General features: G+C 39.5%; 5 protein-coding genes and 1 pseudogene across 12 annotated transcripts; 2 read left to right on the forward strand and 4 right to left on the reverse strand.

Annotated features, from left to right (window-relative positions):
• The first annotated feature begins 2,455 nt into the window (after positions 1 to 2,455).
• Srp72 (signal recognition particle 72) lies at positions 2,456 to 4,922 on the forward strand. Its single transcript, XM_067759015.1, has 5 exons — positions 2,456 to 2,660; positions 2,763 to 3,136; positions 3,193 to 4,020; positions 4,085 to 4,605; positions 4,677 to 4,922. The coding sequence occupies exons 1-5, from the start codon at positions 2,549 to 2,551 to the stop codon at positions 4,804 to 4,806; spliced, it is 1,965 nt and encodes a 654-aa protein (XP_067615116.1). The 5' UTR covers positions 2,456 to 2,548; the 3' UTR covers positions 4,807 to 4,922.
• A 355-nt stretch (positions 4,923 to 5,277) lies between these two features.
• On the reverse strand, positions 5,278 to 8,954 carry Pus1 (Pseudouridine synthase 1). Its single transcript, XM_067759016.1, has 4 exons — positions 8,789 to 8,954; positions 8,186 to 8,705; positions 5,891 to 6,161; positions 5,278 to 5,819 (listed from the first exon to the last, which is right to left on the reverse strand). The coding sequence occupies exons 1-4, from the start codon at positions 8,822 to 8,824 to the stop codon at positions 5,291 to 5,293; spliced, it is 1,356 nt and encodes a 451-aa protein (XP_067615117.1). The 5' UTR covers positions 8,825 to 8,954; the 3' UTR covers positions 5,278 to 5,290.
• Positions 8,899 to 163,699, reverse strand: Sbf (SET domain binding factor). Of its 7 annotated transcripts, XM_067759009.1 has the most exons (22): positions 163,610 to 163,699; positions 162,538 to 163,386; positions 136,184 to 136,284; positions 130,138 to 130,479; positions 129,846 to 130,065; positions 129,490 to 129,616; positions 122,767 to 123,141; positions 122,456 to 122,699; positions 120,745 to 121,050; positions 120,492 to 120,676; positions 119,837 to 120,194; positions 115,488 to 115,642; positions 114,359 to 114,382; positions 103,143 to 103,546; positions 93,688 to 94,500; positions 93,266 to 93,628; positions 88,288 to 88,962; positions 84,800 to 85,706; positions 82,626 to 82,750; positions 82,462 to 82,544; positions 34,866 to 35,036; positions 34,642 to 34,811 (listed from the first exon to the last, which is right to left on the reverse strand). In XM_067759009.1, exons 2-21 carry the CDS (start codon positions 162,590 to 162,592, stop codon positions 34,890 to 34,892), a joined length of 6,009 nt encoding a protein of 2,002 aa, XP_067615110.1. In that variant the 5' UTR covers positions 162,593 to 163,386; positions 163,610 to 163,699; the 3' UTR covers positions 34,642 to 34,811; positions 34,866 to 34,889. The 7 variants fall into 7 exon arrangements, 6 of the variants coding, with proteins under 6 accessions (XP_067615112.1, XP_067615110.1, XP_067615109.1 ...); XR_010948407.1 differs by lacking the exons at positions 34,642 to 34,811; positions 34,866 to 35,036 and adding exons at positions 8,899 to 9,048; positions 9,119 to 9,338 and having other exon boundaries at positions 162,538 to 163,693; XM_067759008.1 differs by having other exon boundaries at positions 162,538 to 163,693.
• Positions 29,753 to 48,370, forward strand: HisCl1 (Histamine-gated chloride channel subunit 1). The gene is made up of 8 exons (XM_067759017.1): positions 29,753 to 30,538; positions 32,729 to 32,914; positions 32,986 to 33,212; positions 43,207 to 43,289; positions 43,366 to 43,500; positions 44,838 to 44,904; positions 44,969 to 45,281; positions 47,971 to 48,370. The coding sequence occupies exons 1-8, from the start codon at positions 30,437 to 30,439 to the stop codon at positions 48,118 to 48,120; spliced, it is 1,263 nt and encodes a 420-aa protein (XP_067615118.1). The 5' UTR covers positions 29,753 to 30,436; the 3' UTR covers positions 48,121 to 48,370.
• Positions 163,700 to 168,627: 4,928 nt separating the features above from the next.
• Positions 168,628 to 228,624, reverse strand: LOC137236421 (uncharacterized). 2 transcript variants are annotated; one of them, XM_067759019.1, is made up of 7 exons: positions 228,519 to 228,624; positions 197,047 to 198,357; positions 194,302 to 194,457; positions 178,872 to 181,803; positions 178,654 to 178,798; positions 178,528 to 178,597; positions 168,628 to 169,116 (listed from the first exon to the last, which is right to left on the reverse strand). In XM_067759019.1, exons 1-7 carry the CDS (start codon positions 228,519 to 228,521, stop codon positions 169,081 to 169,083), a joined length of 4,653 nt encoding a protein of 1,550 aa, XP_067615120.1. In that variant the 5' UTR covers positions 228,522 to 228,624; the 3' UTR covers positions 168,628 to 169,080. The 2 variants fall into 2 exon arrangements, with proteins under 2 accessions (XP_067615120.1, XP_067615119.1); XM_067759018.1 differs by lacking the exon at positions 228,519 to 228,624 and adding an exon at positions 208,636 to 209,383.
• A 53,496-nt stretch (positions 228,625 to 282,120) lies between these two features.
• On the reverse strand, positions 282,121 to 283,988 carry LOC137237069 (dedicator of cytokinesis protein 7 pseudogene; annotated as a pseudogene).
• Positions 283,989 to 288,358: the final 4,370 nt, after the last annotated feature.

Genomic DNA, 288,358 nt, shown 5'->3' on the forward strand with positions numbered 1-288,358 from the left:
GTACAAACGCATTCTAGAGTCGCCCCTGGTCCACCTTTATGGCGATATCTCGAAAACGCGACCACCTATACAACAACCACCACTCCCTTTTAAAAACCTCATTAATACCTTTAATTTGATACCCATATCGTACAAACACATTCTAGAGTCACCCCTGGTCCACCTTTATGGCGATATTTCGAAACGGCATCCACCTATAGAACTAAGGCCCACTCCCTTTTAAAATACTCATTAACACCATTCGTTTGATGCCCATATTGTACAAACAAATTCTAGGGTCGCCCCTGGTCCACCTTTGTGGCGATATCTCGAAACGGCGTCCACCTATGGAACTAAGGATTACTCCTTTTAAAATACTCATTAACACCTTTCATTTGATACCCATATCGTACAAACGCATTCTAGAGTCACCCCTGGTCCACCTTTATGGCGATATCTCGAAAAGGCAACCACCTATACAACAGCCACCACTCACTTTTAAACCCTCTTTAATACCTTTAATTTGATACCCATATCGTACAAACGCATTCTAGAGTAAACCCTGGTCCACCTTTATGGCTATATCCCTAAATGGCGTCCACCTATAGAACTATGGCCCACTCCCTCATAAAATACTCTTTAATGCCTTTCATTTGATACACATGTCATACAAGCACATTCCAGGGTTTCCCTCGGCTCATTTTCCTACATGGTTATTTTCCATTATGCTGTCACCATAGCTCTCAACTGAGTATGTTATGTTCGGTTACACCCGAACTTAACCTTCCTTACTTGTTAGGTTATGGATATGGCGAGAAACCAAAAACCAATTGGTTGGCTATGGTATGGTTATGGCGTTAGCGTTATGGTATGGCACCATTAATCGATTACATTGATTTCCATAAAGTAGGTTCGATCAGCTGTTTTATCTGGTTGTTGTAGTTGTTGTATCTGGTTATGGTTATATAGTTATAAGTCACCATTAAATGGCCCGTTAGCAGTTTAAACTTATTTCTAAAATTTGTTCATAATCAACGATTATCGAACATGAAAATTTATATTGGAAATCTATTTATTTATGTAACGATTAGGAGTTAAGTACGAAAATGAGGGTAATCTTGTTATATGCAAACTAGATCGTAAGATACTTAAGGTAGAATTTTCTTTGTGGTAATTTGGCGAAGCAGAGGAAGAGGGCGGTCACCACTTCATTGGAAGGATCAGGTGGAAACGATTTAAGTTCCCTTGGTGTGACCAATTGGCGCCTGTTGGCAGAGCGAAGAAGTGACTGGCGGCTACCTCTCTGATCTCTCCAGTTTTTTCGCTTCGAGAACCCTGCATTATCGCCGACTAAATCCTCCGCGACCTTATTTACAACATGCACGTTCCAAATGTCGACCATTTTGAACATCCATGTCGATGGCACTACGCTACCGACTGTCCTACACCCCAAAATCTTGGGTGTGACGTTTAATCATGATCTACATATTGGTGAGCATGTAGCCGGAATTGTACCAAAAATCCAGAGCCGTAATAAAATCCTCAAATCCCTTGCTGACAGTACTTGGGGAAAAGACAAAGAAATGCTCATTACCACATACAAAGCAATTGCCCAGCCGATTGCATGCTACGCGCCCCTATATGGTCGCCAAGCCTAAAAACTACCCATTGGAAGAAGCCACAGGCCTGCCAAAACACTGCTCTCAGAACCGCCACGGGCTGTCTTTTTATGTCCCCAGAACATCATCTACATAATGAGGGGAGAATACTCCCCATCACGGAGAGAAATGAGATGCTAACCAAACAGTTCCTGTTCAATACCCAGAAACCTGGGCATCCCAACAGACACCTGATTGATGAGCCAACACCGCCTAGGGGCTTAAGGAGTCATCTCCGTAAGCATTTTGAGGAAATACGGCACCTGAGAACTCACCGTATGAAGCAAAAAAAACACAAGCAGGTCCTTGGTGAATTCCTCAAACAGGCGTCGGACCTTTATGGCAGGAATTGTCCGGTGAATCCAGGACGCAAAAAACAGTACCCAAAACTTACCCAAGAGGAACGCATACTCCCCAGGGAAACGCGAGTCACTCTAGCTCAACTTCGTTCTGGATACTGTAACAGGTTAAACTCTTATCTATCCAGAATCAACCCCGACATAAAAATGTATGCCACGCTTGCAATGTGCAGATATGAATTGGCAGAAGAATAGGACGAAAAAAAAGTTTGAGAACTGCTTTTGGGCAGTTGACAAATAAAGTAAACGATAAACGAAAACGTAAGCTTCAGAGTACCGTTAGCAGACGATATCGCAAACCCAAAGGTCTCCTTCGCTAAACAGCGGGAGACTGTAAGGGCGTCTTTAATTTTTTAGCACACTTGAAGCCCTCGGTATTCATATCGATTTACAAAGAAGTGGATTATTCGATAGCTTTTGTTTTTATCGTGTATCGAATGCATTAGCTGAGGTGTCAAATAAATGTCAATTTCAGGGATAAGGCGTTTGCATCGTGTTTCTTCTCCGAATGAATGGATTAAAACTATACAAAAAATCTAAAAATAATTGAAAATGTCGAAGGATGCAAGTCAGAAAGAAGCCATTATAAAGGCGGCTTATGCGGATGTGAATAAATTTGGCCAAAACAGGGAGTACGATAAAGCAGTGAAGGCAGTAAATAGAAGTAAGTGTTTGTTTGTTTGTGTGAAAAGCTAATCGACCAGACGCATTCTCACTATAAGACATTGCCTAAACAAATTAAATTCATTTCATTTCATAAAATTAGTTTTGGGTGTTGCGCCTGACGATCAAACAGCATTACATTGCAAAGTCGTTTGCTTAATTCAACTATCCAAGTTCGAAGAGGCATACAAATTTATAGACAAAAATAAGCTTTCATCTATTTTAATACTGGAGAAAGCTTACAGTGAGTATCGATTGAACAAGCCCGATCAGGCATTGCAAACTATTGATAACGCTGGAATTAATCCACTGCCGACGAGCTTGAAAGAATTGCGCACGCAAGTGCTATATCGGCTGGAACGATATGAAGAGTGTTTTGATGCCTACAAGGAAATCATCAAAACTACAAATGATGATTATGAGAACGAACGACGTACCAATTTGAGTGCTGTTGCTGCTAATATAGCCGTAGATAAGGTATATAAAATGATTGCAGATATGTATAGTTTCTAAACTAATGTACTTATTTGCAGAACAAGGAAATTCCCGAACTTCCCGAGGAGACTTATGAACAATACTACAACGCAGCGTGTATAGCTTCAAATCGTCAAAGGTATGCTGAGGCAGAGAAAAAGTTGCGCGCAAGTGAAAAGCTATGTCGTGAAACCTTAGAAGAAGATGGCGTCACTGAGGAAGAAATGCGCGAAGAATTGGAGCCGATACGTGTGCAATTGGCATACTGTCTACAAATGCAAGGAAAATTGAAGGAAGCATCTACCATTTATGCTGAGTGCTTGCGAAATAAGCCTAAAGATTCCGTTTTAGTTGCTGTAGCTAGTAATAACTCTGTGGTTATTAATAAAGATCAAAATGTCTTTGATTCAAAAAAGAAAATACGCTCAGCCATGTCAGAAGCATGCGAATCGAAGCTAACTAATCGTCAAAAAAAAGCCATTGCATTGAATAATTGTTTATTAGCATTTTTCACGAATTCCGGCGATCAAGTACAACAGCTGTGCCAAAAGTTAGTGGAAAATTATCCCGAATTAGAGTTTCAAGCACTATTGTTAGGTTGCTCTCAATTGGCCAAGGATAAACGCCAAAAAGAAGCAGTCGATTTGTTGAATAAATATGCGGCTGGGCATGAAGAAAATGCATTTGCTTCAAAATTTGCTATCGTGCAATTGTTGCTTTCACAAGGCAACCGCAAAGAGGCAATCGATGTGCTACTTTCACTTGGCGAGCAAATGTATAAACCTGGCATTATTTCAGCGCTTGTAACACTTTATTTGGGTACAGATAATAAGAAGGCCGCCTCTGAGTTACTGAAGTCCGCTGTCGAATGGTACAAAATAAATAATGTAAGTACGGGTATCTTTCATAATATTACGTACACTATCGTATAATCTTGTTTATATTTTACAGGTCAGCAGCGCCGATTTGAGTGACATGTGGCGTCAAGCTGCCGAATTCCATTTGCGTGGCGGTGCTTCCGAGATTGCAGCCAGTTCACTTGAAGAACTACTTAAACTCAACGGCAATGATATGAAAGTATTAGCACAACTTGTTATTGCTTATGCACAATTCAATCCGAAACGTGCCTTAGAACTAAGTAAACGCTTACCCAAACTTGAAACACTAACTACTGCATCGGAAATTGATGCTTTAGAGGCAGCGAATTGGGTAATGTCTACTAAAGCGGTTAAGAAATCGGCGAATGCTAAAATTGCTGAATCACCAAGTACACCAGTGGCTGAGAAAAAGAAGAGTCGTAATCGTAAACGTAAAGGTAAATTACCTAAAAATTATAACGCTGATGTACCACCAGATCCAGAACGTTGGTTGCCCAAATATGAGCGAACTGGTTTCCGTAAGAAGCGTGATCGTCGTGCAAAGGATATCATAAAGGGTTCACAAGGAATGGCTAGTGGCGCAGCCGATCAATAGTAATTATAGATACTTTTTTAATAACAGTAATATTGAATAGATTTGACCGATTTATCTTTCTATTTTTCAGTGACATGTCAAATCGCGCAAATTTAAGTAAAAATTCACCTGTAACACCTGTGTATCAAGAGCCTACACCAGGGCCACGCCAACAACATCGAAAAGGTGGTCATAAGAAAAAGAAGGGTGGGCGTTTCTAAATGTGCATGCAGTAAAAGATATTTCGTCATACTTCCGAAATACAAAAAATAATGCTTTTAATAATTTTATAAAACAATAATGGACACAAAATAGTAAACTAAATTTGGGATTTGAATATATGATTTTTTATTTCACCTTGAGAGTTCTGAAGAAAATTTGCCAAGAAAAATTAGTTTTTGGAATTTCTAAGCCTATCGTCATCAATGTAGATATCATTACGTTAAGTCTAGCATCAGCTCATTACGTGACAAGAAGTGCTAGAGGACCACAACTTCAGGGGATGAGCTTAAAGACTGCCATAGCGGCTTAAATTTTATACGTGCAATTTGTGTTATGTTACATATATACCTAGTACGCTGAACCCTATTATACCATTTTGATTATGGATTTCCTTTTCAAAGAATTATCTACAAGGGCAGGATCCTCTTTTTAGCAAATTTTTTGTTTAAGGAGAAGACGAGCAATATCATTTTACAAACATATTTATTCATCATCCTCATCATCACATCGCTTTTTCACAGTGTCATCATTTTTTATTACCTCTGTTTGTATTTCCTCGCGTCGTTCATATGAATGTAATGACAATGTTTCTATCCATTCCAACATTGGACGCTCTTTATGCTCAGTTTCATATATATTCGCGTAAATGTAACGTTCGATGAATTCTTTAATTTCATCCTCTTGCTTAGTCCACAATAATGGCGCGTGTATGCCATCGCTGCCATAGCGATTGTTATAGCGTTCATAATGTACTGTATCTAACACTAAACCCAAACCTGGTGCCATCGGTAAATCTAAACGTTCTTCGGTCAACGCGCGTTCCAATGTCGTCGCTGTGGTGTTGCCACGAGTGATAGCAATTGCTAGTCCAACCATTTTTCGTATTTGATGCAGCATAAAGCTTTGTCCTTTCACTTTCAACGTAACAAATTCAATGCCTTGTGGCGTAGTGAATGGTTCAGTGCAAGTGAATGACATGATAAAGCGCTTAGCCGAGGGATCATGGAAGTTTCTGAACATGAAAAGAAATACAGAAAAGATGATTACAATAGCAGCTATTAAGATGACTTTAAAAATACGTACTTGCGACTGGTGAAATTGTGAAAATTTTTAGTGCCCTCATACATTTCTAAGACTTCTTTGACTTTTTGAAGCTGTACCTCATCAATGCGATAGCTCTCGAAATCAAATTTTTGCATATGATCAGCAAATGCAAAGCTTGGTAGTGTATATGTATAGGTGCGTGCATTACATTGATCCTTAGAGTTGAAACCTTTGGTCACCCGTTCCACAGCAAATACACGTATTTGTTCGGGAAGATCTTCATTCAATGCTTTAATATCAAGCGTTTCAGCTGGAGAGTGTGATAATTAGTACATGAATATATTTTATTTTCAACTAAATAACGTGAGTAGTGAAATAAAAAGAGGGCACCACACACCTGAAATGAAATTCATAGAAACCCTCATATTGCAATTTCATGCAATGGCTTTTAAGCGCAGAATCTCACAAAAATTTGGGGTCTACTAAAGACAGAACTCTTAGGAATTAGAGAATTCATAAACTGACCCTGACCCAGAGGTCTGGTTCACGGATGGATCGAAATTTGTTACGGAAAACGGGAGATATAAGCACCTAAAGAAATCTATACCAAAGGGATGCAACCTCACTATATTTCTGGCAGAGGCTTATCGTCTAAGAGTATTATTAATGTGCCAGACAGCCTGACGTGCCTAGCAGTCTAACACAACCACTTCTAAGCTAGTGGATGTATTCATTGGCGGCCTCAATTATCTGGGAGAAAACAAACAAGGTTTTTTTTAGAATGTGTTCCCGGGTATCAGGGACATTAAGGAAATGTACAGGCAGCCAAGAAAGGTGCTATAACAGCTTTCAATATCCTTGAGCCCTTTTGTGCACACAGTATGGAAACCACAAGTAACTGGGAAACAAATCCGGTCAGACAACGCTGTATTAGTTGTCAAATCAAAGACAGGCCAAATTTTTTGTACTCCTAGCAACGAGACACTGAATACTGTAATAGGTTAAACTCTTACCTATCCAGAATGAACTTCGACACACATTTTCTCTCTGGTTCACTACTGGTGAGACTGATAGAGGATATTGATGATGATTTGTGAGTGGTTTTGTTGTTGTTTTTGTAGCGATAAGGACACTTCCCGAGGGCCTTGGGTGTGTTTGTTGCGTCCCTTGGGAGTGTTATCGATGTTGATGGGGCTTTGCCGGTTGCAGGTCCGGTACGTTCCGGTAACAAGCACCATAAAGGTACTAGCCCGGGGTCTAAACCTTCTAGGCCAAACCGCCCTCCCACCCCTTAGATCCATCAGGAGTTCTGGGTCGCCAGAGCCTCGGCTGTTAATGAAACAGGATTCGCCACGGGTAGGTGAGGTTGACAATTGGGTTGGAGAAGCTATATATTGCATTTGTGAGTGGTCTTACCTATTGGATGGGGCGGACCACTACTACACCAACAACAGAATAGGTCAATCTCATTGATCAAATCAGTGCATCAAGGTAGCATAAAACTATTATCTCTCAGTCAAATCACTATGGGCGGACGCAAATGATAGACCCACTAAATACTTATGTTGTTGTTGTTGCTGTTGTAGCGATAATGACACTCCCCGAAGGCCTTGGGGAGTGTTATCGAGTTGAAGGTCCTTTGCTGGATGCAGATCCAGTACGTTCCGGTACCAAACCCGACCATCTCGGGAACTATTTGTTATGACCACAAGCGACCTTCTAGGCCATACCGCCCTCCCACCCCCTAGGTCCATGAAGAGGTCGGGGTCGCCAGAGCCTCGGCTGTTAATGAAACAGGATTCGCCACGGATAGGTGAGATTGGCAATTGGTTTTTTAAACTAAAAAGAACAAAGTCGTGTCTTACACGGGAAAGTCTCGAGTTATATTGATGCGTTGAAATTCAAAGTATATCTAGACGTTGGCTGCAGTTGCTAAAACTCTGCTGTTCTATGATGTTGCCACATATTGCTGCACGGTCGATTTGGGTAGTCACTACAAAAGTATTGCGCTGGCAACCTGAAAGGGCTGCGCTACGCAAACCCCTTGAATCCGGTATTTTAGTCGCATCTTACGACAGGCATAACTACCATGGGCATATTCTAACCCGCTGGGCAAACTAAATACTTGTTGTTCTCCTTTGGATTCCTAATTGCTCCTCATACATATTCACACTAAATATAAACCTACCGCTAGAGGGATGCTAATCCGTTTTTTGCGTCTGCGACCTTCAGTATGGTATACCAGAAGACCACCTCTTTAACACAACGGATACTCCTTGATATTACGGCTTAATAAGACAACAATAAAAAAATGCATGCAATACATTCACTTACGTAATTTTAACGAACATATTTGCCGCCCCGCCGACACACCTTTATCGGTACGCGCAGCACGCTGAAAACATGTCACTTGTGCCGCCTCAAATCCTTTATCACTTATCCACTTGTGTTTTAACATTGCTTTGAAGAGTTCTTCTTCAATAGTTGGCATACCAGGATTACGTTGCATACCAAAATAGTTGGCGCCGCAATAACCTACCAACATTGCATACTTTTTTCGTTTCACACGATCGGCTGGATCGAATGCTGGTCGTTTTGTATCACCCGCCTCCTCATCGTGGGTCTTCCAGTCAACCCATTTCCGACGCTTCAATAGACGTTTCTGTTGCTTTGTAACATTTATCGTTTCATCCATGGTGGCGCGTTCAATTCTCTTTTGAGCTTCTTCTTGTTCCAATCTGTCCAGTGCCTCAGACATGGCGGCAGCGAATCCTTTACGTTGCAATGCGGGTTGAGTGCCTAATGTACGGCCCTTGTGTAGAAGGAATGTGTATTGATGGCTAGCAGGGACTACCTTTTTGATGTAACGATAATAGCAAATATCGAGATTAGTGCATTGGCCGCCCACCGCGAAATAACAGAGCAAAAATCCCTTACCTTGATAAAATTTATTGTCCTCTTAACTATCAGCATTACTTTTATTTGTATTTCTTTTCTGAACGCAGTGAATACCGCTCAGGATTCCTAATATACTATGGGCACTAAAACGAGTTTTGCGGGAAATGTAAACACATGTGTCCTAGAAATAGTCGCGGCTTATCGAAAGCTCGATAGCGATAGTTTTTCGCGATTGCTGATAAGTATCGTTTATAGTTTCATATGGCGGAACCATACAAGGTGGCAGCATGGTGACATACCTACAAACATAAATAAAAGTTCCATGCACTTTGCTTTTGTAAATTCGATGGACTAATGTCAAAATCTTACTACGCCGGAAGTTCATGTATGAAATCAAATAAAAAAGTACAAATCATGTGTCCTGTGATGCCACCTTGTATAGTTCCGCCATGATACTTTCATTTGACGCCTAGTGTATATGCTTTTATCCGACGACTAAAGTTTTATATCGATAAATGTATGATGATAAATCCCATTCGCAGAGGGTAGATTCAATATCACAACGAGATGACGCTGTAAACACTAGGATCTGAAAAATCAAAATTTTAATATTTTCCGGTTAGGAATGGCTATTCGTCTGGAAAGTTTCTTTGCCAGAGTGAAGTGATATGAAATTTTTGCACTTAATTTTCCTAGCCAATACGTTTTCATGTCAGAAACAGCCTCAGCGTGTTGTCCATTGATTGATTGTTTTTCAAAATGTTCAAGGCCACTAAGCTAATGGCGTATAAAGAAAAATACCTGCGTTATTCCAAAATAATGAAAGCGTTAGGCAAGAGGCTGCATGGTAACTATGTTCGTAATTTTGAATCTGACATTAAAGAAAACCCTAGGGCGTTCTGGAATTATGTAAATTCCAAAAAATGTTGCTCAAGTATCCCGGCCTCAGTCATCTATAACTCTGAGCACGCTTCATCAACAGCTGAAGCGGCCAATCTTTTCGCAGCATTCTTCTGCTCCAATTTCGTTACGCCACCGGAAGTCACGCAGGAGTTGCCCGCTGTGGTTGACACTCCCATTAACTTTGGTGCACTGACTCTATCGATTGAATATATGGTCGATGGAATCCAGAATATTAAATAATCTACCCATACTGATATTGACGGCTTATCGTCTTATCTTTTGAAAAATTGTTTGGCTCTGGCAATTTTCAAAACCCCTTTGTTACGTGCGGTGTTTTTGCCAGGCGGACGCATGATCTCCCGATTGCCTCACCATCATGTTGTATGCCCCAGTCGTCGCGCAGGTATGCTTGCTTTTAGCACGAGCTAGCTCGCCGGACTACGGGGTGGTTCTTGCGACTCTGAGTCATAACAACCGCACCAATCAAGAAAAAAATATATACCTAATACTCTCCATGGTCACTCTAGGGATACCACGCTGCCCCCTTGGCCAAAGATGACGATTGGCCAGCCATTCACAACCCACCCTTCCATGGTCGACAATGGCTAATGATATTGTTGCCGACCCCTATATGAATGCCCGTATCTGCCCCCTTAAAATTCAACCCCTCTTACTGTCCACAGGTCCGTCCGTCTCCCTCACATCTAAAAGAATATCGTCACCAAATCTGCAAATTAACAATTCATGTTTATTATATTAATATGTCATATAAATACGTATGCTATCATATGTAGCTATGATTTCACAACTAATTAACTAATTAGTCTTAAAATTTATGTACCTGAACCTCCCTCCCTTTGCCCAAGACCATGCATGCGTGATATATATACTTAGGTATGTATGGCGTGTGATCTATGGCAATGCTAGCCGCTCTTTACGTGAGCCCTTATACGCACCTTACATATATGCACTCATGCACCTGGGCGCATTATCATCAAAAAAAAAAAAAAAAAAAAAAAAAAAATGCCTCTTTTCACCGGAATCTTCCGCATTACAATATAGTTTTAGTTTAGGGTCTAATTCGGCGACCGATATTACTTATATTCTATGAGCTACGTTATATCATGGCTGACCTGTACAACCGGTCTTGGTTCAAGTATATACGAATGTTTAATCTAACAATTACATTAACTTATGCGTATACGTGCCTCCATTTCCTGTACTCATCTCCGAGTGATTATTATCAATAGTACTTGCTAATTCAAATTGCCATTCGTGGTTGCCTAGGTTATAAAAAAAAACTAATAAACATATATGTAGGGTACCAGCATTTGGCGTTATCGGTACCCTATACTGAGCTAGCCGGGCCTCACGACTGCAACTCTAGGCCTACGTACGAGCGCAGGATAGCCCCCCCTTTTTTTTGCAAAACAAACCAAAAGCAAACCAACGCAACAAACCGAACGGGTTAGGTTCCTCTAGGAGTTCATCAGACATTTAAATTCAATTCCCAACTGGCCCTACAAGACGTCTTGTATCGGGGAATACGTCCAGGATAATTGGATGGTCCCTCGGTGGCGAATAATTTATCTCTCCTTTCAGACCATTCCCATTGGCCTTATTCCCCTCCCAAGCTTAAATTTGAATCTGTATTTCGAGGGCGAGACTACGCCGTTCGCTGTGCCCTCGAACACTCCGACAATTCACCACCAAATATGGCTGCCTACAAGTGCGTTTATATACTTAACCCAGTGTACTAAACCTACACTACTTAAACTAGCGAAACCTGGTGGTCGTTAGACCATAATGTTGCCTCACGAAATCGATATGGCCGTATAGGGTACTTGCGCCTTTGATGAACGTTGCTGCGTCCTGCTGGGAATATCCTTGGAGGTGGTTATACTGCTTTCAAGTGTGCCTTAGTTGCCCAGGGAAGTTATACCTTCACACAGGGTCGTCTATATGGGGTGTTTCGTCTTCCGACCTTTTCGTGCCGGGTCGACCAATTCACTTGCGGGTGCCGCGGTTGGTTCCCTAACCGCGTGGCCCCGAACGTCTTGGCGATACGCTAGCTGTTTCGCCCGGCTGGACCCGACTGTGGCTATGGGGACGAGATATTATTTTCCTACGTTCCCGCATTCATTACGTTCACTTACCTCTTTCCAACGCCGCTGGCGAATGTTGCAGTTTGTCCAAAATATGGTTGCAGCCCAGGCACGTATATGCCTTGCTGTGGATGCCTGCCGATTCTGCGCCGAACAATTACCAACCTTGATGGTCCAAACGGGTACTCGCGATGGGGTGCGCTTAAACTTTGCGTCCCTGGATGGCCTCCAAACCCGACTACAAAAGGGTTAACCGGAGGTAGTGATTACCGCGATTTGTTTTTTTTTTCTTTTTTCCCCTGGTGAGAACTTTTCTCTTGGTGCGTGTGTTCACCTCTGCTGCTGTCTATAAAAAGGGAAGTTGGCTGCGGAAATTGCACTGATAAGCGTGCAACTGACGTCTGTCATTTGCTGACATGGCATGGACAAGAGGTTGCCAGATTTTAAGTCCAGATCCGTAGAACAGGGTGACCGCAACAGGGCGAACGCTGCTGCCGGTTATGGTTGGCTAAGCGGTCGAAAAGCTGGTCGCCTTATCTTTCTTCTCTTATCGCCGTATGTCTTTGGCGTGGTAAACCCCTACGGAATGACCTGCCACGTCGCCCAGCTCATATAGTGCGTTCCCCCTGAAAGCTAGTACCGTTGATCGAAGATACTTTGGAGCCAGCTTAGCGTTAAATCCATCCGCCGCATTGCTGAGCTTGAAGCTCCTCCGATACACGATGTCTCCCTCTCGATATTTAACTGGCCTAGCCCGGGTGTTGTACGTCTGTTGTCCTTTTCTGTATGCCTCCTCCAAATTGTGGATCAGTCTCTCACGCATGAGCCATGAACGATCATCTCTGTGCAGGACCTCCACGTCGTTCTCCCTCAATGCTCCCAATCGCCGAAGAATTTCATAGGTGCAGCCATGTTGGACCATTGTCTGGCCAAAAACCGCCTTGTATGGCTCGATACCGATGGCCTCGTGTACGGCGCTTCGTAATGCGAAGGCTGCATGGGAAACGTGCTGGTCCCATCGGGACTGACCGCCCCTCGCAATGTATGAACTTAACATGGCCAGTAACGACCGGTTAACTCTTTCGGACGCATTCGACTGTGGTGCATATGCGGCCGTCTTGACATGGTTTACACCGTAGGTTTTGAGGAACCCTGCGAACGAATCGGCAATAAATTGCCTCCCATTATCGGGCACTCCGAACACATGAAAAACCTCTTCTTCTAAATATTTGATCACTTCCGACGCCGTGGCCTGTCGCATTGGCTTAATAAATATTAACTTTGTTAAATGATCGAGTACTACGAACACCACCGTGTTTCCAGTCTGAGAGCGTGGATATGGTCCACAAAAGTCCACGTAAAGCCGTTGGAAGGGTCTTTCGGACTGGAATCGATTTACCATAGGTGGTCTTTGAGATAGATTCGGGGCTTTCGAGCACTTGCAGACCTCACAGCGCGCTACAAAGTTACGGACTGCCCCCACCATGCCAGGCCAGAAATATTTGGAGCGCAGCCTATGCAACGTTTATCCTCCATGCAGACTCCTCTATCTCTTCTGCGCACCTCGGGCGGATTCTCTTATACACCACGCCGTCCACCATCCGTAAATCGGGTAGTCGTTCAGCATTCTGCTCCACGTGTCGTTTCAGCGCCTCATACGTTTCGCTTGAAAAATCTGGTGACGCGAAATTGATCTCCATTGTGCGGTCCGGCTCGTCAATCTGCGCCATGTGCATTCGGCTAAAGGGATCGGGAACGACATTCTGCGTCCCCTTCCTATGTTCCACCTCAAAATTGAATGCTTGAAGTTTCAAACTCCATCTAGCCAAACGTTCGGAAAGGTCTTTCTGACCCATGAGCCACTTTAGACTCATGTGATCTGTGATGATGGTAAATGGTAATCCTTCTACATACGCGCGAAACTTTTTCACGCTCACTACTGCGGCAAGGCATTCCAATTCCGTAATAGTATAGTTTCGCTGAGCTGAATTAAATTTTTGCGACATGAATGCAATGGGTCGCTCGTTCCCTTCGTTGTCCCGCTGGAATAGGACGCTTCCGATACCCTGAATCGACGCATCACACTGTATATAGAAGTGCTTAGAAAAATCTGGGTTCACTAGCACGTCTGTGGATGTGAGGGCTTCTTTGAGCTTGTCGAACGCTGCCGTTGCTTCTTCCGTCATGACGAACGTCTTCGATTTACGTAGGCACTCAGTCATGGGTGCCGCAATTGTAGAAAAGTTTGGTATAAAGCGCCTATACCACCCGCACATGCCCAGAAATCTCCGAAGCTGCTTTATGGTTACTGGTACTGGGAACTCGACTATGGACCGAACTTTTTCGGGGTCAGTCTTCAGCTCACCTTGTCCAACAACAAACCCTAGATATTTTAATTCTTTCTGGCAAAACTTTGACTTCTTTAGATTTATGGTTAAGCCAGCGTTCGCGAGACACTCTGCCACTTCCGCCAGGTGAACTATGTGAGACTGAAAATCCAGAGAGCAAACCAACAGGTCGTCGATATACACGAAGACATTTTCCCTTAGGCGCGCTGGTATAACTTTGTCCATTAGTCTACATAGCCGCTGCGGTGCATTGCACAAGCCGAATGGCATCACCTTAAATTGATAAAGCGGCCACCCTGGTACCGTGAACGCGGTCTTTTCTCTTGAGGATTGTTCTAGTGGAATCTGCCAAAAGGTGTCCTTGAGATCAATCCCCTATATAAAATGCGTTTCTCGCAGCCGTGCTAGAATCCCTTCCACATGTGGAGTTTGGTAGGCGTCTTTCTTGGTGCGTTCATTAAGCTTCCTCATATCGACGCACAGACGCTTTTCCCGGGCTTTTCCACTAGAACAATCGGCGAACTCCAGGCACTGTTACTCTCTTCAATTACATCTAGTTCCAGCATACGGTCGATTTCTTCGTACGCGTACTTTTGTTTAAATGGCGACATGGGGTAGTGGCGTTGTTTAATCGGTATCGTTTCATCTGACACTTCGATCGTGTGCTCAATGAGATGCGTTCTCCCGAGTCCTAATTCAGCGAACGATGGGAAAAGCTTTTTGATGCGCTCCAATTCTCGACATTGATCGACTGACAACTCCAGTTGGCCCTGGGTATCCAGTTCTGAGATCACCATCGGTGCCACTCCGTAGGCGTCCCAGAAGTCGATACCCAGATACAGTTCTTGTTTCAGGCTTGGGACCAAATAGAGCGTAATGGCCTTAGTTTTGCCCCTCCACGTTACGGTCACGTCAATCTTGCCCACGACTGCTTGTGCTTACCCATCCGCTGTTTTCAATCGCTCATTCAACTTGTGCATCTTGTTTCCCATTTTTTCCTCCCAAACGCGCGCCACTGACCCCAGACAGCTTATCGACGCGCCGCTATCCAGCAACCCTTGCATTCGCATTCCCTCGATGTTTACTTGTGTGTATGGCCGATTATCAACAGAGTCGCGAATAACCGATTCCTCTATTGACCGCGTTTCACTTCGCCGCTCCAGGGCACGCCTACGTAACTCCGCAATCTTCCGCCACTTCCTACTTGGCCCTCGTTCCGTATTCGCCTTTGCCACGGCTTCCGTGTCCGTTGAGTATCCAAAAATTCTTTTCCGCGCCGCGTCATATCGGGCTTGCCGCTCCTGCAGCGTTAGTTGTGGTATCGGTCCGCGCACTGGCTCCGTTTGTCTCTTTGTCAAAACTTGGTTTGACTGATTGCCAGAATGTCGATCGTCTTGGTTGGTTAGACCTAGTATGTCAAAATTGGTGGTTAGTTCTCCGGGGTCTGTTGACGTTGGCAGGGCTCCCCGGTTTTCCCGCCACTCTCTAAGTTTTCCGATTGGCATTCTGCGCATAGTTGCCTACTGGGTTGATTACATTTATAGCATATCGTGCTGTGTAATCGCCCATCACAGTTAACTGCGTCGCCCTTCCTTACCGTCGCACCTTCCCGTTTCGTGCCCCGTTTCCCATGGATTCCCTTCGCGCCGGCCTATCCCTCGCTAGGCATCGCGTCCAGCAACCAGTCCCCGCGCTGCATCCCAGAGCGCGCGTGCGCGTCTGTGTCTTCCAACACCGAGAGTCTTCCCGCGAGGCTGCTCATTTCCTTTTTCAGCGTACGCACCAAACCTTTGACCGCCTCCGTGGTAGAGCGGCTTACCTCTAATTGATGTTCCACAAACATCAATTCGAACTTTTCCATGAAATCGTCGCTTAGACCGCTGGTTGGCGCTACTTTAGGAACGTGCGCGTTAATTGTTCCGGCCTCTGGTGACTGCGATCCTGATTGGGGCGCGTTCGCTTATTTTTCATCGCTATCGTCGTTCTCGTCGCTATGGTTCCCGCGGTCCTGGTTGCGCGGTTCGTGTAGGCTCACGTTTCCCCCTTCGTTGCGCTCTCCATCGCGACTGTGTCTGTCGTCACTGTCGTCGCCGTGTTGCTCCGCGTTATGCTGGCTAACATGGCCTTCTCCTGGTGGCATATTGGAATCGTTGTCTTCGCCGTCCGCGGTCTTCTTTCCGCTTCTAAGTCCGTGCCTTTTGGGTGGTTCAGACATCTACCGCGTTACACAGATTCCCGAATAAAAAAGAAAATTTTGCTACAACTGATTACCGAAGCTGCGCGCACACGTCTAGCTATCAAGTACTGTGATGGAAATTGCTGCTTGGGTTTAAATTCGCGGGACGCCGAAGACCGTAATTGATCCAACTGCGACAGCAACCGTGGACGCTTGAAGATCCTTGACCCTCAGATCGCCGAGCGTCAGCACCAGCTTCTATTAACGCGCGGTTCGAGCGCGTTCCAAGGTGTCGCTATACCCCGTAAGCTGCGTAAGCGCTGGATGAAATATGTGAACCGCTGTTATGTTTCTAGCTGTCTTATCCTCGAATAGTCGAGGGATAATACCGACGATGAGTACGCGAATGCTAATCAAACCGACTCGCTGTTTGTCTAATATTCACCACGCTTCTTCGGAGTGCTAACAAAAATGTATACCCAATGGTGTTCAGCCTAGCGCGATGTCAAATCAGATAATCTCAAAAAGACAATCCAAAATCTCCACCTAATTCCCTACTTCCGAGACGTTAGGCCTTTGTCGAAAATATGGAAAAAATTGAAATAGCCGTGGATTATAGAAGTGGTTAAATGTAACACCAACATACGATTAGATAAATCAACGCAACTGACTAAAAAAAAATAATAATAATCATCTAGTAGATGTGGGGTCTGTCCACCCTAATGTCGTCCGTCGGTGCCTGTTCCCGCCCTAAAGTGACTCTGTCAACCCCTTTCTCGGCTGTTAGCACAATCAGATGGCTTCTAAATGACCAACTGGGATACCTAATCAGCTCACCCCAACCCAATTAAAATTCCGCCCCGAACACTTTCGTCTACTACTTCTCGATTGGCAAAACGAGCTGCCCGGAGTGGGACTCCTGGTGAGTGGATCTTGTCCTCTGACACTATTGCCCAGTACCTACAACGCCCAAGACAAGCTGCCAGATAACAGAACACCATTCATCCTACCCCCCGACATTGGCACTATTGACCGGCTATACCTAAGCCAGATCAAGATCCCAATGCATCGCATTATAAAAAAAAATTTAACCAATTGTAGTTATTAATTCATCCAAAATATACCTGAAATCCTGGGGCGAAACCCATTCAAATCCCTTGGGCAAACCTGTATACCCCCAGAGTATTTTTCGACAAAAAAACTCTATTTACAGCCCACAAGGATGTGGGCCCGACGTTGGGCGCCATTTCTGTTACGTGCGGTGTTTTTGCCAGGCGGACGCATGCTCTCCCGATTGCCGCACCATCATGTTGTATGCCCCAGTCGTCGCGCAGGTATGCTTGCTTTTAGCACGAGCTAGCTCGCCGGACTACGGGGTGGTTCTTGCGACTCTGAGTCATACCAACCGCACCATACTAGAAAAAAATACATACCTGATACTCTCCATGGTCACTCTAGGGATACCACGCTGCCCCCTTGGCCAAAGATGACGATTGGCCAGCCATTCACAACCCACCCTTCCATGGTCGACAATGGCTAATGATATTGTTGCCGACCCCTATATGAATGCCCGTATCTGCCCCCTTAAAATTCAACCCCTCTTACTGTCCACAGGTCCGTCCGTCTCCCCCACATCTAAAAGAATATCGTCACCAAATCTGCAAATTAACAATTCATGTTTATTATATTAATATGTAATTTAAATACGTATGCTATCATATGTAGCTATGATTTCACAACTAATTAACTAATTAGTCTTAAAATTTATGTACCTGAACCTCCCTCCCTTTGCCCAAGACCATGCATGCGTGCATATATATATATTCGTAGTTGCCTAGGTTATAAAAAAAACTAATAAGCGTATATGTAGCGTACCAGCATTTGGCGTTATCGGTACCCTCTAGCTACTAGCCTCACGAACTAGCCGGGCCTCACGACTGCAACTCTAGGCATACGTACGAGCGCAGGATCGCCCCCCTTTTTTTGCAAAACAAACCAAAAGCAAACCAACGCAACAAACCGAACGGGTTAGGTTCCTCTAGGAGGTCATCAGACATTTAAATTCAATTCCCAACTGGCCCTACAAGACGTCTTGTATCCGAGAATACGTCCAGGATAATTGGATGGTCCCTCGGTGGCGAATAATTTATCTCTCCCTTCAGACCCTTCCCATTGGCCTTATTCCCCTCCCAAGCTTAAATATGAATCTGTATTTCGAGGGCGAGGCTAAGCCGTTCGCTGTGCCCTCGAACTCTCCGACAATTCACCACCCAATATGGCTGCCTACAAGTGCGTTTATATACTTAACCCAGTGTACTAAACCTACACTACTTAAACTAGCGAAACCTGGTGGTCGTTAGACCATAATGTTGCCTCACGAAATCGATATGGCCGTATAGGGTACTTGCGCCTTGGATGAACGTTGCTGCGTCCTGCTGGGAATATCCTTGGAGGTGGTTATACTGCTTTCAAGTGTGCCTTAGTTGCCCAGGGAAGTTATACCTTCACACAGGGTCGTCTATATGGGGTGTTTCGTCTTCCGCCCTTTTCGTGCCGGGTCGACCAATTCACTTGCGGGTGCCGCGGTTGGTTCCCTAACCGCGTGGCCCCGAACGTCTTGGCGATATGCTAGCTGTTTCGCCCGGCTGGACCCGACTGTGGCTATGGGGACGAGATATTATCTTCCTACGTTCCCGCATTCATTACGTTCACTTACCTCTTTCCAACGCCGCTGGCGAATGTTGCAGTTTGTCCAAAATATGGTTGCAGCTCACGCACGTATATGCCTTGCTGAGGATGCCTGCCGATTCTGCGCCGAACAATTACCAACCTTGGTGGTCCAAACGGGTACTCGCGATGGGGTGCGCTTAAACTTTGCGCCCCTGGATGGCCTCCAAACCCGACTACAAAAGGGTTAACCGGAGGTAGTGATTACCGCGATTTGTTTTTTTTTTTCTTTTTTCCCCTGGTGAGAACTTTTCTCTTGGTGCGTGTGTTCACCTCTGCTGCTGTCTATAAAAAGGGAAGTTGGCTGCGGAAATTGCACCGATAAGCGTGCAAATGACGTCTGTCATTTGCTGACATGGCATGGACAAGAGGTTGCCAGATTTTAAGTCCAGATCCGTAGCACAGGGTGACCGCAACAGGGCGAACGCTGCTGCCGGTTATGGTTGGCTAAGTGGTCGAAAAGCTGGTCGCCTTATCTTCCTTCTCTTATCGCCGTATGTCTTTGGCGTGGTAAACCCCTACGGAATGACCTGCCACGTCGCCCAGCTCATATAGTGCGTTCCCCCTGACAGCTAGTATCGTTGATCGAAGATACTTTGGAGCCAGCTTAGCGTTAAATCCATCCGCAGCGTTGCTGAGATTGATGTTCCTCCGATACACGATGTCTCCCTCTCGATATTTAACTGGCCTAGCCCGGGTGTTGTACGTCTGTTGTCCTTTCCTGTATGCCTACTCCAAATTGTGGATCAGTGTCTCACGCATGAGCCATGAACGACCATCTCTGTGCAGGACCTCCACGTCGCTCTTCCTCAATGCTCCCAATCGCCGAAGAATTTCATAGGTGCAGCCATGTTGGACCATTGTCTGGCCAAAAACGGCCTTGTATGGCTCGATACCGATGTCCTCGTGTACGGCGCTTCGTAATGCGAAGGCTGCATGGGAAACGTGCTGGTCCCATCGGGACTGACTGCCCCCCGCAATGTATGACCTTAACATGGCCAGTAACGACCGGTTAACTCTTTCGGACGCATTCGACTGTGGTGCATATGCGGCCGTCTTGACATGGTTTACACCGTAGGTTTTGAGGAACCCTGCGAACGAATCGGCAATAAATTGCCTCCCATTATCGGGCACTCCGAACACATGAAAAATCTCTTCTTTTAAATATTTGATCACTTCCGACGCCGTGGCCTGTCGCATTGGCTTAATAAATATAAACTTTGTTAAATGATCGAGTACTACGAACACCACCGTGTTTCCGGTCTGAGAGCGTGGATATGGTCCACAAAAGTCCACGTAAAGCCGTTGGAAGGGTCTTTCGGACTGGAATCGATTTACCATAGGTGGTCTTTGAGATAGATTCGGGGCTTTCGAGCACTTGCAGACCTCACAGCGCGCTACAAAGTTACGGACTGCCCCCACCATGCCAGGCCAGAAATATTTGGAGCGCAGCCTATGCAACGTTTTTCCTATACCGCCGTGACCGGCCGACCGATCGTCGTGTGCCTTTTCGATGAGTCCTAACGTAAGTCCCTCCGGTATCCATATCCTCCATGCAGACTCCTCTATCTCTTCTGCGCACCTCGGGCGGATTCTCTTATACACCACGCCGTCCACCATCCGTAAATCGGGTAGTCGTTCAGCATTCTGCTCCACGTGCCGTTCCAGCGCCTCATACGTTTCGCTTGAAAAATCTGGTGACGCGAAATTGATCTCCATTGTGCGGTCCGGCTCGTCAATCTGCGCCATGTGCATTCGGCTGAAGGGATCGGGAACGACATTCTGCGTCCCCTTCCTATGTTCCACCTCAAAATTGAATGCTTGAAGTTTCAAACTCCATCTAGCCAAACGTCCGGAAAGGTCTTTCTGACCCATGAGCCACTTTAGACTCATGTGATCTGTGATGATGGTAAATGGTAATCCTTCTACATACGCGCGAAACTTTTTCACGCTCACTACTGCGGCAAGGCATTCCAATTCCGTAATAGTATAGTTTCGCTGAGCTGAATTAAATTTTTGCGACATGAATGCAATGGGTCGCTCGTTCCCTTCGTTGTCCCGCTGGAATAGGACGCTTCCGATACCCTGAATCGACGCATCACACTGTATATAGAAGTGCTTAGAAAAATCTGGGTTCTCTAGCACGTCTGTGGATGTGAGGGCTTCTTTGAGCTTGTCGAACGCTGCCGTTGCTTCTTCCGTCATGACGAACGTCTTCGATTTACGTAGGCACTCAGTCATGGGTGCCGCAATTGTAGAAAAGTTTGGTATAAAGCGCCTATACCACCCGCACATGCCCAGAAATCTCCGAAGCTGCTTTATGGTTACTGGTACTGGGAACTCGACTATGGACCGAACTTTTTCGGGGTCGGTCTTCAGCTCACCTTGTCCAACAACAAACCCTAGATATTTTAATTCTTTCTGGCAAAACTTTGACTTCTTTAGATTTATGGTTAAGCCAGCGTTCGCGAGACACTCTGCCACTTCCGCCAGGTGAACTATGTGAGACTGAAAATCCAGAGAGCAAACCAACAGGTCGTCGATATACACGAAGACATTTTCCCTTAGGCGCGCTGGTATAACTTTGTCCATTAGTCTACATAGCCGCTGCGGTGCATTGCACAAGCCGAATGGCATCACCTTAAATTGATAAAGCGGCCGCCCTGGTACCGTGAACGCGGTCTTTTCTCTTGAGGATTGTTCTAGTGGAATCTGCCAAAAGGTGTCCTTGAGATCAATCCCCTATATAAAATGCGTTTCTCGCAGCCGTGCTAGAATCCCTTCCACATGTGGAGTTTGTAGGCGTCTTTCTTGGTGCGTTCATTAAGCTTCCTCATATCGACGCACAGACGCTTTTCCCGGGCTTTTCCACTAGAACAATCGGCGAACTCCAGGCACTGTTACTCTCTTCAATTACATCTAGTTCCAGCATACGGTCGATTTCTTCGTACGCGTACTTTTGTTTAACTGGCGACATGGGGTAGTGGCGTTGTTTAATCGGTATCGTTTCATCTGACACTTCGATCGTGTGCTCAATGAGATGCGTTCTCCCGAGTCCTAATTACAGTTCTTGTTTCAGGCTTGGGACCAAATAGAGCGTAATGGCCTTAGTTTTGCCCCTCCACGTTACGGTCACGGTAATCTTGCCCACGACTGCTTGTGCTTTCCCATCCGCTGTTTTCAATCGCTCATTCAACTTGTGCATCTTATTTCCCATTTTTTCCTCCCAAACGCGCGCCACTGACCCCAGACAGCTTAATCGACGCGCCGCTATCCAGCATCCCTTGCATTCGCATTCCCTCGATGTCCACTTGTGTGTATGACCGATTCCTCTATTGATCGCGTTTCACTTCGCCGCTCCAGGGTACGCCTACGTAACTCCGCAATCTTCCGCCACTTACTACTTGGCCCTCGTTCCGTATTCGCCTTTGCCACGGCTTCCGTGTCCGTTGAGTATCCAAAAATTCTTTTCCGCGCCGCGTCATATCGGGCTTGCCGCTCCTGCAGCGTTAGGTGTGGTATCGGTCCGCGCACTGGTTCCGTTTGTCTCTTTGTCAAAACTTGGTTTGACTGATTGCCAGAATGTCGATCGTCTTGGTTGGTTAGACCTAGTATGTCAAAATTGGTAGTTAGTTCTCCGGGGTCTGTTGACGTTGGCAGGGCTCCCCGGTTTCCCGCCACTCTCTAAGTTTTCCCGTTGGAATTCTGCGCATAGTTGCCTACTGGGTTGATTACATTTATAGTATATCATGCTGTGTAATCGCCCATCACAGTTAACTGCGTCGCCCTTCCTTACCGTCGGACCTTCCCGTTTCGTGCCCCCGTTTCCCATGGATTCCCTTCGCGCCGGCCTATCCCTCGCTAGGCGTCGCGTCCAGCAACCAGTCCCCGCGCTGCATCCCAGAGCGCGCGTGCGCGTCTGTGTCTTCCAACACCGAGAGTCTTCCCGCGAGGCTGCTCATTTCCTTTTTCAGCGTACGCACCAAACCTTTGACCGCCTCCGTGGTAGAGCGGCTTACCTCTAATTGATGTTCCACAAACATCAATTCGAACTTTTCCATGAAATCGTCGCTTAGACCGCTGGTTGGCGCTACTTTAGGAACGTGCGCGTTAATTGTTCCGGCCTCTGGTGACTGCGATCCTGATTGGGGCGCGTTCGCTCTTTTTCATCGCTATCGTCGTTCTCGTCGCTATGGTTCCCGCGGTCCTGGTTGCGCGGTTCGTGTAGGCTCACGTTTCCCCCCCGCGCTCTCCATCGCGACTGTGTCTGTCGTCACTGTCGTCGCCGTGTTGCTCCGCGTTATGCTGGCTAACATGGCCTTCTCCTGGTGGCATATTGGAATCGTTATCTTCGCCGTCCGCGGTCTTCTTTCCGCTTCTAAGTCCGTGCCTTTTGGGTGGTTCAGACATCTACCGCGTTACACAGATTCCCGAATAAAAAAGAAAATTTTGCTACAACTGATTACCGAAGCTGCGCGCACACGTCTAGCTATCAAGTACTGTGATGGAAATTGCTGCTTGGGTTTAAATTCGCGGGACGCCGAAGACCGTAATTGATCCAACTGCGACACCAACCGTGGACGCTTGAAGATCCTTGACCCTCAGATCGCCGAGCATCAGCACCCGCTTCTATTAACGCGCGGTTCGAGCGCGTTCCAAGGTGTCGCTATACCCCGTAAGCTGCGTAAGCGCTGGATGAAATATGTGAACCGCTGTTATGTTCCTAGCTGTCTTATCCTCGGATAGTCGAGGGATAATACCGACGATGAGTACGCGAATGCTAATCAAATCGACTCGTTGTTTGTCTACGATTCACCACGCTTCTTGGGAGTGCTAACAAAAATGTATACCCAATGGTGTTCAGCCTAGCGCGATGTCAAATCAGATAATCTCAAAAAAACAATCCAAATTCTCCACCTAATTCCCTACTTCCGAGACGTTAGGCCTTTGTCGAAAATATGGAAAAAATTGAAATAGCCGTGGTTTATAGAAGTGGTTAAATGTAACACCAACATACGATTAGATAAATCAACGCAACTGACTAAAAAAAAATAATAATAATCATCTAGTAGATGTGGGGTCTGTCCACCCTAATGTCGTCCGTCGGTGCCTGTCCCCGCCCTAAAGTGACTCTGTCAACCCCTTTCTCGGCTGCTAGCACAATCAGATGGCTTCTAAATGACCGACTGAGATACCTAATCAGCTCACCCCAACCCAATTAAAATCCCGCCCCGAACCCTTTCGTCTACTACTTCTCGATTGGCAAAACGAGCTGCCCGGAGTGGGACTCCTGGTGAGTGGATTTTGTCCTCTGACACTATTGCCCAGTACCTACAACGCCCAAGACAAGCTGCCAGATAACAGAACACCATTCATCCTACCCCCGACATTGGCACTATTGACCGGCTATACCTAAGCCAGATCAAGATCCCAATGCATCGCATTATAAAAAAAAATTTAACCAATTGTAGTTATTAATTCACCCAAAATATACCTGAAATCCTGGGGCGAAACCCATTCAAATCCCTTGGGCAAACCTGTATAACCCCAGAGTATGTCCGACAAAAAAACTCTATTTACAGCCCACAAGGATATGGGCCCGATGTTGGGCGCCATTTCTGTTACGTGCGGTGTTTTTTCCAGGCGGACGCATGCTCTCCCGATTGTCGCACCATCATGTTGTATGCCCCAGTCGTCGCGCAGGTATGCTTGCTTTTAGCACGAGCTAGCTCGCCGGAATACGGGGTGGTTCTTGCGACTCTGAGTCATACCAACCGCACCATACAAGAAAAAAAATACATACCTGATACTCTCCATGGTCACTCTAGGGATACCACGCTGCCCCCTTGGCCAAAGATGACGATTGGCCAGCCATTCACAACCCACCCTTCCATGGTCGACAATGGCTAATGATATTGTTGCCGATCCCTATATGAATGCCCGTATCTGCCCCCTTAAAATTCAACCCCTCTTACTGTCCACTGGTCCGTCCGTCTCCACCACATCTAAAAGAATATCGTCACCAAATCTGCAAATTAACAATTCATGTTTATTATATTAATATGTCATATAAATACGTATGCTATCATATGTAGCTATGATTTCACAACTTATTAACTAATTAGTCTTACAATTTATGTACCTGAACCTCCTTCCCTTTGCCCAAGACCATGCATGCGTGCATATATATATTCGTGGTTGCCTAGGTTATAAAAAAAAACTAATAAACGTATATGTAGGGTACCAGCATTTGGCGTTATCGGTACCCTCTACTCAGCTAGCCGGGCCTCACGACTGCAACTCTAGGCATACGTACGAGCGCAGGATCGCCCCCCCTTTTTTTGCAAAACAAACCAAAAGCAAACCAACGCAACAAACCGAAAGGGTTAGGTTCCTCTAGGAGTTCATCAGACATTTAAATTCAATTCCCAACTGGCCCAACAAGACGTCTTGTATCCGAGAATACGTCCAGGATAATTGGATGGTCCCTCGGTGGCGAATAATTTATCTCTCCCTTCAGACCCTTCCCATTGGCCTTATTCCCCTCCCAAGCTTAAATTTGAATCTGTATTTCGAAGCCGAGACTAAGCCGTTCGCTGTGCCCTCGAACACTCCGACAATTCACCACCAAATATGGCTGCCTACAAGTGCGTTTATATACTTAACCCAGTGTACTAAACCTACACTACTTAAACTAGCGAAATCTGGTGGTCGTTAGACCATAATGTTGCCTCACGAATTCGATATGGCCGTATAGGGTACTTGCGCCTTGGATGAACGTTGCTGCGTCCTGCTGGGGATATCCTTGGAGGTGGTTATACTGCTTTCAAGTGTGCCTTAGTTGCCAAGGGAAGTTATACCTTCGCACAGGGTCGTCTATATGGGGTGTTTCGTCTTCCGCCCTTTTCGTGCCGGGTCGACCAATTCACTTGCGGGTGCCGCGGTTGGTTCCCTAACCGCGTGGCCCCGAACGTCTTGGCGATACGCTAGCTGTTTCGCCCGGCTGGACCCGACTGTGGCTAAGGGGACGAGATATTATTTTCCTACGTTCCCGCATTCATTACGTTCAGTTACCTCTTTCCAACGCCGCAGGCGAATGTTGCAGTTTGTCCAAAATATGGTTGCAGCCCAGCCTTGCTGTGGATGCCTGCCGATTCTGCGCCGAACAATTACCAACCTTGGTGGTCCAAACGGGTACTCGCGATGGGGTGCGCTTAAACTTTGCGCCCCTGGATGGCCTCCAAACCCAACTACAAAAGGGTTAACCGGAGGTAGTGATTGCCGCGATTGGTTTTTTTTTTCTTTTTTCCCCTGGTGAGAACTTTTCTCTTGGTGCGTGTGTTCATCTCCGCTGCTGTCTATAAAAAGGGAAGTTGGCTGCGGAAATTGCACCGATATGCGTGCAACTGACGTCTGTCATTTGCTGACATGGCATGGACAAGAGGTTGCCAGATTTAAGTCCAGATCCGTAGCACAGGGTGACCGCAACACCTTTCTAAATTGACCTCTCTTAGAATTTGTTTCAAAAACGCCATAACTGAGCTCAATTTCAATACAGTTTGACATAAGCTGGGGCGTTTTTAAACAAATTCTGAAATATGGTCTTCTTTAACCGAATCCTGAGAAAAGGCTTTTTTGAATCAAATTCTGAAATACGGTTCAAACGTTTTCTGAGATAGGGCGTTTTCGAAACGCATCAAAAATGGGTGATATTCCAATTTAAGAACAGAATGTGATTTACGTATGTTTTTTACGTGAATTTTAGCCATATATGTAATACTCCTATATTCATATATGTAATTCTTCTATATTGCTAATAGAAAATGATCGCAATGTATTTCGAATTCCAAATCAAAACAAGACAGCCTACAAAATTTTTGTGATTGTAGCAGCATAAGTGTGATAAGAAAAAATTTTAATTTAGGTGCATTCGATTATTGAATACAAAAACAAAAACATTTAAACAGCAATGTATCGCCATTGTGGATAAGTTTTATTTCATTTGGCGGCCTAACCACGCAGTTCACATCAACCGCCTGGAGCGGGTTCAAAAAATCTTTATGCGCTTCGCGCTTATTTCATTACGATTCTCTGAACCGATCCCGTCTTATGAGTCTCGATGCCAACTAATATCCTCACTATCCCTAAACAATCGCAGAATTCTTTTGGCCTCGTTGTTCATTTTCGATCTCTTCACGGGCAAAATTGACTGCGCGTTGCTTCTTGAAAGACTATGCTTAAATACTCCCTGTAGAAACCCCCGCCACTTTGAAATCTTTTTAATAGGGCTGAGTAGAACTGTTTATAACTCAAAAGCGCCTATTAACAGAGCCCTATCAGAAATTAATTGCTTCTCAAGTGTTTTGGATATTGATTTTTCCGACTCAAAATACGCTTTTCAACTTAAACTAAAAAATTACTTAATCTGTAATAATATAAATTCTTTTTGTATGATTTAATCGCGGATTCCCCGTATTGCTTTTTTTTTTTTTTAAATGTATGAAAACATTTATTTGAAGCAATTTTTCAATCCCACTCCCGGGAGAAAAGGCTTTGAAAAGATTTACAAGGTATAATCGAAACAGCTGTCGCCTTGTCGTCCTGATGTCACGTTGTTTAAATTTTTCCCAAATTATTAAATAAATTCTTTTTGCTAGTGTTTTCCATAGCTTAATATAAGCTGGTTTCTGTAATTTAGTCATAAGCGTCTGTACTAAACATTTGTTACTAGACTAAATAAATAAATAAATAAAAATGATATCGGCACTCTGTTGTTTGTGAGTGTACCTAGCCTGAAAAATGATTCAATACAAAGAGGTTTGCTCGGCTGACAAATTTGTTTACAACTGCAGCCATTTTGCTCCCAAATCGAATTGATATCCGTTAAACTGTGTTGTTTCTATGCGATTTTTCGAAAAATATTGGTAGTAAAGTAGGAAGCAAAGCAACATCAAAATTTTTTAATTAGAAGAAAATTTTTCTAAGCGGGGTCGCCCCTCGGCAGTGATTGGCAAGCGATTCGAGTGTATTTCTGCCACGAAAAGCTCTTAGAGAAAACCCATCTGCCTTGCAGGTGCCGTTCGGAGCCGGCATAAAACCAGTAGGTCCCGTCCCGCCCATTTGTAGGAAAACTTAAAAAGGAGCACGACGCAAATTGGAAGATAAGCTCGGCCTAAAATCTCTTCGGAGGTTATCGCGCCTTACATTTATTTATTTTTCATCTATTACTAATACCCTGCAAAAATGTCATTAGTAAATAATGAAGATGCTATAACGAAATGTACTCATTGAGCATATTAACTTATTCAATCCGTATGTTCGGAACATTCATCTCCATTTAAGAATTTGTGGAATCGGTTTATTTTTGGAATATTATGTATATACTTACTTGATATATTCGGACCTCGTGAGGTAGTATCAAACGAACGTGTTCCGATATTCTAAATTTACGGTTTATCGGGAAGACTTCCATGAATACTTAATGGAAAAGAGCTTTCTGAAATTTCAGAATAAAAATTGAATACTCCCTGTGTAGCAGGACTGCACAAAAGCTTAGCTCTTCTGTCAAAGTCAAGGCAGGAATAAAGTTCTAAAACAGTAAGCAATTTTCTTTTATTTTTTTTGTCAGTTCACTGCGGCTGCTGAGTAGAGTATCACCTCATGTCGGCTGCCTCTTCAAAATCATCCTACCTCAAGATATTTTTTAAAAATTTCCCATTTCAGGATTTGTCGCCAAAAGCTCCTATATTAGAATTTGATTGAAAAACACCTTATCTCATAATACTTTTCATTATGTCAAAATGCATTGAACTTAGGTTCGATAGGGAGTTTTTGAAACAAATTTTGAGATAGTGTATTTTTGAATAAAATTCTAACGCACCGCATTCTTTAAACAAATTCTGAAAGAATGACCAAACCAACATAACTCTTTATCAATTCACGAAATATTTAGTAGAAAATGAATTATTGCCCCCACAACCTGTTGGCATTTAAAAATTCATTATCACTACTAATATACTACTATTATTCCCCGTTTTTCTTACTTCATAAAAGTAACCTGTCCAGATTTTTATGTTTGGTAGTTTGGTAGCTCAACTGTGTGTCAACTCTGGAGAACAAATCTCTAGTATCTGAATCATGGCCTGTAGTAGCAATATAGGAGTACTACATATATGATTTTAGGAAAACACAATTTTGTATCCAAAATTCTGAATTACAGAATTTTAACTCTGCGTCTTTGTGGGTCACACAAATTTGGAAATACAGAATTTCTCTTGAAATGATTTAGCTAAACAGAATTTTTACACATTTTCCCAGAATTTTCACCCAAAAATAATTTTGAAATACCGAATTTAGTGACGCGTGCAGGGATTTGGCGTCGCAGAACACGAGCTACATTTAAATCTTATCTTGGAGTAATGGAGAGCTAAGCGGGGAAAGTTATAACTTTTATGCTAAACGCAAACAAGTAAAAAAAAATCTAGAACATAATTAATGGCAAGCTTATGTACTTTTTACATTCATCAATTCTTTGCGTTGCATTCTTTTAATTTGTTTACATTTCTGGAGGGTTGTTTTTAAAAGTCAAGAGAATACTGTAATAAAAACAGAAACGTCCAAAAGAGGTCAATTTGCTTTATTTGCAAAACTTTCTTGGTTTACTGATTTAGCGCCAATAGTTATACAACAACAATACAACGATCATACAACTGTCATATTAAAATACAAGAATGCAAATCCCAAAATGAAATGCATTCAAAGAAGCCATACAAAGAAACCATTTATCACACCTTACGATAAAATCACACATTTAAGTGTCAAATTAATGCATAATTTAACTTAAAAAACATATATGTATTACATATATGAAAAAAAATTATAAATTTATTAAAACATACGTCAAAAAATAATTGCATTAGTGGAATGCAAATTCATAGAAATTAGCAGAGCGGAAATGCAATTGGACAAATTTTACTATTACGAAATGTGCCGTTATGAAAATGCAAAGAATTGAATTTTAGTGTTTTAGGATGATGTGGCATATTTTCTGGAAAAATTCAAATAAATTAAAATTGTGCCCAGAAATAGTGAAAATTACCACTTTGAAAATATCAAAAATATGATTATGAGTGCAATTACGTAATAAACGTCGGTAATCGTACTACATTACAAGTATCTACGTTAAAAAAAAGGGCCTAATATAAAATAAATATTTGTAATTAGTTGAAATCAATTGTACAAAAATAAAATAAAAAATAAATATAGCGCGTATGTTATCACATTGTATACATAACACATTTCGTATATGCGAAAAATCATTGTGGTGCTCCATTATCTCCGTCTCTATATATGGGTTGCATAAATGCCTACGAAACTTTGACTTTACAATACCGTTGCACACACCAAGTTTGTTCAAAAAAATCGAACAATGCTTAAACAATTGAATCGACAAAGATTTCTTATAATTTTCACCATTCAGTTGTATTTGTTAGAAAAATCAATATTGCTGTGCAATTGTGTTCATGGCTTTAGGAAAGTATTATTATTAAGTATATCTGTAATTATACTACATTTATAGTGACTAACTTTTTTCATTGCTTCCCTATATCAACAATTAGGGCGTTCCTATGAGCCATTCAGATCTGAAACACGATCAAATCTCATTGGAATGATTCGGATCAATACTATACGATTTTGCAGCACTCAACTGATGTGTACACATAATAGGGTGCCTATTATTTTCACACTTATTTTCCGAATCGCTCCATAAAATTTTACTTAAAAAACTGAAACATATTATCAAAGCAACAACTAATATTATTAGTTCTTCAAACTATGCCACAAATGCAACAAAGTTTCCATATAAAACTGTATGGGATTTTGTACTTAAAAAGAGCTAGAGTACTAATGCTTAGCAAAAGAGTCGGCATTTAAGACACGTGCAAAAATGTCGGAAGGTGTACCAAAAGATGTGTTTTGAACTAAATAACTATCGTCCCAAGGCCGATATTAAAAATTTTACTTCTGTCAGGAGTTTTGTGCAAAAAGCAAGTGCACATTATGTTGTGAGTCTTGTAAACATTTTATAGTTTTTCTATATAAAAAAAAAAATTTTAAATGAATATAACGTAATTAATTTATGGCGTTAATAATTTGTTTTCAGGCTTAAACAGTAAACATTTATGGGTAGTCGAGGGGATCAAATTTGTTAAATATCGGATGCCCTACTGCGTATGTCTGTAAGTGCTACCAAGTACATACATACCTTCTGCATCAGTCCAAAATATTCCACAAAAACCAAATCAACACCCTGTTTATCCGGAATGGGTCCAGATAGATATAAGGATCACAGCCTTGTTGTTGCATTTGCACGTTAAATTCCCTGCAAAAATTGTTGGATTACGTGTTCCATTTTCTTCATGTTGGAGTACTCTAACAATACTCCTTTGCAATGCGTTTGCGGCCCACCATCAGCCGATCATTGCTCGTTTTTTAACGACCGTGATCACAACACGATGACGATCGAACAGAGTTGCCAAAAGTAAAATATTGCATACAAATAACTGATAATAAAATTTTACTATGGCAACTCTGATAAAATGCAACCCCGCACTGGTTTTATGTATACATACTATAGTATAGAGAAATATTAGTTTCTTTATTCACGCAAATGCTAAATAACATAAGAATATTCGTAGTGAAAAATATAAAATTTGTATTGCCCCTCTTCATTTACTTTCATTTCAAATTAAATTCACTCCGATAATCCTTTCCGACACAATTCCTCTTTAGTACTTTGGCATATGATCCTCTGTGGGTGCTCCATGGAGTACTACAGTGAAAGTACTTTGGAAAGTAATCTCACGTATGTACTCTATGGAATACTCACAAACAAAGCGAGAGTGGGATCACCTACTCCTCTCCTAGGACATCGCAATGTTAATTGGAGCACATTTTTTGTATGAATACAGATTAGTTTTGGAACACTCCTATACTCCCAAAGGAGTATTCCTTACATTATCTATGGAGTACTCGCGTTTTTTGAAGGGTTTTTTCGGTATCTGGATCAGGTTTCATTGGAACGCAAGTAATGTCTCTAAACAGGCGATCATAGGGATCTTTTTTTTTTTTGGTAAAAATGTAGAACAGTGGTCCACTGCTAATAAGCGTCCAAATATATTGGGAGAGGCTTCAAAAGGCGAGTTTTGATCTCAGTATCAATAACCAGAAATGATTTAATAGGTCCTTTTTTTTATTTAAGGATAAGTATTTCAGTTCGCTCAACTCGCCGTTGCAAAAATATTCTAGTATTTTACAAGAGGACGGATTTATTTTATAAAATAGGTGTTGGTTCCTGCTAGGGTTTTTCAGTTAGGTCGTTCGGCACACTTCTGGTAGCACTATGGACTCATTCAGTCTATGTGAGGTTGTCACAGATCGGCCAGTTGAACCCATCCTATTCAGCGTCTATTCTTATTTGGCTAGTAGATAGAATTTTCTATCAAGCCGGATATATATTTCCATAAAGGCGACGTAAAATATAATCTAGAAAAAATTATTGCGCCCAAATAGAATATTTTACAGAGGCAGCACCAAATGACAGTTTGCTTCAGAATGTAACTCTCTTTACGTTTTGTTGGATGAAGTTAGCAGCTTTTTGTGCGATACATTATTTGAGGGCTTATATCCAACATTTGCTATTAAATATAATTTTTATTCCAGAAATGCCACCGATAGTGCAGAATTAGTTACTGGCCTCGAGACGAGTTTATCATTGCCCGACATATTACCAATACCATCAAAAACCTATGATAAAAATCGTGCACCAAAGCTACTTGGGCAACCGACTGTTGTTTACTTTCATGTGACAGTTTTATCATTGGATTCCATTAATGAAGAATCGATGGTAATAAAAAAAACTTGAATTTTACTTAGGGTATTCTTAAATATTTATAATTATCTGTATTTTATATTTAGACATATGTCACAGATGTTTTCCTAGCACAAAGTTGGCGTGATCCTCGCCTGCGACTGCCAGAGAACATGAGCGAACAATATCGTATATTGGATGTTGATTGGTTGCATAGTATTTGGCGTCCGGATTGTTTTTTCAAAAATGCGAAAAAAGTTACATTTCACGAGATGAGCATACCCAATCATTATTTATGGTTGTATCACGATAAAACACTACTTTATATGTCAAAGTAAGTACAAATATGCTATCATCCATAGGAGTGTAATGGTGTATAGTTATATTTATTATAGTATGCCACCGCTTCCAGGCTAATTAATAACTATCGATGAAAAAAGTTGTTAAACTTCATTAAATTTCATGCTTTCATTTAGTGACGACTCTCTATAGATTGTTCTAAGACTCAGAAAACAAATCGCAATTCCTAAAGTTTTTTTTAATTACCGATTAGGAGTTAAGTACGAAAATGAAAATAATCTGGTTAAATGTAGACAAGGTCTTAGACCACGTTTACACATGCCTTAATCTACAATAAATCATCGAGAGATTACCGAAGCTTTTACGTATGTTCCATCTCTGGGAACAAGATTATTTTCTGTCAAATTTTCACGTTTCTCTTACATTTTTTGCTTCCAATTAGAGCTTACACTCTACAGGTGGAACTTTTATTATGAAAATAAATCCACATCTGAAATTTGATCATATTTACCGATTATCGAAGGGAAAAATTTATATTTGAAACCTAGTTATATAATTACCGATTAGGAGCTAAGACCCAGTTTATACATATCGAGATTATCTCCATTTACCTAATCGGTAATTAAATAACCAGATTTCTCATATAAATGTTTCCCTTCGATAACACTGGTCGACGGCCAAAATTTACCAGAGACGCCGTTATGAAATTCGTATGTAAAACCACCCCCTGATTTCGAAAATCGAGTTCATTTTTATTCTATGCTACCGTTTTTGAGATATTTGCAATTTACCGTTATTCGAAAAAACCAAAAAGATGGCTCCATTTAATTACGTATATCTCACGAACGGGTCAAGCAATTGCAAAATCGGAACGACGATAAAATTTGATATAAATGCATCATACATTGTTTTTTGCTCAACCATATAGTTTTCGAGATATTAGCTCATCATTTCAGATTTTTGTTTTTTTTATGAAAAAATATGAAAAAAATTACCCTTTGCGAGGGCAGCATTCCAAAACCACAACTTTTTTTCAGATATTTTTTCTTTACATAAAGCTCCGTTTAATTAGAAAAAAGATAAGCTATCATTGAAGAAAATCGATGTAAAACTACGTAAGTTATAAGCGATCAAATAAAAATACCCAGGTTGCGCAACTTCAATGTATGTATACATACATATATAAAAGGTATAAAGTGCAAATGGGATATTATCCGGATAAACGAATAACACCATAGCAATGATAATGAGCCCTATTCTGCATTTCGACTTGGATTGGAATTTTTTCGATTTGGCAATTTTGGTATTCTGTGTTCCAATCTCTTTCGATCCAACTTCGAATCGTTCGATTTTTTGTATTCTGCATTTCGATCGTAGTTCCGTTTTTCTAAGTTGCAAATTAGTTAGCGGAAAAATATTTTTTTTAATTTTTTTATTAATTTATAACAGAATTTTAACAAAAATGTAAGTAAAACTTGTTAAGAAACGTAGAAGGCTTGATGATGATTGTTTTTTATATGTTTCCAGGTCAAAAACAACATGTCGATGTCGAAGTCCTTGGACGTATTTGCCCCGCAAAAGTATCTAACACATACTTGAAAGCATCCTTGTTAAGTAGAAAGTTTTTTTGAACCTAAATAAGAAAATAAGTCATTAAACTTTACCACTTTTAAGTTCAATTTCTTACAATTCGTCACTCATCTCAAATGGATTACACAAATCTCGCAATATTTGCCTTTCCATTCTCGCCTGGCAATTTTCGTATGCGTTGCTTTCCAACTCCATAAATAATGCCGCGGCTATTGATTCCATTATAATTTGTGTCTGTTCGTTGGGTCCAATTATATGCCAAAGCAAGCTGCTGGCGTAGAGGAAGGTGAAGCGGAAACGTAAACAATCCTTGCGGAAAGAACAAATAAACCTTTATAAAGTATTTTAGGCAAGTGCAATGAAATTAGCATCCTTAAAATACAAAAATGTCAACTATATTCGTGCAGGAATCCGTTTTAACAAAACTTGGTGGCCACGGCAGGGAATTGGCCAAAAGAACGACAAAAACACACTTACAATTATGAAAGCACTTCACTCAAAAAAATATAACATTGCGGCAATATATTCTATTGCTTTTTTTTGTGCAAAATGGCGTGGATAATAAAATATAAACGTTTTTCAGTGTTTTTTACAAATTTTCTTTAATTTATTTTGTTCCAATGTTCACACATTCCTTACCAACAGCTGATTTCGAAAAATCATTTGCTCTTCCTCTTCTCTTTACGATTCCGTCGTAATGCAGAATACCAAACTTCGATTAAAGCGGAGCGTAGAACGGAAACGTAATCGAAATGCAGAATAGGGGTGAATACTTTTTCTTTAAATAAATCAAATAGTACTTTTAATACTCGAATTGTTTTATAGTAGGTAGAGTGTTTGCATCGAAAGGAAGATTGGTTGGGTTCGAAACCTGCTGTAGGCATGTAGTTATAAACATGTATTTCCGTCTTCAATTTTGGTTGTTGTTTCGTCCCCATCAGGATAAAAGACAAACTCGTCCACATCAATTCCTTGCGTCTCCATTACCTCTCGTAGCCGTGCTTGAAGTTCGATCTTAGTACCGGTTGTACTTAATTCACGGTTCTCCAACTCCTTTTTCAGTTGCTGGATCTTCAATTCACTGAACTTTGCCATGTCCAAGTTGTATTCCCAATCTTCGGAATTTATTCAACAATTCCTCTTCTGACACCAATTGTAACGAATTTGCTGCAAATCCTCTTATTTGCCCCTTTGCTAGGTTCGTATCGCTAAACTGTTGAATAAATAACTCCAATATTGAATAATGGAAAAATGGCATTTATTAAAATACTTCACAATAACACTCAAACTGTGCAACGAATAGCTTAATAACCAAACTGATAACTTAAATGAAACTGACTTTCAAAATAATACTGCTATTGCTCGCTAGATATCGTCTTAGTCGTAACTGCTTGACAAATCAAATCAAACTGAATTCCAGCGCCTCTACATCTGTCGCCTTTTATACTCTTTGACTTTAACATTCGCATCTTCTAGGCGCTTCCAGAATCTACTAGTCCATTAGCTCTCAAACATCTCAGCTGTAACTACAATTGCACAATTTTATAGTTTTTCTCATTGCATACTTATAGGAGTATCTTAGATATATGCATGTATTTGTGCATTGACTCTCCGCTGCTCGTATACGTACATGGTACATATGTATATGTAGACGCAGTTATTGTTTCGTTTATGTAGATACATAATTATTGAATTATTGATGTGCATTCACATCACTGCTTAGCATCGGCTTAGAGACGATAGCATCGCTCAGTGCTGCTAACCTTCGTTACAATACTATAGTATAAAGAAATATTAGTTTCTTTATTCACGCAAATACTAAATAACATAAGAATACTCGTAGTAAAAAATATAAAATTTGTATTGCCCCTCTTCATTTACTTTCGTTTTAAATTAAATTCACTCCGATAATTCTTTCCGAAACAATTCCTCTTTAGTACTTTGGCATATGATCCTCTGTGGGTGCTCCATGGAGTACTACAGTGAAAGTACTTTGGAAAGTACTCTCTCGTATGTACTCTATGGAATACTCACAAACAAAGCGAGAGTGGGATCACCTACTCCTCTCCTAGGACATCGCAATGTTAATTGGAGCACATTTTTTGTATGAATACAGATTAGTTTTGGAACACTCCTATACTCCCAAAGGAGTATTCCTTCCATTATTTATGGAGTACTCGCGTTTTTTGAAGGGTAATCCTCAATAGAATATTTATTGTAGATTAGGGCATGTGTGAACGTGGTATAAGTACGAAAATTAAGATATTTTCATTATATGTCAACTAGATCTTAAAGTACATGTGTAAATTTTCTCGAGTAATAACTTTTGTCCTTTAAATCCATCAGTAAACAATTATTTTATACCTTTTTCGAGGGTACGAAATGATATCTTATAGCATATCTCCACTTAGAGCTTTATTCGAGATTCAGGCATCTGAATGGATTTAACGTTAAATCTTGCAAGTTTTATCATACAAAATTAAATCTCGAAACGCAGAAGATTTCAGTTAAATATTTAATAAATCTTCAATCATTTGTTCAATCATTACAATATATCTTGTATAGCAACCTGAAATTCATATGTCATGTTTTTTTGATAGGAAAATATTTTAAGGTAGGAGCAGTTTTCAAATTCATGGATGACAGCTGTTTTTTTAAGATTTTCAAGTTTAGATTTTTATTGCCAAACGTGAGTAAAATAAAAAATCTATCAAAATATGATATAAATATAGGTTTTTGCTTTTTAAGACATGTGAAAATGTATGTATTTCAATCGAACACGTAAATTTATGTTTGGCTGAAAAACTGCACAAAAGTTGAAATTGTACATTTAGCCCTTTATAGTTTTTTCAATATGAAAAACTAAAACTTCCAATAAAACTAAGCGGAGACAGTGCAGGTTCAAATGAGATTTAATAAATCTTAACAGTAAATGCTCAATGCTGTTAGAACTGTTCAGAGAAGGGACACGAATTTCGATGTAATTTTCACATATCGACACTTTAAACTTGATACTTTTATGGCGATACTTTTTGGCATCGAGTAATTTGACCGCATTATCGTTTCAAATTTTCAGTAAAAGACGGCGGAATGCATGAAAGGAAAGAGCTAATCGACCAAATAGACTGCCGTGTATGTTTGCCCCCTCTCTACGGTGCAAATCGAAAAAAAAGTTCGCGCTGGATTTGCAGTTAATTTATTCAAAAAAAAAAGCTGACAACTGCACAACCAAAGCTGCCATTCATCATTCTCAGGGGTGGGCGGGAGCTTAGCACCTGCTAAGCGATCATATACGTATACAATGAGCGAGAGCACAATGACAACTTCGTCAAAATTAACGAAACAATTTGGTAACTGTGTATATGTAGTAGTGCCCACCGCTGATCATTCCTCTGCCTGATTTAGGCCGGATTTACTTAGAACACTTGCCGCTCTCTTCCTTTTTGACGCTTTGACGGCTCCATAAGTTAAGAATATCTTAAGTTTTTGCGTTTTCCACAAAGCGTTTTATGTAATTGCGGCATTACATACAACGAAGCGAAATCCTAAGGACTCTTTTGAAAAAGTTTCTGCTCTTGGAAAAGCGTCTTTTGTATATCCGGTAGTATAGCAACATTTATTTTACACCTACAAAGATATATTGAGATCTCATTTCAAGGTGCATTATTGATCGACACACTTGTCTTGTCAATTTATTCGATATTTTGAGTATCGAGTATATTTGATACGAGCTACTTGATATGAGTCCCGTATCGACACTTTCCATTCGATATCGTGTCCCTAGTTTAGAGGACTGAAATATAAATTGAAATTTCCGATAGAGCTGGAAAAATTATCGATAGATCGTCGATAGTTTCAAATTTTAAGCAGGGTCGGCAACATATGTGACCCGTGCAAAAAGTATAATTATTTATCTGCCGTACAGTGTAGAAAATATATACTATGTAGTTAGTTAGTCCTTAACGTAGTTTGGCTTCGTACCACTGAAATTCGCTAGGGAACAAAACTGTAGATGTGTTCGTTTATAAGTTTTTTCTACAGTATCGAAAGCAATCGACATTGCGAAAATAGAAAGTTTTCCAGCTTTAAATTTCTGATATCGATCTTTTATAAGTTTGATGCATAATTTACAAAAATGGCTTCAAACAAATATCTCGTTCAAAAAATTAGTCGGTTCCACGAAATTCACTGATATCAAAAATTTGTTAATTCCAGAACTATTACGAAACTGTCACGAAATAATACTAGAACAGTCCAGACCATGATTCAATTACTAGAGATTTGTTCTCCAATAATGACAGAGCTTTGACACTCCCTTTACACTTGAAAAATCTGGACGGGTAGCTTTTACTAAGCGGGGTATAATTCAATCCCCTCCAGCGAAAATTGTAATAGAAAAGTACCTTTAGCAGTATATTAATAGTGATAATAAATTGGTAAATGCCAATAGGTTTTAGAGGAAATAATGCATTCTCTACTAAATATTTCGTGAATCGATAGAGTTATGTTGGTTTGGTCATTATTTTGTTTGAAGAATGCCGTACGTTAGAATTTTATTCAAAAATACACTATCTCAAAATTTGTTTCAAAAACCCCCTATATGAGCATAAGTTCAATGTATTTTGACATAAAAGAGGGAGTTAATGAAAACCATTCTGAGATGAAACGTTCCTTAATCTAACACTAATATAGGGCGGTTTTGTGACAAATCCTGAATTGGGAAATTTTTGAAAAATATTTTGAGATAGCACGATTTTGAACAGGCAGCCGACATGGGGTGATACGCTACTCAGCAGCCGCAATGAACTGACAAAATCAACAAGTAAGGAAGGCTAAGTTCGGGTGTAACCGAACATTACATACTCAGTTGAGAGCTGTGGAGACAAAGTAAGGGAAAATCACCATGTTGTAAAAAGAACCTAGGGTAACCCTGGAATGTGTTTGTATGACATGCGTATCAAATGGCAGGTATTAAAGAGTATTTTAAGAGGAATTTATTTTGTATGATATTGGTATTAATGAGTATTTTAAAAAGGCGTGGGCCTAAGTTCTATAGATGGACGCCTTTTCGAGATATCGCCAAAAAGATGGACCAGGGGTGACTCTAGAATTTGTTTGTACGATATGAGTATCAAATGAAAGGTGTTAATGAGTGTTTTAAGAGGGCGTGGGCCTTAGTTCTATATGTGGACGCCTTTTCGAAATTTCGCCATAAAGGTGGGCCAGGGGTGACTCTAGAATTTTTTTGTACGATATGGGTATCAAATGAAAGGCGTTAATGAGTATTTTTAAAGGGCGTGGGCCTTGGTTCTAAAAGGTGGACGCCTTTTCGGAATATCGTTATAAAAGTGGACCAGGGTTTACTCTAGAATGCATTTACACAATATGGGTATCAAACGAAAGGTGTTAATAAGTGTTTTAAAAGGGAGTGGGCCTTAGTTCTATGGGTGGACGCCTTTTCGGGATATCGCCATAAACGTGGACCAGGGGTGACACTAGAATGCGTTTGTATAATATGGGTATCAAATGAAAGGTGTTAATGAGTATTTTAAAAGGGCGTGGGCCTTAGTTCTATAGGTGGACGCCTTTTCGAGATATCGCCATAAAGGTGGACCAGGGGTGACTCTAGAATTTGTTTGTACGATATGGGTATCAAATGAAAGGTGTTAAAGATTATTTTAAAAGGGAGTGGGAATTAGTTCTATAGGTGGATGCCTTTTTGAGATATCGCCATAAAGGTGGGCCAGGGGTGACTCTAGAATTTCTTTGTACGATATGGGTATCAAATGAAAGGCGTTAATGAGTATTTTTAAAGGGCGTGGGCCTTAGTTCTATAGGTGGACGCCTTTTCGAGATATCGCCATAAAGGTGGACCAGGGGTGACTCTAGAATTTGTTTGTACGATATGGGTATCAAATGAAAGGCGTTAATGAGTATTTTAAAAGGGCGTGGGCCTTAGTTCTATAGGTGGACGCCTTTTCCAGATATTGCCATAAAGGTGGACCAGGGGTGACTCTAGAATTTGTTTGTACGATATGGGTATCAAATGAAAGGTGTTAATGAGTATTTTAAAAGGGAGTTGGCCTTAGTTCTATAGGTGGATGACTTTTCGAGATATCGCCATAAAGGTGGGCAGGGGTGACTCTAGAATTTTTTTGTACGATATGGGTATCAAATGAAAGGTGTTAATGAGTATTTTAAAAGGGCGTCGGCCTTAGTTCTATAGGTGGACGCCTTTTCGAGATATCGCCATAAAGGTGGACCAGGGGTGACTCTAGAATGTGTTTGTACGATATGGGTATCAAATTAAAGGTATTAATGAGGGTTTTAAAAGGGAGTGGCCCTTAGTTGTATATGTGAAGGCCTTTTCGAGATATCAACCAAAATGTGGACCAGGGTGATCCAGAACATCATCTGTCGGGTACCGCTAATATATTTATATATGTAATACCACGAAGAGTGTTCCTTCCAAGATTCCAAGGGCTTTTGGTTTCGCCCTGCAAAACTTTTTCATTTTCTTCTACTTAATATGGTAGGTGTCACAAACATTTTAACAAGTTTTTTTCTAAAGTTATATTTTGCGTCAATAAACCAATACAATTATCATGTTTCATCCCTTTTTTCGTATTTGGTATATAATTATGGAATTTTTTTCTTTGTTCTTTTTTTTCTTTTTTTTTAGTCGGATTTCGGCCATTTTTTACACCAATATAAAGTGAGTTCAGATAAGTACGTGAACTGAGTTTAGTAAAGATATATCGATTTTTGCTCAAGTTATCGTGTTAGCGGCCGAGCGGAAGGACAGACGGTCGACTGTGTATAAAAACTGGGCGTGACTTCAACCGATTTCGCCCTTTTTCACAGAAAACAGTTATTGTCCTAGAATCTAAGCCTCTACCAAATTTCACAAGAATTGGTAAATTTTTGTTCGACTTATGGCATTAAAAGCATCCTAGACAAATTAAATGAAAAAGGGCGGAGCTACGCCCATTTTGAAATTTTCTTTTATTTTTGCATTTTATTACACCATATCATTACTGGAGTTGAATGTTGACATAATACACTTATATACTGTAAAGATATTAACTTTTCTTTTAAAATTTGAATTAAAAAAAAATTTTTTTTAAAAGTGGGCGTGGTCGTTCTCCGATATTGCTAATTTTTATTGAGCATACATATAGTAATAGGAGTAACGTTCCTGCCAAATTTCATCATGATATCTTCAACGACTGCCAAATTACAGCTTGCAAAACTTTCAAATTACCTTCTTTTAAAAGTGGGCGGTGCCACGCCCATTGTCCAAAATTTTACTAGGTTTCTTTTCTGCGTCATAAATACAACTCAACTACCAAGTTTCATCGCTTAATCCGTATTTGGTAATGAATTATCGCACTTTTTCGACTTTTTGAAATTTTCGATATCGAAAAAGTGGGCGTGGTTATTGTCCGATATCGTTCATTTTTAATTAATCTGAGATGAATGCCCAGGAACCTACATACAAAATTTCATCAAGATATCTCAAAATTTACTCAAGTTATCGTGTTAACCGACAGACGGACGGACGGACGGACGGACATGGCTCAATCGAATTTTTTTTCGATACTGATGATTTTGATATATGGAAGTCTATATCTATCTCGATTCCTTTATACCTGTACAACCAACCGTTATCCAATCAAAGTTAATATACTCTGTGAGCTTTGCTCAACTGAGTATAATAAAAGAAAATGGCTTATTGTCTTAGAACTTTATATTCCTACCTTGACCTTGACAGAAGGGTTAAGCTTTTCTGCGGTGCTGCTACACAGGGAGTATTCCCCTTTTTATTCTGAAATTTCGGAAAGCTCTTTTCCGTTAAGTATTCATGGAAGCGTTACGGATAAACCGTTAGTTTAGAATATTCGGAATACGTTCATTTGATACTACCTCACGAGGTCCGAATATATCAAATACATACATATAGAAAATATTCCAAATATAAATCGATTCTTAAATGGAGACGAATGTTCCGAACATACGGAATGAATAGAACCGAAGGTCGACTTTTAATACGCCCCCAAAAATATCGAGAGAAGTGGCAAAAACGCGTATTGACCTCGATAACAATAATTCGAAGGCGGAAATAAAAATTTTAGCTCGTTCAAAAGATATTGACGAAACCCCGAAAAATGACCCCGGGTTGCGTTGGCGGCCTTCAGCCGAGCTTACAAAAATTACCCTGGCTGGTCCACCAATGAGGTGGGATCAAAATTAAATGCGTGCAAAATCCCTTTGTACACAAAATCTTTTTCAGTGCACAAAAACATTACAACAATCACATGAAAATTGCCAACTTCAACTGCAAATATCTCAGGACACCTTTTTTCTCTTAGTTCAAACCAGTTTACGAAGCTAAGCCAAGTTAGACTAGAAGTATCTGTTTGATTTCCTCTTTACAGATTAACATTGGTTTTATCCTGTGCCATGAAATTTGAATCTTATCCGCATGATACGCAAATATGTTCCATGATGATTGAGAGTTGTAAGTATCCTTAAATAATATTATCTATTTACATACAAGTTTAAGTATGTACTTACTCCAAATATAACTACTTTAGTATCGCATACTGTCGAGGATTTAGTATTTATTTGGAATATGACGGATCCGTTGGTTGTTAATAGCGAAATTGAATTGCCTCAATTGGATATATCGAATAATTATACAACCGATTGTACGATTGAATACTCAACAGGTATGTTAATATTTGATATACTATACATATACGTATGTATGTATGTACAGAAATATACATATAATGGCAAACCCTACCTCGTTTCGCTGCGGCTCAGTCTGATAAAAAAATAATTAAAAAGTAAACAAAACTAATGTATTGTAACGAATTTAGGGCAATTCCGCTTATTCCAAACCTTCTGCTATAGGTTCGAATCGCTAAACTGTTGAATAAATCACTCCAATATTCAGTATTGTAATATGGTCTTTATTTAGTCTATTTGGTAGTAGTAAAATTATACTTCAATATCACGTACTTCACAACAGCGTGTTTAAATCAAACTGATTGCTGATTACTCAGCTTGCGCTGCTTTTGTACTCTCCGTTGCTTCATTCGCATATTTCTACTAAAGTCTAGGCGTTTCGCCTTCTAGAACTGCTGTATCTCCTGCTTGGTAATTTCTATATACATATATATTTGTAGTTTATGTTTATCTTATAGCCATATGCGGGTGTATGCTTGAGTACTACTTCGGCTGATATTTACATGTGTTTGTGAGTATCTCTTCGTTGCCTTGTATGTATGTGTGTAAATGATGATGTGATTATTTATTTAGCATCAGCTTAGTGGTGCTAATATTCGTCACAGTATTGTATTTCCGTCACTCTCCATCTGCCTCCTCTTTACTTTTACCGTTTATTTTTTAATTCTTCTTCCTCACCTTATCGTTCTCAAATGCCTTCTCTACTCCATTGTTCGCTCCTGCTCCTATTCTATCTTCCCTTTCCCTTTCAAACCCTCTCTTTCCCTATTTCTGAATCTGAATGTTTTTGTTGTTGTAGCTTCGCGCTATCAATAGGTGCGACATGAATACGAGGTCTCAACGTCTTTATGGCCATGTTTGAATAAGAAAGGAGCTAGCTTCCTTCTCCAGCTAAACAAATCTGCAGTGAGAGTATTTGCGGGTGTCAGCACAGATCATTGCGCTATTGCGTCAATGTTTCGACGGTGTATGAGGAGGAAGAACAAGAGAAGAAGAAGAGAGCACCCCCAATGGATAAAAATATCTCCGAGTGGAAGCCTGGGAAAATCCCACGCATCCTAACCTCGCTTTCAAAAAAACTGCGAAACAGCCCCATTTTTTGGACAAAAGACTTAAGCAAAGAACCTGGCTTCCTTCTAAAACAAAAGACTCAAGAAACAAACTCACAAACATTTTACAAATTACATAACACATTTATCAGAGAATAATTCTAATTGCATTGTAATTTTTATTGCTATTTATGTACAATAAAAATTAACAGTATCCGTTTAACGTTCCTGGAATTCTCTTGCATGCTTACCTATATGACCTTTAGGCAACTTCACTTGTCTGGCGATTGTTTTCAATTTGCGTCGACGTTTTGGTTATCATCTCTTGCACACGTAAGTTTCAAAAATTTTGCAAAACATCCCAATTATTTTATGAAATCTGTGCTTATCTACACAGATATATACCCTCTGCTCTTATCGTGGTCATGTCATGGATCTCATTTTGGATTAAACCTGAAGCGATACCAGCACGTGTCACACTCGGTGTCACATCGTTACTAACACTCGCCACACAAAATACGCAATCACAACAATCGCTGCCGCCTGTATCGTATGTAAAGGCTATCGATGTTTGGATGTCTTCGTGTTCGGTTTTTGTATTCCTATCATTGATGGAATTCGCTGTGGTAAATAATTATATGGGACCGGTGGCGACCAAAGCAATGAAAGGTTATTCGGATGACAATATACACGATATAGGTGATATGAAGGTGAGTGTGAGTGAAATGTACGCTTGTAAAATAAATTTGATTGAAAACAAAGATTAAAATATATACCGTTACTGATATTCGAAAAAATTACGAAACTATACACTGCAATGATTGTGAGGACATGTTTTTGCATGTTTGATGTGTATACCTCTTTGCTCACAGTATGGGCAAATCCTGAATGTAAGCATTAGGGTGGTCGATTTGTATGGACGAAAGTTAACCGATATCGCGCCATCGATTTTTCGATAGGATTTGGGCTCAGAATTTTTTTAGTAGGTCATGAAAAAAACCTTAAAAATCAAAGTCGAAAAACAGTAAAAAATAAACGAAATTTCACAGGGTCGAAAATTATTTTTTTGGGTTTGCGTAGTGGAACTTTTTTCCTGAGCCCAAAACCTATCGAAAAATCGATGGCGCGATATTGGTTAATAAATTGAACCAGTCTAATAAACATACTTGAAATATTTAGTAGTAAACATGAACTCAAAACTAACTTTAAAGGAGGACTTCAGGGGCGGTGGGAGATAGTTTCAAAAGTTAGTGGAGCCCCAATGCGAATATTGCGGGCCAGGCGAAGCTATTATCCAACGGAACCGACCGATAATGTTATACGCAGCAGCAGTGTGGCATGGATCTAAAATGATCCACCAAACAGATATATTGGCAGCCTACCGAATTACTGCCATACGAACAGTTAGTGCGTATCGAACGGTGTTCGAAGACGCGATCCTGGTTTTATCTCGAAAAAGCCCATCTGCTGTCCAGTGAAATGGCCGATCTGTATGACGTTGTAGTCGGGCGACCTTCTGAGTATTTCAACAAAAGCGCAAGGTAATGAACAATAGTAAGGTGGCAAGAACGGTGGGATCAATGGAGGAAGGAGCGCGGGACCTTCACGTTAGTTCGAAATGTAGCGAAATGGTACGAACACAAGAACGGCAGGTTTAAATACCATCTCACACAGATATTGAGTGAACACGGTAGTTTTAAAGAGTATTTACATAAGCGTAGGATAGAGGGGCATTCTTTCTTTCCACACTGTCACACTTAATGTTTCATTGCTCTCGGTGAAAGACTCTCTGTACACAGAGTTTTGAGGAAGAAATTAAATGAAATAAAATAAAGTAAAACACTATAAAATAAAATATAAATAAAAAATATAAAATAGAATTAAAAAAAAATAAATAAAATAACATTATAAAAAAATTTATTAAAACTAAAATAAAAAAATAAAACAAAATAAAATAATATAAAATATAATAAAAGGAAAATAATAAAATAAAATTTATAAACATAAATTGTAAAAATTAAAAAAAAATTTAAATACAGTAAAATAAAAAAATTAAATAAAAGAATAAAAATTAAAATAAAATTTAACAAATGATATAAAAAACTTTATTGAATATAACAAAAGAAAATATAATAAAATAAAAAGTTAAATTATATTAAATTAAATAAAAAAAATGTTAAAAAACAAAACATATTAAAATAATAAAAAATTAAATATAATAAAATAAAAAAATTTTACAAAAAAAAAAAATTTAATTTAAATAAATAAAATTAAATTATTTAAAATCTCCTTGATTGATTTAATACTTTATTTTAAATAACTATTGAAAGTTGTTAAACAAATCAAATTTATTTTCAATCAGCAAAATTTTTATATGTTAAAATGAAAAGGAAAAAAGATATTTTATGTAAATAACAAACATAGTTATGTAAAGTTTGATATATGTACAAGTGTATATTGTTGTTTACAATTAAAAATAAATAAACAAGATAAAATAAGAAAAAATAAAATAAAATATAATTCAATTTTAAACACTACTACGATTTTATCAACGAAAAGCTCTCGATATGTTATCAAAATGTTATCGATTTGTTATCCGATTTTTACCAATTACTTACTGAAATATTATCGAAATGTTATCGCTTTGGTATCAAAAAGTTGTTGATACTTAGGGAAACGTTATTAATATGCTATTATCAAAATGACAATTTGTTTTCGGAAACTTATACATTTGCTATCGAAGAGTTATCGATTTTGTTATTAAAAATTGATCGATTTGCTACCGATTTCTTACCGGAGTGCTACCACTTTTTTACGGTAATGTTGATAACATTTGTTTACGACGACTAATCGCTTTATTATAAAACAGATAGCGATAAAACTTCAATATAATGTGTCATGTGAAACCCTTCTATAACAAGCCGATATAAAACCAATACAAAGACGATCACAAGCTGAAAACAAATCGATAGCAAGCTGATAACAAATTGAAACTTTGACGATAGTAAAACAATAACTTTCCGATATCGGTTGTTACCGATAAGAAGTCTACGAAGCTCTTCTAGTTTCTAGTAAAGCTACCTCTGTTGTGGTTTAACTTTAACCCCTGGGCGAGTTAACTTAAAAGCATTAGGTTTCTAGAAGTATATCTGCATGTTTACACATCAAACCTCACGAATACTTGGTACTCGCGCCTTTTTTTTAATATTTTTTGTAGAAAATAACCTTATTGTGCAACCTTAGTCCAAAGGAACTTAGGTACAGATTCAGCGAAATATGTGTAGTTTTGTATTTTTTGCCTAATATCTATAACAATAAATTTGTATAAACAATAAGCTTCAAATCAAACAAACTAAAAAATATTAATTGTTAATTTTTCTTTTTTTAATTTTTTATTAGCATTACCACCGCGAATCAATAATTGAGCCACAATATGATACATTTTGTCAAGGACATGCCACAGCGATTTATATTGACAAATTTTCACGATTCTTTTTTCCATTTTCATTTTTTATACTCAATGTTGTTTACTGGACAACATTCCTATAGTTAATAGTTAATAATAAAAATATTAGTTAAAAATAAAATAGTTTGTTTTTGCAATTCAAAGGATGCTTTTATGTTGATATGCATAAGCGTACTGAAACTTCTATATTTTATGAGTCGAGTATAAGGTGTGTAGTATCTACTATGCACATCTACTTAGATCACGTTTACGATTGCCTTAATCTACAATAGCTGTGTTTTTATACATCTATATACATATACGCTTTAACTTTATATGGACTGCTAAGCGTTAAACTTTATCTAAACTTCTGAAATTGCTGCGCAGAAAATTGGTACTCCTAAATTTCAATACGAATTATACTCAGATGCAACTGAAATATGTGTCTATATGTTTCACCTCTACACTAACCCTATGTATTACCTCTACAAATGTTGCGTGTCCACTATTCACCGCAACCAATTCGGCTATAGGTTATAAACTATGGACAACAGAGGTGTGTGTCTCCGCTTTTCGGTACACCTTGTGCTGGGTCTCTTCAACATTGCCTAAGTGAGGACAAGCGTTTTTTTACCCGCAAACGTAGCCTTATATACGTGTAAAAAAACACGGTTAATAAATCGCCAATAGATAATCTACGCGTTTATATATGTTCCATCCCTGAGAACTAGATTATTTTCTGTCAAATTTTTACGTTTCTCTTTGATTTTGTGCATTGTGAATGATAACTAAGTGTGATATCTTTTGCATAGACGTCAAAATTCCAAAGTGATTGGATCACCTGATTTGTATTTGACTATCGCTGTCTCATTCTGTATCCCAATCTATCACCCGCTGAAGATAGGCGCCGCCATATTGAACACCCTGTCAAAACGCTAAAAAGTAGCCATATTGAACATCCTGTCAGGCATTTGACAGATAAGATATCACACTTAGTTATCATTCACAATGATTTTGTGCTTCCATTTAGAGATTACGCTCTAGAGGTGGAACTCTTTCAATAAAAAAAAAACCACATCTCTAGTGCTTGTTCATAATTACTGATTATCGAGAGGAAACATTTATATGGGAAATCTAGTTGCATAATTAACGATTAGGAGTTAGGTACGAAACTGAAGATAATCTCGTTATACGTAAACTAGTTATTAGAATGAGTTTTTTCCTTCAGTCTATAGATGGGAATTAAAAAAAAAAAAAGGTCAGCATCTAATCGGCAGGCCAAATTGTTTATACTCGCAGCAAAGAGAGTATCAGTAAAACTCATTAATCTAAGCAGAGAGGACCTACGAACTCTTACTGGGTACTAGATGGGGCACTATAGTCCACGATATCATCCAAATTAAATCTATCTGGTACACAAATCGGTCGCTTTTGTTAGCTGGAAGATGAAACACATTCACGGTTCACATTCCCTGCGAATGAGTCGCTCTGGCAAGGCCGAGACTCTTCCATCTAAGTGGCGTGACTCTCAATACTTTCGTCATATGGAGTAAAAGCCTAAAGAGGTACTTAAATACATTAAAAGCCTCCAATTAGAGTAATAGGATGAAAGTTTAAGCAAGACCTAGATGTTTTATTTTCAAAACATTTATGCATTTAGTTACGGCGGCCGCCGTGTTTTGGTGGTAGCGTGCTCCGCCCTGCATACCGAACGTCTTTTTTATTATAATCTTATTTTAATGTTAAAATATTTCGATGTATAACTAATTTTGAGAGAAAAAACAATTATATTTATTTTATACTGCTTTCTTGTCTTTAAAAATTGATTTACTGATTTTTTTGGTTGGAAAATTTAAGATATTCGAAATATAAAACAAAACTTAAATCTTTATCTTTAATTTTGAATTTTGAATTTTTAATCACGCTTATTGCCATTGTCGTCGTCGTCACCATGGTTCAACTATATGGTTGGCTCATCTGTACAGCATCAAATTATGTCTGTTCAAATTGTCAAAATCTGTCTATTGGTATTACCCTACAAGACGGAGGTAACCAGTTCACCCACACATTCAAAGCTTTTTTCGCTCTCCACTAACACATCGACGTTTCATGCTGTCATCGAAATGACAGTTCATTAATTATTCCGGAAAACATTGAAACGCAAAGAAAATATATTTGTTTACAACGAAAAATATCTTGTGCTTTTAGTTGTGACATGTGACGGAAATTAAAAATTTTGCTGCAGAGACCATCTTTTTGCGTTGGCGGCCTTCGCCCAAAATAATATTAAGGGTAACGTTTTACAAGACGGTACATCACCTAACTTAAAAATATCAAATAATAATAAAAACGGAGCGAGGCGCGTCTTTTGATTCCACGTTTGATAATTTTTGATAAAAATTAGGTGGTGCACCGTCTTTTAAATCGTTACCATATTAAGTTGTATACAATCGACGGGATGGCCTACAAGGTTTCATGGCAACTAATTCGCTCCCGATATGGTCGGGCTAGTACCTTAATGGTTCCCGGTACGTACCCGATCTGCATCCGGCAAAGGACCAACAAAGTCGATAACGGGGAGTGTCCTTATCACTAAAACAACAACAACATTATTTACTTTCTGATTTTCATTCATACGTATGTGCATTTTTAAATAATAAAAAAATGTTATATTATTCTAATAGATAGCATCTGCGCCGGGTTGCGATTCAGCTCAGAATATGCCTAAATCAGAGGAAATCTACAATTAAATGCAGATTCACGTGTCATTTGCCAAGGATACAAGGTACTTTACAAGCAACACGCTTTGGAATACGGTACCAAACTGGTTGGATGTATTTCCCTAAAAGAGGGTGGAACTACGCATCTTGGTTTGTCAGTATTTGCTTCGGTAATTTATATTGATTTGTAGTGATTAAAATTGCAATAGTAGATAATGTAATGTGAATTAAAATTGAATAGGTAGCCGAAGCAAAAAAGCCAACTGATCGGCATGCAACTGTTATTTATGGGGCCGCCACCGGGAGCTGCTGCTGCTATCCTAGAAGCATTAGAAGCAGAAATGTCTTTGATTTTTTGCATAACCAAAGGTGTGCCATAACATGATATGGTTCGCGTTAAGCACGCTCTCTTAAGGCAAACAAATCGCGTCTAGTCAGGCCCGATTGTCCAGGAATCATCGCACCAGAAAGGGTAAGTAAATTGGCTACCATATTAAATATATAAGCAACATGTATGAATTTTTTAGTGATAATTTGTCATGCTTTTGTTGATAATCAACTGAAGAATGCAAATACGACAGAGTTCGAAGTTCATGTGAAAACCAATTAATTTTTTTAATTAGCGTTTGGAGAGAAAAATACATATGTATGTATGCATAGAAATGCATAGAAGGGGAGGAAAAATTAATTATTATCAGTAGATTTGCAAGATTTTTGTCATTTTCCCTGCATCGCAGTTGTCATTACATTGCGTTAAGAGAGGACATCAACACCTTACTACCCACAGCCAGTTAAAATTTTAGTAAATTTTGCTCTTTTCATCACTGTTTCAAAACATGGAAAGTTATATATCGAGAAATCCATGGAGAATGGTACATTTTAGCAGACTTTCGCATTGCCGGCATTATTAATATTTAATCCCTAGAAGGTTTAATGTAGTCATATCAATAGTTCCCGAGATGGTGGGGCTAGTACCACAATGGTGCTTGTTACCGGAACGTAGATAGATAGATAATTTAGTGAGGATTGCACAGTGACTTGCACATCTCCTTCACAGCACCTCATCCTAGCCGACTTCCTTGATGAACCCCAGCAGTGTTCTTGGCTTGAGGGATTAAATGTGGGAATGCTCTGGCCATGGTGAGCCCATAAACTTAGCCCTACGTCTTGAAATTGCGCCGCAATCTAGATGGATATGGTCCGCCGTCTGCTGATCCATCACAAAACCGGTATGTGTTGTTCGATGTTATTCCCAGCTTTTGCATGTGACTGTTCAGTCTACAGTGTCTTGTAAGAATAGCCGTTAGCGTTCTTAGGTCATCTTTTTGAGAGGCCTATTAATGCCTTATATCGAGTTGTGCTGTAACCCCCTAACAGTAACTTAGATTGACTCAGGCCTGGCATGTTGCGCCAGTGTTCTCTCTTTTCCCTCCCTTCTGCTAATAAATACCCCTGTGGGCCAACTGGCAGGAACGGCTCGGGATCGATGGGTCATGCAGTTGCTGCCTCTCTTTCCGTGTTGTCCGCCTGCTGTTGTTGTTGTAGCAGTGCTTCGCCCCATCCAATAGGTGCGACCGATCACAAATTATCATCAATGTCCTCTAACGGGAGTCCAAAGAAACTTTCTGTTTCAACAGCGGTGGACCATAATGAGAGGAGTGTTAAAGGCGTTGGTTCCACAATACAGTTAAAGAGATGGTTGGTGTCATGTGGGGACACATTACAAGCAGGACAATGTTTTGTATGTCGGGGTTGATTCTGGATAGGTAAGAGTTTAACCTGTTACGTTATCCATCTCGAAGTTGAGCTAGAGTGACTACTCTCGTTTCCCTAGGGAGAGTGCGTTCCTCCTCTGCTAGTTTTGTTCTTTGAGTACAGGAATCACCGGCATAGAGGTCCGACGCCTGTTTGTGGAGTTCACTGAAGACATGCTTGTGTTTTTTAGCTTCATACGGCTGTGTTCTCAGGCGCCGTATTTCCTCATAATGTAATGAGGCCCTGAACAACAAGATCCACAAAAGATTTATAAAAGTTACGAGGACGCTGGATGCAACCATCCCTTGCACGTGAAACACTGACAAGAGTATTTATTTTTTTAATTTAATTTATTTATTACTACGGCTGTTTAGGCCTAAAACTTAAACTACTAAGTACAATTCATTGTTATAATCACTTATTTCTATTGAATATGTTGTTGGAATGCCATGTGATTCCGATTCAGCATATTTACTACAAAGGGACGAGTCTGGGAGCCACTCATTTAAGGAAGGTTGGAAAGGACGCGTTTCCAGTCCCCCAGTGCTCCCAGCTTAAGGCAACAAAATTTGGAACTTATATTTTTCAATTATATGTGTATTTTAAGCGTCGGAATGTATTAGTCTCCGATCAACACAGCTAAACATGTCTTTGGACGTTGGAAATTGGAAATAACGTGTATCCAATCACCCCTCAACTTTGTTTAGTAAAGACGCTGTCGGAATGCATGAAGATTCCGATTAGCACAGCTCAACATATAATGGGAAGTTGAAAAGGACGTGTTTCCAATCCCCCCTGCTCCAACTTTTGTTTGGCCTTATTTTCGTTATTTTTGTTACACATTATATAATTTTATTGTTATATTAATGCTGTCGGAATGCGAATGATTCCGATCAGCAACAGTAAATACCAGCTGGAAATACCGAATTCCAGCGAAATTAGTTGTTGGAACTGTCTGGAGTTACAGGTGGCGACTGATTTTCTTTTCCTTAGGGCCGGGTGCAGTGTATTTTGCTGCTACCAGTATTACCATTCCCTTTTCGCGCTCCAATATCGGATATATCATGTAAAAAATAAGAGAAAAACTGTATCTTATTGGAAGGGTTTTACAATGCTTCAATAAACTTTTTTTATAAGTATTGAAGTTATTACTACTTTTTATGTGATTAGGAAGTTCATTGAAATATTTCAGGCCCTTATATATATGACCGCCCTAAAAAGATTATTTTCCAGCAAACGCAGCGAACTCATTTCTCAGGACCGGGGTCAGGAGAATGACCCGGATTGGGGTCGATACCTTCCCGGAAGAGGAGAGTATGGCGCAGACCCGCTGCAAGGATCTGCTGGGAGGATGACAATTTGTGGGAGGGAGGCAATAAATTAAACACTGAGCCCGCCTGCTCATTACCCTCTACTCCCCTGTGGCCTAGGACCCAGGGCAACAGTACTACGTTGTGTGCTCCTAATTGATTTAGCTTTTCCACGCACTGAAGGACCAGTGCTGACTTTATTTCGAACGCCGCAAATGCCATTAGTGGGGCCTGACTGCCTGACTGAGTATGGCAATTGTTTCATTGGGGTATCAGCGCTGAAGGTTCAGCTTAGCGCACTAACTTATGGCAAATACTTCCGCTTGAAAATGCTCGGATGTGCTTTTAGAGTTACTGATATTTTGGCTCTGGGTCCGAAAACTCTGGCTCCAATCCCCTCTGGCGTCTTCGAGCCATCTATGTACCATACGATCTTGAGCAGACTAGTAATAGATTGCACCCGCCCATACCTATACAGCCGTACCAAGAGACTGAGCAGCCCATTACATTTTGGCACAACCGGAGCACTGCTGGGCATCCAATCTATATGAAAGCTATGCATTCAAAAGTGTTTGTACCAGTGGCTGGTGCGCACCGAACTGGACCAATGTATGCTATATTGATGCCTGCACAAATACCAAGCTATGTTTATGTGAATAATGTTACTGCTTATGTCCATTTGCACGGTTGAGCACATACAGTACCTACGTTTATACAAGGTGGAACACCACACTATCTACATGGCGATGTAGCCACCGACAACGTTGTTGTAAGAGATTAATTAAAATATGTTATTCATAAACACTGATTCTTATATTTTCATTATCATTAAACTGTAGACTGTAGACTCATGACATCAACTTGGAAATAACCAAACGTTTATTTTCCTGTCCAACAGGGAACTGGTTCTAGACCCTGCTGCTAAATAAGGATAGGCGTAGTCACATCAATTCGTTCCCGGGTTACTCGGGGAATTCAGTTTTAGCAGTACTTTTTGCATACTACACGTCCATACAAGAACTTCGGATAATGAATTAAACAGTTGTTGTTGTTGTTGTTGTTGAATTAAACAGTCATCTGCATTTGTTTGTTTTTGTAGCACGTCTAATTTCCTTCGTAACATCAATCAATTATCCCTTGTTATAATGTTGTGTTCTCTATGAATGCAACAGCGAAGTATCTTCGGGTACCCCTGATTCTAGTTATCTGAAATCTCCTTGAGTCCCTTGTGCCGTTGGCCTCTCAGGAAAGAGTTAATTGTGGAGCCCTATTTATAGAACACTTTTCGGGTTAAATATATTAACAACTTTAATCTATCCTTACTGATATTAGTTTCTTTCTCATTCTAGGTAATTTGATTTTGACGATGTGCGCATATTCCAAATATTCCAGCTGTAGCTGAAGGAAGAACATAAATTTGCTCAAATTATAAGAAAACTGCGACAACTATCCCCCCGCCTTTTTAGTACCACAGATAAGGCGCTAACAAGCATACTATGGGAAAGGGTCAAGACCAAAGGATCAATATCACCTATAAATCGACTTTGATAGCACGAATTGGGGCTTCCGGTATTATCCCTACAAAACTCATATGGCTCTGCAAACTGATGTTGAACAACACCACCAGCGCAGGAAAAATTGGGCGTCATCACTGAGCTTCGAAAGTTTCAGAGAGGGCACAGCTATTAATAGACGTTATTGTACTTAATTAGCTTGTACATATCAATATACCCATATGTAAAGTACACTAGAGTAATAAGGGAATAATTTAAATTGTAAAAAAACATTGTATATATGTATTATTTATAATTAAATATTATCTGAATATAAAGGACGCGTTTCATTCATGGAAGAAGCGATTTGACAGAAGGTAACCGATACGGGTAACCGATAGGCCAGTTAGCCGTGTTGTTGTTGCATATGTTTTGGTTAGCGATAACGAAAACATAACTGATGAAGTAACTTAAAAATGTAAATAACATCGAGCGAGAAGGAATGTCGAAAACACAATAGGTAAGAGCGAGAAAGCGAGTCACACGTACACTATTTTGAGAGAGCGCATGCGTTACCTTTTTCACGACAGCAATGTAAAAGTCATTAAGACGATAATTGGTGAACAAGTTATTGGCTACGATTAAGTAATCGATTAGGTAACGGGTACCTGTCTTGTAGGGTAGGCGAATGGAATGAAATGAAAACATAAAACATAGCAGTTTTTGTGTGTGGTAAGAAAATGTTGTCAATGTGTTGGTTTCATTTTGAGTTTGCCATCTCCTTTTGACAATCTCATCGACCATGCAATGATAAAAATAAAATCAGCTGATGAGATGAGCCAACCATATAATTGAGCCATGGTCGTCACTGAACATGGTGGAATAACCAGGTGAAGTAAGCCGTCAATTGTCTCGCTCTAATTCTTGTTTGTTCTGTCATTCGGCTATCTGAGAATTTTTCACCAATGTTGTCTCCGAAAAAGTGTTGCATTTTGCATTTTTCAGGAGTAAAATATGCCCCTTTTAGTACTTTTTTCTATTAGGTGAATATCAATGGACCTTTACTGGATTTAATTACAGAGATGCTTCGTTTGGTGCTGGCTTCCATTAGAAAGGCCGTCCTAAACTAATATGTCCGTATTTTTGATGTTTTCATTATATATGTTTAACTTGTTCCCAAAAAAATGGAAACAGATCTTTGTTGAAACAAACTATTTGCATTCACGTCGTATTCAACCAATGATCTTCCCCTGTACAGTGCCAGTGAAGACTTTCAAAGAATGTTTTTCTCGTTCCTACAAGAACACCACAATTGTCGTATTATACCTTATTTTGAAAATGCTTCGCTAAAACAATATTATTCAAAATATAAAAAAAATTGTAACTCACTGTTGCTTGTTTGCCCTAAAACTCAGACCACTAAGATGAGAGGAATGTTACACTTAAGGATTGTAATTTAGAATATATGAATCTAGCTCGCTTCTGATCAGCATCTTCTGATCCTGGGATTCAAGGGGTTGATAAGCGCAATACAAAGCTTTATAGCTACAAAGCTTCCTCAACCCATTTGTCAACCTCACCTGCGCGAGATAATATGAATGTATCATACACATATTTAGCATGGCGACGCCAAGTTCCTAATGGTCGGTGGGGAGGCGGGATGGCCTAGAAGGTTGGTCATATTAATAGTTCCCGAGATGGCGGTCTATTACCTTAATGGCACATTGCTACCGGAACTTGCCGGATATATATCCGACGAAGGACCATCAACTTCGATAACACTCCCCAAAACCTTCGGGGAGAGTCTTTATCGTTAATGCACCAACAACAACAACATATTCTGTTTCTAAGCGGACTGCCGCTGGGTTAGTATATGCCCTGACATATTTTGGTAAATAATAACTTGGTAACATAAGTAATACATCATGAATTCAACTGTCAAGAAATTTTGGGGCATCTTCTGATTAAGTTTGTTATTTTTATTTGGAAGAGCATATGTTTTACTCCCGACTCTCAACCACAAATCTACAAAGCAGATGAACATGTCAATGGATTTTAAGGGATGGGAACACATTTAAGAGTATAACGTTCACTTCCAAGTGTGACTGTAAAACTTTTCATCAAAAAAGGCAGAAAAGTTCAACTAAATAACCGACGTATATACCTGCAATATATGACTAACACGTGTTTCTTTTATGTCCGGTTTTTCAATGAAAGTTTCAACTGCAGTTGAAGGTGAGGTCAGTTTACTTTTGCGGCATCCATCGGATTTTACTGCTCATCACAGCTAAAGTGGCCAAATTTAATTCTTTATTTTTATTCGATCCTAAAAGTAATGTAAACTCGCACTGGTCCTTTGTATTCAATTTTACATTTGCGGTAGGTGGCACTGATATGTTGAAAAAAGCAGTTTCTGTAACGGCTTTCGTACCAAGGTATTTATTTTTCTACACCTATTTTTTCACATCGGGTAAAAATTTTACCCTCTTCTCACCGTCGAAAATACATCCCTACCGTTTCAGATAGCGTACATCTCCAGTCTTTTTTTATTTACTTCACCTGGTGATTCCACCATGGTCACTGAACGATGACGACTCACGACGGCGTGTTAAATTCGGTATTGCCATCGTCGTTTTCGATAACTATTAACGACTATCGACACATGTTTTGTATTGGCTCCTCATACGACGCCATTTTTGTCGACGCCCTTTTTACTGACGACAGAAGGAAAATTTGTAAGTAAAACTTTTCTTTTTTAATTAATTAAATATACAAACATGTAATATGCATTGTTTTTTTAGATATTCAAAATGAAAATAACGAGTGGAAACAATTCGAGGCTCTTGTAGCTGAGCTAGAAAAAATCGGAGTTATTTCTGATTTTTTTTCTATTCAGTCTAAGCTCCTCTTTATTATTTTCGTCACTAGAGCTCGCACTACTGTCATAATGAAACATTTTTATAAAATCTTGAAATGAAATATTTAAACAATTCTCAAATCGCGAAAAAGATACAGAAATAGTAAAAAAATCGAACAGCTGATCCAAAAATGGCAGAGATGGTATATTTTCCTTTCGTTTTATCGATAAATTGTCGTCGTCGTCTCAACAAGCTTAGCCAATACCGATTTGGTGTCGAAGTGACGACGACGTCGATACGATGTGACGTCGATTGAAAAACGACGACGATGTCGACGACGACAATGACAATAAGGGTGAATTGGCATCAAAAGGGAGTAAGTGACCTTTACTGCCTTTTTGCTAAGCATGACAATGTAGTTGTTGTTATTGCAATAGCTATAGAAGCACTGCCTGAAAGTTCTATGATGTGCTATAGATCTAGCACCTTAAGGTAGTAGCCAGGCTATCTCGGTAATAATATGAACACTTCGAACCTTCTGGATCATTCCATCATCTCTAGGCCCTCGCCGGTTAGTTATAAGTATGTACGTGTGCGTTCTTGTTTTTAAAGCAGGTTTCGCCTGGCATAGATGAGGTTGATAATTGGGTTGAAGAATCCATGAAGCTAAATATTGCGCATTCATCAAACGCATTCAGCTCTTGACCGATGATGCAAACCGCTCGCTAAGTTTCACTATACAAAAAAGCACCAACACATTTATAATTAAACAATACATTTATTTATAATATTTTTGAATATTTTTAATTTTGTATGCTGTATTCACATTTCATCAGTTGATCACATTTAAAAAGTTTATTAAATATATATATATTTTTTTCATGATATATATTTTTTTCTTTAACTTATGTGAAATTATGGGTTATTTTATGTCAAATCGGCCAATGATGGACCCCTTGCGATGTTTGGATCTTTAACGATGGTTATCGATTTTTTTCATTCCGACTTCTTAAATTGTTTATACGTAACGACCGGTTTTGACAATTTATATGGCTCAAAATAAAATAAAAAATAAGTAAATAACAAAGTTATAAGCATTTAAAGAAGGGGCTTGAATAGACACACATCGATAAGGCTGATTTCTTAAATATATCTGTTTTCAAATCAATGAAGGCATATGGAAATAGTCTCTCTGCGCTCTTATTAACATCTCAGGGGCTTCCTATAACACGACATATCAAGTAATTGAAGAAGCTATGATCGACAAAGTTAGAAGCGCAATGATCATTCATGGGTGCTATTTATGCTAAAGAGGGAAAAGATCAGTCTGGAGCTGGGAGGAACGTCTGAGTCAATTGGGGCCACATGGAGATGCCTCAAAGGGTGTACTCTCTTCTTGTGGACCCTAGTCATAGATAACCTTCAGTAACTAAAATCCAATGGATTTGACACAAAGGGCATACAGATGATTTGGAAGTCTGCATCACAACGATGCACAACAAAGCAACAATATCCAAACGCATGCAACAAGTTCTGCGCATCATAGAAAGATTGTGTGATACCGAAGGACTGTCTATAAATTCTAACAAAACTGTACCCGTACCTTTTATTCGGAGAAGAAAACTATCCATGCCAGAACCATCCCTGGGTGGCGTCAAAATAAAAATACCTAGGGATTACACTGGATGGAACCGTCACGTGAAATGCTCATATAAACCTACCTTAAACAAAGCAGCAAGGGCTATCTTCGCCTGCACTCGAGTCCACAGGCGGAACGTGGGGCTATCTCCTGAAATGGTATACTGGACATTTAATGCTGTTGTGAAGCCATAGTCAGCTATGCTTCATTAGTCTGCTAACCGAAGACCACGCAAAGAACAGCAATAACAAAACTAAGCAAACTGCATCGACTAGTTTGTATTGGCATAACGGGTACGATGGGATGCGATGGGAGCGCCCCTTACTGCAGCATTTGGTGCCTTAGTTGTTATAATAGAGAACAGAAAGAGACCACTCGCTGCACTATGAATTCAATATATCTCTGAGCTAAAGGACTTAAACATGACCTGACATATGAAAGTAACAAACAATTCATAGGAAACCACGTATTACGCACAGAGTCTCTAGGAGTTTTAAGGCGTCTATTGTGCACAGAACTATTTAGGAAACATGGAATCCTTAGACTGACCCTGAATAAGAGCCCTGGTTCACGGATGGATCGAAATTTGGTGACTAAAAAGCGGAAGCTGCCATTAATGGACCGAATTTGAAGAAATCGATGTCAATGGGATGCTACTCCATTAAAATTCACTCAGAAATTCATGCAATAGGAGTTTGCGGTAGAAAATGTCTACGGAGAGGCTTATCCTCATTATTTCGCAGCCTACGTGTCTTGCGGGGCAGAGACTCTCCAATTTGGTGGCGTGACTCTTCATCTCCTCGTGATATGTATTAAAGAGAGGTACACATACATTAATAGGCTGAAAGGTAAATAACATGAATATCGGGCAAACTTGATCAAATATAAAACGGCGATTCTCATTGATAAGATAACGATAAAAGAAACGAGTCGATACAAATAATAAAAACCATTTATTAAAATCGCTAAAAACCTGCGAAGATGTAGAAAGCAGCTTAAAAGTTTCAATAAAATCGATAAAATAACAAGAATATAAATATAAAAAGAAAATTCGTTGAAAATCGCCTTTACCGTAGATTCTGATAAGAAGCGGTAAAAATTATCTTAATCGACACAAAAAACAAATGAAAATTATTCGATAATAAAAATAAAATAAAAATATTTTAAGCACTTCCTTTATATAAATGGACAAAAATAAGCGAATAATGTCTCCTTATATAAAGACATATTCTTGCTAAACTTTGATTTTTAAATTTTGACATAGAAATTGCAAAAATATTTTGAGAAGTAAAAATATAAAAGTGGAGGGCACATTAATTGGATTGGAAAGTTGGTAGGAAAGGAGATATTATTAGTCATTCAATTGCGCTCCACCTTTATATTTTTACTTCTCATAAATATTTTTGCAATTTCTAAGTCAAAATTTAAAAATAAAAGTTTAGCAAGAATATGCCTTTATATAAGGAGAGATTTTTCGCAGATTTTTGTCCATTTATATAAAGGAAGTGCTTAACATTTTTTTATTTTATTTTTATTTTCTCCTTTTGTTCCTTTGTCACGGCGTCTTAACTTATCTGTGAAGTTTCATGTTTGTAGCTCAATGAGAATTTACTTAAAAATCGATCTCAAAACTCCAAATTTCCAAATTCTTATCTAAATATTTCGACCCGTGCCCCATCTAACGGAATTTTGTCTGCTTTTCTTACATTTTCTCGGTGTCTTAACCTATCTGTAAAGTTTTACGCTTGTAGCTCAATGAGAACTTACATAAAAATCAATCCCAAAATTCCCTCCGTTCCTTTTGATTTTGCTAATTATCTCAGTCCGTGCGCCCCCTAGCGAAACTTTTTGTATTGTGTCATCGACTGTCATATACCTCTGAATTGCCTACATTTTTAGCCTCTAGCTCATCGAGAAGTTACTTAAAACCCGGTTTCAAATTTCCAAATTATTATCTAATTTTTTCGATCCGTGCACCACCTAACGGAATTTTTTCTCCTTTTGTTCCTTTGTCACGATGTCTTAACCTGTCTCTGAGGTTTCATGTTTGTAGCTCAATGAGAAGTTACTTTAAAATCGATCTCAAATTTTCAAATTCTTATCTAAATATTTCGATCCGTGCGCCACCCAACGGAATTTTTTTCTCCCTTTCTTAAATTTTCTCGGCGTCTTACCCTATCTGTGAAGTTTTACAGTTGCAGCTCAATGAGAACTTGCATAAAAATCAATCCCAAAATTCCCTCCGTTTCGTACGATTTTTCTAAATAGCTCATTCCGTGCGCCCCTTAGCGAATCTTTTTGTATCGTGTCATCGGCTGTCATCGACCTCTGATTTAAGTTTGAAATTTCAAGTCTCTAGCACATCGAGAAGTTACTTAAAAGCTGCTTTGAACATTTTCAAATTCTTATCTAATAATTTCGATCCATGCACCACCTAACAGATTTTTTTCTTTTGTTGCATTGTCACGGTGTTCTAACCTATGTATGTGTAAAGTTTCACGTTTGTAGCTTAATGAGAAGTTACTTAAAAATCGATTGCAAGAATTGTATGAAAAACGGACAAACTCTCAACCGACCTAATGTAAAGGAAGTAAAAATAAACCAAATTATTTATCGATAAAAAAGTCTAAGAACTTCAAAAATTATAATTATAGAAAATCGAGAGTATGACACGCACTCATCTATTACTAATATTTTGACTCCTATTCGAAGCTATTCCAAATTCCCAGAAAATGGAAAAGGGTCACAGGGCAATAGTTGGCATCATTGATTGATTTAAAATGGAATGACCCATATTCACATCGGATATTCCGATATTTTTGTATATATGTATATTTTGATTTAGGTGTATATGAACGCTTTTATTATTTATTTTCATTATTACTACGTATTAATATTAAATGTTACATAATTTTTGGATATAAACGGAAAAAGAAATTATCAAAATTCACATTAGTACTAAATGTATGGTTGCAACTTTAATAACAATAATATATTTATGTGTACTAGATACCTACTTATGTATATTAGGTTGCCTCATAATAAAAAAAAAAAAAAGTTATACTTCTTTTTACAGAAAAGTTTTTAGAAAGGTTTACGCGTCGGGAACGCGAATTAAAACGCAGCGCCTACGCTGGCTAGGAAATGAGAATGAGAGCTGACGCTCCGGAAAGGTATTCTTATCGGTACTCGCCTACAGAAGTAGAAGAAGAGGGCGGCCGCACTCCGCTGGATGGACCAAATATTAAACCAAAAAATGCATATAGTTCCGATGGAAAGACAACAATTTTTTATTCAGGCACCCTAATGTACATATGCAGTCAGGGCCGTTGAGAGAAAATCCGGGCCCGGGACTAGACAATTTACGAGCCCCCTATAAAAAATCCACTAATAAATTTGATTAATTTGAATTAATGACGTCTCATTAATGAATCATTATTGATGGATTACATCAAAAAACATTTTGCCACATCAACTAAATGATGTTTGGACTAAGAGCTGAAAGTAAAATTAACACAGAATATTTACTATTTATCATATATGCAATACTCCTATATTGCTACAACATGCTACACTCACAAACATCAGAGTGCCGATATATTGGATCCACCCATGAACCAATAAACAGATCTCGCATTAAAAAATGAGAGAGCAAAAAAATCATAGTTGGCTGGGAAATAAATTTCTCGGCGTGACGTCACGCTTTTGACAACATGTTTTATTGCTGACGCAGTGTTCAGACTTTATTCCAATCGGAGTATTTTGCTCCGCTCTTATCTCCTACTACATTTTTTATCTTAAAGGTTTATTTGGGTCGAGTTGAAAACTAAATAGTATTACTACCTAATATCTTTTGGTTGAAGTTTTCAATGCTTATGTACGTATGAAAAGCTGATTGTTTACAAGTGACGATTGGACGGAATGATTGGTCGTGTCTTAAGACATGTTTGTTCACATTTTTCGTATGGAATAGAATAGAAGGAGTAAAATGCAAGCAAAAAATGTGTCCGCACGCGATCTGTAAATCCGGCTTAAATTCAACATACTGCTCTTCTTGAAGTTTTATATAAAAATGAAGTACGTTGAGTCAGTGACGTCAGCTAACCCTGTTTTGCGATAACAGTCGCCAATTGCGAGTACCAAGCAAGGTCAAACCGTCCTCCAACTGTCTCTTCAAACTCAGTGAAGGTCTTCTCCTTCATCTGTTTACAAACTGTTGGAGCGTATCCGTTCATCCGCATAACATGACCTAGCTAGCGAAGCTTTCTGTTTTTATTCGCTGCACTATCGTCATATCTGCGAAAGCTCATATAGCTCATCATTACACCTCCTTCGATACTCGCCGTAGACATCACGGATAGGAGTATTAATCCTCCGGAGAACTTTTCTATCGAATACTCCAAGAGCCATATCATCTTCTCTCGACACCTTCCATGATTCTGAGCCATACATCAGGACAGTTATGATGAGTGACTTGTAGAACGAGAATTTTGTTCGTCGAGACAGGACTTTATTTTCAATTGCTTAAAGAAGCTCTTGTTGGCACGAGTTATTCTCCGTTTGAATTCTAGACCGACATTGTTTTTGCTTTTAATGCTGCTTCCCAAATAGACGAAATCCTTCACAGTCTCCAATATATCCGTCAACAGTGACGTGCCTACAAAGGCCACGATGACATCAAGTACTTCGTCTTGTCCACATTTACTGCAAGACACAATTTTTTTTCTTCTTTATCTTATACCAACTCTTCGCCTCCATGTTTGAACAGCCCGGCGGGTATCCCGTCATTACTTGGCACCTTGTGATTTTTTAGCCGTAATATTGGTATTCTCACTTCGCCAAAGTTGGATGCCGAAGCATGTTTTTCATCATCGGCAATCGGGCATCGGTTGCCATTTTCGTTCCTACAGAAATCTGCCCGGTCTTGAAAACTTCTGTCATTAAAAGAGTATGAAAAATGTATGATAAACCGAAAATAATAATAATATTTTTCGCGATAAATATCCGGGGAGATAGAGCCCACTTTTCTTCCAGAATGTTGTGTGCTAATGGGAGCATTATTTGGTAATCCTACACGTTTTAGGCCGACTCCATGTGCATTTGATAAGGCAGATAACTTTTTTGTTGAGAAACTTTTCATGACGAAAACACAATCGCAGGGATTAGCAAGCCACCAAATCAATTTGATGTTGTTTGTTCGCCCGGAAGGAAAAAAAAATATACTCCGAAAATTTTATTTTTACTCCACCGTGGTCGTTTACTCAGGTAACAGTTTTAAATACTCCGAACACTGGTAGCGAAATATGAGAGAAATGTAATAAATCGAAAAACTTTACGTCATCAAACTTTTTTTTCAAATTCGATTACAAATACAATTCCGGAATGCGGGATCTTGGCTGATTTGTTTATGGGCTCCACCCATAAATTCAGAAAACAAAAATTCAGAAACACATTTTTTCAGAAAACATTAGTCAGTACTCTATTTTTAGAAAGCCGAAATTCAGAAGTCACAACTCCGAGACAAAAGTTCAGAAATCAAACTTCAGAAGTCAAATATTAGAAGTCAAAATTCAGATGTCAAATTTCAGAAGTCGAAATTCAGAAGTCAAAATTCAGAAAGTAATCAGAGAGCAAAAAAACATAAAACTTTTTTTTATACTGGTTTCCGATCGGTTTGATTGTTATGCATATATTTTTTTGGTAAGCTTTTCCGATCTATTCTGGAGTAGTGCAAATAAAACAATTTATTCCACCTTACAGCTAATGTTTTTTTGCTGTCTGATTACTTTCTGAATTTTGACTTCTGAAATTTAACTTCTGAAATTTGTCTTCTTAAATTTTGACTTCTTAATTTTGACTTCTGAAATTTGACTTCTGAATATTAATTTCTGAACTTTTGTTTCTGAATTTTGACCTCCACAACTATGGTGGCGTCTCTAGCTTGGAGTACGACGTTTCTTTCATTAATGGTAGTCAGTATTTTGAACCAAATTGAGGACAGCAATATACATTCGAAATTGTTAATGTACTTGAGAATGCGTTGTGCTAGTGCAATCAAATTTAGCTTAAGTAATGCGTTTAGTGCTTGTGTTAATCCTGGAACATGGTTTGCGAATGGCCTGACTGCCTCAATTCTTGCCGACCACCTAGTGTCTGAAAGACTGTGAAGAGAGCTCGGTACATTTTTTTAATGATGTCCCATCGTTGTGGACTGCTGCCGAAAAAGGTAAAACATTTTTGTACAACCCAGAAGAAAGTAATTGCAGCCGTACAACATTCTACAGCATCAAAAGTAATCAGTATTTGAGTTTTTGTCGAGAATGCGACGTCGTGCTCCGTTGTAAGCTCCTTTCATATTGGCGCCGTTATATAACCTTTGTGCACGACAATCATTTAATGGGATTTCATGTTTACCTAGAGTATGGCAAATTAAATCAGCGATTTCCTCACCAGTTTTTTTTGTTACAATCCACGAAAGCCCAAAACCGTTCTTGAATTGTAAAATTTGTTGATTTCGAATTGAAATGGTGGTAGCGCAAAATGAACGTAGTGGGTTCAAAGTGACTAGCATCATGCATAGCATCAACGATAATAGCAAAACTTGGCTTTCTTGCATTGATCTAATATAGTTTCCCTCACGTGTTTTGCACAATTTTCTATAAACTCGTTCTGAATGTCTGGATAAAGATAGAGAACTTGTAAACGTTTGTGCTGCTGTTGTGAAATCCTAACTTTCTCCAAATGATCTCTAAATAAAAAAAAATGGAAGGCGCGATAAGCGTCGTGCTCCTTTTAAATTTTTCCTACAAATTGGGGGGACCGGACCTACTTGTTTTATGCCGACTCCGAACGGCGTCTGCGAGGCAGATGAGTTTTCACTGAGAGCTTTTCATGGCAGAAATACACTCGGAGTGCTTGCCAAACACTGCCGAAGGACGACCCCGCTTAGAAAATTTTTCTTCTAATTGAAAAACCTTATTTCTAAAATTTGGATGTTGCTTTGCCCGAGGTGTGAATCCAGAGCATTCGGTGTGATAGGCGGAGCACGCTACCATCACACCACGGTGGCAGAAATGATCTCTAAGTATCTGATCATAATGACTTATGAGTTCTAAGATGGCCAAAAAATTTCCATTGTTTCGTTCACCAAGATATATACTTTCGCCTCTGAAAGCTATGCCTCTTTCACCCAAAAAAAAATAGTGTTCAAACTGCTATATAAAATTTCTTTCCACTTTTGAGTTTCAGTGATTAGCTGTTCATTGATAAGTGTGTCAATTGTAGCCTCCTAGTAAATTTGGTTTTTGTAAAGATCGCCATTGAATATAACATTTAATGTGATTTTGAGTATTTTCGTGTGCTGGCGGTTTATCGTATAGCTTCTTTCACACCTGCAATTTTGAATATCCGCCAGGACAACACATTTTAGGTCGATTTAAAGTATTGGTGCTTAACAGACGACATGGTAGGCTAAAAAAGCATTGCTACTGGCACTCCACACCTACCAGTCACGCTCGTGGTATGTATTTTGTTCCAGTCCCAGTCCCATTCCGAGTCTCAGTCCCAGTCCTAGTCCTAATCCCAGTCCTAGTCCGTCTCTAGTCTACTTCCCGGAAAAAAGGATCGTAAATACTAATATAGGCAAATTTATATACCAAATTGAATAGGACATATGTAAATAGGTATGTGGCTATTATTAATTCATGTCTTTATTTCGCCTTCGCATGCATATTTATCAGTTTTGCCAGGTTGATGCGACTAAATAGAATATCACAATGAAAATTACTTTAGAGCTCTCAGCAACAGCTTTAGTTTAATATCCATATTACCCACCCATTCTAGGGGTATCCGGGTCCACGGTTTGGCCTATATCTCGAGACGCTAGTCACCCAGCGGTATAATATATTACTCTGTACTGAAGCACACATCATATTGTATAAACACTGTCTACGCATTCACGGGCCCTCGTTTTGGCCTATATCTCGATACCCTAGTCACTCAGGGGTATGAAAATTACCCTCTACTAAAGCATTAACTGCTTTCATTTGTTATCCATATTCTATAAACACATTCTAGGGGTACCCGAGTCCACATTTCGGCCTATATCTCGAGACCCTGTACGTCGGTCGCAACCAAACCTATATAATAACCACCGCGTGAGTTATACGCAACTTATGTAAAAGTTTGAATAAAATCGACCTATGCATCTCTTCAAACACCGGTAACCAACTAACACATATTTTAGCGTTTCTTCACTATAATATTAAAACGAATTGCAGATATTCGTTGCTTTTGAAATTCGGCTTAAAAATTCCACAATTGAACAACTAAAGACTCTCCTGAATTAAAAAAAAATGTCTTAGGACCTACAAATCGCGGGCCACCTCAGAAACCCCGGGCCCGGGGGGAATCCCCCATTCACCCATCCCTCTCGTCGGCTTGTATGCAGTGTGTGTTAACCGCTAGTTTTAACCATTATTGGTTTTCATATTAAATTAGGCCAAACTTGAGTACACGTGAGAACTCATCAAGGCAACAGGGTCTCATAAACAAATGAGCCAAGATCTGGCATTCCGGAATTGTTGTATTTGTGATCGGATTTGAAAAAAAAGTTTGATGACGTAGCGCTTTTGAAGTTTTCCATTTGTTACATTTCTCTCATATTTCGCTACCAGTGTTCGTAGTATATTTTTCCTCCTTTTTGAAAGCGAGCGAACAACTAACATAAAAGTGATTTGGTGGCTTGGCAACCCCTTCGATTGTGTTTTTGCCATGAAATGTTTCTCAGCAAAAAAGTTATCTGCCTTATCAGATGCACATGGAGTCGGCCTAAAACGTGTAGGATGACTAATTAATGCTCCCATAAGCACACCACATTCTGGAAGAAAAATGGGCTCTATCTCCCCCGATCTGCCCAGCGGATTAGGGGATCAGAATATATCCGCGGTAGGTATGCCTGTCGTAAGAGGCGACTAAAATACCAGATTCAAGGGGATGTGTAGCGCAACCCTTCAGGTTGCCAGCGCAATATATAGCTTCTCCAAACCCAATTGTCAACCTCACCTATCCGCGGCGAATCCTGTTTCAGTAACAGACGAGGCTCTGGCGACCACAAGCTCCTCATGGAACTTGGGGGGTGGGGAGGGAGGGAATGGCCTGAAGGTTTAATGTGGCCACATAAATCGTTCCCGAGATGGTCGGGCTAGCACCTTAATGGTGCTGTGGTACCGGAGCGTACCGGATCTGTATCCGGCAAAAGACCATCACATCGATAACACTCCCCAAAGCCTTCGGGGAGCAACCTTATCGCTAAAACAACAACAACAACATCTCCCCGGATATTTATCACTAAATATATTATTATTTTCGGTTTACATATTTCATGCTCTTTTAATGACAGAAGGTTTCAAGACCGGGAAAGATTCCTGTAGGAACGATAATGGCGACCTGGTAGCTGACTTACAGAGTGTGGAGGAAGACGAAACCGATACCCCGATTGCCGATGATGAAAAACACGCTCCGGCATCCAACTATGGCGAAGTGAGAATGGCAATACCACGGCTAAAAAATCACAAGGTGCCAAGTAATGACAGGATACCCGCCGGGCTGTTAAAAACATGAAGGCGAAAAGTTGGTATAAGATAAAGAAGCAAAAAAAGTGGGTCTTGCACTAAATGTGGACAAGACGAAGTACTTGCTGTCATCGTGGCCTTTGTAGCCACGTCACTGTTGACGGATATAAATTTGAGACTGTGAAGGATTTCGCCTATTTGGGGAGGCAGCATTAAAAGCAAAAACAATGTCGGCCTGGAAATCAAACGGAGAATAACTCTTGCCAACAAGTGCTTCTTTAAGAAATTAAAAAGTAAAGCTCTCTCGACGAACAAAATTCTCGCTCTACAAGTCACTCTTCATACCTGTCCTGATGTATGGCTCGGAATTATGGAAGGTGTCGAGAGAAGATGAGATGGCTCTTGGAGTATTCGAGAGAAAAGTTCTCCGGAAGATTTATAATTATAAGCTATATGAGCTTTTCGCAGATATGACGATAGTGCAGCGAATAAAAACAGAAAGCTTCGCTAGCTAGGTCATATTATGCGGATGAACGAATACGCTCCGGCAGTTTGTAAACAGAGGAAAGAGAAGACCTTCACTGAGTTTGGAAGCTTTGACCTCGCTTGGTGCTCCCAATTGGGGACTGTTATCGCAAAACAGGGTTAGCTGACCTCACTGACTCAACGTACTTCATCTATATATATAAAAAGAAGTGTACATTTTGATTGTCACTCCATAACTCGAGAACGGATAGAAAGATTGCCATGAAATTTTTAGGAAGGATACAGGAAGGAGAGATGATGGTTAGTTGATTTTGAAATCCCAAATCGGTTTAGCTATATATATAAAAATCAAATTCTGTGTGTGTGTGTGTTCGCTATGGAAACGTATTTCCCACACATCAATCATCATTTTGGTTATGGGTTCCTTCGATCAACGGGAAGGTTTTAGGCTAAAAATAATTTCGATATATAAAATGGGCGTGGCACCTCCCATACAAATGGAATCTTTGGTACTGCATACCTTTGAATGTATACATGCCAGAACATTGAAATTCAATGAGGAGTTATGTGAGGCCAATCCCTAACACCACCAAGAAAATGCGGAATTTGGAGAAAGGGGGCGTGGTACCTCCCATACAAATGGAATCTTTAGTAATACATAACTTTGAAGGTATACATGCCAGAACATTGAAATTCAGTAAGGAGTTATATGAGGTCAATCCCTAACACCACCAAGAAGGCGGAATTGGGAAAAAGGGAGCGTGGAACCTCCCATTCAAATGGAATATATTATACTGCATATATCTGGATGTCGTAATGGTAGGATAATTAAAATTGGTAAGGAGCTATGTGACGTTAAGTCCTAAAACTTCCAGTAAAATGTGGAATGGGGAAAAACTATGGCTGCCGTACAAACTTAAGTTATTTTAACACCTAAAGTTTGACTGCATTGTTGAGTTTAGCTGTTATGCCTTTTGGACGTTTAGTAATCTGCCGCTGTTAAAAAAATTGTTTAGCTTCAGTCTATCTACATCTTCTATAAAAATCAAATTCTGTGTGTGTGTTCCCTATGAAAACGTGTTTGCTATACTTCGATCATCACCAAATTTTGGCTCGAGGTTTCTTCGATCAAGACGAAAGTTTTTCATATTTCAGAATTAAGAATTTTAAATTTAAATGTTTTTGTTTTTTGGCTATGCGAAAGAACTATCTTAGCTCCCAAAAATGATCATGTTAACAAAATCAATGATCGCTTTCAAAATCAATTTCCTGGCGAAGTGCCGAAATATAAATTGATCGACACTGTTACAGATGAAGATAAAATTATGAATTATCCAAATGAATTTCTATACTCCTTAGAACCAAAAGGAATGCCTGCGCATATATCAACTTTGAAAATTGGCTCACCAGTCATGCTTCTTCGGAATGTAATCAAAGCAACAATCATCAGCGGTAAAAGCAATACAATAATATAAAATAAGATACAGTAAGATACAAGAATAAAATGTTTTAACAGAAATTTTCACCAAATATGCGTACAAAATTCAATTCAATTTACAGAACAATAAATTAAATTATCAACAAGCAAAACAGAAAAAATAACGCAACATCCATTCGATCTCGGGCGTTACAACGTGCGCCTGGTAAAGCTAGTTTTTATATAAAACTTCAAGTGCTGTATGTTGAGTTTTGGCGGGATTTACGGATCGCGTCCAGACACATTTTTTGCTTACATTTTACTCCTTCTATTCTCATTCCGTACGAAAAAAGTACAAAAGCTGCGAGTAAAATGTGAACAAACATGTCTTAAGACACGAATAATGAATTCGCGTCATTTCATCTAATCGCCACTTGTAAACATTCAGCTTTTCATACGTATGCAATGAGAACTTCAACCGAAAGATATTAGGTACTAATACTTAGGTACTACTCTAGTTTTCAACTCGACCCACATAAACCTTTGAGATAAAAAATCTAGTAGGAGATAAGAGTGGAGCAAAATACTCTGATTGGAAGAAAGTTCTGAACACTGCGTCAGCAATAAAACATGTTGTCAAAAGCGTGACGTCACGCCGAGAAAATGTATTTCTCAACCAACTATGATTTTTTGCTCTCTCATTTTTTAAAGCGGGATCTGTTTATTGGTTCATGGGGTCTCATATTCGCCGTATGTGATATGCTTTAATCAGATTTTATATTGGAAACCATGGAAACAACCCAAATTTAAAAATTTACAATACATTACTCTTGTGAATTGCCAAATTGTTTTAAACTTTGCACAAATAACTTTGTATTTTGATTGTATGAAGTTTTGTATAAAAAAAATAACAGAAAACACCAAATACCAACGCTTGAACTTTATTATAATAAAACTAAAGGGGCTTCAAAACTACATCATAACGAAAATTACTCAAGTCCATGACGCAAGAATGCCATACAGGTGAAGTTAGTCGTACAACAACAAAAATTTTACGGCCTCACAATCCGACCATGAGTTTTAAAGTAGTAGGGAAGGAAAGCTTTTGGTACTATTTGCTTTTTTACTACCTTAGTAATGTAATGTGCGGAAAAAAGCTAAACTCGATATACCTCCACATTAGAAACGGAGACATAAAAGAAAAGAGAAAACAGAGAGAGAAGAGGATGGTGGAGGGAAGTCGGAAAAGTAAAGCGAAAGAGGAAGATAGAGAGTGAGACTAAAAGTAAGAATAAGGGCAATTGTTGGGGACAAAGTAGTAAAAAGAGGTTAGCAGGAAGATTAAGAATAAGGATAAGATTAAGAATAATAGAATTAGACTTGGATAATAGCAAGAGCGGGAAGAGTAAGAGGAAAAGCGGGAATATTTACGGAAGAATGAAAGGGATAGAAAAGTTGACTGCGCCGATTTAGGTAAACTAGAAACTGTAGAAAGGATAGGAAATAAGAGAGGAAGTAGGTTAGACAGAAGAGAGGCGGGTGGATAGATAGATAAAGTGAGAAAAATATCGGTCGCGTTTGATCATACGACTGGGAGTAGTTCATGTTTGTCTAAAAGCTTCCAGGATTAGTCCGAGCTGTTCAAAATAAAGTTCTGAAAAGCCAACGTTTTTTTTTTTTTTCAATGAGGTAAATCTATAAGCTCAGATTTGTTGAAGCATAGTTGCGGTAAAACCTCTGCCGCTATATATTTTTACTCAAGCCACCTCTTTCTACTCAATGAGTTTACCTCAATGCATGGTTTACAGAGAAACATGTTGAGTTCTGGGACCGTATACTGTCAGTGCCGAATATTCCCAGAAACTCATGCACAACTTCATGACATTGTTTTAGATCGTCAATCATCACATCGACGTCAGCAGTATGTTTCCATATTCCTTAGTTGTGGACAATAATAAGCCCGCCCACAAAAGAAAATACAGAGCGCAGGCGTTATTTTTGTGCTCTTTATTTCATATTTCACAAAGGCATTAATGTAGTATTTTTTTATGATACTGAAAAAATCAACGCTGCAGATAAGTCAAGAAGCAACACTTATTGCGTTTTCTTTTCTGAAAATAATGTCGCCCCGTTGGTTCTCCTGAGCTCTCCCGCGAGTTTTTTTAACAACATATTTTTCACTGAGTAAAACTATAGGTCTCATTACCTACAAAAAAAAGCCATTTTGCATAGCTCCAGGCGGCCTAGTTAAAAAGTTATAGTTTAAGAGTGCATTTGTGCGTAACATTTTATTCAGAAAAGAAATCGCCATTAAATTTCAAGCATTCACTTGAATACCATCCTTTTGGGCAGTTGTCGGCTTTACATTGTTGTTGTTGTTGTATTAACGATAAAGACACTCCCCGAAGGTTTTGGGGAGTGTTATCGACGTTGATGTTCCTTTGCCGGATATAGATCCGTCACGTTCCGGTAACAAGCACCATTAAGGTACTAGCCCGACCATAGCCTCGCCTGCTAAATATGTGTATGACACAGTCATATTTGTAACAGGATTCCCCTCGCTGAACTGAAACTATAAAGCTTTGTATTGCGTTTATCAAACAAATAGTTTAGTATATTGAAGACATACGCACAAATGAATAAATTACAAAATGAAGAGTATGATCCGCACCGAATCAAATGTTAGGCGAGTGCGACCGCCGTTCGTTTGTGTGCATTGATTTCTTATCTTAATATTAATATTTCTACTGTACGAGCGTTTGTGACTGAGCTACTCCTTAAAGACTGAACCGATTTTGTTAAACTTGGTGTATGTGTTCAAGTGGGCTTCGAGGTTGCTTAAAATTCACAATTTTGTCCGTTTTCTTTTTGCGTTTGGGGAGTGTTATCGAAGGGATTGATAATCGCAATTCATGGCTTCCGCAACCCAATTGTCAACCTCATCTACACGAGGCGAATACTGTTACAAATATTCATGTATCCTACACATATTTAGCAGGCGAGACTGTGGCGACCGCAAATTTACTGGGAATGGAAGGAATAAGGGATGAACAAAGTTAAGAAGTAAAATCGAAGATAAATTAGAAAATAATGGGATAGAGAATGAGGACACCCGTACCGGGCAGATTTTGTCTAGTAACATATAATATACTAAACGAGCCTGATCCGTGCGCATTTTGCGCAACCAATATAAAAGTCTCTTATCAAATATCAAGAGAAATCAGCTGTTCTATCAATCAAGTAAAACTTACAGCTTGCGCTGCCATCTAGCGTATAATAGCAACTGCCGTCAATCAATTAAAACTTACGTCTTGCGCTGCCATTTAGCGTACAATAGAGCTTGCGCTGTCATCTAGCGCACAATAGCAAATGCCGTAGTAGTGCATGTAGTGCAAATATTCACAATAGTGCCATAGTACAAATAGAAAAATTTTGAAATTAAGATTGAAAAATGACACAAGAATATCAAATTACCGTAAAATAATGTAAAAAGTAGAAAGATGAGAAAGTATCGACCGAAAAGCAGCCAAGAAATGCCGATCGATACCGATTATTCGATTGGGCTTTGAGAATCTGACCAAATTTAATATGAAAAATATTAGTGGTTGATGCTCCCCATTATATTAAGGTCAGACTGTTTTGTCCGCACATAAGTTTACCTCGTCGTAATAATAATTATAATAAAAATATTTAGACTAATAATCAACTCAGTAATGGTATATATATGTACAACAGTACATAAAAATGCAGCGCGCGCTGTAATATATGGGGTATTCCATCCCATTTCGACCAATTTTGAACCCGACCCCTTTAGAATTGGCTGAAAGTTTTTCTTCTTTTTCTAGCTTACGAAAGACGTTTTTCAGAATTTTTTCAAATTTTTTCATCCAACTCAAAAAAGTTATGAATTTTTAAAAAAAACACCGTTTTTGTTTTCAAAATGCTATAATTTTTTCAAAAATTGACCGTTTGGGATCTTGTTTTTTTTTAAATTTGTTTTTAAATGTGATTTTTTGAATTTCGCCATTTTTTTTTTCTCATAAAAAACTTCAATCAATCCTGCAATCATCCCCACTAATACCGGAGTGGGCCGATTTTTTTTTTTTTTTGTTTATTTAATTGAAAAAAAAAACAAACAATTTTTTTGTATTTTTTCCGAAAAGTACATTTAAAAACAAATTAAAAAAAAAAAAAGATCCCAATCGGTCAATTTTTGAAAAACTTATAGCATTTTGAAAACAAAAACGGTGTTTTTTTAAAAATTCATAACTTTTTTTGAGTTGGATGAAAAAATTTGAAAAAATTCTGAAAAACGTCTTTCGTAAGCTAGAAAAAGAAGAAACACTTTCAGCCAATTCTAAAGGGGTCGGGTTCAAAATTGGTCGAAATGGGGTGGAATACCCCATATATTTCATATATTTCACATATGATGAATTTCATATCAAAACCTATAAAAAAGGCACATTTTGAACCAGACCCCTTCAGATTTTGATGAAATTTTTAATAGAGGTACACTTTACCTATGCAAACACCACCTCGTTTTTAGAAATTGCATTTTTGAAAAATTATGGACGTGGCAAGGTGTCAAAGTTGTGAAAAATTACGGTAATAGGTACTTTTGAGCTGTGATAACTACGGAATGGCTCAACCGATTTCAAAGATCTTGGCACCATTGGAATCGAATCGCATCGGCATTACACTGAAAAATTGTTTGTTTCAAAAATAAAATTTTTAACTTGGAAAAAAATTCAAATGCCAAGTGTTTTAAAATAAAATATGTTTTTATTAGAAAGGTTTATTTAATATATATAACATATCAACAAACTCAAATGGCATTTTTTTTTCTTTTTTTTTATAAAAATTTTTAAGTAAATTCATCTCTCTCTATTTTGATATCATAGTACTTTTGAGCTGTCGGGGTCGGGTTCAATGCATATCGGTTTTGATATGAAATTCATCATATATATGTCTTACTACTACATACTGATACGAGTATAGCATTTCTTAAGCTTAAGCAGAAAAAAAGTTATAAACTGTGAGATGAAGTTTAAATACGTTTGTACCAAATATAAAAAAAGCGCGCGCATACAGATGGGAGAGCGTCATATTCAATTATATGATAAAAATTCAATTTATTACTTTTTTATATTCTCATACATTTCTTATTATAAATATTTGCAGCGCAATGAAAATACATTAATTTCATTATTTGTAAAAGAAGAAAAAGAAACATTACAAAAACGTATAAAAATTACACACAACATTTCTTAACATATAAGCTATTGGATAAACGCTATAATATACATTTTATTATTACTATTATTATTATTTTTTGTTTATAAATTTCTTACGTTTTTATAGTTTTCATATCACCTCTAAAATAAATTTGGGTTTGTAAAGCTCGTGATTTTTTAATTTAATTACATTTTTTTTTTATATTTCTTCTTAACCTAATCGCTTTCTAATTTTATCTACTCTTTCTTTTTTATGCAAATTACTAGCTTTGTTTTTAAATAGAAAATACTTAAAAATTAATATACATTAATTCGCAAGACATGGAAATAAAGCCGATAAGCGCTTAAACTAGTTTACTGTAAGCAAGCTTGAATTTTCTCAATCCATTCTTGTGCTAAATTCGCATTCATCGCATAGAAATTGTAGGTACGTCGATTGGTTTTTAACTGCGAGAGAAAGAGAAACAAATTTTAAAATTTTTGTTACAGTATTTTTTGTATGAGACATTCCAAGTAAAAGTTTTCGGCGAATTGCCAAACATAGCTAGATGCTACTTTAACTCCGGATACATTTTCAATTTGGGTTTGAAGTTTGAGATTTGGTTTCGGGTTCTAATCGCTTTCAGGTTCGTGATTGGTTTCGGATTTGGTTCCAATTTTGTCTACACTATCTAAAAGCGATCACTTTGTAATTTATTTTAATTATATTGAAATATCGCCTTTATTAATTGTAGGCCGTTTATGTTTATTCCATGACAGTATAACAAAAAAGACTCCATTCAAAAGTTAAATTCTCCCATGATTCAATTACTTGAGGTTTTATCTTCAATGACGGCAGAGCTTTGACACTCCCAAATTGAAAAATCTGGACGGGTTGCTTTTACGAAGTAAGGAAAACGGGTAATAATTCAATCCCCTTTAGCGAAAATTGTAGTAGAAGAACAACAACCCTTTAGTAGTATATTAGTAGTGATGATACATTTGTAAGTGCCAACAGGTTTTGGAGGAAATAATTCATTTTCTACTAAATATTTCATGAATTGATAACGAGCTATGTTCGTTTAGAATTTTATTCAAAAATACACTATATCAAAATTTGTTTCATTTGACATAAGAGGGAGTTAATGAAAATCATTATGAGGCGTTCTTCATTCTAATTCTAATATAGGGCGTTTTTGTGACAAATCATGAAATGCGAAGTTTTTGAAAAATATTTTGAGATAGGACGATATTGAAAAGGCAGCCGACATGGTCTGACAAAAAAAAATAAAAGAAAATGGCTTATTGTCTTAGAACTTTATATTCCGGTTTTGACTTTGACAGAAGAGTTCAGCTTTTATGCGGTCCTGCTACACAGAGAGTATTCACCTTTTTATTCTGAAATTTCGGAAAGCTCCTTTACGTTAAGTATTCATGGAAGTGTTCCGGATAAACCGTTAATTTAGAATGTTCCGAACACGATCGTTTGATACTACCTCACGAGGTCCGAATATACATAATATTCAAAATATAAACCGATTACCCATATTCTTAAATGGAGACGAATGTTCCGAACATACGGTATGAATAAGTTAACATGCTCAAGGAATACATTTCGTTATGGCATCTTCATTATTTACCAATGTCATTTTTACGTGAATCGATTTACTAGTCGAGTTTTTGACGTTGAACGACTACTAATATTTTTCGAAAAATCGCAAAGAAACAATACAGTTAATGGATGTCAATTCGATTTAGGAGCAAAATGGCTGCAATTGTCAAAAAATTTGTCTGTCGAGCAAACCTCTTGTGATTGAATCATGGATTTTGTTTACACATCCGATTTTGGTTCCCCTTTGGGGATCCAGTTTCGGTTACAATTTATTCTATTTGGTGCCGTTTTCGGTTGGAGTTTCAGTTTCACTTCCGGTTTCGGTATCCGTTTGGATTTGCGCAATTTAAGTTCGGTTTGATTTCGTTTTCGGTGCAAGTGTTGATTTCCCTAACCGTTTAAGTTCCGTTTTCGGATCCGGTTTCACATAGTTTTGCTATATTTTAGGACTTTTGTTTGCTCTTCGGTTTCGGTATGTTTTCGGTTTAAGTAATTAATTAAGGTTCGGTTTTATTCAGGTATCGGTTTCCGCTCCGTTTCGGTGTTGGTTCTGAATTAGGTCTTGGTTTCGAGGGAGGTTTGTATTTCGGGTCATTTCGTTTAAGCTTTTCTTTTGGTTTCGGTTTCAGTTTCTAGTTCTCCTCTGGTTAGGCTTACGGTCTAAGGTCCGAGTTCAGTTTCCCATCGATTTACTCGCACTTACGTATTAGGTTGCGGTTTTGGTTCCACTTAAGGTTTTGGTAATTGCTTGGGTTCCGTTTTCCTTAAATATTCAGTTCGATTTTGTTAAGGTTTCGGATTCCATTGCTTTTCGGTATTGATTCCGGGTTCGGTCTAGTTTCGGGTCAAGTTGCAATTCTCCCAAAAATTTCCGATCTCCCTCATCAGCTGATTCACCTCAGAGTTGTCATTTCTTTTAAGTGTTACCAGATGACTTACATATCGAATATGCTCACGGTTTTATATGCAGTTCTAATTGCGGTTTTATTTTCAGCCACCGTTCCAACTTCAGCTCTGCTTTGAGTTATAATTGAGATTCGCTTTTGGTTCCGTTTTCGATTTCGGTCCCACTTCCAGTTCTAGCTCGGCTATCGGTTCCGGTTCCACTTGAAATTTGGGTCGGGTTTGATTCCATTGCTTTCGGAGAGATCAGATTTCGGTTTGACTCAGTTTTCGACTGCATAGGAAGAAAGCAGACTATCAAGGGAGACAAAAGTCACTCTGGTGCAACTTTTTTCTGGATACTGGAACAGGTTAAACTCGTACTTGGCTTGAATCAACCCCGACATACGTAATGTACGGCCTGCATGCCATGTGTCACCATCTTTTCAATTGTAATGTGTAACCTAAGCCTCTCACAGCGCAGGGATGTCTACCCTTTTGAAACTGCTAGTTTTCTTGGACTCCCTTTAGAAGACTTTGATAACCATTTGTGAGTGGTCGCACCTATTGAAGGGGGGATAGCACTGTTAACATAATAACAACATTGCGATTTTGTTTACACATCCGATTTTGGTTCCCCTTTGGGGATCCAGTTTCGGTTACAATTTATTCTATTTGGTGCCGTTTTCGGTTGGAGTTTCAGTTTCACTTCCGGTTTCGGTATCCGTTTGGATTTGCGCAATTTAAGTTCGGTTTGATTTCGTTTTCGGTGCAAGTGTTGATTTCCCTAACCGTTTAAGTTCCGTTTTCGGATCCGGTTTCACATAGTTTTGCTATATTTTAGGACTTTTGTTTGCTCTTCGGTTTCGGTATGTTTTCGGTTTAAGTAATTAATTAAGGTTCGGTTTTATTCAGGTATCGGTTTCCGCTCCGTTTCGGTGTTGGTTCTGAATTAGGTCTTGGTTTCGAGGGAGGTTTGTATTTCGGGTCATTTCGTTTAAGCTTTTCTTTTGGTTTCGGTTTCAGTTTCTAGTTCTCCTCTGGTTAGGCTTACGGTCTAAGGTCCGAGTTCAGTTTCCCATCGATTTACTCGCACTTACGTATTAGGTTGCGGTTTTGGTTCCACTTAAGGTTTTGGTAATTGCTTGGGTTCCGTTTTCCTTAAATATTCAGTTCGATTTTGTTAAGGTTTCGGATTCCATTGCTTTTCGGTATTGATTCCGGGTTCGGTCTAGTTTCGGGTCAAGTTTGCATTTCGGGTAAGGTCTTCGGATTTGTTCTAGTTTCGTGTCGGTGTCAGTCCCGATTACGGTCTTGGCTTCGGGTCAGGTTTGTATCTCAAGTTATGTTTCGCTTTAGCTTTCCTTTCGGCTTCGGTGTCGGTCACGGTTTCGTTCTTGGTTTCGGTTTATAATTCGCCTCTCGTTGGGCTTCCGGTCTAAAGTCTGAATTCAGTTTACATTCGATTTTATCTTCTTTCCGTGGCCCGTTTCGCATTCGAATTGCTCGCGGCAGCGTATTAGGTTTTGGTTTCACATACGGTTTTGGCAATTGCTTGGGTTCCGGTTTCAGTTCGGTTTTGTTCAGGGTTGTGTTTTTTTTTCCTTTTCGGTGTCTCTTCCGGGTTTGGTCTGATTTCGGGTCAAGATTGCTTTCGCTTCTGGTGTCGGGTTCGTAGTTCGTAGCTTACCTTTCTTTATTGTATCTTCTTTATTTTTCTTTTCTTACTGTTCTATACCCTTAACTTACTTAACTTTCTTACTGTTCTCTACCCTTAACTTCTCCTACATGTTTTGCAGGGTGTTGCAGTTACAACATAAACATTTCGGCATACTTACATAGAACGTTTTGACACGAGCTTCAACTTTGACAGAAGTGTCTCAAGTTTTTGCTTCGATTTGATCTTTCCACAAACTGTATGTGGCAAGGCCATACCTTAGCCATCCATGGAACTCATTTTCAAAAGCATGGGTAAAAGGATATCAAATTATGGTTAAGTGATTCATTGTATAACCGCCTTAGGTTAGGTTAAGAGGGCGTGCGTGAGCGTTACCCACACTTCAACTCGAAGCCATTTTTGTCCATTGTGAGTGCCCTCAGTAAGTACAGGGTGGCGAAAAATTCGTTTAGCCCCATTACCTCCTAGTGGTCCTCAACGAACCACTTGCTTTCCCTGATGAACCCAAGAAGAAGCGAGACGCGCACCTTCCCAACCTCTGCCAGACTGTCGAAGAAGCGTGAGCCCAGAAATCTGAGCCTTCTTCTTTGAAGCGCCCGGCATCGGCAGAGAAAGTGGTATATCGACTCCTCTTCCTCCTCATCCTGACAGCTTCTGCAGAGGGAGTTTACTGGTATTCGCCAGCGTCAAAGCATTGGTGCGATAGCACAATGACCTGTGATGATACCTGTAGGTACCCTCACCGCAGATTTGTTCAGTTTGAGAAGGAAGCTGGTGCCTCTCCTATCCAAGCATGGCCATAAGGACCTTGAGACTTCGCAGTCAACCCTATTGGTCCATAGCAAGTCCATTGCCCTGTTCTCATATTCGTCGATTCTCCCTAGGAGATAACTCAGTGGCGGTCGGATGGAGCTGTCCACGTAGCTTATGTCTAAGGCGGAACCTTTCCTAGCCATCTCATCCGCGAGTTCATTCCCTTCAATGCCGCTGTGCCCAGGGACCCAGAAAAGGGAGACATTGAGATTACTTATAGAAGCCAGACAGGCTCTACACCTCATGTTGGACTTTAACGCCCTTAAGGCGACTTGGCTGTTAACAAAGATTGTTACGTCGGTGTTGGAGACTGCGCTATCTTGGAGCAGCTTTGCGGCTCTGTCTATAGCATAGACCTCGGCTTGGAATACACTGTATGCGTCAGGAAGTCGGAATGATTGGCTTAACTGTAGATGTGTTGAGTACATCCCAGCTCCAGTTCCCTTTTCCATTTTCGAGCCGTCGGTGTATATTGTGATGCCCCTGCCGTGGTCTAGGCCTACTTCCCATTCCTCCCTTGAAGGATATCGTATGTTCTGAACCTGGAAGTCCAAAGCCCCTGTGATGTGGTCTGTTTTGGATGTTAGGTCGGTTGTTATTCCGTTTAATTTCCCCTTCGTCATATCGTCCAGAATCGTCGCGTGTCCGTGCTTAGCTGTTTTCCACATGATGGATTCTCTTAGTCGTAGAGCTCCTCTAGCGGCTAATCCCTGCACGGTGTAACCGCCTTACAATTCTTTCTTCTTTCTCTTAGTCACTAACATAATTATTCTAATTTTGTATTTTTTTTTTCTCTTTTATCTGTTATACATTTTTAAGACTTCCTTCGAAGAAATAACAAAATGTTTAAACTATCGATATCGAATCAAGCGTTGCATGATGACATTCAAGTTTTTGAACAAGATTCTTTCTCCCCAAAATAGAGCAATTCTCAACAGTGTTGAATTTGAGATAGGGGAACTCATAGGCATTTAGGTATTTATCATTTTGTACTTACATCAAAGAAGCCCTTTTCGTCAATGCGTTTCGTGCCGATTTGTGTAGGCTGCGCAGGCGTAACTGACTGTACCTCTGCCAATTCTGTTTTTATTTTTGTTTGAATAGAGAAATCTTACATATACAAAGAGTTCATAGAAACTAAAAAATCTTGAAAAAACTTACCAATAACACCCTTGCATTGTGAGTCCTCACCGGAGTCATAATAGCGCAACTGATGCTTTATTGAGTCCAACACAAACCAACGTTGTTTCCAGCCTTTCAAGAGTGCACCTCGTTTGTAAAGATGTCTGTAAATGAAAGTAATCGACTTTAATGACATCCAACGTACAGAAATAAAATTGCTACATTGGAAGAAACTGGACCAGTTTCGAGAGTTTGTCGTTGATATTGGTGGTGCTGTGGTCAATATGTCTCCCAAAAGGTATTTTTATCGGCAAGTTTCTATATTTATGTGCGCTGAGGTGGAATGTAGTGGGGACAGATATAAAGGGATGCAAATTTCGGAGTAGAAAAAGTATGAGTCAAGTCCAGAAGTGAGGAGGAGAGAAGCACATGTTGTGCTGTGTGGAACAACAGAAGGGAAAGGAGATATATGTAGGTAGAGAGGGGGAACGCACGGATTGAATGGGGTTACAAATGTCGATCATATTGAACGTCTACGTCAATGGCATTACGTTACCGTCTGTCTTACATCTAAAAATACTAAGTGTGACGTTCGATCAGGATCCACATTTTAGCGAACGTCCATCCGCAATAGTACCAAAAACCCAGAGCCGTCAAAAAGTTCTCAAACCTCTCGCCGGAAGTACATGGTATAAAGATAAAGAGGCGCTCATTACCACTTACAAAGTAATTGGCGGGTCGCTTGCATGCTACGCGTTCCCGATATCGTGGCCGAGCCTAAGGTGACTCACTGGAACAAAATACAGGCCTGACAAAACATCGCTCTCAGAACCGCTATGGACTGTCTTTTATGTCCCCAGAGCACCATCTACACAATGAGGCGAAAGTACTCCCCATTAGAACGTGAAATGAAATGCTGAATAAACAGTTTCTGTTGAATACCCAGAAGCCTGGACATCTCGAAAGACATCTGATTGAAGAGGCCCCGCCTCCCAGGGATATAAGAAATCATCTCCGCAATCACTATGATGCAATACAGCACCTGAGAACTCAACCGTATGTAGAACAAAAACACAAAGGGGTCCTCAGGGATCCACAATAAGGCGTCGGACCTCTATGCTAGGAATTGCCCCGCGACCTGAATTCGTAGGTGAGGAAAAAATCTCCGTAGGAAGACGCGCGTCACTCCAGTCCGACTCCGATCTGGATACTGTAACAGGTTAAACTCTCACCTATCCAGAATAAATCCCTGCATACATAAGTAAGTTTTGCTTTCAACTTATACCCCCGTTGAAGCTGCTGAAGTTTCCTTGGACTCCTGTTAGAGGATAATGATGACAATTTATGAGTGGTCGCACCTATTTAATAGACTGATATAGGATTAGGATATACCCAGCCGAGCGTCGCCGGATATGATACTTAAGTAAAAAAATTTCTCATCACTGAGAGCAGATCTCACTTTGCCTTGCACTTCCACACCTCCAACAATCACCCTTATCGCGAGTTTTTTTTTCGCCCGAAAATATTCACAGTTTTTGTTCACCCTATCGCAGAGGGTGGCGAAAGAATTTTTCGTGTTCGAAAAAGGTTTCACCTTATCGGCAACTCTTTGTTCGGGCGAAAAGAACAGCGAGGAACTCCAAATTTTTGCTTCAATGGTGGCAAAGAGTTGGTAAGAATAACTAGCAAATATTAGAATGCCAGCTTGTTTAGCCTGTAATATTGGCAAAATCTAATTGAAAAAAATTAACTTGTTATTCAAAAGTGCTGAAAATAGTAATTTTTAGTTTACAGTGAATCATTTAGCTCCAAATGGTTAGAACCATCCCTTAATTGCCTCCGAATCGCTTTCACATTTATGTATATTCTCCTCACGCTCAATCAATACCAACCTAAGTGCAATACTAAACATTATTTTATAAATTTTTTATTTCTATTTTTGTTGTATTTTAAGGAAATATATGCTTGGTTACAAAATTTACACAATTGTAACTAAATTATTTGCTCACTGCCAATTCGCAATAGAGCATCAGCTCTTACGAAGTGAACTTTTGTTCGCCCGAAATTGCCGATAGGCGGAAAAAGTTCACCCGAACGAAAGAAGTGAAGGCGGACACTTTTCCGCGTGAACTTCGCGATAAGGGTGAATACTAAACGACATCACCATCAAACAAACATTTACAAAAAAAAAAAGTAACAATTTTTTTACTCACCCCTCATGCGTTCGATTCTCCGCAACATTACTGCTAAACTGATTATAGAAATGATGACTGGAAGTGCGTGCTGTTGTGGCAGCACTTGATGCAATACTCGAGGTATCACCTTGTGAAATACTCACATTTGGCGGCACCACACCATCGACTGCCTTATATTTGGTGCAATTCTTTAACGATACCTCAGTACATTTTTCATGATAAGAATTACCACAATCCATACAGCGATAACCCACCGGACCCCATAACAATTTTGTGCAATGATTACAATTTGTCGGTGTAGTGTATGGATGTTTTTCAAAACGATGTGGATGAAAGAATTTATCTTGATAACCACTTAAACGTCCCTTCATGAGTATTTCTAATGTTGAACGTTTATGCACCAATTTTCCATGTGATTGTAATAAAATACTGCTTAACGATGATTTGCGTGTTAAGTTTTCCATCTGTGGTACTTCCAATTGATCCCAAACTTGTAACCATTTTTGTGGTAAATAACCACGTTCTGTTTCAGCTTGACGCACATCGCTCAGCAGACATACAAATGCATTTGGATTACTCTTTTCGATGTTATCATAACCAGCACTTACTACAAAGCGCTTGCCGCGCAATTCGGACAGATCGATTTCATCATCGGCATTAGTGAGTTCTAAATCATATGGTGGTCCCTGTGCTAACTCTTCATTGGTATAATAAGGCCAAAGATCGAGTGCAGGCAATGAGCTTTGTGGACGCAGCACATCATCACGAACACAGTACATAAAATTGTAGAATATTTGCGTTTTCGCATGTTGCCGTTCGATATAATCGAAAATGGAGTGACCAATACGATTGAAATTCACCGATGATTGTGCTTTGTTGCGCACATCCATGGGGTAGACGCCTTCATCATCCGAACCGGTGTTGCCTGTGAGTATAGGGAATATTATAGAAATTAGTTGGGAGTTAATCCAAGGGAATAGATGGGAACGAAAAAGCGGATCAATTAGCTAAAAAGGGCGCATCCCTTGAAGCTTGCTCCGTAGGTGTCACAATTAGACTGGGCGAGATTAAGCGAAGGCGAGAGGTGCACATGATCGACTAAGCGGGAAAGGCGCGGGTTCAAGCGGGAAAGGCGCGGGTTCAAGCGCGGGGCTGTAAAGTGTCGAAGATTATGTGTAGGTCTTACAACCTTAGACTAACAAAGTTGCTTCTATCATTAAAAAGAGAGGACTGTAGACTCATGATGGGTATTCTGACTGGACACTGCCTTCTGGCGTCACATGCCTTTAAATTAGGGATGTAGGAAGTGCGGGTTGGAGGAGGAAACGATCGAGCACGTTCTGTGCTCGTGCCCTGCGCTTGCCAGGGTAATACTCCAGCTATTAGGAGTGATACAGCTGTCAGATCTAGAAGCAGCAAGTGGCTCAAGTCCTAGGAAGCTTATAGTATTTGCCAAGAGGACGAAGTTATTTTATAACATAGGTCCTGGTTTTTACTAGGGTTTTTCAGTTTGGTCGTTAAAACGAACTTCTGGAAACACTACGGACTCATTCAGTGTATGTGAGGTCGTCATGGGCCGGCCAGTTCAACCTAACCTAACCTAACCATGCCAATATTTATGCATTAAAATATTATAAGTTGATCATGGATCTCGAATAGGTTTCCTTCTGTTGTGTGCGAAATTATGGAAATAACCTTGAAGAAAGTAGGTGGGGATAAGGTGCCTTACGCTGAGTCCGGGATTGTTCCAATGATTTCTGCACTGTTTTGGGATAATTTCGGAACTATTTTAGAATTTTCTAACGACTATATCAAGACTCTTTCGGGATTGTTTTTAGGAACACTTTGTGATTCTTTCAGGGATTACTGCGGAAACACTTTGAGACTGTTTTCTGACCTGTTTGGGAATATTTCGGGAGCATTTCGAGAGCGATTGGGGAATATCTCAGCGGCACTTCGAAATTTGGAGTTTCAGAAGATTATCCGAAATATCAGTCTTAAATAGTTTTTTTTTATGAGCTCTGACTGATTTAACAATACAAGCGTTTTAACATTAATTATGTTCTATGTCTATGGCATCAGCTCGATGATTTTGTTAGCGTCTGAAACTACTTGGATGGCAAACATTCTCATTACCTATTTTAACTACTATGAAGTAGTTTATACCTGAAGTACTTATGTATTAAAATTTTAGACAAGTCTTAGAAAGAAACATATTAAGCGATCATTGGTTAACCTTGGTTAACCTGGTATCAGAATTACAACCATATATGCATCAAATGCTTCCTTCTGCCAATAAAACGAATCGATTCATTTTGTTTTGTTGATTTTCCAACAGGGTGGATAACACAGGCCGACAGCATCTCAGACCCAGAAACCGGACTATATATTTTCGAAGGATTTTGATGCGATGAATCGAAATCTGGCCTCAAAATTGCTCTATCAGCTCTGGTTTTCGAGATATCCGTCCTAAAAGTGCAAAAACACCGTTTTTCCCATATTTGAAGTTATGTAGCCTTGCAGATGTTTTCTTTCACCAAAATTAAAGGGTGGAATCTTTAAACACAAGTCTTCTTCTTTCGAATGGCGTTGAGTTTGCTCAAATATAATTTTTTTTTCGCTGAGATATCGCAAATTGTATTTAGAAATTCCATCCTTTAATTTTGGTGAAAGAAAACATCTGCAAGGCTACATAACCTCAAATATGGGCAAAAAAGGTGTCTTTTGAACTTTTAGGTTAGGATATCTCGAAAACCAGAGCAGATAGAGCAATTCAGAGGCCAGATTTGGATTCAGGGCATCATAAACCTTCGGAAATATATAGTCTGGTTTCTGGGTCTGAATGTTGGTTAAATTTTGTCGGCCTGTGTTATTCATGTACATTGGAGCGGTTTCCGTTATAACTTGTCAAATCTGGTTTGGAGACAATCCGGTTTCGGCGTTGTGCCATCTTCAGTTCAGAACGAAAAATTACACTAAGGATGGCACAACGCCGAAGCCGGGTTGTCTCCAAACCAAATTTTACAAGGGATGGCAGAAAATCGTTGCAATATACACCGAGTCGGGATAATAAATTAATTATCGAACTCATCCATCGTGTATGTTAAAACTTTCTCCCATAAAAGGTGGCTCGAAAAGGCGCCTATGTATGACCCATACTGTTTTGTTGATTTTTCGACAGAGTGGATATAATTTGAAACGATTTTCCGTATACTATCTTCAGTGTTCTGAACGGAAAGTAGCATTGAGTTGGCAAACCGGTTTGTTTCCACGCCAAATCGTTCCAATTTTGAGATTTTCCAACCATCTACTGCAGAGGGTCCGGCATGACCTTTTTGTGATTCGAACACTAACAAGTTATATTACTTCGGCTTTTATATTCTATATTACCCTTTCTGAAATGAAGCAAGTTATTAACGTACTATTTCTCATTCCCATTGCATTTCATCACTTATGTCCTAAACGTACCATACATATTATACTTATATGCCTAAATATTTTATTACCCAATATATGATGTTTCGTGCTCAATGAGCTACGTTTATCCTCAACCGATGCAATACCCAAATCGAAACGTTCCACTTCACAATCGAAAAGAAAAGTGCGAAAGCGACACGATACCATGTGATAGGCCAAAAACCGTACATAGAATTCATTAAATTCAAATGCCATTGGGAATTGTTTTTGTATTTGATAAACCGCATCCAAAAATTGTAGAAAAGTTGGCGCGAAAGCGATACTCGAATTTCCATGTGTCGGTTTCAAATTGCTACGATGAGCAAATCGATGTCCAAATGCAATCCAATCCTTTTCGATGATCACACGAAATCCTTCCATTGTGCGATAATAAGGATCGAGACAGAGTTGTGCTATAGATGAAATTTGTGCAGTTATATCCCAGCCATCCTCCAGTGAGAGCATTACGCTGGATTCCTGCAAATCCATCAAATCAACTACAGCACCAGATAGTTGAAGAAGTGAAGATATTTGTTGCAGCCACTCGGATTGTTCAACGCTCTTGGCAAATGTTTGATCCGCTTCGTTTGTGGTATTCGATGGTAGGCAGGCGCGCATTAGTTTTTTAAAAGCGATACGCGATTGGCGATAATCAGCGTAATCAACAGCTATGAATTCAGCACAGAGATCAGCGTTAATACCGGATTTTGTTTGCGATTTTTCACCTGAAAATGTGAAAATATAAAATTTTAAACAAAGTGGGCGTATTTAATTTTAGCGTTTAGAGGTTGGAATTATTTGAGCTCAATATGGAAGAACAGCAGAAAAAGCCAAGGCTTTGAATGTTTTACCTCTGCAAGCATTCTTCGATAGATCTATGCAATTGGACAGTCTGAAAACAAGGAAACTTTCGAACCATGGGAGCTGGCCGGGCATGGGAAGTTTTGAACAATTTTTTGCTGAAAGGATCTCCGTCATTAGAAGAACAGTTTGCTGAAAAAACTTGAAGCCCGCAAATTCCCAGGGCCAGACGCCACCTCAGGTGCTAGAATCGTTTCCAGCAAGTAGGATAAAAACAGAAGTAACAAGCTAAATACAAAGTGGGTAGCGAAAGAAGGTTTTGAGACCTATAAAGCCTCAAGGAAGGTAGTTACCCATAATATTGGGCTCCCTATTAACAATACGGGCTCAAGTTTAGCATTCGACAGAGACGGCATATAAAGAGGTATCGTTGCTAACCAGGCTGATGCCATACATCGGCGGATCAATAGAAAGCAAACGGAAGCTACTGAAGGGCTTTACCCAATACACGTTAACAATCCCGGAAAACCTTCGGAAACTATTTTGCGGTTACAAACCAGTAATAGTCGCATCCAAACACACTGAGGATGTCGTAACCCAAGAAAGCAGCAGAGTGCCCATCGACTCCATCTACCCAGATGGACAGCGAGATTGACCACGGCACGGGTCACTAGAAGCATTGATGAAATAAATTGCCAAGTTAAGCAAAATGGCCTATGTAGAAGGAAAAATATCGAAAAGCTGAAGTGAGTATACCGCGATACAGGCGATACACAGTGGTCGGTTCCATAGGCCAAAAATAAAAAAAAATCAAAGTGAAAAGTTTGTCACCAAATGTGTCGTTAGTATCTCTTATTAGAACAGCCTTTTAAAAGGTATATTTGTTTTTGTTGTATTCGAACTGTACTCTTTAAGAATAGCTTCAAAAGTGAGGTTATGGTATTAGTTGGTGTTTGCATTGTGAGCAAGTTAAAAATAAAGTGCAAGTTTAAGCTATTTAAAAATAAATAAAATATTATTGTATTGAAATAAATAGAAATGAATGTTGAAATCAAAGGTATTTACTTCATTTTGAAATAATTTTAGTGTCTTTAGCTTGTGTTTTTTTTTTTTTTTTGTTATTTAAAATTTCACCAGTGCCTTTATTAGTGTTTATTTCAGGGACGGAAAATAAATATTTTCGGAGTCGAAAAAGTCCTGGTCAAAAAATTGTCCTAGGTGAAAATGTTTGAGTTCTCAAGTATCCCTATAGTAAAATCATGTAAAATCATGCATCCTTTTTATTTTTCGAACTTTTTCCATAAAAGTCCACATATAAAAGTAAAATCTGTATTTTTATTTTTTGAGTCCGAATTTTTATTACCTGAGTTCGATAGAATTAGTTAAACTCGGACTTTTAAAAATAAAAGTCCGGAAATAAAAGTTAAATCCGGACTTTTATTTTTAAGTCCGGACATAACTTTTATTTCCGGACTTTTATTTTTAAAAGTCCGAGTTTAACTAATTCTATCGGACTCAGGTAATCAAAATTCGAAAATAATTTTTTTCTTGATCCAAATATATTAAAAGTCCAAAATTAATAGTTTTGCAAGGAATTATATTATAAAAGGAATAACAGTTTCCGCCCCTGGTTTATTTGCACAAATATTTCAATTTCAGTTTAAGTTTTAGTTGGGTTCTTCACCGATCCTCACGTTGGGACTTATATCTTAATATTAGTCAAAGTTTTAACATTCTATAGTGTTAATATCAGCTGCCACTTTCTGCCACTAACTATGTTTTGCGACCGTTTTCTGATAGCGTTACCCTGATAAATTATTGTCATATGTTATATGTGCTCACATGTAACATACGACATTATTTTATCCAGTCGACGATATGCAAAAGTAAACTTTTGTGTGTGTTTGTTGTTTTGTTATTGTTATGTATGCAAGATCTTTTAATAACTTTAATTTCTTTATTTAATCCTAATAAACATTGTATTTGTGATAGACACATCTTAGCACTTTTCCCCCCACATCGACAACTTACTTTTTGTATGCATGCGGTGAAAGTGGGTGGTTGTGGGTCGGTATGAAGGTATCACCCGCACCAATTTTATGGAAAAATAATTCTTACATATTTGTAAAGCCGTGACCAAAGTTTCACGTTGATATCTCTACTGGAAGTATTTTTGGCCATCACGTCCGTATAAGACCGACCAGTGTGCGATTATGATGTTGAGCACATATTCAATTGGTCGCAATGGGGTCAGGAGCGACACAAGCTCAATCAACTCACAGGCGATAACCATTATCGCGAAATTGGAAAAACTGCTGAGCGGCTCGGAAGTGTGGCTAAAAATCCAAAACCTTTGTAAAACCAACGCTAAGACTAAAAAACGGGAGCTAAATATGAAAAATTGAAGCGGCGGAAAACTAGCGAAAGGCTTTTAATATACGGACGCACAGTTTAAGCGACTTCATCAATGATGTTGAATGAGGAATTTTTTCAACCTTACCCGTAAAAGAAAATTTCACGCTATACTTTTTCTTTAGAGGAATTAGTCCTAAATTTAGTTAGTGTAAAAAAATAAACGACTTGTGCGTTTTATTGGAGTAAATCGAAATCCCAAAATATGTAATAAAAAAAAAAGGTATGAAGTGCTTGAAGCAAGAGGGATCTACGAATTGCAACAACTAACATGCATTGTTAATTCGTAGTGTACTTAAGAATAAAATAATAAAAAAATCCTACAAAGTAAAGATGAAAATTATGTTATGTATGTACGTATAAAGATATGAAGCAGAAAGCAAATGGGAAAAGCTATATAATAAGAAAACGGCGCTTTGGTCCACCCTAATGAGGCGACGCGTCAGGAGTGCCGGTTCGAGGCCGCTCCCGGGAGAAGAGGCTTTGAAGAAATTTAGAAGTTACAGTCGAAACAGTTGTCGCCTACTTCCACCTGTTGTTGCGCGTTGTTAAGTTTTTCTCAAAATATTTTAATTAAAATTAAATCAAAATCATGCTTACGGTTGAGCGCCAACTAAAAAATAATAAAAAACTAATTTTCAGCCTAAAAAAAAAAGACATTATACTATGTTCAAACAGAAAAATAAATTGAGGCTATTTCGATTTAACTTGAGTGGTGTTCATACAACTCTATTTAGCTTACATAATAGTAATTTGATAGCTGGTTGGCTCATCTCTACAGTAAGAACATACCTTTGTTAAGACTGTCAAAATGTGCGTGTTGGTATTAGGTGCATGGAATGAAATGAAAACATAAAACTTTGAAATTTTTGTGTGTTGTAAGAAAATGTGTTCAATGTTTTGGTTTCATTTTGATTTTGCCATCTTCTTTGGACAATCCCTACTCCAGTGAAATGAGACATAAAATCAGCTGATGAGATGAGCCAACCATATAGTTCAGCCATGCGTAACTGACTTTTAATATACTCAATAAACACACTTTACAATGTTGCATTTGCAGTTTGAAACAATTTATTACGCATTTTTTTTTAATTGGCAATTTATTATTACAATTTATTATATGACAAATTGCGTAATAAATTGCCCAAATAGTATAAATTGCCAATTTGGTGTGTGTTTGAACCTAGTATTAAAAGACAAAGTTTACAAGAAAGAGTGAAACAATTCCATGTATTTAATATATGGCCTCTTTCGTGCTGAATAATTACACTGTGCAACAGCCGGCTGGGTATTGGACCAAACCCACTGTTTTGTAGAGATTGAGGCTTATGTAGACAAAGTACCATCTCGGTTTTTCGATGTTAGCCTCCAAAAAATACATATCGACTTTCGATGTTCGAAATTCTACATTTCGAAATTTTATTTTTTTGTTAGCGCATTCAGCAAATTAAAAAAGTAAAAGTGTGGTCGTGGTGCGCTTTTTTCATTTATTTGAATGGCTGAATTCTTTTTTGTTTAAATTACAGTACGAGCAATTCCCGTGCAGACATGAAAGTATTAGCCACTGTGATGGGACTATCTGACTTTTCACCTCGTATAACAGCCGTTATACTAAATTTCTCAAAAAAAAGGATTCAACCTTCAAATAAGGGAAAAGAGCGGACCACGACCACATTTTTACTTTTTTAATTTGCTGAACGCGTTAACAAAAAAAATAAATCTCCTCAAAAAAGTTTGTTTGGTCCAATACCCAGAAAAAAATATGATTTTGTCGCATAGTGTTATCGTTCCAACTTCTATGCAAACAATATTTACCTAAAACATAAAGTCGCAATTTGCGATATGCCGCTGCAGCCGCGTTCACCGATGAGTTATTTTTTATAGTATTCGATTTTGGTTTTAACGAATCACTTCCGGTGGACAAGGCTGACTTATGCTTGCGACTAACTTCTGGTGTCAGCGAGGTATCAGCACGGTTCAGATATGACGATTCATCGTTAGCATTCAACAATAACGAATTCATAGATAAATTCATGCCAGTTAAATTGTATTGTGCTAATGCTAATGAAAGATTTTTTGGCATCGAATCAATTAGAGCTGATATATATTTATCCTGTTCATGATAATTAGCAACATCGTGTGACATCGTATTAGATCCAGTTGAGTTCTTTAACATGCCTGAGGAGAAAAAAGTTTATTGCATGAATTTACATGGCGTAAAATGTGTAAAAACTCACCAATCACCGATTTGCTATGTGGCAAAGCGCCGCGTATTAGCAGAGCACCATTACGATGACGCCACGTTGCTACCGGTATGCGTTGACTTTTGTAGCAGCGTCCTAAATGTAGCAAAGCGGCATCATTAATTTGAACTGGCGCTACTAACAAGGCTGGATATGAACGACATAAACTATAATTGGCATTAACTGTGCTAATACGAAAACCATTTTGTGCATCATCGAAACCTAAACGTTTCCAGTCACGCACATAACTACGTTCACGCATACGTTCCATATCTTTGGCGGTGAGCAAACGGGGCATTGTGTCTGTATTTGTTTCGAACTCATCATCCTCGAGTTCGTCGTCAAGTGAACGGGTATCTATGGCTTCCGAAGATGGACTAAGCGTATCATAGTCAATTGTTGAAGCAACCAATTTTCGTTTAGTTGGTGGTTTTTGTTTAAATTTACGTAAGATGGTTTTCTTTGCAAAGCCTTTAAGGGTTGAGTATTTTTCTTTGGTTTTCGATGGTGTGGTGCCATGCATTACGGTACCGTACGATTGGAAAGCGAAGTGTTCGAACTCATCGATCGGATGCCGCGCCTTCGTGAGTATTTTACGAAAAGTTTCTATCATTTCGGGTGTTACTTCGGTATCAAAAGCGATTTTCATTAACTGAAATGTGCTAGAGCGTAACTGTAGACCTTCTGGTAGTGTTTGGTCTAAATGTGATAAATAAAGTACTGAGATCTTTTTCTCCTTCAATAAGGATGGAATTGGAAAAGCGCGTATTATGGTATGTTCGCAAGCGAGCGGATCACAGGGAGAACCTAAAATTCACAAAAAAGAAAAAAAAAACTTATATACATATATGGACCGGAGAACTTAAAATGTAGAGTTTAAAATAAAAAAAAATGTAAACCTTGGTAGTGAAAAATCCAAGGAAACCGTAACGCTCAGTGAGTTAAACTCACGTATAGCACGGGCAATAGGAGCATTACAGGCATAATTAGTTCCAACCATAAAAGGGATAGAAATTTCGGAGAGAACGTTGAGGAACATTAAATCGAAACCGCTCCAGCAAGTACGGACAGTCAATAAACCCATTAATAATGTTATAAGCGGAGCTTAAGCAGTAATAGATCTACGATCCAACAAGGTCTTAAGGTTTAATAGCAAGAGACGAGAAGAATAAGGAGGCATAGGTTCAGAGAAGTTTAAAGGTCGAAGAGCATATTTAAGAAAGATCTTCTGTATACGCTCTATTCTATTTACAGCTGTCTGCTGGCTTGGCCTCCAAATAATAACTGCATATTCCAAACGCGACCTAACAAAGGCCGTGAATAATAACTTGATCGTATACGGATCTGAGAATTTTATAGTATTACGCCTAACGAAACCAAGCTTAGAATATGATTTAGAAGTTATATAGTTTACGTGATTGTTAAACGAGAACTTACTATCAAAGATAATACCAAGATCTTTAATCTCATTAACACACTGAAGCTCACAATTTGAAATTATGTAAATCGTATGTAGTATACTAGTTGTTTTCGCATAAGTTATGTGGAAACATTTGGCGGGGTTCAAGGAAAGATGAGATTCCTCGCACCAGTGATAGAGTTTGTTAATGTCATTTTGTAATCTTGAGACATCATCTGGCCCATTAATTGCTGAGAATAGCTTCAGGTCATCAGCGTAAAGCAAACACTTGGCGAACGAGAAGCAACTACTAATGTCGTTGATAAAAAGAATAAAAAATAATGGTCCCAACCCAACAAACATTTAGGTTAGAAAACGATTAGAAGACGAATCGAATTGTAATGTATTTCTCTAAGGTAGAAGGTTAGAGGACGATTTGCGAAACTGTCGCGAATTATAGCATTCTCGACAAAAAGGGGATTTCGTTCTCGATATCGAGAAAAGGGTTAGAATTCTAATCGAATTCTAATGTCAATCTAATGAGTTTCGAATGAGAATTTTGAAGTGATACGCAATTAAGTTCAATTATTTAAAATAAGCGAAATTTTCATTGTTTCATTATATCAAATACGTTTATTTGGTTATAATCTTATGTATTAAGAATGAACTTATTTCAAAGGTTTTTTCTTTTATAATAAAAAATCAAACCGTACTTAAATATTGAGTTCAGCGTTGGTTTGATGTACGGATGAGGAAGCGTTTTGTTCATGCCATTCAAATAGCACTTCAATAATCTGCTCGATTTCCTTTTTTAACTATTTTTGATTCATTTTCACTTACTAGTATTTATTATTATAAATAAAAAAACTTATTTCGCAACTTGTAATATTTCCACTATTTATATTTTGTTTGAATAACACTAAGAATGGGTGATTGCAATTGAATGGTGTCTTGCAAATAATCGATAACTGTGACAATAATCATAACATCGCATTTCTAATGTTATTCGAATCGTTTCACAGTCGAATTCTAACCTAGTTTTCGATTCGAAATGCATTAGAGAACTACATTAGAATTCTAATGTAAAATTACAATATTTCTCTAACGTTAGAAATTGTGTTTGCTGGGAATATACTACCCTGGGGTACACCAGAAGTGGCAACAAAAGGCCTGGAGGATACACCATCAATATTAACAACACATTGCCTGTTAAATAAATAAGAGGCAATCCATAGCAGAAACGAGGAATGAAAGCCAAGAGAAGCTAATTTCCCTAGTTAAACTCTATGAGAAACTCTATCAAAAGCTTTAGAGAAATCTGTGTAGATGCAATCCACTTGAAACCCAGCAGAAAATGACTCTATACAATATTCACTAAAGACAGCAAGATTAGAAACAGTTGACCCGCCAGCGACAAATCCATGTTGATAGGGAGAAATTAGAGATTTAACAGCAAAACTAAGCTTTGCATTGACGGCATGCTCAAAAATCTTGGAAATAGTAGACAGCTTGGATATGTCTGGCCTGTAGTTGCGGGCATCGTTCTTGTTACCACTTTTAAAGACTTGGGTAATGGAAGTTATTTTCCAATCATTAATGAACGTCCCAGAAGACAAGGATTTATTGAAGATCAGTCTTAACGGATATATTAAAGCTGGACAGCACTTTAGCACTATAGGGCACAAGCCATCAGCATCAGACCGATAGGAGGATTTTAATTTATTAATGGCTTTACTAATATCCTCAGAAGAGAGACATAGCGATCCAAAGTTAACAGCACTGTCCTGACTCTTCGGAAATTCAAATATTTGATTATTATTATCTTCTGGGTCAAAATTCGATTTGAAAAACTCCGCAAATAAATTGGCTGTTTCAGTTGGAGAATTCGCAGAATTGTCATCGAGAAAAACACCTGTTGGGACGCTGGCGCAGCATTTTTTTGACTTTATGTATTTCCAGAAGGATTTCGGATTCGATTTAATGCTCGACTCAATGTTACGAATGTAATTGGTGTATAGATACTTATCCAAATTGTTGAAACTCCTAAGATAAAACTTGTATTTAGTAAAAAACAACTGATTCTTCGTGTTTTTGAATTTTTTAAAGTATTTGTTCCTAAGATTCTTTAATTTCTTTAAGTCCCTTAAATACCATGGCAATTTATAGGGTATTTTTTCTTTTAACCGGAATCCAATCCAAGCAGTGGTTGTATAAAATAGTTTTGAAATTGCGGAAGCTATTAGCGGTATCAGGTCCCTCAAGTAGCTCCTCCCAGTTTACTTGAAATAAGCAATCATTAAACCGGAGAAACCAAATGAATTAAAATTGAAAGAAACACTGCTTTCAAAATTCTCCGAAGCAAAACAATAAAAATTAACTGTAGTAATCAGAGGCAAATGATGCCTGGCACCAGGCGTAATAGGGTTCATCCACTCCCTTACTTCACAATTAATATTATCACTAATAAATACAAGATCTAAAAGTCTGTTTAGAGAATTAACATTATTGGTAATTTGAAATAAATTTAGGCTCAATAAATTATCAATGAGGTACAATTCATGATTTCCAGAAAGATAAGAAGGCGTTATGCCGTTATTAGATAAACTGGGTGACCAATTAACATTACATAGGTTAAAATCACCTAGCACACAAAGATGGTTATCACTTAAATCACTTAAAGCTAAAGAAACAATATTGTCTGTGTGAGCCTTGTATAACTCAAGTGCGCTCGAAGGTGGTACATATGATGCCATAACATACAGAGAACCTTGCGAGGTGGTGCCAGTTAAGCAAACGCAGATCTGGTCCAGCAAAGAATTATTAATTTTTAGTTGCACTAAAGAAGCTCGAAGTTCACGTTTGACGGCAATTAAAACACCACCGCCTCGATTGAGGCCAGTTTTTTCTGCATCACGATCTTTGCGAAATACATTAAAAAGGTTGGAGTCAAAAAACTCTGAATCAAAAAATTTTTCATTAAGCCATGTTCCCACGAATACGAAGATGTCATAATTTAACTGCGCACTAAACTTGTACACCAGGTCAGCTTTGGTCCTCATGCCAGATAGATTTTGATAATAAATTTTCAGTCCACTGATATTTTTAATAGGGGGGAAGTCGCGCCTTACTACCTCCGTAGCGGCTTCCGATGAGCTCTTCGAAAAAACTGAAAAGGCTTTACCACGACGTTCACCGGCCAAAGATCTGAGCATAACACCTTCTCATACGACGACTCAGGAACACCCAACTTGAAACTCACTCGAGTCAGAGTAGACAGCGAAACATCTTTTTTAACCAGTTTGGCACATGACAGAAATTTCGCCTCTATCTTTGTTTGCCTAGCCACATAATCTATAATATTAACCTCTGACACAGATGGTGAAAAAGAGGAAATATGGATCCATTTATAGCGATCGGCAACATCAAGCTCAGTGCAAACACTAGTACCAATAATGCGAGCCCGTTTGTTATTATTATTCCTGCGCCCCCTACGCATCACCTCAGTCAACTGTCCATTTTCATTATCAACAATTTCGACAGCATCAACAATAGGCTCGTGGGGTGAAGTATTGTTATTGGATGGCTGGATGGGTCTAATGTTGTCATTCACCGTGACTGCATTATTTCTACTATTAACACCTCAGGCATTGAAATTGTACCAGCGTCAGCATCACCATTGTCATTTTGAATTTTATGTTCATTTTTATCTTTATTTAAATTTTTATTTCTTCGATTCCTTTTATTTCGCACTGTTTTCCATTCGTTTGAGTTACCGGATTTGTCAACAGTAACCGGAGTTGGCGAAGTAAGTTGCGTAGCAGCCGCATTAACAATAGGCACCCCACTTGAAGAGGTAGCAACAGCAGCAGCATCATGAGGCAGAATATTCGATGGTGGATGTGCATAGGAAGCAGTATCAGTCTGGTTGTATAGTCTCTCGACGGCTTTAGCAACGCCGTCGGCAGAGCCAGACGCAGTTGAAGTATTAGCAACAGCAGCTTTATTTTTTTTTTTTTTAGCATTATTAAGCATCATTGTCGACGGTGGATGAACGGCACTGTCGACAGAGCCACTAGCGACTGCTGACACGCACGAAGAAGCTGACTGCTTTGATATAGACGAGTTGCTGTTTACACAGCACAATTTCTCAAATTTCGTGAGCAAATGAGACAAAATAGAATTGTTCTCAGTGAGCTTACAATGCAAGTCACGAACCTCAGCTTGAAGAGAATCTGTTTTTTCTCGTAAGCCCTCATTATCTTTATGCAAAGCAGTCATAGCAGAAAGCAATTGAGAGTTAAAAATTTTCAACTCAGCAAAATTTTCGTTAGCAGTTAGCGGATTAGGAATTTGCACTAGAGTAGCTTGTTGTTGTTGTAACGAAGAGTTATGTGAAGCAAAATTGTCATTAGCTGATAGTGGATTAGGCATTTGCGCTAGATTAGCTTGTTGTTGTTGTAAAGAAGAGTTATGTGAAGTAATAGACTCATCTTGTTGCGATGGAGCACACAAACCACAAATGTAAATATTGTCAGCATTGTTTAGATGGTTTAGGTCGGCAGACAAGCTACCAACAACACAACTGATATGGTAAATTTCTCTGCAATTTTCACATTGCACCGAAGTTTGGGCGCGATCCACTCTATGGCCATAAAAAAAAGCATAATATTGCAATTAATAAATTATGATAAACATAGAAAAACTAAGAGAGTCAATGTCTCTATCACAACTTTAGATTGTAATTTTTATTGTTAAGCGACACTTAACAAAAGCACAAATTTAAAGAAAACATTAGAGCGCAGCAAAAACACGTCTGTTCGCGTCAGCCACTCAAACTTTTTTTCCCAAGCACTCAGGCTTAAAGAAGATTTAAACGACGTTGGTTAAATTTCTATGAACAAGCTCAAAAATATAAAAAGTATGTGTTGTATATAGCAACGATTTTTCTACATTTCTTGTATAATTTGATTTGGAGAAAGGGTAGCTTCGGCGTTGTGTCATCTTCAGTGCCATTTTTGGTTCTTATTTCGTTAGGAAAAAACTGTATGTCGTCCATTCGCAATACATCTCATCCTAAAATACACGTTAATCAGCATTTATCAGGCTTATGCAGAATAACTGCAAGTATATTTATTCCGTACCGGCTGTTGTACGCATGGATTGAGCTGTCTACGCAGCCCCACAAGCTTTCGTACCTGTAGTCTCGTCTGCATAAGAAGGAACTCGTCATCGCCCTATCTAGCTCTGTTTTTAGTTTCTGTTTTGAAGTTTCTGATCGCACATATATCACATGGATTCAAAATACCAAAGGCAACATCAAGATCGTTAGTATCTGATGCATAAAAAGGAATAATAATGGGCTTGTCATTTCAACTGTACGTTTTAGACCATCCGCCACAAAGATCATTTCTTTCCAGGTTGATGATGTACACGAAATTTATTTTCCTTCAAATACAAGAGCTCAAGAGATATGGAAGAATGCTGTCTAAAGCTTGCTTCCCACTGGGATCTGAAACCCAAACTCATGATGTGATTTTACGCCACCATCCTTAAACCCATACTAACGTATGGGGCGATTGTGTTGTTGTTGTAGCAGTGATTCGCCCCATCCAATAGGTGCGACCGATCACAAATTGTCATCAATATCCTCTAACGGGAGTCCAAGGAAACTTGCAGTTTCAACAGGGGTGGACCATAATGAGAGGGTTGTTAGAGGCGTTGGTTCCACATTACAATTAAAGCGATGGTTGGTGACATGTGGAGACACATTGCAAGCGGAGCATACATTTTGTATGTCGGGGTTGATTCTGGATAGTTAAGAGTTTAACCTGTTACTGTATCCAGATCGAAGTTGGGCTAGAGTGACTCGCGTTTCCCTGGGGAGTATGCGTTCCTCTTCTGGAAGTTTTGGGTACTCTTCTTTGAGTACTGGATTCACCGGGCAATTCCTGGCATAAAGGTCCATCGCCTGTTTGTGGAGTTCGCTGAAGACCTGCTTGTGTTTTTTGGCTTCATACGGCTGAGTTCTCAGGTGCCGTAGATGACTACCTAAGTCTCTGGGCGGAGTTGGCTCATCAATCAGATGTCAATTGGGATGCCCAGGCTTCTGGGTATTCAACAGGAACTGTTTGGTTAGCATCTCATTTCTTACCCTGATGGGGAGTATTCTCGCCTCATTATGTAGGTGGTGTTCTGGGGACATAAGAAGACAGCCCGTGGCGGTTCTGAGAGCAGTATTTTGGCAGGCCTGTAGCTTCTTCCAGTGAGTAGTTTTTAGGCTTGGCGACCATATAGGGGACGCGTAGCATGCAATCGGCTGGCCAAGTGCTGGTAAGTGGTAATGAGCGTTTCTTTGTCTTTTCCCCAAGTACTGGCAGCAAAAGATTTGAGGATTTTATTACGGCTCTGGATTTTCGGTACAATTGCGGCTGCATGCTCTCCAAAATGTAGATCCTGGTCAAACGGCACACCCAAGATTTTGGGGTGTAGGACAGTCGGTAGCGTAGTGCCATCGACGTGGATATTCAAAATGGTCGACATTTGGGCCGTTCATGTTGTAAATAAGGTCGCGGAGGATTTAGCCGGTGAAAATGCCAAGTTTCGCGAGGCGAAAAAACTAGAGAGATCAGGGAGGTAGCCGTTTATTCTGTTGCAAATCTCATCGGTCTGTGGGCCTGGGCCTGTGGCCATTATTGTGCAGTCATCGGCGTAGGAAACGATAGTAACTCCTTCTGGTGGCGAAGTAGCTTTGATATGTAGAAGTTAAACAAAAGTGGGGATAGGACATAGAACACCCCTTGTTTAATTCTTCTTGGTTTTGATGTTTCGTTTCTAAATTGCCCCGATGCCTACCGACCACCAGATAATTTGCGGTCCACCTTTTAAGACATGGGGAAATGGTAGACCGTTCCAGGTTTTGCAGTAACGTGCCATGGTTGACCGTATCAAAAGCTTTTGATAGGTCTAGCGCGATTGTATGGTGGCAATGTAGGGCATACAAAACAATATTAAAGAACTGAATAAAGAACAGCGGGCAGCGTTCGGTAGGTTTAACTACAACATGTTCGGCACGATCGCAGTGGTTTTCACAGCAGGCTTCCCGGTGTGGTTTCGGCATAGGATTATCACACAGGCCCTCGTTGAATTTCGACATAAGCTATAAAATGAGGTTTAAAGAGGAACTGGAATGCAGGAATAAAACAATCCATGGATTTCAAGGGACTAGGGTGTAATAGTTTGAGTTCGCTGTGATTAACCAAATGTCTCACTTCCAGTCCGTCTATGGAAAAGCCTGTGAATTCTTGTCGGACGATACAGTGAAAAAGCGCGAGGTATAAATATTCCCAGACAGTAAAGCACCATTCATGGCGATTAATATACACAGCGCTTCGTCAAAGGACGTCAGTATCTGAAAGAAAACGCTTTGTGCGGCAGCAAACCTCGCAAACATTCCGTTCATCTGGACTCTTGGTCACACAGAGAGGACAACGAGAAGGAGCAAGAACTCGGAAATTACACGTACTATTCGCGCAAATCGTCAGCTTTAGCACTCATAAGATAAACAACTCTTGGTAGTTATATACTGCCTCAACGACAAATTACTTAAAAACAGACCCTGGGCGCTACTAGCGCACCCACGAAGAAGATCTCTAGTGATGGCCTGCAATGAGATCATCCAGGCACTTTCGACACGATTCAGCCTCACTGTTCGGTCTCGCTGATGTACCAAACATACCTCTGTTGACTTCGTGGAATTCTCAATATCACTGCAACGGTTTTTATAAGAGGCCTTCTGCTATGATATTCGGAACTATTTTCTTCCAGCTGGACTTTTAGCGCCGTAAGGTCATAATCCTAACAGCAAACAGTCAAACTATTCCTATACTTCTTCAATTATTTTAGGCCTTTGAGTTTGGGGAGATTTCGAAGTTTCCTTTTCAGCAGCTATTCAAATTTATCCCAGTAAACCCTTATATGATTTCAAATTTCTGGTTCCTAACTATTGAACATATGATCGGAAAGAAGATGGCCTTAAATCAAATTTACTCACCCTTAAATACAATACGATAATTTGTTAAAAACAACGCCCCTTCTGCTGGTATCCAACTTTGGGTATCATCTTCCCGCCCATCCGGCATCAAATAGCAACGCAAATGATCTGTTACGATCTCCTCGCCCGGTAGCAGGCATGGCGTTTGTATTTTTGGTTTTTGCACATGTGGATGCCGTTTGGCCTCAAGATATACCGACTCCAACATTTCAATATGCATATGTACTACACCGGGCACCATATCGTGAAGATTTCGTATATGCTCAGAAGTTACTCCACCCTCGGTACAAACACGATCGATAAAACGTGATACAATTTTACCGACGGCACCACCAACTTCAAGCGCATCGTTTTCTTCAAAGCCTTCGTCTGAGTGTTCGCTTAGGCTGTGTGAGCCCATAATACTGTAAGAGCAGAAAGAGAAAGCACGATTAGTTTTTATTTATAAATAAAATAAAGTGAAAAACAATTTCAAACGTTTTTAAACATGTTTAGTAGAAAAAACTCATTCAAATATTAAGTCATAAGCTTCGGATTTGTAGGGGTTATTGGTTTGCTTACTTTTCATACTAAACTTTGATTATTCTTCGTATTAAAAAGGGCACGGAAAGGTGTTGGATCTGTCTGACACTATTTTAAGGCTGAGTATGAATGAAGCTCGGCGTAAGACCCAAAAAGGCTTTCATTACTCACAATAGTATTTTCAAAGTAACTCATTATTAACTTTGCTTTGCCACCTTGTATAAGCGAGATCATGAAAACAACAGATCGATTTTTGTGCGTAGAAAATCCTATTTATACGGAAAACAAAAACTCAATTCTTCGCCTAGCCGAACTGGATCGCAGAAAAACGATCACTGCGTAACCCAAGACTGAGCATGGTTTTTTATGCCACATTTAGTTGGAACAGGAGCACATTCAATGTCGATTTTAAAGGACGCAAATCGAGCTGTCGCTATTTCTCACGTTGATATTGTAACGAATTTAGGGAAATTACGCTTATTTCAAACCTTCTGCTAACGTTCGAATCGCTAAACTGTTGAATAAATCATTCCAATATTCTGTATTGGAAAATGGTCTTTATTAGACAACTTTGGGAGTAGTACAATTATACTTCACAACTAAAAGCGTGTTTAAATCAAACTGATTCTGACTACTCAGTCTGCGCTTCCCAAGGCAGTCGGTTCTATGTACCGGAGCGACTCGGGATTTTTCCCGACCAAGGACTGTCATTTCAGTGTGACCCCATTTAATTTGTTTCGTCCCTCCCACAAATTGTCATCCTCCCAGCAGCTCCTTGCAGCAGGACTGCTACATATTCTCTTACTCCGGGAAGGTATAGAACCCAATCCGGGTCCGTATCCTGACCCCGGTCCTGAGAAATGGTTTTGCTGCATTTGCCAGAAAAGAATCTTTTTAGGACGGTCATACTCTGTTCAGTGTGTCTCGTGCAAGGGATGGTTGCATCGGACAGGTTGTTCTGGGCTTGATCCCAAAACCCGACGTCCACGTAACTTTTATAAATCTTTTGTGGCTCCTTGCTGCTCACGCCCAAGGGCGCCCCGTAGTCTACGCCTAAGCGCCCCCCACTACCTTCCAGCAGCCTCGCTGCTCAGCAAGCCAGAACAAGTACCCGCTGCTGCTCGCGCCCCACGGCGCCAACAACTCTAACAGCTGATACCACTCATAACTACTACCTTCGTAGTAGAGCTGGTAGCAATGCTGAGCATCAGCCCCTGCCCCCGTCTTCTTCTCCCCCCCTCTTTTCCGGCAGCAATCGTGCAGGTCAGGGAAACAGACTCTTAGTCCCTACCTCCGTTTGCACCGTCTGCCAGCACAGAATATATAGGTTTGCGACATCCGCTCAATGCAGTTCCTGCCTTGGGTGGTGCCACTTTCCTAGATGTTCTGGTCTCCGCGACGGCAACCCCTCGACGGGTTTCATCGCGCCATGTTGCCAGGTCGCAAACCCAAATCATCCGGGTACCCCAATGCTTGCCCAAGGGCGCCCAGTCCCAAGGCCACAACAGCAATTGCGTCCTGGCCTTCCACAACCTAGGCGTAGTCACCCGTCACTTACCCCTAGAGTGGCGGCGTCACCCCTCATGCACTTCAGAATTCTGCAGTTAAACTGTAATGGACTAACTGGGAAGATTACGGAGATAGTCGATTTCATGAAGCGGCACAACATCCGCATTGCTGCGATTCAAGAGACTAAACTCACAGCAATATCTGCATTGCAGACCTGCTCTGGGTATAATGTCCACAGGAAAGACCGCGAGATCGGAAATGGAGGCGGCCTCGCGTTTATTATACACCACTCTGTGCAATATTATATATTTGATCCTGGCATCGACCGCAGGGACAATGTCTTAGAACGTCAAGGCCTATCTGTCCGGTCAGGCGATGCAAATCTAGAAATCATCAACATCTACATCCCTCCTGTCACCTGTTGCCCCAGTGGATACCGCCTTAATATCGAGGCCTTACTCACTGGCAACAATCGCATTATCTTAGGCGATTCCAATGCCCATCACGACCTATGGCATTCAAACTTGCGGGCGGACAGTAGGGGTGAGATGTTGGCGGATCAAATAGAGGAAACGACGTTCTGCACAATAAACGGAGACGCCCCCACACGTATGGTAGGAAGCTGTCATAGCTCGCCAGACATCTCAATCGTGAGCGCAGAACTCGTAACCTGCGTCAACTGGCAGCAGATGGTAACATTGGCATCCGACCACCTGCCCATACTTATTTCGTTCGAGCATACCGCCGACTTCATCGTCACCGAAAAACGCACTTTCATAAACTTCAAAAAAGGAAAGTGGGAAGAATATAAATCTGCAACAGACAGCAGCTTTGCTGCCCTCCCTATCCCGACTGATGCCCGCGAAGGGGAGTGTGCCTTCCGTAAGGTCATTGAATCCGCCTCGGCACATTTCATTCCCGCCGGGAGAATTCCCGAAATCCGGCCCCACTTCCCGGCGGAGGCCGCGAGCTTAGCGAGGAAACGCGACCTTATAAGACAGCTTGATCCAGGCGACCCCCAAATAAGGGATATAAACCAACGCATCAGATTGCTTGTGGATGAACACAAGCGGGCGAAATGGGAAGAGCACCTAAGAGGTTGTAACCTCTCTACCGGTGTAGGTAAACTTTGGTCCACCGTAAAGTCCCTATCGAATCCGACTAAGCACAAAGACAAAGTTTCCATCGCCTTTGGCGATAAGGTGCTGTCGGATGCGAAAAAATGCGCGAGCGCTTTCTGCCGACAATATATAATGCATCCTACGGTCGACAAAGATAGACGGAGAGCCAATAGACACGCACATAAACACAAATTCAGCGCGTCACCAATCACCATCACCGCTAGAGAGGTTGAGGACGCCATTGGTCGCGCTAAACCATCCAAAGCAATGGGCCCAGACGGCATAGCCATGCCGATGCTTAAAAACCTAGGGAAAGAGGGTTTCAAATATTTAGCGCATGTCTTCAACCTGTCTCTTTCCACCTTTGTCATACCCGAGAAATGGAAAATGGCCAAGGTGGTCCCGCTACTAAAGCCTGGGAAACCAGCTAACGTAGGTGAGTCATATCGTCCGATATCTCTCCTATCGCCAGTGGCAAAGACGCTTGAAGCCATTTTGCTCCCTTATTTTCAAGCACATTTGCAGCTAGCCCCTCATCAGCATGGCTTCAGAAAACTCCATAGCACTACCTCCGCGCTAAATGTCATTGGCACCCAAATAAATTGCGGTTTGAATCAATACCCCCACCATAGAACAGTACTCGTAGCGCTAGACCTATCAAAAGCCTTTGATACGGTCAACCATGGCTCGTTACTGCAAGACCTGAAAGGGTTTACCCTTCCCCCATGTCTTAAAAGGTGGACCGCAAATTATCTGGGTGGTCGGCAGGCATCGGTGCAATTCAGAAACGAAACATCAAAACCAAGGAGAATTAAACAAGGGGTGCCACAGGGTGGTGTCCTATCCCCACTTTTGTTTAATTTCTACATATCTAAGCTACCTTCACCACCGGAAGGAGTCACAATCGTTTCCTACGCCGATGACTGCACAATAATGGCCACAGGCCCAGGCCCAGAGATCGATGAGCTATGCAATAAAATAAACGGCTATCTCCCTGATCTCTCCAGTTTTTTCGCCTCGCGAAACCTGGCATTGTCACCGACTAAATCTTCCGCGACCTTATTTACAACATGGACGCCCCAAATGTCGACCATATTGAACATCCACGTCGATGGCACTACGCTACCGACTGTCCTACACCCCAAAATCTTGGGTGTGACGTTTGATCAGGATCTACATTTTGGTGCGCACGCAACCGCAATTGTTCCGAGAATTCAGAGCCGTAATAAAATCCTCAAATCCCTTGCTGGCAGTACCTGGGGAAAAGATAAAGAAACGCTCATGACCACATACAAAGCAATTAGCCAGCCGATTACGTGCTACGCGTCACCCATATGTCCGCCAAGCCTAAAAACTACCCACTGGAAGAAACTACCAAAATACTGCTCTCAGAATCGCCACGGGCTATCTTCTTATGTCCCCAGAACACCATCTGCATAATGAGGCGAGAATACTCCCCATCAGGGAGAGAAATGAGATGCTGACCAAACAGTTTCTGTTGAATACCCAGAAACCTGGGCATCCCAACAGACATCTGATTGACGAACCAGCACCGCCTAGGAGCCTAAGGAGTCATCTCCGTAAGCATTTTGAGGAAATACGGCACCTGAGAACACAGCCGTATGAAGCGAAAAAACACAAGCAGGTCCTTGGTGAACTCCATAGACAGGCGTCGGACCTTTATGTCGGGAATTGCCCGGTGAATCCAGTACTTGAAGAAAAATATCCAGAACTCGCGGAAGAGGAACGCATACTCCCCAGGGAAACGCGTGTCACTCTTGCTCACCTTCGTTCTGGATACTGTAACAGGTTAAACTCTTACCTATCCAGAATCAACCCCGACATACAAAATGTATGCCTCGCTTGCAATGTGTCCCCACATGACACCAACCATCTCTTTAATTGTAATGTGGAACCAACGCCTCTAACACCCCTTTCCTTATGGTCCACCCCTGTTGAAACGGCAAGTTTCCTTGGACTCCCGTTAGAGGATATTGATGACAATTTGTGATCGGTCGCGGCTATTAGGTGGGGCGAGCATTGCTACAACAACAACAACAACTCAGCTTCGCTGCTTTTATACTCTCCGTTGCTTCAATCGCATATTTCTACTAATGTCTAGACGTTTCGCCTTCTAGAACTGCTGTATCTCCTGTTTGGTAATTGAGATACATATATGCGTGTGTATGTGTGAGTAACAACTTCGGCTGATGACTACATCTGTGTGTGAGAAGAGATCTTCGTTGCCTTTTATATATGTGTGTATATGATGATTGATGTTTTCATGTATATACGAGTGGCTGCTTCATGTTTTTTTATTGTTGCGTGATTATTTATTTAGTATCAGCTTAGTGATGCTAATATTCGTCACAATATAGAACAAAAAGGGATTGTTAAAAAAGAATAACCTTGTTTGAAGAACTAAAGGGTTTAATAGTTTTGGTTCTTGCACTTTTTACGATTATACACGCGACTAGATCGGTCCTAATACGAAAAATTTGGAGTATTTCAACAAAAAATTCGGTGGCTGTAGTTTTGGATATCGGTAGAATATTTATTTCCCTGAAAACCCGCCGGAATCGGGCATCTGATTTTAAATGTTGATATGTCATAATTTTAGCCTGCTAATTTCCTCTTCCAACAAGGCCGTGGGCGCTGATGGATTGCCTGCGGAGCTATTCAAGTACGGCGGCGAGGAGTTGGTAAGGCGCATGCAGCAGCTTCTTCGCAAAATATGGGCGGACGAGTGCATGCCCGACGATTGGAATCTAAGTGTTCTTTGCCCAGTGCACAAGAAAGGAGATACTGCAAAATGCACCAACTATCGTGGAATCAGCCTTCTTAATATCGCATATAAGGTCCTTTCAAATGTATTGTGCGAAAGATTGAAGCCCGCCGTGAACCGGCTGATGGGATCTTATCAGTGCGGCTTCAAACCTGGTAAATCTACCATCGACCAGATTTTCACAATGCGCCAAATCTTGGACAAAACCCGTGAAAAGAGAATCGACACACACCACTTCTTCGTCGATATTAAATCCGCCTTCGACAGCATGAAAAGGAGCTGCCTATATGCCGCTATGTCTGAATTTGGTTTCCCCGCAAAACTTATACGGCTGTGCAAAATGACGTTGAGCAACACCATCAGCTCAGTCAGAATTGGGAAGGAACTCTCCGAGCCGTTCGAAGCTAAACGAGGTTTCAGACAGGGTGACCCCCTATCGTGCGATTTCTTTAATTTGATGCTGGAGAAAATTATACTAGCTGCAGAACTTAACCGCACTGGAACAATATTCTATAAAAGCGTGCAATTACTGGCATATGCTGATGACATTGATATCATCGGCCTAAACACCCGCGTTGTTAGTTCTGCTTACTCCAAACTGGAAAAAGAAGCGGTAAAGATGGGTTTGATGGTGAATGAGGACAAAACGAAGTACCTGCTGTCATCGAGCAAAGAGTCAGCGCATACGCGCCTTGGCAACCACGCTACTGTTGGCAGCCATAATTTCGAAATAGTAAAAGACTTCGTTTAGTTGGGAACCAGCATCAACACTAGCAACAACATCAGCACTGAAATCCAGCAAAGAATCGATCTTGCCAATAAATGCTACTTTGGACTAGGTAGGCAATTGAAAAGTTAAGTCCTCTCGGCGAACGAAAATCATACTCTACAAGTCACTTATCGTACCCGTCCTGATATATGGGGCAGAAGCATGGACCATGACAACAGCAGATGGAGCGGCTTTGGGAGTATTCGAGAGAAAAGTTCTTCGAAAGATTTATGGACCTCTACGAGCTATACGCAGACATCCACATAGTCCAGAGAATTAAAACGCAGCGGCTGCGCTGGCTAGGCCATGTTATGCGAATGAAAGATGATGCTCCGGCGAAGAAAGTGTTTCTATCGGAACCCGCCTATGGAAGCAGAGGTAGAGGGCGGCCCCTGGAAGGACCAGGTGGAAAACGATTTAAACTCCCTTGGTGTGACCAATTGGCACCGGTTGGCGGAGCGAAGGAGCGACTGGCGCGCTTTGTTGGACGGCCATAACCGTTTAAACGGTTAAGCGCCAATTAAGTAAGTAAGTAATTTCCTCTTTCTGCAGTGAAAAGCTTCCCAACGAAAATGCATCTGCCTTGCAGATGCTGTTCGGAGCCGGCATATAACTTTTACATAGGCTTCGTTCGCCCGATTTGCAATTAAAGTTCTACGACAAAAAAAAATTGGAAGAGAAGCTCGGCCTAAATCTTCCCAGAGGCATACCGTATTTATTTTACTATTTCTATTCAGTGTAATTTTGAGCTATGATACCCTCTCAACATAGTCTTCAAATTTACGGGCGGACTTTTGTAATACATTTTTCTAAACATACATACATGTATGTATGTACTACTTTTTATCGCATTAAATAAATTTCCAGCTTCCATAAATATTGAATTAATTTCTTTCTAAAATAAACAAACATAGTGTAACGAATTTAGGGAAATTCCGCTTATTTGAAACCTTCTGCTAACGTTCGAACCGCTAAACTAATGAATAAATCACTCCAATATTCAGTATTGCAAACTGGTCTTTATTTAGAATACTTTGGGAGTAGTACTTCACAATTATACTTTGCAACCAATAGCGTGTTTAAATCAAATATGATTAACTGATTCCTCAGCTTACGCTGCTTTTATACTATCGGTTTTCTCGTTCACCCATTTCTCCTAAGGTCTAGTAATTTCGCGAACAGTTGTAGCTCATGCTTGGTTACCAGCTATATAAGTACATGTATATTTGTACTTTATAGCTATGTGCGTGTGTATGTGTGAGTAACTACTTCGGCTGATGACTACATCTGTGTGTGTGAGATATCTCTTCGTCGCCTTATACATAAGTGTTGCTAGCTTTAATGTGTACACGTACATAAGTGTGGCTGCTTCATGTTTTTGTTGTTGCGTGATTATTTACTAACAGCTCAGTGATGGTAATATTCGTCACAATAGCATAATAAACTTAGAATAAAAGGATGCATTGTGTTTGGGAATGAGCATATTTTTGTGAGAAGTTACAGTAAAATATTAATAGCTCTAGAACATTGCACAAAAAGGATAGCTTTTGACATGTAATGCACTAAATAAAAACAATAACTGTTTTGCAAAAAACTAAACAAGCTTTATAACAATAACATAATTAACAAAACTTAAGAGCGAAAAATAAAGAACGATACAATTCAAAAAGGTTTTCGAAAGTGAAATAAATAATAGGGAAATTTCATTTTAAATTCAGGTTTACGCATTCAACCATCAGTTCGACGTAAAACTTAGTAAACGCAAGAACCAGTGCCATGGTAAGTATTAATTGGCGCTTAAAAGTATAGGCGATTTTGAGCAAGCTACGCCAACCATCCCTTGGGTGAACCTGTTCCTCCCAACACTAGGTACCCTCCTTTTTCCGAAGGCCAGGAATAATTTATAGGAAGACATTTTGTATCCACTTGCAAAGTATGACCGAGCTAACGAAGTCATTGGGCTTTTATTCATTACACTATGTTCATATCTGCGTAAAGTTCATATAGCTCTTCTATAAACTGCCTACCATTAATCTTCGGCAGAAATTTCTGTAGTGCCATCTCATATTCCCTTCACACCGTCCATAGTTCCATGCCCGTACATCAGAACGGGTATGATGACCGACTAATAGACCGTGATTGAGTACCGAGCTTTCAATAGCCTGCTTAGACCAAAGAAAGCATTTGTTGGCAAGATTGATTCCATTGCAATTCTAGGTTGATATTTTTTGCCTGTTAAAGCTGATTCACAGATAGACGAGTACCTTTACTGTATCTTGTAATAGAGTGCAGCCTTTTAGTTTACTTCTGATATTCGAATTAGAAGGAAAATCGCATGGTAGGGAGTCGACTTATCTGTTGGTTTCGAACGCCTCAAAAAGGCCTTTCCAATCCTTACAGATCTAATAGTGTTGCTTAACGTAATTTGGTAAAGCCGTATAAGCTCTGCAGGAAATTCATATTCAGACTGTGCTTCATACAGACAACACCTTTTCTTGCAAAAGCTGATTTGAAGTCGTTGAAGAGATGCATGTCGCTAGATAGAACTTTATCTGCAATGTTAATCAGACTGATTCATCTGATGGCCATTGCTGGGGATTATAATATCGCCTTTCGTTGTTGTTGTTGCTGTAGCGATAAGGACCAAATTTGTCTTCGTTGTTGTTGTTGTTGTAGCGATAAGGACACTCCCCGAAGGCCTTAGGGAGTGTTATCGAGTTGATGGTCCTTTGCCGGATGCAGATCCGGTACGTTCCGGTACCAAGCCCGACCATCTCGGGAAGGATTTGTTATGACCACATGCGACCTTCTAGCCCAACCGCCCTCCCACCCGCTAGATCCATGAGGAGTTCGGGGTCGCCAGAGCCTCGGCTGTTAATGATACAGGATTCGCCACGGATAGGTGAGGTTGACAACCTGAAAGGGCTGCGATACAAAAACCCCTTGAATCCGGTATTTTAGTCGCCACTTACGACAGGCATACCTACTGCCTTGCTATCCATTGATAGAAAGTAGTGTTCCCTGCAAAACTTAAATACGCTCTGTATGTCGTCCCGGTCCTGAAACCCAATCATCCGCCCAATTTTATTTCCAATTTCAGTTTCAGGCTGCATCAGACGTTCCTCGGACTCACGCCATTCGGCCTCACGTTGTTTTCTTTTAGCCAGGCGTCACTCTGCTCTTTCTCACATAGACTAAGCGTTGCACTGCAAGTACGCAGCGTTGTCCCGCAGGAAGCGAAATTATTCTTTGAGGCGGTGCAAGATTTCTCATTGCAGTTGTTGTTTTGATTCGATTCATTAATTGGACCTCGAAAAATGTGCACAAACACGACACTTGTGCTACGACTTACTTCGATCAAGATAATTCGGTTTGATAAGCAGGCTCTATGTATCTTTTTATAAAACCTGGTAAAACGGATAAACAGCTTTCGATGCGCGGTGAAATTGATCAACCGTTACCACATGAAGATTGAGTTTTTCCGCTGTAGCACCAAAGACCCCTCTGTGACCCACCATAACGTTAAACCCACCAAGCTTCTAGCTGAACAGCTCAGTAAAAAAAAAATGTTATGTTAGAAACCATTACGGTTCGGAAAATTATAAATGTATAAATAATGTGTTTCCGAATTGGTTCAGCTCACGCAAGTCTTAAACTCTTCACAAGTGTTTTGCCCGAAGCCGGATTCATTGTTCCGAGTAGAAAAGTCTTCCTATGCACCATGCATAGTTAAATTCAGCACAACTTTTAACTTTTTATTGTCAATTTAAACACTTCACAGTTAAATATCTGCTAAAACCGTTAAATTTCAAATATATAAATTAAATATTGGTCTCTAACAGCAATTTTAGTGTAACCAATATCTGCATAACCTTTTCGGCGTTAATTCCATTCAACAAATTTTTTCAGTCGTACCAAAATGAAGACGAAAGGGTGACATAAGGTCAACGGCCATACGGTCAATTTATCTTGTGATCTTCTAGTCCAACCTGCGGAGCTTTTTTCTTTTCTTACTAATTCTTCTAAGCGGAGTCACACTTCGCTAGTGGTTTGGCAAACACTCCGAATGTATTTCTGCGATGTAAAGCTTCTCAACAAAAATTAGTCTGCTTGCAGATGCCGTTCGGAGCCGACATAAAATATGTGCGTCTCGTTCTGCCAATTTTTAGGAAAAATTAAAATGAAGCACTACGCTCATTTGAAGTGAAGCTCGGCCTAAATCTCCTTGGCGGCATAACGCGCTTTGTTGTTTTTTTTCGGTAAAAGTCGTTCATGCGGTTAAGAGTCAATTAATTATGATGATGATGTATGATTTTAACAAGAAATGCTCAGCGAATTATGGTAGATTTCGCAAAAAGCCAGCGCAGAGAACTAAAAATTTGCGAGGACTAATGGACCTCTATTATGTAAGTTCAAATATAAGAGGTCCAGCGGATATTTAAAATAAGAACTAATAAACAAAAAAAACTTGAAACAAAAGGAGCTTAAATTAACAAAAATATAACCATACCTTAATTTACGAAAACTTTTTGTTCTATAAATAAATAAAAAAGTCTGGTATTTATTACAAATTGCACGAAATGGGTTATAAATAAAGTATTTGAAGAATTAATATGGACAGAATAAACCAGTAAGGAAGGCTAAGTTCGGGTGTAACTGAACATTTCATACTCAGCTGCCAAATTACAGCTTGGCGGTGCCACGCCCATTGTCCAAAATTTTACTAACTTTCTATTCTGCGTCACAACGTCAACTCACCTACCAAGTTTCATCGCTTTATCCGTCTTTGGTAATGAATTATTGCACTTTTTCGATTTTTCGAAATTTTCGATATCGAAAAAATGGGCGTGGTTACAGTCCGATTTCGTTCATTTTAAATAGCGATCTGAGATGAGTGCCCAGGAACTTACATACCAAATTTCATTAAGATTATTCAAAATTTAGTCAAGTTATCGTGTTTACGGACAGACGGACGAACGGCCGGACATGTCTAAATGAATTACTTTTTTAGCCCAGATCATATATATAGAAGTCTATATCTATCTCGATTAGTTTATGCCGTTACGGGGTACCGTTATGCGAACAAAACTAATATACTCTGTGAGCTCTCCTCAGCTGAGTATAAAAATTTTGGATTTGTCGATGTCAGGACAAATTTTTTGATTACATTTTACTGTTTTTTATAAAACGTAAACAAAAATGGGCCCGAACACGAATATGTAGTGAATGAAACTTAATTTTGATGAATATAAATTTTCGACCAAACTATTAATTTAAAACTTATTTAAGCTCAACATTTAGGTGCACGTTACGGAAGGCCTACAATCTATTATTTGTGTAATAGTTTCATAACGAACACTTTTTTCTTTTCAAAGACATTAATACCACGTTTCCAGCAAACCCAAACACCGTTTTATATCTAATGACAGAAATTAAATTTTTGATTTTCGCTTTCACATCGAGGTTGAAACGCGTCATTTTTGAACGTGTTTCAGCAGTCGGTCGAGTCTGACACACACGGAGTTTGGATTTGATGGAAACATTGTATAATACTATTTGTTGACTTTTTATATCACAACAGTGTACATAATTTAATTACGTTGCCAACGAAAATGTGGTGTATTATAAATTAAACTTACCTATTTGAAACGCTTTGGTTATCGTCCAAGCGAAAGGACTGCTTAGGCTTTGGTCCTACCGCATTTACATCTGGTGGTATTAGCAATGAAACCATACGATTAGCATAGTGTATCGCCTGACTGTAGAGCGTTGATTCTTCTGATTGTGCTAACTCCTATTAATGAAAAGATCACAACAAAATATTAGTGAAAGGTTTTAATGCATATTTGATATTAACAAAATTAAGGCAATTTAATTATGTATATAATACTGTAACGAGTTGTGGGAAACGTTAGAATCACTGAACTGTTGAATAAACAACTCCAATATTCAATAATGCGATATGGGCTTTATTAGACAACTTTGAGAGTAATTCAGAATAACACATATTTCACAACCAATAGCGTGCTTATATCAAAACTGATTAGTCATGCCTCAGCTTGCGCTGTTTTTATACTCTCGGTTTCCTCGTTCACCCATTTCTCCTAAGGTCTAGTAATTTCGTGAACTTCATGCTTGGTTACCAGCCATATACATGTATATGTAGTTTGTGGCCATATGCGTGTGTATATGTGATGATGATTACATGTGTTTGTGAGTATCTATTCGTTGCCTTGTATGTATGTGTGTAAATGATGATTGATTTGTTTAGAGTGGCAGCTTGCTTTATTGTTGTTGTGCCTTTATTTACTTAGTATCAGCTTAGTGATGCTAATATTCGTAACAATACCAAGATCCCTGACAGCGGACAAAAATCTGCATATCTATCTAACACTGGGCGCTTTCAGCGAACACGAATGTTGATCAGTAGTTGAGTAATAATTTTCAGAAGGCACCGTTGAGTATTTGTCATCTACACAACCGTTGGGATTTTACGTAAAATGACTGAGCATAATGTCTATTATCGGTTTATTATCGGCGTGTTATCGGTGAGGTATAGACGAATTAGAGAGTTGTGATCAAAAAGAAGCTCGGCCTAAAATCTCTTCGCAGGTTATCGCGCGTTGTATTTATTTATTTATCAAAAGAGTTATAAATTTTCTATCGATATCAAACGTAATCGATGACTTGTCGGTTGAATATCTAAAAAATAGCGACTTGCTACCGAAAAGTTATGGAAAAAATATTGATTTGTTATCGGAAATATATCAATTCGTTATCGAGAAAGTAGCGATTGGTTATCGGAAAAATATCGATTTGTTATCAAAAAGTTGATTTTTGGTCGAAAAAGTATAGATTCATTCGTTTTGTTTTGTTGATTTTCCGACTGGGTGCATAGTAGATGTACATGTGTGTCGATTTGTATGGACGAAAGTTGTTTTTTTTTTTTCAAAAAACTGTTATCGACAAAGTTTTTAGCGGACATTTTTGGGTCGGACAGGGTATACATGAAAATTTTACAATCAAATGAAAATTTATTTAGTAGGTCATGAAAAAAACCTTAAAAATCAAAGTCGAAAAAAAGTAAAAAAAAATGAAATTTCGCAGGATCGAAAATTATTTTTTTGGGTATGCGTAGTGGAACTTTTTTTCCTGAGCCCAAATCCTATCGAAAATCGATGACGCGACATCGGTTAATAAACTGACCCAGTCTAATGTACATACATATATTAGAACGATTTTCTGTCGTCCCTTGTCAAATTTGGTTTGGAGGGAAACCAGTTTCGGTGTTGCGCCATCATCATCATGCGTCTCATTTTGCGTTCGCTCTTTTATTATCGTTTGTCTCTTATTTATAGTTCGTAGGTGCATGAGCAGGCATTGTAAAATTGAATGTTTGTGTATGTATATATGGGGTATTCCATCCCATTTCGACCAATTTTGAACGCGACCCCTTTAGAATTGGCTTAAAGTTTTTCTTCTTTTTCTAGCTTACGAAAGACGTTTTTCAGAAGTTTTTGAAATTTTTTCATCCAACTCAAAAAAAGTTATGAATTTTTAAGACACTGTTTTTGTTTTCAAAATGCTATAACTTTTTCAAAAATTGACCGTTTGGGATCTTTTTTTTTAAATTTGTTTTTAAATGTACTTTTCGGAAAAAATTTTTAAAGTTTTTTATTTTTGTAATTTTTCAGTTTTTCGATATTTTTCGAATTTCGCCCTTTTTTTTTCTCATAAAAAAATATTAAAAATATTTAAAACTTATTTTGAGTTGGAAAACGGTGTTTTTTCAAAATGCTATAACTTTTTCAAAAATTGACCGTTTGGGATCATTTTTTTTTTTGTAAATATGTTTTTAAATGTACTTTTCGGAAAAAATACAAACAAAATTTTAGTTTTTTTTTCAATTAAAAAAATAAAAATAAAAATTCTCGGCACACTCCGGGATTAGTGGGGATGATTGCAGAATTGATTGAAGTTTTTTATGAGAAAAAAAGGGCGAAATTCGAAAAATCTCGAAAAACTGAAAAATTACAAAAAAAAACTTTAAAACTTTTTTGAATTTTTTCCGAAAAGTACATTTAAAACCAAATTTAAAAAAAAAGATCCCAAACGGTCAATTTTTGAAAAAGTTATAGCATTTTGAAAACAAAAACTTCTGAAAAACGTCTTTCGTAAGCTAGAAAAAGAAGAAAAACTTTCAGCCAATTCTAAAGGGGTCGGGTTAGAAATTGGTCGAAATGGGATGGAATACCCCATATGTATATGTGAAAGGAAGGTAGAAGTAAGTATTTTAGTCGTTTGCTCATACACCATTAAATGAAATTTGTTATATTATTTTTTGTTTATTGGCGAAAACTGAAAGGAAGGAAACATTTACTGGCATATTGTAATCGTACCATTTAGAAAGCCGCTAAGTAATCATCGTCAGGCAATTCCATAATATTTTTTCCAAATGTTTCACCAAGACTCGAACCACGGTTAACTCGCTAAAACTTACAATCTCCAAAACACTGGGCTACTGTGTTGTATTTGCTTTCTTCGCGAATTTCATTTGTACCCCTTTTCCACCCCCCGGCACAATTTGAGACATTATATATTTACATCAATTTTTGTGAAGCATGCTTTTTGTTATTGTAATTGAACCACTATTATTCATTGTGGAAGTAGATTTTCTGTGACCTATATTTAAACTCGTGCATGCCCAGTTAGCAATTTGCCAGCAAATGTTTCCTTAAACATACAAACATATAAATATATAACGGTGAATTATGTCCTTATTTTACCACTTTTTTTGTGCCTGTATTAAATAAGATTAAAATAAAATAACGAAGAGTTCGATCTCAATCTCTTAAAAAAATTAGTTTGGCATGAAACCATAACATTTTTGAACTTAAATTCAATAAATTTTTACATTACCTATGGCGTTTATAAAAAATATTCTTAAAAAGGGCGTTTTCGAACTGGCAGCCAAGTTAGGCTGATATTCCACTCAGTGGTCGATGTGGTGTAATTGTTATTGATTCTTTCTTATCGGCTTTTATCCACTGGGAATCGAAATTTTTCTAAAATAATTTTTATCGACCTTTCTACACTTTGCTGATTACTTTCTATTTTCTTCTATTTTTGTGGGTTGGTATTGAATTATTATTATTATGTTTTATGGATTTTATTCCTGCCGATTATCGATTTTTTAGTTGTGTCTGTTATCGATTTTATCGACTTGCTAATGAAAGCAAGAAATCACTTAATCGCGTATTTTATACATACATATTTGATTTTTTACGATTTTTGTTTTTTTCAAATTTATCGATTATTAAATTTTGTATATTTTTGTCGATAAATATAGGTAATTCTTAATTTATAATAACGAGCATTGGGGTTTTATGCTTCAAGATTTATATTTATTTGGATAAGACTCGATAATACCAGTAGTAATTAGCCTTCTAAGCATAGGTATTGGCTTTCGAAGTTCGAAATTCGGCCCATCTTGATATATTTTTTTATTTGATTACATTTCAAAAGATTAGAAAATAAAACTATGGGCGTAATATATTTTATTTTTTTATTTAAATCTAAAAATAATTGATATAATAAAATTTCGGAACTATGGGTTTTAGTTTTTTCGAATATCTGAATTTGTGACACAAATCTAAAAACACAAAAAATTGTACTATTCAAATGGGGAAAAAAGAGAAATAACGCCCAAATATTTTCTTTTTTAGAATAAGAGTAAGAGTAACAAGTGAATTAAAAACACAAAACAAAATAAGAAACCTAAATGTCGAATTTCATAACCCCAACCTCTGTTTTTGACGGTAACTTCGAAAAAGGATGAAAGGCTTTTTAAAAGTTATTTTGCAGTCCGGTCAAAGACCGTAACTGCAGCAGAATTCCCAAAGATCTTCAGGGAGTATTTTCATCACAATAACAACAAAATCAGTAAGAACTAAGTTAACTTTAGCCTATCAAAATATTATTTCCTTACCAATTTTTTCTCTTCTTCAATCGCTGGACTTTTACGTAGTTGTTCAGCAGTTATTTCCAAAGCAGTCGGTTCTTCTAACGGCACATCGTCCAATACGATATTTGATTCTTTATTATTTTCATTCCGACGGCGACGTTGCATATATAAAGCTTTAATTTGCGTCTGTACATCTTGGTAGAATGTTGATTCCCAAAATTGTAAATTCTTCCAGATGGGATGATCTTGTATGCATGTATAGGCGAATTGTACAATGCCAGTCGTTAGTTTCCGACAAAATATGGTTGACATAGGCAAAAGAGCCGCCGCAACTGTGTACTCGTCGACACCGGTCGAATTTTGAATTGTTTTGTTCATAAATCTGTGGAATTGTTTATTTTAAAAGTTTTTGCATATCGTTTAAAAAGTTTTTGGATGAAATCACTTTTTAAAATGAAAGGAATTTTAACTTTTTTGTTGGAATTGAAGTTATGACAAGGCCAATATAAGATCCATACTAAACAGTGATTCCTTTTTCACAAATTAATTACAAGTAGGGGATTCACAAAATGTCCTAATTTGTCATAATGGCATGAATGTATGACAGCCATAAAATATACGCTTTCACGTCGTATTATTGCACTTTGTGAATCCTCTCAATATATAAAAGTAATCTTACTTTATCACCAAATCGAATTGTTGATGATCAAGCACCGCCTTATTGCCATGTACATAACCGAATAATTCACGACAGAGTATGAGTCGTGCATCACGATGTTTGAGTGTGCGCATCACAGCCGGCACAAGTTTTCGTGCATCAGCGATTTTATTTTCAAAAATGTATGCAACGCAAGTCTTTAGAACCTTTCATAGAAGAAAAATTTTTAGGTTCTTTGATTTATGTATATATATAAATAAATCAAATAAATTACTTCTAATCGGCGCGCTGAATTCAATACCGCTGGACGTACATCTAAGACTTCGGGTAGGCGCGGACCCATTGGTATAATGCGCATTTGATTACGCGTCACAGTTAAACGATGTGTTAAACAATTTTTACGCATACCATCACCGATAATAAGTTCAACTTTTTCGCAATTAATGCGTGGAAATGCTGGCTGGTGAATGCGGTGAAAGGAGCCGTCCGGTGGGCGTAGTACTTTTTGTGCGTAAACCTGCTGATTGGGACATTCGTTTTCGTAGAGTATTTTACCTAGTTCTTGTATGTGTGTTGGAACCTAAAAAAGTGAAAATATTTGAAAAGTTGTTGGCTTTATTTGAAGTGAGTTATTTGTTAAGAAGTCATAATCCTTCGCCAGAACTCCACACTAGGCGTATTGAGCATTGCAGACTATTCAGACTTGTTCCCTTTTTTGTTAGCAAATTTTATTTGAAATCCACTTGCTGTGAAGTTTTGGCTTAAGCAACTGCAGCTGTGCTCCGCTAGATTGGGCAAATCATCGTCCGATGAAATGCAATGACAGGTCAATAAGTTTTGGTAGTCGTGTGGTCTTGGACTCGAAACGAAGTAGATCTAATTTTGCCGAGAATTTCGATGTACTTCACACTTGGACGGTTTACACACATTGAGTCCCGAATCTGCTGGGTGTATTTTGATAGGACTGATAAAGTAGGAAAACAAAATTTACTTGAATGGAATGAAACGCACCGTGTAAAACTTTACGGACCTGGCTCAAATTAGAACTACTTTTTCGAGTAGTAAGCGCACCGAAGGTAATTTCTACATGTCCGAAAATCTATGTCTTTTTTCTTAAAATTAACGTAACGTTCATCGGTGTCTGATCATCAATCCAATACAGTCTATTGAAGATTTCATTTTATACCGACTGAACGCGTTTATTTGTCCCAAGGTTGGGTTAGGATGACTGACCGGTCAATACGATACCACACATAGACTGAATTTATCTCTAGTTATACCAGAACGAGTTGGATGACCAAACTCAAACCCCAATAACTTAGGCCTTGTGCACAGGGCACACATTAATTGTTGTCTCGAGCTCCGAAAACTCCGCTTGTCTTCGGAGTACAAGTGATGGAGTCTCCCCGCCTCCGTTCATTTTATGCAAACACCAATGAGTGAAGTAATCTGCTATTGTTCTTGTTGTGTAAGCAGTGCGTCGCCCCATTCAATGAGCGCGACCACTCACAAATTGTCATCAAACCCCTATAACGGGAGTCCAAGGAAGCTAGAAGTTCCAACAGGTTTGGACCATAGGGATGTTGCTATTAAGGGCGTATGTTCCACTGTACAATTGAAAATATGGTTGGTTTCATGTGACGACACATCGCATACAGGACATGTATGGACGTATGTCGGGATTGATTCTGGATAAGTAAGAGTTTGACCAGCTACAGTAGCCAGAACGAAGTTGGGCCAGAGTGACTGGTGTCTCCCATGGTAGTCTGCTTTCTTCTTCTGTAAATGCTGGATAGTGTATATTGGAAACTGAGCTCACCGGGTGCGAACCAGCGAAGGTTTTTACCGATTGGATTAGGCTGAGGGCTTCCATATGTTTGTCTGGATCAAACAGCTGAATGGGTAGATGTCGCATCTTATCATAGCGCTTACGAAGGGGTTTCCCATTCTCTAAGGCAATAAAATAGTAAATATTTGATACTTACCAAATTTTTATTTTGCGTTTCACTCTTAAGAATTTCATTCATGGAACTGTAAAGCTCATCCCAAGCATCGGCCGAGCGCCAAGGTGGCCCACGCTCATTTACGAAAGTCGTAAAAAACATACTATCCAAAACGCGAAATAAAAATTCACTCTCAATCAAATCCCGTGCACCAAGGAATCCGGCCTTATGAAATGTTATCACCGTCTTCGGATGTATACGTATAATTGTAAGGCATGAGCGATAGCTTTATAAAATAAAAATATTAAGTCCTTTTATCGTTTAAAATTATATATAAATAAGTAAATAGTCACCCTTGTAACAATTGCGCAAAGAGACGCATGAAAATCGCTCGTAATTCTTTATCGATTATTGCATCCGATTTTGGATAGTTTGTTGGCTTCTCGAGCGATGGAAAAGCCAAATCGGCTTGTGATAAATTCGGAAATAATATCATTGTTAGTAGCTCCTGTGTTTGTTCCCATAATGGTGATGGCAATATTGGCACTGGTGGTGATAGTGACTCCGGTATTGTTACCATGCCACCATCTAAGTCAACAACAATAACATCCAATAAATCGGTTATTTCGCTTACTAATGAACTATGTATGCCCATTATGAAGGGAGTGGGTGTGGAGAGTACTTCGGTTAGTGGTGCTGGTAGTATCGGAATGTAGACATGCGTGTATCTATAATGAAGAATGCAAGTAAAAAAGCTCAATGCGCGTATGATAGTTCTGTCAGTAATCACTTATACAACATAGCTCGATATTATGGTTGTCTCAGAAAAAGCGGCGCAAAAGCATCTCGGCTAAAAATCATCAGCCATGGATAAAAGAAATGTTTAAACAAACACAACGCAAATTAGAAAGGATGCTCGGACTAAATCTGCTCGGAGGTATATCACACCAAGATATTATTATTATTATTATTATGTAGCAGCAAAAGCTCTGCTCGAAGAAATTCGGAAGTGTTGTCGGAGTTACAATTATGAAACGAATATAAATTCGAAATATGTTCGACCGGGCCGTGCTCAGTTCCCACTTGCCTTCTATATCTTTTACCAGAAGTTCAAAAAACTAGAATTTTTCACTGGGTTGGACTTAAGTGAGGTTACTTTTGAAATAGTTTGTGGCGCTGATCAGTGCAATTGACAGTTGGGTCTCGTGGAGAATGGTGGTGGAAAGACTCAGCGCTTTTGGGCCTTGGGAACCACGTTACTGTTAGAACACATTATTTTGAAATAGTAAAGGACTTCCGTGCGGCCACCGTGGTGTGATGGTAGCGTGCTCAGCCTACCACACCGAATGCCCTGAGTTCACGCCCCGGGTAAAGCAACATCAAAATTTTAGAAATAGGGTTTTTCAATTAGATGAAAATTTGTTTAAGCGGGGTCACCCCTCGGCAGTGTTTGGCAAGCACTCCGAGTGTATTTCTGCCAAGAAAAGCTCTCAGTGAAAACTAATCTGCCTCGCAGATGCCGTTCGGAGTCGGCATAAAACAAGTAGGTCCCATCACGCCAATTTGTAGGAAAAATTAAAAAGAAAACGCCGCAAATTGGAAGAGAAGCTCGGTCTAAAATCTCTTCGGAGGTTATCGCGCCTTACATTTATTTATTTTTATTTTAAAGGACGTCGTTTTTTTGGAATCCAGCATTACCACAAACAACAACATCAGTCTAGAAATCCAAGGAAGTATCCTCTTGACAAAAAGTGGACTGAGTAGGCAGTTCAAAAGTGATGTCCTCCTCATGTTGTTGTTGTTGTTGTAGCAATGCTCGCCGCACCTAATAGCCGCGACCGATCACAAATTGTCATCAATATCTAACGGGAGTCCAAGGAAACTTGCCGTACGAACGAAGTTGAGCAAGAGTGACACGCGTTTCCCTGGGGAGTATGCGTTCCTCTTCCGCAAGTTTTGGATAATTTTCGTTAAGCACTGGATTCACCGGGCAATTCCCGGCATAAAGGTCCGACGCCTGTTTATGGAGTTCACCAAGGACCTGCTTGTGTTTTTTCACTTCATACGGCTGGGTTCTCAGGTGCCGTATTTCCTCAAAATGCTTACGGAGATGACTCCTTAAGCCCCTAGGCGATGCTGGTTCATTAATCAGATGTCTGTTGGGATGCCCAGGTTTCTGGGTATTCAACAGGAACTGTTTGGTCAGCATCTGATTTCTCTCCCTGATGGGGAGTATTCTCGCCTCATTATGCAGATGGTGTTCTGGGGACATAAGAAGACAGCCCGTGGCGATTCTGAGAGCAGTATTTTGGCAGGCCTGTAGTTTCCTCCAGTGGGTGATTTTTAGGCTTGGCGACCATATGGGTGACGCGTAGCACGTAATCGGCTGGTTAATTACTTTGTATGTAGTCATGAGCGTTTCTTTATCTTTTCCCCAAGTACTGCCAGCGAGGGATTTGAGGATTTTGTTACGGCTCTGAATTCTCGGAACAATTGCGGCTGCGTGCTCACCAAAATGTAGATCCTGATCAAACGTCACACCCAAGATTTTGGGGTGTAGGACAGTCGGTAGCGTAGTGCCATCGACGTGGATGTTCAAAATGGTCGACTTTTGGGGCGTACATGTTGTAAATAAGGTCGCGGAAGATGTAGTCGGAGATAATGCCAGGTTTCGCGAGGCGAAAAACCTGGAGAGATCAGGGAGGTAGCCGTTTATTTTATTGCATAGCACATCGATCTTTGGGCCTGGGCCTGTTGCCATTATTGTGCAGTCATCGGCGTAGGAAACGATTGTGACTCCTTCCGGTGGTGAAGGTAGCTTAGATATGTAGAAATTAAACAAAAGTGGGGATAGGACACCACCCTGTGGCACCCCTTGTTTAATTCTCCTTGGTTTTGATGTTTCGTTTCTAAATTGCACCGATGCCTGCCGACCACCCAGATAATTTGCGGTCCACCTTTTAAGACATGGGGGAAGGGTAGACCCTTCCAGGTCCTGCAGTAACGAGCCATGGTTGACCGTATCGAAAGCTTTTGATAGGTCTAGCGCTACGAGTACTGTTCTATGGTGGGGGTATTGATTTAAACCGCAATTTATCTGGGTGCTAATGGCATTTAGCGCGGTGGCAGTGCTATGGAGTTTTCTGAAGCCATGCTGATGAGGGGCTACCTGCAAATTTGCTTGGAAATAAGGGAGCAAAATGGCTTCAAGCGTCTTTGCCACTGGCGATAGGAGAGATATCGGACGATACGACTCACCTATGTTAGCTGGTTTCCCAGGCTTTAGTAGCGGGACGACCTTGGCCATTTTCCATTTCTCAGGTATGACAAAGGTGGAAAGAGACAGGTTGAAGACATGCGCTAAATATTTGAAACCCTCTTTCCCTAGGCTTTTAAGCATCGGCATGGCTATGCCGTCTGGGCCCACTGCTTTGGATGGTTTAGCACGACCAATGGCGTCCTCAACCTCTTTAGCGGTGATGGTGATTGGTGACGCGCTGAATTTGTGTTTATGTGCGTGTCTATTGGCTCTCCGTCTATCTTTGTCGACCGTAGGATGCATTATATATTGTCGGCAGAAAGCGCTCGCGCATTTTGTCGCGTCCGACAGCACTTTGTCGCCAAAGGCGATGGAAACTTTGTCTTTGTGCTTAGTCGGATTCGATAGGGACTTTACGGTGGACCAAATTTTACCCACACCGGTAGAGAGGTTACAACCTCTTAGGTGCTCCTCCCATTTCGCCCGCTTGTGTTCATCCACAAGCAATCTGATGCGTTGGTTTATATCCCTTATTTGGGGTTCGCCTGGATCAAGCTGTCTTATAAGGTCACGTTCTCTCGCTAAGTTTGCGGCCTCCGCCGGGAAGTGGGCCGGATTTCGGGAATTCTCCCGGCGGGAATGAAATGTGCCGAGGCGGATTTAATGACCTTACGGAAGGCACGCTCCCCTTGGCGGGCATCAGTCGGGATAGGGAGGGCAGCAAAGCGGCTGTCTGTAAAGGATTTATATTCTTCCCACTTTCCTTTTTTGAAGTTTATGAAAGTGCGTTTTTCAGTGACGATGAAGTCGGCGGTACGCTCAAGCGAAATAAGTATGGGCAGGGTCGGATGCCAATGTTACCATCGGCTGCCAGTTGACGCAGTTTACGAGTTCTGCGCTCACGATTGAGATATCTGGCGAGCTGTGACAGCTTCCTACCATACGTGTGGGGGCGTCTCCGTTTATTGTGCAGAACGTCGTTTCTTCTATTTGATCCGCCAACATCTCACCCCTACTGTCCGCCCGCAAGTTTGAATGCCATAGATCATGATGGGCATTGAAATCACCTCAGATAATGCGATTGTTGCCAGTGAGTAAGGCCCTGATATTAGGGCGGTATCCACTGGGGCAACAGGTGGCAGGAGGGATGTAGATGTTGATGATTTCTAGGTTTTCATCGCCTGACCGGACAGATAGGCCTTGACGTTCTAAGACATTGTCCCTGCGGTCGATGCCAGGATCAAATATATAATATTGCACAGAGTGGTGTATGATAAACGCGAGACCGCCTCCATTTCCGCTCTCGCGGTCTTTCCTGTGGACGTTATACCCAGAGCAGGTCTGCAATGCAGATCTTGCTGTGAGTTTAGTCTCTTGAATCGCAGCAATGCGGATGTTGTGCCGCTTCATGAAATAGACTATCTCCGTAATCTTCCCAGTTAGTCCATTACAGTTTAACTGCAGGATTCTGTAGTGCATAAGGGGAGACGTCGCCACTCTGGGGGTAAGTGACGGGTGACTACGCCTTGGTTGTGGAAGGCCAGGACGCAATTGCTGTTGTGGCCCTGGGATTGGGCGTCCTTGGGCAAGCATTGGGGTACCCGGATGATTTGGGTTTGCGACCTGGCAACATGGCGCGATGAAACCCGTCGGGGGTTGCCGTCGCGGAGACCAGAACATCTAGGAAATTGGCACCACCCAAGGCAGGAGCTGCATTGGGCGGATGTCGCAAACCTATATATTCTGTGCTGGCAGACGGTGCAAACGGAGGTAGGGACTAAGAGTCTGTTTCCCTGACCTGCACGATTGCTGCCGGAAAAGAGGGGGGAGAAGACGGGCGCAGGGGCTGATGCTCAGCATTGCTACCAACTCTACTACGAAGGTAGTAGTTATGAGTGGTATCAGCTGTTTGAGTTGTTGGCGCCGTGGGGCGCGAGCAGCAGCGGGTACTTGTTGTGGATTGCTGAGCAGCGGGGCTGCTGGAAGGTAGTGGGCGGCGCTAAGGCGTAGACTACGGGACGCCCTTGGGCGAGAACAGCAAGGAGCCACAAAAGATTTATAAAAGTTACGTGGACGTCGGGGTTTGGGATCAAGCCCAGAACAACCTGTCCGATGCAACCATCCCTTGCACGAGACACACTGAACAGAGTATTACCGTCCTAAAAAGATTCTTTTCCGGCAGATGCAGCAAAACCAATTCTCAGGACCAGGGTCAGGAGACGGACCCGGATTGGATTCGATGCCTTCCCGGAGTAAGAGAATATGGAGCAGTCCTGCTGCAAGGAGCTGCTGGGAGGATGACAATTTGTGGGAGGGACGAAACAAATTAGATGGGGTCACACTGAAATGACAGTCCTTGGTCGGGAAAAATCCCGAGTCGCTCCGGTACATAGAACCGACTGCCTTGGGAAGTCCTCATCACATGAGCCGGCTCTGGGAGTGTTCGAGAGAAAAGTTCTTCCAAATATTAATGGGCCTCAGAGCGTGGGCGACGGCGAGTACCGAAGAATATTTAAAAATGAGCTCCACGAGCTTTATACACCAACATAGTCCAACGAATTAAAACACAGCGCTACACTGGCTATGTCATGTTATGCGAATAAAAAAGTATTCTTATTGGGTCCCGCCTGTGGAAGCAGAGGAAGAGTGCGGCCTCCACTCCCCTGTAAGGACCAGGTGAAATACGATTTATATTCCCTTGCTGATACCAATAGGCGTTAGTTGGCCCTTTTATTTAACCTTTTTTTAAGCTGAAGATCGCTTCGGAAATATCTGATCAATTGCTGACGTATGGTGCAGATGATATTGCTGTTGTTGCTTCTACAATCACAACGTACATTCTGTTTTTTGGCCTGGATAAAGAGAAGCTGGCGTTGAATGAACTGGACGGTGCATGAGTCCATGAGTCTAGAAGGTTTTAGTGCAACCAAGAAAAGCCCAAAGGCTTCGCTGTCCATCTATGAGAATAAGGAAGACACTCTGGCTGAGAAAGTATTCTTATATGGAACCCTTATTTGACAGCAGAGGAAGGGGAAGAACCTCACTGTATTGGCAGTGAGAGCTGAAGGAAGCCTCTAAATCGCCAAGTAATGTTGATTATGACGGTATTGTGGCGAATATTAGCAACACTAAGGCATAATATCATCTCTTAGGCGATACTAAGCAGTCACTTGTATCTACATAAACAAATCAATCATTATGTCTACACATATGTACTTGCAAGAAGCGGAGAGATATGCACAAACACATGAATATATCTGAGATACTCACAAAAGTATGCAATCATCGGTGGAAGTGTCACTCACATATAGGCGCGCATATGGCTATGCGAGAAGCTATAAACGTGCTACGGATGCACATAGCTGGTAACTAAGTAGTAAATTCTAGAAGAAGAAACACCTAGAAGTATGCGAGCGACACAGCAGAGATTATAAAAGGAGCAAAAGCTGAGTAAGCATAATCAGTTTGTTTTGAACACGCTATCAGTTGCGAAGTGAAGTTTAATTGTGAAGTGCTTTCAAATCGGTCTAATAAAGTTTGTAATACAGAATATTGGAGTGTTTTATTCAACAGTTTAGCGATACGAACGTAAGCAGAAGTTTGTAAATAAGCGAAGTTCCCTGAAATTCGTTACAGTATATACATCTTTTGAAACACAATAAACTTGGCAATTGTCAACATCTAAAATCTGTTAAGAGAAAATAATTAAAAAATTAGTAGTCTGTAAAAAGGGTGATACATTTTGCGCCACTATATGTCTACTATTATTGTATAGATGATTACTTGCTATCAATATGCGATAACTGGAAATATTTACCTGAAAGGATACATGAGCGATACTAAAGCTTTGCAGCTTTCAGTCAAATGTGAATAGCTTTTCGAATGAAATAGAATTTTATTCTCCGTCATGACAGCACACAGCAGTATAAGTACATTCTTAATACCTACAAGAGTCAGAATGGCGAGACGAAAGTAAAAAACCACGTATGTAAATGATCGCACACGCCAGCGAGTCATGTTAGGAACAGTTGAGGTATTGTGGTTGGTGTATCGAATTTTTAACCGCAGCACAATATTTACATAATAAGAAAAATAAAAAAATAAAAAGTTATTTATCAGTACACATAAAAAAATATTTTTTGTTAGTTTAATATACAAACATTTGCTGCATACCTAATTGTTTAAAAATAAAATAGACAGCTGTGCCAGTTACTGGCAACGATTGAGATTGTGGTGGCTGCAACGACTGTTTATCACCGGCGCCAATTGAGAAGCGTACTTGTGGCCCACCTGCCGGCGGCACCTGTATACAACCAAGTATATTACCTATCAGATTCTCTAATGCATAGGGCAAATTCTCAATGTATACGGTGTAAATGGTGCCGAGACAATTCTGTAAATAAAATATAAAGGAAATATTTGATTGCTAATTTTTGAAAAAAAAGAGAAAGATATCTAAACGTACCTTAAATGTCTCCCCATAGTCAAGACGTGATATTAGCACCAGACATTTAGGGGCATACATAATGCTGTGATGTGAAATTATGCTATTGCTGCCACTCCCACCGCCGCTAGTATTCCCCGTAATGGCCGGTGAGAATTTGTTGACAGCAATACCGCTAACGGTCGCTGTAGCTGTCGCCTCGTCCTCCTCATCGATGACTTTGTTAAGTGTGATGGCGAGTGTTTCATGGAAGCTAAGGCAGGCGCAATAATGCTTATTTGCATCGATATCAGTGAGTACGGAAGTGAAAAATTTGGGTTCTTGCTTATCGTATGATAGACCCCAACCAAGTGGTTGACAAAACTATTATATTAAAATAAAAACAGAAAGGCAAAGCTACATAAATATGTAAGGTTTATCAAAAATAGACATGTAAGTATGCAATGTAAGCTATTTTTTCCTTGGATGTATTTGTATATGTGCAGTACTTTCACTAAGTATTATACGCGGACAGTTTGATAAGTCCGTACCTATTAGTTTTAATACCGTTAAACTATAATGTTCCTATGTACATATATAGCGTAGGGTAGGTAGTGTCCATTTACTATGCCCATCATGAGCCTTAAGTCTTCCCTCGACTCCGAAAGGCACCTGAGAAGCTTTTCATGGTTTTTCTAATTGAAAATTTTTTTCCTAATTTTTTTAGGTTGCTTTCCCCTGAAATTGAACCCAGGATCTTCGGTGCGATAGGCGGACTACGTTGCCACCATACCATAAATCTATTATCGTATGATTTTTACATGATCTTAAAAATTTTGCAGCCCCGCGCCACTTTCCACGCCTTTCATATTTGATGGAACAAATGCCACTCCCGACTCCTTTGGTCATCTCAACTCATCGGCCTTTTCGTTACCTTATATTCCTCTATGAACGGAAACCAAGTAGAAATGCATTCTCCGGCATAAGCGAACCCACTTCAATGCTTGTTTGCAATTCAGGACACTTCTTGATGAATTACTGTGTGAAATTTTTGCCTAAATGGCCGCCTGATTATGAATATATACACTGATGCAGTTTAACCACGCTTCCTTCAGAATTTTTGCTGCTTTCGTTAGGGCTACAATTCTTTATTGTGGCCCCAAGATATCTTTTGAAGCTCAGTCACTGGATCATGTAATCTGTTCGCCCTTTATTAGATGATATTTTTAAAATTTTTTAAACTTCCTTACAATTAGTAAAGGTTGACATGTTGCTGACAAAAAATATATTTCAGTCACGAGGACTTTAAATGATAACTAAACATCACATATAACAGATAATAACAATTAATAATTTATAATTTTCAACAAAGCATTTATTGGCTGTAACTTGGTGGTTGTGTTATTTTCATGATGGTGTATCACGGTATTGTCTGGTACCGCTTACGTGCTCCACATAGATGTCCCGCGACCAGCGAATGGTATCGCTTATCATGAGCCTCCTCATCAGGCTTGCATAATAGCGCGTGATGTTCAGAAGGTTTATGACTCGTTCGTTTGCCGGGCCCCATCCGCCCAGTGCTCCAACTGTAAAGGCCTCCACTCTGACTTCGTAGCCAAGTGTCGATAGCTGGTCAGCAAGCGGCTGGTATTTCTGTAGCTTTTGCTGCCGAGCATCCTTAAAGGCATCGCCTCTATTTTCGAACGGAATAGCCACGTCGATCAGAGTGATTCGTCGGCTTACTTCGTCCCGTATGACGATGTCTGGTCTTAGGGTGCCAGCAGTACCGTGGGAGCCTTCTACTATTCTATTTACTCTCACGTTCCCGGGGCACCTCAGGGCTCTTACGAGACTGTCTTGGACGTTGGTGTCGTGCCGCGGAGTGGGGGGTGCAGTGGTTAAGCACATGTGGTAATGTCTCCAGGTCTCTTCCGCACTTGCGGCAGCGCTTGTCTGCGTCTATAAGCCACCTCTTTGCAGCGTTCAATGGGAGGACATTGAGACGTGCCCGGTGTATAAAACGCCAGTCGCAAAAGCGGGTGAATTTTCCCGAGCGGAGAAAGTGGTTGGCTGGTGGTGTCCTGCACGTCACTTCGAACACCTTACCTTGGTCGGGTTTATTTATTAGCATGGCTTCGTAGTGTTGTGTTACACACCGTCGAAATGATGCGATGGGCGTCCCCCGGTTCGACAACTGTGAAGTTCGGATCAGTTGGTGTACCACACTGGATCCAGAACTCGGACTCCGGTGAGGACCATGTCCAGCGTAGCTTTACCTTGCTGCTAGTTCTGGCCGTTGCCGTCCGCACCTTCGTCCAATAGTTCGCGACGTTGGATTCGCTGGACATGTAACTCGCCATGTCTATATGACATGCTGGTTTTCTTTGCCTTTCCGCCGTAGCCTGTCTCAGCGATGAAACCGCTATATCACCCACGACGTGGTCTTTTGAGCTTAACATCTTAAATGCATGGGCCACGGTGATGAGATCCGTCAGGTCTGCCAGGGGTAGCAACCCGCCACCACCTTTGTGGGGCGGCATGAAGACGAGTTCTGGACTAGCCCGTTGGGGCAGGTTCATCCAGCGTTTGGCTGTTCTCTTTATTACCTTATCTGCCTCGCTCAAATACTCTTTGTCTACGTCTGCCCCTTGCAAAATAAAGTCTAGGCGTGGCAATAGAAACGTTGCCGTAGCATCTATCTTCTGCCATGGGGCCAGCCCTGAGCGATCCAGTGCCCGCACGTCGCTCAGCATACCAGCTATGGTGCTCACCGGTGTCTGTCTAATCTGGAAACCAGTGGGTATTCCGAGGTGGTCGTAATACTCCCCTGGCCCCAATGCTCGAACAGGCTGGCCCTGGACTAGGAAGTTCGTATACATTACGTCATTGCCCCTCCCTGGTATGTGGAGCGTTGCGCATTTGGCATCATTATATTTAAGCCCAATAGCCCTCGCACCCTTTTCAGCGGCCTCAAGCAGTTTTCGCAGATTGGCCGGGGTATCCGCTATTAGCACCACGTCGTCGGCATATGCCAGGTTATTAATGAGGGCGTTGCCCAGTTGGTATCCGATCCCTTCTTGGGCCACCGTACGAACGACGACCTCCAGAATGAGATCAAACACTATAGGACTCAAGGGGCATCCCTGACGCCTGCATGTTAATGGGCGGGGACGTGCCCTCTGATACCTTGAGTCGTGTTGTCATGCCGTTGTAGTTCTGATTGATTGTATTAATTATTTTTCTCGGTAGGCCATGTGCTTCGAGAGACTTAAAGCTTATAGAGTGCGGAACGGATGTGAACGCGTTGGAAAAATCTAGCCACGCGACTACCGCTTCCTTTTATTTTTCTTAGCGTCACGCAGTACTTCCTGTAGAACGTAATTGTGCTCAAAACACCCTTCAAATTCTAAAAACCCTTTTTGGGAGGGGCTTATACGGCTATTGGTCATGGCCCACTTTTTTAGCCGGTCAGCTAGTGTCGCGGCAAAAAGCTTCGGCACCGTGTCCCCTAGGGATATCGGTCTCCAGTTTGCCACCTCACTCGAGTCGTCCTTTTTGTACAATAGAATTGTGTGGCTTTCTTTCCATTTTACTGGAACCGACTCCATTCTCAGCACTGCGTTGAATCACGCTGTCAGCACTTGAGCCTTTGGGTCGGCCTTCCGCAGGTCGTAGTAGGTCAGGCCATCAGGACCGGGAGATGAATTTGCCCGACCTTTAGCCTGTCCATAACCTCTTGTCTGGTGAATGGACGAGTCAATGCCTCGTTGCTTGAGGTGGAGGGGTCTTCGCGATCGAATATATTCGGCCAGTCTTCCTCGACGTCTCTGGGCGCAGCTAGGGTACGAAAGTGGTGCTCGAGGGTTGCTAAGGGTATCTGGCAAGTCCTATTGGAACCTGTCAGAATTTCTTGCACCGCTTTCTTCCTGTTGTTCCTATATAGACGCTGTAGTCTGGCGGCCTCCCGTATACGATCTGAAGCCCTCCTCTGCGTGGGGTGTTTCTTCCACCACGACCTGGGTGAGCTCCTCTCACAGTCTGTCGGTCTGTACGGACGGATAACCTCGATAGGTATCTCATAGCTTCGACTGAGGCTTCTTCTGATTGCCCTTGGTCGGTTAATAAGTTCAAAGCCTCGATTATTCGTCGTTTATCTGCGTTTGTACCGAGGTGGGCAGTTAACGGCTTTACTGGTGATGGTGCGTTGGTTTCGGTGCGTGGGGTGTAGCGTGGCCCCTAACGGTGGGCTTGTATGTGGGGTTACTCTTTGCGAATTATCCTCCTCTGACAACGCAGGGGACTGCGCCACTGGCGGTGATTGCATGGAAATTAGTATGTTGCTATTGGCTATTGTATTTCCTGCTATTTCCGTTGGCGTAAGTGTTTGGATAATAATTGCGGGTGGGGAGGGTGTCGCTGGTGGTAACTGATCGGCATTTACCAGTGTGTTATCAGAAATTATGTTTTCCGTTCTTTGTGTAGCGGCAGCTGAGGTTGACGACGGGTTCGATGAACCCGAAGCATCCACTGCATACACTTCGTTACTCATGAGAGGCTGCGTAAGCGGTATAGTCGCTCTTGATTCTATTGTTGAGCGTGTTCCTCTTCTTCTAGTTCGAGTATCAACAGTCGGCACTGGTCGCTCGGACGTTGCTCCAATTTGTTGGCGAATATCTTGGCGGCGCTCACTGTCCCTCGCGCCTGCCGATGGTACAACACGCTCTGGTACGCAGGTAGAGCAGTGTTGCCGTACCACTTTTCTCTGATATTTCGCTGTGGGAGGAGCCTCAAAAGAGCTTCTCCAGCAGCGGAATCGTGGTGGCATGTCTGGATGGTGCTCTTTGCGGCGCAGCAGATTCTCCTCCTTTCGCGCTCCCGCATAGTGACCAATCCGTCTATCGGAGCACAGCGGGCACAAGAGAGCACGCTCATCCACTGGCAATAGGATGACCATGATGTTGCCCTCAGCCATTACTTTGGCATCCGGCTCCTCAGCCATCCTACCAGAGGGGGAGGGGATTTACAATTTGACAAACAATTACAAGTCAGTCAGTGATTCCGCCCAAGCTGCGAGACGTTTTCGCTCCCCCTCTTGGTAGTCGGCTCTGAGCCTTCCACCGGGGAACCCAGTCATACACAAACAGCTCCGCACCCTCCAACCGACAGGCTAATCCTGATGGCCCGATATCGCCTGATACAGTCAGACAGCTCTAAGCCGCAAGACCAACAAGCTCAGTCATACACAGGACGGACAACAAACACAACACACGACAGCCACCAGGCTAATCCTGATGACCAGTTTCGCTGCCCCAGGGTAATCCAACTCTAGAGTTGTCAAACCAGCAGCTGCATGCACGCGTCACAATACAAAAATAAAAAAAGGGGAAAAAATGTGAAAAAAAGGACAACACAACTCAAACTCGCTTTTAAATGACTCAAACCGTATGACACTTGTATTGATTATAGGGTTAGACACGGCGTTGATGAACAAAGCAGTGTCTGATCAAAAAGTTTATTGATTAACTACACTTTTGATCTAAGCCATAGGCCGAGAAGCGTCATCTGCATATGCCGTTAGTTTTGCTGGTACTCTGGACGAACCGCCTATGCAATTGGTTGTTGACCAGAGTATACAACATTGGTGATAATACTCCACCCTCTGCTTACAGATCATGTGGCCTTATATAGGCACCATTGCGATGAGATCTTTCTGCTTAACTTGGATCAGATTCAATTTGTTAATGCCGCATGTATTTCAATTTTGTTGAGATTGTCTATCAAAGGCCATTTCGAGACATTGTTGAAAGTCCTGGCAATGTCCAGAAAAACACCAAGGGCATATTACCGACCTCTCTACGCAATGCAGTATCGACTGACTTGCCTTTGTGGTAAGTATGTCGTGCCGAAAAGAGCAGTACAGGAATATAAAAGAAGATTTTAAAAGCCCACAAAAATATTCTTCGATATTTTGGAAAATATTGATACAATGTGACATCAGTATCGGTAATAATATTCATAATCAGTAGGTTTATCAGACTGCCCTCGTATGTACTCTTAAACAAAATCTCTATCAATTGTACATTCATACCCATTCGATGCCCTCAATAAATGGCGTATCCGACCAGTCCGTCTCAGGAAAACGCTGCACGATTTTCCCACATGACATTTGACTGCTCCCGGCAGCGGTTCCTGAAAATAGAACAAAAAATTTAATTGCTTTTAAATCAATTAAAAAAGTGTGAGACAATCATCTTAAATATTGTGACGCACCACTAAGCCATACTAGTATCACTAAGCCGATACTAAGCAACCACTCGTATGTACGTAAACAAATCAATCATCATTTACCCACATACATACATACAGGGCAGCGGAGAAATACTCACAAACGCATGTCATCATCAGCCGAAGTAGTACTCACATATACACACGTATATGGCTACGAACTACAAATATACATATATATGGCTGGTAACCAAGCATTCACGAAATTACTAGACCTTAGGGGAAATGGATCAACAAGAAAACTAAGAGTATAAAAGCAGCGCAAGCTGAGGAATCAGTAAACAGTTTGATTTTAACACGCAATTAGTTGTGAAGTAAGAGTTATTGTGAAGTACTCTCAAAGTAGTCTAATAAAGACCATTTTGCATTATTGAATATTGGAGTTTAGCGATTCGAACGTTAGCAGAAGGTTTGGAATAAGCGGAATTTCACTAAATTCGTTACAATAAGTTTTTTTTAATTTTGTGAAGTGTTTATTGCATTGCTAATATTGCAATAAACAATAAAAAAATAACTTAAATTAGCAATCAACTGCTGGCATGCTATTCAAGAAGTTAATGTATGCAATTACATGCACATTGGACTGCCGAGAAAATAATGAAATGTCACACCTTCTTTAGGGAGATTACACATTTTTCAGTTTATATTGAGAAGACTGACACGGTACGCGTTCGAGCTAAAAACTAGCACAGTTTTCTAGGAAGTTTTCCACGCGAACAACGAACTGTGCTTGTTTTCCACGCGAAGAACAGAAAAGCGTTAATCTTCCATAGAACCGACGAATTCATATTCAAAAAATGTCCGCTTCAGATACCCCAAACGGGGTATAGAAGCGAGGAACCTTTAGAACCCTAGGTCAACGGAATGCACCAAATCCCATGAAGATTTAGAAACAAAACTGGGACAGCCCTAAGAGGTTGCCACTATATAAGAACTGGAGGAATAACTTCCTGTCAAAGACGGTTATGACTGCGTACAACAGAGCTTGTCTCCTAAGAATATTCATAAGAAAATCAACGCCGCCATGGTGAAGCAAGGAGCTGATTCTTCTTAGAAGACAGCTAAAGGAAATATTTAAACTGCCAAAGGTCGTGCAGAGCAACGTGCAAGCGTACACCAGCGAAACAGCCCCGTTAACTCTTTTCTTCATGATGACCACTACAGTTAACCACCTTAATTTTGATGTGTAACTGAAAACAGCGCCACCCTACGGAAACGTTGTGTATTGTGATGCTTCGTTAAGGCAGCCATGAGATTTCTGTTAAACAAATATTTCAAAATTCCAAGCTCAACGGACATTTACAGTTATGAAATTTCAATCGAAATTACGAATTTCAAGGCCGTGAGCGTTTGTGAATATTTTTTCTTTGCTGGCAAGCAAATACCATATTTAGCCGTTAATTTTGTGCAAAATACGTATTCTTATACTCTAAGTGTAAAATCCAACTCAAGTTTCCCAAAATTTTTGCAATAATTTGACTTTTTCAAAGTGATTAACAAAGGTAGCCACCGCTCGATAAGTAGCTAAACTTTACGCGAATTTTAGTGAAATACAATATAAAACAAAAATTTAGAGTTTTTAGAGAAAATGGCCAAGAAGAAGTTATCTGATCGTGAAATTGAAAACTTATTGATATATGAAGATATACTTTCAGATACTGATAGCTGTGCGGGTGGAGATGGATCTGATGAAGACGAACCTGATATTGAAGACGTTCCCCTTGACTCGCAACAGTTTTCACTTGGTGACAATTTTTTTCCATCTGATGAGGAGTATGACACTGACGATGAAGCTCCCTTATCCCATCTGCTTGGACGTAATCAGTCTACTACCGAAGGTATTTCGCTACTAGCCCTTGGTGTGGGCCCTACAAAATGGAAGAAAGCTTAAACAATTTTAGCTCCTGAAAACTTTACAACTTCAAACCATTTGCCGGACGAAACAACCAGGTCAAACGAACTGCAGGTCAATTTACGTCAGAAGAACGTCTAAGCATGTGGGACAGTAAATGAATCTCGTAAACATCTCCCTAATTTGAACCGATGAGGAATTGAAGCGCGGAGAATACGATTATAGAGTCAGTGACAATCAGATGGTTTCCTTTATGAAATGGAAAGATAAACGTTGCGTTTTCATTTTGAGTAACCTCCATGATCCCAGAGATCTGGTTCATGTAAGAAGAAAAGAAAAAATTGGGTAGAGTTGAAGTGTCATGCCCTCTGGCCTTGAAGGACTACAATGAAAATATGAATTTCGTGGATAAATGTGACCAATTGAGGGGAAGCTATGCGATTGACCGCAAATCAAAAAAATGGTGGCACCAAATATTCTTTCATTTTCTAGATTACCACAGTGAAATTTATAATGCACCATCTATAAAGAGTTACAAAAAGACCCTATCTCAGGATTAGAGGAGTTGTGTCTCAAGGATTTTAGGCGACATGTTTACCAAGATATGCTGGCACCTGCTGATATAAGTAAGAAAAATGTCGCGTTTTTCAGCAACTCGGATTCGCCTACCTGTGCTTATATAAAGAAGCACAAACCGGAAGTACTTGCAGCAATAGGGCTTGCTATGGGTAACCATCAGTCTATAAGAGGTACCGCAAGCCGCTGCAGTGTGTGTAGCACGAAATATATGCCTGTGCGTACTGTATGGAGCTCTCTTTGCTACCGGGAAGGAAAAGAGTGTTTTAATTATCACCATGAACATTTATAATACTTGTTTTGAATAAATAAAAAAAACTCCTGAATTGTGTATACTTATTTCACAGTGGTTACCTTTGCTAACCACCATACAACTCACCCCCCTGCTGATCTATTTAAAAAAATTCATGCATGGCAAGATTATATTGAAATTTACGATTCTACCATTATCAACGAAAAACTGTACCGGAAAGAATTAAAGAAAGTTTTAGCTATGGAAATACAGTCCAGGGGCTAATAAAGAAAGAGAACGGGGAATGGTCATATAGTAGTGAAGAGTCCCTTAAATCGTTTCTCGACGCAGATTTCCCGATGCAGACAACACTTACACTTCGATCACGGAGCATGTAATGCCGAGATTGATGACTTATATCAAGATCGAATGGGCGGCGAAGACTTTTTCTAAGTTTTAATCACCAGGCCCAGATGGTATATTCTCTACCATGCTGCCATCTCGCGTAAAGCGATCGTGGAATGGTTTAAAAAAAATCTAAGAGTGCACAAGACTGAATCACGTACCCCACTCATGAAGTGTCGCGTATTACTACAAAAGGCGAGGGATGTTCAGTCATATATATCCCAAGGACTACATACCCATTATTTTAACATCATTTCTGCTCAAAAGCGTTAAGAGACAGATAGCCAACATGCAAGGAAAGCTGTTGTCCATGCGTACACCAAAGGCAAGTCGGTAGAAACGGTACTGCATAGGGTGGTTATAAACATAACGAGACCCTTGGAATAAAAAGTACGCCTTAGGGGTCTTCTTGGACATAGCAATGTCTCTAAACAGGTGACCATGGAGGGCCTTAAGTACGTTCATCCCTAACCAGATGGATCAGCTGCACGAAGATTACTTCGCAGTGAAAGCTATTTAATGGGTCGGGCGCTTTGGGATTAAGATACCTGGTCATTTAATATCGGGGTTGAGCGCCAACGCAGAAAAGACGGATATTGTGTTGTTTAATAGGAGGTATAAGTTCCCCAATCGGACTAGACCTAAGCTGGAGGGCCGAACCTGCAGCAAAAAACTTTTCCCAAATAATTAGGATTCATTCTAGACAGTTAGTTGTCATGGAAGCTCAACGTAGAGGAAGGACTAGACGGCACTTTATGCATGTAAAAGTAAGCCGAGGTGTACTTGGGGTCTATAGCCCTCTCTCTTATTGAATATTTAGCGCGATTGTAAAGCCGATTCTATACTACAAAGTCCTTGTTTGGTGGACACACAAAAAGTATCTTCCTCAAAAAATTAGAGGAAGTATGCAGGTTATCCGATAGCGTCATCAAATATAGGACTACCTTGTTGTTGTTGTTGTATCATTTCCCTACCCGAGCTTCGATGGGTCTCTTAGAGCCACAATAGCGGTGTAAGGTTGGCGCAAGAGTGCTGAAATGGCAGACGAGGCGTAACATGTGTACACCGGAAGGTTCCAAAGTAATGAAAGGAGTAGGGTCTGCGGTATGCTGCGCTAATCCGGAAACAAACAGATCCTACAGGCTGTCAGATCACTGTAGTGTTTTTCAGGCGGAAGTAGTAGCCGTGACTAAAGCAGTAGAAAAACTGGCGGAAAATAGCTTAAATTGTAGCCGCTTCAACTGTTACATTGACAGCCGAGCAGCAATCAAGGCAATTATCTCCCAAAACGCCAAATCAAAAAGTGTGTTGCAGTGTACGCAATCCCTGGAAAGAGTCTAGGCATATGGGAATAAATGGAATTGAATAAGCGGATCAGCTAGCTAAACACGGCACATCCCTCGAAGCTTGTGCCGTAGACGTCCGAATCAGATTAGGCGAGATAAGAAACAGGTGATCGGCCAACCTGGCGACCCGTGGAAATAAGCGCGGGGCTGCAAAATGTCGAAGCTCATGAGCAGGTTCTACGACCATCGACTAACAAATTTACTCTTATCACTAAAAAAGATGACTGTAGGGCACGATGGGTATTTTTAAATAGGTAATATCAAATTCGCTTTTTACACATACTTTTCAGCATAGCTCCTGCTTTCCATTAAGGGCTCATAATATGCTCAACTAAACACTACAAATTCTTCAGAAAAATGCGGAGCGGCTGTAATGGAAATCTGATATTCTTTTGGTCAGGAAAAACAGAGAAAGCCTTTGAAATAAGCAAAATGAACCGGATTTTCGTAAGCTTTATAAATCGTCAAGAAGGCAGTTGCGAAGGTTCAACGGTGTTTTTAGAAGAACTAAGAACCCAGCTGCATGCGGAATTGCGATCTATTGATCTTTGCCTATCATTGAAATGCTAAAAGCCATATAATGAATTTTCATAAAGTTTAAAAGGCTATTTAATCTTTCCACCCCTTTGAATCTCTGTAATGGACCATCAAATCCTTCGATCCCCATACATCTCAAGGACCTTATATCATTCCCGTTGAACTGAAAATGGCAACTGCAGTTTATTTGCAAATTCGCGCAAGCATATCTGCAAAGCTTGTCTACAAACTGTTCACAAAAATTGACCGAATTACATTTGTACTGTAAAGCTTGGCACGGAACACCAAATGCCTACAGACCTATCAAAATTTACGTATTTTCTTCTCGAAACCCCAAAGAGAGACCAACGGATATATGTAAATAAACAAATGTAAGGCGCGATAACCTCCGAAGAGATTTTAGGCCGATCTTCTCTTCCAAATTGCGTCGTGCTCCTTTTAATTGTTCCTACAAATTGGCGGGACGGGACCTACATGTTTTATGCCGACTCCGAACGGTATCTGCTAGCAGATGAATTTTCACTGAGAGCTTTTCATGGCAGAAATACACTCGGAGTGCTTTCCAAACACTGCCAAGGAGCGACCCGGCTTAGAAAAATTTTCTACTAATTGAAAACCCTTGTTTCTAAAGTGTTGATGTTGCTTTGCCCGGGCGTGAACCCAGGATCTGCAGAGGTCCCTTAAGCTAGCCCAACCTTTCCAGCCCAATCAAAAAACGAGACCGTACTAAATTGCACAATATTTAAAACTAATTTAATACGGGTTAAATAAATTTATTACACTTGTTTTTTAAAAAATATCGAGGGTTGGGCTAGCTTAAGTTTAAGCTAGCCCAACCCATATGCCCAATCAAAAACTGAAAACGTATTTAATTACACCATATTTAATGCTAATTTAATACGGGTTAATTGAATTTATTACACTTGTTTTTATACTCAGTTGAGTAGAGCTCACAGAGTATATTAACTTTGATTGGATAACGGTTGGTTGTACAAGTATAAAGGAATCGAGATAGATATAGACTTCCATAAATCAAAATCATCAGTATCGAAAAAAAAATTTGATTGAACCGTCCGTCCGTCCGTTAACACGTTAACTTGAGTAAATTTTGAGGTATCTTGATGTAATTTGGTATGTACGATCCTGGGCAGTCATCTCAGATCGCTATTTAAAATGAACAATATCGGACTATAACCACGCCCATTTTTTCGATATCGCAAATTTCGAAAAACCGAAGAAGTGCGATAATTCATTACCAAAGACGGATAAAGCGATGAAATTGGTAGGTGAGTTGAACTTATGACGCAGAATAGAAAATTAGTAAAATTTTGGATAATGGGCGTGGCACCGGCCACTTTTAAAAGAAGGTAATTTAAAAGTTTTGCAAGCTGTAATTTGGCAGTCGTTGAAGATATCATAATGAAATTTGGCAGGAACGTTACTACTATTACTATATGTATGCTTAATAAAAATTTGCAAAATCGGAGAACGACCACACCCACTTTTAAAAAAAATGTTTTTAAGTCAAATTTTAACAAAAAATTTAATATCTTTACAGTATATAAGTAAATTATGTCAACATTCAACCTCAGTAATGATGTGGTGCAACAAAATACAAAAATAAAAGAAAATTTCAAAATGGGTGTGGCTCCGCCCTTTTTCATTACATTTGTCTAGGATACTTTTAATGCCGTAAGTCGAACAAAAATTTACCAATCCTTGTGAAATTTGGTGAGGGATTAGATTCTAGGAAGGACGATAACTGTTTTCTATGAAAGGGCGAAATCGGTTGAAGCCACTCCTAGTTTTTATACACAGTCGACCGCCTGTCCTTCCGCTCGGCCGTTAACACGATAACTTGAGCAAAAATCGATATATCTTTACTAAACTCAGTTCACGTACTTATCTGAACTCACTTTGTATTGGTATAAAAAATGGCCGAAATCCGACTATGACCACGCCCACTTTTTCGATATCGAAAATTACGAAAAATGAAAAAAATGCCATACTTCTATACCAAATACGAAAAAGGGATGAAACATGGTAATTGGATTGGTTTATTGACGTAAAATATAACTTTAGAAAAAAACTTTGTAAAATGGGTGTGACACCTACCATATTAAGTAGATGAAAATGAAAAATTTCTGAAGGGCGAAATCAAAAGCCCTTGGAATCTTGGCAGGAATACTATTCGTGGTATTACATATATAAATAAATTAGCGGTACCCGACAGATGATGTTCTGGGTCACCCTGGTCCACATTTTGGTCGATATATCGAAAACGCCTTCATATATACAACTACCACCATTCCGCTTCCCAAGGCAGTCGGTTCTATGTACCGGAGCGACTCGGGATTTTTCCCGACCACGGACTGTCATTTCAGTGTGACCACATTTAATTTGTTTCGTCCCTCCCACAAATTGTCATCCTCCCAGCAGCTCCTTGCAGCAGGACTGCTACATATTCTCTTACTCCGGGAAGGTATCGAACCCAATCCGGGTCCGTCTCCTGACCCCGGTCCTGAGAAATGGTTTTGCTGCATTTGCCAGAAAAGAATCTTTTTAGGACGGTCATACTCTGTTCAGTGTGTCTCGTGCAAGGGATGGTTGCATCGGACAGGTTGTTCTGGGCTTGATCCCAAAACCCGACGTCCACGTAACTTTTATAAATATTTTGTGGCTCCTTGCTGCTCACGCCCAAGGGCGTCCCGTAGTCTACGCCTAAGCGTATCCCCACTACCTTCCAGCAGCCTCGCTGCTCAGCAAGCCACAACAAGTACCCGCTGCTGCTCGCGCCCCACGGCGCCAACAACTCAAACAGCTGATACCACTCATAACTACTACCTTCGTAGTAGAGCTGGTAGCAATGCTGAGCATCAGCCCCTGCCCCCGTCTTCTTCCCCCCCCCCCCTCTTTTCTGGCAGCAATCGTGCAGGTCAGGGAAACAGACTCTTAGTCCCTGCCTCCGTTTGCACCGTCTGCCAGCGCAGAATATATAGGTTTGCGACATCCGCTCAATGCAGCTCCTGCCTTGGGTGGTGCCACTTTCCTAGATGTTCTGGTCTCCGCGACGGCAACCCCTCGACGGGTTTCATGGCGCCATGTTGCCAGGTCGCAAACCCAAATCATCCGGGTACCCCAATGCTTGCCCAAGGGCGCCCAGTCCCAAGGCCACAACAGCAATTGCGTCCTGGCCTTCCACAACCTAGGCGTAGTCACCCGTCACTTACCCCTAGAGTGGCGGCGTCACCCCTCATGCACTTCAGAATTCTGCAGTTAAACTGTAATGGACTAACTGGGAAGATTACGGAGATAGTCGATTTCATGAAGCGGCACAACATCCGCATTGCTGCGATTCAAGAGACTAAACTCACAGCAAGATCTGCATTGCAGACCTGCTCTGGTTATAATGTCCACAGGAAAGACCGCGAGAGCGGAAATGGAGGCGGCCTCGCGTTTATTATACACCACTCTGTGCAATATTATATATTTGATCCTGGCATCGACCGCAGGGACAATGTCTTAGAACGTCAAGGCCTATCTGTCCGGTCAGGCGATGCAAATCTAGAAATCATCAACATCTACATCCCTCCTGTCACCTGTTGCCCCAGTGGATACCACCCTAATATCGAGGCCTTACTCACTGGCAACAATCGCATTATCTTAGGCGATTTCAATGCCCATCACGACCTATGGCATTCAAACTTGCGGGCGGACAGTAGGGGTGAGATGTTGGCGGATCAAATAGACGAAACGACGTTCTGCACAATAAACGGAGACGCCCCCACACGTATGGTAGGAAGCTGTCATAGCTCTCAATCGTGAGCGCAGAACTCGTAAACTGCGTCAACTGGCAGCCGATGGTAACATTGGCATCCGACCACCTGCCCATACTTATTTCGTTTGAGCGTACCGCCGACTTCATCGTCACCGAAAAACGCACTTTCATAAACTTCAAAAAAGGAAAGTGGGAAGAATATAAATCTGCAACAGACAGCATCTTTGCTGCCCTCCCTATCCCGACTGATGCCCCCCAAGGGGAGCGTGCCTTCCGTAAGGTCATTGAATCCGCCTCGGCACATTTCATTCCCGCCGGGAGAATTCCCGAAATCCGGCCCCACTTCCCGGCGGAGGCCGCGAGCTTAGCGAGGGAACGCGACCTTATAAGACAGCTTGATCCAGGCGACCCCCAAATAAGGGATATAAACCAACGCATCAGATTGCTTTTGGACGAACACAAGCGGCCGAAATGGGAAGAGCACCTAAGAGGTTGTAACCTCTCTACCGGTGTAGGTAAAGTTTGGTCCACCGTAAAGTCCCTATCGAATCCGACTAAGCACAAAGACAAAGTTTCCATCGATTTTGGCGATAAGGTGCTGTCGGATGCGAAAAAATGCGCGAGCGCTTTCTGCCGACAGTATACAATGCATCCTACGGTCGACAAAGATAGACGGAGAGCCAATAGACACGCACATAAACACAAATTCAGTGCGTCACCAATCACCATCACCGCTAGAGAGGTTGAGGACGCCATTGGTCGCGCTAAACCATCCAAAGCAGTGGGCCCCGGCATAGCCATGCCGATGCTTAAAAACCTAGGGAAAGAGGGTTTCAAATATTTAGCGCATGTCTTCAACCTGTCTCTTTCCACCTTTGTCATACCCGAGAAATGGAAAATGGCCAAGGTGGTCCCGCTACTAAAGCCTGGGAAACCAGCTAACGTAGGTGAGTCATATCGTCCGATATCTCTCCTATCGCCAGTGGCAAAGACGCTTGAAGCCATTTTGCTCCCTTATTTCCAAGCACATTTGCAGCTAGCCCCTCATCAGCATGGCTTCAGAAAACTCCATAGCACTACCTCCGCGCTAAATGTCATTAGCACCCAGATAAATTGCGGTTTGAATCAATACCCCCACCATAGAACAGTACTCGTAGCGCTAGACCTATCAAAAGCTTTTGATACGGTCAACCATGGCTCGTTACTGCAAGACCTGGAAGGGTCTACCCTTCCCCCATGTCTTAAAAGGTGGACCGCAAATTATCTGGGTGGTCGGCAGGCATCGGTGCAATTCAGAAACGAAACATCAAAACAAAGGAGAATTAAACAAGGGGTGCCACAGGGTGGTGTCCTATCCCCACTTTTGTTTAATTTCTACATATCTAAGCTACCTTCACCACCGGAAGGAGTCACAATCGTTTCCTACGCCGATGACTGCACAATAATGGCCACAGGCCCAGGCCCAGAGATCGATGAGCTATGCAATAAAATAAACGCCTATCTCCCTGATCTCTCCAGTTTTTTCGCCTCGCGAAACCTGGCATTGTCACCGACTAAATCTTCCGCGACCTTATTTACAACATGGACGCCCCAAATGTCGACCATATTGAACATCCACGTCGATGGCACTACGCTACCGACTGTCCTACACCCCAAAATCTTGGGTGTGACGTTTGATCAGGATCTACATTTTGGTGCGCACGCAACCGCAATTGTTCCAAGAATTCAGAGCCGTAATAAAATCCTCAAATCCCTTGCTGGCAGTACCTGGGGAAAAGATAAAGAAACGCTCTTGACCACATACAAAGCAATTAGCCAGCCGATTACGTGCTACGCGTCACCCATATGGTCGCCAAGCCTAAAAACCACCCACTGGAAGAAACTACAGGCCTGCCAAAATACTGCTCTCAGAATCGCCACGGGCTGTCTTCTTATGTCCCCAGAACACCATCTGCATAATGAGGCGAGAATACTCCCCATCAGGGAGAGAAATGAGATGCTGACCAAACAGTTTCTGTTGAATACCCAGAAACCTGGGCATCCCAACAGACATCTGATTGACGAACCAGCACCGCCTAGGGGCCTAAGGAGTCATCTCCGTAAGCATTTTGAGGAAATACGGCACCTGAGAACCCAGCCGTATGAAGCGGAAAAACACAAGCAGGTCCTTGGTGAACTCCATAGACAGGCGTCTGACCTTTATGTCGGGAATTGCCCGGTGAATCCAGTACTTGAAGAAAAATATCCAGAACTCGCGGAAGAGGAACGCATACTCCCCAGGGAAACGCGTGTCACTCTTGCTGAACTTCGTTCTGGATACTGTAACAGGTTAAACTCTTACCTATCCAGAATCAACCCCGACATACAAAATGTATGCCCCGCTTGCAATGTGTCCCCACATGACACCAACCATCTCTTTAATTGTAATGTGGAACCAACGCCTCTAACACCCTTTTCCTTATGGTCCACCCCTGTTGAAACGGCAAGTTTCCTTGGACTCCCGTTAGAGGATATTGATGACAATTTGTGATCGGTCGCGGCTATTAGGTGGGGCGAGCATTGCTACAACAACAACAACAACCATTCCCTTTTAAAACTATTTATTCCTTTAATTCGATACCCATATCGTACAAACGTATTCTAGAGTCAACCCTGGTCCACCTTTATAACGATATCTCGAAAAGGCGTCTACCTATAGAACTAAGGCCCACGCCCTTTTTAAATACTCATTAACACCTTTCATTTGATACCCATATCGTACAAACAAATTCTAGAGTCACCCCTGGTCCACCTTTATGGCGATATCTCGAAAAGGCGTCCACCCATAGAACTAAGGCACACTCCCTTTTAAAATACTTATTAACACCTTTCGTTTGATACCCATATTGTACAAACGCATTCTAGAGTCACCCCTGGTCCACATTTATGGCGATATCTTGAAAAGGCGTCCACCTATAGAACTAAGGCCCACTCCCTTTTAAAATACTCATTAACACCTTTCATTTGATACTCATATCGTAGGAAAAAATTCTAGTCAGCCCTGGTCCACCTTTATGGTGATATCCCTAAATGGCGTCCACCTATAGAACTATGGCCCACTCCCTCTTTAAATACTCTTTAATACCTTCCATTTGATACATGTCATACAAACACATTCCATGGTTACCCTAGGTTCATTTTCCTACATGGTGATTTTCCCTTATTTTGTCTCCATATCTCTCAACTGAGTATGTAATGTTCGGTTACACCCGAAATTACCCTTCCTTACTTGTTTTTTTTTTAAATCGAGGGTTGGGCTAGCTTAAACTTAAGCCCAATCAAAAAACGGGCTAGCCCAACCCTCGATATTTAAAAAAAAAGGTGTAATAAATTTAAACAACCCGTATTAAATTAGCATTAAATATGGTATAATTAAATACTTTTCGTTTTTTGATTGGACATATGGGTTAAGTTTAAGCTAGCCCAACCCTCGATATTTAAAAAAAAAAAAACAAGTGTAATAAATTTAAACAAACCGTATTAAATTAGCATTAAATATATTCGTTTTTATGTTGCGCGGCCGCCGTGATATGCACATTCGAAATATTTACGCAAAAATAACTTCTTTACCTACCGCTAGTGCTGTTGTAATAAGAGTAGCTACGAGTACATGCTCGGTACTATGGAACTTATAAAGCATAATTTTTGTTCGCGTAGAGAAGAATTTACTTTTCAGTTGCCTACTTAGCCTAAAGTAGCACTTGTTGACAGGAGTTGTTCGGCGTATGATTTCTATCCGTCAACAGTGGCGTAGCTGCTAGGGCGCCAGCGCGCCGATGCTTTCTCGGATGACAGCAAGGACTTTGTCTTGTCCGCATTCGCCGAAACACTCATTGTTTTGCTTTTTTATCAAATCCAAAAAAGGCAGAACGTTTGGCGCGTTTCATAACTATAGCATAAGCTAAAAGAGTGGCCTCGTCTGAAGCATCGCTTGGGTTTGAATGGCTCGGACAGGTCGCAATCATTATGGATGGCGGTTTTGCTCAAAGTCCATTGTAAGCCTTTGCTTAAATTCAGACAAAGCATCATACAATCAAATCCTTTTCGCTCTATCTAAAGCTGCTTTGAGGAAGACAAAAAGATGGTGCGTGTTCATTCTCTTACTGTAAGTCTTCTTCAGAATCTGACGTATCGTAAAGATCTAGTTGAAATAAGAAGTCGCACTGATATATTCTAATTACTTTGATGAATTTGAGCTTCAGATTTTTCGCTTAAAACACGCTAGATTTTGAGAATATTGCCGCTCATAAAGTAGTTTATGTAGTGCTTTGAAAATTGGGCGTACTTTTTTTGTTGAAGTATCCGAAGAAACGTATCCATGATTAAGAATCTGGAACCTAACTTATTTTGACTGTTCTATTACCTTCCGCGATCCTTGAAGTGTAATACGGGTTCCAGGGGTTGAGTGGCACAAACCTTTCATGGGATTGGCAGCGCACTTTACATCTTCTACAACCCAACTGTCAACCTCATCACTCGTGGTGATCAGCTTTATTTAGTAGGCGAGGCTCTGGCGACCCTACGTTCCTCTCGGAAGGGCGCGGTCTGATGACCTAGAAGATTCAATGAGGTCATATCAAATCGTTCCAGAGATGGTCGAGACATCCTTCAAAGGGGCGCTTAGAATATTCGCCAGGTAGGCATGCATGTTGTAGAGGCTAGTTAAATCCACAAAGCCAGAGGGTCGACGGGTAAAAAACAGTTACCAAGGCTGTTAAACTAGTACCAGAAGGTGCTGGTGTGGGGATTCATATGTGGCAAAGGACTGCTCAATTGTAATCTAAACCTACGCCTCTAACAACAGCATCCCTATTGTCCAACAGCAACCCTATGGTCCAACCCTGTTTAAACTCCTAGTTTCCTTGGAAACCCGTTAGAGGCCTTTGATGACAATTTGTGAGTGGATGCACCTATTGAATGGGGCGAGTCACTGTTTATACAACAACAACCACAGGCACCAGAGTGGTGTCCTGTTCCCTCGCTTGTTTGTAATTTCTACACACCGAACTCATTGTTCCGTCTGTGGATGACAACCAGCTTTCCAAAATTTTTAAACTGAATTTCTTACGTGTTTGGTTCAAGCAACTTGATGTTGAGTCCTTTTTCATCCAGAAATTTGCATTGTAACATCAGACGACTATTTTTGTCATTCGTGCGGAACAACTGTTGTTGTTGTGCTAAGAGTGCTTCGCCACAATGGGTGCGACCACTCAAAAATTGTCGTCAAAGTCCCTTAACGGGAGTCCAAGGAAACTAGCAGTTACAACAGGTTTGGACCATAGTGAAGTTGCTGTTTAAGGCGTAGGTTCCATATTACAGTTGAGAAGATGGTTGGTGTCACGGGGGGCACATTCTGAACAGGTAAGAGTTTAAAGTATTACAGTGTACAGATCGAAGTTGGCCCAGGGTGACTGGTGTTTCCTTGGTAGTATGCTTTCTTCTTCTGCAAGGGTAGGGTAGTGTATATTGATAACGGGGTTCACTAGACGCGACCTAGCAAAGGCGTTGAATATTTGGTTTCATGTTACAAAATGTTTGCTTAAAATATTACGTCAATAGTTATATCACCAACATACAAGAGCCAAAAAATTTAATTCTGAAAGTAGCGAAAAATTACATTGACCTGTGGCCTAAAGTTTTGCGGGAACATATTCTATATAAATATATCGTCGGAATTTGGGTTTCAATAATCATACTAAAAGATAATGTAGAGATATCCGCGAATGTTGCATTGGAAATTGAATTTGAAAACTTTTGAAATGCTTTATTAGAGGGCTCCGCGTGGTTTGTTTTAAATTTGTGTTCAAATTTACATACATATATTCGCAACAGAGATTACTGAGGTGCTGAAATACCATCTGAATTTAATAAAATGTTTAACAAGTAAATGATAGGCATGGTTACTTTCCGGTTCCCCCCACTTCCAGTCAAAAAATGTCTCATAACCAAGAAAAATAATATACCGAATTGAAATAAAAAGTCACAGAAACTACCCCGTAAGGAGAATCTCTAGTTCAAAATAAGTGCATTTCTACTGCATTCTGAACCACTAATAGTTCGCCCTTTTTCTCTTTTACATGTTTTCAACTGGCGAATTTAACATGGCGATGTCATAGGCGGTGGAAATTGGCCCCGCTGCTTTAACTTTTCACTAGTTCCTAACTATATACACATTTCTTTTTGGTACTTTTTCGATAGTACTGGTGGAATAGTGTTGAGAAAGAAGCATTCTCATATGTAGCCGCAGCTCGTTAAAGCTGGTAGCAGGTTTTTTGTCGATTTTATAACTGAAGATCTAGCTATTAACGAATTAATACTTATTTGGCACTCTCATCTCACATAGACTGATTGAATCCGTAGTGTTATCAGAAGTTTGTTTTAACGACCAAACTGAGTAACCCTATCAAAAACCAGGACCTATGTTATAAAATAACTCCGTCCTCTTGGCAAATACTAGAAGCTTCCTAGGACTTAAGCCACTTGATGCTTCTAAATCTGACAGATGTATCACTCCTAATAGCTGGAGTCTTAGCCTGGCAAGTGCAGGGCACAGAACGTCCTCGATCGTTTCCTCCTCCAACCCGCACTTCCTACATCTGCTATCACTGACCCAGCTTAATTTAAAGGCTGACGCCAGATGGCAGTGTCCAGTCAGAATACCCGTCATGAGTGTACAGTCCTCTCTTTTTAATGATAGAAGCAACTTTTTTAGTCTAAGGTTGTAAGACCAACACATAATCTTCGACTCTTTACAGCCCCGCGCTTGACCCACGCCTTTCCTGCTTGGTCGATCATGTGCACCTCTCGCCTTCGCTTAATCTCGCCCAGTCTAATTGGGACGTCTACGGAGCAAGCTTCAAGGGATGCGCCCTTTTTAGCTAGTTCATCCGCCTTTTCATTCCCATCTATTCCCATATGCCCTGGGACCCAATATAGATGTATACTTCTCCCTGTCCCGATTCTCTCCAGAGTCTGCTTACACTCTAACACGCATTTAGATGCTGTGCTATGCGAGATTATTGCCTTAATTGCTGCTTGACTGCCAATATAAAAGTTAACACGGTTGCAGCTTAAGGTATTCTCTACTACTTTCTCCTGCTTTGGTTACGGCTAATATTTCCGCTTGGAAAACGCTACAGTAATCCGGCAGCTTGTAGGATCTGCTTATTTCCGGATCAGCACAGTATACCGCAGACCCTACTCCTTCCACTACTTTGGAATGTGCAGAATGGCATACAGTGCAGCCGTCGGGGTTGTTTTCAGGGCTCCCGTAATGCTAAACATCGATAGTCTGCATACCCTCTCTAATTTTTTGAGATATGTTGTTTTTTGTGTGGCTTTCCACCAAACAAGAACTCCTTAGTATAGCATAGTGCTTACAATCGCTATAAAAACCCAAATGAGAGAGGGCGATAAGCCCTACGTACACCCCAGCATTCTTTTACATGCATAAAATGCCGCTGAGGCCTTCTTTACCCTCTCCTCCACGTTGAGCTACCATGACAGCATACTGTCTAGGATGATTCCTAGATATTTTGTGCAAGGTTTCTCCTGTAAGGTCACCCCTCCTAACTTAGGCCTGGTCCAATTTGGGACCTTGTACCTCTTTGTAAACAAGACCATATCCGTCTTCTCCGCAATGACTTTTTTGGGCCGACAATAGATGCCTAGGTATGAATATCCCGAAGCGCCCGATCCATCAAAGAACTAATCGTTGGAAGGCACTTTCCACTTATGACTATTGCAACGTCATCTGCGTAAGCCGTAAGTTTTACGGGCCCCTCATCGAATCGTCTGAGCAGTTGATTGATGACCAGCGTCCACAGCAGAGGTGATAGCACCCCTCCCTGCGGCGTGCCCCTGTCCACTGATTTCGTGGCCTCGTACAATCCCCATTGTGATGTAATCTTCCTGCAAAATAACATGCAGCCGATCCATCTGGTTAAGGCTGAATGTACTTTAATGTAATTAAGACCATCCATAATCGCCCATTTAGAAACATTATTAAAAGCCCCGGCAATGTCCAAGAAGACTCCTAGAGCATACCCCAGCGGGTTAGGGGATCAGAATATACCCGCGGTAGGTATGCCTGTCGTAAGAGGCGACTAAAATAACAGATTCAAGGGGCTGTGTAGCGCAACCTTTCAGGTTGCCAGCGCAATATATAGCTTCTTCAAACCCAATTGTCAACCTCACCTATCCGCGGCGAATTCTGTTTCACTAACAGACGAGGCTCTGGCGACCCCAAGCTCCTCATGGAACTTGGGGGTAGGGAGGGAGGGAATGGCCTGAAGGTTTAATGTGGCCACATAAATCGTTCCCGAGATGGTCGGGGTAGCACCTTAATGGTGCTATGGTACCGGAGCGTACCGGATTTGTATCCGGCAAAGGACCATCACATCGATAACACTCCCCAAAGCCTTCGGGGAGCAACCTTATCGCTACAACAACAACAACAACTCCTAGAGCATATTCCTTATATTCCAGGGATTTATCTGTGCTTATTACCCCCCCAAGGCAATGCGGTGTCTACCGACTTGCCTTTGGCGTACACATGCTGTGTTGTGGAGAGCAGCTTTTCATCCACGTTGGACTTTATGTACACATCTATCAGCCCATCAAAAGTTTTGAGCAGAAATGATGTTAAGATAATAGGTGTATAGTCTTTGGGATACACGTGACCGATCTTCCCCGCCTTTTGTAAGAAAGCTACACGAGCAGTTCCAAAAGTGCGGTACATGATTCAGCCTTATGCACCCATCCAATATTATTTTAAGCCATTCCACATCCAACATCTTCACTACCCATTCGTATCGGTCACCAAGCCCGGTACTACCCGCTCCGTGATCGAAATATGAGTGATATCTGCTGGTTCTTTTACCTGTTTTCTTAGAAGACTCAGGTCATTGCTCCACCATGGCGGCTTTGCTTTTCCTCTGAATCTTCTCAGAGGGCAAGCTTTGTTATACGCAGTCATAAGCTTCCTTGTTAGGAATTCATTCGACTCCTCCAGTTCTTCCACATTGGCAACCTCTTTGGGTTGTCCCATTTTTGTTTCTACCTGTTTCTGGAATTTATTTCAGTTCATTGACCTAGGGTTTCTAAGGGTTCCTCCCTTCTCTACCCTCTTGAGGGGGGATGCTGAAGCAGATATACGCATGGTCGGAGAAGGATGGTCTATCAAGAACCATCCAATCATACCTTGATATATCACGCTCGGAGCTCAATGTAATATCCAGAACATTGCTAGATGTTGGACCAATGTATGTAGGGACATTTCACCTATTGGCTATCTGCAAATTGGTTTCCAGGATGTAACATAATAGAGATTCGCCTCTCTCGTTCGTATCTGCTCATACCCACGCATTGTGGTGCGCATTTGCATCTGCGCCTATGACCAACTGCCATTTGCGCCCTTCCTCCTGTACTAGCCTTTTGCACTCCTTCGGTGGAACCTCCGCAGCATGGCCCATGTAGCAGGATTCCAAAATAAATTCCCGCTTATTCTTTTGCTCAACGGCCGCCACTACGAGTTCCTCAGTAGTGTAATTAGGCAGCATATATGAATGCAGCTGTTTCCTTACCATTACTACAGCTCACACCCGTCCTTCCGTTTGCGCGTAGTAAACGCCAAACCCGCGTGCGCTAAGTCCAGAAACCTTTCCTCCCGATGAGAGCTACGGCTCCTGGATCAGCGCCACGTCAAACGACTCCTCAAGGGTTAGGAGTTCGCTCGACGTCACTTTACTGTGCTGGTTTTTCTGTAGGACTTGCAGCACCATTGGGCTGTTTGTCCCCCTTGCCCTTTTGGCTTAGAGTATTCGAGGCCTCCTTCAGGCTCTCGTAACTGTTGTGCCGGGTGTTCCTCTGTGCGAGTCACAGCTCCATTTGGCGGTTGGTTCTCTTCTAACACCTTCGAGGTGACGTCGGCTACCTCCACCTGTCTTTTTTCTCTTAGGCTTTTGAGGTCCTTTTCGACTTCGCCCACCTCTAGCGTGTTAGGATTATTATACTCGGGACTTTTTTCCTGAGTCGCATGTAAATTTTGTCTGTGCCAAAGGACATTTTGCCAAGCTGCGTGTACAATATATCCTCCGCCTGCTTGTTTATTTGGAAGATGTAGAACTTACCTTCCTCTGTAGGCCGATATACAGTAAATACCTTCTAATCCTGTGTCGGTATGTTCGGATTCTGATTCTACAGAAGTCACAGTGTATCCTCCGAGTTCATAACGCATGGTATCCATACCTTAACTTTTGGTACCGTGGGGATTTGCGCTTTATCCGCCGCCTCAAACCGCGCGTTCGTGCCTTGCCTTTGGAGGTTTGGAACCACTTCCTCCAGCCACCGCAAGCTCGCGATGTTGTCGCACGCTATTATCTTCACACCATTATACCATCCCCCGAATCAAAGATTGGAAGGAGCTTACTTGGTTGTTCCCGCATCATCTTAAGCATTAAGCTAATAAGCTCCCTTTCTACAGATCTCCACCTTTCAGTAGTCATCTGTCCGAAAGGACTGCTACGATCAACCAGCGCCACAGCCAGTGAATGCTTTGCCACATCACTCATCTTCTCGGGAAAAGCCGGAGTATTAGTGTTATCTCCCTTTGGCACCTCCGAAAAAGCCGGAGTCTTAGCGTTAACTTCCTTTAGCACCTCCGAGGAAGCCGGAATCTTAGCGTTATCTCCCTTTGGCTTACCTCCTACTTCCGTAGTTGGAACTTCCCTCTGACTCGTAGCTTTCGAGGTAGTTGCTACCTCGCTATTGGGGCCCATCTGTCTTACAGCTTTGGGCCTACTTGTCTTGTTTATGCAATTGCCCTGCTTCGCGGCTCTGTGACTGGGTCCTATCTGCCTCTTGAAAGCAGGCTTGTCGCCTTCCACCGAACGTTGCTTCTTCATTCCGCAATTCGACGCTTCTTCCTCCTCGCACCGGTTGCAAAAACGAGTGTCTCTCGCAGCAAACCTTTTGAGCTGTCTTCGACCTAGTTCTACCGCCTCACTGCTCCCAGGCGTTGGACAATTCTTAGTGCTGCACTGTACTGCGAGAGAGCTCTTTTGATTCCTCTGCTTCGTACCCTTCTCCACTCTTCTACTTCGTTTTCATTTGTGCGCTTCTCCAACACGGAGTTCATTGATACCCCCTCTCCCCGAGTCCCACGCATCGCCTAATGCGTATTTGTCGTCCTTGGCTTGCGACTCAGTCCTCCTCTTATCATCGTCCTAATTACAATTAGGTAATGAGTCGTTCATCTTGGTCGTACGACCACCTTACTGTGGTAAGGCCATCAATACTTCCCGAGGTGGCCCGGTATCGGGAAGGCTCCGTTCGAATACAGCCGAAATTATCCCCTGGCTGCAAATCGTCCAATAGGCACGGTCCGCATAACACTCTGGATTAGGGGGTTGGCAGTTCTTGGTCACCGACATCCCGCCGCTCTCCTATGAGGCGAAACGGCGTAGATGTCAGTCCTAAACAGCTCCGTCTGATAGTCGGGCAGTATGGAGTTCGGCTAAGCCCTCACACCAACGACAAGGTGCCTACCCTAGTGAGGGCACTCTAGGTCTAGTTCTGAACCAGAATTTTGTATCACTAGTTATTGACTTCCCTTGAGGGTAATTAACTAATATATGAAGTTGGAATAGGCTCCTCTTTTTTTGGTACAGTTTTGCTTATATTCTTTGGTCATATACCCCATATATATATTTTTTTTTTTTTTTTTGAGATTTGATATAATGGCTGGAAAGTTTGATCCCACTGCCAGGTAATTCTTCAAACAAAAAAATCCCAGCTTGATATTCTTCTTGTAAATCTTCTTCCTTGTTTTTATATGCAGTGCAAGTTGGCCATTTAATTTTTTAAATATGTATATATACATGTATATAAATATGTATATATGATATTTAATTCTTTAAACAGAAAAAAATAATAATAATAATCGGATAAATGAAAAGAAACAGGTGGATACGACAAAGGAAAAAATAAAATTTTATAATTTCCTCAACAAGTTAAAAGGAATAATACTATCATTTATTTAAAACCAATTTTCGCTTCATTAAAGAAGTTAATCAATTGAGTTACTTTGGTAAGATTCATATTAATAAAAATATCATTAAAAGAAAAATTATTAATAAAAAGATCATATGAACTTCTAATCTCATTCAAAAAACGACAAACAAAAGTTTTATGATATACATCATCAATCAAACCACTGAACTGAAAACTCCACTTTTGTGTAGATATGATTTATCATATGTGTGACCAGTTAAAATTCTGTTCTTTTAATATCATAAGGAGACAAACTAATTTTATATTTCAGTTCCGCGGTCAATTATCTATTTTAATTTTATTTATGAATAGAGTTGGGATTCTACCGGGTTGTTGTTGTTGTAGTTGTTGTTGTAGCGATAAGGTTGCTCCCCGAAGGCTTTGGGGAGTGTTATCGATGTGATGGTCCTTTGCCGGATGCAGATCCGGTACGCTCCGGTACCACAGCACCAATAAGGTGCTAGCCCGACCATCTCGGGAACGATTTATGTGGCCACATTAAACCTTCAGGCCATCCCCTCCCTCCCCACCCCAAGATCCATGAGGAGCTTGGGGTCGCCAGAGCCTCGTCTGTTAGTGAAACAGGATTCGCCGCGGATAGGTGAGGTTGACAATTGGATTTGGAGAAGCTATATATTGCGCTGGCAACCTGAAGGGTTGCGCTACACACCCCTTGAATCTGGTATTTTAGTCGCCTCTTACGACAGGCATACCTACCGCGGGTATATTCTGACCCCCTTACCCGCTGGGGTATTTACCATTTGTATGGGTAAATATCAGGAAAATACCCGGAATAACTATTCCTTTTTTGTATCTTTTTTTGGGTATTTAAAACTCATTTGAATTGAGGCTGCTTGGAATTACAATTCAGCAATTAAATTTATACGTCATTTGAAATTAAGAAAATTTCGTTTTGATTTTAAACAAACAACCCAGCAAACACTTGGAGTCAACAATTAGTCTAAAAGTAGTCCACAATATGGATCGTGTGCACTCGTTATGAACTCATTTAGGAGCCTGAAGCGAATGATATATGCTCATATTTTGCCTCTAACATAAGTCTTATACAGGCCTCCTTCCGATATCTTATGAGCCTTATTGACGTCATATACTGCTAATTTTGAGTATTTTAATGACGCTACTTCAAAGCTTTTAGGAAGACCTTTTAACATATATCCGAAGCGGAAAACATAGGGGAGAAAATTGTTGTGATAAAACTCCCATGAGGACAAGATAGAAATGAAATAAGTATTAGTTGAATTAATTATTTATTTGGAATAAATTGTCACAGATAATTTTCTGAGTTTTTATTCCGGAGCTGCCTAGTTTACTGATTTTAATATTTTTCGTTTGCTCATAATATCATCAAATTGGAGTAATAAAAGGTGTATATTGACTTTAATAGTATTTTTGAAGCTGATATTTTTCGGACCCATATTGAACTCCAGAACTGTAAAGGAATGTTTATAGGGTACACATATTAAGCAAACAAAGCTACCCCTCAAACATGCTCACTTCGCTCATAATTTAAGAATCCGAAACGAATCCAAAATAAGTGGGCAATGTAGGAATCAGAAAAGCGTCGAAACGCTTAGGAGGGTAAAAGAAAATTTTATTTTTGCTTTTTTTTTAGCGGCCTAAAAGCTCCTAACCTAGCATGCAAAATTATCATTTATCAACTATTTATGTTCGTCACAGCGAGTTTGGAACAAATTTTGGAACTTTGTTACGACAATTTTTCATTTTAATACAAAATGAATTACATTTGTACATTATTGTTATCCCTGCTATTCTTTTTTTGTATAAGCATCGACGTTTTTCCGCTCATGGACGCTTCTCGACATCTTTAATGTGACCGCAAAGCTGCCACGCTCTGTTCAGGTGTGTCGAACTATATATGACCCCAATAAGCGCTGACGATGCCTAATAAATAAGCCATATAGGTCTCAGATAATCAGAGTTTATTAGAGTTAAAAATGACGTCGGAGAGTTCCATTAGAGTATAATATGAGCTGTTTAAACGCCTTTTAAGACTTACTTATGACTTATAGGAAATACATTGGTTACAGCATCCCAAATGAGCACATACCGCCTGTAAACGTTCCAATTTAGATATTTTTCCAACTCTTGTTTGTTTGACTTAAAATGTTTACTGGGTAAACTTAAATTTTTGCAACGGATGTATTCTTGGCTAAATATTTTTGAAAAACGCTGAATTACAGATTAAAACTAATTCAACCGATAGCATAATTGATAACTACCCACCAATATAGGACAAATTGGGTACATTTTGGATTGAATTTGTGTTTGTTTCCCATATTTTCCAAAAGATTATTTTTACCCTTCTTTTGGGTAAATATTTGGGTATTTACCCATTTTTACCATATATACCCAATTTACCGGGTATTTACCATTTGGGTATTTGCCCATTTCCCATCTCTATTTATGAATCAATTTTGATTACAAATTTTTTTCAGTGCTATGTTTTTGGATAATTTTTAGTTTTCAAATTGTTAGTGTAAGTTTTTGTATCATACACAAGTGCCTGAGCTTCATACGGGAGTGCTTTTTCTTGGCACTTTCATAAGAAATTCAAGCATTTTTTTTATATTCCAAGTGTGAATTTGAATTTTTGCCTATGATTCAGGGCAAACCCAGAACAAAAGTGCTACAAGTGTATAGGGGTTGAGCAGTTCTGCTCATCATACAGCTTACGGAGATGTTACCTTATCTTGCTAGGGTGTTCAGGCTTGTGACAATTAAGAAAAAACTTTCGTTCAGCATTTTATTATGCTCTTTAACGTTGAGCTCTTTTGCCTCATTATGAAGATGGTATTTAGGGGCCATAAAAAGACATTCCGTTGCAGTTCTGAGTGTAGCATTTTGGCAAGCCTGCAGTCTTTTCCAGAGTGCGTTTCACATCATCGAAGTCAACGTCCAATATTTGCGTCATCTGCTCCTTTCAAGTCGTATACAGAGTGGCCGTGGACTTGGTCAGTGATAGTACCAAGTCCGGAAAAGTTCGCAAGCTGATTGCAAGCATTTTGGCATTCTGGAGCCGGCACACGCCGAATTACAAGGCCAACCCATGACCCCGTATGACAAACCATCCTTCTAGTTGCAATGTGCAACCAACGCTTCTAACACCTACATATGTACCTATGTATGTTCCAACCCTGTGAAATCAGAAAGTTTTCTTTGACTTTCGTTGTGGATAATGGTGGTACCTATTGGATGAGAGAAGCGCTGTTAAAACACCACCGACTGAGATGAGGTCATTATACCAGTGTTATTACCTATGTATTTTACTTAGCACCTCTCCCATAAATTCGCTGTTTACACACGGATTCTACCTTCTTTTCCTCTGCTCATAATGCGGGTAGTTGTAACCGAACCCATGTTGGTTTGTGTTCGCTAATCTCCAGCATTGATTTCGTCCATTGGCAGATAAGGCTGTTTATGCCAGCTCTGTGCCGGGCGTTGGTAACAGCGCTGATTTCTATATGTATCTAAACAGACAGCCAACGTTTTTTCATTGTAGGTTCTGTAGACTTGCGCTTTATGTACGCATGTTGTGCCGTAGAAAGCTTGGATCAATTTAGGACCGACCTAATGTGGATATCATTCGTGAACCTTCAACATAAAAGAGGTTGTTGTTGTTGTTGTAGCGATAAGGTTGCTCCCCGAAGGCTTTGGATCCGGTACGCTCCGGTACCACAGCACCATTAAGGTGCTAGCCCGAGCATCTCGGGAACGATTTATGTGGCCTCATTAAACCTTCAGGCCATTCCCTCCCTCCACGCCCCAAGTTCCATGTCTTTCGGCACATGAAGGAGATAAGGCTAATTGGTCTCTATTCTTAAGGGTATTCATGTGATCTTATGCCTGCTTTCGGTAAAAAATGTCTTTAACACCCTTTCCAGGCAGATAATAATAGGCTCACCGAGTTTCTGGAGCATCACCGGAGTGATACCGTCAGGACTCGGTGATTTGAAGGGAGAGGAACTTGTAACAGCGAATCTTACTTTTCCCTGTTTCCATAGTATTTTTTCGCAGGCCAATTGCCTACATTAGCGGCCTTCGGCTCCGCATATAAAAAATTACCTGGCTGTGTACAGCAAAATTACAACCACACGGTAATTTGCCAACTTCATATGCAAACATCTCCTGAGAGAGTTGGATTTTTTCCACTTTCGGGTTATTGTGGCGGAGGTCAGACGCGTCGTTTGACACCTATCCCGATATTCTTGGACGCGCGGCAAAGGGTCGCTAATTTAGAAAGGTGTTCTGTGGTTTCGGAGAAGTTCGGGGTTATTTTCGTGAATATCTTTTGAACGATCCAAAACTATTCTTTCGCTTTACTGAGGTCAAATCGAGTCCTTTGACATTCCCTTTCTTTGGAAACGTATAAGCAGTCAACCGCTGTTCTAGACTTTTACCCAAATTTGTTACGGAGGTCCAATTTACGTGTCTAAAAAGCGTTGGTAATTTTATACAACAGCATGACACTCTTAATACACGTCCAAAAATATCAAGAGGGGTATCAAAAGACGCGTTTTGTATCCAGGATCGCGAATCTAACATTTTGGGTCTGTCAAGAGATATTTGCAAAAGAAATAAACAATTTTCATGTGGTTGTTGTAATTTTGATGAGATTGTTGTACCAAAAAAAAAAAATGGCAACAAGAGTGTTTTGCGCGGGCTAATAGTCTAGTTGAGGGGTCGACTGCTAATACGCTACCAAAAATATCGAAGAGGTGTCAAATGACGCTTCTGGACATCAGTATTAATAATCCGAAGGCGGAAAATAAAAATTTTAACTCGTTCAAAAGATATTAACGAAAAACCGAAAAGACCTGCGGGTACCTCCGAAACCGGGGGTGGGATCCATAGTATTTTTGCGCAGAACACCTTTCTGCGTTGGCGGCCTTCGGCCGCGCTTATAAAAAAATAACCCTGGGCTACGCCATGCCAAGTCCGGGTGTGTGGTATAACCGTGACCGGACAGAGATACAATTTTTTTTTTCCGCCTTCGGATTATTGTTCTCGAGATTAATACGCGTCTTTTCGATATTTTTGGTAGCGTATTAGCAGTCGACCCCTCAACTAGACTTTTACCTTGCGCGGATATAGTTTTGGTCTCGAAGCTGGTGTGGGACCCACGCAGGGCAATTTTTTATAAGCGCTGCCGAAAGCCGCCAATGCAGAAAAGTGTTACGTGCAAAGCGGTAATGTAAATTGAAGGACTTCAATAACTATTATTATATTCTGTCCCTAAGGTAAATTTTGTTATCAATTTTGCCCTGCATGCGACATTTCCATGACAATATTTACTACTTACGTTCTTTATCGTTATCATAGCCGACAATAACAAAATAATCAGCAAGCCGGGACATGACGTATATTTTGTTGTTGTTGATGCGGCGTATATTTGCTTTGGCTCATTTCAGCCGGCCAACAACCACCAGCAGCCAAACGCCTACCAGCGCGCGTCTTCGTGAACACCTGCTGCACTTCCAATGTCAACAAACAGCGGCAACAAAAAATTGTGTTGACACGGGCGACAGAAGCGTCAACGTCAGCGCAGGCGTCGGCGGCGCTGTTTCAAACGTCAACGCTACTTTTAATCAGCTCCTTTCACTTTATTTTTATTTTTCTACCACATGCACAATTTGGTAAAAGCAGGTAAATTGCTGATTGATGAGTAGGTTTTTTTTGTTATTAAAAAACAAGTGAACTTTTCACACACATATGTTTACATAATAATTTGCATGTAGAAGAAATATATTTGCACTTAAGAAATATCGTGGGTCGATTATTTTTCTTGCAAACGCTCCCGTCGTTACCCCTTTCACAATCACTATCAGCGCGAGAAGTCAATGCCTTCCTGCAACTTATTACACAAAACCGCCGTTGTCAACATCATCAAACTTGTATGTACACCATCAAATTTTGCATAAATTTTTCCATTAATTTTGTACGCATTTTGCATAAATTAACTCATATTAATATTTTTTCACTGCTTTTCATTTGTTATTCACTATAACAATGGCTACGTTTTAGCTTTGTCGCATCATAATCTTCATAAGCCACTGCGCATCCATTTTTTTCCTCAAGTTTTGCCAAACATGAATACAAACTTAAAAAAGTTTATCTCAACTTTCTTCACTGAAAACACAACAACCACACCCTAAAGAATTTTATGTTTTGTATCTTTTGAAGAGGAAAGGCGATTTGTTCCAATGAAGCGAGCGTAATCAGCGAGGCAACGGCCAGCCGATGTAGTACACTCAATTTTCTATTTGCGCACAATTGGAATTTCACTTTAAACGAAAGTCAATTATAAACAAATTGGAGTGTACATGCGTCATTGCCCAGCTAATCTTCTCGTGTCAAGTTCTTAGCTAATATACTTTTTTCTCCCGTCTTTTTTATGTTTACACGGCACACATCAAAATCAAGCACAATTCTATTGCTTTTTCCAAACGCTAACTACACCCACGAATACAGCTGGAAACAAGAATTTAACAATTCCCATAAAATAAAAAGGTGCCAGCTGGATAATTTACTTGGTGTTGCCATAAATACAAAGTGTCAAGTTGCATGTGGTTTATATCTTCGCTAATAAAGGCCAAAACACATAAAAATAACCTATAAGACCATCCCTATACAAATACAAGCTGTCAACTCATCTGTCAGCGCACGCTTTGAATGGGGATCGTTAATTAGGTTATTATATTATTAATTAGGTTATTATAATTAATTAATTAGGTTATTATATTATTATTAAATCCAGTGGTGTTTCTATAGCTGCGTTTCCTAACTTTCAGAATCTATCCGGAACTACAGGAAATCGATCCCCTACTCTATTCAGCTTCTTGTAGCAGTGCTTTGTTGTATCAGTGCTTCGTCTTATCCAATATATGCAACAAATTGTCAACGCTTCCCAAGGCAGTCGGTTCTATGTACCGGAGCGACTCGGGATTTTTCCCGACCAAGGACTGTCATTTCAGTGTAACCCCATTTAATTTGTTTCGTCCCTCCCACAAATTGTCATCCTCCCAGCAGCTCCTTGCAGCAGGACTGCTCCATATTCTCTTGCTCCGGGAAGGTATCGAATCCAATCCGGGTCCGTCTCCTGACCTCGGTCCTGAGAAATGGTTTTGCTGCATCTGCCGGAAAAGAATCTTTTTAGGACGGTCATACTCTGTTCAGTGTGTCTCGTGTAAGGGATGGTTGCATCGGACAGGTTGTTCTGGGCTTGATTCCAAAACCCGACGTCCACGTAACTTTTATAAATTTTTTGTGGCTCCTTGCTGTTCACGCCCAAGGGCGTCCCGTAGTCTACGTCTAAGCGCCCCCCCATTACCTTCCAGCAGCCCCGCTGCTCAGCAAGCCACAACAAGTACCCGCTGCTGCTCGCGCCTTACGGCGCCAACAACTCAAACAGCTGCTACCACTCATAACTACAATCTTCGTAGTAGAGTCGGAAGCAATGCTGAGCAACAGCCCCTGCCCCCGTCTTCTCCCCCCCTCTTTTCCGGCAGCAATCGTGTAGGTCAGGGAAACAGACTCTTAGTCCCTACCTCCGTTTGCACCGTTTGCCAGCACAGAATATATATGTTTGCGACATCCGCCCAATGCAGCTCCTGCCTCGGGTGGTGCCACTTTCCTAGATGTTCTGGTCTCCGCGACGGCAACCCCTCGGCGGGTTTCATCGCGCCATGTTGCCAGGTCGCAAACCCAAATCATCTGGGTACCCCAATGCTTGCCCAAGGACGCCCAGTCCCAGGGCCACAACAGCAATTGCGTCCTGGCCTTCCTGAACCCAGGCGTAGTCACCCGTCACTTACCCCCAGAGTGGCGACGTCTCCCCTCATGCACTTCAGAATTCTGCAGTTAAACTGTAATGGACTAACTGGGAAGATTACGGAGATAGTCAATTTCATGAAGCGGCACAACATCCGCATTGCTGCGATTCAAGAGACTAAACTCACAGCACGATCTGCATTGCAGTCCTGCTCTGGGTATAATGTCCACAGAAAAGATCGCGAGAGCGGAAATGGAGGCGGCCTCGCGTTTATAATACACCACTCTGTGCAATATCACATATTTGATCCTGGCATCGACCGCAGGGACAACGTCTTAGAACGTCAAGGCCTATCTGTCCGGTCAGGCGATGCAAACCTAGAAATCATCAACATCTACATCCCCCCTGCCACCTGTTGCCCCGGTGGATACCACCCTAATATTAGAGCCTTACTCACTGGAAACAATCGCATTATTTTAGGCGACTTCAATGCCCATCATGATCTATGGCATTCAAATTTGCGGGCGGACAGTAGGGGCGAGATGTTGGCGGATCAAATAGAAGAAACGACGTTCTGCACAATAAACGGAGACGCCCCCACACGTATGGTAGGAAGCTGTCACAGTTCGCCAGATATCTCAATCGTGAGCGCAGAACTCGTAAACTGCGTCAACTGGCAGCCGATGGTATCATTGGCATCCGACCACCTGCCTATACTTGTTTCGCTCGAGCGTACCGCCGACTTCATCGTCACCGAAAAACGCACTTTCATAAACTTTAAAAAAGGAAAGTGGGGAGAATATAAATCCTTTACAGACAACCTCTTTGCTGCCCTCCCTATCCCGACTGATGCCCGCCAAGGGGAGCGTGCCTTTCGCAAGGTCATTGAATCCGCCTCGGCACGTTTCATTCCCGCCGGGAGAATTCCCGAAATCCGGCCCCACTTCCCGGCGGAGGCCGCAAACTTAGCGAGAGAACGGGACCTTATAAGGCAGCTTGATCCAGGCGACCCCCAAATAAGGGATATAAACCAACGCATCAGATTGCTTGTGGATGAACACAAGCGGGCGAAATGGGAGGAGCACCTAAGAGGTTGTAACCTCTCTACCGGTGTGGGTAAACTTTGGTCCACCGTAAAGTCCCTATCGAATCCGACTAAGCACAAAGACAAAGTTTCCATCGCCTTTGGCGACAAAGTGCTGTCGGATGCGAAAAAATGCGCGAGCGCTTTCTGCCGACAATATATAATGCATTCCACGGTCGACAAAGTTAGACGGAGGGCCAACAGACACGCACATAAACACAAATTCAGCGCGTCACCAATCACCATCACCGCTAAAGAGGTTGAGGACGCCATTGGTCGCGCTAAACCATCCAAAGCAGTGGGCCCAGACGGCATAGCCATGCCGATGCTTAAAAGCCTAGGGAAAGAGGGTTTCAAATATTTAGCGCAGGTCTTCAACCTGTCTCTTTCCACCTTTGTCATACCCGAGAAATGGAGAATGGCCAAGGTGGTCCCGCTACTAAAGCCTGGTAAACCAGCTAACATAGGAGAGTCGTATCGTCCGATATCTCTCCTATCGCCAGTAGCAAAGACGCTCGAAGCCATTTTGCTCCCTTATTTCCAAGCAAATTTGCAACTAGCCTCCCATCAGCATGGCTTCAGAAAACTCCATAGCACTACCTCCGCGCTAAATGCCATTAGTACCCAGATAAATTGCGGTTTAAATCAAAACCCCCACCATAGAACAGTACTCGTAGCGCTAGACCTATCAAAAGCTTTTGATACGGTCAACCACGGCTCGTTACTGCAAGACCTGGAAGGGTCTACCCTTCCCCCATGTCTTAAAAGGTGGACCGCAAATTATCTGGGTGGTCGGCATTTCAGTTACTGCTACACCAACACCAACAACAACAAATTGTCAACATAATCCTCTAATGCGAGTCCGAGCAAACTTGCAGCATCAACATGGTTGGTTGGACCAAAGATATATGTAGGTGTAGGTTCCACATTGCAACTGGCAACATGGTTGGCGTCATGTAGGGACACGTTACAAGCTGGACATAGCGGTTTTAGGACATTTTTAAGGTTCTTTTGTATGAAAGGCAGACTTTTTTTATTACCGGATTTCTTCATAGTGGTTGGGAGACGGGGCCACTGTAATCAAACGTCTATTCGGATGGCTGGTTTCTGGGTATTCAACAGAGGCAGTTTGTTCAGCATTTCATCTCCCATATTGGAGTATTCCAGCTCACTGTGTAGATGGTGTTCGGGTGACATAAGACATCCCGTGGCAGATCTGAGGGCTATGAGAGCGGTCGGTATACTGTTGTTGTTGTTGAAGCGATAAGGTTGCTCCCCGAAGGCTTTGGAGAGTGTTATCGATATGATGGTCCTTTGGCGGATACCGATCCGGTACGCTCCTGTAACAGAACCATCAAGGTTCTAGCCCGACCATCTCGGGAACGATTTATGTGGCCACATTAAACCTTCAGGCCATCCCTCCCTCCCCACCCCAAAGTTCCATGAGGAGCTTGGGCTCGCCAGAGCCTCGTCTGTTATTGAAACAGGATTCGGCGCAGATGGGTGACGTTGACAATTGGGTTTTGAGAAGCTATATATTGCGCTGGCAACCTGAAGGGTTGCGCTACACAGCCCCTTGAATCTGGTATTTTAGTCACCTCTTACGACAGGCATACCTACCTCGGGTATATTCTGACCCCCTAACCCGCTGGGTATTCTCACGGTTACGCGGTCGGTATTCTCACCGTTCTCAGCGGCAACGCTTTGTTGGAAACAACGAACAGTTACGGCAGATGATTTGCAAAATTTAATTCTGCATTTTTGCGTGTTTTTATTTTATTTTATTTATGTAGCGCCTTAATGGAAGCACAAAAAAAAAACGTGAAAATTAGACGATATAATAATCTGGTTCCCAGGGATGGAACATATGTAAATGCGTAGATTATCTACTGACGATTTATTGTACATTATGGCATGTGTAAACGTGGTGTTCATGTGTTCTTTGAACTCCTCTTTGAGAATTCGACTGCAAATTTATTAACTTTTCGTCCCTATTGAATGGCTAAAAGAACTGCTAGGTATCTGTCCGCAGTGTTTGTTCTCTCTTCTCATATGTATATAGTATAAATTCTGTTGTTGTTGTTGTTGTTGCGATAAGGACACTCTCCGAAGGCCTTGGGCAGTGTTATCGATGTTGATGGTCCTTTGCCGGATGCAGATCCGGTACGTTCCGGTACCAAGCTCGACCATCTCGGGAACGATTTGTTATGACCACATGCGACCTTCTAGGCCATCCCGCCCTTCCATCCCCCTAGATCGACGAGGAGTACGGGGTCGCCAAGAGCCTCGGCTGTTAATGAAACAGGATTTGCCACGGATAGGTGAGGTTGACAATTGGGCGCTACACAACCCTTTGAATATAGTATTTTAGTCGCCTCTTACGACAGGCATACCTACCGCGGGTATATTCTGACCCCCTAATCCGCTGGGGTTAGTATAAATTCTCGGTATTGGGTTTAGTTTTAACTCGTTTTATAAAAATTAACACAGTTTGACATTTTATTTTTTTCAATAAAATTCGATTTTTTTAAATTTATTTGTTAAAATAATCTCAAAAAACACTAGGGAATCATATATCGACACGTCATACGATAAGTAGCACTTCCAATTAATTTTTTACATAGTGCTTTCTTAAAAAAAAATTTGGGGTGCTACTTTGGGTATGCCACGCCGATCTGAATCATTCAGAATTATTCGATTGTTTGCTTGACTCATTGTGTCATTGAACAAATGAGTTGCTATTGACTCAAACAATCAATTCTCAACCATGACTCCCAGCAAAATGATTATTTTCATTCAATTGATCTGATACGACCAACATGCATAAAAAAATTTTATATATGTAGCTAAAAATAGATATTTCATAAAGTAAACAATGTTAGTTTAGATTACCAAAAAATAATCTACACACACATAAACATAGTACATATGTAGATAGTTAACATCATCATTAACACACAGCAAAAATATAAACAAAAAATTCACAGCAATCAACGTAACAATTCTGAGCATTTCATGATGCGTGCCTGGAAGAGAAAAATAGAAGAGAAAGAAATGCTCGTGAGTTTCATTGTGGCTAATAACTCCGTCACATAAGCAGTTTTTCATATAGATGAGTTTAACACAAGCTAATGCATTATGAGTAGATTGCACGCATTTTTATGGAGAACGGTTGATTGAGCGACACTGGCACCATTTGATATGGAAAAGTAGTCATCTCCCAAATTTTGTTGCAAGCAAGTCATAAGAAAAAGAATTTGACATTTGATTTGGCTAAGGATGTTGGCACACTTTGCAAGTGAAATTATTTTTCCCACTGGTTGGTAACTTTTCTAACTTTTTTCGTTAAAAACCGCAATATAACAATCGAATACGACACAAAATATGTTAAGCGCCAAATACACGCCACGAATATTTCCGCGAACATTCCCGTTATGTCATGTTTCTGCGACCTTTTCTGTCGTGTATGGTGGTGTTTGCCAGTTCGCGCAAATGTTCGCCAAAATTCAAAATATTTTAATTTTTGGCGAACATTTGCGCGAACTGTTCGTGCGTGTATGGCGAAATAGCTCATAATCGTAGTAATTTCTGAACGGAACAGACGTGCGCGGAAAAGTAAAATGGACAATAAAAAATTTCTGAAAGAGAACTAATGTTCGGCCAAAAGTTCGTATGGTGTATGGCCAAAGCTGCGAACAAGATTGCGGAATGTTCGCGGAAATGTTCGTGTCGTGTATTTGGCGCTTTAGCAAGTATTTTTGTTGTACATATAGGGAGAACGTTTTTAACAGCGCTTCGCGAAATTTTGTATGTGAATGGGCAAGGCGAAATAAACTTCAACTGCCAAATCTGAAGTTCCTTCATATTTACAAATGCAACATCTCGGTTGATTGTGGCAATGTTATTGAAATGCATAAGCTTGTGTTAAACGCATCTATATGAAAATTGTCATTGTGCCGCGGCCTCAAGACAAGTGTAATATCTTCAGCATACCCTTCAAAAAACGCGAGTACTCCATAAATAGTGTAAGGAATACTCCTTTAGGAGTATAGGAGTGTTCCAAAGCTAATCTGTATTCATACAAAAAATGTGCTCCAATTAACATTGTGATGTCCTAGTAGAGGATTAGGTGATCCCACTCTCGCTTTGCTTGTGAGTATTCCATAGAGCACATACGTGAGAGTACTTTCCAAGTACTTTCACTGTAGTACTCCGTGGAGCACCCACAGAGGATCATATGCCAAAGTACTAAAGAGGAATTGTGTCGTAAAGAATTATCGGAGTGAATTTAATTAAAAATGAAAGTAAATGAAGAGGGGCAATACAACTTTTATATTTTATACTACGAATATTCTTATGTTATTTAGCATTTGCGTTAATAAAAAACTAATATTTCTCTATACTATGTACACATAAAACCAGTGCGTGGTTGCATTTTATCAGAGTTGCCATAGTAAAATTTTATTATCAGTTATTTGTATGCAATATTTTACTTTTGGCAACTCTGTTCGATCGTCATCGTGTCGTGATCACGGTCGTTGAAAAACGAGCAATGATCGGCTGATGGTGGTCCGCAAACGCATTGCAAAGGAGTATTGTTAGAGTATTCCAGCATGAAGAAAATGGAACACGTAATCCAACAATTTTTGCAGGGTAGACGTCGAAATAACAAACAGATTGGATCACCCGATTTTTAAAGTTATTATCGTGGTCTCTTCCTGCATCTCTTTCTAACACCCGCGGAATATAGCCGACCATATGCGACGCTATATTGAACTTACTGTCAAAACTCTTAAGAGTAGACATCTTGAACATCTTGAACATCCTGTCCATTGTGTACAAAACTAGTGCGCTATCTTATCCGTCACCTGCCCGAGAGGTTTTTAGCACTGGCTGGTCCGTGAGGACCTCACGTCGACTAAATGAGTCCATAGTGTTACCAGAAGTTTGCTCAACGACCAAACTGAAAATCCCTATCAGAAACAACCAAATATTTTATAAAATACTTCCGCCCTCTTGGCAAACACTAGAATCTTTCTGGGACCTATATATGCTACTTGCGGCTTATAGATCTGATAGCTGAGCTAAAAAAAAAAGCTGGCGTTTTAGCTTGCACAAAACGCGCTCGTTCACTTCATCTTCCAACCCGCTCTTCCTACATCTGCTATCACTGACAACGCCTAAGTTAAAAGCATGCGACGCCAGAGGGCAGTGTACAGTCAGAATACCCATCATGAGCGTACGATTCCCTCTTTTCAATGAAAAGATAGTCTAAAGTTGTAAGACCTTCACATGATCTTCAACAATTTGCAGCCCCCACTTGGTTCCTGCTTGGTCGATCATGTGCAACTCTCGTCTTCTTTCAAACTCGCTCGATCTGATTGGGAAGTCTACGGGTCAAGCTTCGAAAAATGCGCCCTGTTTAGCTAGCTCATCCGCTTTTTCATTTCGATGTATACCAACATGCCAAGGTCCCCAATATAGATGTATATTTCTCCCTATTCCGATTTTTATCAAGGATTGCTTGCACTGTGCCATACTTTGTGCTGTGTTGTGCTCTGGGAGATTACAGCCTTAATTGCGGCTTGGCTGTCAATGTAAAATTGACCCGGCTGGAGTTTAAGCTATTTTCCTTCAGTGTTCGCAGTTTAGTGCAGACCCTACTCTCTCCAGTACTTTGAACCATCAGTGCAGACGTGTGGCCTCGTCTGCCATTTGGGCGTCCAAACTACCACCTCTATTGAGGCTCTAAGGGATCCACCGAAGCGCAGATAGGGAACTTGGTGTCTTTCCGTATATGATGACGCTATTCTACTATGCCCGTATGGTTTTAAGTTGCACCGAGGCATTGTCTCGATGCCGTTACTAACGCTACGTTCTTCGTCACTAGGTCTACAGCTGGAATGTGCAGAATGGTACACAACGCAGCCATCGGGGTTATTTCAGGGCTCTCGTCATGCTAAGCATTGATAGCCTACACACCCCCTCTAATTTTTAGGGGTACGTTTTTATTTGAGTGGCTATCCACCAAGCAAGGACTTCATAGTATAGCACAGGCCATACAATCACTAAATATCCAATGAAAGAGAGGGCGATAAACTCCACTTAAGACTCTCTCCCCCCACGTTGAGCTTCCAGGACAACTAACTATCTAGAATGATTCCTACATATTTCCCCAGCGGGTTAGGAGGTTAGAATATATCCGCGGTAGGTATGACTGTCGTAAGAGGCGACCAAAATACCAAACAGATTCAAGGGGTTGTGCAGAGCAACCCTTTCAGGTTGCCAGCGCAATATATAGCTTATCCAAACCCAATTGTCAATATCACCTATCCGTGGCAAATCCTGTTTCATTAACAGCCGAGGCTCTGCCGATTCCGAACTCCTCATGCATCTAGGGGGTGGGAGGGCGGTATGGCCTAGAAGGTCGCATGTGGTCATATCAAATCGATCCCGAGATGGTCGGGGTTGGTACCGGAACGTTCCGGATCTGCATCCGGCAAAGGACCATCAACATCGATAACACTCAAGGCCTTCGGGGAGTGTCCTTATCGCTACAACAACAACAAACCCCTAGCGGGTTAGAATATACCCGCGGTAGGTATGCCTGTCGCAAGAGGAGACTAAAATACCAAATATATGGTTCTTATGGCTACAACAACAACAAAAACAACAATAATATGCCTACATATATGGAACAAGGTTTCTCCTGCTGGGTCAAACCTTTTCGCTTCGGTCTAGACCAATTCGGGACCTTATACCCCTTGGTAAATAAGACCATATCCATATTCTCCGCACTCAACCCGACATCAGATGCCCAGGTACGTATAACGCGTGCTACTAAGTAAATAAAAGTAGGATACAATGCGAAATATGCATTTCTTTTCATTACATTTGTAATGAAGCCTTAAGAATAACTGTGTACGTCGGGTACTCGGGTATGTCGGGGTTGATTCTGGATAAGTAAGAGTTTAACCTATTACACTATTCAGATCGAAGTTGTGCCAAAGTGACGGGCGTCTTCCTGGGGAGATTACTTTCCACTACTGCGAGTTTCGGGTATTTGTCACAGAAACCTGAGCATCTTAACAGACATCTGATTGAAGAGGTCATATCTTCCAGGGGCTTAAGGCGTTGTTGTTGTAAAGACACTCCCCGAAGGTTTTTGGGAGTGTTATCGATGCCGATGGTCGTTTTCCGGATATAGAACCGGTACGTTCCGGTAACAAAGAGCGACCATCTCGGGAACGATTGATTAAATCTTCTAGACCATAATGCCCCCCTCCGCCACCCACTACTTCCATGGAATCGCCAGAGCCTCGCCTGCTAAATATGTGTATGATACATTCATATTTGTAACAGGATTCCCCTCGCGTAAGTGAGGTTGACAATTGGGTTGCGGAAGCTTTGAAGCTATAAAGCTTTGTATTGCTCTTATCAATGCTGGCTTAAGACGTCATCCCCGCAATCATTATGAAGAGATACGGCACCTTAGACCACAGCCGTATGAAAAAAAACTCAAACATGTCCTCAGTGGTATACACAAAAAGCGTCGGACCTCTATGCCAGGAATTGACCGGCGAGCCCAGTTCTTAAAGTCAAATACCCTGAACTCGCAGAAGAGGAAAACACTCTCCCTACGGACACACGCGTCACTCTAGTTCAACTTCGATCTGGATACTATAACAGGTTAAAATCTTACCTATCCAGAAGCAACTCCGACATACCAAATGTATTGCGGCGAATATTAGCATCACTATGCTGTTAGTAAATAATCACAACAACAAATACAGTAAGCAGCGAAACTTATGTACATGCACACACATAACCAGCAGCTCGAAGTGAAGAGATATCTCACACACACACGTCTAGATCTTAGGAGAAATATGCGGACGAGACGACAGAGAGTAAAAAAGCAGCGCAAGCTGGAGAATGACGAATCAGTTTGATTTAAACACGCTATTAGTTGTGAAGTGAAGTATAATTGTGAAGTACTCCCAAAGTAATCTAAATAAAGACCAATTTGCAATACTGAATATTGGACCGATTTATTCAACAGTTTAGCAATTCGAACATTAGCAGAAGGTACATAATAACCGGGATTTCCCTAAATTCGTTACAGTATTTTATGTAACGGCCACCGTGGTGTGATGGTAGCGTGCTCCGCCTACCACACCGTATGCCCTGGGTTCGTACCCCGGGCAAAGCAACACCAAAATTTTAGAAATAAGGTTTTTCAATTAGAAGAAACTTTTTCTAAGCGGGGTCGCCCCTCGGCAGTGTTTGGCAAGCGCTCCAAGTGTATTTCTGCCATGAAAAGCTCTCAGGGAAAACTCATCTGCCTTGCAGATGCCGTTCGGAGTCGGCATAAAACATGTAGGTCCCGTCCGGCCAATTTGTAGGCAAAATCAAGAGGAGCACGACGCAAATTGGAAGAAAAGCTCGGCCGTAGATCTCTTCGGAGGTTATCGCGCCTTACATTTATTTATTTATTTTATGTGTCCCCGCATGACACCAACCATCTCTTTAATTGCAATGTGGAACCAACACCTCTAAACAAACCTTTCACTCTGGCCAAACCTGTTGAAACTCCAAGTTTCCTTGGATTCCCGTTAGAGGATCTTGATGTTAATTTGTGAGTGGTGACGCCAATTGGATGGGGCGAAGCACTGCTACAACAACAACTACAACAGATGACTCCTTAAGTTCCTGGGATGTTGAGCCTCTTCACTCAGACGTGTTGGGATGCCAAGGTTTCTGGGTATTCAAGAGAAACCGTTTGTTCAGTATTTCATTTTTATCCCTTCTGGGGAGTATTTTCGCCTCTTTGTGTAGATGATGTTCAGGTAACATAAGCAGAGATCCAGTGGCTGTTCTGAGCGCGGTGGTCCTGATCGAACGTCACATCCAGAATTTTTCGGTGAAGGACAGTCGGTAGCGCTTTTGCCATTGTCCAATATTACTGATATTTTACAAACTATGCTGATGATTGGCAAGTATCAGGTTTGCGGTGAAATAGGGAGCAGTACGACTTTAAGTGTCTTAGCTACCGGCGATAAGAGAGATATCGGACGATAAGATCCTTCCAAGTTAGCTGGTTTCTCACGATTTATTATCGGTGCCACCGTCGCCATTTTCGAAAGTAGACAGACACAGTTTGAAGACGAGCGCCAGGTATTTGAGTCCCTCAAAGTCAAGGTATTTAGCAAGTTCGATGGCTTCTTTACACTGCTGCTTTCTCATTTATGTTTATAACATTTGTAATAAAGCCGTACTCGTAGCTGTAATCGGGAGCGCAACCGTAACTGTAACCGTGGCCCTAACTGTAAATGTAATCGCGATCATAAACGTAACTGTGACCGTAATAGTAATGAAATAAAGGAAGTGAAAATTTCACTGTACATTAATATGTTTAAAATGGGCTACGATTGAGGAGTTTTCCAAAGAACTTTAGGTCGCATCCTACCAAATAAACTGAGCTGTAAAAGGCTTTTTATAATAAAAACTTTAGTTTCCACTCTCCATCGGTCTTCCAAACTTGGCTAGTATTTAACCGCCGAAGCCGCCAGTAACTGAAACATGTAGGATCACAGCGATCAAAAACGGGGATGAACTTGCAAAGTCTGGAACAGCGCTAGATGTTTATGAACTACACACCTTTTTACGACTATCGATGCATATAATAAGGGGATTCAAAGGGTTGATCAGGGGTGGATTAACAAGTAGGCAGAATAGGCAGTTGCCTGGGGCCCAAGATTTTAGAAGGCTCTCGAAAAACGAAAAAGACTTCCACAATTTTCTTACAAACATAAAATTCTAGAGTGAAAGAAAAATATAATCAGAACTGAAATTAAATTTTACGCAAATAAATAAATTCAAAAGCCGACGACCGACGAACTAGACAAGGTTCCTAAAAAGGACATTTCCGACTCATTTGATAAAGTGTATGAGCACGCAAGAAGAGTGTATTGAATAATAAAAAAGAATTATCTCAAAATGTACACTGGTTGTTTTTGTTTTGAAAAATTTCGGTTATTTTTGGAACAGATTGATTGATGATTAATGATGGATGGCAAATAAATGAATAACGAATTTGGGGATTTCCTGATATTTTGCACCTTCTGCTAACGTTCGTATCGCTGAACTGTCGAATAAATAAGTACAATATTCAGTATTGTAATATGGTGTTTATTTAGTCTACTTTGGGACTAGTACAATTATACTTCAATATCGCGTACTTCACAAAAGCGCGGTTAAATCAAACTGATTCTGATTCCTCACCTTGCTCTGTTTTTATACTCTCGGGTTTCTCGTTCACCCATCTCTCCTAAGGTCTAGTAATTTCGCGAAGAGTTGTAAGTCATGCCTGGTTACCAGATATACATGTATATTTGTTGCTTATGCGTGTGGATGTGTGAGTAACTACTTCGGCTGTTGACTACATGTGTGTGCGTGAGATATCTCTTCACTTCGAGCTGCTCGTTATATTTGTGGAATGTTCTTTGTTGACATAAGTGTCGCTGCTTGCTGTGTTTTGTTGTTGAGATTATTACTAACAGCTTATCCAATTAAAAAGAATCAAAGAGCTACAACGTGACAAGAGCGACTTGAGATGTTAGGTATACTTTTCATTGAGTCAGATTTATTGAACAAAATCGATATTGATGCGACCCCAAGCTCCGCATGGAACTAGGGGATGGGGGCGGGATGGCCTAGAAGGTTTAATGTGGTTATATAAATCATTCCCGAGATAGTCGTCGGGCTTGTACCTTAATGGTGCCTTGTTACCGGAACGTACAAGATCTACATATATCCGGCAAAGGACCATCAACATCGATAACACTCCCCAAAACCTTCGGGGAGTGTCTTTGTAGTTAATACAACAACAACAAGTATCGCAGAAGTTCAAGTTACTACTCCCACGAGTGAAATTTAAATAGAAAAAGTAATGTTAAAAAGTTCCCAAGTTCCTCTCTATGAGGCCATGTAAGGTTCTCATAATTACCTCAGAATATTTTGAGAACTCTTACGATGCGACCAGGTCAGAATCTTTTCAGGCTTATTTAAAGGCCAATTAAACTTCCTTAACCCTAACGCCATAGTCGTAACCATACCCATATCCATAAGCATCTCCAATGTGATCGCTAAATGGTGCGTTAACCTAAAAATCGTGAAAATTTCATAAAAATGAAGAAAACGCAAAAATTACAAACATATTCCACAAAAAATAAGTCTCTTAGTCATAACGTATCCAACACAATAAATAAAATCTACAAAAAGTTATTAAATTCACCAACTCAAATATTTTTAGGTTATGGATATGGCGAGAAACCAAAAACCAATTGGTTGGCTATGGTATGGTTATGGCGTTAGCCGAGTTCTCTGAGAAAATCCAGAATGGTTCTCGGCTTCAGAGAGTGTATGTGACTACTTTCTAGTTTCGATGATCCTAGGAACCAAATCTTCGTCTCACGACTGCATCACATTCCATCAGGATGTATTCTGCAGTCTCATCTTCGCGATCACAGAATCGACAGAGGCTACTAGACGATATGTCCAATTTATGCATATGGCTCCTTAGCCTGCAGTGTCCTGTGAGTATGCCTGTTAAAATCCTAAGGCTACTCTTTGGTTGGTTAATCATACCTTTGTATCACTTTGGGTTGTACCCTCCTATTAGTGCCTTTACCTGCCTAAGTCCTGGACTTTCGCGCCAGTGTTGTTCTCTGAGGCACGCCTCTTTTTGTCTGCACTCTTCCTTTACTGTATGTGACCCTATTGGCATGATGGGCTCAGGTCCTATTGGCTTTTCGGTCCCTGCCAACCTGGCAAGCTCGACCGCTTGCTCGTTAAAATCCACTCCCATGCTAGACGGATGGTGTTATTGACTCCTAGCCTATGGGTATAAGTCACCATTAATTGGACCTTAATAAACTGCAAGTTATGTGGACTGGTATATGAAATACTTGAGCAGATTTATCGAAGTTTCCAGTCGTGCTCTCGTTGGAGATATTTTCCTCCCCAATTTCGATTTTGACAATTTACTCATCATCAATTCGAGGTACAAAATGGCCTCGGGTCTTGGTAACTTCCCTTTAGACAATTTTAGTTTATGATCAGTTTGGCCTATTTTAAGGGAGGTTGTTCTGTGAAACCATGAAAAGAAACAAAAATTTTACAAAAAACCTTATTCAAATATATGAAAATTTTGTTTCGCTTGATGAATTTACCCTCAATGGCGTTCCATATAATTTCTCAATAGTTTCGAAAATCTTTTCGGTTGCTAATATGAATACAGAATTCGTTTCGGTACTATTTTTAGTTTATTTAGGGAATAAGCTTGTAATCAACTTGGAACTCTTTTCGGAACTTATATCAGATACCAGTATCTATACCTTCTACCTTCTATGACTGTTTTCAAACTTTTGTTAACATACCTTCAATGTCTTCATCTGCTTACTGTGTGATTTGGACAGAGCGGGTTTGACTTCGCGACAGGTTAGAAGCCTGTAAAAAGCCATTAAAATATTGACTAATATATATATGTAGATTGTAATACTTACTCATCAGCAGCTTCTGAATAGATATCTTCCATTTGTCTATATGTCTTTCCACGTGCAGTATATGGACTCTTCGGCGTTTTGGGTTGCGCCTTAAGACTGTCCAAATAATCTTTGGCCATTTCGATATCGCGCTCCAACTTGTACACTAAAACAAAGAATTTCACATTAAACCCAAATAATCAGGTATTGAACCTACTCACATACACACATACACATACCTTTTTCTTTGAGCATCTCTTCCGAATTACTGCAGCATAGAGCATTCTTACAATAACAACACTTGAAAGTCTCGCCATCTTTGAAGCCTTGCTCGGTGAGTATCATATTAAGTAAGCAACCAGGATGTAGCTTATCGGCGGCCATAAATATTTTACGATGCATATAAGCCAACTCCCGAAAAGCCATACATTGTATACCGTTATGTAGTAGTTTATGGCAGAGGGCGTAGAATTTACTCTTTGGTATAAGACTTTTGCAGAAGCAGAAACCGCATTCCATCACGAAAGCATTCAATATGGCGCGTAATTCCTTTTCTAGTGCACTGCCAGCTTTTATATTTGTCAACATTGCGTTAGCATTGGAGTCGACAAATTGTTGGAAGGCATCATCCGCTGGACCATCAGGACCTTTTGGGCGACGCATTTTGCCAACAGCTGAAGTTGGACCACCTCCTTTAGCAGGTCCAGGCCCACCTGCAACACCAGGTCCAGCTCTGCCACCTCCTACTCCTTGACCTAGAGCAGTACGATCACCAGCGCCGCCACCACCTGTAGAGAAGCCATCCCCAGTTCTACCATCTGCACCGGCATCATCGGGAGCAGTACCGTCGGCGCCAAAATCATCTGGTCGTGCTCCATATGGAGCCCTTACACCTGGGCCTCTTGCACCTGGACCAGCAACAGGAGGACCTTCCTTAACCGGACCACCAGGACTTGGTCCACCATATTCTGGACCACTAGTCCCTGGTGCGGCAGCACCTGGACCACCTGTATCCATTGCAGTTGCTCCTCCACCAGCAGGCGCAGCATTGTCACCAAGTCCCACAGTAGGTCCAGGTTTTTTAGCAGCATCAGGTCCTCGAGCCTCTCCTATAGTAGGTGCATCTTCTTTAGCAGCACCAGGTTCACGCACCTCACCTCCAGCAGGTTCATATTTTTTACCAATGTTAGTCGCAGTAGTTGGTCCGGCACCAGGTTCAGCCTTTTTAGTAGCTTCAGGCCCACCAGCTTGACCTGCACCAGGTTTGTCCTTTTTAGCTGCATCTTGCACACCAGCTTGATCTGCAACAGGTCCATCTCTTTTAGCAGCATCCGGTAGTTCCTTTTTAGCAGCAGCTGGCACATCCTTTCTAGCAGCCTCTGGAATGTCCTTTATAGCAGCATCAGGTACGTTCTTTTTAATAGCATCAGGCTCACGAACTTGACCTGCATCAGGTCCTCCTTTATCAGCTCCAGGTCCATCCTTTTTAGCATCACCAGGTCCACCAGTTTGACCAGTAACGGGTGCAGGTCCATCCTTTTTAGCATCACCAGGTCCACCAGTTTCACCAGTAAATGGTCCAGGTCCATCCTCTTTAGCATCACCAGGTCCACCAGTTTGACCAGTAACTGGTCCTTCTTTTTTAGCAGCATCTGTTACGTATTTTTTGGCAGCATCTGGTCCACCTTTCTTTGCAGCATCTGGCAGGCCTCTTGTACCGGGACCACCAGCAGCCTTCTTAGCACCGTCGGAAGTGCTTGCCTCACCACCACCAGGTTCATATGTTTTAGCTGCGTCTGGTGGACCAGCTTCCCTTGCACCAGCAGCACCTGGACCAGTGCCATCTTTTTTAGCCGCGTCTGGTCGACCAGCTTCACTTGCACCAGCAGCACCTGGCCCAGTGCCATCTTTTTTAGTTGCGTCTTGCCGATCAGCTTCATTTGCACCAGCAGCACCTGGCCCAGTGCCATCTTTTTTAGCTGCATCTGGTCGACCAGCTTCACTTGCACCAGCAGCACCTGGCCCAGTACCATCTTTTTTAGCAGCATCCGGTCCACGAGCACCAGCTTCACCCTTTTTAGCTGCATCAAGTCCACCAGCTCTAGTAGGACCGGCTTCACCATTCTTAGCAGCATCAGGTGCACCAGCATCCGCTGCGCTACGTTCACCCGCACCAGGTCCATCTTTTTTAACAGCTACATTGCCACCAGTTTCTGCCGCAGCTATCCCGCCTTGTTTAACAGCATCAGGTGCACCAACTTCTGCTGCACCAGCTCCTTCTTTCTTAACAGCATCAAGTGCACCAGTTTCTGCTGCGCTTTGGCCACCTTTTTGTACGACTTCAGGTCCTGCACCAGCTTTAGCTGCACCGGGCCCACCAGTCGGGCCATCTTGAACGGAGGCAGGTATCTCTTTTATGATTTCTTGCACTGCCTTTGCTGGATCTATTCCACGTTTAAATAGTGCTTCTCTCAAATTCTTATTCTCCTCCTGACATTGTTTTTGCTTGGCTTGTTCCTCGAGCAACTGCCGCCGCAGGTCATCCAGCGTCCTCTGATCATCACGCGTACTAATTGCAATTACCGCATTTGTCAATTGTGCATTCTTTAATTGTATGTCGCTTATATCCTGCACCAGTTTTATTGATTCTTTCAAATCCCTTTCCATGCCGGTCGTATCTTTTGCGGTCTTGATCACATCTGCACCCAGTTTATCTACGCGATCGGTGAATTCATTTAGTTTTTGCATTGCATTCATATTGAGGTCATCTTTGTCTTTCTTCAAAGTCGTTATTTCATCATTGGCGGTCTTACATCTCTCCTCCAGTTCTTTTAGTTTCTTCAAAGTGTCCACACATAGTTCTTCCGCTGCATTCTTTACATTATTTTGAAGATATTCATTTTCTTGTGTCAATTTCCTCACGATATCTTGCATACGTCGCAACTCTGCGCAACACTCGTCTGGACTGAGACCGTCCGTAATTGCTGGACCACCGAAGTAACCACCACCAATTTTGTCGCCATCTGCACGGCGTTTCTTGATTTCTTTCCTAATTTCACTTAGGGTGGCGCGCGCAAAGAAAGTCAAGTCATCCATATAATCGGTACAGGTTTGAGTTTGTGTATCGTGCAGATTTTGGATGGCATTACCCTGCAGCTCGTCAATAACATTCTGTGTTTTGGTGGGTAGTTGGGTTAGTTCAGTCGTGTTTGGGGGGTTGTGAAAGAAAGCGTAAATTAGATTAAATCAAGTTTTTTTTTGGTTTTACATAGTACAATCGAGTTAAGAGATCTGATTCAGAATGTAAATATGATCGTTTGCTGCGCCCTTTGGTCGTACTACATACAGTACAAATACATTCCGTAGTTTCGTTTCTATTCTCCGCTCTGCCTTTTAACTTTTTCCCGCCCCCAATTTTTTAAACTTCCTTTTCTTCTATATCCTCTACATTACAACAACACATCTTAGTTTTCTCCCCAATATGCATTTTCTTATTTATTATTATTTCCGTATCTGTATCCGAGTCTGCTGGCCATGATGTACTGCACGGATCAAGTTTTATGCAGGAAGTGCAAACTTTTCGAAATCTTGCTCTTTTTCTGTTGCATTTCAAGCCCAATTCTACACACTGCCGCTGTAAATATGTTAAAGTTTGATCTAATTAAGTCGTTTGTTGGTTAAGGAGAGGAGAAAAGTGTATCCAATCCAGAGCCAGCCATGAAAGAGACAAGCGCCTATTTTTTGACGTTATATATTTTTTTATATGTTCGTATGCACTTGAAAGCGAAAAACAAGCTCACCGATGTACAAGTTCACACGACACTTGAAGCGATAAAGGACAGTTAAGCCCCTCCCGGCTTTCCGCGCAGCCGGTTCTGTGTACAGAAGCGGCTTGGATTTTTTTCCCCGACCAAGGGCATTCATTTCAGTGTACAAAAAAAAATACTTGGCGCGATTTACCCCGCGGAGATTTAGACCGTGCTTTCTTTCCAATTTTGCGTCGTGCTCCGTTTAATTTTCCCTACAAATCGGCGGGACGAGACCTATTTGTTTGATGCCGACTCCGAACGGCATCTTCAAGGCACCGTTCGGGATGTTCTGGGCTAGATTTAAAATTTCGTCGACCCCGAAATGTCTACAAAACTTTTGTAACTCGCGCCAAACGTCACCCCCAGCTCACACGACCGCTCCAACCCATCACTACAATCTACCTCCTATACTCGCCATCGTCATCACGGACAGGACAATAAGGCAGATATTTCGTGTTGTTGTTGTTAACAGTGCTTCATCCTTCATCATTGGCATTTTCCATTGCTTTGGAATGACGAAAGATTTCAACAAGTTGAAAACTTGCGTTAGGTAGCTTTTCCCTCATCGCCAAGGTGTTTGAATCAACGACATGGCTCTACAGTCTGGGCCAATGAACTTGGACGGCTTGATCTTTTAATGGTAGGTATTTTATCTTGTCATTTACCGCAAGATTCACTCACTGTTCAGAGTTTGGTTGGTAACGCCAATATTATCAATATCTTCAGCATACGTCAGCAGCTTTAGGCTCTTACAATGGCTTGTGCCATCGCGGCTTAGATCTGCTGCTGGATTTATTTTATCCGGCATTAGTTGGAAGAAATCGTACGAAAGAGTCGCCGCTCCACGTCATTTGGCAGAGCCCTATTAGCATTGCAGGGAGCTTAAATTTAGACATAGGAGCTTGTATCGCTTCTCTTATCGCGGCTCCTCTTATTCAGCATTTGGCGTATCGTGAAGATGTGGTCGATAGTAAATTTACTAGGTCTGAAGCCGCACTCCAATACAATCAGTTCGTTAGCTTCGCGCATGCATTTTTCACACACAACGCTAAATAGAACCTTAGATACGATTTCAAGTACGATCATTACGCGGTAATTGGCGCTTTCGACCAGGAAAATCTATTTTCGACAAGACCTCGCCGATACTCCAACTGCTGGAGAAGCCCCACTATAAGAGAAGCGATCTTTGGTAATTTTTTACTTTAGCTCACAACTGCTAAAACTCTTCCAAAAATATCGGAAGAGGTGTAAAAGGACGCGTTATGAACACAGGATCACGAATCCGCAAGCGGAAATTGGGAAATTTTTTCTTTTCGGCGATATTTGCAAACAAAATTGAAAATTTTCATGTGGTTGTTGTAATTTTGATGATTTTGTTGTGCCCACAAGAAAAACTGTGGGTAAAACTGATTTGAGCGGATATAGTTTTGGTCTCCAAACCGGTGTCGGACCCACCCAGAGTAGTTATTTATAAGCGCGGCCGAAGGCCGCCAATGCAGAAGGGTGTTCTGCGCAAAAATACTATGGATCCCACCCTTGGTTCTGGGATCAAAACTCGTTTTTGACACCTCTCCAGATATTTTTGGACGAGTTTTAGCAGTTGTGAGCTAAAGTAAAGAATTACCCTATCTTTTTATGGACTTCTAAGCAGCTTTTAAGGATCACTATACCTCGGCTTACATCAATCTAAAATAAAATATGGAAATTGGATTTATTGAAAAACCCCCTCTTCACAAAATTTGACTGTATTTACATTACAATACGACTTTCTTCTCGAAATCTGAGATATCCGGTTTTTAAAACAAATTTGGATGCATAAGTTCTTTAGCTATTTGCGGAGATATGACGCTTTCGGCCCAGATACGCATGCCAACCTAATAAAACCGCACTGCGTTTTTTTAGCGCACGCAAACAACCGGCGTTTTTTGCCCTAACCCAAATAAGCATGCGTTGCGACAATGTAAAGCATGTGTGCAAACGTCAAATCTAAATGTCACGCAGAACAAAAATTGGAAATCGAGTTAGGTTTTCACGCAGCAAATTCAATTTGGGTTGCTCTCATACAAGTTGGTATGTGCATGAAACATTTTTGACAGAAAATGACTTGCATGCGTTTATATTAGGTTGGCATGACAGAGATATGGTGGTCCTCTCCGTTTGTAGTTTTAAGTTGCTTCCGTTCATTTATTTGAATGAAAGACTACCTTGCCCCGGCTTACTTAGAAGCTATAACGCCATAACTAATTCTTATTTTGTGAAATCTTACAGAAGTTTGATGTCTTTAGATTTCTGTATAGTTGATCCACCAACACACAGGTAATACACTAAGGCTAGAACCATGTGCGTAGGTTTCTGTCTAATTGAAGCTACTATATATTTAGATGCATTCCGATTTAATGGTTTATCCATGTACGATAAATTTTTCAGTTTTCAAATGTTGCTTTCATGGTTTTGAATACTTTCTGCGTAATTTAATTTTTTATCATTTCGATTCCCGCACTATCCGCCATTTTATTCTCAACCACATAAATAGCGTCCTTTTATATAGCACGCGGTTGACTTGTAGGGAAAAACGAACTTGACGCGACGACGTTACAAAACGAAGTCATTAATATAAGTGGTGGTCCTCTTCGATATAAAAAGCAAAGGCGTTGGCAAACTTGCCTTGGTAGTAACGCCAAAGTCTTAACAATTTTTTTTACTTAACCTGTATAAGCATCGTTTATTGGTGCTTTAAGCTCTTAAGCTCGTGGCAAACTTGCCATATCCATATAAAACAGTTGATCCAACCAACGTCGTGGAAATAAATCGGCGCTTTCAGGGAACACAAGTGTTGATTAATCGTTGAGTTATAGTTTCCTGAACGCACCGTTAAGTATTTGTGCTTCTCTACGGTTCGGACCGTGATACAAAAAAGAAGGTAGTTCCACTAAAAATTTGTTGACGTATTTGGGGATTTTTGAAGTTTCATAATATTTCTTGTTTTGCCAGAAGCGTTGCCATGCCGTTACTGTTTAAGGCGAAATTGTGGTTTTTCGGATTGGAAATTTCCTTTAGGATGAAGACGCAATGGTCATCTGAGACAATAATAATATGCTTTAGCACGATTTATGTGCATTCATATCGATTGAGAATACAGTAAAATATTCAATTTAATTGAAAATTAGTGGTTAATGACTCATATCTTTATGGCAGCTTGACCCCTAGACAGAAAAAAATGCACGAAAAATCCTGTTGTTCTAGCATGGCCCTATTATCATGCCCACAGTGAATATTTCTCAAAGCATGTTGAGAAAAACTGTACCTCCAAAGTCTGCACATCTATGCCAATGCTAAAAGGGCACAGAATATGTATAGGCGGGGCTGCCCCAAGGTGACCCCTGGTACAACGGGCAAAAACACTCTCATAACTAGTGGCTTACCTGCAGAGCTGCAGGGTAAAGTTCTCCCTAAAAAATGGTTTGACAGTTCCCTCCTAAAGCGCAACGCTTGAATTATGCAATAAATAAAAAAATAAAAATAAAAAATGTGGACTTGACTTTATCAAGAAATTGCGGTGTCGGTTATAAGTACCTCCTTTGAATGTTCTGAGCAAACGTACGGACACTTAAGAAGGCTATATTCCCTTGCTTTGCGTACTCCGATCCATGTTTCTTCCACCAAAACAATTTTCGGGAGCTCGAAAAACTTATTTAAAATCTTCTTTTCTAGGCTGATATTTCGTATTAAAATATTTCCAAGGCATTGGGCTCATTTTTTTCTATTTTATTTAAAAGAATTTAGTAATTTAGTCGTATTCCTTAATATGAAATCCATCAAAATTAGAAAAATTCGTAACATTTTTCAATCTGGTAGCGTGTTTTTGGTGAAATTATCATTGTCCCCGCAAAAGTCAAGTGGCTAACGTCACACTAAATGGAACTACCTCCATTTTTTGTATCATGGTTCGGACTTTACGTCAAACTAATTAGCATACGTTGTTTTGGTACATTCGCTCAAAATGTTTATTCGGCTTTCTGACACTTTGACATTTTAAAATGTTGGTTATGAATACAATTTTTCCTCTTAGTTTTATAGTGCGTGTGAAAAATAATTTGAGAAGTCCTTTTCTTAAAAATGTAAGGACAATTATTTCATTTGGCAGTTGGCTCAACTCGCCGTTCAGAGAACAAATTTTATATTAGTCAACTGACGGAAACATGGTTGCACGTATCAACGTAATTGGTCAAAGGTGTCATACCATACCGCCTTAGCCAGAACAATACCATAGCTAATAACGAACTGCTTTTTGGTTTTTAACCATTTGGATATTTTACTTTTTTGTTTTGGATACCATTCGACCACGTGGCTTATTATTTTTGCAATTTGCTAATAATTTTTTGCATTTTTTTATAAACTTATTTTTAATGCCCCTATTACCGTTTACAACTCAACTTAGTTGGGTTGTAATTAAAACAACTCAACTTTAAGACAACTCAACTCCTGTTTGGTATTACGAATTACAACTTATTTCAGTTGAAATTGAATTGAGTTGCCAACTTCAGAAAGTGATGATTTGACAGATAAATAAACAGCTGATCAATTTGTGGCAGAAATTTAAGCATTTTCAAATGTGATTTTTTTATTAATATTATATGAAATCTATTTTATAATGACAAAAATGTTGGTGATTGACATTTCGCGAATACGGAAAACATTCGCGTGATCATTCCAATCCCTTGGAACTACCAAGCACCAAGTAAGAAAATGTTTAAGTGACAAACAAATAATGAGTTTCATATGAAGTTATTTTGCAGATTTGAAAGGAAGCATTTTACTCAGTACTAAACAAAATTAAGGACCATTTCCGCATACGCGTTCGTATTTTAAAATTATGCGCCATACTCCGATTCCTTGCTGACGGCAGCTATCAAATATGATGTGGAAATGATTTTGGTGTTGGACTGGTTTTAGATATTATTGAGGAGAATATTTGTGCGAAGTAGATTAAAACCCAAACAGAAAAAACTGTATTTTACTCAAATAGCATTCCCAGGAGTAGTGATAAGTATCAATGGGACTCGCATAATTATTTCACCTATTTTGGCTGCATCCGAACTGCGGCCAGCCTCGTCCAACTAAGGTCAAAAAGTTATTCAATGTAATTCGTTTAAACTTTGTTTTTTCTAGAAATGTGTACAAAATTGTTGATTATTGTTTGATTAAAAAAGGTTTAACTACCGGCTTTAAATGTTTTGCTTTTTTTTTGGTAACGTTTTATAAGCCCGTGCACCATCTAACTCTTATCAAAGGTGGTATCAAAAGACGGGTTTCCATCTCCGTTTTTAGGATTCGAGAGCGGAAATTAAAAATTTTATTTCTTTTGAAAGATATTTACAAAGACCCACAAAATGGCCCGAGAGGGTACGAAATATGTGGCCCGTTCCACAGTTTTTTTTTGCACAGAACATCTTTTTGCATTGGCGGCCTTTGGCCGCGATTCGTAAAAATAACTCTGGTTGAGTCCAACACCTTTCTGCATAGCTGTGTACAAAAAATCTGGCAAAATACAACAACCACATGAAATTAGATTTTATTAGAAATAAAATTTTTAATTTTTGTGGTAATTCTTTACGACAGCATGACACTGCTAATACGTGTCCAAAAATATCGAGAGAGGTATTAAACGATGCGTCTTGGCATCAGTATTAATAATCCGAAGGCGGAAAATAAAAATTTTAACTCCTTCAAAAGATATTAAACAAAAACCGAAAAAAGACAACAACATTACAACAACCACATGAAAATCGCCAACTTCAACTACAAATATCTCCGGACAAGAGATAAAATGTTTCTTTTCCGCCTTCGGATTATTGTTCTCGAGATTAATACGCGTCTCGATATTTTTGGACGCGTATTAGCAGTGCCATGCTGTCGCAAAGAATTACAATTTTTGTTTTCGGATTCTTAAATCGGAGGTCGAAACGTGTCTTCTGATATCAACTTTGAACATCTTTGTTAAAAATTAAGTGGTGAACCGTCTTCTAAAACGTAACATTTTTTCAAAACAACTGCAAAATTGCATGAGACAACTGCTAGTAAGCAGTTGTAAGATTTTGACGTCTTTGACAACTACACCAACACAAGGTTGTCAACGGCAATGCCACAAAAAGTTGTAAGACTAGACAACTCAACCGAAATTTTTTTTGACAGGTTGAGTTGTAATCTGTAATACCAAATTGCGAAATTTCAACTCAACCAGAGTTGAGTTGTAAACGGTAATAGGGGCATAAATTAGGGCGCCAATAACCGATGCCAAGAGATATAGTTAAGTAAAAATATGGTTATGACTAAGGCGTTATGAATATGACAACTTTGCCATGCCCCTTGACCTCAAAAATGTGATATGTGTAAAAAAAAAAGAAAACGCGAACAAGTACTAACAGATTTCACAGATAATAAGTCACGTAATCAAAAGGTATCCAAAACAAAACATCTTAAAAATTGAATATAGGTGAGGATATACGAAAACCCAAAAACCAACTGGTTAAGGGCTAATTAAACTTCCTTGACCCTAACTCCATAGTCGTAACCATACCCATATCCATATCCACCTCCAATGTGATCGATTAATGGTAGATACCTTAACCTAAAAATCGTGAAAAATTCATAAAAATGAAGAAAACGCAAAAAATTACAATCATATTCCACAAAAAATAAGTCTCTTAGTCATAACGTATCAAAAACTATGAATAAAATCTACAAAAAGTTATTAAATTCACCAACTCAAATATTTTTAGGTTATGGATATGGCGAGAAACCAAAAACCAATTGGTTGGCTATGGTATGGTAATGGCGTTAGCGTTATGGTATGGCACCATTAATCGATTACATTGATTTCCATAAGGTAGGTTCGATGAGTTGTTTTATCTGGTTATGGATAAGTCACCATTAATTGGCCCTGTAGCTATGCTATGGTTATGGCTAGGGATAGTATGATACCCACGAACGGTTGCATTGATTTCCATAGGTTGGTTGGATCGGATTTTTATATGGATGTGGCAATGGAAAAGGCACGTTGAAATCATGGTATGGATGCTATCGATAGTTCTTAATTAAAAATTGACAAGTTGTCATAATTAAAGACTATCGATAGTATCGAAACTGTCATCAAGAGTATGCAAGCTGTGAATTTCATATTCCAGATTGATGAAAAAAATAAAACTTGCTAGAATTAGAAGTGAACAAAAACGCTTCATCACTGTTACTTCATCCCTGTTAAATATGTTGCAATACAAAATCTTCCAGATTTTACAATATTTTTTTTCAACAATCGATTTATTCAATTTGACAAATTTCTTTATCAACAAAAACACAGGGCAAGCAAATACAATTTCATTTGTAATAAAGACAAAAAAACAATTGATTAAATATGCAATCAAATAACGCCTCGAGTGCAGCCGTAGATATGGGCATTGAAACATACAAAATATATCGAAATACACTTATATACGTAATTTTACAGTTATATAAAATATATGTATGTATGCATGTACGCTGGTTATTACATCTATACGCAAAATAGTTTATTATTGCTCAAAGAGGCATTTTTTTAAATTTTAAAAACAATCAACTATCCGATAGACAATTATCAGTATCATGGCCAGCATCTGGGTGACGATTGCACATACAATAGCCACTATTTCTGAACTTTTGGGCCTTGTACTATGAAATCGAGAAGAAATAAAAAATAAATATGAATCGTTAAAATTAAATACATAAGAACTAAATATATTTAAAATAAGGAATGAAATCGGAGCCGTGTTATTTTTCTTAACCGAAACCCGAATGGTGTTTTTTATCCATCAGTTTTGCAAAAACTAAACACAAATTTCGGCGGATACTCACTCGGTAGTGTATTGTGAATTACATCAAATGCGAAAGTTTCTTTCGTTTCTTAAGTCATAATAACCACTAAACGGCATTCTTGACACATTTTCTATCTATAACATGGGTATCCGAATTAAAACTGCAAAACTATCGATAATTTTATTTTCGGGTTAACATCACTTAATTTTCAGGCAAAGGTAAAGGCATTGTGAATAAAACAAGTGTGATAACTTCTGCATAGACGTCAAAATTACAAATAGAACCGATTACCTGATTTTTAATTGACTACCGTGGTCTCATTCTGTATCTCTTTCTATCACCCGCTGGAGATAGCCGGCACTATACGCCGCCATATTGAACATCCTGTCAGGCGGTTGACTGATAAGATATCACACTTGTTTTATCCACAATGGGTAAAGGTTTTATTTGCATTTTCCGAAATATGTTTTCGCTTATAAAATTGGAACAGATTGACCGATGTATACTAAATTTTGGCAATGTCTTAACTTATGTACTAAGTGTAATTTAAAAACATAAAAACGCGTATATAAAACATATTTTGTTCGAAGTTGAAGATAGCCAGCAATTGCGACACGATACTATCGAAACTATCGATAGTATTTTTTAGACCATAGAAAGTATCGAATGGCGCCACTACCGATAGTTTTGTAACTTTAGTCCGAATTTCGATAATATATTGTGACGAATATTAGCATCACTAAGCTGCTACTAAATAAATGCACAACAACAATAAAGCAGCCACTCTTATGTAGAAGGCGACGAAGAGATATCTCACGCACACAAATATATAGTCATCAGCCGAAGTAGTTTCTCATACACACGCATATGGCTATGGGAGAGGCGTGGAATACAGATATACATGTATATAGCTGGTAACTAACCACGCATGAGCTACAACTGTTCGCGAAATTACTAGATCTTAGGAGAAATATGCGAACGAAGCAACGGAGAGCATAAAAGCAGCGCAAGCTGAGTAATCAGTTTTGATGTAAACACGCTATTGGTTGTGAAGTACTATCCCCAAAGTAATCTAAATAAAGACCAGTTTGCAATACTGAATATTGGAGTGATTTATTCAACATTTTAGCGATGCGAACGTTAGCAGAAGGTTTCAAATGAGCGGAATTTCCCCAGAATTCGTTACAATATTATGCCTTATAACATGATACCTTGTCACTTGATACCGATTTTTACTGTTCTATACCTTTAAATCTAATGGGCAATTCACAAGAGTGTCGTATTCATGTAAAATTTTAAGATTTGAGTTGTCTCCATGGTTTCTAATATAAAATTTAACTAAAGAATAGCACATACGGCGAAGGGAAGATCTTGGGTGTCATCAAAACCTCCATATGGCATCGATTTGGAGGGAAAAATCTGCCACAGCTGGTAGATCACTAGATCTTAGAAAGTATGCCCTCACTGGACAAATCCTCCTGCCAATAAGCATATGGGGTTGTGTCACATTAGACCTCAAATTTCAAGCGTTGTTTCGCAACAGCATTATTTACTATAAAGTTTGGCAGCTTAAATTGAGGTTTTGTGGCGAATTGGGTGCATAGTGTACAAGTACAAGTGTGTTGACTTATCTGTCAAGCATTCTGACAGGCACTCGCTGGATTCGGAATGACAGCGAATTCAAAATGGATACCATTACCGAATGCTCCGAATGTTTGAAAAATTGAAAAAGTCGAGACGATTGGTAGACAAAAATGTTGTCGTTGAGACCAAAAATGCGACTCTAGACCTGAGATTTCCATCAGGTGAGCGAGGCTGTTTGTAGTTTTGACGTTTATCGCTTAGTGAACACACTTGGTATAGGTACACTATGATTGGGTGGAAAGCTGTGGATGAGAAGCAGTCGAATCAAGTGGAATGAAGGACAGCAGGTTGCATTGCATCAATATACCTTCATTTTCTCTTTATAATAGCAAATAAGATTTAATAATTGGTTTAGAGTTGGAAATTGCCAAAGTTTACGACTGCTTGATATCAAACTTGAACTATCTAATAGATTTTCGTAATATGGAGTCGAGTAATGTGCGTGTTTTTGTGCCAGTTTTTTAACATCGCCTGTGAGTTACACTACTTGTTAAGGTTTACAATGCTCAGCAGTGGCTCAACTTTAGAATCATAACATTATAAGCAAAAAGGATATTTTGTATGAAAAAAATGCTGTTTCTCAAGTCGACAACGAGATAGTTCTCAACTTGTACTCAAGGGTGATTTCTCTAATTAAACTCGAATGTATGGTTCCAATACTGCTATATTTTCATGAATGTAAAATGAAACTTGTATAAATAAAATTTAATGCTGCCAATAAACAGCTGTCGGCTTTGCTAGTGCCACTTCGGAGAACATATTTATTTTCAACTTCACCTCAATTTGGGATATCAACTTGAGAAATGTGTTGGATATTGATTTGAGAACTATGAAATTTTAATTTTTTTCTAGTTGAGAAAATGGTTTTCTAAAGATTTTTGTTTTGACCCAGGGTCTTTGGTGTGATGGGTGAAAATGCTACCGCCATCGCTAAGAAGAATTGACTGGCACGCTTTCCTATGAAGTGGCGGAAATTTCCGAGGCGAATTCTGCATAGAATACGCTCGCAAAGTAAACCGAGTAGTAACAGAGCATGGGTCATTCAGTCATACGAATACACATTTTTACACACGAATTTGTATTGCAAAGCTACAATGGGAATGAGTTTTCATATTCGATATTCATTTTGAAGACCGGACCCAAAACCACATCGGGTGTATGAATAATAGATTTTATTGTTTGGTATTGGCTCACTGTTATAGCAGTGTTACCAACTTTCAAATTATAAAACTAAATTTCAAAACAATCAGTCAAACGTCCCCAAATATGTCGCGAAACCCCATCCTTTCCGTAATTCGGAATACATATTTAATGACAGCCCTCAAACAGTTAACATCATAGCTCGAGGCTGAATAAATAAAAATGAGAGTGAACTAAGAACGAGGGCTCCACGTGGGCGTAGTATGTTACTCGTACTCGTTCGTTAGCCCTAGTCTACATATAACAGGATTATGTTAATTTTCGTATTCAACTCCTAATCGGTAGTTAAATAGATGTGTAAACGTGGTCTTAGATATCCAAATGCTAGATGAGGCGACGAACCCCTGAGCAATTTTCAGTCTCGCCCCATCTAAAAGGTACGATCTCTCGCTTATCAATTGCCATCGATATCTTTCTTTTCATCGATCAGTTGGTGGATCAAAGTCCCAGGAAACTAACAGTTTCGATAAGGTTGGAGAGATGGGTGTTTTGAAAAGATACATTGCATATGGCGAGGTTGATTCTGGATAAGTAAAGAGTTTATTGGCCTACTAGAGTATCCAAGTCGAACTTGTGCCAGAGTGACGCGTATCCCTTTGCAAAGTTTGCTTTACTCTAGCAAGCAATGGTTCACTTTACTTACTAGGGAAGGCTCCTCTGTCGGACGGTTTGCAAAATGTAAATACCAATATCAACGCCCTACAAGCGAGAGAATGGTTTGGACAAAACAAAGAAATTATTCTTCAACCTACTTCTTTTTAGCGGCCGTCTACTGACGGAAGAGACGTAAGTTGCGAGCCAAACACTCCTTCAAAAACCCGTCCCCAAAGTGCTGCGGCAGTTGTATTTAAGCGAAAGAGAGTTAACGTCCACCCTGTCAATTTGTTGTTAACTTGAAAAGAAAGGCACCGTAATTTCTTACAGCAAAATGTTGCAGTGTTGAAAGTTTCACTTATTGTCAACTGAACTGAAATATAGCAAATGGGGTTAACAAATTCTTGCCAAGCACGCCTCTTCATACCATCAATACATACCGTTCCCTAAATCCGATTAACTTTCCTTAAAAACTATTTCCCTTATATAAGGTACCACTACCTACGTTGGCAACACTGGCAACACTGGCAAAAGCGCCGTAGAATCTTAGGTCTTATAGTAGTTTTGAACTTACCATTAACTGCTTGTATTGACTATCGTATTCGTTCAGCATGAGATCGCGACGTATGAGTTCGTTACGCAAGGTAGAGTTTTCTATTTGCAGACATTCGGTTTTATGTGCTAAACATTTGGCACGGATTAGATCTTCTTTCATTTCATCCAGTTGGCACTGTGAGGAAAGATGAAAATTAGAATTTTCGTTGAATAAAATAGGAGAATTTATAAGCTCAATGATTGGTCTAAAAAGACTTGGTTTTAGACAGATTTTTTTGAAAAGGGAAGTGAATTAAGTCCGTACTTGGCTAACTTTTTCCCGGGAGATGTTGATATGTTACTAGCCGACCCGGCAGCCTTTGCTCAGGCGAAGATTGGCTTTCATATATCTAAAACAATTTCCTCCCCTGTATACCCCGCCCAATTCTTAATTAGATCCAAGTTATGAGAAAAACAAACAGTATCTTTCCTGGGGCATAGCATCGCCGTTTTTCTATAATTATATGTGACCCGGTCTATGAAAAGGTGGCTTATGACTCAAAAAAAACAGCTGTTTCTAGCAATTTCTTTTTGAGTCATAAGCCACCTTTTCATAGACCGGGTCATATATATTATTTCTAATTGCTGTTTTTATGTACTGGTCCCTTTTTCGCTCTTATCTGGAATCAAATCTATAAATAAAGTTTTGGTTGTAAAGATGGAGATTCGCGCTTTTAGCGAGCTTTGGGCAATTTTGGTCGTAGTGCTTTTGTTTAGCTATATTTTATTAAAATAATTTGTTAAAGATAAACGATTGTGAGCACACAAAGAAATCTATTTCTACTATGGCACTATTGTGAATATTTGCACTGCATTACCGGCAGTTGCTACCATACGCCAGATGGCAGCGCAACCTGTATTTTAATTGATTGATAGAACAGCTGATTTCTGTTGATATTTGGTAAGATACTTTTATATTGGTTGCGCAAGATGCGCACGGGTCCGGCTCGTATTATATAAAGCCCATGTGTTTAAGTAGCCATGCGAAGCAACTCTTAGAATTTTATAAAGATGGATTGACAACCATGCACAGATATTACGCACGCACCCTTTTTCGAGGGAGGACCACCTAGTAGCGAAGACACTTTAAAAAGTCATACTACGTACTCCAATATTAAATGAAGTTAACGGCCATGGATAAACTCGACCTACAGCAGTCTGAAGTGAACAGTCTACGACCTGAAGAGTTACGTCTAACGCCTTTGCTATAAAAAAGTTGGCCGTTCATGGCCCATCGTGGTTGTGAGGAGCTGTTCGGAACCCTTATATTGATTTTTGAGCCTTTCTTGCAACTTGCGAACATTTTGAAAATCTGATTGAAGCTATGGGAGCTGTAACAACTGTCCGCGGTAAATATTTCAAATAGTTTCAGACTTATCTGGCATGCAAGAACCTTACATAGACATTGAGTGATAGATACGGGATCTAAACCTGTGTTGAGTACCCAAAAGGCCGTGATCCGGGAACGGGCGAAAATTAATTTCAGTCAGACACACAACAAATGGCACAGTTGAGAGGGCATGGAGTTAGCAGATTCTGAAGGGATTGAATTCATGTTGATAAGGGGCTCATAGCTGCCGCAACCCAAATGTCAACCTTATTCACGCCAGGCGAAATCTGCTACAAGTATGCATGTATCATACACATTTGCAGGCGAGATTCTGGAACCAGGGGTGAAGGGAGGGATGACCTAGATGCTTCAATGTGGTCATATTAAATCGTTCCCGAGGTGGTCTGGCTAGTACCTTGATGAGGGTTGTTACCGCAACGTACCGGATCTATATTCGGCAAAGAAACATCAACATCGATAACACTCCCCAAAACCCTCGGGGAGTGCTCTTATCGCTACAACAACAGCAGATTCTTGAAAATTTCCTTTTTCTCGATGAAGAGTTCACAGGTATCTCTACGCATTCACTCTTCGTAAGGATTTGAGCGGTCGTACCTCTCCTAGCCAGGTCATCTCCTCTACAATTAACATCAATTATAAAAGCAATTAAGTTTATTTCGACGTTATAAAGACATCTATGAGCTTCTGAAGGGTTTTGGGCAAGATTTATTTTAGACTAATCGGCCGGTACCCCTCCGGTTTCAATATACTATTTTCCCTTGCCTTCGCTAGAAAGATGACGAGGTGCGAAGATTTGAACCTAAAAAAAACTTCTCGATTTTTAAATTAGTCACTAACCTCGGCACCACCACGATTTTGCCCCGTTGCTCCGCATTGCCGCTAAATCGTGCCAATAGATAACATCAGATCGCTTTTTCGCGTCCGAACAGTGTTGGCCCGTCGAGTAAAAAGCTACTATACGGTTAAAAAATTAAACACTTGGCACGATTTACCTCCGATGCGATTAAGGCCGCGCTTGTCTATCAATTGGCATCGTACCCCATTTATTTGCGAGACGGGTCCTACATGCTTTTTGCCGACTCGGAACGTCAGATGCACTTTCACTGGGAGGTTTTTGAATGCAGAAATACACTCGGGGGTATTTGCCAAACCACTACCGCGGGGCGACTTCGTTCAGAAGAACATGTTTCTAATTGAAAAAACGTTTTCCTAATCTTTGAAGTTGCTTTGCCTGTCACTTGAACCCAGGACCTTCGGTGTGTTAGGCAGAGCACGCTACTATCACACCACAGCGGCCGCCGAATATTATATGTATGGACAAAGAGCACAATACTGCCGTTCAACCGAACCTAACAGTATTTCCTAACCATTTACCTTAAGCATCTCTTCATCGAATTTCATCTTTGAAATTTGGTTTTCATAGTAGTCCTGCATTTCCCGCATTTCGTTCTCCATTTCGACAATATGCTTAGACTGATTATCCAAATCATTCGATAAACTATCAGACATTTTATCAGCTTCTTTAGCGATCTTCTGCAATTGTTGCACCTTGCCTTCGAGTTCTTTGAAAGTTTTACATTTCTCACGCAAAGCATTACGTTCCTTAATGATAGCCTTAAGGGTGTCCGCATCCTGATCAGACATTTTATTCCGATTACTATCCATGCTTGCTTTCAATTTCTCATCTTCGAATTTACGCAACATGCTGACCTCTTGACGCAATTTATTCACCTCTTTCTGTAGAAAACTGATATCTGTACTCTTTTCGGGCTCTTTTTTGATAACCTCGTACGAAGCACGCAGAGAAAGTTTTTCCATCAGACGTTTGAGGTAGGCATTCTCTGCTTGTAATATCTCGTACGCTGTATTCATATCTTCGAATTTATTGTAGATATGCAAGAGTTCATTTTCCTCGCCCTTATTGATTTTGCCACTAGAGGTAAGCTTTTGTATTTTATTATAGAAATCTTTAGCATGATTACTATCGAATTTCTCTTTCATGATAGCTTTGATCTTGTCATTTTCCATATTAACCACTTTCAAGCGTTCATTTGATACCTCTAATTTTTTTTCGAGATCCTTTTTATGGAACAACAATTCCTCGACACGACTCAATTGCTCAGTGGCACATGCAATTACACTGTCGGCAGCAATAAGGCCACCTTGGCCTGGGCGAGCAGCTGCACCACCTATAGCGCCACCACCAGCGCCTCCTCCCAGACCTCCGCCTCGTGAACCGCCTGGACCTCCACCTCCACCACCAGGACTACTTCCGCCAAGACCTCCCCCATCTGGACCTCCTCCACCACGCCCTTCTCTTCCAGTACCACCACCAGCACCAACGCCATCGTGTCCACCGCTCCCAGGAACAGCACCATCGCGCATATTGCCACCAGATGGCGCACCCATTAAGTCATCGCCGGTAGCAGCTCCAGCAGCATACCCGCTGGCATCACTCATTGTATTGTAATGTGGACCCTTTCGGCCACCAGAACCTCCACCGCCGTAGCCGCCTCCACCTTGGCCTCCGCCACGTCCTGGTTGATGTTTTGAACGACCACCCGCTCTTTGGCCGGGCCCTTGACGCCCTGATTGTGCTCCTGCGGACGTTCCTGCGCCATCACTATCAAAACCATCGTAGCTGTTGTCATCATCGTCACCATAACCATCACCAAAGCCGCCAACCTAAAACGAGACGAAAACAAATATGTAAGTGGGGTTATACGAAAAATTAAATTCGCAAATGTGTATTTCATGTGAAGAATCGCCATAACTCAATTTTTGGCTAATAAGATGAGCAGTACTAAACACGCAGCGATAACTCCTATGGGAACGGTGAATTCGGGTTGAAGCATTTCAATGATCTGTATGAATCAATGCCTGGTGGTGCAGTTGCTTTGAACAAAGCACCGTTCCGGTGACAACCTCACCTGTCAACTCTTCGATGCGGAGCACGCATCTCTTTATTTGTGGAAACTATCAGTTCTTAGCTGGGTTCAAGGGACTGTTTAGCACAAACCCCTCAAGCGGTTGCCAGCGAAATTTATAGTTTCCCAAACCCAATTGTCAATCTCATTTACCAGTGGCGAGGGAGGGGGTTAGATAACCTGGAAGGTTCAACGTGGCCATATTGAATCCTTGAATGGTGTTATTTGCCAGAACGTACCAGAGTAATATTCGAAGAACCATGAATACCGATAAAACGCCCCATGTGTTTTTATCGGCTTTAAAACAGTCACTGACGCTTCGCGCTATTTTGTGTCTTTCAACGCAAGTGGAGATATACCCTATTTTGCACCACCATTTCTTTGGCTGCAGTAAATAAATACAATGCACAAACGGATGACCCGCAACCTCAATCGACACGGACTCTGTCAGAGGAGCAAAAGTCATTCACCGTTTAAAATTTGTATCACGAGCTATCTGAGTTTTTTTAGAATTGCTAGTCTCATACGCCGGAAGAAACGGACCTTTATCTCTTATGCCAACGACCGGTCGATACAGATGTATGATTATCCTATTCATACAAAGGCAAAACAAACGTTGATACTTTCAAATCGACCTATCGATCAATCTTGAATTTCCATATCCTCAATTGAACCGAAGAGATTTATACGATTGTAACGCTAATTTCTTCCGTCGATGCAACTCTGTAAGAGATCACACTTCCGGGGATACAAGAGGTTGATAAGCGCAACACAAAGCTTTATAGCTTCAAAAACCCAATCGTCCACTTCACCTACGCGAGGGGAATCCTGTTACAAATATGAATGGATCATACACATACGCGAGGCTCTGCCCACCACCTAGTTCCATGAGGACTAGGTGGCAGGGAAGGGCGGGATGGCCTTGAAGTTTTAATGTGGTTTTCTTAATCGTTCCCGAGATGGTTGGGCTAGTACCTTAATGGTGCTTTGTTACCGGAACATCCTGGATCTATATGCGGCCAAGGACCATGAACATCGATAACACTCACCATAGCCTTCGGGGAGTGTCTTTATCGTTAATACAACAACAACAGATCACACTTCCATGAGTGCCGGACTTATTGTTACACCAATCAGGCGTCAAGCAGGCATTAAACAAATTCATGCCAATGCCATCAAGTAAACAGCGTAAACGTCAATTATGAGTGGATTGAAGAAGTAGCGTATATCAGGCGAAGCTGCTCACAACACTTACAAGGAGAAAAAGCAGTTAATGAGCGAGCACATATGGGGTGTGGACTACAAGACAGTTGTCAAGAGATTTAGGCAGAGCTACGCTTCCAATTTGTATCGTGCTCCTTTTTAGTTTTTCCTACAAATTGATCTACATATTTTATGCTGACTACGAGTGGCAGCTGCAAGGAAGATGAATTTTCACTGAGCTTTTCCTGGCAGACATACACTCGGATTGTTTGCCAAACCACAGCCGAGGGGTGACCCCGTCTAGAGCACGTTACTACCACAACACATATTCCAATTTGCTTGGGTTTTAAATATCTGCTAAGAGGCGACCACGATAAAAAAACTAAAAAACCTTCTAATTGAAACGTCTTTCTAAATTTTGGTTTGCTTGGTGAACCGTTACTGCCTCAGAGCTGTCTAAGGATACACAGGCCTTTGTTAGTTCATGCGCTTTTTCATTGCCGTCAATATTCCTGTGAACGAATAACCGAGTGTAACGCCCGATGTAACTATCGCCGCCTTCCTAAACAAATGCATATCTCACCGCCGTATTACATGATTCTCTAATAGGAAATTAACGCGCGCCCCCCCCCCCCCCCTCCACGTTGCTATTTTTACAGGTAAATAACGATAAGAAGCTCTTCCACCTTTGTGGAGGGGGGTGGTACGACTTATAAACTTCAACTTGATCATATCAAATCGTTCATAAGACGGTCGTGCTAGTACCTTATTGGTACTAGTAAACAGAACGTACCGGATCAATATCCTGCAAAGGATAGCATTCGAAGACTGTTCTTTTTCATTAAAAACAACAATGACGTTACCCATGGGAAATTAAAGCAGCGCGCTTAATATCATTACTACCAACGAAGGCTTGACTAGATATGTGGTTCGGTGACCGATGCTCCCTTTGGCTTTGGACTCCCTCCCTACAGTTGGCGTGAGCGTCGAATTTAGTGGTGGCTGACAAACAATGGATCTTCTTACAGCCGAAACATCTCAGGTTTACCGCTCAAATGCAGAATCTCAATATCTCATCAAATTTGTAGACCTGTCACGTTTTTCCTCCTACTAATGTAGTGTGTGGTTTAATATTTCTCCCAAAATGATCATATATATTGTTTCTAATTGCTGTTTTTATGTACGGGTCCATTTTTCGCTCTTATTTGGAATCCAAATCTATAAATAAAGTTTCGGTTGTAAAGATGGAGATTCGGGCTATTAGCGAGCTTTGGGCAATTTCGGTTGTAGTGCTTTTGTTTAGCTATATTTTATTAAAATAATTTGTTAGAAATAAACGATTGTGAGCACACAAAGAAATCTTTTTGTACTATGGCACTATTGTGAATATTTGCACTGCATTACCGGCAGTTGCTACCATACGCCAGATGGCAGCGCAATTAATTGATTGATAGAACAGCTGATTTCTGTTGATATTTGATAAGAGACTTTCAGATTGGTTACGCTACAACTAGCCACAGAACGGGTTGTACCGAAAAGCGGATACACACACCTCTGTTGGCCATAGTGTATAACCTATAATCCTGTACAAGCATTGTGTACAGTACCAGTGTGTCAACTAAGCGATAAATGTCAAAATTACAAACAGCCTCGCTCACCTGATGCAAATCTCAGGTCTAGAGTTGCATTTTTGGTACATAAGAGTACTTTAAGCTGAGTTGCATTTGATAGTTTAATAAAACTTTGTAGTTTTAACAGATGAAATAGTTGCATATATTTCCGCGGAAATATAAATAATAGAAGATCTGTAGCCACCAACAATGCGGAAACATACCGAAAGCAAAATTTATTTAAATTAGAGTCAAAAAGGTCTAGAGAAACTTATAAAGCATATAACATGTTTCCCTAAGGAAAATTTTCACTTCTATGCAAAGATAACGCAAGGCGTTTGATTGTTTCTCGTATGGCGTCGTCAAAGCGTAGGCATGCAACCAAATCGTTTATGTAAATCTTTTGATGCTTCGCCCGACAGATGAGTTAAATTTATGGGAGCTACTATATTTTGCCAAGCAAAGTTTGTTTAATGTTAAAGGACTCAAAAAGTTGGGAAATTCTCAAAGGAGGATTTACAACTCTCATCGCTTCAAAGCGAAGAAAATGGCAAGGAGTCTCATTTTTATATTATGGGCCTACCAAGGCTTCAGATCGATGCAACACAACCAAAGCGTCTATGTAAATCCGCCTTAATTTCTGTCGCTGTGAAAGTCTCCCGCAAATAAAACGGTACTGTGAGTGGAAGCTAACCAAAGAAGCGGGCAAAAATATGAGTGAATGAAAGTTTAACTATTAGATACGTTTTTATGCAATAACATTGTTGTTTTTTCGTTTAAAAATGCTGTTACAAGATTCTTTTATTACACAAGTATAATGAACTTGGGTACAGAAATTCAGAAATCCTAGAAAATATTTTACCGATATACTTTGTTGTTGAGTTTAAAAAGTTTTTCACAATAATTTGAAAAATTCCACGTTTTCTATGCTTTTTACACTTAGAGAAGTAACCTTGTATAATAAATTAAATTTTTAATGAAAGTCAATAACTCTGAACTGAACAATTTTCGCCATGAAAAAAATTAAAATGCTGTGGAACAGGAGCAACACTTTTGTGACTACATAAACCCTGTTTCAATCTTTTACGTCCCTGCACAGAACCCTAATTGACCGTTTTCAACCGAAACAACAATGGCAACCCAGATTTTCCCGTTATGCTCACTTAAGCGAGTGCCTGTCAGAAAGAAGTCAACACACTTGTACTTATACACTATGACCTATAGCTGAACCGGTTGCGGTGAATAGTGGGCACACGCCATTTGTAGAGGCAATACATAGAGGTAGTGTAGAGGTAAAACATTGACACACATTTCAGTTGTATTATATCTCTATTATAATTAGGTTAGGTAATGTAGAACGATATGGTAACATCACTGCATTCGATATATTTTGATCATCTTTATGTGAATATCTAAGTGTCAGCATTAATTGATTCTTTGAGCATGAGCGTGCATATTTGTTAATACCAAATAAATAAATACCATATCTAAACACAATAGTTGGCGACGAGGGAAAATTGGCGTACCAAGATGGATCCCCAGCAACTTAATAACCTCATAACCGCATTATCATCGATGGCAACGGCAATGCAGCAACAGCAATCAAATAGTGGCACAAGTACCCAGAGTGTTACCATTCTAACCTCATTTGAAGAATTTAACCCAAAGTCGGAGTCGATCAGGAACTACAAGAGTCGTTTGGAGCTGCACTTTCAAACTAAAGGTATTTTCGACAATAAAGAATTATGCACTAAATTGTTATTGCAATATATAGGTGCATACAACTATGCACTCTTAGTGACGTTGGCATCGCCACGTGTAGTGAACGAATTACAATATGCCGAAGTCATAAAACTCCTTGAGGATCACTTCAATGTCAAAAAGAATGTACTGGTAGAGCAGCATAGATTTTTGTCTGAAGTTCAGAGCGAGAACCAGACAATCGCAGAGTTTTCATCCCAACTTCAAAGAAAGGCGACTGACTACGAGTTCTCATGCGAATGTAGCAAGTCAGTGGCGAACTTATTTTTACGTGCGCAATTCATAAGGGGGCTATACAATAGTTACATTCGAGAACAACTACTACAGAATCCCGGGGATACTTTTGCAAAGTTAGTTGAGCGAGCATCTACGCTGGAAGCAGCGAAAAGCGATAGTCCGGAAATGGCATCAGGAACCGCTGCCAACGGTGTTAAACAAATCAGAGCTAAAGAGAAAGATCACGAAATTACGAGCAATAAATACAAGAAATTAGGGCTAGAAAATAGGTGTTTGCGTTGCGCGCGCAAAAACCATCTGACGAAGAATTGCAAAGTAAACAAAAACAAATTAAATTGCCAATACTGTCACAAAATGGGGCATGTAAAAGATGTGTGCATACAACACAAAATGAAACAAACAAAAGAGTCGAAACCAACGAATACGGTTACAGATTCAGAAGGGGAATTCTCAGAAGAAGATGATGGGAATGTACACAAAATTATAGACGTATATAGTAAGTCAGAGATGTCAAAAAAAAAAAATAGAGAAATTTTATGCCAAAGTGTTAATCGAAGGGAAAAGCCACAAATTTGAAATTGATTCAGGGGCCGGGTACACGTTGTTGCCAGAAAGTGATTTTAATAAACTGAATCTAAATGTAAAGCTACAGAAATCTAACGCTGCGTTCCGTTCGTATACGGGAGAATACTTTCTGCCAAAGGGAGTTACTAAAGTTAATGTACAATACAAAAATAACAAATCAGTAGAAGATCTGTATGTCGTATCTTCTAAGCATTCTCCCCTCTTAGGTCGAGTTTGGATTCGCAGGCTAGGTATAAAGCTAGAAGATGTTGATAAACATACAAAAGACAAAATCCTATGCAACATAAATTCCGTTGAAAGCTTAGTAACAAAATACCCGGAAGTATTTGAAGAAAAAGTAGGGTGCATTCCAAATTTGTCGTGCGCACTGAAGCTAGTACCAGCAGCGAAACCAGTATTCCTGAAAGAGCGCCAAGTGCCCTTCGCATTGAGAGAAAAAGTAGAAGAAGAGCTTGACGAATGGGAGCGTGATGGCATTATTACGAAAGTAAACACAAGCAATTGGGGGTCACCATTAGTAATTATTCCGAAACCGAATGGGAAAGTTCGGTTATGCGTCGACTACAAAATAGCAATTAATCCACAATTGGAGCCAGCTCACTACCCTATTAAAAGAGTTGACGAAATACTGAATACACTTAAAGATTGTAAATATTTCTGTAAGCTTGACTTGTATAAGGCATATCTGCACGTGAGTGTCGATGAGGAAAGTAAGCACATACAAACAATATCGACACACAGAGCTACATATCGCAGAGGTACAATCGTATTTTAGACCAGATTTTGGTTGGCTTATATATTATATATTATCGATATATTTTGATCATCTTTAGGTGAATGTCTAAGTGTCAGCATTAACCTCAGGGCATGCATCACAAATATCAAGATTTCCGTGTGAAAAAAATATTTTTTCTTAAGAAAATGAATTTAACTCTCTCGCCCATATTTCTAGTGAAATTTCTTTCTCAAATTAAAATAAAATCGGGTGGAGGGTTTGTCTTCTATACTCAGTTTTGTGCAACAGGTGGAGAAAACGGCGGTTTTTTGGATAAAGAAATTTATTATTTTCAATATCAAAACTTTTTATTTTTGAGAAGTGCGCGGAGCTTGATAATTTTTTTTCGTAAAGCTGTACTCATTAACTTGCTGATTTAATATCTAAAGTTTTAAAATAAGTGGGATTTTCTGCCCGGCAGTGCAAAAACTAAAGGGTGCCTCAAGGCACTGTTGTCGTTCAGCGCGAACTTTTCTACACATTGATTTTATTAAAAAGTGCTCTATATAGTCGGGTTTACCTTTATTTCATAACTTATTTTCATAAAGTGAATACAAATATACTGGTTTTTAAACCACTTTACGATGTCGCGTGTGAAATTTTTGAAGTTATCAGACGAAGAAATCCATGAAATCATGTTACCGGTAGTGACAAGTGATGAAGAAGATTCAAACAGTGGAATAGACTCTGGTTCTCTGAACCACGAGCCAGAGGAAATAAGTCCAGAGGACGAATACTTGATATCCCATTGCCTTCGAGGTATGGATACGAGTGCAAATTTTTTCAACGAAGCAGTTAATTACTCACTTACAACATCTACAGTCAGAGATACAGCTACTGCCGATGAAGCTGACATTCCATCAGCAGATGCGATTACAGCAACCTACACGGCATTGACTTCAACTCCAATTCAAAGGAAGAGAGCTCGTTCGCCGTTACCAAGACCCGAAGACACCGGTCCATCCGTAGTGCCAACCAATACTGGTTTTGTAGGAAGTAAGTATATCTCCCCCATCTTTGCCCATGGCGATCTTGCTTTATATTTATTTTACCGTTATTTCAGACGCTAAATCAATTTCCAAAGATTCCGCTGAGTTTAGCAAGTTGATGTGGCGCAATACAGCTCTTAAACTTCATGTAAATGAGGTCGCATTCCGTGGATCCACACGTTTACCTGACAACATAAAAGAGCTTTCAACTCCTTACCAATTATATCTCTATTTTTTGTCTAAAGAAATAATTGATATGATTGTTCAGGAGACTAACCGGTGTGCTCTAAGTGGGGACATCAACTCAAAATTCAATATAAATGCCGACGAAATATGTCAATATATCGATACCCGAATTTAGAAAGCTATTGGGGAAAGAAGCCTTTCGAGCCCATTCGCAAAACAATGCCATTGAAACTATTTGAAGCTATAAAAAGATTATTATCATTCCGAGATGAGGAAGAAAGGGTAAAAAAAGGGGCAACCAGGTTATGACCCGTTATTTCGGATACGTAATTTCTCGGATCTTCTCAACGAACGCTTCGATTCAATCCGAAAACATGGTCGACTTTGGTAAGCTTCTGCTATTTGTTAACTCGCAGAAATTATCAGGTTTTATTTCTTTTCTTTAATAGTGTCGATGAGCAAATGTGCTCAACGAAATTGAAACACCATCTAAGATAATATATGCCAAACAAACCCCACAATTGGGGTGTCAAATTGTTCGTATTATGTGATTCGTATGGTTACGCATATAGGTTTGAAATCTACAATGGCGCAGGAGACAATATTATTCTACCAAATTGTCCCGATCTAGGCAGCTCAGCAAATGTTGTAGTTCGTTTATCCCAAACTGTGAATGACTTCATGTACTATATAATTTACTTCGACAATTTCTATACGTCGTTACCTCTGTTGGTTTATTTGCGAGCTCGCGGCATATTTGGTCTTGGCACAATTCGAGTGAATCGAATCCCAATTTGCAAATTGCCACCGGACAGTGGTATAGCAAAGAAAGAGCGTGGGTTTTCAACAGAGTACGTGAGCTCTGCATATGGAATCGATATTAGTACTGTTCTGTGGAAGGACAATCAAGCGGTCAGGCTGGCTTCGACTTATGTAGGAGTTGAGCCATTCGATGGAAGCAATCCGAATGAGCAAGTAGCTAAGGCTAAACGATATGACAGGAAGAAGAAGCAAAACGTTGAAGTCGATTGCCCACAAATAATTAGGGAATACAACAGCCATATGGGATGCGTCGACTTTATGGATGGTTTGATGGGACGATATAACGTGAAAGCCAAGACACGTGAGGTAATGACGCGCCTTTTTTATCATTTTATTGATATGGCTGCAACGAACGCTTACCTTCTTTATAAGCGAATAAATATAGAGAAGATAAATGATTCCAGTAATATTTCTGACGTAGGAGAAAAGATTTTACAGCTGCCTGAATTCAGAGAACAAATCGCTGCTGCTCTTGTGAGCTAGAATCAAAAGCGTTAGGCGGGTCGTCCATCTTCAACAAGCCAACCAACTACTTTACCTGATTCTCTGAGTGTAGGAAGAAAAGCTGCATATCCTGTTGATGATGTTCGCTTCAACGGTAATACCCATCTTCCGAAATGGCTTGAGAAAAAAAAATGGTAAAAAATGGTGTAAACTTTGTAAAAACTCAATGTGTCTGCGAAGTATGTTATTTACTTGTATGATGCTCCGTCACGAAAAATTGTTTCGGGGAATATCATGCAAAGAAATAATCTATTTGTGTTACTATTCATTGTTTATTAAAACTTATTTCAATAAAAACATTGTTCCTTACTAAAAATTGTAAGTGTTAATTTGTTTTGCTCTAACCGACAAGAGTGCCTGGAGGCACTGTTTCTTATTTCTCACCTGGCAGACAAACAAAACGACATATTGACTTTTTGTTGACGGAATTAAGTTTTTTATGTCCTAGTTAAGCTAGAAAAAAATTCCCAACCGTTTCCGATCATTATTTAAAGTTTGCTGGTTTGAGGGTTAATTGATTCTTTGAGCATGAGCGTGCATATTTGTTAATACCAAATAAAGAAATACCATATTTAAACACAATAAGTTGCATCTGAGTATAATGCGTATTGAAATTTAGAAGTACTAATTTTCTGCGCAGCAATTTCAGAAGTGTAGATAAAGTTTAACCCTTAGCTGTCCATATAGAAAATATAAGTGTATATGTATATAGATGTAAAAAAAACAAGGTGAGGCGAGAATAATCCCCATAAAGGAGAGAAATGCAATGTTGAACAAACATTTCTGTTGAATAGCCAGAAACCTGGGAATCCCAACAGTCATCTGATTGAAGCTCACGTGAAGTCATCTCCGGCATTCGGCACTCAAGAAGTCAGCCATATCAAGAAAAGCAGCACAAAAAGTCCCTTAGAGACATCCACAAAAAGTCGTAAAATTTCTATGTAAACAAATGCCCTGTGAATCCCTTTCAAATACCCTAAACTCGTAGTTGAACAAAGCAGCCTCGCACTCCCGTTAGAAAAATTTTTTGACAGTTTGTGAGTGATCACACCTATTGGATAGGGCGAAGCACTGCTACAACAACGGATCTAATGCAAAAAAACTTCACATATGGCAAATCACCTCAATACACATCTATCATCTCATGCTCACGCAAATGGCCTCATTTAAGCTCAATATTACGGTTTTTAGTTCTACTTTCATTCTACTTTCTATATAACTAATCTATTAAGTTAATTAATAAAATATATTGCCATAAAATAGAGATAAAACAATTTATGAATTGGTATCTCTATTGATGGATTCAAGTTGATACTATCTTCTTGCGAAACATAGTCACTTTGTGGTTCAATCTCATCACCTACCGGAGTTTGACAAGTGATTAAGTCCGATAAGAATCTCGACTGCAGCGTTTCATCCATTGCCCAGGAACGTCCATCGTCGGTAGATTGATATGATTTCAATTTGACACATGCACGACGACACTCATAATCCACCGTTTCATTCATAAACGGTACATGAAAGAACTCTTTTTGTGTTGAAAATGCCATTGTGCTCGAGTTCTATACTTTTGTGCGATTCTCAAAAAAAAAAAAATTAAATATCACACAATTTTCTCCTTTTTTTCAGGTTGCGAGTTGCGTTTTGTAAAAGACAATAGAGATCTGACGTCACACTTGACACTCGGCGGATGATTTCTATCTTTCGTTGGCAAGTTTTCGTTATTTTTTTTTTTTTTTATATATTTCTTCTACACTCGTTTTGGTGATTTGTTGTGATTTTTGGTTTTTTTTAATATACTTTTATTTGTTTATAAAATTATTTAATGGTTCTTGGTGCTGCTGGAAGAAATTCGCAAATTTTTTTTTTTTTTTTTTTTGTTGTTACACACAAAACATTGGTATGCATGTATTATAACGGCTTGTATTTGATTAATTAATTAATAATTATATAATAACGGCCTTGTTTTTCTTCGCTTCATCAACTAACAATGGTATAAATATATTATTAATTGTCGAAAAACTTGAAATTTATTTGTTGTAATTAGTTTTTTTTAACGAAAATCTAATTTGAAAACTGCTTTCGCCCGAGTTTCCTATATTTTCCAAGAAATGTTTTCACTAATTGATTTCTAACGAGCTACTAAGTTTAGATTTATTTCAGTATTCAAAGCAAACACGAACAACTTGTTTACAGTAAATTTTTTGCAGCTGTTATTGTACCGTAATGGATCATGTTATTAGTACTAAGCTAGGTTTATTTAAGTTTTATTCGATGAAAAACAGCCTAAAATGGGCCTTGTTGTTGCTGTTGTTGTATTAGCAGTGCTTCGTCCCATTCAATGGGCACGACCACTCACAAATTGTCATCAAAATTCTCTAACGGGAGTCCAAGGAAACTGGCTGTGTCAACAGGGGCGGACCATAGGGAGATGGGAGTCAGCGGCGTAGGTTCCACATTACAATTGAAAAGATGGTTGGTGTCATGTGGGGACACATCACATGCAGGACATACATTACGTATCTCGGGGTTGATTCTGGATAAATAAGAGTTTAACCTGTTACAGTATCCAGAACGAAGTTGGGCCAGGGTGACTCGTGCTTGCCTTGGTAGTGTGCTTTCTTCTTCTGTAAGCGTGGGATATTGCATATTAATAACGGGGTTCACCGGGCGCGTCCTGACAAAGGCGTTTACCGATTCTGTGTGGATTTGGCTAAGGGCCTGCTTTTGCTTGCCTGGATCAAACGGCAGTGTTGGCAGGTGCCAGATCTCGTCATAGTGCTTTAGGAGGTTTTCCGTTAATCCACGTGGAGGCGGTGCTAAATCAAGCAGTTGTTTGCTGGGATGTCTTGGTTTGTGACACTTAAGCAAGAACTGTTTGTTCAGCATTTCATTGTGTTCTTTAATATTGAGCTATTTGGCCTCAATATGTAGATGGTGTTCGTGAGTCATAAGGAGACATCCGGTGGCAGTTCTGATTGCAGCATTTTGACAGGCCTGTAGCCTTTTCCGGTGTGTATTTTTAAGACCAGGCGACCAGACTGGTGACGCGGAGCCCATGAGCGGCTGGCCAATTGCTTTGTTCGTGGTTAGCAACGTTTCTTTATCTTTTCCCCATGTGCTGCCGGCAAGCGAGTTGGGGATTTTGTTGCGACTTTGTACTTTAGAAATAATCTCGGTGGCATGAGCATTGAAGGTTAGAGTGTTATCGAACGTTACCCCTAAGATCTTTGCTTTGGGTGACTGGCAGTCGGTAGAGTGACACCATCGACGCGTACGTCCAATATTTGCGACCTCTGTTCCTTCCACGTCGTAAACAGGTGTTATTTTAGAAACTAATTAATCAACTGAAGGGCCAGGTCCTGTAGCCATAATCGTGCAGTCGGCCGCATATGAAATGATTGTGACTCCTTCTGGTGGGCAAGGGAGTTTTGATATGTAAAAATTATACAGAAGCGGAGATAGGAAACCACCCCGTGGAACCCCCTGTTTAATTTTTCTGGGTTTAGAAATTTCGTTCCTAAATTCAACCGACGCTTGCCGACTACTCAGGTAATTAGCGGCCCATCTTTTTAGACAAGCAGGAAGGTGTGAGCCTTCTATGTCTTGGAGTAGCCTGCCGTTGTTGACTGTGTCAAACGGTTTTGACAGGTCAAGTGCCACGATGGGGTTTTTGCTGATTTAAACCGTAATTAATCTGAGTGTTAATGGCATTGAGCGCGGTGATGGTGCTGTGCATTTTACGGAAGCCATGTTGGTGCGTAGCTAGGCGAAGATTTGTCGTGAGGGAGCAAAACAGTTTCCAATGTCTTAGCTACTGGCGAAAGGAGTGATATCGGTCGATAAGAACCGCCTTCATTGGCAGGCTTGCCAGGCTTTAGAAGCGGGATTATCCTTGCAATTTTCCATTTTTCAGGAATGACAAAGGATTCCAGTGACAGGTTGAAAACATGTGTTAGGTATTTTATTCCCTCATCGCCAAGGTGTTTAAGCACTGGCATGGCTATTCTGTCGGGGCCTATCGACTTGGAGGGCCTGGCCTTACGGATGGCTGCTTCGCTTCAACCTCTGTGGGGGTGATGGTAATGGGTGGGACGTCGTGTTTAGGTTTGTGGGCTCATCTGTTAGCACGACGTCTGGCTTTTTCCACAGAAGAATGCATTATAAATTGTCGGCAAAAGCCGCTCGCGCATTTCTTCGAATCAGATAAAGTTTTATCACCAAAGGCTATAGAAATTTATCATTGTGTTTGATAGGATTAGACAAGGATTTCACGGTTGACCACAATTTACCGACACCCGCAGAGAGGTTGCAGTTTTTTAGATGCCCCTCCCATTTGGTACGTTTATGTTCATTTACCAGCCGAACTAAGACTCCTGATAAGGGGGGTTGAGGTTCTCGCAAGGTCACATTCTCTTGTTAAATTTGCGGCTACGGCAGGGAAATGCGGTATGATTTCAGGTATTCTACCGGCCGGGATGAAGCGTGCAGAAGCTAAAGCGATAATCTTGTGCAATGCACGCTCGCCCTGCCGGACATCGGGGAGAGCAGCAAAAGAGTGGTTTGTAAAGGGTGTGTAATCTTCCCAATTGGCTTTTTTACAATTAATGAAAGTCCGCTTTTCAGAGGTGATGAAATTGGCAAGGGCCTTGTTGGGTGAGCATATGGAGAGATGATTATCCACAAATTGTATTTCTCCATTTCTTCGCTTCTTCGATGCGCTATCTGGCACCAAACTGGAAAATCCAAGGTAACTCAAGTCGATTTGCGCTTGGCTATTTTTTGGAATATCTTTCATTCGCATAACACAGAATAACTAGCGTATGTAGCCCCAGCGGAATTGAATTGAATTGAATACCCAATCCCAGGCGACTAAAATATCAAATCGTTCCAGAGGTTGTCGGGCTTGTACCTAAATGGTAGTTGTTACAGGAATGTACCAGATATATGTATATCCGGCAAAGGACCATCAACATAGATAATGCTCCCCAAAACCTTCGGGAGTATCTTTATCGCTACAAACACAACAGATAGGGTATATACCGAGAATTTTACTTCCCCAGCGGGTTAATTAACTAGAAATATTTCTGCGGCAGGCATGCGTGTCGTAAGAGGCACGTACCTAGAAGGTGCTGGGACGAATATGGCGGTTTGTTGAAGATCTATAAACATTAAATCCACACGTCAAAGAGGGTTTGATGCAAAAATGTCTACGCGGATATAAAAAGCTCCAGCCAAACCACGAGACTGAGGAAAGTCCTTTGTAAGGCAGATACAGTATAAGGACAGATAAAAGAGGACGACGGGGAATAGTAGTGAAGAGCCCCTGAGGCGCTACTTGTAACACACATCGGGTGCCAATGCGGAAGAGTTGAGTAACAACGTCTATACTTCCAATACGATAAAACCAGCACCAGTATTGGTGACAAATATGCCAAAATTGATTAGAAAATCAAAACTGTTGCCATGTACAAATCGCTGGGTCCGGATGGAATAGGGTGTTGTGTTCGTGCTGCAGTTGTTGCAAGAATGTTACTTTTTATGACAGTATCGCGTTCTTCGGTAAACACAACATTTACATTTTCACTGCGGCTCCGCCTACCACAACGAAGATCCTGGGTTCAAGTGCCGGGCTAAGCAGCATCAAAAAATTAAGAAACAAGTTTTTTCAATAAGAAGAAGTTTTTCTGAGCAGGATCGTCCCTCGGCAGTGATTTGGAAAACACTTTGAGTATATTTCTGCCATGCAGATGTTGTTCGGAGTCGACATGTAGGTCCCGTTCCGTTCAAATTGAAGGAAACGTCAAAAGGAGCACGCCCAAATTGGAAGAGAAGCTTGGCCTTGGCTGCATATGCCAATTCACTGGCATATACAAATATGTGCAGTTGAATATCTGAGTCTGATTTTGTTAAGTACGGATCTTGGAATTTTCACTTTTTCTATGTCGGGTAGTAGCTTCAGCCAAATAAGCCACTTCTTAAACACTTCTTTGCTGATTTTATTTAACAAACCTTCAGTTGTTCTCCAGACTTGTTATAATATAATCTTAAGATAAATAACGTAGTGTGAGAGGAAACCTAGAGGTTCGAATAAAGACATCAGAGTACGTAAGACATCTGTCTTTGTCGGTTTTTTATGCCCATTCAGAATATCCTCATCCTCGCGATTCAAATTTAAGCAATCAGTGAATACATCACACTCAGTAGACTACCACATTCCCAGGATTTTTTCGTTTCCCATTTAAGATGACGGATCTTTAATGGATACAAGAGTTTTTCTTCCAACTCTCCAATACTTTCTAATACAGCTCTAGAGTTGGATTTCGAATTTCGCATGAAGAAACGCCTTCTTTTTCGATGAAGCTAAATTCCTTTGAGAACCGAATCGCATCTTCCTCAATATCCGCGCCGTCTAATAACTAAATCATCTAAGTAATAATAGTGCATGATCGAGTCTGCGGCTCTCGGAATCTCACCTGCAAACTCTAAAGCGTTTTTGTTTTTAACATATTGTGACGAATATTACCATCACTAAGTGATACTAACATCACTAAGCCGACACTACGCAGCCACTCGTATGTACGTAAACAAAGCAATCATCATACAGACATACATACAATGCAGCAGAGAGATACTCACAAACGCATGTCATCATCAGCCGAAGTAGTACTCACATATACACACGCATCTCGCTACAAACTACAAATATACATGGTTATGGTTGGTAACCAAGCATGAAGTTCAGGAAATTACTAGACCTTAGGAGAAATATGCGGACAAGGCAAAAGAGAGTATAAAAGCAGCAAGCAGTTTGATTTAAACACGCAATTAGTTGTGAAGTAAGAGTTATTGTAAAGTACTTTCAAAATAGTCTAACAAAGACCATTTTGCATTAATGAATATTGAAGTTATTTATTCAGCAGTTTAGCGATTCGAACGTTAGCAGAAGGTTTGGTGGAATAAGTGGAATTTCCCTAAATTCGTTACAATATTGTGCTGATCTTTGAGAACAGGCTGCCACAAACGCCTCACTTGCATTACGTATACGTCAGGCTTTCTATGAACCTCGTTGTTTCTCCAAAGGATCGTTGTGAAACATTTCTTTTATGTCAGCAGTTATGCCGAATTTAAAAAATCAAAAACAGAAAAGTCAAGATACGAGCGGAGTTAACAAGTCTGGAGCCTTAATCAGCATGGAATTCAGAGAAGTTCCACAAACTTTAGCAGCTACATCCCAAACAAGACGAACTTTCCTAGGTTTGTTCGGATTAATTGCTGTGAAAATAGGCAGATACCATATAACCCCACTATTTTCAAAAACCTCTTCTGGAGAAAGTTTTCGCGCATACCCCTTACCAACCAAAGAAAGTATTTGCTGATTTATAATGGGTATATGCTCCGGAACAGACTTTCTCTCAAGACAAGTTAAGCATTTCAAAGCCGCAGAATAACTGTTTGGAACTGTAGATATATTATCTCGCCATAACAAAACTAGCTCAAAACGATTTCCATCTCGTTGATTGTAAAAATTTTCTTGCACGTTTATCTTCGGGTGACTTGAGATGGACTGTTTTGCCTTTAGTTTTGAGTGAAAGGTAACTGCAAACAATTTCATGAGACCTTTTTAACACGGATTCACAATCGCATTCTTGCATTATATGGAAACCCATGGTGTTGCTTGTGGTTTCACTCCCCCATAAATGACCCAACCAAATCGGGTTTTAAAAGCAAACGGCTCATAAATAAATCCTTCCCTAGTCTTCAAATAATTACATAAATATCCATTATTGAGCCCAATAAGAATTTGTGCCACGTCATTTTCGTAAAACCCCAAAGGTACATCTCTCAAATGGAAATAGCATGAAAAATCTTCCTTTGAGTCACTTTATACTGGAAGTGCTAAATTTTTGACAGTGTGGGCGTTGAAAACATCAAACCTCTTCGCATTCGGATGTTACTGTCAAATTTGCAGGTTTACTAATTTATATTCATCTTCGTTGCATGTGGTATCAAATGTCCATTTGAGGCTCACATTTTTCGGTTCTCCTTTAAGATCTAATTGTTCGCATAAATTTCTCTCCAGGAGAGAAACGTTAGATCCTTCGCCCAGAAAAGCAAGGTTAGGTTGAACTGGCCGGTCAATAAAGACCTCACAGAGACTGAATGTGTCCATAGTGTTACCAGAATTTGTTTGATGACTAAACGGAAGAACCCCAATCAGGTGCCAGGACATATGTTATATAATAAATCCGTCCTCTTGGCAAATACTAGCAATTTTCTAGGACCCAGCTTAAATGCTGCCTCGAGATCTAGCAACTCCTCCGCCCCTAATAGCTGGAGCCTGGCCCTGATGAACGCAGGGCACGAATACAGAACGTGCTCAACCGTTTCTTCCTGAAGCTCACACTTCCTATACTTGCTGTTACTGACGAGGCCCAACTTATGTATAAACATGTGACGCCAGAAGGCAGTGTCTCCAGTCAGTACGGCCATTGTGAGCCTTAAGTCTTCTTTCTTCAGAGATATGAACCACTTTGTGAGTCTAATATCGTAGGCTTTGCACATGATCTTAGAAATTTTGCAGCCCCGCGCTTTTGTCCACGCCTTTCCTCCTTGATGGATCATATGCAACTCTTGTCTCCTTTTGATTTCTCCCAAACGGATTGGGACGCCTATCGTCGACTCAGGGAGTGTTGCACCCTTCTTTGCCAACTCATCAGCCTTTTCTTTACCTTCTATCCCTTTATGACCGGGAACCCAGTAAAGAGATATGGTCCGGCCTGAGCGGAGTTTTTCCAATGCTTCCAGAACACTTCTTGATGAAGTACTGTGTGTGATTATTGCCTATCAATATATAAATTGACGCGACTGCAGCTTAAGCACGCTTCCTCCAGAATTTATGCTCTTTTCTTCACTGCTATAATTTCCGCCTGAAAAACGCTGCAATAATCTGGCAGCCTGTAGGATCTACTTTTTTGTGTATCTATACAGTAAACAACAGACCCAACCCATTCCATTAATTTGGAACCATCCGTATACACGTGTATAGTATTATGTTGTGCCATTTCTGCACCTCGGCACCAACCCTCCGGCTCAATTGTGGCCCCAATATCACTTTCGATGCTCAGGCATGGGACCATATATTCCGTTTGCCTGATATTAGAGGGCGCTATACTGGTGTGGCCGTAAGGCCTGCACTCAAGCTGCCCGAGGCCTTAAGCCTTGTTACCGTTGCTAACTCGATGTTTTTGGCCGTTAGGTCTGCAGGCGGGAAAACCCAAGCCTAAACATGCTTGGAAGATAAGCTACATATCCCTCACTAGGGTAGGGTGAGGGCTTAGCCGATCTCCATAGCGCCTGACTATGAGGCGGAGCTGTTTAGGACTGGCATCTACGCCGTTTCGCCTCATAGGAGGGCGGCGGGATGTCGGTGACCAAGAACTGCCAACCCCCCTAATCCAGGGTGTTATGCGGACCGGGCCTATTGGACGATTTGCAGCCAGGGGATGAATTCGGCTATATTCGAACGGAGCCTTCCAGATACCGGGCCACCTCGAGAAGTATTGATGGCCTTACCACAGTAAGGGGCGCTGCTGTGGCTGACGGTTCTTTCCCCGTATATAATACTGGACCGCTGAGCCCGCCTTGTCGGGCAGGTGGTCGTACGACCAAGATGAACGACTCATTAAAAATTGTAATAAGGAGGTTGATAAGAGGACTGAGTCGCAAGCCAAGGACGAAGAATACGCATTAAGCCATGCGTCGGACTCGGGGAGCGAGAGTAGTGATGATTCAATGAACTCCGTGTTGGAAAAGCACACAAATGAAAACGGAGTAGAAGAGTGGAGAAGGGTATGGAGCAGAGGAAGTAAGAGAGCTCTCTCGCAGTACCGTGCAGCAATAAGACTTGTCCAACGCCTGGGAGCAGTGGTCTACCCAACAGAAGTGAAGATCGAGGGCTTGGAATGGGCCCATGAGGCGGCAGAAGTAGGTCGAAGGCAGTTAAAAAGGTTTGCTGCTAGAAACCCTCCGTTCTGCAACCGGTACGAGGAAGAAGCGTCGAATGGCAGAATGAAGAGGTAACGTTCGGCGGACGGCGACAAGCCTGCTTTCAAGAGGCAGAAAGGACCCAGTCCCAGAGCCGCGAGGCAGGGCAGTCGCATAGACAAGGCAAGTAAGCCCAAAGCTATAAGACAGATAGGCCCCAATAGCGGGGTAGCAACTACCTCGAAAGCTGCAAGTCAGGGAGAAGTTCCAACTACGGAAGTAGGAGATAAGCCAAAGGAAGATAACGCTAAGAATCCGGCTTTCTCGGAGGTGCTAAAGGGAGTTAAAGCTAAGACTACGGCTTTTCTCGAGAATATGAGCGATGTGGCAAAGCAGTCACTGACTGTGGCGCTGGTTGATCGTAGCAGTCCTTTCGGACTACTGAAAGGTTGAGATCTGTAGAAAGGGAACTTATTAGCTTAATGCTTAAGATGATGCGGGAACAACCAAGTAAGCCCCTTCCAACCTTTGATTCGGGGATGGTATAATGGTGTGAAGATGATAGCGCGCGACAACATCGCGAGCTTGCGATGGCTGGAGGAAGTTAAGGTATGGATACCATGCGTGATGAGGATACACTGCGACTTCTGCAGAATCAGAATCCGAATATAACGACACAGGATAGGAAGGTACTTACTGTATCTCGGCCTACGGAGGAAGGTCAGTTCTACATCTTCCAAATAAACCAGCAGGCAGAGGATATATTGTAGACGCAGCTTGGAAAAATGTCCTTTGGTACAGGCAAAACTTATATGCGACTCAGGAAAAGAAGTCCCGAGGATAAAAATTCTAACACGCTGGAAGTGGGCGAAGTCGAAAAGAACCTCAAAAGCCTAAGGGAAAAAAGACAGGTGGAGGTAGCCGACGTCACCACGAAGGTGTTAGAAGAGGACCAACAGCCAGATAGTGCTGTGAGTCGCACAGAGGAACACCCGACACAACAGTTACAAGAGGATGAAGGGGCTTCGAACACTCTAAACCAAAAGGGCAAGGGGAGGACGACGACGTCACGACGAAGGTGCTGGAGGGGGAAAAACAGCCCAATGGTGCTGCGAGTCCTACAGATAAACCTCCAACACAGTAAAGTGGCGTCGAGCGAACTCCTAACCCTTGAGAAGGGTTCGTTTGACGTGGCGCTGATCCAGGAGCTGTGGCTCTCATCGGGAGGAAAGGTTTCTGGACTTAGCGCGTTCGGATTTGACGTTTACTATGCGCAAACGAAAGGACGAGTGCGAGCTGTAGTAATGGTAAGGAAACAGCTGCATTCATATATGCTGCCTAATTACACTACTGAGGACCTCGTAGTGGGTGCCGTTGAACAAAGGAAAAATCAGGCACTTATCCTGGCATCCTGCTACATGGCCCATGCTGCGGAGGTTCCACCGATGAAGTGCATGAGGCTAGTACAGGAGGAAGGGCGCAAAGGGCGGTTGGCCATAGGCGCAGATGCAAATGCGCACCACAATGCGTGGGGAGGAGCAGATACGAACGAGAGAGGCGAATCTCTCTTTTGCTACATCCTGCAAACCAATTTGCAGATAGCCAACAGGGGAAGTGTCCCTACATACATTGGTCCAACATCCAGCAATGTTTTGGATATTACACTGAGCTCCGAACGTGATATATCAAGGTATGATTGGATGGTTCTTGATAGACCATCCTTCTCTGACCATGCGTATATCAGCTTCAGCATCCCCCTAAAGAGGGAAGGGAGGAACCTTTAGAAACCCTAGCTCAACAAACTGGACTAAATTCCAGAAACACGTAGAAACGAAACTGGGACAACCCAAAGAGGTTGCCAATGTGGAAGAACTGGAGGAGTCTAATGAACTCCTAACTAGGACGCTTATGACTGCGTATAACAAAGCTTGCCCTCTAAAAAGATTCAGAGGAAAGCAAAGCCGCCATGGCGGAGCAATGAGCTGAGTCTTCTAAGAAGACAGGTAATAGAAATGTTTAAGCTAGCAAAGACCGCGCAAAGCGAAGCGTGTCAGGACGAGTACAGGGATCTACTGAGGATCTACAAGCGTGAAATTTCCAGGGCGAAGAGAATCTCATGGAAGTTTTTGTACGGGCATAGAGTGCTCCAGCGAAACAGCACGTTTGAGAAAAGTCATAGCAAAGGGAACTATAGTCCAGGGACTAATAAAGAAAAAGAACGGGGAATGGTCACGTAATAGTGAGGAATCCCTTGAGGTGCTTCTCGGTACACATTTCCTATCGGGAGATGGTTTAGAAGAGCCAGCAGACTGCACGCACACTTCGATCACGGAGCGGGTAGTGCCGGGCTTGGTGACCGATACCAAGATCGAGTGGGCAGTGAAGACGTTTTCTAAGTTTAAATCGCCGGGCCCAGACGGTATATTCCCGGCCATGCTACAATTGCAAGTATTTCGGTCGTGGAATGGCTTAAAATAATATTCGATGGGTGCATAAGGCTGAATGATGTACCGCACTCTTGGAGAACTGCTCGTGTAGCTTTCCTACCAAAGGCGGGGAAGATCGGTCACGTGTATACCAAAGACTATAGACCCATTAGCTTAACATCATTTCTGCTCAAAACCTTTGAGAGGCTGATAGATGTGTCCATAAAGTCCAACGTGGATGAAAAACTGCTCTCCACAACACAACATACGTACACCAAAGTCAAGTCGATAGACACCGCATTGCATAGGGTGGTAATAAGCGTAGAGAATGCCCTGGAATATGCTCTAGGAGTCTTCTTAGACATTGCCGCGGCTTTCATTAATGTCTCTAAATGGGCGATTATGGATGGTCTTAATTACATTAAAGTACATCCTGCCTTAATCCGATGGATCGGCTGCATGTTAAATTGCAGAAAGATTACATCACAATGGGGATTGTACGAGGCCACGAAATCAATGACAGGGGCACGCCGCAGGGAGGGGTGCCTTCACCTCTGCTGTGGACGCTGATCATCAACCAACTGCTCAGGCGATTTGATGAGGGACCCGTAAAACTTACGGCTTACGGGGATGACGTAGCAATTGTCATAAGTGGAAAGTGCCTTCCAACGATTAGCTCTTTGATGGATCGAGCGCTTCGGGATATTCATACCTGGGCATCAAATGTCGGGTTGAAAGTCAACGCGGATAAGACGGATATGGTCTTGTTTACAAAGAGGCACAAGGTCCCAAATTGTATCAGTCCTAAGTTAGGAGGGGTGACTCTACAAGAGAAACCTTGCACGAAGTATCTAGGAATCATCTTAGACAGTAAGCTGTCATGGAAGCTCAACATGGAGGAGAGGGTGAAGAAGGCTTCAACGGCACTTTATGCATGTAAGAGAATGCTGGGATGTACGTGGGGCTTATCGCCCTCTCTTTCTCATTGGGTTTTTATAGCGATTGTAAGCCCTATCTACACAAAAAGCAAACTACCTCAAAAAATTAGAGGGGGTATGCAGACGATCAATGCTTAGCACTACGGGAGCTCTGAAAACAACCCCGACAGCTGCACTGTATGCCATTCTGCACATTCCACCTTTAGACCAGGTCGCAAAGAACATAGCGTTAACAACTGCAACCAGGCGGAGTAGTAGGGTCTGCGGTATGCTGTGCTGATCCGGAAATAAACAGATCCTACAGATTGCCGGATTACTGTAGCGTTTTCCAAGCGGAAATAGTAGCCGTAACCAAAGCAGAAGAAACCCTGGAAGAAAATAGCCCAAACTGTAATCGTGTTAACTTTTATATTGAGCAAGCAGCAATTAAGGCAATAATTCGCATACCACAGCACCTAAACGCGTGTTAGAGTGTAAGCAGTCCCTGGAGAGAATCGGGACAGGGAGAAGCATACATGTATATTGGGTCCCAAGGTATATGGGAATAGATGGGAATGAAAAAGCGGATAAATTAGCTAAAAAGGGCACATCCCTTGAAGCTTGCTCCGTAGACTTCCCAATTAGACTGGGCGAAATTAAGCGAAGGCGAGAGGTGCACATGATCGACCAAGCAGGAAAGGCGTGGGTTCAATCGCGGGGCTGTAAAGTGTTGAAGATTATGTGCAGGTCTTACAACCTTAGACTAACAAAGTGGCTTCTATCATTAAAAAGAGAGGACTGTATACTCATGACGGGTATTCTGACTGGACACTGCCTTCTGGCGTCAAATGCCTTTAAATTAGGCTGGGTCAGTGATAGCAGATATAGGAAGTACGGCCTGGAGGAGGAAACGATCGACCACGTTCTGTGCTCTTGCCTTGCGCTTGCTACGCTAAGACTCCAGCTATTAGGAGTGATACAGCTGTCAGTTCTAGAAGCAGCAAGTGGCCTAAATCCTAGGAAGCTTCTAGTATTTGCCAAGAGGACGGAGTTATTTTATAACATAGGTCCTGGTTTTTGATAGGGTTTTTCAGTTTGGTCGTTAAAACAAACTTCTGGTAACACTACGGACTTATTCAGTCTATGTGAGGTCCTTATGGACCGGCCAGTTCAACCTAACCTAACCTAAGCTCATATGGAAAGGATGTCTTACCAGATGTGTTTCCCCATTGTAAAATTCCTCACAGGGAATATTAACATTTGTGCGACAGCCGTGCGAAGTGTTTATTCGAAGCAAGTTTGTCTCAATTGAGCTATGGTGCGCCAACTATTATATATCTTTTAATCTCTCTAGGGTTTTGAATAGAAAAGATGTCAAACTAATAGGCCTGTAGTCTTTCGAGTGCAGATTACTGGCTTTTCCCGCTTTCGGTATGAAGACTACTCGAGCCGTTTCGGTGGGACGTGGTTCAGTTTTATGCAACCCTCAAAGATTATTCTTAGCTATTCTATAATCGTTCCACCGGCCATATGCAGCATAGCAGGGAATATCCCATCTGGGCCCGGTGATTTGAAAATAGCAAACGTTTTTATTGTCCATTCAGTTTTGGTATTTTCACCAATCCTGGTACTTCTCGCTCCGCCGTCCTTCGACTGTAGACGTGGTTACATATAATTTCCGCATCATCTCCTGATGGGAAGTGTGTGTTACGTAGTAACTCAAGGGACGCTTCACTACTGTGTGACCATTCCCGTCGTCCCTGGACTGTATATCCTTTAGATAGGACTTTCCTCGGTCTCGCTGTTTTGCTGGAGCATTCTATGTCGGCGCATAAATTCTTCCATGAAACTCGCTTTGACCTGTTGTTTTTACGTTTATAGATTCTCAACAGACCCCACTATTCGTCCCAGCATTACTCGTTTTCCGCAACATTTTCCAGCTTAAGAATCTTGTTTACCTGCCCTCTAAGAAGACTCAGCTCATTACTCCACTATGATGGCTTTGTTTTCCCCTTGAATCTTCTCAGAGGACAAGCTCTGTTGTACGCAGTTGTCAGCGCTTTTGATAAGTTATTGCACTCCTCCAACTCTTCTACGGTGGCAACCTCTTTAGGCTGCCCCAGTCTTCCTAATACACCTTTCTGAAATTTGTACCAGTCCGTTGTCCTAGGGTTTCTAAAGGTTTTCCCCTTCTCTATCCTCTTTAAGGTGATTCTGAAGCTGATATATGCATGGAAAAGGCAAAAGTTTCACACTTTCCGTTGATATTATATTGTAAGGAATTTAAGGAAATTCCGTTTATTTTAAACATTCTACTAAAGTTCGAATCGCTTAACTGTTTAATAAATCACTCCAATACTTAGTATTGCAAACTGGTATTTATTTAGAATACTTTGGGAGTAGTACTTCACAACCAATAGCGTGTTTAAATCAAAACTGATCACTGATCACTCAGCTTGCGCTGCTTTTATACTCTGCGTTGCTTCGTTCGCATATTTCTCCTAAGGTCTAGACGTTTCACCTTCTAGAACTTTTGTATCTCCTGCTTGGTTACCATCTATATACATGTATATTTATAGTTTATGTTTATATTCCCACTCAACATTTAGATGATTAAATTTTGAATTTCCCTACATATCAGTACAATTTGATTACTCTTTCTGACTAAATAATGAGTTATTATACAATTGAACAAAATAAATAATCAAATATGAATACTTTTGAATATCAAAAACTGAAAAGCATTTTTCGATCACTTTTTGGAATCACTTTTGAAGTCCTTTGATGATAAAATTTTTATATTTCATAAAAAACAACAAAAGGAATAATCAAATATGCTTACCTTCCGATGAACAAAGACTGAATATAGTTTTTCAACCACATTTTAGAATTATATTTGAATCAAATGTGTTTACTTTAGGTGATCAAAAATTTATAATCATTTTTAATTCAGCTTTCTGAATCTTCTATGAATATATTTGCTGACTGAATAATGAATTTTATTCTTGTTAAAATTTTACTTTTTCAATCATGAATCTCAGAAAAAATATATACAAATTGTATTATTCCCACTCAGCATTTAGGTGATTCAATTTTGAATTTCCCTACATATCAATACAATTTGATTACTCTTTCTGACTAAATAATGAGTTATCATACAATTGAACAAAAGAAATAATCAAATATGAATACTTTTGATGATGAAAAACTAAAAAGCATTTTTCGATCACTTTTTGGAATCATTTTTGAAGTCCTTTAATGACTAAATTTTAATATTTCATAAAAGCCAACAAAAAGAATAATCAAATATGCTTACCTTTGATGATCAAAAACTGAATATAGTTTTCAATCACATTTTGGAATCATATTTGAATCAAATGTTTTTTTCATTCAGCTTTCTGAATCTTTTATGAATATATTTGTTGACTGAATAATGAATTTTATACTTGTTGAAATCTTACTTTTCATTAAAAATTTAATTTTTTTCACATACACATTTTTTCAATCATAAGCTAAGAAAAAATATATAAACATTTTATTATTTATGCAAAAGATATTCTTCAAGACAAAAATAATGTAATGCTGCTCGTGAACGAAGATTCCCCAAACAATTTCTCCCCTTCAGCTTCCCAGAAAATACATAATGATTGGACAATACATAGGTTGTGAGCTATTTAAACCCCAGGTAAGTGAAGATATCTTAACATACCTGGATACGGCTTCAACATCCCGTATCGTATCCGTATTTTAAGATGCAGACGACAATGCTGATGTTGGATGTTGTAGTCGCAGGTGTATATCGGTCAAGTTTGTTCGCGAGTTAGCTGTGGTTCGAATAGCTCACTTTCGCATGCTTTCTTCCCCTTATGAAATAAGATTATTATGTAGTATCATATTTTGAATGAGATATGAAGAATAAATGCATTATAATGGCATTCAAAAATGATTCAAAAATCTCAACCAAAAGGATTGAAATATATTCACAAATATGATCAGAAAATGACTGTGAAAAGCAGTCAAATATTACTCTAAAACTATTAAAGCTCCATTTTACAATGATATCAAATATGTATAAAAAGCGTTTCGAAATAGGAATCATAAATGATTATTCAGGAATAATCACATTTATGGTACATTTTTCTCCCGACGATACGTTAATTTTCGAACAGAAAATGCTTTTAAATTTGAACGTTTTTAATCATCTTGGGTATGATATTTAAATATTTTTTGATCAAAATTTTCAAAAAATGCTGGCTGGGATTTATACAAAAGATCCCACTCAGCATTTAGGTGATTCAATTTTGAATTTCCCTACATATCAATACAATTTGATTACTCTTTCTGACTAAATAATGAGTTATCATTCAATTGAAAAGACATAATCAAATATGAATACTTTTGATGATGAAAAACTAAAAAGCATTTTTCGATCACTTTTTGGAATCATTTTTGAAGTCCTTTAATGACTAAATTTTAATATTTCATAAAAACCAACAAAAATAATGATCAAATATGCTTACCTTCCGATGAACGAAGACTGAATATAGTTTTTCAACCACATTTTGGAATTATATTTGAATCAAATATGTTTACTTAAGTGATCAAAAATTTATAATCATTTTTCATTCAGTTTTCTGAATCTTTTATGAATATATTTGTTGACTGAATAATTAATTTTATACTTGTTGAAATTTTACTTTTCATTAAAAATTTTATTTTTTTCACATACACATATTTTTTCAATCATGAAGCTAAGAAAAATATAAAAAAATTTTATTATTTATGCAAAAGATATTCTTCAAGACAAAAATAATGTAATGCTGCTCGTGAACGAAGATTTCCACAACCATTTCTCCCCTTCAGCTTCCCAGAAAATGCATAATGATTGGACAATACATAGGTTGTGAGCTATTTAAACCCCAGGTAAGTGAAACTGTCTTAACATACCTGGATACGGCTTCAACATCCCGTATCGTATCCGTATTTTAAGATGCTGATGTTGGATGTTGTAGCCGCAGGTGTATATCGGTCAAGTTTGTTTGCGAGTTAGCTGTGGTTCGAATAGGTCACTTTCGCATGCTTTCTTCCACTGATGAAATAAGATTATTATGTAGTATCCTATTTTGAATGAGATATGAAGAATAAATGCATCGTAATCGCATTCAAAAATGATTCAAAAATCTCAACCAAAACGATTGAAATATATTCACGAATATGATCAGAAAATGACTGAAAAGCAGTCAAATATTACTCTAAAACTATTAAAGCTCAATTTTACAATGATATCAAATATGAATAAAAAGCGTTTCGAAATAGGAATCATAAATGATTATTCAAGAATAATCACATTTATGGTACATTTTTCTCCCGACGATACGTTAATTTTCGAACAGAAAATGCTTTTAAATTTGAACGTTTTTAATCATCTTGGGGTATGATATTTAAATATTTTTTGATACAAATTTTCAAAAAATACTGGCTGGGTTATAGCCATATGCAGGTGTATGTTTGAGTAAGTACTTCGGCTGATGATTACATGTCTCTTCGTTGCCTTGTATGTATGTGTATAAATGATGATTGATTTGTTCATGTACACAAGAGTGGCAGCTTGCATTATTGTTGTTGTGCCTTTATTTACTAACAACATAGTGATGCTAAAATTCGTCTCAATATAGTGTAACCGGTACTATTTTAAAGTCTTTTATTTCTACCTAACTGATTGGAATGAGCGTTAAAAACTATAGATTTGGGTGCAAAATTATGCAGGAGCTTGTGATGTCTTGCTTCGCAGCCATTAAAGGCCCGAACACATAAGAATAACCTATTTGACGATCCCCATACAAACACATGCAGTCAACTCACGATGCTGCAGTTCACTGCGTGTGTTTGTATGGGGATCGTCAAATAAGTGATTCTTATCTGTTCGGGCCTTAATACTCCATTTCAGCTCAGAGCAGCGAATATTGCCATACTTCTGCAAACAAATTCCACACAACGTCTTCTGCTTAACCTGGTCCAACCTCTCTGAAAGCGTAATTGCGTTGAACTTCATACAATTAGTTACTATGTATATGGTTTCCCATTACAAACACTGCATGCTGGCTTCGAATTCTCCCTTTCGTGGGTATGCAGACTACTGCTAACTTTAAGAATATCTACGTTTGGTGTCATTTTGAAAATGAACAAATATTGGCTTCTTCGTTTATACTGTACAATGCCGAATTCATCTATATTTGCGTAGGCATATTATCAACTAGCTTCTGAAGTAGTAGGGGATTTTTCATGTGGGATTGTAATCCAGATGCTTCAGTTGTTTAACACAGGTTTCGGACAGTCATTGCGTAAGAACAAGCGTTTCTAATTTGTGAGCTTTTGGTGGCGCTTCGGACCGATAATTTCCGGGCGACCAAATACCATTTTGAAAGTTCGTATTACCTGAGCGACATTTTTTGGAAATTAAAAGAAAATAGATTATCACTTCCAACGCTTTTCCTTTAAGACATTTCTGGAGTCGTAAAAGATTTTTAGCAGCGCTAAAATTGCTCAACTTATTGCTTATGCTTTTCACTCTGAAACTTCAACTTCTGTTAGCAATTGAAGTTTCTTCTCGTGATACTGTTTTTCACGGTCCGCACGCTCTAACTCCAAGCTTTGTAGTTCCAAATTTATTTTCCGTCTTTTCAAACTTGATTTTTGGACCTCTTTTCAGTATCGCCATGATTGCAAAGGGTGTAGCGTTGGCCATTTGTTTATTCGGAGGTGTACGAAACATTTTAAAATTCACAATTTGTGCGGCGTATTCTGCAATTAATAAACGTTATAATTTTTTGAAGAAATGTTGGGGAAAAAATAAGAAAATATAGTTTCATAGCAAATTCCATTTTTTATTTAAATTGTTGCTATAGTTTCAAAAAAAAAGAAATTAATATAATTGAATAATCAAGAAAATTTTCCCCAATGAATCGAAAATCAAAGGCGAATCTGTTTTCTCAAATATTATCGACATGGATTGCTATGAAATATAAAATTACAACTTTAACAGCAAGTATCTGTAACACGTATCAAATAAGCAAAAGGTTTCTGGGTATGAGGCTGTGTGTACAATTAATACAAATAAAACCACCTGTCGAATTATATACGAGTGAAGTTCCTGGCATAAATGGCTTCGCTTTTACTGACGAAACACTAAATTTTTTTCTGAAAAATCGCTGTTTTTCCTAACTTTGACCTCAATGAGGCACGTGTTAACATTATCGGATTGGCCTGAAATTTTGCAATAATCACTTTCTGATCTATTGGCATATTTTAGGAAGGTGCCCCGAAAGATAGAACAAAAATTAAAATTCACCATATGTCTTGTAACCACCCTAGTGTACATACATTCATACAAACAGAAGCAGAAAGCAACCCCTAATTTATCATTCACGAATGAACGAAAAGCTACCCACGGTCAATAAATAAATTTTTTTTTTGGGATATGCTGGTCCCGTTCCAATTCCCGAAAAAAAAGTTCTTCAAATATTTATTTAAGCAAAAGGCTACCTATGTACTAAATTTCAACCAAATCGGTAAACAAATAAGCCTACGCCACTTAAACTAAAATTCTGCGTAGTGAAACACAAAACTCCTTCGTAGTGTGCGTAAATTGTGCCAGCATTCGTGCATGCACACTAAGTTGCCCGTTTTGTGTATTTCAATGCACACTAAAAGTTTTGTGCCGCACAAACACAATACACAAAATTAATTGGCGCTTCGTAAATTCTAATACTATACAATTGAATTCTGCTGATGCAGACTCTGGTTACAACCAATGACCCTGTTCCTGTTTTCGCACTATTGTAACGAGATTTATAAAAAGTTACTAAAAGTTTCGTGCCGCACAAATACAATACACAAAAAAATCGCGCTTATATATACCATTGTGCTGATGCACACTCTGGTTACAACCAATGAGCTTGCTCCTGTTTTGGCGCTATTGTAACGGGGTTTATATGGCCTCCCTCAAACTTGAAGACATTTTGAAATTGACGTTTTCGTTTGTCCAACTATTTAGGTATATTAGCAATTCTTTTTAAAGGAATACTCCGACTAAATCTATCAAAGAAAGAAGAAAATTAATAGATTTGATTATTTTATTACAATGCTTATATTTTTACTCTAAAATTTTAAGAATAATTACAAAACTTATGTTTTTCAATAACAAATATTAATTATAGTTCAGTTCTTTTCAAGACATTGGTAATACTTAAGTTATAAACATAAATCTAAATCTAAGACCTGACTAAAATACCATATTTCCACATATTATAAGTACACAAATGAATATACCACTTTGCTGGTAGTAAAGCCACATTGTTTAGTTAATGTTAATATTATGTAGGCAAATTTTGTTCACTCCTGTATTTTAAGAAAATCTAATGTATCAGAAGCCCAACAGAAGCAAACAAAGGGATTTATTGCGACGTGCGTGAGTGTATAGGAATCAAGGAATTAGATATACATTGTTCAAAGTTTTCAAAGCGCATAGAATATATTTTCAAGCAAAACTACTATTTTAAGGAAAAAATAAGCCATTAGGTAATATAGTCTAAGTAGTTTATGTGCGTGGGGCTTAAGTTGCCAACTGCACGCGCCGAAGGTCGGTCATTATATTTTGGCAACTGTTAACTCCGGATGTGTCTCTTAATAATTATTTTAAAAATAAATTGTAACTTAAAAAAGTAAAGTTAAATACAGACAATTTTTATTTAATGAGTGTCTGGCGGAGGAGACCGCCTCGTAAATTAAATTAGATAACAAAATTGCCACAATATGAAGGCGGCGCCCTCCAAGACGAAGGTAACGCCAAGTTTAAAAAAGAAAATATTAAAGGAAGAAATAGTTAAACCATTTTTTGGAGCATAAAGGCATTAATAAAAAGGGTTTTATAGAAAGCATTCCCTCCGTTCTGTATTTTTTCGACTAGCTCGGAATCGTCCTATATACGATGAAATACTACACAATTAGTAGTTTTGTACTAAGTGAAGATCTGGGGATTGTACCTCTTCAAGACAGCTAATATTCAAATTGGAGTGTCCCTTTGCCCTTTAACAGCTTTCTAAAATTAATTTGAATTGATACGTCGAAACAACTGCAATTTTGGTAAGTTTAAAGCAACATTTTTCATATTTATAATTGTAGAACTAATTTCTGTTTTTCGCAGCTTTCGCAGGGAAACACTTTTCCAGGTTATTAAGGAAAAAATAGCGCCTGGAACAACTATTATAAGCGATTGCTGGAAAGCATACGATAGCCTGGAGGAGCATGGGTACACCAATTTTTCGGTCAATCACTCCGAAAATTTTCTAGACGCGGTGATTGGTGCCCCCACCAAAAATATTAAACGGAGCTGGCGGGAATTCCGGTCCTCTATTCCCGATTATTGCCGATCAGAACAGATGATAATTTTGAGGATTACATAGCGGAATTCCTATTCAATAGGAATAATACCACTATGCCGGATCGCATTCATTATATATTTAAACACATCGGTGTTCTGTGTGCTCCAAGCGGCACTTAACAAACAAATAAAAAGTAAAGAAAGTAAAAAGTATATATGTATACCTACATAAAAAAGACGCCAAATCAAAAATTCACTGCTTGCAAAAATTCCTTATTTTTGTCATTGTTATTATTCTTTCAGATATACCGATTTGGCGCAGACATTAATCTGGGTCGAGAAACCCATAAAAGGCCCTTATCAGGGCAACCAAATTTTTAAAGAGACAAAAATTGTTCTTAACAAGATAGAATAAAAGGCCCTTATCAGGGCCACCAAATTTATAAAGACACAAAAATTGTTCTTAACAAGACAGAATAAAAAGCCCTTATCAGGTCCGCCAAATTCACAAAGGGACAACAAATTTTTTTAACAAGATAGAATAAAAGACCCTTATCAGGGCCACGAAAAGGTTGATCCAAACAAAATAGAATAAAACACCCTTATCAGGGCCACCAAATTTACAAAGAGCCAAAGATTGATCTTAAGAAAATAGAACAAAAGGCCCTTATCAGGTCCACCAAATTTACAATGAGTTTCCAGTAGCAGCAAAAGCATTATTCAAAGGTTTTGTATGAAAAATCGCTAATAGTGATAGCTATTGCTATCCAAATATATCAGTGATTGGCGATTGAAAGATGGCAGCAAACTATAGTAAAAAAGAAGTGAAATGTGGAGATTTTATGAGCCCGTAAATGAAACGCATGCAAAATATATTATTTGCAAAAACATATTTTGTACAAAACATCTCACACTAATTTAAAAAAACATATGCAAAGCCGTTATCCAACATTCGAATTGCCAATGGCAGCGGTAATGCAAAGGCAACCTCAACCGTCCATACAGCAAGAAATTCAGCTGCAAACATTTACTGAAGCAGCTGTAAAACATGCTAAACTCCTTTATTTACAAAATAGAATCGGAGTTGAGACCACTTAACATGTTTTCAGGACCCACTTTGCAGAAAAAAATAAAATAAATAACGTCGTCTCTAACTATATTAAGGATTTCGGCAAAGGCCAAAAAGGAAATTCACGAAGCCATGCCCATGCGATTTGCAGCCGTTCAGCATAGTTGAAGACAGAGGATTTCGTACGTTGTAAAAGCGCTAACTCTTGCATATCAATTACCTAGTCGGCAAGTAATATCAACGACGATAATTCCTGCATAATATCTCAGAAAATTAGAATTTTGCATTATATCAGTTTGCAATAAAAGGTACATATTTTTTTCTTTTTATTGCAATTTTGGTTCATATATTCTGTATACTAATTAATTTATAACATCCAATATCCGCTAAACAAACCTGAACATTACTTTTTTATATCCAAGAATACCAATTGCACATTCGCTTGTTAAAAATAAATTAAAGCGAACGCTATAGCTATTAAAAATAGCCGCGATTCAATAACTGCCATCACTATTTTCACTGATAGTTCAAAATCGCTGTATCGCCCATCACTAGTTCGAGTTAATACTGACTCGCCACATTAATCAACCAACGTTCGTCTTTTCGTTCTTTTAGCCGAATTTCAAAGACTCATTCCGGCAGCACTCCCAAACATATTAGGCGTTCATTTACGCATAACGCGCTCACGCTCACTAAAAATCCAACCCCCGCTTTCGGAGATACCTAGGGTCATTTTTATTATTATAATTTTCTCCACTCCACCACACGTGACTACTTTTTCTTTCTCTTTTTGTTTTTTTCTACCATTCCGAGCAAAATAGGAGTGGGTTCCACTTTCATTCCCTTTTATTATGACATTTACTCTTACTCCCGTATGCACATGCAAATAATGTCCTTAATGGTACAACGATAATCTTCTATCTTGATGAAGGATGACAATAGAAAGGTTACATATAATAAACACGCTGGCAAATAGAAGAATAAATTACAAAACAGACACAGACAATATTGCACAATCATATAGGCACTTATTAACAACGAACGGACAGTGTAATACTCCACGTTAGGCGGTAAATAGGTGAAAAATAAATGTATGTATTTAGTTTAAAAATTTATTATTTGATTTTCAACTAATTTACTCCAAACTAGAAAAAGAAACGGTAAAGATGGGTTTGACAGTGAATTTGGCGTCCAAAACGAAGTACCTGTTGTCATCGAGCAAAGAGTCAGCGCATATGCGCCTTGGCAACCACGTTACTGTTGGCAGCCATAATTTCTAAATAGTAAAAGACTTCGTTTATTGGGAACCAACACCAACACTAGCAACAACATCGACTCTGAGATCAAGCGAAGAATCACTATTGCCAATAAATTCTACTTTGGACTAGGTAGGCAATTGAAAAGTAAAGTCCTCTCACGGCAAACTAAAATCATGTCACTTATCGTACCCGTCTTGCTATATGGTGCAGAAGCATGTACCATGACAACATCAGATGAATCGGCTCTGGGAGTGTTCGAGAGAAAAGTTCTTCGAAAGATTTATGGACCTCTACGCGTTGGCGATGGCGAGTACCGAAGAAGATTTAACGATGAGCTGTACGAGCTCTATGCAGAATTAAAACGCAGCGGCTGTGCGGGCTAGGCCATGTTATGCTAATGAAAGATGACGCTCCGGCGAAGAAAGTGTTTCTATCGGAACCCGCCTATGGAAGCAGAGGTAGAGGGCGGCCCCCATTCCGCCCTAAGGACCAGGTGGAAAACGATTAAACTCCCATGGTGTGTCCAATTGGCGCCGATTGGCAGAGGAGCGACTGGCGCGCCTTCTTGGACGGCTATAACCGTTTAAACGGTTAAGCGCCAATTAAGTAAGTAGTCGCAATCCAGTCTTAAAAGAGTAAGAATATAGATTGTAGTAGTGTAGTTGAACATGAATGTAACGTGTGGAGTGTGAGTGTAGACCTGCATTGACGACGGATAATTTTTGGCGGGATTTTGAAATACCTCGAAAATGGCCATACATATTGGGTTAACGTTATCGAATTCGTAGTCTTGCGATTGAAATGCGTTTTTCGGTAGCAATATGGACTTCCTTGGTAAATTAAGAATGTCATGTTGTAGTATAGAATTACCTCTACCTGTTCTTGAGAATGTTAAAAATATATATTTTCAGCATTCCTATTCGATCTTGGGTTGGTTTTTTAATATTTTTCGCGATATTTTAGCAGTTTTACGTAAAAATCTCGAGAAGTATCAGAGATACAGGATTTCCGCCCCCGGAGATCGTGTATTAGCAGTCAACCCCTAAACTATACTGGCCCTTTTCTTTATTCATTTATTAAATATTTGTTATATTTTGTTTTAAAAGATTCTTTATTCTAGTCTGTAAGATTAATAAACGAAACTAAAGGAAGAATATGAATCAATGCAGAATGAGGTATGAGGCGCAGTTAGATGCGGTGAAATTTCTAAGTAATTTTTTTCATTTAAAAAAAATGCCACCAGGCATAAATATTATGCTTTTCATTGAGATGGTTTATAAGGAGTTTACTGCACGGACAGAAATGTTATCAGCTGACATGGATTTGGATGATTGCATCAATTCTCCAGGTAAAATGATTCCGACTAATAAATCTTACTCTAAAACTAATAAATCTAAATCAATAAATTTAGATCAAATTACTGAAAACGGTGCTTTGGGTGGAATAGATCAACCGTGTAATACACAAATAGTTCTAAATTCGCAACAAATGATAAAGGATATGTCTCATGCCTTCGCATCGGGTATGTAAATCTTGATGTATTTATTTATTTTAAGATCGCGGGTTTGAATCGAGCTCAAGGCCTAACTAACAATAATTATTTTATCATTATTATTGTTATGATAGAATAGAAGAACGAAAAAATGTAGACAACTGCCAAAGCTCGTTGTATAGATCCATTTCGGGAACCGCTAAATTCCTTCATCGGCAACGTTTAGGCGCCGCTGCTATAACCATTCAGCTTTCACAGCGGTTTTTTGTTTGTCTTCATTATTTCTACTTCTATTCTGGTTCTTGCCAATTGATATTCACAGCACTGCGACATCTGTTGCAAAATGGATGTGAAAATTGGACTTGTTTCATGGCAATGATGCCATAGTGTCATATTTTATTGACACTTATTCCCCGTGCTCTGGCATGTATTAACAATTTTTGTTGTTCAGCCTACTGATTTGTAAGATCGCGGGTTTGAATCCAGTTTAAGGCCTAACAATAATTATTTATCCTTATTATTATGATACATTTTTTCTTAAATTTGTAATAAATAATATGTATGATTTTATGTTGTTTAGTTGCCCCTAAGACGATTACCGAAGGTAATTGAAATATATTGGCAAAAACAAAACTTCAGTGTTTTATTGTTTTTTGCGGAACAAACAAAAAAAAATTTTTTTGATGGCATGAACGTTTACATATCATTTTTTTTCTTCAGCTTTATAGAAGTTTCGCACAGAGGGTTAATGAAATAATTCGTCAACTACAATCATATACAATACAAATTATCTCATTATTGCTTTATTGAGTGCCTAATCCTAAAATCCATTCGATTTTGCATATTGTTTCGGATTTTATTGTCAAAGAAACAAATGACAATGAAAATAAAATTACCTTCAATAATTTACAAGATCGCGAGTTCGAATCGAGCTCAAGGCCTAAAAATAATTATTTTATCATTAATATTGTTATGATAAATTTTTCCTTAAATGAACATTTTTTTATGATACATTTTTTCTTAATTGAAAAAAAAAATTTTAATTAGAATAGAAGAAAGAAAAAATTTAGACAACTGCCAAAGCTCGTTGTATAGATCCATTTCAGGAACTGCTAAATTCCTTCATGGGCAACGTTTAGACGGAAAATGTGAAGTGGAAATAATGAAGAATATTAAAGAAAATTGTTCAAAATTAAGATCGTGGGTTGAAAATTGTTAGCAAAGTGAAGAAAACATTGAAGTGTAAAAAAATATTGAAAAAAGGTTGTGTCGCTTGTGTAAATAAGATGAATAAATCCAGGTGTTGTGAATTGAAAATATGAAAGCAAACCAAAAGTAATAGGAATATGATAAAGAAAAATAGTGAAAAATGTTAATAAAATGAAGAAGAGAAAGAAGTGGAGTGATGTGTTGTGAATAATATTATAACAGTGTATTTAGAGAAGGAAGTTGGCAACTAACAATGCAATGAAAAGAAAGTTGTGTGTGCGAACCTAACCTACCCCAATTAAGATAAATATGCAAATCCGCAGGCACCACAGGTGAATAAATTAAGTAATTTTTAATAGTGTCGAAGTAATAAAATACAAAATTATTATACTTATTATATATATATTGCATTAGTGATTTAGAAATCTATGCAATTATATATGAATGTATGTACATTTTGTTGTCAACATAAAAGCAAAAAAAAGAAGTGAGAATCTTCTCATTGAGCGAAATTTGCAAATCATGTAACTCTTTCTCCCACGCAACTTCGAAGTTAAATTGCGCCAAAATTACAAAAAATGAAGCCAAAGCTCATATTGAAAAAGGCCTCGACGTGTTCAGTTCGTTTTTAATAATTTTGCAAAAAATCAATTCTAATTCTGATAATTGTTTTTATCAAAACAACTCGAAAACGTAAAAATGCCGACTATTCGAAAATGTTGCGCGGTCGGATGTTGGAGAAATGCAGGGGCGGATCCGGGATTAGTTTTTTATTCATTTCCGGCCAACGCCGTTGTTAGGAGAAAATGGATGAGCAACTTAAAAATAAATGTAGTTAAAAAAAATACTATATTCGTGTGCTCCCTTCATTTTGAGAAGGACGTGAGAATTGGAAAGCGTCTTAAAGATTACGCTTTGCCAATATTAAACTTGGGTAAGTTGAAATTTTTTGTAATTGTCTAAAAATAGGTATATTATATACATATATAAAAAAAAAATATTTTAAAGACGGCGAATAATGTAAATTTTGCTGTTTACCAAAGGAAAACAGGAAAACATTTTGTGTACAAAGGGATTTTGCACGGAGTTTATTTAGGTGCCACACCATTGGTGGACCGGTCAGGGTAATTTTTTCTAAGCGCGGCCGAAAGATTAAGAGTGTCATGATGTCGTATAGAATAACCCGGATGTTAAATAATAAATATAATAAATTTCTCCGGAAAGTTCGAGTGATTGGTATCTAAAATTTGTGGCGTTCACCCCTCTTTCATAGGTTGATTCATATATTGACCTATACATTTATTTATGTTTAGTCTATGAACAAAACTTATATATCGTCAGAAAGATGGAGTTTTGCCCTTTCAGAAGTGTTTAAACTGTTAATTGAGTATTGAAGATGTTAGTGAAATCTTACAAAATATGTAGAGGTCCACACCAAAATGAAACATTTACATCATCAGCAGTTTCGAGGCAATTGGCAAAGTATATTTTACCATTGAAGGCATGGTTCGACTATAACTGATATCAAAAGAAAGTTTTTTTTATATGGAGTGTTTGGGTGGCCGCCGTGGCGTGATGGTAGCGTGCTCCGCCTACCACATCGAGGATCCTGGGTTCACACCCCGGACAAAGCTACATCAAAAATTTTAGAAAAAGATTTTTCAATTAGAATATTTTTCTAAGCGGGGTCGCCCCCCGGCAGTGTTTGGCAAGCACTCCGAGCGTATTTCTGTCATGATGAGCTCTCAGTGGAAAATCATCTGCCTTGCAGATGCCGTTCGGAGTCGGCATAAAACAAGTAGGTCCCTTCCCGCTAATTTGTAGGATAAATTAAAAGGAACACGACGCAAATGGAAGAGAAGCTCAGCCTAAAATCTCTTCGAAGGTTATCGCGCCTTACATTTATTTATTATAAGTGTGCCTTAATAAGCATAAAGCGAAGGTGTTACTTGTATTTTATATTAATATGTCCCTTTAGCCATTATAAGTTATTGCAAAATGTAAATGTTACGTTTTGGGCGATTAGCATGTAAATGTGTCGTTTTGATATGAATCTCCGTATCAATAGGAAAAACTCAACATCAGTGACCTTGGTAGTTAGATGATTAATGCCTTAGTAAAAAATAGTTTAAATTTATACTTTAAGTAGGAACTAGTGACATGATGGGCTCAAGTCAACCTATTGAAGAACTGGTTGCATTTTTTAAATCAGCGTTTCGAAATTTCGATAGATATGTGCAATTAGTTTTCAACCTAAATTCAAATGCTAAATTTCGAAAACAAAAAAATTCTTGATTTTTCATCGTTTTGTTTTTAAAGTTTTTAATACAAAGATAATGCGCATATTCATTCATTACAAAGGGTACATCAGAGGGCGATAATTCATGGCGCGGTTGATGTCCGATTGGATTTTGAAGAAGTGGACCTATTGCCCTTAATAAGTTATTAGAGACACGCCAACATCAAAATATTCATTTCAAGATAGTGCAAAAGTCCCTGTACATTTTATGTTCGGCCAAAAAAAGCTCATCCAACGTAACATTCCACTTGTATGTGGTTTGCATATAGAACTGAAGCACATTGGCAGGAACCTCAAATCCTCGGAAGAAAAACATTTTCTTATGGCTATTAAAAGCGCTGTACAAAAAAGACTGTTTGTATGCAGATCATACCGCAGGTGGGCACAATATTGGATCCCCGGTTCAAAAAGAGGGCTTTAGAAGCACCGAAAACGCCTGGAGCGTTGGAGGGTGAAATGTGCGCATTATCTTCGCCGCAAGCTGCGAATTACGTAGAACAACCGGACGAGTCAATTGACCTACACCCCGATCCAACGCCAGATATTTAAAAGAATATTAAAGAAAATTGTTCAAAATTAAGATCGTGGGTTGAAAATTGTTAGTAAAGTGAAGAAAACAAAGAAGTGGAGTGATGTGATGTAAATAATATAACAGTGTATTTAGAGCCGGAAGTTGGCAATAACAATGCAATGAAAAGGAAGTTGTGTTTGCAAACCTAACCTACCCCAATTAAGTATGCAAATCAACAGGTGAATAAATTATGTAATTTTCAATCATGTAGAACCTATAAAATACAAAATTATTATACTTATTATATATACATTGCATTAGTGATTTAGAAATCTATGCAATTATATATGAAGGTATATACATTTTGTTGTCAACATAAAAGCAAACAAAAGTTAAAATCTTCTCATTGATTGAAACTTGTAAATCATGTAACTCTTTCTCCCACGCAGAGAGTAGGCAAATACTTAGGACAACGGCAAGACGAAGTAGCTGACGCTCTTTATTCAAAGATCAAAAAAAAAAAAAAACTGAGAGGAAAAAATCGAAATTATCCCGTTTCTAAAGAATGGAAATTCTTGTAAATTGGAACCAACGATGATACAGAAAAAACTAACAATAGTTTCAATACGTTGTGATAGTTTGTGTCAGAGTTTAGTAATTGCTAGTATTGATTTTTGGAAAATCCCATTTCTGAATTTAGACAAGGATATCATCAGTGCAGGTTTTTTTTTAATACAAAACATTAGCTACGTATATTTTTTCTTGAAACTCAAATTAGAATAAGTCGATAAGCTAAGCACCTTAAATGATAGGTGCTTAGAATTTTACTCGCTTGTCAAATTTTGTTTTTCGCTTTCCCATAGACATTTTTTCTTGACAAGCAAGCAAGTAGTAACTTCAAAAACCTACTCTCAAAGGGGCGAAATCTTCAGCCAATTTTGCAAAACTACGTCTGAAGAAAACAGTGGCCTTCATTTTATGAATTGTACAACCATTCCAGGGTTTGTACTTGCAAAAATTTTGCAAAAAGGTCCCAGCATTGTGCATGAATTGACATGTTCCGCAAAATGCCCACCCAGAAATAGGGCTATCAATGCTCTATTACTAACTCTACAAGAACACTGACTATCATATGACTATCATCTGATTGTCAGCAATGTCAACCTAACGATCAGCGCCTCATACAAACTTTCTATCACAAACTTAAGGGGACTTGCGCAAATGTGATGTAAACAACTGTGTACGTGTGAGTTTTTGTCTCCTTATACACCAACATGGCCTACTGATTAAGTATATAGCCGTACTGCTCACTCTCATTCCTTTTCCTGGATCAGTGCTGACACTCTAACTATCAAAAAGTGTCATAAATGATAGTTTACTGTAGATATCAGGTTTGACTGTTATACTATCATAAATGACCATTGTTATATTCCGCCAAAAATGAAACAATGCTTTTTGCTTTTTATTTACTTTATTTCATTACGTTTTTAATTTTGTACGTGATAAAAGCATACGTGTTTCTTATTTGTTTAAAATAAATAGTTTTATAACAATTCGAGTTCAGAAGGTTCAATTTAAATTCAGAAAATAACAAAACAACAGAAGGGCGCTTTCCTCATGCGGAAACACATTTGAAAATGAATCACCACTAACCACTATTATTTTTCGCGTATCAATTTTTTGAGTGCGCCCCATACATACATTCCGACAGCTTTTGGTATTTTTTAATATTATTTTCGTTTTTTTTTTCTTTTAGCATGGAGCTTTGAAATGCTCTCTTTTTCATTTTTTAAACTTATTTTTTATATGGTTTTCGTCGGTTGAAAATGGCGGAATTTAAAAAATAACAAGACAACCGTGATAATCATTTGATTGTCATATGACAGTCAGTAGTGACAACATGATTAAATCGGATAAACTGTTCTCGTATACATAAAATTCCGTTGAGAATTATGTATCTGTCTCACATGCATAATGGTATCTGCTATATGTTCTTTTGTTCTGTACCAGGTGTCCGAAGCTTTCCCAGTTTGAGTCCTTTTTCATGATTATAGGCTGTCGTTGGGAACATGCGGACATGCATGAGCGAACAAAGGAACATACATAAATTTGAGTATCAATGTTTACGTCATCGCAGGATCAGCATTGTCAATTACAAGTGTGAGTGTATTAGTAAAACTATCAGCGTTTCTTGTAGGGAAATGATGAAAGAACGATGGAAACAAATTTTGATAGGGCATTCGCCGATGCAATAGAAGTTATGCCGAGATTTTTAAAGCGTTGTACACACTGTTTTTCAGTAACGACAGCTAAAGTGTCTGAAGCAGGTAAGAGATATTGGGGCATAGTCATAGTCGAAGTAAAATGTTATTTTAAGTTGAAGCATTTTTGATAGATAGAACATATGAAATTGTTTCAAAAAGCTTTAAACTAACCTACGCCACTTGCTGAACAATTTAAGTTTTTAACTCGGCTGCGTAATTGAAGCACAGTACTTATACACATGCGAATTTTCTTCACAAAATACCTCTTAGGTAAAGTGGGAGTAGTTATGACCCGATTTGCTTCATTTTCTGTTCACTTATGCTGTATGATGTAAGGCTGACATAAAAACAATTTCTCTTCTAATCCTAAAAACAGGGATATATGGAAGTTACGTACTACCGTTATGTTCACAAAATTAGAATACCCTTGTACTAGTACTAGTACGTTGGGTATAAAAATAACAGCCCAGAAATAAGTGTGCAATCAAAACATCATAACTTTCTTACAGGTCCGATTGTTTTTATTGAACTTTTCAATGCAAGGGATATGGGAAGAAACTTCCGCTTAAATGCCCTGCCGCAGCAATTCAAAGTCACGGTAACAGAGCAAATTAAGGAGTTCACACTCCAGTCCATTATCAATTATATTGGAAATCGGCCAACGCGCTCTTCAGACGAGTCCTTTAGGACATTTCACTGCGTATTGTAAAAGGTCAAATAAGACATGAAAAATGTTTGCACAGTTGGCAGATTTTATCTCCAATAGCTATGAGAAATGTATCTATTAAACAATTGCTACGATTTCATTTTTTTTGCCTGCGATAGGTCCGATTGGTTTCGCTAACTTCAGCCTTATTTTAGCGGAAAATGTCATAAAAAAAATTTGTAAAGCAATACATTTTTTTTGCCGCTAAAATAAGGGACCTAAAAAATCACCATCAGTGACATTGGTAGTTTGATGATTAATGCCTTAGTAAAAAATAGATTAAATTTATACTTCAAGTGGAAACTAGTGACATGGTGGGTTCAAGTCAACCTATTGAAGACCTGGTTGCATTTTTCAAATCAGCCATTCAAAATTTCGATAGATATGTGTAAGTGGAAGGGATCTGCATTAATAGGTAAATTTTTCAACGTACATATGTAAATGTTGTGTTTTGTTGTGTCCACATACATATGTACATCGAACATTTAAATTCTTGTATCTTTTTTTTCATTTTGTTTGTCGGTTTTCTTAATTATTTTGTTTACGTATACATATATACAAAGGAATAGTAAGATCGCGGGTGTAGGGTTCCATTAAATCATACATGTTAAATTCCAATTAGAATTAGGCAATTGATTCAATTGGTTTATATTCTCTAATTCATTAAACAATTAGAAAAAGTTCAACTAATTCCCATTAGATAATTGAAATTTTTATTCTAATGGTAAATCTAATTGCAATTAGTTGCCATTAGCAAAAAAAATTGGGTTACCTTTACAATTAGAAATCTAATTGACTTCTGCTAATGCAATTAGATATTCAATTAGCTCGAATTAAAATCAATTATTTATATTTAATTACATCATTATTCGTTCACTTCAATAATTCTTTGAAACAAATTTATTTTTATCAAAATAATTGATTCTAATTCTAGCTGATTGAATATCTAATTGCATTAGCAGAAGTCAATTATATTTCTAATTGTAAAGGTAAACCAATTTTTTTTGCTAATGGGAACTAATTGCAATTAGATTTACCATTAGAATAAAATTTCAATTATCTAATGGGAATTAGTTGAACTAAATTATCTATGCTTTAAATATATTATAAATTTTACTTTTAATTTTATATACTTTGTGAAGTCAATTTATTAGTTTATACAATAATTTTATTTTCATTTTTTGATGTTAGATTTCAAAAATTTTCATTCTGTTGAAAATATTTATAAAATAAAAAACATATATTTAGGCGTGTTACTTAAAATAAAAATTGGTTTAAATATAGTACAGCGGGTTCGAATCGAGCTCAGAGCCTCAATGACAAAGGATTACTTGAGGAAAAATTAAAATCAGTTCTGATTCCAATAGGATACGAATTTTAAATATTAATTTAGGTTTTATTGGTGTATTCGAGAATTTCATATGAAGACACAAAAGAAAGCAGTACTAAGACCTACCTTGCATTTTTCTTTTGAATTTTATCTGCTTTTGAAATCGTTCGTTGCAGTACAAATTTTTGTCCGACTAGAAATGATTAAATTGCAATATCTCAGCCAAATTTCAATGGATTTAATATATTCGTCAGTTAATATCCCTTTTTCTACATAGCGTAAAGCAAAATAGTAAAGAAAATGGTTACACAAAATGCAAAAATTCAAGTTTTTGGCTTATTTTGTACTATTTTTTATACCTACATATTTTGACGAATATTAACATCACTAAGTGATACTAGCGTCCCTAAACCGATACTAAGCAGCCACTCATATGTACGTAAACAAATCAATCATCATTTACACATGTACATACAAGGCAACAGAGAGATACCGACCATCAGCCGAAGTAGTACTCACATATACACACTAGAGATATACGCCGCCGCAGCCGCCTATTTGCGCCCTCTTTTACACGCCGCCGCCGAATGTCAAAATATCGGCGCGGCGGCGTCCGGCACGGTACTATATTTTCTACTCATTTAAGACTGTCTAGGCCATTTATTGTTCATGTCGAAAATTGGACGGATATGGTCTAGATGGGTATTAACGGATGCGCATCACTGCCAGTTATAAGAATCCAATTGCGTAATGTAACTCTTTCTACATATTCAAAAGTAATTTAAAAACACAGGCGCTTTCATGCCAGCTTAACATGGATCTTGCATTAACCAATTCACCAATTTATTAAAACAAAACACTAAAAGAAAAATTATATAAAAAATTTAAATGCACACTTTGCATAATTTTTAAAAAAAAATTAAGAAGGAATTCAAATAAAATGACCCAAGTCGAACATGTTTTCAAATTGTCCTTCTGTTGTTAAAAAAGCAAGTTACCCGAAAACAATGCGGATTTTTTAAAAATTCTATATTCCGATTGGGAATAATAAGCGAAATCAGTTATGCAAAATCCTTTAGTAGGCTCCAGGGGTTTAAACTCCCCTTTGAAATGATTCTCACCTCATACTTAAGTTGAAGATAGAAGGGGTTTGAAAAGTCACTTGGCCTTATATTCAAACATCTGTTGTTTATTTGCGAAACTTTAAAATAGCGCCCGATGTGTTAATTTTGATTTTCACACATCATCATTCAACACCCAATTCTCCTTTTGACATTTGCTAAAGTTGGCGTGAGGCTTTGTCCTTCCAAGAACACTCAAAGTGGTGAAGCAAAAGTTTTCCCCATACAGTCGAACAAATGACCGGGGTGTGCTACTACTCTAACATAGTGGGCAGTCGAATTAGTTTGAAAACTGAAGCTACGCGGTTATTCATAATGAATTCTTGTATCAAAAGTCCAGAAAACGACAGTTCGAACTGAGCGTATAACCTTAACATCTTTCAACTTAAAATCCGTCGACTTCCATTCTAAAATATCGTTTTGGTTGAAATCAATGTTTCTAACACAAACGTCTGCTAATTTGGTGTACACTTTAAAAAAAAAGGTATGGAGGGTCCTTGTAAAATTTAAATTATGTAGGATTATATTATTTTCACCCATGAGTTATGCAATAATTTCCACTTGGACTGCTTATGATTTCCAGGGCGGCATCCTTGGCCGAATAGTCACTCCCCAACGTTTCAAGGTGTTTCTCTGGTAGTGCTCGGCAGTATAGTGCGAAAAAAAATCCGTTATAAATTCTTCGGAGCTATACATAGAGCTTCTAGTGACGTTCACGAAGGTATGAGTTCGAAGTCGCAGTCCTATAGCTTCTGTGCTGGCATGTTGAATGAGGGCCAGGATGCGTGGTAGCGACTGGTGGTGGACAGGATTGCTACTGTTCGCACTTCGGGAATTATAGCTCTAAAAAGAGCCGAAAAACTAGATGCCCCTTTGGCGCGATTAATAATAGGCCGGCGTTGGTGCTCATCGTTAAAACTGTGCCATGAGTATTAAAAGACCATTAATAGCAATCGTAAGTCGCCTTTGTGCGTGACCAGCAAGGGGTCACAAATAATTTAAAGAAATCGTGTCGATAACGGGTATTAGAAGTTAGACCAGAACATATCCGATGTACGATATATACAGAGAAAAGTGCGACCATTTTAAGTGCCTCGACTTTTCGCGGGAGACGCAGCATTACCAGTCCCTTAGACCGGGGCTAGGTTCGAAGTCTCCCTGGAGTAAATGAATGAAGGACAGTCCCTCCGCAAGGAGCTGCTCTTCAAATTTTTTGAACGATCCGCGAGACTTTGAGGCAAAAACCCCAGATCTTTCCGAAATCTCCAATACGTTGATTCCCTTAAATACATACAAACAAAACCTTTCCTAAATATTTTTTTAAATAGAAAAAAAGCGTTTTAAAGCAAGAACACCAGCGTACACCGGCGTGCCGCCGCCTGTATATAATAGTGCCTACGCCGCCGCCGCCGATATAGTGATCGGCGTAAACCTCTAGTACACACGCATACGGCTACAAACTACAAATATACATGTATATGGCTGGTAATCAAGCATTAAGTTCACGAAATTACTAGACCTTAGGAGAAATGGGTGAACGAGGAAACCGAGAATATAAAAGCAGCGCAAGCAGAGGCATGACTAATCAGTTTGATTTAAACACGCTATCAGTTGCGAAGTGAAGTATAATTGTATTACTCCCAAAGTAATCTAATAAAGCCCATTTTGCATTACTGAATATTGGAGTTATTTATTCGACAATTTAGTGATTCGAACGTTTGCAGAAGGTGTACAATTAGCGGAGTTTCCCTAAATTCGTTACAATATGTACATATATGAAATGTAAGGCGAATTCAGTACCAGGTGTTGTTATCTCAACAGCTGATTGCTTCTTCTTGATTATTTTCTATGCAACGCCTTGTACACAAATATGTCAGTTAATCGAAATAAATGAAATTTTTCATTTGGCTTGACATTCTTCTGCACGGCGAATTCGTTGAATTCGCCTTGATGCAATGAAATATTTTCTCTGAATATTTCTTGTATTTTATCTTCAATTTTTTGTCGCACTCCCTCCTAATACGTCTTCAGTACTGGTGTAAGTGTGTAAGCTATATTCAAAAAACAAAGAAAATACAATCTGGTTTGTTAAAAACAAACGATCCAGTTTGTATTTCGTTAGTTTTTTTTGAAACTCCGTTGTTTGTTCTTATTTTTTTCTGACAATTTAAAATTTTGTTTTTAGTTTGAAACTTTTGTACATAAATACATTATTAAAATGAACTTTCGTGTGAAATAAGTGACCCACCAGAGCGCGAAATAACTTTTCCGTGTCATTTGCATAGTTTTTGTTGTGAAAAATGTTAATGAAAAAATAAAATTTAAAACATAAACAAAAACATGTCAAACAATTTTCTTTCTCTTGTGAGAAATTGTTTTTGTAATTTGACTTTCTGAAAAAGTTTCGTCAGTTTTTTTTAGCTTGGAATCCAAACAAAAATAAAGTAATGTCATATAGGTATTAGATATTTCTGTCAATGAAACTTAACATTTGTACATCGTTAGAAGCTCAAAAAATACTCTATTAAATGACATAAAAATTAATCAAAGAATAAATATATGGAAAATTATATACCAGTATATGTCTCCGCTTATGAAAAAGGGATTTTTGGCCCCTAATACCGAATTTTGAGGGCGTATTCAAAGCTCAAAGTATGCAAATTTTGTATACTTGATTTATTATCTATTACTAACACTTTCATCTTCTGGATGACGAAAAAAAACACTCAAACTGCTAATAATATTATAACTAGATTTCTAAAGTTCGATTCGGCAAAGGACCATCACATCGATAACGCTCCCCAAAGCCTTCGGGGAGTAACCTTATCGCTACAACAACAACAGTCGGCACCAGAAATAAAATAAGCCGAACCACAAGGAAGGCACGCTCCCGAACAAAACAACGTCCAAAACACAGACAGAGAGCTACCTGATCCAGATGAATATTTCAAGGAATTTAATCGCAGGCCCCAAACCCACGAAGGTAGAAAAAGCTGGACGTTCCATTGGAAAAGTCAGCGGGTAAAAGTAAAAATGACAGACAAGAAATACGCAAAAGGTCTCGCTGATGGGGGTAAAACGAATAATGCACGAAATATGGGGAAATCCGCCAAACTTTGGTTTTTTGGAGAAAAAAAATTTTTTTTTAAACATGGTATCACGCAAATATCTTTTTGTTAGGAACATTGAGGGGTAAATTGGAGTCATAGTGCATCGCCGTTACTCGTCTTACATAATGCCTCAAAAAGATATAGTCAAATAGAGTTGGGTCGTTTCGTTCTGAACTTGTTCAATTAACCGGGTCTCTCAACTGAACAAGTAAACTAGATCTTCGACTTTCGGTTTTTGTTCGATTTGTTCTTTTTGTTCGTTTCATAGATGAATGGATTTGTAACTCTTTGTTTCGAGAGAGCGCTGTCAAAATACACATTTTTGTCAATGATGCCATTCCAAACAAAAATGAATAGATCTGAATATGGGGATTTTTGACATAAATTTCGGCGATTATAGTTCCAATAATTTAATAAAAGGATAGCCGTAAAATATTCATTTCTTTAAACTTATTTTACAATAATACGACTAGTTAGAGTTAAATATAAACAAATCTAAGTAAAATTTACATTTTGATTAAAGTAATTAGTCAAATATTGTAACGCATTTAACTCACAGTGAAAACCATATATTCTTCTGAAATTTTAGTAAATCTGACCTATGATATAATAGTTAACATCATTTAAGGGATAGGGCTTATCCTACATGTCTGACGTTCCAGGTTGTCAGCAATTGACTGGTTGCATCGGGACTTCAAATTTACAAAACCTGTTTTTAGTAATAACTTTTGAATGGGAAATAATATATACCCTCCGCATTCGAACTAATAATATTTACACTAAAACAAGTATTTTTATCCTTTTTCCCATAATTTCTGAACGCTATTCTACAGTTGTAGGTCAAATTAAATTTACCGAAATTTTTGGCCCGTTTTTCGTTTTAGCTGGCACATTTTTTGTTCTGGCACCCGCTTCAGCTGGCGCGAGGGATTTATCTGTGATTGTTGCCAGCTCAAATTTGAGATAAATCCCTCGTGAGAGGGAGAGAGATTCGTATCAAGTCACCTTTTGCCGTCTTTCAGTGAGTTTTACAGCTCCGGCTCACGCTCAATTCTCACGGGAATGAGAGACTTGAGAAGCAGATGTCGTGAAATTTTCGCACACGTGAAATGTCATAGGCAGATGTCGCCGCTGGTTTTCATTTAACTCATACGGCGAAAGGCTAAGCAGCGATATCTATTTTTGAAAAAGTAGGTATATTAAAGGCCGCGTTGCCAACCTAAAAAGAAGTAATTAACAAATTATCTGGCTCACAAATTGAACCAGACTTCTATCTGGATTTATCTGGCTCAAATCGTTGTTGTTGCATTTACATCCAAAATTATTTATCTGGCTCAGGATTTTGACGACGCGACCATCGAGGAAGTCATAAGGCAAATGGCGGAAGAGGACATCGTGGGAGTAGCAGTTTTCCGAATGTACCAATAATTGACGAAGAAGTGAAATGTGGATATTAAAAATCAGCCCCTAGTGGATGAAGTTGCTGCACGGACTGCGGAAAAGCAGACCCAAAGGTACTACACTGGTTATGCCATTTATACCAAAGGTATGAAGAGAATACAATGTGGAAAATGTGCACAACTCATGTGCAAGTCTGATGTCGATCCAGCTAATGGAAGCGCTTATAATTGCAAAGAACTATATGCCGTACGATGACTTACGTTTTGTCGGACAAGTTATTCGAAATAAGTACGGCGCACATGAGGTGGTACCTCGAAAAATTTCGGGTCTGCGCACACACACATTCTGTAAAAAAAAAAAGCAAATCATCGACTACATAAATTCAAAGACTGATGCAATGTTCCCTGAATTGTTCACCGGGGAGTGCGCAGACCACCGGATGCAATTGTTGGATTTCATGGTCACCGTCCTTCTATATAAAAATGCAAAGTGGATGGCCCGAGCGGACGAACAGGAGGAACGACGGCGACGCTCGATCGCAAAATTACAAAAATTAAACGCAGAAGAAAAATAAGAGGAATGACAAGTTTGGCCAGGTCCCTATATTTTAAGCGACCTCCGTTCACGGCTATGGTTGGAGGAAACCTGTAATATAAGTTAAATAAAATTCAAATTTACATGTTTGTTTAATAAAGTTTTTATATTTATTTTAAAGATTCCTCCAGGGATAGCGGTTGATTGCTACTGAATACATTTTTATCTAGACTGAGAGCACAGTGCTTGCTATAAACTTGGGTAGGCGTGAAGCAACGCTTATGCAACGCTTATCGCTTTCAGTCTGTATTCAGCCTTACGGTTTTAAGCATCAGAGCTAATTATTTAAAAACATCAAAGCCTGTTTTTTTTTTCAATATTGTCATTGATAAAACGGGTTTATATAATACTTTATTGAACATTAAAAAAATAGCCCAATAATTTGGCCACTCATTGGATATATTATTCTTATTTCGTTGGTAAAATTTAAAAAACTTAATTAAACCCAAAAGCACATATTGAAATATTAAGCTGTGAAAGTACTGAATACATACATATGTATGTGTGTATATAAGTTAATATAAGATTACATCTTATATAGATTGGTATAGAATGAATATCTACCAAGAAAATTATTAAAAAAATATATGTACTTGAATAATTTTGAAAAATAACCCTAGTTAACTTTTATTTGAAGAAAATGTTTTCAAAAAAATGTATAAAAGCAGTTTTCAGTTTTTGTAATGAGTTCAGTTCAATTTCAGTTTCTGAATATTTGTGTTTTTGAAGTGTTCCTTAATAAAAATTAAAAAAAAAAATAACATTTCTTTTTGATTGGCGTCCAACGGCAAAAATAATTCATATAAACGGATAAAATAAAAGTCCTCATAAAAGGATAGTTTGTGTTTATTGAAATCTAAAAAGTCCTTATAATAGGATAAAACTAAAAACAAAATTTTGAAACCAATCGAAATCCTTGTAAAAGGAAACGTAGTTTGCGCAAAAATTCGTAACCAAAAGTTCTTGCTCAATAAGGACTAGAAAATGGTGAATTAAGTTATATCAAAATAAATAAATGAACAACGAAAAATTTAAGTTTCGAACTTGAAATTTTGATCCATCATTGGTGTGCAAATGAGTGAAAACTTTCAGAAAACCTTTTCAGATGGATTTAATAAGAATGGTGATCACGTATACGGTGGACGGAAGACGGCGGGAGGTGCTGGTCCTCAAGATGCACGCGGGGCACGAGGTAAGTTAGTGATAGTTTTGATAAAACGGGTAGCAAAAAACCCATTTTTTTCAGATGGTTGATTCAGGTGCAGAAGGCCGTGCGCGGCGGCCCGTGGATGGTGGTGTGCGGCTGTTGCTGCGGCGTATGCCACGACCCTGGCGCACTGAGCTGCGGATCCGTCTGATCCGCTACGAAGAGCGTGCGCGATGGTGCTTCGCATTCTTTCGGCGGCAGGAAAGGATGCGGGAGCGTCTAGCTGAGCCCGGCGGCGAGCCCTGCTTTCAGTGCCGGGTTTGTCCCCGCGTTAGTATACGTAGGGTACGCTGGTGGCCCATTTAAATAGGCACATGGGGTTTGCCCCATACGGGTGCCCATGGTGCTCCAAGCGCTACCCGTCGGCCAGCTCATTGAGCATCCACCGACGGCGTAAGCACCCCCCGGCCTAGATACCACCGCCTATTTGTTTGTTTTAATAAAAATGGAAACTACAGAGAAATAAAAAGGAATAAAACGTAAATGCTTTCTTTGTTTTATTTATAATGGGTTTTTATTATTTTGTGGGTGTCGAAATATGGTGGTTGGTAGGGTGTGTAGGACACCCTACTTAGATCGCGTGTCCATAATCGGGCTTGTGGATTTCACGGATCCGAGTTGTGATCCCCTTGGGATCGCGGGAAATGTGTTTACGGCGTAAGAACCGAAAAAAGTAAATGTCGTCGAGTGGCAACCTTGTTTTGGTCGTTCACAATGACATTCATTCATTGGATACATAGTATTTCCTAATGAATTGATGAATTGGTAAAGCGTGGTTCGGGTAAGTATGCTCTTTATTATTAGGCAATTTATTACAACTTTACTAGTTTCTAAATCTTCCTTTCGTCTTTAGCGTCTTCAACAAATTGTCGATAATGGCTAGTGAAGTGTTGTATCCTCACGAAAGGTGAATTCCGGACCCCTGTTCGGACTTGGATACTCGGTTGGAAATACTGTCTGCAGCACCACCATATGACCGCCAGCTGAGATCTTAAAAATTACGTAACGCTTAATATCATCGAGTGTATCAACTTCCACATGTGGCATACATATTTCTCTTTAATAATGAAAACTCATGATGCAACGAACTTGTCGGCTGATCCGTATTGGCGGGGGCGGCGGTCTGGATATAGCTGATGTAACTAGACTATCCGAAGTTTCGGCTGGCAGCGATGCAGCTCCAACCGTTGTCACACTTAAATTAGGTTTATGTCTAATTGGGTGGGCGCAAAAATTCGTAACCAAAAGTTCTTGCTCAATAAGGACTAGAAAATGGTGAATTAAGTTATATAAAAATAAATAAATGAAGAACGAAAAATTTAAGTTTCGAACTTGACATTTTGATCCATCATTGGTGTGAAAATGAGTGATTTGAACTTTTCTTTTCTTTTGTGTGTAATTTTTGTATCAATATGCATACATCGCTCAGACAAGACAATACAAAAATCCATTGAAATTATCAATTATTTATTGTTAATTAATCATCAATCAACGAGTGCAATTTAACCAGAAACAACAGGCAAATACAATTGAGATGGTCAACTGCTTAATGTAAATAATCATTAATCAATTAATTCAAATCAATCAACATTTAATGAAACCAAAGCTGAGGATATATTTACTGTTCAAGCTGTTAAGTATTTATACTAATGTAACTGAGTTTATAAACATTTTCTATAACTTAATTTAATTCAATTTAACACACTTTAGTTAGTTTTAATATATATCTCAGTTATATCTTATTTAGTTGTGTTGTATTATAATGAAGGTTCAGAATCATATTTTATATTGCGATGGGTATGCTTCGTAATAAAATAACGGCTTCCGCGAATCAGAATTTGAGTTATTTTATTACTTTACTTAATTTTAAAGCGATATTATCGAGGTTAGATCAGCTTTATGCTGACAAAAGGCCATTACATATTTTACAAAATGAATTAAATGTACTAAGGCAAGGAAATCAAACAATTAATAAATATTATTATGCTGTTCATTAGCAGTTAACGTTAGTTATAAATTAAAATATTATGACGTGTTGCGGTAATGAGGGTTTAAACAAATGCTTTTAATCAAAAAGCTACAGAAAATGCACTTAGGGTTTTTCTATCGGATTTAAGGAGTCCTCTTTGTGATACGTTATTTTCTGTAAATCCGGCTGATTTGCCCACAGCCTTTGCTACAGCTCAAGAGCTACAACATAATAGGCAAAGGTACGACTTTGCAAACAAATATGCTGCTGTAAGCTCTTACAAAAATCCTTCATTTCTTCTTTTATACCTCGTAATAATCATCATCAACCTATCCATCGACCCTTTAATAATCAAATGAATTCTGAACATGTCCCTATGGAGGTTGATTATTAAAGCTCAAACTTTAGAAGGGAAACTGATTACAAGGATAATTCTATGAAAAGATGTCAAAATCAACAAAATCAGCTGACGCCACCGTGAACAGAATTCTGCTTCTAGATTTAATAAATACAATAACTCAAAAAGAACACATGAAGTCACTACTTCTAATCAATCTCCATTTCAAAAAATTCAAAGAGTTAATGCAATAGAAAATAAATCTTATTATTCAGAAAATGAATCTCAAAATTGTGAGGATTAATCTTTTTATAAGCTTTTATTTAGTTTCACTTTTGTTGTCTGTAATGGAATCTTGCAAGTTAAATTTGATACACTTCCCGGTGTCCGATTGAGCTGAAATTTTGCACGCATGTATAACTCCGATGACAATGCAATATTACTTTGTTAGAATTCGATAACTTAATCGATAACACAGTTATCGGTAAAGATTTGTATTTACTTTGGCATAACAGCCTAAGTCCCATACAAACCCGCCGGTACCTATACGTGGATTGTGATATTTGGACGTGGTGAATCACGCGTGATGAATCTCAACGCTTGTGAAAAGCGGAGACACAACCCTCTGTTGTATTTCTGTGTATAACCAACATATCTGAAATTTTAAGGCTGTTTAACTCTGTAATCTTTTCTGTAATTTATTTTGCTTTTGGAAAAATTACCTATTTGAAAAAAGCTGGCTGAAAAATATTGGCATAACAGCTTAAGTTAAATCAAGAACGGAAAAACTTGGAAAATTTGAGCAGATGTGGCAATTTCGCGTGTCCGTTGAACGAAATATTGACAATCTATTGATCATCGCTAGGAAATTAGCGACATTCCATCAACTTAGCAGCACTTTAGCAATACTACTGTTATTATTTGGCCGCTCAAACACACCCATATTAATTTGCATTAAATTAAAAATATACAACTCAAAAATGACTCTGGTTGTTATGTCCGCAGCATTTATTTGGTGCAAATACAACATAATAATTTACACGGCCAAAGCCATAATAATTTGCACGGGTCATCAATTCTTTCTCTGATTCAAAAGCTGAACTACCAGCGCTACCGCCATCAGCTCAGTGTCATCATTGTCAGTAGCGCCAATAACACCAAACTCGTGCCTGACACACAAAATTCGTTTCACTCAATAGTGCAAGTGAAATGTACTACGCACTCACTACTAAGTAGCGTCAAAAATTCGATTGGAGTCATTTCGTCAATGAGCTACCATTGAGCTGGCACCGCATTGGCGCTGGCGCCATGCAATTTACATCACTAAAATTGCACGAATGTCCAGGCTCATGACTTTGTTAATCCAGATGGTGAAAACGAAGACTCAAAGGAATGCAACCTTGCAAACAACAGCCGTCATTTTCAAAGTGTAAAAACTCTGTGATACAACGAACGCTAACGCCGTTAGGCTGTTATCGGTAAATGTTGCATACTTTTCTGCGCACTTGATTTTGTTTTACAGATTTTTGGCGATGGAATTTTAGCTAAGCGAAAGTAGGAATTTTATTTTAAAACAGATTTAACCCACAGATGAGAGATCTGCAATAAGTAGTTGTAAACAGAACGCGGCATAGGCAAAGTTAAGTTATTTAACACTCTTTGACACAATTTTATATGTGCTCTCTGTCAAAAATGCCTCAACTAACTTAGTCACATTTTATTTCGATTATGAATATGCCCCAATATATTCGGATTATGATATAATAAAATTAAAGAAAAAAATAATATTAAAGAAAAAAAAACTTTTTTAAAAATAAGCTTTTATTATTGGTTAATAAAATTAACTAAAAAGTAAGTTGATGCATTAAAAGAAATGGATAGAATGAGAAACGTTACAAATAACTAAGTAAAGATTACGTAACTAATTTAAACAATATTTTACCCTACTAAAAATTTAAAAAAATTCCTATTTAAATTAAATTTAAGAAAAAGGCCTTTCTAAGAACAAGCTTCTATTACTTGTTAATAAAACGAACTAAAAAGTAAAAAATAAAATTAAAGAAAAAAAAACTTTTTTAAAAATAAGCTTTTATTATTGGTTAATAAAATTAACTAGAAAAGTAAACAATAAATTGACTCTAAAGAAATATAACACTTTATAAGTTCATTGTAAGCTTTAACGATAATTAGGCTTTTTCGTCTGCGACAAAAGAATTCTATATTGTACATAATTATATATTTTTAACATTAAAACTTTACACCTAAATTATTAAACCTTACAGTTTATATCACAGTCTCAATTGTTCTAATAAAAGCGTGTTACATTGCGATAGCAAGAAAAGGAGATCCTAAATGTTCTTAATTATACCATCAAAATTCAACACGTTTTTTATTAGAACAATTAGAACTGTGATATAAACTGTACGGTTTAATAATTTAGGTGTAAAGTTTTAATGTTAAAAATATATAATTATGTACAATATAGAATTCTTACAATGAACTTATAAAGTGTTATATGTATTTCTTTAGAGTCAATTTATTGTTTACTTTTCTAGTTAATTTTATTAACCAATAATTAAAGCTTATTTTTAAAAAAGTTTTTTTTTTCTTAAATTTTTTTTAGGGTAAAATCGAACTTGCCATTTATTACTAGAATCCTTTCGAATGGACAAGTTCTTAAAATTCTCATTGATACTGGAACAGCAAAAAATTATATTAAACCGTTTGAATTTTTGAAAGGTATACGGAAAGTGGATTTACATTTCAAAAATATCCATAATGGATTAAAAAATATTAGAGAAAAAGGTCGAATTCATTTATTAGGAATAACTACAACATTTTATATTTTATCAAAGCTTATTATGTTCGATGCAATTATTGGTAACGATTTTTTGAGTGAAATTTATGCTCAAATAAATGTTGAGGAAATCTGAAAATCATATTCCGCATTTAGCCCACCGGTACATGTGATCACTAAAAAAGGTTTGGATGATGAAGGCAATCAAAAATTAAAATTGGTTTTTGACTTTCGAAAGATTAATGAACACACTACTTCAGATAGGTATCCCATTTCAGATATTTCTGTAATTTTGGCACTACTTTAGACTTGAAATCTGGTTTTCATCAAATTTATGTTGCGGCAAAAAGACAGGCATAAAACAGCATTCAGTAATAACAACGGAAAGTATGAATTCTGTCGATTACCATTCGGCTTGAAGAATACTCCAAACATATTTCAGAGAGCCATTGATGATATTGGTAAAATATGTCATGTCTATGGCGATGAAATTATCATATTTTCATCTGATGAACGCTCGCATTTTCAGCATGTTGATTTTATTCTAAAAAAAAAATTGGGAAGGCAGACATGCGCGTCACACTTGAAAAATCAAAGTTCTTTAAGAATGAGGTGGAGTTTTTAGGTTATTACGGGACATGGCATACGACATGTAGCCATAAAATTGATGCGATTGTGAATTATGAAGAACCTAAGTCACTTAAATCCTTACGGTAATTTTTAGGTCCTTCGGGTTATTATAGACGATTTATAAAATATTATGTGCTTATATCTAAGCCCCTTACTAAATAATTAAGAGGTCTAAATGGTTATATTAAACAATATAAGCATGTACAAATATCTTTAGATGATGAAGGAAGAAAAGCTTTTGTAATATTAAAATCTATTTTGGCTTTTGCAGACGTACTAATCCAGCATCCTGATTATTCAAAGCCATTTGAAATAACAACAGATGCTTCCTCGGTTGCTCTAGGAGCTGTATTAACTATCACTACAAAATGGCAGACCTAACTATTACAATAATATCTAGGACTCTCTCAAAAATTGATGGAAATTATGCAAAAAATGAGCATGAACTCTGTGCAATTGTTTGGGCAATTTAAAAACTGCGACTTTATTTGTACGGTATAAAAAATATTCATATACATTAGGGCGGGTCGATTTAAAAATCGCTCATTGCTCTATGAAAATCGTATTCTAGGGATCAAAATAAGAAACTTTGCCGAAGGAACCATATCTCTAAAACGAATTCTGATGTCCCCACCTTTGGGTCGAACTTTTGGGTAGGGGCAATTTCAATTCTACCTGCTGTGTCTTGTGGTGGCTTAAAAAAAACAACACAAGCAATTTTACGATCTGCAATTGTGTCACAGTGATACCTTCATTTTTTAAAACGGTTGAATAAAAAACCCACACAACTATGTTTACGACATGCAAATGCATCACAGTGATGCCTTGGTTTTAAAAGGGGGTTATAAAAACGCTTTTTCTAATAATTTTTTTTAATTTCTTTTCTATTACTAAGTTAAATTCATTTTTATACTCAGTTGAGCAGAGCTCACAGAGTATATTAACTTTGATTGGATAACGGTTAGTTGTACAGGTATAAAGGAATCGAGATAGATATAGACTCCATATATCAAAATCATCAGGATCGAAAAAAAATTTGATTGAGCCATGTCCGTCCGTCCGTCCGTTAACACGATAACTTGAGTAAATTTTGAGGTATCTTGATGAAATTTGGTATGTAGGTTGCTGAGCACTCATGTCAGATCGCTATTTAAAATGAACAATATCGGACTATAACCACGCCCAGTTTTTCGATATCGAAACTTTCGGAAAAACGGAAAAAGTGCGATAATTCATTACCAAAGACGGATAAAGCGATGAAACTTGGTAGGTGAGTTGAACTGATGACGCTGAATAGAAAATTAGTAAAATTTTGGACAATGGGCGTGGTACCGCCCACTTTTAAAAGAAGGTAATTTAAAAGTTTTGCAAGCTGTAATTTGGCAGTCGTTGAAGATATCATGATAAAATTTGGCAGGAACGTTACTCCTATTACTATATGTATGCTTAATAAAAATTTGTAAAATCGGAGAACGACCACGCCCACTTTAAAAAAAATTTTTTTCTAAGTCAAATTTTAACAAAAAATTTAATATCTTTACAGTATATAAGTAAATTATGTCAACATTCAACTCCATTAATGATATGGTGCAACAAAATGCAAAAATTAAAGAAAATTTCAAAATGGGCGTGGCTCCGCCCTTTTTCATTTAATTTGTCTAGGATACTTTTAATGCCATAAGTCGAACAAAAATTTACCAATCCTTGTTAAATTTGGTAGGGGCTTAGATTCTGGGACAATAACTTATTTCTGTGAAAAAGGGCGAAATCGGATGAAGCCACGCCCAGTTTTTATACACAGTCGACCGTCTGTCCTTCCGTCGGCCGTTAACACGATAACTTGAGCAAAAATCGATATATCTTTACTAAACTCAGTTCACGTACTTATATGAACTCACTTTGTATTGGTATAAAAAATGGAAGAAATCCGAATATGACCACGCCCACTTTTTCGATATCGAAAATTACCAAAAACGAAAAAAATGCCATAATTCTATACCAAATACGAAAAAAGGGATGAAACATGGTATTTGGATGGGTTTATTGACGCAAAATATAACTTTAGAAAAAAAACTTTGTAAAATGGGTGTAACACCTACCATATTAAGTAGAATGAAATGAAAAAGTTCTGCAGGGCGAAATAAAAAACCCTTGAAATCTTGGCAGGAATACTGTTCGTGGTATTATATATATAAACTAGCAGACCCGGCAGACGTTGTTCTGCCCTAAATTCGGCCTATCTGCATACATTTTAATAAGCTTTTTCCGTCTAACTCTGCTCTACCCCTCTACACTTTTTCCTAATCTCTTTATTCATCATCTCCATCTTTTTTTTTTTTTTGTGGCAGCGCACTGTCCTCAAGTGGCCCGATGAAACCAGGCTAATCCTGTTTTTTTTTATTTTTTTTTTTGTATCGTAATTCTTATTTATGTGTTACTTATAATTTTTTTGTTACCGAGTCTTTGAGAGGCAGTGGCTTCTTAAGCGCCGAGATCTAAAACCGCTCAGCTACAGAGAAACTCATCAGCTGAGAAATATAGATTCACAAAATACAATAGACTAAAAGTATAAATATAATTTTTGAATTATTAAGAGAAGATAGAACCGTCGTTTTTATGGCAAAGAGCGAGTCCGAAACATCAATTATTCTCGAGTGAGAGTTATAATCTTCACACAAACATAGAAAAGGTTCGTGTAGTTGGAAATTGCTTCTGCATTGTTTAAGAATTATAGGTTTATAATGCCCTTAAACTCGGCATGGAACATTCAAGTTTACTTCGTTCAAAAGAAATGGGCTTGAAATCGATCCATTGAAAAGTCTAGCCATAAAAGGTACACCTAGCATTTCTCTACGACTTGCAAGTGTAGGAAGATTTATTAGTTTTAATCGATTAGTGTAAGGAGGAAGATTATACGGAGAGTCCCATTGAAGATTTCTAAAGGCGAAAAGTAAAAACTGTTTTTGAATTGATTCTAGTCTATCCACATGAACTTGATAACGCGGATTCCAAATTATCGATCCATATTCTAATATCGGCCTCACCAATGATGTAAAAAGGGTTTTTGTAACGTAAGGATCACTAAACTCCTTGCCCATCTTTTCACAAATGCTAAAACTCCTCTCGCTTTATTGACTGTGGCATTAATATGAGGGTTGAAACTAAGTTTGCAATTCATTGTAACTCCCAAGTCGACAAAAACATCAACGCTTTCCAGAGTTTGGCCATTAATTGTGTAGGAAACTGGCTGTATGTTCCTACGTGAAAAACACATGGATTTACATTTTTCTATGTTGAGAGGCATAAAATTCGCATTACACCAAGTAACTAAACGATTTAAATCCGCCTGGAGTACAGAACGTTCTTCAACCGACGCGTATGACTTAAAAAGTTTTACGTCGTCGGCATACATTAAAATTTTAGAATATTTTATAGTTGTGGAAACATAGTTTATAAAGATCAAAAACAGAATAGGACCGAGATGGCTGCCCTGAGGCACACCGGAGGGAACATCGATGACATTGGAACAAATGTTTTTAAAAATGACTCTTTGAGTTCTACTGCAAAGATAGGAGGAGATCCAGCGAGTTAGGCCAGGTTAAAAACCAAGCAATTCGAGTTTATAAACAAGTAATGAGTGGCGTACTTTGTCGAATTCTTTGCTGAAATCAGTGTATATAACGTCGGTATGATGATTGTTACTAAACCCATTAAAGACGTGAGTTGTAAATTCAAGCAAATTGGTTGTGGTTGATTTAGCTCTACAAAAGCCATGCTGAGAACTATCTATCAATGTAGAAATCGAAAATGTAAGGTGATTAGTAACGATTGCTTCGAAAAGCTTAGAGATAGCGGAAAGCTTTGCTATTCCACGATAGTTTTCAATAGACGACTTGCTTCCTTTTTTATGGAGTGGGATAAGAAAAGATTCCTTCCAAGCCGTCGGGAAAATGCCATTTTTTAAAGAGAGGTTAAACAGATCATTAACGGCTGGTAAATGTATTCCGCACATTTTTTAAGAAAACATGTTGGGATCAAATCGGGACCTATTTGAAGGATTCTTTTAGGGTCTTTAGATGTAGTAGAACATCTTCAGGCAGCAAATGTGGGGCATATATTGAGTTACTATAATGGAGCTCATACGAATAATTTGTAGGTGATGAATCAACCACAGCAGAGTAATTAGAGTGAAAGAATTGAGCGAAGAAGTTTGCAATATCTTGATCGTCGCTGGAAATGCTATTTCTAAACTTCATGGCAGAAGGAAATCCGTTAGTTCTGCGTTTAGAATTTACGAAATCATAAAAAGACTTCGGGTGGCAAATAATGTTTCTTTTAATTTTACATATGTAAGCTTTATAACACTTTTTATTAAGTTCAAAATACTTATGACGGAAAATAGCGTACTGTGCATAATGAGAATGTAAACCGGTTCTCTTATATAATTTGAATAAACGTGATTTCTTATTTTTTAAAGCTTTTAAATCTTTAGTAAACCAGGCTTGCACTGGTTCAATGTACGAGCATTTGCGTTTGGGCACATGTTTTTCAAATAAAGTATAAATGGTTTTATTAAAATGTAAAACGTTTTCCTCTACATCCTCTTTATATCGAGGCCAAGTTATCTCAGAAAGCTCTTTATTTAAATTGTTGAAATTAGTTTTAGAGAAATCAAAGCATCTGGTAGAGACACATGTTTTGTTAGTGCAGCCGACTTCGTTGCTTATGATTTCGTAAGTTATCTCAAGAGAAGGATGGTAAGCGTCTTCTGGCAAAACAAGAGGTTCACACCGATTTATAGAGAATTTAGATATGTCGTCAACAAATGCTAAGTCTAAGAATTTTCCATACTTATTTGGAAAGAAGTTGATCTGATTAAGGCAACGATCAGTAATTCCATCCAAAAAGTCATTGTTATGCATCTTGGATGATACGGGGACAATATTGTGATCAACGGTATTCCAAGATATATGTGGCAGGTTAAAGTCGCCTAAAACAATCATTGAGTCCGTGGACTTTATCATCGAATTGACTGATTGTAACATTGAAATATGGTGCATATACACTGATAGATCGTCTCATTCTATCTCTTTCTCAGTCTCCTTCTCTCTTTTCTCTTCTCTCAAGTTTTTCTCCTTCTTCTTCATCTCTTATTGCCAGTCCCAGAGGGTGGTATGTATTTTGTTCCAGTCCCATTCCGAGTCTCAGTCCCAGTCCCACTCCGAGTCTCAGTCTCAGTCCCAGTCCTAGTTCTAATCCCAGTCCCAGTCCGCCTCTATTATACTTCCCGACAAAAAGCATCGTAAATACTAATAAAGGCAAATTTATATACGAAATTTCAGGCAAATCGAATAGGACGTATGCAAATAAGTAATGAACTTCAGAGCTCTCAGCAACAACTTTCATTTGATATCCATATTACACACACATTCTAGCGGTATCCGGGTCCATGTTTTGGCCTATATTTCGAGACCCTAGTCACTCAGTGTAAAACTTTCTCTGTATTATAGCACACATCAACAGCATCAATGTGATACCCATAATATAAAAACACATTCTAGGTGTATCCGGGTCCATGTTTTGGCTTATATCTCGAGGCCGTAGTCACCCAGCGGTGTAAAACTTACTCTGTGCTAAAGCATACATCAACAGCTTCAATTTGATACCCATAATGTAAAAACACATTCTAGGTATCCGGGTCCACGTTTTGGGCTATATTTCGAGACCCTATCCTCCCAGTTGTATGAAAATTATCCTGTACTATAGCACTCATCCACAGCTTTCATTTGATATCCATATTGTATAAACACATTCTAGGGGTACCCGGGTCCACGTTTTGATCTCAAGACCCTAGACACGTAGCGAAAAAAAAGGTAGACGTTGGCCGATTCTCAGACCTACCCAATATGCTCACAAGTTTTTATGAGAATCGGTTCAGCCGTTTCGGAGGAGTTCAGCCTCTTAAACCGTGACAGAAGAATTTTATATATTAGATAAATTAGCGGTATGCAACAGATGATATTCTGGGTCACCCTGGTCCACATTTTGGTCGATATCTGGAAAACGCCTTCACATATACAACTACCACCACTCCCTTTTAAAACCCTCATTAATACCTTTAATTTGATACCCATATCGTACAAACACATTCTAGAGTCACCCCTGGTCCACCTTTATGGCGATATCTCTAAAAGGCGTTAACCTATAGAACTAAGCCCCACGCCCTTTTAAAATACTCATTAACACCTTTCGTTTGATACCCATATTGTACAAACACATTCTAGAGTCACCCCTGGTCCACCTTTATGGCGATATCTCGAAAAGGCGTCCACCTATAGAACTAAGGCCCACTCCCTTTAAAATACTGATTAACACCTTTCGTTTGATAGCCATATTGTACAAACGCATTCTATAGTCACCCCTGGTCCACCTTTATGCCGATATCTCGAAAAGGCGACCACCTATACAACTACCACCACTCCCTTTTAAAACCCTTATTAATACCTTTAATTTGATACCCATATCGTAAAAACACATTCTAGAGTCACCCCTGGTCCACCTTTATGGCGATATCTCGAAAAGGCGTCCACCTATAGAACTAAGCCCCACACCCTTTTAAAATACTCATTAACACCTTTCGTTTGATACCCATATTGTACAAACGCATTCTAGAGTCGCCCCTGGTCCACCTTTATGCCGACATCTCGAAAAGGCGACCACCTATACAACTACCACCACTCCCTTTTAAAACCCTCATTAATACCTTTAATTTGATACCCATATCGTACAAACACATTCTAGAGTCACCCCTGGTCCACCTTTATGGCGATATCTCGAAAAGGCGTCCACCTATAGAACTAAGACCCACACCCTTTTAAAATACTCATTAATTAACACATTTCGTTTGATACCCATATTGTACAAACGCATTCTAGAGTCACCTCTGGTCCACCTTTATGGCGGTATATCGAAAAGGCGTCCACCTATAAAACTAAGGCCCACTCCCTTTTAAAATGTTCATTAACCGCTTTCATTTGATACCCATATCGTACAAACAAATTCTAGGGTCACCCCTGGTCCACCTTTATGGCGATATCTCGAAACGGCGTCCACCTATGGAACTAAGGATCACTCCCTTTTAAAATGCTCATTAACACCTTTCGTTTGATACCCATATTGTACAAATGCATTCTAGAGTCACCCCTGGTCCACCTTTATGGCGGTATCTCGAAAAGGCGTCCATCTATAAAACTAAGGCCCACACCCTTTTAAAATACTCATTAACACCTTTCGTTTGATACCCATATTGTACAAACGCATTCTAGAGTCGCCCCTGGTCCACCTTAATGCCGATATCTCGAAAAGGCGACCACCTATACAACTACCACCACTCCCTTTTAAAACCCTCTTTAATACCTTTAATTTGATACCCATATCGTACAAACACACTCTAGAGTCACCCCTGGTCCACCTTTATGGCGATATCTCGAAAAGGCGTTAACCTATAGAACTAAGCCCCACGCCCTTTTAAAATACTCATTAACCCCTTTCATTTGATACCCATATCGTACAAACAAATTCTAGAGTCAACCCTGATCCACCTTTATGGCGATATCCCTAAATGGCGTTCACCTATAGAACTATGGCCCACTCCCTCATAAAATACTCTTTAATAACTTTCATTTGATACACATGTCATACAAACACATTCCAGGATTACCCTCGGTTCATTTTCCTAAATGGTTATTTTCCCTTATGTTGTCACCATAGCTCTCAACTGAGTATATAATGTTCGGTTACACCCGAACTTAACCTTCCTTACTTGTTTCATTTACATATGTTCTGACTAAATAAATTTCTAAAGAGAAAAATAAACTCCAAAAAGAAAAAACATAGGCATTTCAAAGTGGGATTTTTCAAAATTTGCCCTTACGACCCAAAGGGGGGGAGACATCAGAATTCGTTTTAGAGGTATGGTTCCTTCGGCAAAGTTTCTTATTTTGATCCCTACAATATGATTTTCATAGAGCAATGGGCGATTTTTTTGCCTCCCCACAAATCGACCCGGCCTAATATACATACATACATACTGATCACACTGGTTTACAGCCAAAATGAATCAGAGACGCCATTATGAAATGCCTATGTAAAATCACACCTTGATTTCGAAAATCAAGGTTATTTTTAATTCTATGGTAACATTTTTGAGATATTTACGAATAACGGTTTTTTCCAACAAAAAAAAAATTGGGTCCACTTAATCATATATCTCAAGAAAGAATTGAGCAATTCCAAAACGGTTTGAAGCTTTTAAAAGGTAACAAGGTACAATTTTCTACAAACTGTGCATACAACACTTTTTGCTAGGCTCTGCAGATTTAAAGATAACGAACAATCATTACGGATTTTTTCCATTTTTTTTTTTTTGTAAAAATATTAAAAAATGTGTGTATATCCGTTAGTTAGCGAATATTAACAAACATGTACCAGTAGGGTATTATATGGATATATTTACTTGAATGCTTATAACTTTTGTATTAGTCCATCGATTTTGTTGAATGGAAGCTTATTTTTTTTTGTAATAAAACAGAGTTTAGAGAGAAAAAAACAAATTAGCAAAAAAATAAAAAGTTTTCGAGATCCTTCCTCGCAAAGTACAAATTTTTTTATATTTTTACAAAAAAAAATGGAAAAAATCCGTAATGATTGTTCCTTGTCTTTGAATCTGCAGGGCCTAGCAAAAAGCGTTGTATGCACAGCAAATTTTATTACCTTTTAAAAGCTTCAACCCGTTTGGAATTGCTCACTTCGTTCTTGAGATATATATGATTAAGTGGACCCATTTTTTTTTTTTTTTTTTTTTTTTTGGAAAAAACCGTTATTCGTAAATATCTCAAAAACGTTACCATAGAATTAAAAATAACCTTGATTTTCGAAATTAAGGGGTGATTTTACATAGGAATTTCATAATGGCGTCTCTGGTGCAGAAAAAAATTGGAATTTGTGATCCAGTGTCATCAACAGCTTACGTTTGCATTTTCTGACAAAAATCCGAATTCGATAATTAATTATTTAATTCATTATTTTGCCTCGTTATTTAATTCACAGGCTCTTAAATTCTTTTACAAATGTGGGACCAATTCACGTTCTGCGAAGTGATTAAATGAAAACAAATTTTCATGCATTTGAACAAACTTTTGTATGAGTTTTTTTTCATTTTATCACTTTGCAGATTTTGAATTGGCCCCCTGGTAGAGAACACAAAGTTTCTGATGCTCTTTCACGTCAATATATTCATAGTTTTGAAAATTCCTGAAGTAATCGAACTGTCCATAACGAAATTCCTTACTCAGAAACAATTAAGTCGTTAAAAAATCCGGCGAATCAATTTAAAAATTTTCCAGGCACAAAATTCATACACTTTGAAAAGTTAGTAATAGATTTAATAAACAAGGACGATCAGAATTTGTTTAGAGAATAAAGATAACAGGCATCCTCCAGAGCCTGAAATAGGGGAAAATCCAATTCCTGAATACTCAGGAGAAATTTTACATATTGATATATTTTCAACTGAAAACTAAACTTATTGTATCTGATAATGAAAAGTCGTTTCAGTCAAATACAATAACTAACATGTTAAAGAATTACTTTGACATAGATCAATTTTTTATACCACCTCTTCATAGTAAGAGTAATGGACAAATAGAACGGATACATTCTACAATAATTGAAATATCTAGTGCAGGGTTATATACTTGTGTAAAATATACTAAAATTTTGTAAATTATTTTTAAATTTTCAAAAAGAAAAATTTCTAGTCAGTTATGTTAAAATTTACAAAACGTGGATATTTTTATTTAATAAATAAAATTTTATAATATATATCTCTCATTTGCTGCAACGTCGTCATAACTCAAAAAACATGACTTTTGAGTTAATAACATATAAACGTACCCAATATCATGATCTATTTTGTATAAACAAACTTTCGTGATCAGTTAAAAATTTAGCACGTGGTATAAAAATGAAAATATGCGCAACATATGGCAGTTAAAATCTTTGAATGGCTCTCCTGGAAAATTGTGTTTTTTGAGTTATGACGACGTTGCAGCAAATGAGCGATATATATATAACTCTATATAACTGGCGATCCTGTAATCGATTAAGCGCAGTTTCGGCGTCGGATTCGTGGTGGGAGAGAGACTTTGTCGCCAAGTGCTGGCGTTCACGCCTGTGGACGAGCGTCTCGCCGCTATTCGAATAAAAGCAAAATTTTTTAATATATCATTCATCTGCGCCCATGCGCCGACAGAGGAGAAAGACGATGAGGTGAAAGACACTTTTTATGAACAATTAGAACGCACATATGAGCGCTGCCCCCGTCATGATATAAAAGTCGTGCTTGGCGACTTTAACGCCAGGGTGGGCAAAGAAGGTGTTTTTGGCCCTACAGTCGGAAAGTTCAGCCTACACAATGAAACTTCTCCTAACGGACTGAGGCTGATTGACTTTGCCGGTGCTCGAAACATGGTCATATCAAGCACAAGGTTCATGCATAAAAAGATACATCAAGCTACATGGCTGTCTCCTGATCGAAATACTCGCAATCAGATCGATCACGTTGTGATAGACGGACGGCATGCCTCCAGTGTTTTAGATGTGCGAACGATCCGAGGACCTAACATCGATTCGGACCATTATCTCGTTGCAGCCAAAATACGCACCCGCCTCAACGCGGCTAAAAACAAGGAACAAAAAACACAAGGAAAGCTAGACGTCGAAAAGCTTCAATCACAACAGACTGCTAATGATTTCGCAACTCGACTCTCACACCTGCTCTCTGAGGGCACAACTCATCCTGAAGGAATACAGGAGCAGTGGGAGCATATCTCCAAAGCACTTCATACTGCCGCCGAGGAAAAAATTGGTTACCGGCGGCCACGAAAAAACAACTGGTATGATGAAGAATGCCGCGTTGCAACCGAAAGAAAAGACGCTGCCTACAGGGCTACGTTAAAAGCGAGCGCGACAAGAGGAGTGTGTGAACGCTATCGTGAGTTGAAAAGGGAAGCGAGACGCCTTTTCAGGAAGAAAAAAGCAGAAGCAGAAAGGCGTGAGTGCGAGGAGCTTGAGCTGCTTGCCACCAGGAATAACGCCCGAAAATTCTACCAAAAAATACGGCGACAGACGGAAGGTTTTAAGACCGGGGCAAACTCCTGTAGGAATGAAAACGGCGACCTTGTAACTGATGTCCAGAGAGTGCTTAGATTATGGAGGGAACACTTCTCTGCTCTCCTAAATGGAGGCAGCAATTCACCGCGCAGAGATGAAGAACCCGATCCCGCAATCGATGATGATGGAATATATGTCCCCCCGCCCGATTATGACGAAGTTAGAATAGCAATAACCAGATTGAAAAACAACAAAGCCGTGGGCGCTGATGGATTGCCTGCGGAGCTATTCAAGTTCGGCGGCGAGGAGTTGGTAAGGCGCATGCAGCAGCATCTTAGCAAAATATGGGCGGACGAAAGCATGCCCGACGGTTGGAATCTAAGTGTTCTTTGCCCAGTCCACAAGAAGGGGGATACTGCAAAATGCACCAACTATCGTGGAATCAGCCTTCTTAATATCGCATATAAGGTCCTTTCAAGTGTATTGTGCGAAAGATTGAAGCCCACCGTGAACCGGCTGATTGGACCTTATCAGTGCGGCTTCAGACCTGGTAAATCTACCATCGACCAGATTTTCACAATGCGCCAAATCTTGGAAAAAACCCGTGAAAAGAGAATCGACACACATCACCTCTTCGTCGACTTTAAAGCCGCCTTCGACAGCACGAAAAGGAGCTGCCTATATGCCGCTATGTCTGAATTTGGTTTCCCCGCAAAACTTATACGGCTGTGCAAAATGACGTTGAGCAACACCATCAGCTCAGTCAGAATTGGGAAGGACCTCTCCGAGCCGTTCGAAACTAAACGAGGTTTCAGACAGGGTGACCCCCTATCGTGCGATTTCTTTAATTTGATGCTGGAGAAAATTATACTAGCTGCAGAACTTAACCGCACTGGAACAATATACTATAAAAGCGTGCAATTACTGGCATATGCTGATGACATTGATATCATCGGCCTAAACACCCGCGCTGTTAGTTCTGCTTACTCCAAGCTGGAAAAAGAAGCGGTAAAGATGGGTTTGATGGTGAATGAGGACAAAACGAAGTACCTGCTGTCATCGAGCAAAGAGTCAGCGCATATGCGCCTTGGCAACCACGCTACTGTTGGCAGCCATAATTTCGAAATAGTAAAAGACTTCGTTTATTTGGGAACCAGCATCAACATTAGCAACAACATCAGCACTGAAATCCAGCGAAGAATCAATCTTGCCAATAAATGCTACTTTGGACTAGGTAGGCAATTGAAAAGTAAAGTCCTCTCTCGGCGAACGAAAATCATACTCTACAAGTCACTTATCGTACCCGTCCTGCTATATGGGGCAGAAGCATGGACCATGACAACAGCAGATGAAGCGGCTTTGGGAGTGTTCGAGAGAAAAGTTCTTCGAAAGATTTATGGACCTCTACGCGTTGGCGATGGCGAGTACCGAAGAAGATTTAATGATGAGCTGTACGAGCTATACGCAGACATCAACATAGTCCAGCGAATTAAAACGCAGCGGCTGCGCTGGCTAGGCCATGTTATGCGAATGAAAGATGATGCTCCGGCCAGGAAAGTGTTTCTATCGGAACCCGCCTATGGAAGCAGAGGTAGAGGGCGGCCCCCACTCCGTTGGAAGGACCAGGTGGAAAACGATTTAAACTCCCTTGGTGTGACCAATTGGCGCCGGTTGGCGGAGCGAAGGAGCGACTGGCGCGCCTTGTTGGACGGCCATAACCGTTTAGACGGTTAAGCGCCAATTAAGTAAGTAAGTAAGTAATCGATTCTGCACTTTATCCTGACGCCACAAAATTTGATGATACTGGCAGACAATAGGCAATTATTACAAATAACGTGAACGCCATTGCTGATTATCATTTCAACATCTACAATACAACACCGATACATAACTACATTGTTTTTTTTTGTGAAAATTTAATTTGACTCAACATTCAATTAATCTGCAAATTTACAAATGAAGTATTCTTACCAAACTTCAGTTTTACTACTACAATATTGTCAATCTATACATTTTATACGCAAGAAGAAAAACATTTAGCTACAATCAAGGGATTTTTGTTGTAATAACGTTAGAAGCTGGCTAATGCTAAAATTTCCGATGACTTGGTTGCGGATCTAAAAGCCTATGCACTTTGATTCTTCACAACAATCGAATATCTTTGGTGTCTAAAACTCTATTTTGGAATCTAACTCAGCTTATCTCATTGGACTTAAGTACGTAATTTATTGATTTTATCATTAATTTTTTTTTTAATTTTACAAACAACATAACAACACCTGAAAATAACTTTAGGTCAATTCAAATTAAAACGATTAAGTTACCTCAATTTTGGGAAGAATGTCCAGAAGCATGGTTTGTTCTTGTTGAGGGACAATTTGAAATTAATAATATTTTTGACGATAATATTAAATTTCAAAATATTTCAATTGCCCTTCAATGAGACACAATAGCAAAAATTATTGATATAATAATCCAGCCCCTAATATTAATAAATTTGGAACGATTAAGAAAGCACTTTGTGAGAGATTTTCTCTCAGTGAAGAAAAGAGGCTTGAACAATTATTTTCTAACACGGAACTTGGTGATCGTTCACCAACGGCACTTCTTCGTTACTGAAATTACTTATCGGTTCTAAGTCGATAGTTTGTCGTGAACTACTTTTTTTACTTTGGATTAGGAAACTACCACAACAAATTCAAATTCATCTAACTTCTTCCGATAATACGAACAAAGAAGAATCTAATATTTTAGCAGATAAACTTTTCGAATTACTTAATAAACCAAATTCATCTAAACCTTCTGCTATAGCAAGTGTTGAAAATAATGCACTTGAACAATGCATTGAAAACTTAATACAATTGCCTTCGGCAATTTTTCAAAATTCAAATAAAATTACAAATGATATCAATGAATTACGCATTAGATCTAGTTTAAAAGAAAGAGAAAGACAGGCCTAGATCTAGATCCAGAAATATTTCCAAGGGAAGGAATTTTAATGCATCAAATAATATTTGTTGGTCTCATAGGAAATTTAAAAATAATGCCCTTAAATGGAGTCAACCGTGCAATTTTAATAAAAATAATAATGGTAATTTAGAACAAAATTTAAATTAAAACATTCCATTATGACTGTGACGGATATTGGAAATTTTCCTAAACAAATTCGCCGCCTATTCATTTTCGATAAATTTAATAAATTAAATTTCCTCATACCGGTAGGTGCAGTAGTATCTGTAATTCCATTTTCTAAATTCAAAAATTATAAACGCAATTCAGATCTTAGACTATAAGCTGCTAACGGTTCTAACATCGAAACATTCCGAACTAAACTTTTAAAAATTAATTTAGGTTCAAGAAGAGATTTCGAATTTCCGTTTATCATCGCAAATATTATTACACCCATTTTTGGCGAGAGTTTTCTAGAAAAATTTGGTATAGTTGTTAATATTAAAAATGGACTATAATATAGAAATCAGAACCAATTGATTGAATACCTTGTGGAGATTATAGAAGATTCAATTTTATTACTACACCGGATTGATATCCTTTACCACACATTCACGATTTGTCTATTGATTTAACCCTAGGACTTATACCCAACTTTTACAACGACTTCTTATACCGGGGTACAGGTGTGGCCAGTAGCCTGTTTTACCCGTTTTTTCTCTTTTTTTCTGAGAAATAAGTTATTTTTTTAATGCAATGTTGTAGCTGACTGTTTTACGAACATTTTAAGTAGTTATAAACATATATTTGTAGCCTGCTTCTAAGAATTGCGCGCATTCTAAGTTATTTCTAAGAAGTCAATAATTTCTATTGTTGTTAGAATTTTTAGAATACAACCTTTTTCGCGCACTCTTAATTATTTAGAAGAAGAAATTATATTGTACCCTTGCTAGAATTTGCTGACAAACAACATTTGATATAATCCAACTACCTGGCAGGTAAGAAATGCTTCCAGAAACTTAAAGAGTTGCAGCTATATAAACGGCAGTTTTGCGAGTTTATATTCATTGTAAAGCGTTCTTTCGAAGTGTGAAGTTGATTTATATTTGTGAAAATAACAAGTCAGAAAAAATTTAAAATATTACAACATGGATAGCAGAAGGAACATGGAATATTTGTCTTCGAATCAATATATGAGGTAAATACAAATAACTCAAATATAATTTCATAAATGGAATAACACTTAATTATTTTTATATATATTATCTGACGCTGAAAAAGAGCAGTACATACAAAACCTGTTTGACGAAATCTCAGATGATGAATTATTTTCCGACCCTGAAGGCGATGAAAGCGAACAAGTAGCAGTAGCAGATGGCGTGGTTGAATCGGATGTAGAAGACCCTGATTACACAATTGACAATGCCCAGGTAGATGAGGCTGATTACGAAGAATCTGACAATGAATCCGATGCTGCAGATGATTCTGAGGAGATTAATTTGCGTGCAGCTGAATTCGTAGCACGTGATAGTACCATATGTAGCTCACAGCCACGACTTGCACGCCAAACTAGCCAACAAAATATTTTGCGACAGCGAAGTGGGCCCGCATGATCAACTACTATGATTTCAATAGTCAATACATATAAATGTTTTATGACTCCGGAAATGGTGGATATTATAGTACGCTACACCAATAAAAAAGCAGAAGCTACATATGCGGAATTAAACGCAAAACATCCAGAGGCGGAACCAAAAACATGGAAGAAGGTTACTTTGAGCGAAATGTATGCGTTCATTGGAGTGCTTATTATGACTGGCGCTAACCGCAGCAATGCCGAATGTGCGCCGGACTTGTGGTCGGTGGAATATTGTCCATTATATCGTGCGTCAATGGGCATTAACCGCTTTCAGGTCATACTGCGGTTTATAAGGTTTGACGATGGCAACACACGGGCACAACGTTTGGTAACTGACAAAGCTGCACCAATATCCGAGCTGTGGACCATGATGAACTACAACTTTGAGCAGTCATATAAGCCAAGTGAATATCTAACGGTAGACGAGCAGCTCTTTCGATATCGTGGCCGCACCCGTTTCACGCAATACATCCCATCGAAACCGGCAAAATATGGCATCAAAGTGTGGTGGGTATGTGATGCCAAAAACGCATATCCACTGCATGGACAAATATATACTGGCCAAGCACCAACGGGACGGGAAACTAACCAGGGTGAACGCGAGGTCAAGGATTTAGTAAGCCGCTTTCATGGAACCGGCCGAAATATAACGATGGACAATTTTTTTACATCCCTAAATCTACTGGAAAGCTTGTCATCCATGAATTTGACGGCAGTTGGAACTCTGCGGAAAAATAAGCCCTACATACCAAAGGAGATGGTGGCACACAAATATCGTGCAGAGAGGTCAAGTACTTTCGGGTTTGGGCCCAACATATCCATTTGCTCCTATGTGCCGAAAAAAATAAGGCAGTTATATTACTATCATCAATGCATGACGATGATCACATTGGCGAAAGCGGCAAACCAGAAATGATAGAGTTTTATAACAAGACAAAAGGAGAAGTGGACGTGATGGACCAATTGCTTGGAGAATATACTTGCCAAAGGATGACAAAGCGTTGGCCGTTGTCCCTATTCTTCAACATGATTGATTTGACGGCATTGGCAGCGTACATCATATATTATTAGAATAATCCCAACATCAGATGCACCAATGCGAAGCGTAAGAGATTTCTTCGCCAGCTCGCCAAGGAACTGTCTATGCCCATAATTGAAGAAGTGAATCAGCAAGTGAAGCGGAACTTCAACACAAAAATTGCAGTCGCGAGTTTCATAAGTACGGCCTTGCAAGGAAGTGCTGACAATAGGCCATCAACGTCTGCAGCTGCTGGTGCAAAACCAAAGAAACAGTAGGTTGGAAGCTGTTTTCTCTGCTACATCCATGACCAACACAGAAGACGAACGCGTAACATGTGCAGAATATGTCAGCGCCCAATATGCATACAGCATTCTTCAAATACATTTACATGTAATATTTGTGAAAATAATGAAGACAATTGAATAATTTAAATTTGTTTGCATATTTAGTTATAAAAAATAATCAATAAAATAATATTTTATAAAGAAAATAATAAATAAAAAATTTTTTCCTTCAAAAAATGAGAAAAAACGAGAAAAAAAGCTACTGGCCACACCTGTACCCGGGTATAAGAAGTCGTAGGTGTCAACTTTGAAAGCTTACATCTCATCAATGCATGGACCTAGCATGACACCAATCGACGTAGATTTACTTCGTTTTCCTAGATCAAAAATTTCAAGTCAATATCTTTAGCGATTTAGGAGCTACATAACTCCAAAGTAGCTACTGGCCACACCTGTACTTGGGTATAAGTCCTAGCGTTAAAATATAAGAAAATGTTTTCCAAAATTGATCTTGTTCGCGCGTATCATCGAATTCCTATGGCAGAAGAAGACATACACCAAGCAGCATACACCCAACGGCATGTTTGAGTTTATACGTATGCCATTTGGTCTTCGAAACAGTGCTCAAACATTTCGACACAGTATTAATGAAATAATTTCAAATTTCGACTTTCTATTTACATATATTGACGACATCTTATCGCTAGTGATAACGGAAACCAACATTTTAACACATTTAAAGATGATATTTAAAAGACTTGAAGAGTACAATTAAAAATATTAAATCCTCTAAATGTATTTTTGGCGTAGATAAATTAGACTTTTTAAGCTACGAAATTTCGTGTGAAGGTATTAAACCCTCTTTATAAAGAAATGAAGTAATAACAAATTGGGAAAAACCCACCTCAATTAATAAATTACAAAAGTTATTTGGGCATGGTTAATTATTATCATCGCTATTTTAAAATGTTAGCAGCAGATTTCAGTCCTCTGCACGAAATGCTAACATTTTCTATTAAAAATAAACTCAAGCAACTTAATTGGACAGAAAAACTACAACTTCTTTCGAAAACGTAAAAAAATGTTTGCTAAAAAAACCTTGCTAACATATTTTGATAAAAAAAAGGAATTTTATAATTAGCTATAAATGCATTAAATGTTGCGATAGAAGTTGTCTTGCAACAAACTTTCAATAACTTATTACAACCTTTAGCAGCAGAAATTAACAATTCTACATTCGACAAGGCACTTTAGCAATTTATAATTCAGTGAAACATTTCAAGCATTTCTTTGAAGGTAGACACATTCAAAGACTCGGTAACAAAATTAAAATTATCTATAGCGTTCATAAGCCTTTAACCCATGTTCTAAATTCCAAAGTAGACAGATCTCCTCGTCACTTGCGTCATCTTCAATATATACCTGGAAGAGGCAACATAGTTGCTGATACACTTTCCCGTATTCCAGAAATAAATGTAATTTCAAAAGATATAAATTTATAAACTTTATTCAAAGAACAACAAACAGATACGATGTTACAAGAAATCATATCTGATACAAATTCCAAAAATAATTTGAAAGAAATCAATATTCCAATTATAAATTAAAATATTTAAAAAAAATAAAAAATAAATGTAAGGCGCGATAACCTCCGAAGAGATTTAAGGCCGAGCTTCTCTTTCAATTTGCGTCGTGCTCCTCTTGATTTTCCCTACAAATTGGCCGGACGGGACCTACATGTTTTATGCCGACTCCGAACAGCACCTGCAAGGCAGATGAGTTTTCACTGAAAGTTTTTCATGGCAGAAATACACCCGGAGCGCTTGCCAAACACTTCCGAGGGGCGACCCCGCTTAGAAAAATTTTCGTCTAATTTAAAAATCTTATTTCTAAAATTTTGATGTTGCTTTGCCCGGGGTGCGAACCCAGGGCATACGGTGTGGTGGGCGGAGCACGCTACCATCACACCACGGTGGCCGCCATTAAATTATTTGGTATGATGTTTCTCAACAACCATTTAGGTCATACGTTCCACTTTCTATGAGAAGAATTATATTTGACCAAATACACTATATATCTCATCCAAGTACTCGTACAACTAGAAAATTTATTCAAACAAAATATTTTTGGTCTAGTATGCGTAAAGAAATTAATGAACAGACATCATCTTGTATAAATTGTCAGAAATCCAATTCAAATTCCTACTGGACGCTGGTAACATATTCATATGGATATTGTTGGCCTGAAGCTTATCCACTTAAAAATATTTATGGAGATACAATAGCAACAATTTTTGTTCAAAATTATGTTCCACGTTTTGGTATTCCTTTATATATTACAGTAGATCAAGGCTCTCAGTTTACTTCGAACATTTTTAGTAAATTAACTAAATTACTAGGAACATACAAAATGTATACCTCTCCATATCATCCTCAAGCGAATGGTATGACAGAACGATTTCATAGAACACTAAAAACAGCAAATATTGCTTCAAACGACTCAACTCATTGGTCTGAAATTTTACCATGGATACTTCTTGGGTTAAGAACATCTATTAAAAAAGATTTAAAATGTTCTTCTCCAGAACTTGTTTACGGTCAAACACTTCGTCTACCTGGTGAATTAATTATTCACAATAATAATAATGAAAATGTTTGTTCAAACGAAATTCTTCAACAATTAAGATATCATTTTATTCGTACAAAAATTATACGTCATAATAAAGAAAATTTGTTTATTTCCAAGAATTTATATAGGTGTGATTACGTTTTTGTTAAAGTTCTTCATAAATCTAACTTATAGCGTTTTCTTTTCTGGCTATAGTGTTACGCTTTTTGTACGCCGCGCAAGGGTTGTTTTTCTATTCTAAAAAACAGGCAACGCCTTTACGGGGTATTTCGTTCTTTTGTGAAATTGTTGCCTGCTCGCAACGCAAAAGCGTTATACTGTTTTCACACAGAAGGCTTATTGAATAATAAAGGCAGTTTTCTACATTAAGACGCTTATTGAGCTCAATCTTCCCTACAAAATTCGAATCTATAATTATTTCATTAGTAGCTAATCGAATGCCTAATGAAGTCAAAAGCACAATGCAACTCTGTTGGCAGCGTTCCACTTCTTAGTTTTTGGAGTGTTCAGTGCTTAAAAATGTCATTTGTCAAAGTAAATGTCATTGTATGCATGGCGGAACGATACAAGGTGGCCGCTCGAACAGCTGATTATAACCTTTTTTATTTGATTTGATACATCAACTACCGGCGCAGTACGATTTTGACATTTGTCCATCGAATTTACAAGCACATGGAATTTTTTTATGTTTGTAGGTATGTCACCATGCTGCCACCTTGTATCGTTCCGCCATGATTGGCTGTCATATAGCATTGTCATTTTATTCGCTTGACATTTCATCCTTCATACTAATCGAGCAGTTACTTCTGTGTGAAAGCAAAAAATTTACGATTTCATTAGAAGGTGAAATGAGATCATTTAGTTTCTGTGTGAAAACAGTATTACAGTTTTACCCTGTATAAAATGGCGGTGTGGCAGTGCAACTCTGTGAAACTCTCAATTCCCTCTTGAGTTCCACATACATATACTCTGTTAATATGAGTGCACAGATCACCTACCAGATTGCGCATTCACGAGTTCAAAATTGCTTCGTTCTGCGCATATACGTCACAGTTGACTGTTTCAGCGAAAGAAAGAAAGAGAGAAAAAAACAAGAGCTAAAAGAAAATGACGTAAGAATTGCCCATAAAAAAGAGATGATCTACTGTTTACATGCGCAATGCGCAATCTTCTTGTGTGATTTGTGATATGAGTGAATATGGTGAGATGAAATGTTCTTTGTATGCACTATAAATGTTGACAATTTTCTGGGGTAGGAGTAACACTATTAAGGCTTTACCATTTACTTAGGCAACAATTTATTTCAGAAAAGAAAACGCTACTAGAATAACCTTACAAAGGACCTGAGAGAGGGAGGTAGAGGAACGGAGGGATTGCTTGGAGGAGCTCTTGGTCCTTTCGCAATCTATCTCCTCCGTGGGAAGGAGGATCAGTTTGACCAATGGTCGTTTCACCTGACCCTTCTCCGTAATAAAGTCAACTACACGAACTCGGTTATCTTCGCCGGGGTGTACCTTGACTACTCTATCGAGCCTCCATTCGTTGGGAGACAAGTTGTCATCTTTGATAACAACGAGGTCATCCACCTTAAGGTTCTGTTTCGAATGTTTTCACTTCACTCGTTTTTGAAGATCGGAAAGATATTTGGATTTCCATCGCCGTCAGAAGGTTTGATGGAGTGCTTTTAACTTCTACCATCATGTAGGCAGGGGTTTCGTTCACGTCCGGTTCTGGCAGCGCCAGAAGGATGTCCGTTGGGAAATGGCCTAGGGTTAGTGGCTCCAGGTCCGTTGGGTTGGGTTCGAACCTGGACTGAGGGCGTGAGTTGAGGCATGCCTCAATTCTGCAGACGTGTTTGGAACTGCTCCATGGTATACTTAAGGGGAGACGCGATCTTCTTGAAATTGCTTTGGAAGCTCTTCACTCCCGCTTCCCACAGACCGTCCATATGGGGAGCGGCGGCGGGCATAAAATGCCAAGTTAATGCATGATGGCTATACTTGGAGACTGTTTGAACTCGGCTTTCTGCCAGAAAGGCTTTAAATTCTGATCGCAAAGATCTTGAAACTCCGACAAAGTTTGTAACATTGTCGGAGTAAAGGTTTTTCGGACATCCTCTTCTAGCGAAAAAGCGCGAAAAGGCTGCTAGAAAGCATGGGGTACTAAGATCACTAGTGACTTTTAAGTGGATTGCCTTAGTAGTGAAACAACGGAAAAGGCACACGTAGTCTTTGGAGAGTCGACACCTCCTGCCGCGGTAGCTTTTGATATCGAAAGGTCCGGCAAAGTCTATCCTGGTGTTGGTGAACGCGCGAGTAAGCGTAGTACGTTCGCAGGGAAGGGTACCCATAAGTTGGGACTGCGCCTGTTTTCAGTGAATAATGTATGTTTTGCAATTGTGGATGATGGCCCTGATCATGATCTTGACGTTCGGAATCCAATATTGGGTTCGGATAAGACGGAGCATGAGGCGGTTCTCGCCATGAACGGAATCATGATGAACCATCATGATTGTAAGGCGAGACAGCCTGCTATTGTAAGGCAAGACGATCGGATGACGCTCTATGGCAAGTCTTTCGAAGCACCTAGACGCCCCCCTGCTCTAATAATGTCATCGTTGTCGATGAATGGGGTGAGTGGCAGTATTTCACTCTTGCGATCGATAGGTTCCCTATTTTTCAATTGTAAGTATTCTGTACCGTAGGAGATTTTTTGACATACTTTTATGAATGATTGAGTCGTTGCCTTAATCTCAACGGCTGAGATTATGCATGATTTTTCGTGGAACGAGGCTTTTGTTCTAGGATGAGTCGTTTGGTGAATTTGAAAAACGGTCGAGATCCATTGGATCTGCCCTTGTCGTGGCATATGACTGTGCCCTCTTTTCCTCAGCGGACGGCGCCGCAGAGTTCTAATCGTGGTAGCGAGATGGTTTTCACTGGAGCTGCTCTGGTTTTTGCTAGAAGTAAATGTATGAAAAACTGATGGTCCGTAGTATGGCGGCACGTAGACTACGCGTCAAATCCTGCAGATTTGGCGAGCAGAGGCCTCTTCGCTTCGGATCTAATCAGCAATTATTTGTGGTGGCAGGGACCTCCTTAATTACAAGAAGACAACGAAAATTGGCTAACACAAAAAGATTACAACACGAATATTGAGGAAAAGAGGGTAAAGGTTCACGTCTGTTAATGATATATCTAACATCCTTGATAGGTTCTCTGACTTTTCAAGGGCTTTGCATACATTTTTCGGTTTTTCCAAAGAACACATCCGAAAACTAAAGCTTCTTTCAAAAGGTACTCTCATTTAATAGCACCTGATGAAATGAAAATAACGACAGAACGATTGATAGCAATATGCCAAAAGCAATACTATCAAAAAGAGTACGCAAATTTGAAGTCAGGGAAACTAATTCATGGGAAGAGTGAGATTTTACCCTTTAACCCATTCATCGATACTGAAGGTATAATCAGAACTGGTGGGCTGGTCAACGCATCCAAAGACATGTCCTACAATGAGCGTCACCCCATTATCATTCTATACACTAAGGCTGCATTTTATTCGCACTCATGACTGGATTCCGCAGGTTAAAAACATGATTAAGTATGTCATCCACAACTGTAAAGTCTGCATTATTCACAAGAAGCGGGCGCAAACTCAACTTATGGGAATCCTCCTAAAGGAGCGCACCATCTTTACTAGGGCTTCTCAAACACAGGGGTAGATTTCGCAGGACCATTCGACATCAAGTCTTACCGAGGGTGTCGGACCTTAAAGGGATATAACTGTCTGTTCGTCTGCTTTTCGATGAAAGCGATTCATCTTGAAGCGACAAACGATCTTAGTACTGGGTCTTTCCTTGCTGCCTTCGCCAGATTTGTGTCTAGACGAGGATGCCCAAAAAACGTCTACTCCGACAATGGTACTAACTTTGTCGAAGCTTCGCGGTCTTTACGATCCGAGTTCAAGGCCTTTCTGCGGATACAATGAACAAATATAGCCATCAAGCTCTCGCATGGTATTTCATACCCCCGAGTGCTCCTCACATGGGAGGCTTGTGGGAAGCAGGGGTAAAAAGTTTTAAAACCCATTATAAAAAGATCGCGTCCGATCATAAATATACATTTGAAGAGTATACGACTCTCTTATACCGAATTGAGGCATGCCTCAACTCAAGACCCCTCAGTCCCTCATCTAACGAACCTTCCGAACTGGAGCCGCTTACTCCAGGCCACTTTCTTGTGGGTGCGCATGTGTTAGCTCTACCCCAAATTGATTGTAATGAGAATCCTGCCTCAATAGTCAATCGATGGCAAAAAATGAAGGCCCTACACCAAACATTTTGCAAAAGATGGAAATCGAAATATCTCACCGAGATCCAGAAACGATACAATCAAACTTAAAACCCGGGGACCTAGTCGTCATAAAGGAGGACAACCTCCAACCCAACGAGTGAAGAATCGTCAACGTACACCCAGGCTCTGATAAGCGTGTACGTGTTGTTGAAGTCAATACCATCAAGGGACAAATTACCAGACCAATTGCGAAATTGGTACTAGTCCCGTCCAACGACAAGGAAGATGAAATTTAATATCCCAAATAACCCCTCCCCATCAGACACCAAACATACCGAACGTGAAACGAAGGGTCGAAACGTCTTATATTATTTGAAAAAATTATTCCACAATTCACTCACTAACCCATAGCGAGGACACCAGAACCCTAACGCACATCCATGATCTGCCTCAAACTACAGTTGAATCAATAATAATACCCCCAAAGAAATCATATCGTCACCAGAATATCCAGCGACTCGAAAAAAAATATTCAAACATCATGACCAAATTGAGGTTGGCGGACTGTTGTTTGGGTGGCGTAAAAAAAAAATATGTCCAATGTATTTTCGCAAAAAAAGAAAGGAAAGCTAATAGAGATAAAAGATTACAGGCACTAAGAAAATACGAAACGAAAAAAACTGATTTAGCACTCATGCATTCAATGTGGATGGTGCTTTAGCCCAATTAGTACATTTATAATTCGAGTTTTGTCAGTCGATGTCGCTGAATCTTGTACTACATAATTTGTGATGTGTTTTGTCGATAATATATTAAGTATTTTAAATCTCGATCAAATGAATGATTGATAGAGATATGTAGTGCGCGAAATGAGCAGCGCATGAGGCCTAACTGTATTGCAATGCATTGACTGTCAGAAGTAAAGTAGTGTAGACATTTTGACATTTGCTTCGCTTTTTCACTTCCTGAATGGAAAAAATGTCATTTATGTCATTTACAACACGCGGTGGTGAGTATTCTTGTTGTAGATTAGGTTATCGTTTTATTAATTAATTTCTCTTTTTCTTTTCAGGTTTTTCGCTTTATGGTCTTATGCCCCTATTACGGTATACAACTCAACTTAGTTCGGTTGTAATTAAAACAACTGAACTCCTGTTTGGTATTACGAATTACAACTTATTTCAGTTGAAGTTGAATTGGTGTTGCCAAACTAGGAAAGTGATGATTTGACAGATAAATGAACAGCTGATCAATTTGTGGCGGAAATTTAAGCATTTGCAAAAGTGATTTTATTATTAAAAGATATATGATATGAAATATATTTTATAATGGCGAAAATTTTGGTGATTGACATGTCGCGAATACGAAAACTTTCGCGTTATCATTCCAATCCCTTGGAACTACCTAGCACCAAGTAAGAAAATTTTCAATTGGCAAATGATGAGCTTCAAATGAAGTTACTTTGCAGATTTGAAAGGAAGCATTTTGCTCATTACTAAACGCAATTAAAGACCATTTCCGTATGGAAGGCTTTACACGTATTTTAAAATTATGCACCACACTCAGATTCCTTGCTGATGGCAGCTATCAAAAATGCTGTGGAAATGATTTTGGTGTTGGACTGGTTTTAGATATTATTGAGGAGCATATTTGTGCGAAGTGGATTAAAACCAAAACAGCAAAAATTGTATTTTACTCTAAAACAGGATTCCCAGAAGTGGTTATTAGTATCAATGGGACTCACGTTCGCATAATTTCACCTAAATTGGCTGCATCCCAACTGCTGCCAGCCTCGTCCAACTTCGGAATGTCGCTCCATAAAGTGAAAAAGTTATTCTATGTAATCCTTCGTGTAAACGTTGTTTTTTCTATAAATGATTAAAAAAGGTTTCAACTACCGGCTTTAAATTTTTTTTGGTAACGTTTTATGAACCCGTGCACCATCTAACTCTTATCAAAGGGGTGGTATCAAAAGACGCGTTTCGATCTCCGTTCTTAGGATTCGAAAGCGGAATATGAAGATTTTATTTCGGTCGAAAAATATTTACAAAATGGCCCGAGGGTCCGAAATATGAGCCCCGATCCACAGTTTTTTTGCACAGAACATCTTTCTGCGTTGGCGGCCCTTGGCCGCGATTTGTAAAAATAACCATGGGTGGGTCCAACGCCTTTCTGCATTAGTGTGTACAAAAAATCTGGCAAAATACAACCACATGAAAATTTGAACCGAAATGTAATGACAGAAACTTAATTTTTAATTTTTGTTTTCGGATTCTTAAATCGGTGGTCGAAACGTGTCTTTTGATACCAACTTTCAAAATTTTTGTTAAAAATTAGGTGGTGAACCGTCTTCTAAAACGTAACATTTTTTCAAAACAACTGCAAAATTGTATGAGACAACTGCTAGTAATCAGTTGTAAGATTTTGACGTCTTTGACAACTACACCAACACAAGGTTGTAAACGGTAAACTCAACCGACATTTTTTTTTTGACAGGTTGAGTTGTAATCTGTAATACCAAATTGCGAATTTTCAACCCAGAGTTGAGTTGTAAACGGTAATAGAGGCATTAAATTTCTTACCAAATAGTTTCAATGGCTCGAGAATGATTTACGCGAAGCTAACAAACCAGAGAATTGTGCACAACGTCCATGGATTATAACATACGGACATCGTCCGATGTATTGCAGTGACGATAAAGAATATGATTGTAATGAAAAGCTTGAGACATTTGTACGCCAAAGATTACCATTGGTGAAAATGTTTGCATTGGCGGATTTGTTTTACAAACACTGAGTTGATGTATATTTTCGGGCCTCAACATTTCTATACGCGACTTTGGCCTATTTATGGTTTTAAGGTGTACAATGGTTCCGCGGAAGTAGCCGATACCAATGCTAAGGCGCCTGTCCAAATTATAACGGGGTCAACTGGGTGCTGATTAGTAGCAGCTGCCACTTCGATTGTTTTCTTTTGAATATCCTCTATATCTACTTCAATCGGTTCGAGTATGACTTGTTGGCGCGCTTTGACTTGAATACGCGTTTTTATATATGGGAAATGATTTGCTGTGGTAAGTATGGTTTTACGTTTGCATTGTTCATATAGATCACCGTGTTCTTTGCCAGATTTGGTAAATAGTGTGGCGAATATGAAACGTTTTACATTGCAATTGCGCACCAAAATGTGTTCCACGATGACGCAGTTCATAAGTTTCGTAATAGGGTTCCACGTAGGTTATCTGTATATCGGCTTTTTCGGGACTCACTGAGTTTACATCGACAGAGTTCGAATCTTTAATAATATGTACAGAGTCTGGACCGAAACGATTGGCATAAAGGTTCTGCAAATGGCTGAAAATCTCTTGTAGCTTCGTCAACGTTGGCTCATTATAAATAAATTCTTGTTGATCCAAATCACCAAATTTGGTGTCATAGAAGCCTACACGAAAATATGTACCGAACACCTTTTTACCCTGCAGCTGTGCAATGCGATTGAAGGCCTCTTGCGGTTAACATGTATTACCCAACGCTTCACAAATTGGTGTGAGTATTTTGTAACCTTCATTCATTGCCTCATACATACCAGCTTTCTGAAATGAATTTGATGCCTCTTCCAACAAGGCCTTCAAACCACTCTCAGTAAAATGATTGCCCAAACAGATGCCATCTTCACCAGGATTTAGCACATCATCCGATATAGCTGATTCTATTAAAGAATTGGGGGTAACACGTTGAGAGCTAACAGCTCCAACCGGTGCGTGCGGCTGTGATTCGAGCATACTAAGATATTCTGCTACCAATGCGGCTGGGTGTACATAACACATTGCTGCCTCGTTATGCTTGGCGCGTTCACGATGTTTCTTTGCCATATTTTCGAACCAAGTAGGAACTTTAGCTATACGATGCATAAGATCTAACAACATCTCTGGATCCTCTTGATATTCTTTCGTCTTACTGTGTCAGAGAGTGTCATGTGATTGACGAGCAAATCTTGTACTTGTTTCAGGAAATGAGGTTCCCTGAAGATCTTCATCGACGTAAGGATTGTTCGCTAAATGCTGAGCGGGTATCCACTAGCGAGCTGAGAGACATGGTCGTTTGCATTTTGACGCGGGCAAAGTTGTTTCTGATTTCAAAATTTTGCCGCATCAGTAAATATGAAGACGCCGATGCTTGCGAGCGTATAGCCGGTGGAAATGACGTACTGGGAGCGGACAGTGCGCGCCATACTTACGGACATACGCACGGCGACGGGGATCGATCAAATAATATCTGTATCCACAGGTCGCTGGTTCATATCCGACCATCAACCTCTTAAGAACTTGGGTACACATACATATGTACGTGCACCTTAATTTGTTTTTCAAATTTTAACTACTGACATCTTGCGTTGCTCCACGAATTCGTACGTTAAGCTTGAATATGATATACGGGTCGATCGGTTAAGTTTGTGGAGGTTTAACTTGTATTGTGACGCCCTCAGTCTGTAGTAGATGGTACATGTGAGGCTGCGGTTGGACTTGGATAATTCATGTGGTTCTCGTGAAGGTTCGTAGTTTGATTTTTGTTTTGGACTACAAAATACATTTCCCGACGAATAGATTTCGGAATTTACCTGCCGGAGATCTCAGTCGAATATAACGAGGACTGGTTTCCAGTCCCATTCCTACAATTCATAGAAGCAACCTTTTGAGAATAGGCGGTGCGCGTCATTCTGATAGATACGCGCATTGCGTCCGGTATAGATTTGATAGGGGAAGACCTGATCCAGGATCGGGTAAGGTTGAACCTCTACGTGTTGTATCACGAGTATCCACAGGTGTCTCCCCCAGCGGGTTAGGGGGTCAGAATATACCCGCAGTAGGTATGCCTGTCGTAAGAGGCGACTAAAATACAAGATTCAAAGGGCTGTGTAGCGCAACCCTTCAGGTTGCCAGCGCAATATATAGCTTCTCCAAACCCAATTGTCAACCTCACCTATCCGCGGCGAATCCCGTTTCACTAACAGACGAGGCTCTGGTGACCCCAAGCTCCTCATGGAACTTGGGGGTGGGGAAGGAGGGATGGCCTGAAGGTTTAATGTGGCCATATAAATTGTTCCCGAGATGGTCGGGCTAGCACCTTAATGGTGCTGTGTTATCGGAGCGTACCGGATCTGTACCCGGCAAAGGACCATCACATCGATAACACTCCCCAAAGCCTTCGGGGAGCAACCTTATCGCTACAACAACAACAAGGGTGGTGGATCAGAAAGCGCCGCCGATGGCGGAGAAAAACAGTACGCAGTTCCCAACCGGGCGGCCTAAATTACCGCCTAGTTAGTACCCCGGGCCTCTTCCGACCATTAGCGGGTCCACTGACACCTCCCGCCTTATAGTTGACGGTCCGGGCGGCAGTGGATCGGCCCTGATCGGGGGGTTTCGGCTCGTTTCCCATTTGCACTGGGATCCGGTTGCGGGTTGGTGGACTTTAAGGAGTTCGTAGCTTGTTTTAGTTGTAAATATATTTATAAAAATGAAATATAAAGTGATGATTTCTGACTTTTCCTGTCGGAGATCCCAGGCGAATATAGCGAGGACTGGTTTCCAGTTCGATTCCTATAATTCATAGAAGCCATCTATTGAAAACGGACAGAGCGCGCCATTCAGATGAATATGCGCACTGCGACCGGTATAGATTTGATATAGGATGACCTGATCCAGGATCGGGTAAGGTGGAACCTCTATGTGTTGTATCACGAGTATCCACAGGTGAGGGAGGTCTATCCTTTGGAGCGCAAAGCACCGCCCAAAATTAAAAAAAGTCGAATGGCCAAAAGATGGTTTAGTTTTCAAATACAGTCAACTTCAAATATAAAACAATGCGGAAACAAAATTTTAAAACTAAGCATTGCTTTAGCAATTTTTGAAAGTTTTATCTTGACATATGGTACAATAAATTCCATCAGGTCAGACCTAGGAACCGAGTATAAGAATGAGATATTTGCTTATAGAATTCTTAAATATTAAACAAGACTTCTCAACGGCGTACCATCACGAAACTGTTGCGAACAATTGAACGAAACCATCGGGCATTTAATGAATACCCGAACATACCTTAATGATACAAATTCTGATTGGGATATATATTTAAAGTACATCACATTTTTACATAACACAAAATCGATTACAGAATTCGATAGCAAGTATGATTGAAGTAAATAATATGGTTCTAATCCAAAAAGAACCACATGATAAACATGAAAGCATTTACAAGGGTCCATATGTCGTAAAACAAGTAAATCGTGTAAATGTAACCATATTTGATAGAGAAAAGAAAAAGTTCCAAATTATCCATATAAACAGAGGTAACATATACCGGTTTTTCCCAAAGGTACACTACACGCTCATAAACGGTACAAAAAGCTATATAATCATAATTTTCGAAAAAAATATATATATTGTTACGAATTTTACTTGCAAATCCCCTTATTTGCAATCCAATGCTAAGTTCAAATCACTAAACTGTTGAATAAATAACTTAAATTTGTAATAATGCAAAATGGCCTTTATTAAAGTACTTCACAATAACACTCAAACTGTGCAACGAATAGCTTGCTTAATAACCACACTGATTGATAGCTCAATGAAACTCTATTATTCAAAATAATACTGCTATTTCTCGCTAGAAATCGTCTTAATTGAAACTGCTTGACAACTCAAATCAAACTGAATTTTAGCGCATCTACATCTGTCGCCTTTTATACTCTTTGGTTTCCTCGTTAGCATTTTCTAGAATCCACTAGCATTGTCCATAGATCAGGCATCGGCATTTTGGTAATGCAGATGTGTTAGTGAGAGCGCGATAGTCGCGCACAGCACTTGATGCATCGGTTTGCTTAGTTCATTCGCTTATTAGCAAGCAACAATACATTTGTTATTATATTTTTAATGTGCAAAATGGGAACCAAAAGGTTTATACAATTAAATACATTGTATTTGCGCAAAAGGGTTGGTCAAGATTAAATATTTTTCGCTTGTGCGCACTGAAATAATTAACAAACGATCTTTGCTTGTTGCTTGCTAATAACATTCGTCAACATTGCGAGCGAAGCACACAATCAGTGTTGCTGCGCCAAATCATAGATTAGATTGATACGAATCTTGTTTACGTTCTCATATTTTCGCTCTCACGAGGTATTTATCTTCTAGTTGTTGCTGGCAACAATCACAGATAAATCCCTCGCGCCAGCTGAAGCGGGTGCCAGAACAAAAAATGTGCCAGCCAAAACGAAAAACGTGCCAAAAATTTTGGTAAACTTTAGTTTGACCTACAACTGTAGAATAGCGTTAAAAAATTATATAAAAAAGGAAAAAAAATACTTGTTTTAGTGTAAGTATTATTAGTTCGAAGGCGGAGGGTAAATATTATTTCCCATTCAAAAGTTATCACTAAAAACAGGTTTTGTAAATATGAACTCCCGATGCAACCAGTCCATTTTGATCACAGAACCTGGAACGCCAGACATGTAGGATAAGCCCTATCCATTAAATAATGTTAACTATTATATCATAGGTTCGATTTACTGAAATTTCAAAAGAATATATGGTTTTCACTGCGGGTTAATTGCGTTACAATATTTGACTAACTAATTTAATCGAAATGTTAGTTTTACTTAGATTTGTTTATATTTAACTCTAACTAGTCGTATTATTGTAAAATAACTTTAAGGAAATAAATATTTTACGACTATCATTTTATTAAATGATTGAAACTATAATCGCCGATATGTATGTCAAAAATCCGCATTTTCAGATCTATTCATTTTTGTTTGGAGTGGCATCATTGTTAAATGTTATAAAAAATGTGCATTTTGACAGCGCTCTCTCGAAACAAAGAGTTGCAAATCCATTCATCTATGCGCCAAATGCTCAGTAACTACTAAACTAAAGAGAATAACAATATGTGTGAATTGAGTGTGCACAATTGTGCTACTAAATGCCGATGCCTGATGTAGATACATAATGATTGAATTATTGATGTGCATTCACGTCACTGCTTAGCATCGGCTTAGAGACGGCAGCACTCCTTAGTTTTGCTAATATTCGTAACAATATATTAGACTGTGTCGATTTATTAACCTATGTCGCGCCATTGATTTTTCGATAGGATTTGGGCTCAGGAAAAAAAGTTCCACTACGCATACCCAAAAAAATAATTTTCGAGCCTGCAAAAAAAATGACGAAAGGGTAAATTTTTCGAGCAAAACACTCCCCAAAACCCAAAAAATATTTTTTTCCAAAAACTGTTATCACCAACGTTTTTACAACAGTTTTTTGAAAAAAAAAAAAAATATAAAATAAAAAACAGGTAGGTACTTTGTGTGAGGATGCAAAGTTTCAGGTTTTTTGTGGTCTGTGTATAAAAACTATGACTACGAATCACGTATTTCAAAAATATATGACGTAAACGTAACTATTTGATGAAATTTGATGCATTTTGAAGCTTCTAGCCGTAAAAAAGGGGCAAAAATGACAGTTTATATGAAGTATATAATATATATACCACCGATCTCTATGATTTTTTCAGACAACAACATATGCTATATACGTAAGCATTCGTTGAAATTTGAAGCCTCTAGCTCTTAAAATAGGGCAGTAATTACGAAAAGTTTCTTATCTGAACAATCGGTTGTGGGGGATATATACTATATATATGACCGATCTCATCAATTTCTTCAGGCAACAATATGTGCTATACACGTAAGCATTTGGTGAAATTTTTTGAAGCTTCTAGCTGTTAAAATGGGGCTAAAATTGCGAAAATATATATATATATATACTTTATATACCACCATATATATACTATATATACCACCGATCTTTATGATTTTTTCAGACAAAAATATATGCTATATACGTAAGCATTCGTTGAAATTTGAAGCCTCTAGCTCTTAAAATAGGGCAGTAATTACGAAAAGTTTCTTATCTGAACAATCGGTTGTGCGGGATATATACTATATATACGACCGATCTCATCAATTTTTTCAGTCAACAATATGTGCAATATACGAAATTATATGGTGAAGTTTGAAGCTTCAATCT

This window comes from Eurosta solidaginis, chromosome 1 (assembly GCF_040869045.1).
Source record: "Eurosta solidaginis isolate ZX-2024a chromosome 1, ASM4086904v1, whole genome shotgun sequence".
Taxonomy (NCBI): Eukaryota; Metazoa; Arthropoda; class Insecta; order Diptera; family Tephritidae; genus Eurosta; species Eurosta solidaginis.

Excerpts from the sequence above, each read along its gene's own strand:
- Sbf (XM_067759009.1), bottom strand. The coding sequence starts at position 162,592 with ATGTCCCGGCTTGCTGATTATTTTGTTATTGTCGGCTATGATAACGAT. Across the intron at positions 122,700-122,766 it reads TTTGCGCAATTGTTACAAGG|CTATCGCTCATGCCTTACAA; the intron begins GTGACTATTTAC and ends TATTTTATAAAG. Across the intron at positions 121,051-122,455 it reads AAACGCAAAATAAAAATTTG|GTTCCAACACACATACAAGA; the intron begins GTAAGTATCAAA and ends TCACTTTTTTAG.
- Srp72 (XM_067759015.1), top strand. The coding sequence starts at position 2,549 with ATGTCGAAGGATGCAAGTCAGAAAGAAGCCATTATAAAGGCGGCTTAT. Across the intron at positions 2,661-2,762 it reads AGTGAAGGCAGTAAATAGAA|TTTTGGGTGTTGCGCCTGAC; the intron begins GTAAGTGTTTGT and ends TCATAAAATTAG. Across the intron at positions 4,021-4,084 it reads AATGGTACAAAATAAATAAT|GTCAGCAGCGCCGATTTGAG; the intron begins GTAAGTACGGGT and ends TATATTTTACAG.
- LOC137236421 (XM_067759018.1), bottom strand. The coding sequence starts at position 208,821 with ATGGCATTTTCAACACAAAAAGAGTTCTTTCATGTACCGTTTATGAAT. Across the intron at positions 198,358-208,635 it reads TAATCACTTGTCAAACTCCG|GTTGGCGGCTTTGGTGATGG; the intron begins GTAGGTGATGAG and ends GTCTCGTTTTAG. Across the intron at positions 178,598-178,653 it reads TATTCAGAAGCTGCTGATGA|GCTTCTAACCTGTCGCGAAG; the intron begins GTAAGTATTACA and ends GGCTTTTTACAG.
- Pus1 (XM_067759016.1), bottom strand. The coding sequence starts at position 8,824 with ATGCTGATAGTTAAGAGGACAATAAATTTTATCAAG. Across the intron at positions 6,162-8,185 it reads AATATGTTCGTTAAAATTAC|CTGAAACGCTTGATATTAAA; the intron begins GTAAGTGAATGT and ends CACACTCTCCAG. Across the intron at positions 5,820-5,890 it reads CACAATTTCACCAGTCGCAA|AAACTTCCATGATCCCTCGG; the intron begins GTACGTATTTTT and ends TTTCATGTTCAG.
- HisCl1 (XM_067759017.1), top strand. The coding sequence starts at position 30,437 with ATGCTTAAACAATTGAATCGACAAAGATTTCTTATAATTTTCACCATT. Across the intron at positions 30,539-32,728 it reads GCAATTGTGTTCATGGCTTT|AGAAATGCCACCGATAGTGC; the intron begins AGGAAAGTATTA and ends AATTTTTATTCC. Across the intron at positions 43,290-43,365 it reads TTCCATGATGATTGAGAGTT|TATCGCATACTGTCGAGGAT; the intron begins GTAAGTATCCTT and ends TAACTACTTTAG.